The sequence below is a fragment of the Pseudorasbora parva genome, chromosome 12 (assembly GCF_024679245.1).
Source record: "Pseudorasbora parva isolate DD20220531a chromosome 12, ASM2467924v1, whole genome shotgun sequence".
Classification (NCBI taxonomy): Eukaryota; Metazoa; Chordata; class Actinopteri; order Cypriniformes; family Gobionidae; genus Pseudorasbora; species Pseudorasbora parva.
Window position 1 is genome coordinate 41,528,303 of NC_090183.1, and position 268,561 is coordinate 41,796,863.

General features: G+C 37.4%; 11 protein-coding genes across 24 annotated transcripts; 7 read left to right on the forward strand and 4 right to left on the reverse strand.

The window, feature by feature from the left end:
- The first annotated feature begins 31,186 nt into the window (after positions 1-31,186).
- Positions 31,187-46,680, forward strand: slc16a1a (solute carrier family 16 member 1a). The gene is made up of 5 exons (XM_067460325.1): positions 31,187-31,391; positions 35,875-36,120; positions 42,271-42,414; positions 42,820-43,614; positions 44,616-46,680. The coding sequence occupies exons 2-5, from the start codon at positions 35,904-35,906 to the stop codon at positions 44,843-44,845; spliced, it is 1,386 nt and encodes a 461-aa protein (XP_067316426.1). The 5' UTR covers positions 31,187-31,391; positions 35,875-35,903; the 3' UTR covers positions 44,846-46,680.
- Positions 46,681-47,554: 874 nt separating this feature from the next.
- On the forward strand, positions 47,555-60,572 carry sycp1 (synaptonemal complex protein 1). The gene is made up of 30 exons (XM_067460329.1): positions 47,555-47,653; positions 47,949-48,075; positions 48,186-48,267; positions 48,389-48,432; positions 48,606-48,770; positions 48,859-48,926; positions 49,184-49,257; positions 49,360-49,418; positions 50,325-50,391; positions 50,520-50,593; positions 50,705-50,908; positions 55,367-55,551; positions 55,702-55,769; positions 55,852-55,913; positions 55,997-56,113; positions 56,213-56,317; positions 56,468-56,571; positions 57,631-57,748; positions 57,844-57,914; positions 58,008-58,089; positions 58,173-58,235; positions 58,618-58,734; positions 58,825-58,935; positions 59,027-59,119; positions 59,368-59,493; positions 59,575-59,703; positions 59,814-59,888; positions 59,979-60,086; positions 60,254-60,337; positions 60,429-60,572. Exons 2-30 carry the CDS (start codon positions 47,950-47,952, stop codon positions 60,567-60,569), a joined length of 2,922 nt encoding a protein of 973 aa, XP_067316430.1. The 5' UTR covers positions 47,555-47,653; position 47,949; the 3' UTR covers positions 60,570-60,572.
- A 435-nt stretch (positions 60,573-61,007) lies between these two features.
- On the reverse strand, positions 61,008-63,074 carry si:ch211-105j21.9 (sialomucin core protein 24-like). Of its 2 annotated transcripts, none has more exons than XM_067460328.1 (4): positions 62,954-63,074; positions 61,784-62,285; positions 61,531-61,692; positions 61,008-61,262 (listed from the first exon to the last, which is right to left on the reverse strand). In XM_067460328.1, the coding sequence occupies exons 2-4, from the start codon at positions 62,262-62,264 to the stop codon at positions 61,021-61,023; spliced, it is 885 nt and encodes a 294-aa protein (XP_067316429.1). In that variant the 5' UTR covers positions 62,265-62,285; positions 62,954-63,074; the 3' UTR covers positions 61,008-61,020. The 2 variants fall into 2 exon arrangements, with proteins under 2 accessions (XP_067316429.1, XP_067316427.1); XM_067460326.1 differs by having other exon boundaries at positions 61,531-61,695.
- Positions 63,075-63,288: 214 nt separating this feature from the next.
- Positions 63,289-77,242, reverse strand: slc5a8l (solute carrier family 5 member 8, like). The gene is made up of 15 exons (XM_067460330.1): positions 76,237-77,242; positions 75,623-75,688; positions 75,356-75,407; positions 73,691-73,758; positions 70,793-70,947; positions 68,820-68,960; positions 68,606-68,735; positions 68,436-68,524; positions 67,186-67,298; positions 67,027-67,094; positions 66,798-66,884; positions 66,391-66,581; positions 65,787-65,896; positions 65,617-65,699; positions 63,289-63,638 (listed from the first exon to the last, which is right to left on the reverse strand). The coding sequence occupies exons 1-15, from the start codon at positions 76,588-76,590 to the stop codon at positions 63,519-63,521; spliced, it is 1,827 nt and encodes a 608-aa protein (XP_067316431.1). The 5' UTR covers positions 76,591-77,242; the 3' UTR covers positions 63,289-63,518.
- A 1,783-nt stretch (positions 77,243-79,025) lies between these two features.
- On the forward strand, positions 79,026-84,919 carry tshba (thyroid stimulating hormone subunit beta a). Its single transcript, XM_067458526.1, has 3 exons — positions 79,026-79,111; positions 82,833-83,014; positions 84,586-84,919. The coding sequence occupies exons 1-3, from the start codon at positions 79,027-79,029 to the stop codon at positions 84,877-84,879; spliced, it is 561 nt and encodes a 186-aa protein (XP_067314627.1). The 5' UTR covers position 79,026; the 3' UTR covers positions 84,880-84,919.
- A 3,219-nt stretch (positions 84,920-88,138) lies between these two features.
- Positions 88,139-95,988, forward strand: slc25a55a (solute carrier family 25 member 55a). 4 transcript variants are annotated; one of them, XM_067460331.1, is made up of 10 exons: positions 88,139-88,255; positions 89,555-89,668; positions 90,319-90,444; positions 90,815-90,870; positions 92,937-93,027; positions 93,131-93,249; positions 94,122-94,314; positions 94,406-94,560; positions 94,643-94,718; positions 94,837-95,988. In XM_067460331.1, the coding sequence occupies exons 2-10, from the start codon at positions 89,652-89,654 to the stop codon at positions 94,994-94,996; spliced, it is 993 nt and encodes a 330-aa protein (XP_067316432.1). In that variant the 5' UTR covers positions 88,139-88,255; positions 89,555-89,651; the 3' UTR covers positions 94,997-95,988. The 4 variants fall into 4 exon arrangements, with proteins under 4 accessions (XP_067316432.1, XP_067316433.1, XP_067316434.1 ...); XM_067460332.1 differs by lacking the exon at positions 88,139-88,255 and adding an exon at positions 89,346-89,469; XM_067460333.1 differs by lacking the exon at positions 88,139-88,255 and adding an exon at positions 89,350-89,438.
- tspan2a (tetraspanin 2a) lies at positions 95,653-121,537 on the reverse strand. Its single transcript, XM_067460335.1, has 8 exons — positions 121,287-121,537; positions 113,072-113,174; positions 104,621-104,718; positions 102,444-102,518; positions 102,262-102,345; positions 102,102-102,167; positions 99,178-99,261; positions 95,653-97,161 (listed from the first exon to the last, which is right to left on the reverse strand). The coding sequence occupies exons 1-8, from the start codon at positions 121,353-121,355 to the stop codon at positions 97,096-97,098; spliced, it is 645 nt and encodes a 214-aa protein (XP_067316436.1). The 5' UTR covers positions 121,356-121,537; the 3' UTR covers positions 95,653-97,095.
- Positions 121,538-126,190: 4,653 nt separating this feature from the next.
- Positions 126,191-215,402, reverse strand: ngfb (nerve growth factor b (beta polypeptide)). 7 transcript variants are annotated; one of them, XM_067460342.1, is made up of 10 exons: positions 215,263-215,402; positions 214,477-214,612; positions 188,792-188,864; positions 177,165-177,269; positions 165,451-165,589; positions 160,383-160,419; positions 151,759-151,849; positions 151,424-151,673; positions 131,088-131,200; positions 126,191-127,199 (listed from the first exon to the last, which is right to left on the reverse strand). In XM_067460342.1, exons 9-10 carry the CDS (start codon positions 131,161-131,163, stop codon positions 126,589-126,591), a joined length of 687 nt encoding a protein of 228 aa, XP_067316443.1. In that variant the 5' UTR covers positions 131,164-131,200; positions 151,424-151,673; positions 151,759-151,849; positions 160,383-160,419; positions 165,451-165,589; positions 177,165-177,269; positions 188,792-188,864; positions 214,477-214,612; positions 215,263-215,402; the 3' UTR covers positions 126,191-126,588. The 7 variants fall into 7 exon arrangements, with proteins under 7 accessions (XP_067316443.1, XP_067316445.1, XP_067316444.1 ...); XM_067460344.1 differs by having other exon boundaries at positions 151,424-151,688; XM_067460343.1 differs by lacking the exon at positions 165,451-165,589.
- On the forward strand, positions 198,838-208,922 carry kcna3a (potassium voltage-gated channel, shaker-related subfamily, member 3a). Of its 2 annotated transcripts, none has more exons than XM_067460338.1 (3): positions 198,838-201,830; positions 205,168-205,277; positions 208,480-208,922. In XM_067460338.1, exon 1 carries the CDS (start codon positions 199,073-199,075, stop codon positions 200,618-200,620), a length of 1,548 nt encoding a protein of 515 aa, XP_067316439.1. In that variant the 5' UTR covers positions 198,838-199,072; the 3' UTR covers positions 200,621-201,830; positions 205,168-205,277; positions 208,480-208,922. The 2 variants fall into 2 exon arrangements, 1 of the variants encoding a protein (XP_067316439.1); XR_010908676.1 differs by lacking the exon at positions 198,838-201,830 and adding an exon at positions 202,589-203,710.
- Positions 215,403-222,608: 7,206 nt separating the features above from the next.
- On the forward strand, positions 222,609-231,802 carry LOC137094558 (potassium voltage-gated channel subfamily A member 2). Of its 2 annotated transcripts, none has more exons than XM_067460340.1 (3): positions 222,609-222,806; positions 223,977-224,236; positions 225,236-231,802. In XM_067460340.1, exon 3 carries the CDS (start codon positions 225,374-225,376, stop codon positions 226,853-226,855), a length of 1,482 nt encoding a protein of 493 aa, XP_067316441.1. In that variant the 5' UTR covers positions 222,609-222,806; positions 223,977-224,236; positions 225,236-225,373; the 3' UTR covers positions 226,856-231,802. The 2 variants fall into 2 exon arrangements, with proteins under 2 accessions (XP_067316441.1, XP_067316440.1); XM_067460339.1 differs by having other exon boundaries at positions 223,981-224,236.
- Positions 231,803-249,082: 17,280 nt separating this feature from the next.
- On the forward strand, positions 249,083-260,509 carry LOC137094560 (potassium voltage-gated channel subfamily A member 10). Of its 2 annotated transcripts, none has more exons than XM_067460349.1 (2): positions 249,083-249,826; positions 256,405-260,509. In XM_067460349.1, the coding sequence occupies exon 2, from the start codon at positions 256,587-256,589 to the stop codon at positions 258,267-258,269; it is 1,683 nt and encodes a 560-aa protein (XP_067316450.1). In that variant the 5' UTR covers positions 249,083-249,826; positions 256,405-256,586; the 3' UTR covers positions 258,270-260,509. The 2 variants fall into 2 exon arrangements, with proteins under 2 accessions (XP_067316450.1, XP_067316451.1); XM_067460350.1 differs by having other exon boundaries at positions 249,083-249,575.
- The last annotated feature ends 8,052 nt before the right edge of the window (positions 260,510-268,561 follow it).

Here is a 268,561-nt window from a genome sequence, read left to right on the forward strand (position 1 = left end):
ACTGACTACTTCAATGTCTGTCAAATAGTTATTCAAATCCCAATGGAACTAAATCGACCAATGTAATACTATACTACCAATATCTACCAATCTACCAATACTATACTATAGATATAGTGCATTTATGTACATCAATTAAAGTTACAGAATTGAATTTACCTCATTCAAATTAGAATCACCTAATTTGACTACTTGCTGAAGAAGAATATTACAACACATTTTTTATATCTATTTTAATAATATTACTATTTTTTCTATTTTATTTTTTATTAAGCACTTAAGCCCTGGGGCCATTTTGGGGATTTTCGCCTGGATTTGGCCTACCCAAATTGAGAAGCTTCCCATACACACATACAGTGGTCTAAATGCACAAAAATGTGTGTCATTTTATTGGGAAACCATTTGAAGTAACATAAAACACTGCTAAAAACATTTAAGTATATGTTGTCTGAGCTGCAACCCCCACCCCAAAAAATATGAGCTTTTTGAATTTTTATTATAAGTTCATTTTTGAAAGTGTACATCTCAGGCTCTGTGTGCTCTAGCATCCTGCTGGCAGTTTCGGCTGTTTCCACTAGATGGCAGCAAACACTGGAAACATTTATTTAGTTTCCAAAACTGTCTGCAGGGTGCTATAAATTTCAATAATGATTTTTTTTTTAAATAAAAAAAAACTAAACAAAAAAAATATTTTGTTTTTCTGGTTTTTATATTTTAGATGTATATTATATCACACACAGCATATACTGTATCAGTTTCAGAATTTTCACTTTACAGTAATTTCAGGGTTTTCTGTAAAAAAAAAAAACAAAAAAAAAAAACAGGGATATTGCATTGATACCACTGTGTGTGTGTGTGTGTGTGTGTGTGTGTGTGTGTGTGTGTGTGTGTGTGTGTGTGTGTGTGTGTGTGTGTGTGTGTGTGTGTGTTTGTGTGTGTGTGTGTGTGTGCGTGCGTGCGTGCGTGCGTGCGTGCGTGCGTGCGCGTGCGTGTTGGTTATATTTAAAAAGGTAATATTCCTCAATTTAGAACCATTTGAATAAATATTGCATACATGATCCAGACACACACAAAAAAATCCATTCTTTTCTGAAATCTTTAGTGTAAATAAGTTACTTTGTATAAAACAAATGCAAAAGTGATGCATATCTCCAGAAAGTACAGACTCTAATCTTTCAAATGGTACCTCATATGAGGTCAGAGCGCCAGATCTGAATCATTTACAACTGATTCGATCAAACATACTGATTCATTCAGGAGCCATACACCGCTAATGGGTTTTGGTCGGAGTTATGCCGTCTTCACGTGCTATCGGAAATTTAATAATTCCCATTTCTGAAGTCGTGGTTACGAGCTCATCCCATTGACATTTTGAAATGCGAGGGCGTTCATGTGAAATTTTTACCTTGGAAACTCGTATTTATGATAATTCCGAGAGCCAGTGAATGCAGCATTAGTCATTTGTTCCCAGCTTCCTTCTTTGACATAATTTGGGGCGCTTTTCGTTGGAGGTACAACAATAGTAACTGGCCAATTTGAATCTAAAAAAAAGTAAGTTTATCGATATTAATTTGTTTTGTGTTTTTTTTAACTATTAGGCAATATGAAAACTAAAAGCAATGCCTGCTGCAGATGTCTAAAAACAAGGCTGTGATCACGTGCTAGGCTACTCGGCCGCTGTATAATGTTACTCAGATATTTTTTTTTTCATATTTAATTCTTTTTGTTGTAAATATATTAATATATGCGCTGTAAAAATGTTAACACTGCGCTTCATATGGTTACATCTAAATTGGTGTTGCTGAAGTCAAATATAGTGAGTGAAATCTGGGTATGAAGATATTTAACCCAAAAACGAAAATTACCTCGTGATTTACTCCCCCTCAAGCCATCCTAGGTGTATTACTTTCTTCTTTCAGACGAACACAATCTGAGTTAGACTATATATATGAACTGGCTAATACAAGCATTGTAATGGCAGCCCAAAATTTGAAGTCCAAAAAAGTGTATCCATTCATTATAAAAATAAACGGCTCCAGGGGGTTAATAAAGGCAAATTTTGGGCTCCCATTCACTGCCATTTTAAAGCTTGGATTATCCAGGACATTTTTTTCATAGAATTCTGATTGCATTTGTTTAAAAGAAGAATGTCATATACACCTAGGATGGCTTGAGGGTGAGTAAATCATGTGGTAATTTTCATTTCTGGGTGAACTACTTTAAGAAATTTAAAATCTTTGACGGTAGTTACACTGGTACTTTGTGTGACCGGTCTTCACTCTGCGTTGTGTAGGGTGGTAAATGAACGAGACTGGGCAACGGGAATCACTCATGCCATATTTTATTTTGCCTCTCTTCAGTCGCATTTACCGCGAACTCAGATACATTTAACACTTAATTTCTCTCACATAATGAAATCAATAGTGCTCACATATTTCATAAAAAAAGAAAGCATTTGACATGAATTTAACAATAACATGAGTGAAAACATACCTGCAAGAATAAAATGAAATTTTATCAAGCTGGAATCTGTGGCCTTCTTTCACAAGTTTGCCTGTTAGTGAAAGGCATTATTTTAGCCACAGAATTAGCCTGCTTGTGCTTAATGAATACTCTCCAAAAAATACTTGCTTTACATCACTCACACAAACTTCATATACGTCTGAATAATATTAAAGTGCATTTAAGAACGAAACTGCATATTTTACTTCAGTAAACAAAGCTCATATAAAACTTTTTATACGGAGCTTCAGTACAACTCACCTCTCTTCAGTCGCATTTACCGCGAACTGAAGGAGAGCGGGCGGAATCGGAACAAGAGTCTTAAAGGGGCCACGCGCCTTATTTAACAAAACACCAAATCACTGAAAAATGGACATATAACAATAGAAACATGACATCTCTTTCAAAATAATTCAATATTAAAAGAATAAATGAAATGAAATATTAAAAGAATACTTTTCAGAATACAAAAAAATATAAATGTAGAATAATTGACAAACGGAGAGATTTTGAGTGAAATTAAATAAATATTACACCCGTTACATTTGTCAAGTTAAGCATTTTAGTTCATAAGAATCTATACCGAGCACTTGCCTGTTATGTTCTGACCAGGAATTTCTAGACAACCACCATAAGCCCTAAGTTACCACCAAAAGAGATGCCCATGCTTTGCTTTGACTGCACCCTATTGTTGAAAAGATTACATAATTGCAGCAAGGCTTATAGTTGAAACGATCAATTGTTTTCGAAAAATGTCTTTCTGCTCTCCTACATTAGATGAAATAGTCCTCTTTCAAAACCACTTACTGTGTCTGTAATTCAGTAATAGGTCTGCAGTTATTGTAGTTACTTTGCTGCAGCTAGACTGTTTTCTCTTGTTGCTCTCACACACACAATGCTCTGCTATTGTCTGTAATTCGTGAATCAAAAGACACACTGTCCAGAAAACTGTGCTGCTGATTCCTTACCAGATTTTTCCTTTGATTGACCTAAAATAAAATGACCTTATACAGTCAAAAAATAGGTCTCCAGATATAAATGTATTCCTCCCAAATTGTCTTGCCATGTCTAAAAAGTCCATATCTGACTAAACAACTTTGTCATTGAATTTTTTTCCCGCAATCCTATCGCTCCACAATCAGTCTCCATGTAACTCGACCTTGCTTCTACTTTATCTACATTATGCTTGCAGCAGACAGAGGCTTTCTCTTGGTTCTCCTGGTGTGACAGGCGTAATATCCACTGCAGTAAAACCCTATTTTCCCAGCTTTATTCTCAAATGCATAGGAATGGGTTAGCCAGGCCCTGGAGGCAAACTGAAGTGCTCTGATTGCGATCTAATGAAGCCATCAATTAATGTGACAAAGTTTCTGGACACCCTTCACCCAAAGGCAAGAGCAGGCCTTTATTCCACCTTTATTTGAGTTCCGCTGAAATCACAGGAAGGAATTACAGCAATGATGGTGATAAGCATAGTGACTCAGTTGTCTTGTGGCTTATTGTTGACTCCAAGGAGTAAATCAGTGTTCTTGATGGATGAATACAATGCTGAGTGTATATCATTAATTGACAAATCTTACTGGAGTTTAGAAAGTGCTTGAAATGGGACTGTTTCATTTGAATTAAGTGACTTTATGGGGCAGGCAATACAAATTTGGTTAACATCTTGTTTACTTGCAACTATCTCTCACTGCTCAAGAAACATTTATTATTATCAATGTTGAAAACAGTTGTGCTGCTTAACTTTTTTAGGAAACCGTACATTTTTATTTACATTTTTCAAATGAACGTCATTTGTTTGAAATATAAATCTTTTTTTAACATTGTTAATGCCTTCACTGTCACTGTTTTGATCCATTATTAAGTACCACTATTATGCTATTTTAAAGGCTCCTAATTTTGTTTTGGAGGTCTCTTACAACAGCTTTACATGCAGCAGAGATATCAGAAAACACATTCATTTGCTCATAATACTGTATACATTGCACATCACCACATTGTTCAATGATTCTCAACCAACTCGTCAGGTGAATCATTCTTTCAAAACCCCTCCTTTCTGAGAGCTACTCTGCTCTGATTGGCCAAATGGCTCAGTCTGTTGTGATTAGTCTACCACGTACAGCACTTGTTCAAGAAGCCTATGGACTTTCAGCTCTGTCCATAGGCTTCTTGAAGCTCAGCGATTGTACACTGGAAAGACAGTAACAATGGCATCGATTTTACCATATCAATCCGAGTCCAAAGATAAAACATTGAAAGAACTAGTAATTCAACCAAACCATTGTAAGGTGACTTGAGCAGGAGTTTCTCAGTGATACGCTACTCATTTTAAGGTTCATTATGAGATGTTGCAGCTGTAACTCCTCACCATCAGCATTAACAAGTGTCCGTCCATCAACAAACCCATGTGTATATTTCTGATTTATTGCGGTACACATGTGGGAACTGTATCAATAACAGCACATACGTTAGCCCAGCACTAGCGTGAATGACTGATGGAACAAATACCTGTGTTGAACTCCGAGATTTGACAAGCAGTCGTCAGTAAAAATGACGTTTGAGGGCGGGACGAGTTGTAAACATATGTAAATGTCTTAGTGATGTAGAACCAGCACACAGTGGGATTCGAAATACAAACGACTCGTATAGGCGGTTCAGACGCGATTCTTTCTTTTGGGAGACAATAACTTTATTCATCGTTCACTTTCGACTTAACAACTTTTCAGACCGTTTATATTCACAAACTGCATGAAAGGGAATATTTGAAAAACCATAATAGGGGCACTTTAATAATTCCTTATAGAAAAATCATACTGACTCCAAACTTTTGAATGGTGTTGTGGATACATAATTTTCAATCCCTGTTCAACCTGATAAACTTGTCAAGTGCAGAAATAAATCAGTACCATGGTTCAAATCAAAGTGCATTGTACCTGCACTGCACAGTGTTTTTTGTTAGTCTTGTTTAAGCTGTATTGTGGATATATTAAAGACTGTGGTTTTCGAATGAGTTTCCCCCCGTGACCTTTCTAGCTGCAGGTACAGATTGAGTCTCAGTCCCTTGTCTCCCCACACATCCACTACTGACCTCAGAACAGCTTTGAACATCTGTGGTAGACCATACACCACCGGAGAGCCTCGGAGGACCCTGACATTTAAATAAAAGATGCTGTAATCTGGGAGAAATGTCGTGCCTTACACTGGTGGCCAAAATCTGATAACATGGAAAAGCTTTTAAAGCAGAATGAAGAAAAGGTGGCTTTACTTAAAGACTAACCTCTTTCTTTCTGTTCAGGCTTCAAGTACGCACTTCTCGAATCGAAGGACACATTGGCGTACCCTTCAATTTACATGTTGTTTACCAGGTATGTGTTCCTTCCCAGTCCTCTGAATGCATTCGTTCACAGCGGGTCCATCAGCGCTGGGCCTCTTTATAATTGTTAAGCCCTGCTATGAAAGATTATGTTGCCATGGCATAGATGTGTTGAATAGAACCAGCAGAAATTATATCAGATAAAGCTCTCTCTCGGCTCGGAGCGTGTCGGATCATTGTTAGAATTGAGTGTTTTATAAATATTTTATATCTTGCTTCATTGCCAATTTCACCAGTATTCTGTCTGCGTACATTTTTTTTTTTTTTTTTGTAAGTGAATGGATTGGTTGTTAACTACTGGAATACATGGTAACACTTTAAAATAATGGTCATTATTTAACAGTAGTTAATGTAATCTAACATGAACTAACCATAAGCAGTACATTTGTTACTGTATTAGTTCATCTTTGTTAAAGTTAGTTAATAAAAATCCAGCTGTTCATGGTTTGTTCATGTTAGTTCAGTGCATTAACTAATGTTAAAGGGTTACTTCAGCGATTAGCATTTCTATCAGTAGAAACCCTGGAATATATTCAAATGATCGTGCTCCCCCTCTCTTATCCCCTGAGAGATTTATGCATTTTATTTCTGGAAATATTACTCCGGTGACGCAAATATCGTCGATTTTTGAAAATGTTTGGCCAGACGCTAAAGACTACGGCCAGCAGAGGGAGCTATTTCCGCATGTTTTCAACTCGCACATGGGGGACGGGGTCGCACTCACAGCTCAGCTCGGCTCAGGCATTCATATTAACGGTGCGGCCAGCGGAGCAAAGTGAGTATTTTATCTTCTCAAGTTAATTCCAATGAAAGTTAATCTTCTAAAGGGATGAACTGAAAACGCGGCAGACTGAATACGCGCTGAGAACTACTGCCGCGAGCGTGGACATGTTTACCTCAGCTCTCATCACGAGAGCTCATTCAGCTCATCACGATGCATGTAAAACTCCTGCTGCGTTTGTGCTGACACTTCCTCAGCGGCTAAATCACAATATATTAAACAGACACGTTCAGTTTTTAATTGTAGTGTCTGTTCTCTAACTGAACTGATTTTATGAAGATGAACGGGGTGGTGGGAAAGTAAAGTGATTCAGTAATGGTGGCTTTGGGAATGGCCTCACAGGGCAGCGAAGCATTCTGGGAATTGTAGTCTTTCATCCCCATGAGACAAATACATTTTCTGTCTTTTCCCAGTCTAGAAAGCACCAAATTGTCTGTTAGAGGACCATAACAATAAAGAGTTAGCAGATATTATTAATCAGGCAGTCTACTTTACTCTAATGAGAGTTAACGGACATAGTTGCAAAGTTACTTAAAGTCAACAGAATGTTCAAAAGGCACCATCAAAATAAAGTGTAACCAAAATTTCTGGGTATCACGCAAGAGACAGGTTTATTGAGGATGGCGGATAGATTAGACAAGAATATGAATATTTGAATATCTGAACAAAATAGCAATATATTAAAAGTCTAGCTTCATGCATTATTTTTTATCAACACTTGTTTTTTTTTTTTTTTTAAAGCAACATTTTGAAAAAGCTGGGGGGGAAAATCACGTTTTGTGTTTTTAATATTTGATGATCGCATTATTTTACATGTCCTCCTGTTGCTCCTGGTTTTTGCTTCTTTGCCTGTATTTTTCTATATTTTTTACATACTGTTTAATGAGCTTAGATGTGACAAATAACCTGTAGTAATGCATAAATAACTTTTTGATGTTTTAAACACATAACGTTGAATATTGATAATTATTTAAAATATGAAACGATTCTTAAATGTGAAACTGAAACCGCCACTAGGCGGCAGCAAGTTCCTCACTTTGGGTGAGGAAAAATACTTTGTCATTATTTAAAGCAAATTGTCTAGAAGTCTAAAAATCGTCAATATATGCCATGCTAGGGTTGATATCAATAATTCAAAATGTCATTGTTTTTGTGTCTTATGACTGAATAACTTTCCAAATGTAATATATTCAAATACAAATACAATATATTCAGTAGACTTTGAATATAGAATGGACTTTTATGGTGCCTTTTTGTCATTATTTGAGCTTGACAGCATCAACATATAAATGTAACACATTATTATTAACATATTGCTAACATCTCTTTTTATGGTCTACAAAAGAAAAAATACAAGTTTGGAACAACATAAGAGTGAGTAATGATATTGACCAAATGACTTCATTTGAAATATTCTGTGAAAGTAAGACTTAATGCAGTTTTCCATCTCATGAGTCTCATGAATGTAGATGAAGGTTTGTTATTTTTACTTAAAAACAATGCAAAATATTCATTTAAAATATGATTTGTTTGCATTGCAGATGACACTGATGAAAAAGAACAGATGATCTGCTGTTGACGCTTCAAGACCTTGGTCATGGATCAGAGTTTTCACTCACAGAGCATTATGATTCACATGCCCTGGTGTAAGTAAAGCCCCTGCTTACCTTGTTGGGTCGTGGATTGTCTGAGCTGTGCGGTTTGATTGTCCAACATATACACTGACGAAATCTGACCTGGAAACAAAAAGTTGCCGTGACGATGAGCGAAGGGCCTTGCAAAGAGGGTGCTGGACATGCTTAGTAAATTATCCTTGTAGTGAAGGAGATATTCGCTAGAGCACACTGGACAAAGTTTGAGTCTGCACTCATAAAATCTAAACAATAGCAGAGCCATTTTAAAGCACACGTCCAGTAAGTTTTGTGTTAAGAGTTAAAGTAAAAGAAATACTCTTTGTGAGTTTTTAAGCAGGGTTTTGTCCTGGAAAACATGGAAAATCGGTGATGAATTTTCCAGTCCTGGAAAACATGGAAAATGAGAGGAAATGTAAAATGTCCTGAAAAAAAATTATTGTTGTCTTGGAAAAACATTTTTTATCACTGGCTCAAAACAATTAGGCCTGCCATTGGTTGCAGAAAGTTTGATGTTCAGGAATGCTGAGTTTTGACACGTGAGAGTAGTATTTTGAATGATGATTCAGACTTGTGTTGCCACTTGCAGCAGTTAGCTAATGTTATTAAGTGCTCAAATGTATGCAACAAATGTTAAATGCCTAATTCAGTAACTTGCTAACTTGTAAGTTTGATGTGATTAAAAGGTCAATGAGCAGGTCATTGTGCAGTGTAGCCTGCTTCATTGATTATAACAGCAGTTTTCACAACAGTGCAGAGCTCCGTGAGCTTGCTTTGAAGTGACTGACTTTTATATTGCAGTTGCAAGATTATTTTTAGCTATTCTTATTTCTTTTCTCAGAATTATGAGATTTAAATGTGCAATGAGTTTTTAGTCAGAATTGCATGAAATAAACTCTCAATTGCAACAGAATATATTAACCTCATATTAAAAACTGTCATGGCAATAAACTAAAGACTTAGAGATCAATATATTACTTTAGGCCATGATCCTTTTATTCTCGCTGTAGTAAATTGAATATGTCCTAGAAAAGTCTTGGAAAATTATTGCTGAGAAAGAGTGGGAACCTTGTGTAAAACGAGAAAAAAGTAATATCTGAAAGCTAGAATAATTTCTTGTTATTGGTTCAACAAATTTGTTTTTTAAATTACTGTTTAATTTTGATCAGCACAAACCATGTTTATTCTTGCTGTGCCTGTATTTCTTGTAGTCTGGTTCATACATTTTTTGCACCGAATTTAAGCCAAAATATGCTAGAGTTAGCTTTAATATTCTGCCTTTGATGCACAAACTGCTGAAAAAAAATCTCCTCTTTTTAAAAATGCCCACTTTTTATATAGCTTAATTTTGCTTCTTATATTTATTATATAGATATTTTTAATTTGCAATATTTTTAATTTCTTGTCTTTCTAAAAAACAAAACAAAACAAAAAAGGGGCAGTATATTAGATCATTGCTTTTTATTCCCCAGGGGTTTAAAACACCTCCCTCCCTACGGGGAGATATATGGCAGCATTAGTATAATGGAAAATGAAGTGAAGGAGCATGAAAGTGAGAACTTGCTCACTCTTCCCTCCTCCAACCCTCAGTAGTCTTCTGCCCCTGCGACCCCGCTCAAAGTGGCATTACTATTAGAGCTCTCGGGGCATTTGACCTTCCTGAAAAAAAAACCCTGTCACAAATCCGCCCCAGGGACTTAGTCCTGATGGCTCTTTACAACTAGGAAGGATCTGTTGTTGTTGTTGCTGTAGCTAGAGCCCCCTTTTTCTTTTTTTCTTTTCTTTTTTGTACCTTACAAATCCTGAGGCTAAAAAATCGCCCCATGTATCATGCACATTGAATTTTACATGGCTTTCAGTTTGACCGGCCAGCTAGAGCAGTGTCTAATGTAATCTGAAATGTGTAGGGTAAATTACCCAGCCAGCCCCTAAACACTAATAAAATAAATAAATAAATGTACAAAGAAAGGAAGTAGATTAAATAAATCACCCAACAGGAGTTTTTCCGGTGTCATAAAAATGCACTCTTGTGACAAAACACCTCGATAGGGGACCTGAATATGAAGACAGTGCTCCGGGCGGCAAAATAACAAATTATTGGTCTCCGTCAAGAAAGCAGATGTTGGAAATGCAAATGATTATTGCTCTGCGCTCTTCATTTTGTTTGGTTGTGAGTGTAGCCCTTTATCCCCAGGGTGAACTGCTTTATATTCTTTTATGAGAAGGTGAAAAGAGACAAAGGTAAATTGGGAATGGTGGAGATTAGGAGTCTTGAGAAGATTAATTCATTTCTTTAGGCGTTATCTGTTCAAATAATATCTAGACTTCTGATTTATTATATGGTATATACTGTCATAAGATACCAGACGCAAATAAATCATCTGTGTTTTTGAAACACCCAAATTCAAAATATCTGCACTTAAAAATATTGATGGTAAATGTATGAGAAAGTATATCGTTTTTATATTCATTTCTCCCATTGGGATATCAAAAAGTCTTTTAAAGCGTTATAAGCCATCCAACCAGCTTGTAATGTGTAATGCTTCTCGCAGTGTGAAACACATTGCCTAGAGACCAGACGTCATCGTCGCGCCAGTTTCCGTAAGTTGAATACAGAAGGTGTTAAATGTGGATATTTTTCTTACAAAACTCATCAATTCGCTTCAGAAGGTCTTAATTAACCCCTCGATTACATCATGTGCAGTGCTTCATGATAGTGGGCAGATCTTTTGCCGCATTTTGTTTATTTTCTACGCTCTTATCTTATATTTCTAATACGCCATCTCATCATGTTTAATCATGGGTGTAAGGAATTGATTCGGATCAAATAACTCAAAGGGGTATTGAATTACAGTGAAAGGAACCGTGATGCATATTAAATGATTCAAAATTAATATTTAACACTTTATCAACTTTTCGTCCAGCGATACGCTAAAATTGGAGTATTATCAATCCTGAATCGGGATATTACACATTACAACGGCAATAATATCAGTTTTATGTTCACTGTTTGTGAGCTTAGGTAATGCAATCAATCAGTTTGAGGCAGTAACTTATAAACACATAGCCAAAGACACTTGTATAGATGAAAAAGGTAAACAAAAGTTTATTGAACTATTCTAAACACACACAAACTAGCAAAAACACACATTCATACAGTTACTGGGAAAGGGAGGTTTGTTAATGGAAAGGAGTGAAGTCCCAATGATTTCTTAGCCACAACCTGAGAATCAATATACTAGCAGGTCAACCTTAGTTTGCTTAGATATGATTTTTACCAGTCTAAATGAATGGATTTGATTCATTTAAGCCTCTGATCCATCAATTACTCATTTTATTATGCAAATGCATATTATTTGCATGTTAGCGTTACAAACGGTAACCTAATTTCAAGCAAAATACCACGGTTACTGAATTTAATCTCACTAGTGTTATTTAAGGGATGTTGTGATAATGATCAGATGACTGTTATTTTGCTCAATGATATTCGCAAAATAAATGCTTGGACATTGAATAATGAATTGAGTTGACTTTATTTATATGGTTTACCTGTACATTAAGTCTAATACTGCAACAATGTCATGAGACTAGTGTGACAGATAACTATTTTGGCAGAATTATTGCTTCTGTGTTCATTTTTAATGGCCTCAGGGTCACATTGCATGTTTTGACAGTGGTTTCCAACAGTTTTGACACCTGATACATCACATGCTCAACACGCAGGACGACTGCTGCACAATAAGCTCATATTAGCATAAACGTCGTCGCATATCAGACGGTGTGTTTGGATGCGTGACAGAGGGAAGCAAATGGCGTGGTGAATGGCAGTGTGCCGTTCATTTGCATCTGAGATGCTTCTGTGTCTTTGCTGAGGGTTGACAATCGCTGCAATGTTAACACTGAGGCTACACCTGCGTCCCGCTTTGATGACCCGAGACATTCCTATTTATGTTAATGTAAAAGTAAACCCACTTTGCATGGAAACATCGCTGAGTCAATTTTCCAGGCCCCGTCATGCGGAAAATAGAAGGAATACAAAATATGAGACACGTGAGCCTCTGATATTGCTCGTTGCACATATTCTGAGATAAAGTGTGTAGGATGTGATTTAAGGGTTTTAGCTGTAAATCAAATCATATAACATTTGCCTTCTTACCAGTCATATGTATCAGGTCTAAATGGATGGATTCCATTAATTTAACCCTCTGATGCATGAATTAGGCTATTAAAATACAAATGTGAATATACACTTCTTCTTCTTTTTTTACTTAAAAACAAGAATCTAATCGTTCCCTATAGGGAAAGCGAATATATTAAGGAATAGTTCTTTTGCATCACAGTGTGTAAAAATTCAGATGAACAGAAATGAGACTCTTAATGTTAAAAGGTTCAGTGGGGACCCTTGAGACAGACATTGCAATCAATCAGTGATCATATGGAGGCGTTTGATTTGAGTACCTGCAAAAACATGCACTTGTGTGGTACTTAAAGTAAATCCACAGATGCATCTATTTTTGTCTCTGAAAACTTCAGAACATTTGCTCACCTTAAAAGTCACACGACTCAAATGCCAGGGCAGTCTAAAAAGGGAAACGTTGCTGTAGAAACTTTTATACAGTACTGCGCCATCTAAATGCTGCTTTTGTGACATTCTCACCACTGTTTTAATATCATTTTAAATGTAAGCTGAATGTTCAGCATCATTACTCAAGTCTTTAATGTCACGTGATCTTCTTTGTAATAATTTCCATTTCAAATAAATGCTGTTTATTTGATGCAATTCTGTTTCCACAAAAATATTAAGCAGCAACAATGGCTTTCTACATTGATACAAATTAGAATCATCATTATTAATATACTTTACTGTGCATGTCCAAGTAATGGAAAGAAATATGTCCACAACTGAGATCGGAATGGGGTATTTCTCAATATTTCAGCATCCGTAATATATATATATATATATATATATATATATATATATATATATATATATATATATATATATATATATATAGGAATTTATTTTTTAATATCTTAATAATATTTTTTATATCTTAATTATATATTTTTCAGTACTTTTAAGCTGATGTTGCAAAAAAGATCCATGATTTTGTTATGGAGTAAGCTTGTGTGACAAGAAAATTTATGAATTTTAGAAACGTGTTAATTGACTGCATATTTTGTGAAACCAACCTGAATTTTGTTAATGGTATGGTCACAATAGACAGGTGTTGTGCTAATTGTTGTCTTGTTATCAGTCGCTGTGATTAGTTGCTTTGTGTAGACGGTTAAGATCATCACACATAAATGCATATAAATAGTACGAGTGTGCAATGTCGTGGAATGTATATGCCAAAACTCATTTTGACGTGCATATGATACGCTGTTTTTCGCGTGCATATGATACGCACTTTATGGCGTATGACACGCGCTTGGGTAGGTTTAGGGTGGTGGGGCGTATATATGACACACGCTTGGGTAGGTTTTGGGTGGTGGGACGTATATATGACACACGCTTGGGTAGGTTTAGGGTGGTGGGACGTATATATGACACACGCTTGGGTAGGTTTAGGGTGGTGGGATGGGGGGTTCGTATGTATAATACGCCATAAAATGCGTATCATATGCACGCGAAAAACAGCGTGCCATAGACATGCCAAAATGAGTTTTGCCGTATACATTCCACGACATTGCACACTCGTACTATTTATACGCATTTTTGTGAGAATACCCTGGTGTGGCAGTTGATGGAGTGTTTGTGATGTTGTCAGTAGACATGCCCATGGCATGTACATCATAAAATAAGATATGAAGGACATATTGAATCATTTTAAAACATGTAAATTAAGAGAACAATGTCTGTTATGTAATCTAAATAGGTAATTGCTATAATGATGGCAGATTGTAAGTCATAGCGTTCTGACATTTTAAAATCACTCAAGACATTTACTTTAGTTCAGCTCATAAAAGCCATGCACATTATAGACAACAAACACCTAATTTTTTCAATGTGACATTTTGTTTAAAAGCTGCTCGAGAGACGTTGCCTAATGAGAGCGTGTTGCTAATGCTCTTTCCTTACTTCACTAAATATCACATAATGGAGTTCTCACTACATGCTTGTCTTGGGGCACAGCAGCTCAGAATCATGTCAAAACTGTGTGTGTCAACCTATTTAAACCTGATCCTTTAGACATCGGCCTAAACTTAAATACTAGTCATGAATAAATTCATTCAGAAATTACACATTTCCAATATTTAGGTATTAGTCAGGGTTTCTGCCCACGGTACAGAATCGGTCCCAATAGAGAGGAGCAGTACAGTGGTTAAATTAGATCTCCGGAGTATTTTTAAATGCCCAGACCCTGGGGTGAATACTTATCCCCTAACTGAGGGACGATTTAAGGCTGGCAGTGGAGAGCTGGGTGGAAAAGATGGACTGGTAATTGCCGTGCCAAGGCAGGGGTATATTAGAATGCCTGAATACATGAATAAGTATGTTGCAGATGCTGGGAAAACTTGAGGTTAGGAATTAAGTTTGGGGGCAGATGCAGCCTGAATAGCATCTTTCCTCAACAGCAGCATCTAATTTTCTTAAGAAAATGTGACCAATGATAATGCTTACCAATGCAAAATGTAATGCCACAATAGTTTTGTGGATGGTGACCAAGGTATTACTAAGTGGTTGCGAAGATGTTCTGAGGGGGTTTTAGTGTGGTTGCACTGTCTCTATATTCTCTAGGTCCCTGTTTCAATGGAATTTTTCGCACATTTTATTTTCTACCTGGTAAAAATTGTATGTCTGGCCCTTTAGAAAATACTGTAATACTGTAAACTTCTTAATTAGCTGGATAATTGGTATCATGCATGTGTGAGTTAGACTTATCACCGGTACACATTATGTACCCTTGAGACAAAACAATGGCTCTGATCTATTTTGATATTGTGTCAGTACAAGTTGCTTTCAGTTAAAACGGCTCAAGCATGCATTTTAGTCTTAGGGGATATCTTTAGGGATTAGATTTAGAATCTTTAGGGATTAGATTAAGCCTTGTCTGTGAAGTTTTGGGCTGTCCAAGACGAAAGATGACCATGACATTTTCTGTGGTTGTGGCTCCTAAACAGTGGTCCTACACCGTATAGTGAGAGAGGTTTAAAATGCACCTGATATGCCCTTCTTTACAAGATGTATCTCATGTCCCCAGAGTGTGTAAGTGAAGTTTTAGCTCAAAATTAGAGCTGCACGATTTATCGAAATCGAACCGCAATCGCGATTTGGGTAATGTGCGATTATGAAAGCTTAAAGGCTGCAATTTTATTTAAATAAATAAAAATGCCCAGTGTGTGAGCGAAGAGTGGCTCTGTGATCAGGAGTCTTGTAACGGGTTATTGTAACGTGCGTTTGAAAAAGCAACAGGAGTCAAACATCTTCACAAACTAGTGAAGCGTTCATAAACATGTTTAACAAAAGACAATGTTTAATAACATGTTACCTCACTTCTTATCGTCAGTCATGTGTTTGTGGCTTCTCATCACAGATCTGGCAGACAATGTATTATTTTATACTGCATTACATTATTTGTCATACCTTATATGTTATTTTTCTACACTAACTTGCATCATAACCTACGATTCAATAGGTGTGATCATTGTACAGTCAAGTCGAAACAAAGTTTGTGATTTGTATTGATTTTATAGCATTGCCGAAACCTGTAGCAGGCATTAGCTGCAGGGTCCCTATGGGTCTTTAAAATGTTTTAAATTCAAATTTAAGATATTCGGGGGAAAAATACAATAAACACCTAATTTACTGCTTATTAATAGTCAGTAAGGTAGTTGTTGTTGTAGCATTTTAAGTTTAGGTATTAATAATCCATGAGAATAAGAATATAGTCATGCAAAATAAGGCATTAATATGTGCTTTAAGTTATCAGCCAGGATCATAGTAATATGCATGTTACTAGTTAATGGCGAGAATTGAACCCTAAAATAAAGTGCTAAAAAACTTCTAATTATCTCTTAAGAGGTCTTAATTCTACACAAATCCTAGTGTTTGTAATTCAAGAAAAATCCAGGGTGCTTCCTTCCATGACAGTGCAGCCATATACCCCTTTTATGGTTAAACAGATTTCTCAACACTTGTTGGCTTTGTTAAAAATTAATGCCTGCTTGTTTACACCAGTTTTGATGTCTACATGGAAAGTCAACATCAGTTAAATTGTGGCATTCAGCATTAATCTTTAAATGACCTGCAAGGTTTGTAATGCAGTCCTACTCTTTCAAGCAGACCCTCAGGGTGTGATACAGCTTTGTATGATTTAATTGACAAACATGGTGCAAGAATGGGTTTTAATCCATATTCTTTCAAATGCATATTGTATTGAGTACAAACTTTGAAATCTATTGTCATGTCCCTATATTTGGTGTAAGGATTTGATTACTCTGTATTAGTAAAATGTTGCTGAAATCAACAGGAGGCATCTACAATATAGCACACCTGACAGCGCATTCGTTCATTGGAGGAGAACTTACTTCCCGACTGAGTCTGGTTTTTCCTAGGTTTTTGTCTCTATTCTGTCACCTGATGGAGTTTGGTTTCCTTGTCACTATTGAGAACTAAACTTAGCTGGGCGATGACAATTTTTTGCAGAACTTCTTTATAGATTAAATTAACTTATTTAATAATTGATGATATTTACAATGGAACCAAATCAACACTGTGACTGAACTGACTTCAGCTGAACTTTACCGCAGTGAAGCTGCTTTGAAACAATCTGTATTGTATAAAGCACTATAAAAGTAAAGGTGACTGGACTTGAAATTATACAAAGTCATATGGAAGTCAGCTCAGCCATTTCCACCAGGTGGCGCTCTAATGTCATTGTACATAGTTTAGAACAATTATCAGCAAACAACAAGAGAATGTGTTGGTGACGTGTAGGATGTGTTCCTGGATCAACATGTTTTGTTGGTCTTAGAACAGCATTCTTGTCAAAACAACATAAGATGGAATTAACCTTACAAATGAATTGGTTAATAAGTATGTGGGTCTAGGAACACATTCTACTTAGAAAAATCCCAGTCGCCACTCTGGTGTATTTGGATGCAATATCTATTGTTCAAGAGCTTAGGGTACTTTTTGGGACATTTATAATGTATACAAAACTGTTTCACAATATTGCTGATTTTATGGTATTTTCGATCAAATTTTTTTCATCTTTTTCTAAAAATCTTACAACCTCAAACTTCTGAATTGTATTGTATATGAATAATATTGCATATCGGATAATATTCACACTATTTTGTTTAATTTTGGAACAGTTTTAGATTGACATTAATCTCGACTGACGGCATGAAGGTCTGGACTCTATCGCAGCTTTCATTGGCCAAGGACCGCCCAGATGCTGTCTGTGTAGAGCAAACAATCACAGTTCGTTTAGTTCCACGTCATGTTTAGGGGCGTGAAAATTTAACATTGATGTCCTTACAATAACATCGGTGTGGAAAGCACCGAGACATATTTTAAAGATTCTATGCATCAAACTTCACATGAAAATCCAGCATTTAGTTGATCCTGATAAGCAATCATTGTCACAGTTGTAAAGATGATGGCGTTCTTTTTTCAGGACTGAGTGCGTTTGGCGTCGCAGCATCTGTGTTTCCACGTGGAACGTTAAAGGTCCCGTTCTTCGCTATTCCATCTTTCAAACTTTAGTTAGTGTGTAATGTTGCTGTTAGAGCATAAATAATACCTGTAAAATTATAAAGCTCAAAGTTCAATGCCAAGCGAGATATTTTATTTAACAGAAGTTCCCTTTCAAAGCCTACAGCGAACGGCCGGTTTGGACTACACCGCTGCACTTCCTTCAGGAATGACGTCACTAGAACCGTTTGTTGACTAACGCTCCGCCCACAAGAACACGCAAAATAGGGGGCGTGGTCTTGTTTCTCTCCCACATGGAGAAGAGCACCCTTTCAGCGCTTGCATCTCCCCGTTATGGTAAGAGGCGGGACCTTTCCAGGAAAAGTGTGCTAAGCTGCTGTCCAATCACAACACGGGAAGCGCTGGCCCAATCAGAACTCGTTACGTGTTTCTGAAGGAGGGACTTCATCGAACAAGGAAATCATCAGGCCGTTTTTAGGACAGAGGAAACAGCGGTGTACAGATAAGTCAATTGTGTGAAAAATACTGTGTTTTTTACAAGCGAAACATGAACTCATGTTATATTGCACACTGTAAACATAATCAAAGCTTCAAAAACACGTGAAGAACGGGACCTTTAAAGAACGTGGCATAAGCGTCTCCTAGGCATCCTGTAGAATCCAACCAATCAGATGACGACTTTGAAAATTCTATAGTGTTTGCAGTTAAAGGTGTGGAATGTAATATTGACAGCTAGTGATTGAAATTCAACATATTGGAGAGAGTTGTGTCCCCCACTCCTCAGACTCAACACTAATGCGGATTGCCAGACTGAGGACGCGCAACAGGAGCGAGCGCAATTGGAAAATGGAAGGCAAGGAGACTTACACACTGTAAGTTGATTTATCCCTGTTTTAATGTGCTCCCATTCATAGAGGCTTTATAGGTCAGGCAGAATCTGCGATCTCTGACCCGGTTTGTTTGCTGGCTTTATATGGCTTTGAGGCACTGTTTTCTCTGCCAAATGACAACCCAAGATGTCAAAATACTATCGGGCAAATTGGCAGTGGGCACACAGTGGGTAATCAAAATTAAATAACTGTCTGTAGTATTGTTTTTCAGAGAAACAAGTATGTGAATTTAGCATGTTTCCTAAATATCTGCAATCTTTTATGCTTTGGTACATTCAAAAACATACATACAGCACCTTTAAGTGTGCCAAATGAGCTCCGTGGGTGTGATGTATGCGTCTGAGACTACTTGAAGCCCAGTGTAAAACCAGTTCATAAGAATCTCTATAATAGATATATATATCAGAAAAATGTATATTGACAAAGCTGGATTCTAAAAATGTAAAGTTCGTCTACACGACCACCACCGGAGGCCTCATTGTGGTGACGCATCACTTGTCTCACGGATTGTACCCACTCAGCAGGCTGGCCATCTGGCTTGTCTTTACAACAAGGACAGAAATACAAATCATACCTAGCCACAGATATTGCAGAGGTTACACATTACCAAAAGAAAGGAGGGAAAAAAAACTGTTCTGACGTAAACTCACTGGAGCGCTGCAGCTCCCAGCCATATGGGGACTTAAATGGATCCTAGAATTGTTCAGTCTATCTGCTGAGCGCAGGTTTTAGAACTACACAGAGACAAGCCTCATCCAACATAACGCAGGGGAATGTACTCGCTGCTGTGTTGACACAATGAGGGCATTATATGGAAGTTTAGGAGCATCAATTTCAGTGTCTGTTCAAAGGGCCATGGGCCTTTTGTGTATTAAACAATATTTAACATCAGACGATGCTGCTGCCCGTGACTGTGTTGTCAGTATGAGTTACAAGTGTTGTCGTGTGTATTCACGCACATGTGCAGGGCTATATACACAGCGGTATGAATTAAGCAGCATAATCTGTTTAATTCTGTATAAGTTTTGTCTTGATTTAAATAATCTAAAAGAATTTTTGCTGGTGGACATGTCTATGCATCTTGAGATTTTGCTCTGCTCTGAATGGTCAGATGGATAAACATCCATCACCATCTGAATTTCATTTTCGATCTTACTCGGCACAGTGAACAGCAGCAATGATTTTACAGTATATTTTACAGTGTTTGAGGGAGGGAACTTCAGATATTGTTTGGACAGCCAGTGAAGGCCATAGGCTGGCATTATGCAGAACTGTTACAAACTTAGGTTTGTGCAGGAAGTAAGACTTGATTTACTGATGACTCGCTGCAGGCAGTTCAAAATCATTTCTGTCTTTTGGGATACAATAACTCCTTATTTTTCCATGCACTTTGATCTTTGAAACATAGACCTTTTACATTCACAAACAACAGATAAAAGTAAATGGTGCACTTTAAAGGGGTGGTTCCGTGGCTTTTTTTTTTTCTAGGCTTGGTTGTGTTTATGGGGCGCATGTCTAAATACTTCTTTTTTTATGCCTTATTTTTCTTATATTTGACTGTTATTCCACACCGCTGTTTCCACTGTCCTGTGAACGGCTCGTTTGCTTCCTGCTTCTATGAAGCCCATCCCTCAGAAAAACGCAATGGTCTTAGATTGGTTAGATGGCCAAATGTAGTTTCCTGTATTTTTATTGGCTGAAGTGCCAAGCACAGGTTGCCGGAAACGCCACGGCCCTTCCCATCACGGGCAGAAGTCACATCTGCGGAGACTAGCAAGGGTTTATGATGTCACCAACCCGGAAGAAGCTCGTTGTAGTCCAAACCGGCCATTTTTGTAGGCAATAAACTGCCATAACTTTAAAAGACAATATCTCTGTTTGCATTGAACTTTCAGCGCTGTAACTTAGCAGATACTGTTTATGCTCAAGCAGCAACATTACACACTAACTAAAGTTAAAAAAGTGAAATCGCTTGCAACCACCCCTTTAATATATGAATTGTTTCTCTAAATATTAAATAGAGAATAAATGGAAACTTTTGTTTAAAGTCAACATGAAACTGCTTTCACAGCCCATGTTACTACTGTAATGTGATTTATTTTTGAGAAAAACTATATATTTAACTAAATGTAAATAATACCTTTATAAATAATTTTTTATATCCATCAGGAATTTACTGGATTGTAAAAAGAGGCCGTTCCATGCTAGAGTGCAGAGCTGAGTGAGTTTGCAGTGGATTGTGGAGAACTCTGAGGAGGATTTTTAACCATTGTGGAGGTAAAGTTCATCTTTGAGAGAATCTTGATGCATTTCTGCTGTTTTCTGACAGTTTTTGCCATCACATAGCCTGACAAGCCAGACCCACATCAAGATGTTTGGTCTGGAAACTCACCATAGACAGCTCAATCCGAGGGGCGGGATAAACGGTTGTCTTTCAAACTTCCTCTGCACGCGATAGGATAGCGCTACAACCAATCAGAGCAACGAAGGTGAAACAGAGCTCGTTGACAGATTAAACATTCACCGTATCCGGTCGGCAAAACTCCGAACACATCTTCACTTTTTAAGAATGACTTCAGTGCCGTTCTTTGTTCTTTTCTCAGAGAAAAGCTTAACTCCAAGTCTTTCAGAGTCATTGTCAAAGCTGTTTCGAAAGACCGCTGTTCGCCAGTTTCTGTGTTTACTAGAAGTACGCAAACGCAACTCGGCCGTCGTCATTATGGCCCCGCCCACCGACTCTATACACGATGTGATTGGCCCGGCAAGAGTTTGCCATTTACAGCTCAGAAGGGTATTGAGAGTTGCTAGACGACACTCACGGGCAGATTAGATTTTCTGCTGCTAGGGTGCTTCTTGATTTCTAGGCTAGCCATCACACTTTTTTTACAATAAATTGAACTGCCATGAAATTGGCGATATTTTATAAAGGCTGCATTACTTAAATTCCTAAAATGTTGTTAGGTTATTGATTAACATTTAATGATAGCCTGTATGACCTTTATGACAGCCAAATAGGAAAGTTGTTCCAGGGGCAGAGCTAGTTAATTTGATGAACTATTATGAAGAGATTTTTTTGGTTACACTTTATTTTAAGGTGTCCGTCCTGCAGCAGTGTAATTACACATTTAATTACTCAGTAATAATAATGAACTTATATACTTACTATAGAGTTAGGATTAGGTTTGGTTTAGAGTTAGATGCATGTATTTATACATCATTTAAAGTTATTACTACACTCTAAAAACTTATACTATGATTTACTCAATTTTTTTGGAGAAACATTTTTACACAAAAAAAATTGAGTAAATTTTAAAGCAGTGAAATCAATTATAGACACCATATGAACTGAGTAAATGTAAGTAAAAAAATTAAGTAGATCTGAGTAACTGCATTTGTTACATTAACAAATTCAATTGAGTAGAAAAAATTGGGTAAAAAGCGTTTAAAAACCAATATTTATGACTAATATGAACTGTTTTTATTTATGAGTATTACTAACTTGTATAGTATAACTTTAATTTCCTCTAAACCTTTGTAAAATACTCCACAGTGCACACAAACAAACTTATACATGACATGGCCTTTATTGTCGACGAGTAACGTTACAGCATACTGTTTTGACATATTAAGAATAACAGTTATTTTACAACATTTAAAATCATGTAACAAACATTTTAGAAGTAAAAATTAAACATTTAAAAGTAACAGTTAATTCAAGTGTAATCAACCGGTCTGTTATCCCATTTCCACCGTATCAGCGCTGTTTCTCGAGCCTGAGATGGACTAACTTTAGCGGTCTGCGGGTGGACTTTGAACTTGAGACCGCTGTCCTGCGTTTCATTCATAGCTGAAAGATGCTGCGAGGAGGCGCCAGACTCCATAACCTGAAAATAAACAAACAGTGCCCAGTTTTAATAAGATTTTATCATCCAAATTCATTATATTCATTATCTTTACGAATAAAGTTGCATGTTTTGAGCAACACAGCAGGCGTTTCAAAGACCAACGTCACACGTTAACTTAAGGTGACTCACACTGTCCCTGTATGTTGTTTTGAATTAAATAAAATGCCTTTTAGCACAGTAATGATTATATAGATAAAACAAAACATACAAACCTGAATTTCACAGAGGAAATGCCCCAATTCTGCGACGCTGAGAAGAAGAAACTGCTCTTGTGACTGAGGAGAATTCAAATATCCGCACTCACTCAACCGTCGAGCTGTCGTCACGTCAGGGGGTGGGGGAGGGGTGCATTGTTTTAATCGAGTAAATTTACTCAATTTCTTCAGTGTGTGTTAAATATTAATAATCTTGATTTTAATTAAGTAATATTTGTGGTTCTTGAAACAGATCGGTTTAATTCTCCATTCTCAAATATTTTGAAATAAATTTCACAAATGTATTAAGTATATTTAAAATAAATAATTGGTTATTTGAATACTAAATTATTTTAGTGAAAAAAACTTAAATATAACTATAAATTTTAGACAAAATTAACTGTTGGATTTTTAGTCAATTATTTTGGTATGTTTAACTTAATAAAATCTCTCAATATAATTTACTTGATGGTTTTAGTTAATAAAGTTAATTATTACTGTGATATTTACTAAGCCACTGAATTATTTTTTAGAGTGTACAATAACAAGGACACTATAGAAAAAAAGTTGTCCTTTTTTTACTGGGAATTGTTTTTAATGTTTAGAGTGAATAACACTTATGGGGGTGTTGCAAAAATAAGGATTAAATTAAGCAAAGTGTAATGCTCATCAAGCAAATCATCAGATTTGTTGATCTGGGTTTCATAAAAAACAAAAACAAATTATTTGTGTTGCACCACTTAATATTAAACACAGATAAACTACGCAGAAAGAGTGTTAGAATTAAAGGGCTGAGCGTGATGAACCGATGCTAGCCTAAAGAATCTTTATTAGTGCAACCCACCTTTAAAGTGCCTTAATATAGCAGTGATATTAAAAGATTAAATTCAGTTTACACCTTTTTGACACCAAAAATGATTGGTTGTTGAAAGCCTTGTTTTGCCTTCCAGATGGACGTTCATATAATGACGTTACATGAAAATAAAGTGTTACCTATACTTTGCTCTCGGTTAAACTAAGGTTTTACATGATCTAACCAGATTGTAGCTGGACATTTCTATGAAAGAACAAGTGACTTTCTAAAGCCTAAGATGAAATGTACAATGAGTAAACAGCTAATGCCACAGCTCCACTGTGAGAGCCATTAGCAGTGACATTACTGCCTGCTAGAGCACTGGTCCAATTTAAGAGTATTGCAAAAAGAAATTCCAGACCAGCCATTTATGTAATTGCACTACTACAAATAATACAGGGTGATCTGAAATACAAATAAGACTTCGTACATCAGAATCTTGTTAATGTATGATGCTCCGAATGTTAATGTAACATCTATTTCCTCAGCTCATTGGTGTTTAATTATTGCAAATGTTGTGCATGTGTGGATATACAGATTGCATCAGCATGTATGCAATCTGTTTGTGGATGATCGTGCAATTATCCCAATGCATTGCATTCAGTTGTATGATAAGCAATGTTGACTCTATAATCAAACATTGATGTGCATGCTTCGGTGTGCTTTGTGGCTCATTAGCTTCTTATTTCTCATTCTGTATAAATACAATGCTGGGCTGGATGGAGACTTGAACAGACAAACATTAGCCATGTAGCATATGCCCTGAACCTCTGTGATCTATGTCCACCTGGCCAGAATTGACCCACAGTGGATTAAGGGATCCAAATTGGCTGTTTGATATATGGCCAGTCCTTGTTAACAGTGTTCCCTCCTGTCAATTCTCTTCTTTGCTTTCAAGGTCAACCGCCCTCTTCTGCTGAACAAATCAGAGAGCTTACTATAATCAGTGATGCTTGCACATACACGCACAGTCAAACTCTCATGAGTGTGAGCGTCAACGCTTAAATATGTGTTCTAACATGAGTGTCTCTCTCTCATTTATCCTTCAGGATATGTATGTAGAAAATGATATGAAATTCACCCCTGTTCTGTCCTAATCATGGCCATTATATCTGTGATTCTATTTTCTTCTTTTCTTTCAAGCTTGCAGAAAAGACATTTCATTGCCTGCAATTACTGATGCATGCTTGATTGTTGTGCATTTGACTGCAAGACCCTGAAACAGATCAATACAGAATCCCCATCCATGACTTTATTTATGAACTAAAGAAAAAATGTGCATCCTTCATTTCAATCAGTTTCATGTTGCACTCTGAGAAACATGATCCATTTGATCTAGTCAGTATGCCAGTTAAGCCTTTAAATGCACTATATTGCCAAAAGCGTTGGGACACCCCTCCAAATCATTGAATTGAGGTTTTCCAATCACTTCCATGGCCACAGGTGTATAAAATCAAACAGCTAGGAATGCAGACGCTTCTACAAACATTTGTGAAAGAATGGGTCACTCTCAGTAAGTTCAAATACTCTAAAGTAGTGGAGACTGGCTCCCTGGAGTGACGAATCATGCATCTCTGTTTGGCAATCCGATGGATGAGTCTGGGTTAGGCGGATTGCTAAGAGATAAGTGCTTGTCTGACTGCATTGTGCCAAGTGTAACGTTTAGATTATGGTATGGCGGGTTGTTTTTCAAGGGTTTGGCTTGGCCCCTTAGTTCCAGTGAAAGGGACTATTAATGCTTCCGCCTACCAAGACATTTTGCCCAATTTCATGCTCCTAACTTTGTGGGAAATTTTGTGGATGACCCCTTCCTGTTCCAACCTGACTGCGCACCGGTGCACAAAGCAAAGTTCATAAAGACATGGATGAGTGAGTTTGGTGTGGAGGAATAGGACTGACCTCAAACCGATAGAACACCTTTGGGATGAATTAGAGCTGAGATTGGGAGCCAGGCCTTCTCGTCCAACATCAGTGCCTGACTTCATAAATGCACTTCTAGAAGAATGGTCAAAAATTCCCATAATCACACTCTGTGGAAAGCCTTCCCAGAAGAGTTGAAGCTGTTATAGCTGCAAAGGGTGGACCAACTCTTTATTAAACCCTATGGATAAAGAATGGGATGTCATTAAAGTTCATGTGCATTTCAAGGCAGGCATCCCAAAACTATCTGGCAATATAGTGTATGATATCAACAAGTGTGAAGAAGAAACAGAAACCAGTGATAGTGTATGTAAGCAGATGCATTTGTAGAATAAAGCTATCATCGACATTTAATAGTATATAAACAAAACTGCCCAATGTTACTGAATGAAATGTTGACCCAGCGTTATAGGACTACGAATCGATTTGGATTTTCTCAGCTTTTTGCTAAAAAATATATATATATATATATATATATATATATATATATATATATATATATATATATATATATATATATATATATATATATATATATATATATATATATATATACAGGTCCTTCTAAAAAAATTAGCATATTTTGATAAAGTTCATTATTTTCCATAATGTAATGATAAAAATTAAACTTTCATATATTTTAGATTCATTGCACACCAACTGAAATATGTTAGGTCTTTTATTGTTTTAATACTGATGATTTTGGCATACAGCTCATGAAAACCCAAAATCTCTAAAAATTAGCATATCATGAAAAGGTTCTCTAAACGAGCTATTAACCTAATCATCTGAATCAACTAATTAACTCTAAACATCTGCAAAAGATTCCTATCGCTATCGAAGCATCCTGGTCCTCCATAACACCTCAGCAGTGCCACAGGCTGATCGCCTCCATGCCACGCCGCATTGAAGCAGTCATTTCTGCAAAAGGATTCCCGACCAAGTATTGAGTGCATAACTGAACATAATTATTTGAAGGTTGACTTTTTTTTGTATTTTTGAATTTTTTGAGGGAATTTTGGGTTTTCATGAGCTGTATGCCAAAATCATCAGTATTAAAACAATAAAAGACCTGAAATATTTCAGTTGGTGTGCAATGAATCTAAAATATATGAAAGTTTAATTTTCATCATTACATTATGAAAAATAATGAACTTCTATCACAATATGCTAATATTTTGAGAAGGACCTGTATATATATATTTTTTACAACACTTATAACCCCACATTCAGGTGTAAATAAAAAAATGCATTAAGCTAGAATAAAACGTCTTCACTTCAACGTCTTAACTTTCATGATCAATAAAGTTATTGTCTCAAAAGAAAGAACCACCTCGCCTAATCGAGTTGTCAGGAATTCAAATCCCGTTTTCTACGGCTACACATCACTAGATAACACATGTACCTATTTACCACAATTGACTATATTTACCTATGTTCTGCATTGTCTGTCTGCGCACAATTTGACCCACCCTCAAACGCTGTGGCTAGTTTCTGGTTCCTGTTGTGCAGCTAGTAGCAACATGTCGAGAAAACTTTTTTTTGCTCTGCAAAAGCAAATTCTCTTTGTAAACACTTCCAAAGGATGAGTATGTGAAGAGTCAGTGGTGAAAATGTCCACACTTTTCCAGCAGTTAAGAATAAAGTTTTTCTTAAGAATGTTTTGTGAATTTGGCCCCAGATGGAAATGCTAATCTGTCTCTGACAACTTTTAATTGAATTTCTATAGATGTTACACCAGGTGTAAATAAAGTGAAATATATAAGAATTTGTGGAGGCGAGTAGATGGAGAACTATAAGCCAAGCCAAGGCCACAAGATCAAGACAGCAGCTATGAGATGGTTCTGATCCAGGTGACTTGTATCAAATCCTTACTGCTTAATAACAAAATCTATCACTATTATTGTCTAACATGTTTCACAAGAGTGATGACAATTAACCTCAGCGCACGGCGAAGCTAATTAGAAGCTGTGAAGGTCAGAGTCTCACCTACTTCATCTTAGCCTTTAGCTATGAAGTGTCACACTTGACGGTCACTGCAGCAGAAATCTGTGACGTAAAGAAATAGATTGAAAGAGACAACCAGACCGGTTTCTTTTGAACCTCCTCTTTCCTATAAATTCCATACACAACCCCATTAAGAGTGTCACACAGCACTTCCTTTGCTGTTTCCACATTAAACCTTGATGTGTTGAACAATAGAGACCTCAACGGGAGACATCTATTCTTCCTTGCCTTTTTCGTAGCATGTTTATTATTACAGCTGTCTATGCACGTGCGTTTTCCTCCATGACTTTGTCACCATTAGCTCTTGTGTCCTTTGGGCGTAGGAGCACACATGCTACAAAAAAGGCCACAATTGCTGGTCCTGTGCCTGAACAGAGCACAAAGTGTCTTGAGATGAATCGGAAATCTATTTATGTTAGGTTTTTGTTTTTGTAGTTTTGTCAATTTTACTACGCAAAGCAGAGAAAGTAAATATTTTGGGTTGGTCTCATGTCCAGGACACAGTCACTCTGAAATGAAAGAGTAACTACGCCTTTGAAAGTCACGCACAGGAATTGGGAAGAACATGTTTTACGGTTTGAGTCTCTGATATGTGGAGCGGAGCATTTTATTTTTATGAGAGAGAAAAACTGCAGTGTAATGATTGCTTCAGTTTATTCACTTGGGAAATATGGCTCAAAAGGTTCTCACCTTTGTTCTTTGGTTTCTGTCCTTCTCGTTTACAATGAGAGACAATGAAGGCTCTTCAACTTAATGCCTATTCATTAATTCTGTAGATTATTAGGTAGAATTGAAATGCTTCTCTCTGAGATGATGAGCACGAAAAAACAATTGGTTTTAGTTTCCAAAAAATCCTAAATTAATTAAGAATTATTTTAAAACTCCAAATTTTAAAAAGATAATTGGGTGTAGAAATGTAATTTGAATTTAAGAATTTTAAAAATACATTTTAAATAAATGTAAAAAATAAATGGTGACTGCTTTAAGATAATTTTTATATTATCATCATATACAATTTTATTTTCAATGTGAATTACTTATACAGTTGTATCAAATAGTATCTGAAAAAAGTGTTTTGAGTAGTTTCATTTTTAAATCACTGATAGTGTTAAACTTATTTTAGAGAAATGTTTTGTCACATATAAGAAAGAAAGAAAGAAAGAAAGAAAGAAAGAAAGAAAGAAAGAAAGAAAGAGAAAGCAACTGGGCGATAAAGTGGTAGGGCATGTAAAATCACAGAGCGGGGTCAGTGCATGCTGAGGCACACAGTGTGCAGAAGAACTTTCTGCAGAGTCAATAGCTACAGACCTCCAAACTTTGTGTGGCCTTCAGATTAGCTCTAGAACAGTGTGTAGACAGCTTCATGGAATGGCTTTCCATGGATGAACAGCTCATCCAAGCCTTAGATCACCAAGTAAAATGCAAAGCGTTGGATGCAGTGGTGTAATGCATGCCGCCACTGGACTAGAGCAGTGGAGATGCGTTCTCTGGAGTGCAAATCACGCTTCTCTGTCTGGCGATCCGATAGATGAGTCTGGGTTTGGCATTTGCCAAGAGAATGGCAGTTGCCTGACTGCATTGTGCCACATGTACAGTTTGGTGGAGGGGGGTTATGGTATGGAATTGTTTTGGCCCAGTCTTTTGACCTTATTTCCAGTGAACCAGTGCACAAAGCAAGGTCCATAAAGGCATGGATGAATGAGTTTGTTGTGGAGAAACTTGACTGGCCTGCACAGAGTCCTGACCTCAAACCGATAGAACACCTTTGGGATGAATTAGAGCGGAGACTGCAAGCCAGGCCTTCTCATCCAACATTAGTGCCTGACCTGACAAATGTGCTTCTAGAAGAATGGTCAAAAAATCCCATAAACACACTCCTAAACCTTGTAGAAAGCCTTTCCAGAAGAGTTGAAGTAGGTATAGCTGCAAATGGTGGGACAACTCCGTATTAAACCCTATGGAATAAGAATGGGATGTCATTAAAGTTCATGTATATGTAGAGGCACGCTAAAATGGATGGATGGATGGATGGATGGAGTAGAGGATACCCGACCCGAGCCCGACGGGTTCAGACAGATATTTAGAAATGACGTTCAGGTTCAGGTCGGGCTCAGTCACGTCAGCGCGATAAGGCATTGAACCTTTTAAATTTAAAACTGCTTATTATTCAAGTAGCCAATAGGCCTGTTTAACTTGATGCAATGGTTGTTTTTGTGATTTAAAATAAATGTAAAATATTACCCTAACATCCGTCTTCCTGCATGTGCGGAAATGTGTTTATGTCGCCATGACAACAACGCGCAACACGTGCGTACATATTGCCCGTGGCATCCTTGTCATTCCAGTGAGCGCAACTTCAGCGCTGCTGGCAGCAGGACAGCCTTAAAGCCATCCACAGTTGATGCAATCCTTTTTTCTGAATAAAATTAGATTAGCCTCGATTAGCCTAAACTTTGATGGATAGATTATGTAAATAGATCCCATATTGCAGTTTAGGAACCATACAGTTTGAGAAAATTGGTAAGATGACTTTCATTTCAATAAGCATTTCAATTGTGTTACGTTAATGTTTTGTTCTGTTAGCTTGGGCCATTTTTAGCAGACCTTTGTTCATTTAATTTCAGTTGGCTATTTGATTGGGCTCTGTAAATTTTGATGCCCCATGCGCGTGCTGATGCGCTCATCTGTAAACATTTCAGAATGCCTTCCTGCAGTTGCTTAATAAAAGCGGGCTTTCCACACAAACAAACGTAAGTGTCATTAGTATATGAGGAAAAAAATATTGATTTTAACTGTCGAGCTCGGACATAAATATTTGAATGCCTGTCGGGCTCGGGTGGGGTTCGGTTACTGCTCTGTCGGACGCGGGTCGGGCTCGGACAGAAAAATGCGGCCCGATTCGCACTCTAGGATGGAAGGAGGGAGACAGACAGACAGACAGACAGATAGATAGACAGATAGATAGATAGATAGATAGATAGATAGATAGATAGATAGATAGATAGATAGATAGATAGATAGATAGATAGATAGATAGATAGATAGATAGATAGATAGATAGATAGATAGATAGATAGATAGATAGATAGATAGATAGATATTCAAAAACACATCCTTATTGTCAGCCATTTGTTCCTTGACCTGACTGAAGGATAAGAATCAGACCTAATTATAAATTAGAATGTAGGTAGTATAATAGTATCACCTATTATGGTTGTTTGTTGATGTTACAGTCACTGACGCAATCAAAAAGTTATCTCAAAGACCCCATATTGAAACCTGTATCCTCCAAAGGAGACCTCAACAGAGTCCTGAATGGGTGGCTTAAACAAAGAACAAAGGAGGAGAGCAGGGACAAAAGTGGGCATGGTGGCAGGAGCCAATAGAAACCTATTTTGAATTCTCTGTAAACATTGGGGGCCAATAAAAGCTGGCCTGAACTCAGTTAGACACAGTTTGACCAGGCTGACCATAGCATAGGCCTATAGAAGTTTCAGCAGTTCATTTTTTTTTCACTGGCCAACCACTGTTTTTTTCCTCTGGATTATTCACATAACTAGAGGCTTGCCTTGACCCAGTGTGTTCCCTTAAAATGCTGCTTGCCGTCACAGTGGAATAGAAGAGTACTTTGGACTATTTTATGCAGAGAATTTATAGACTGTGCCAGAAAGGTAGGAGCACTTCTGTGTGGAATGTGTGATTCTAAGCTTGAATGCGCTAAAATGTCTAGCCTGACGGCGTGTCAAGGACCCGTTTTACCTGTAAAGTGAATCATTTCATTTTCACTTCTTTTTAAACCATACAGCACTTCAGCTGAAGGGAACGATATGCTCTGCCAACATGATCAAACTGTCAGATGGTCCAAATTCAAAGGGAACAGCCCGGTAAAGTAATAATGGCTAAATCAAAATGCAACTTGTAAGAATTTAGTACCAAATTGTGTTAATGATGACGATACATGTTGAGAGTATAATTTCAGATAAGTCTGCCACATTTGAAACTCTGACAATACCTTTAAAATTACTATATGCTGATCTGCAATACTGTTTTCTGATTGGTCAGTTGTTTCACGGATCACTTTGCAGATACGCTATACACCAGTTTTATGAGTTCACACTTACAAATAAGTCAGATAGAATAAATGGAATGAGTGTTTGGCATGCTGTCCGAGGAGCGGGCTCCGAACTCGGTATTTGGTCCCGAACCCAGAGTACGCCCCCCGTATCTCTGGTTAGGAAAGTTAACCAGGTGCGTGTGAGTTAGACGGGGTGGTGGAGGGATGCTGCCAACTTTGTCAAGGATCATTGGTGAGTTGACTGGGTATTTATGTGATCCTCCACTTGAGCTGATTGGTAGACATGTTGATTACTGATTGCTGACAGCTGGTTGGAATCATGATTGGGCAGATCATTTGAACGTGCTCTTCCCGAACTTAATTTTTTAAAGGCTCACTGAAGTGCTTTGAAACGCGCAGCATTATTCAATGTGTTGACGTGATTTCCCCTGAAACGGCTCCAGCTGTTAGCAGCTCCTCCCCTTTTTTGAAACAGCCAATAGCGTTTCGTTAATATACAGTTTGACTAGAGCGCAAGAGCGGACCTTTCTGTTTGGTAAAGCCAGTTTCCTCTAACCGTTTATCATCATAAACTCCTCCATTTCGCTTTGAAATGCAGCATTCTGTGTAGAATTCAAATGGGACGAAATGGTTGTTGTCTGCGCGGACTCGCGCATATGATCTGCGCTGCGCTTTCGTGTTTGTAGTCTAAATTTAGACCAGAGCCGTTGGTGTGTGTGCGCTGCTGTGGTGCGTGAAACTAACGTGAAAACAGACTTCATTCGCCTCAAATGAAAGCACAATGAATCATTTCCTATCTCATATGTGCTATGTGCTGTTCACCATGTAGAAATTAGTAAATGTGTGTAAACAACTGACCGATTTCAGCCCCAGCTTCAGCAGCGTAGGGGGCGGGCTTTAGATTCTAGAGAGCATTTTGATTGGACAGAAGATTTGACGAGAAAGGGAAGTCTGCGATGATGTCACCAAAATCTGAGATTCGTTTTAACTGAAGTGAGAGACTGTAAATTTTGAATGCTTATATCTCCTAAATGCAAATTTTGTCATAGTTTTGGAACATACCAGCTTATTCATTACTTTAAGGCTAGCACAGTCATACTAAAAGCTAAAAAACTTCCATTTTGATTTCAGTGGACCTTTAAGAAACATTATTTTAGAGTCAGAAAGTAATCAATATTTTTTTGTTGTTAAATTGTCCAAAAGTGTAAAGTCAATTTATGATTAAACTTTCTATTACTTGAAGAATCTTGAAGAAACAAAATCCACAAAAATAATACATTAAAATTCAGCTATGCCATCATAGGAATCAATTTGAAATTTGAAACTGTTTAAAAAGTAATAATATTTAACAATATTACTGTAGCCCTTTTTGAGCATATAGGAGACTTTACAAAAACATTAACGGCCCCAAACTTGAAAGATCATCATTTCCTGTTCATTTGTTTGATAAGTAATTTGGAGGACAACATACTGCCAGCCAGTCATTATCACAAAATAAACTCTTCAGGGTGATGCAAGACCCTCTTTGCATCAGAGCCCCAATTGTCTTGTCTGGGTTTGTTTTGTGATAATGACTGCACATTGTTGTTTTAATGAGAATGTTGTTCTTTAAAAAAAAACTGCCTAGCATATAATGGCAGGGCACCCTGATGCCTCAAGATCATGTTGTCTGGACTAGCAAAACAAATCCAAGAGCACATCTCCACAAACCTGTGGAGAGGCTTAAATGCCAATGGGGAAAATAACCTGATATTAGTATAAGGTGCCTCTTCCTGACATAAACCTCTGATCCTCCTTAAATAATGAAAGTCACATTTCCATTTTGGAGGGAATGTTCGCTTTAAAAGCCTCATGCTGTGGCTTTACAAATACTGGTTGCTCTCAGGTCGGCTGTGAGGTTTAAATATGTAAAGGCTTCACCAGTCTTTATGTACCATTGTTTCCTTTGAATGTTTTTTTGCCACATTTATGCACAATGATTTCTTGAAGCTGTTGGGTGTAATTCATGCATGTTTATTGATGTGTGATGCTTTGAATTTTTAGGTTTACCTTTAGAGAACTAGTTGTGCAGAAAATGTTAAATTCCATTCCCTTCCTCAAAGTATTAGAGGTGCTAGCATCACTATTATTATTATTACTCATACTCCGTGTTAGGGATTTGAATAAACCCCCCACCGTAGGTATTTAACTTCAGCAGGTAGCTCATCCCACACCGCTTGTGACTCAAACATGAATGATACCTCAAGTGATGCGGTTAAGGAGCTTTAGACTCTTAGACTCTTTTAGACCTTCTAGATAAATGAACAAGGAAATCCTATAGAATTACGTTGAATGTGCAACCTGAGCCATATCTAGAGACCAGAATATTGTAGAGACACACTAAGGGCCCTATTTTAACGATCTGAAATGCAAGTCTCAAAGCGCGAAGCGCAAGTAACTTTGTGGGCGGGTCTCGGCGCTGTTGCTATTTTCCCGGCGGGATAAATGGCTCTTACGCCCGGCGCAAATCTAAAATGGGTTGGTCTGAAGTAGCTTCATTATTCATAGGTGTGGTTTGGGCGTAACGTGAATAAACCAATCAGAGCGTCATCCAACATTCCCTTTAAAAGCAGGTGCGCAAGTTCCATTATGGATTGCTATTATTATGGCGTATTTGCCAGGCGCACGCCAGGAGCGGTTGTATGGGGATGGGAGAAACCCACCCAAAATAGCGTCGGTTAAACAGTTGTGGGAGGAAATAGCCACAATTGTTTCATCAGCTGGCATCCCCAGGACGTCGCACCAGTGCCGCAAGCGCTACAATGACATCAGAAGACGGGGAAAGTCCAAGCTTGCCAGCATCAATCGCGGGCACGCCGTGTAACGGGAGGTGGATCTGCCTCTACTCAGGACCTGACGCCAGCACACCACAATGATTTCCGTCATCTCATGTGTTAATATTTTTTTAGTGTAACAATTTATGATTTGCAAAAATAACTGTTTCATCTGCGTAGATTACATGAGCAAAGTGTATGCGCGTTGTGCACGCTATACATTATGGTCAAGCATGCACCCTTAAAATAGCATAATGAACAACGCGCAACGCGCTACTGACTTTAGACTAGGTTTTTTCTGGTCAGTGGCGCAATTGTTTAATGGAACAGTAAAATAGCACCAGGGATTGTTTGCGCCGGAACACGCCTCCTTTTTTGCGCTGAACCGCCCAGGGAGCGCAAGTTCATTCACTAGTTTAGCAACGTGCTTCTGTGGAGGGAAAAGCGCGCTTTGTGCGGGTGCAAAATAGGAATGACACATGCGTCGGTGTACAAAGTCAATTGCGCTGGATGCAAGATAGGGCCCTAAGAACGCTAGTAATATTTACAAAAATTGAAATCAAAATTCATTGTAGTTTTTTTTTATGTACGTAGTTGAATATCGTTCAGTCAGTTTTTTTCTTCAGCATTTGTATCAACATTCATTCAGCAAATGTATCAAAAATATTAAGCAGCAACTGTTTTCAGCATTGATAGTAATAAGAAATGTTAAATGTGTTTTTAAATGTGTTTTTGTTAGAGCTGTCAAATCGATTAATAGTTTGTGTTTACTTAATATATGTGTGTGTATTGTGTATAATTATTATGTATATATAAATACACAGACACACACACGCATATATTTAAGAAATTCAATTTAAGAAAACAAAAGTTAGTTTTCTATAATATAAATGAACGTTCTTCAACTGGAAAAAATCGATTCCAACGATATTGTTTCTCTGTGCTGTTATCATTATAGCTGTGGTTTGAACTCTGTTATTTTTAATATTAAGAACGATTTTTAGAACTATATCTTTATCATTATCTTTATAATTATCTTCCTTGGTGTGAATAAGCATTTAATGAGCTTAAGAGACTTCTTTTAAAACCTTTATAAAATCTTACTGAGCCCAAACCTTTAGTGCTTTTTTGTTATTTAAAGTGTTAGGTGACAATTTAATTATGCATGCAAAAATGTTTTTACAATGAGCCTTATACAGATGATTTAACAACCTAATTGATTGACCTTGAACTCTTTTTCACTGACCATTTTCTTTATGTCTTTAGACAGAGAGAGTTTGTAAACACCTGGAGCTATGGCACCTGCGGTTGGAGGTCCTGTGGGCTACACCCCTCCTGAGGGGGGCTGGGGTTGGGCCGTGGTTGTTGGCGCCTTCATTTCTATCGGTTTCTCCTACGCCTTCCCAAAGTCCATCACTGTGTTCTTCAAGGAAATTGAAGTGATCTTCCAAGTCAATAGCAGTCAAGTGTCCTGGATCTCTTCCATCATGCTTGCTGTTATGTATGGAGGAGGTAAGCAGTGTCTCCCTGCTTTTTATCCTTTTCTCTTCCACTCAAAATCTCTCAAACACTCAGTATAACATAAAGTTGTCTTAATTTATAATGGTTTATTTTCATACAGGATATTTTGCACAGATTTAAAAATGTTGCTTAATACAGTAATTCTGTCCATGAGTCACTTTTAAATCATGCTGTTTTGTTGTCCATTCAACCCAGTGGTGAGATCATGACACAGGTAATGAAGGCACAGTTTATCAATGGGTACAGTGCGAGTGAAAGACCCTTATTCATTTGAATTTAGAAACGAGATGCGTGCTAGACAAGGCTTAGACATCAGCCACCGGCTTCTCTTTGCTGAAAGATTGAGCTCTGAATGGGCAACTCTATCTCCCTCTGGAGTCTTTCTTCTCAGTCAGCTCTTTATTCTGCAAGTGTCAGATGTTTTCCTTGGAGAGAGATGAGGAGATGAGACGCCTAACTCAGGAGTCACACAGACTTGTGATGACTAGCGTCAATAGCAAACTTGTCTCAGGAAGTGGAGCACCACCAAATGATGTCAGCACACTCACATAGGCAGGCTAAATTGCACCTTCTCCTTCTCACGCTACTGAGTAGATCAAATATGAATTTTAAACCATTACAGATATATGAAGAAAAGGTTTGAATTTTTCTGATAGTATGGTGCTACTTTTGGGTTATAAGTCAAAAATGTTATTGCAAAAGCCAATTATGCTATCAGTATGGTTTGCATGTATATTTACACACAGCCTTTAAAAGAGGCAAAATAAATACTCTTTTTGTCTTTTTCTATATACTCATGTCGTTCCAAACCTGTGCGACAAACAATGTTTTGAAGAATGTTATCTCTCTTCTTTTCAATTTAGTGCAAGCATGCAGTGACTAGGTATTTTAAAGCTCAAAAAATGACAAGAAAGTTTAAGAATATGGAAAAATTCTTTGACTTTAGTCTTTTCTTCAGTTAGCAGCATGTTCTAATACAGAAACTGTTAAAATACCACCTAATTACTTGCATTTAATGTATTTTATAATGTACCATCAATCAAGTTGCACATCATTGCGCAAGCAACAGTTGATAAAGAAAAATGTAATGTCACAATATTGGAAATATTTCTGTTTTTAACCATGAAGACAAGCTAGTTGATTTCACACAAGCAATGTGCAAACTTCGCGCTAGAGTTATGGCGGTAAAGAAGTCTAAAAATTATTCACTACAGAAAGTGAAAATAAAATGACAAGATAAGAGCTGAATCTTCTTCAACATTGTATGTAAAAGTATTCATTTGTTTTCTTAATATTTAACTTGTGGCCCATACATAGTGAAAAAATAGAGCAGTATTTTGTGATAAAAGTTTTTTAAATTAGGAGTAAGCTAATATATTAGCATGTGCTATTAAATTATTACTGGGCAAAATAATTGTAATATTATTGTAATAATAAAAGCCTAATATTAATCATCATCATCATTCAGATCATAATAGGAGGGCTAAGCCCCTCCAATATATATATATATAATATACATTTTATTATTGTGAATTCTTTGAAATATTTTTGTGGACACTCAAGCTGCATGTCATTGTTCCACATGCTTCTGTCAAACTTGAGCTTTTTGCCCTCACATTTGTCATGACAAAGAATAAGATGGTCGATCAGGATGTGTTCCTGAAAGACAGACCTTTCAGTTTATGTCAGTGAGGTTGACACTATGACCATGTGAGAAGCGCATGACTTTACATTTGACCTCATACTCCTACTCTGCCCCTTCTGGCCCAGTTCAGCTAATTCCATACTGGGGGCAATACAAGAGCACATGACCCAGATGATCACAGAACCAAGCACTCATGCAAAATTCAAGCGTTTTGTTCTGAACACAATGATGTACAGAATCACAATATGTAGTGCTGTGATTTTTACTAGCTTATTTGCAGGCAAGACATAACTTTGTGAATATCATATGCTGACTTATGCACATCAGAAGTCTTTCTAGCAATATATTCCATATTCATAATAATTCACATGCTTGCAAATAAATCAGAATGGCATTGTTTTAGCATCTAGTTTGATGCTGTCCATGACTGACATGTGTTGCGGTCCTCCTTTTGCTGTCATTTCCCTTTCTAGCTGATGCCCCTTCTGCCTCTTTATGAATAAATCCACTGTCTCACCCACTGTTTGCAAAGAAGTCTGAATGCCCTCTAAGCTAAATATTGTCAGAAGGTGTTTGTTTCTTTTTCAGGGATGTGTTGTTTTGGCATTCTAGGCCAAAACATCTTCCTACATAGACCTCTAGTGCATTTTAGCTTGTTGTCTGTGACCCAGGCAACCCAGAGGTAGTTTGCCTGGAGCGAGAGAGGTCCAGATATGAGGATATTTACATGAATGCAGACTGATCTGATATGTCAGGAGTGTGTTTTTATTTAATGTCACCCAAGGGCTTAGTCAGTGAATTTTCTAATTGAAAATCACTCCGCCTATACCACATTTAAAGTCAAATTAGTTGATCTAGTTTTAATACCAAATCCGTATGAATGCTTCGGATTACCCTCGAGGATAAATAGCTATAACTGTTATAACTATAACATGATAAAGTCTAACAAAATAATGACCTGTTTTTATACACAGGTTTCCTGAAGACTCCACTCATCTGCCATTGGTTGGTTAAATAGACAGCCACGCCCTAGACTTGCACCATAGTTTGAGACAATGTTGCTGTAATAAGTGTTCATTCACATGTATCTAGGTTCACAGTTAATAAAAAAAGAACGAAATCATGATGTGGCTTAGCCTGGCTCCACCCTCCTCCGTACTTCCGCTCAATTTTCATTTTCCTTCAGTTCGCCGACTGGTATTGCAGTATATTCTCTGGTTTTCTCCGATCATTAGAGGTGGGCAGATCGATACTAATATCGATAATATCGATACCAACATTGGTATCGGTATTGATCGATACAAACGTGAAAATATCGATACTTAAGTTTCAGTTTCTCTCGTTTTGCGAGCTGGCCGTGTTTGTCAAAATGCTGCTGCTGTCACAGAGCAGAGGACGCTCTCAAGAGAGAGTGCTGCTCGTGCTCGACACTGCTCTCCTCCCCCTCTCCTGTTCTGTACCGTCACGTGACTCACCACTAAAGCGCTACCACCAGCAGTCAGGCGCGCGCGCCGCTCAGCCGCGCATTTTAATTTTCAGCATTATATCGTATTACAAGGAGAATTTGTAATACACTTTTTATATTTATTGTAAAGTAAAACTTTGTGACTTTGTTTATTTAAGAAAAAAATCCTGAAAAGAAGTGCACTAAAGAGGAGAGACATTTTTTGTTAACATGCTACTTGAAAAGAGAATTTGTTTTTACATTTTTTATATTTGTGAAGTAATCATTTTGTAACTTTGTTTATTTAAATAAAACAGAAGTAAGCAAAAGTTGTTTCTGAACAAAAGCTTTTGTAGTACTGATTAATAACCCAAAATGCAAATTACAAAAACAAATTAAAAGTCATGAAAATTCATTTAGATTTAGGTTGAAGACGCATCCACCTTAATTATTTAAAAGTGGTATCGGTATCGGCGATACTGGCCCTGTATTAACTTGGTATCGGATCGATACCAAATCTAGCGGTATCGCACACCTCTACCGATCATATTTTGACTGGTCCAATCAGCAAACAGAGGGAGTGGCTGAGAACGATGACGTTGATGTTTGGCGCTACTGTCTATGGTTTGAGATGACATATGTCACGACCAAACGTTAGGCTCTGGGTAGATCCAATAGTTTTAAACTTAAACAGAGTACCCACCTTTAAGGAAGTTAACGCTCATCAATGGAGAGTGGCCAGACTCTGAATAAATGAAATGTATGAGAGTCTAGAACCAGGCTAGGTGTGGCTTAGTGCTATTATAAAATCTCAAAGGGCTGCAATTTGAATAAAAATATATGCATGTTTCTGAGTGAAGCATGGCACTGTGTTCTTTTACACACAAGCAGCTCATTATCTGCCAGTTTTTGCAGCATCTTGGAGTTGCTTGGTTTGCAGTAAATGCTGTTCCACACAAGCTCAATCTCTGCGTCTGCTGTGAATTTTATATCATGCCTTTTGGAACACAATATGTGCTAGCCATCTTTTAATACGTGTAATGAGAACGTGCTTATCGACAAAAAGAAGCTTTAAGGGCTCCCTATGGATTTATGTCAAAATAAAGGTGTGATGGTATAACGTTTAAAAACGTTGACAGACAGATATGAATGTAAGTATTGTAATTTTACACTTGTAATGTAGCAGCGGCAATCCATCTGTCACTCAAGTGGCCATGCCCTTAATTATTCAGACTCGTAATTTAAACGAATGAGTTATAATTAAATTAAAAAAACATCTATGTGATTGACTTCCTTTTGGAGCCAGTCTCTAGCGGCCAGTCAGTGCATTGCAGTTTAAGTCGCGTCCATGTTGGATTCAAGAGGGAGACATATAATATGGGGATATATAATATGTATGTATTGATATATAATCACAACAATTTGTCCAAATGTATACAGCCCTATGAACAAGCACAGCAAATTTTGATTTAAATTGCATCACAATTTTTATCAGAAAATCGCAGTTCTATTTTTCACCCAAATTGTGCAGCTCTGCATGTAGGCTATATATTTCTCGCATATTTCTTATAGAGCAGGAATGCTCAAATCTGGTTAAAGTACTGGTATTAGTAGTTGTTGGGGGGAAAACTAGGGCTGTAACCTTATGAATTTCCGTATTTATAAATGTGTTTGTGTTCTTTTGTACATCATTTGCAGTGACTCGCTCCCCCACTATATGAGGTGGATTAGAGAGGCAAACAAGGCAGTCTATTGTACTGAGGCTGAAGACGTGCAGGCTCTCGCCATCACTCCCCGGTTTTCACATGATTAGCAGGCTTCCTTCCTACATTCATGATAGGATTTGGACTCTGTACATGAAACACTTAAAATCCGCACGTAACTGCTAATGCCTCCGAGATCACTGTGTTTGTTACTACAGGGGTGTATCAGAACACATTAGTTTGGTTTGTTAGGGCTAAAGTTTGCCATAGGAGTGAAACATATCTGGAATATGATTTAATAGAGCATGTCTTTCAGCCTCTGCATTATACAGGTAACATATTTTTCCCAGTTAGCTGGAGGATGGTGGGAAACAGCAAAATCTGCAGTTTGATGATTACTGCAGTAATATGCAATGTCAAATTCTATTGTTCTTCCCCACAGAGCTGCAATGCCCTCTAGTGGCTGGAACAGAGACTATCAACTTTCCCCATGAAATTAAAATGAACCCTATTTAATTATTTAGTATACATTGGTGTTATTGTGAACAGTTTGTCTGTGTATATAAGAAAATAGATTTACATAATTGTAATCTTTAATCATAAAGTATTAACTTGCTTCACATCTGAAACATCTTTCCTTTGATAGGACAGGCCTTTTTTTTCAACCTTTCTGTTTTCAATCCCATCAATTCCCAATGGATAAGATCAAGTCCTGGGTTACATTTTTTTTCTCTCGTTGAGTTTCCTGACAACTTGGAATTGGGTGTTTCTTGAACCATTCTTTTTTAGTATGTACCTTGATTTTATATATATATATATATATATATTTATATATATACTTAATCTCAAGCATACATTTTAACAGCCCTGTTATCTTAGGGAACCAAGTACGCTAACTTGATAAAGCTTTACTTTATCAAAGCTGTCATCATTTAATCTGAAAACGATAGAATCATTTTCACACAAATATTTCAGTGGCATATTATATCATTCGTTTTTATTGGTGCATTGCATTTTAATTTAATAACATCATTGTAATGGATATTATAAAATATTTTATATTTTAAGATTTGTCTAGGTTCAAGACAAGAGTAAACCCTATGAAAAGGAATGAATATAACTAATTAAAGATAGACTTTTATAGGTTTTAGTTAAAATAGAATTTTCCTCATTTTTATGCATCTTTGCTGAATAAAAGTATTACTTTCTTTCAAAAAATCTTACTGACTCCAAACTTTTGAATGGTAGTATATATTATATAAAAAATGTGTGTGCAATAATATATTTAATTCATTTATTTATATATTGTGTATAATCTGACAGCTTGTATTTCCTATTTTCGTTCCCAGGTCCTATCAGCAGTATCCTGGTCAATAAGTATGGAAGTCGGGCGGTTATGATTTTTGGAGGCTTACTCTCAGGAACAGGGCTCATCGCTGCCTCTTTCTGCAATACTATTGAGGGCTTGTACTTCTGTGTCGGTGTTTTGGGAGGTATAATTAAAGTCAAATATTCATTTTTTTTAATGGCCAAATTTTTTATTAAGGGTGTCCTAAACTACTATTTAATTTCATCAAAAATAAGTCAAATGTACTTAATAGGTGGGATATGGAAAAGGTTAGGGGCAGATTTGATTGTAGGGTTAGGTAGATTACATGCAGATAAAGTAAATAAATAATGTATGTACACAGTATTTTATCTAATTATTCATTTAAAATGTAGGACTAACATAGGAGTCACACCTAATATAAAGTGTGACCTTTTAAACTTAAAGCGTTGCTTTTCCCATGCAATTTGTTATAATAGCACACCTGTTAATGGTACACTTTTGTGACACATTTTAATATCCCCTATGGGACCAGTTTTCTTTTCTAACTGTTTGTCATGATGTTTTCCAGGTCTGGGACTGGCATTCAATCTCAACCCAGCTCTCACAATGATCGGAAAATATTTCTACAAGAGACGCCCGATAGCTAATGGTATCGCTATGGCTGGTAGCCCAGTCTTCTTGTCTACTCTGGCTCCTTTAAACACTTGGTTCTTTGAACAATTCGGCTGGAGAGGGAGCTTCTTAATTCTGGGTGGACTTCTGCTCAATTGTTGTGTAGCTGGATCACTGATGAGGCCCATTGGGCCAAAGCCCCAACCCGCTGTTAAAGCTGCAAACAGTAACAACAGAGCTAGAGAGCAAAAGACCGTGATAGAGATCATCAATGGTTTTATCGATCTGACACTCTTCAAGCATCGTGGCTTCTTGCTTTACCTTCTGGGTAATGTGGTCATGTTCTTCGGCCTCTTCACTCCTCTTGTGTACCTCAGCAATTACGCTAAAAGTAAAGAAATTCCCAAGGAGAAGGCCGCTTTTTTGCTCTCTGTTCTGGCCTTTGTCGATATGGTTGCACGACCTTCGATGGGAATAGTTGCCAACACGAAATGGGTGAGACCAAGAGTGCAATACTTCTTCGCTGCAGCTATTCTCCTAAACGGTGTGTGCCACCTGCTTGCCCCTCTGTCTACAGACTACTTAGGGTTTGTGATTTACTCCCTCTTCTTTGGGTTTGCCTACGGCTGGCTGAGCTCTGTGCTCTTTGAGACTCTCATGGATCTCGTGGGGGCTCAACGTTTCTCCAGTGCAGTAGGACTGGTGACGATCATGGAATGTGGGCCAGTGTTGCTGGGGCCTCCTTTACTAGGTGAGTATGGAGGGTGTTTATTTCTCATACTCGGTTTTACAAATGAATTTGTCACACACCAGAAGCATTTAAAGTTCCCCTATTGTGCTTTTTCAAATAATGTGTAGCCCCCTTCTGGGATGAAATTCATGCATTCACTGTGAGGTGATAATATGATGTAGAATATTATGAGCAAACTAAATTGCTTTTTTTGTTTTTTACTGTGGCTGCATGCACAACCTAAAGCAAAACCGCAACATAATCTAAACTTTTTATAATCTTGACAAAATACATGTGTGTGTCTCAAGATTCCATATTCCATATTTATTTTGTCACATAAGTAATAATTCAAAATAAATGTATAAATTTGTGACAGGAGAGGAAAATGCTTTTAAAAAATTCACTGGGCTATGGGTCTCATCCAATGGCTGTTTTTAGTATAACGTCTAAATAAAATCTCACAGTAACCTACATATATTTTTTATTATATCAATTTATCACATAAAAATGTGGAACTTATTTAGACATATGGCTTTAATTTTGTTGTGATTTCAGAGTAAAACATATTATGTCAAATATTTATTTTATATAAAATATAAAGCTTATAGTATAATACATTTTCTTTACAGTAAACTTAAAGTTATATAACTTAATTTCACTTCAGCAATAATCTGCAGATTGTCTTTAAAAAGAGAATAAATTCATTTATTACATCAGTTTAAGTTCAGATATTCACGTCTATGTTCAAAAAGCGGGGGTGACAGTTAAAAGGTTAAATCACATTATTGGGGCACTTAGAATCAGTAAAGGCATAAAGTTAAAATGGTTTTGTTTAGTTTTTTTACTAAGAAATTATCAGTCACATGACCTTAGAAATAAATGTTGCCTTATGCATTCAGATAAATGTTCATTTAAACAAACTTAAAATGTATTACCTGAATTTTAATCACTTGTATCACATTTGGTTAATAATGAGTTGATGGATAACTGACATTTTGTATGACATTTGTCTACTCTCACAGGGAAGTTCAATGACATCTACCATGACTACAAGTATACTTACATCGCCTGTGGAATTATCCTGGTAGTTGGCAGTTTGTTTCTGTTCGTCGGAATGGGTATCAACTACAGGCTACTGCATAGAGAGACAAAAGCGGAATCCAAAAGAGCCAAACTGAAGGAGGAACCTGGCAAAGAGATTGTAAAGGCACTAAAAGCACCCAATGACAATATTGCAGAGAATGCTGTGTGACACTGACTGACTCGCGTTCTTCTGCCTGATCCTTCATGGCTCAAAAATAACGCTTGACCGGGATTTTTTGAGGAACAAGTGAAAGAGAATTTTACTTCTGCCCAACCAGATAAGTAGCCTGGTTATAGCTCGATAACAAAAACTAACTAGGGCATACCCAAAATGCAAGAATGATTCTGCATTAATTTAGTGTAAATGGCAATCAGTACTGGATAATAATGTATAATGAACTGACAGTAGCAAGGTTGCGCTATTGAAAATATTGTTGCACACTGTTGCAATATTGACTGTTTTTCAGCAGCGAAAAAAAGTTCCAAATAAAGATCACTGCAGAACCCAGGAACAGTGTGTTCCTGAAGGCAGCGGCTATTTGCACCAAGTGATATTTACAGTGTAAATAGCTGTAGATGCACATGAAAATAGTGATGTAAAAGTACACCATGTAAAAGTAGTTCTTTGCGATATGTGTAAAGAGTAATTATATGATATTTATACTTTATTTTGACAGATACATACTATTTGCACATCAGCATTTTTGTCCATAAACAGGATGCAATAATAAAAATAATTAAATGATTATATTTATTAAAATTTTAAATGGATGCCACCTTAATGGGACAATAAAAGCCCTAACCCTACCCAATACATCTTTTTATTATTATTAAACATTTTGCTTGACATATTATTTCTATTTTTAGAACATTTTCTTAATTTTTGAAAGTAAATGTCTTTCCGATGTGATATGTGATAAGAAAAGAGAGAAGAGGGTTCTGTAAAAGGCTGGTCAAATCTGGTCGATTGCGTTAAAACCTAGATCTTAAAGCCTTATGCTCTACTGACTACACCACTGAAAACATTAAAAATATACATGTTATTTTGTTTAATCTTGTTTTTCCCAAACAGGCATTGTTAGGTGGAGCTATAGTGCGAATAGCCCTTTCCAACAAGGCACGCTATTTGCACTTGGTGTAAATACACACTCCGGTTATGGCATGCTTCAGTGTTTAAATTAATCGGTTGAATCAAAGATTCAATGACCTATTCGTAAACGACTGCCTCATTCCTGAATAAATCATCCGTTTCACAAATCGTCTCGATTAAACTCACTCTATATAAGACAGTCACCAGCCGCCACCTACTGGCAGTTTAGTAAACATTATTTCCAATATTTCTTATTTGTATATTTAAAAAAAAAAATTAAACAATCTCATAATATGATTTAATGCAGTTGTAATTTTTCAGTGTAAATGATCTAATTTGATTGGTAACAGCCCTATAGTGTCTTTTTCTAATTAAATGTATTAATCAAATTTAAGAATATAAAATAAAAGCTGAAGCAGCCTATATTTAATAAGATTGGAGACAAAAATGCCCTTTATGAAAGGTAAAAATATGACAAATATGCAGATTTAAATATGTCAAAGCTGATTGATCATTGGTGAGAATATTGCTTCAGAATAAATTATATTTTCAGGACATGCTAATTTTTTACTCAGACAAGTGAATGACAGATTTACTCATGCACGAGAAAAGGCTTAATGCAGAGCCCTGTCCTTAAGTTTATACGCTCTCCACATTGAGGATCTAGTTACAGACATCCATCCTTGGCTCTTCAGGTTATGGAGACAGTAATGCAAATATTTCAGTGCCTTGCATGAGTGCACAGTCATCCAAATTATATATTTTCTTTTATTTTTAGAATTAAGCTTTATTTGTGTTGAACATTTTATTGTATAGGACAAGAATTGTGGCACGTCTATTTTGGGACGCTTTATGTACGCATTGAGTGAAAGACTAAATCAGTGATGAATATAAAGTGTAATAAAAAGCGGTGTATATATATATATATATATATATATATATATATATATATATATATATATATATATATATATATATATATATATATATATATATATATATATATATGCAAGTAGTGTCTGTTGTTAAATGCACAAATTAATATGGAACTTGAATATATGAAATGTATAACTTGGTAAATATTTTCAGTTTAAGCATTTTGTCAGTATCCATGCATACTCACCAATATCTGTTATTTTATGTATTATATTATTATGCATGTGTATGTGCATAGCCTAGCAATGTAGTGATAAAAGATTGTTTACTTGTTTAAATCCAACCACTATTTGTGTATAGCCTAAAGGTAAATTGTTCTTGAAATGTAAAATAATTTACTATCAATTTACTATTTAAATGTATATCATTTGTGTTGCAAAACTGTTAAATAAAAATGATTTTCATTTAAATGAGAATTTAAGTGCTTCACATCACCTTTCAAATGCTGCTTTTTTGTGACTTATTTTGCAACATGTTTATCTGACCCATATAGTCTAAAAGCCCTTGATTTTAGAAAAGCTTTAACCCTTTGTTGGATGCACCTTTCATGACTGGAAGTATCCACAATAAAATGTCCTGTTGTGCTTTTGGAAATAATTTGAATTTTTATTTTATTTTGAAAGAAAGAAAAGAAGAAGAAATAACCTGCCAGGAGTTTATCTCTAGTCTACACCAATCAAAAAATGTGAGAATTCAAGCAAGCCATTAAATCTTGTTTAGTTATTTATTAGTAATGTTTCGAAATGTATGACCAATATGGGGAAAACGCGTACATTGCAGTTGCTACTGCTCTTCTGTTGCTAGATGGAATCAGCGCGTGTCTGCCGCCGAAACCGTTCAAAAACTGCTTCACGCGAGTCAAACAACTGACGTAAGGTAAAAACCGTTGATTTGCAGAGTCGTGTTAATCATAAAAACCGTTCAGAAGGAGCTTGTATGAATTGTTTGAAGGTAAAATGTTTTAAAATTAAGCTTAATTATGTAAACATAGTTTATAAAAGTGGAATAGTAACGAAAATCGGATCATTTGTGAGGATGAATGTATTTTAATACGTTTAGCCGTCAACTTTTTCGACTTGCTTTTGCATTTGTGAGGATGAATGTACCGTTTAACCGTCTCAACTTTTTCGACTATGTTTCTCAGCTAGCAAGTATTTAAAAAGGGAAAAGCCCTGAACAATAAAACTAAGTTATTCGGTATACAGTTCTGAGGATTTTTGAAGTGATATTTCGTTTAACTTCACAGCATGCAAAAACCATTCAACTTCAAACTGTTGGTGCCCCCAAGAGCTCATTTGAATCAAGTGTCTGCGGTGAGGCCTCAGGAAACAGGCTTGTTTGAAGAAAACGCTGTTTTTTCTCCTTCGGATCCGGTTGGCAAACTTGTAAATTCAGTTTGTGCTGTAATGTTGCTATTTGACCCCTGGCTGCTAGAACTGCTAGAACATTTAATTGTAGAATGATGCATATGTATTTTTTGTAGAGTTGTAACAAGTATTCAGATATGGAGACGAGCCTGCCATTTCCATCCAAAATGGTGCTTCCTACGAAGACGTCAAGACCAGGTAAACATCTATAAAGTCTAAAATGGAGAGGTTTACGTTGATATGAATAAAATGTATAGGTTTTGCCAGTCTTAAAAGCAAAAACGTTATGTCCATTAAACCTAATGCCTTGTTATTAAAGAGGGTATGAAGAAGGCTGCAGTCATGCCAATGGAAAAGGAGGAGGTTAGATTGATTGCTCATTTTATTTTGTATTGTAGTTTATTGCTTAAGCAACCCATTGTTCATTTATGTGTATAGTACAGTATAATAGTTTAGGGTCCATGTTAGGATTCAGTAAAATGCACAATGAAAATAAATCAAAGCAGTTTAATTACTATGGTGCTTTTTCATTATAGACATCATTAAGATCCAGCCAGCTGTACTCCAGATTGCTCGATGAAGCTGAGAAAATTAAAATGTGGAAATTCAGACTAGATTCTGAGATTTCACAAAAAGACAGGAAGCTTCAGGAGAACAGAAAAACCATTGAGACACAGCGCAAAGCCATTCAAGAGCTTCAGGTAAGTCATTTGTGGGTAGTACATTTGTTTTACTTTTTATTTTAATTTATTTTTTGCTGGCTTTACTAAATAATTATGTCTGTTACAGTTTGCAAATGAAACACTGAGCATGAAATTGGAGGATCAACTCAATGAGAATGAAGACCTTAGAAATAAGTATGTACATCATTGGAAATATTTATATAAGCACATACATACAGTATTATATAATATATCCTATTTAGTGCTGTAGATTAATCACATCTAACATAAAGGTTTTTGTTTGTATTATATGTGTGTGCATATATACAGGGTATATATTCACACAAATATTATGTAAACAAAAACCTTTATTTTAGATGTGATTAATCACGATTAATCAATTTGATAGCACATATTATATTATTATATATTATTATATTTTTATCATGCAGAAGTAATGCAACCAGAAATTTGTGTAACATACTAAAGGACACATTTGAGAGATCTGCTGAGAAAATGAATCTGTGTAAGTGTGAGAGCATGTTAAAAGATATGTCAGATAGCATAACGTAATGTATTAATTCATTGCCGGAGAACAATAAAGTGTTTTTAATTTTCCCTGTAATAGTTGAGGCTGAACGGGAAGAAACACATGATCTGTTTATACAGAACAGTGAGAATATTCAGGTAAATATATGAGTGAATTTTAGGGATGCACCGATGTGCGGATTTTGTCTGATACTAATAACCGATAATTATTTATATTTAAAAAGAGTTTACCGATATATTGGCCGATAGATCTAAATCCAAATTTTTATATAATTTTTGAGAGCCTGATTACAAAAACAAAAGTCTAATCATTAAAATTCATGTCCCAAACACACAACGGAAGAAACTAAGCTGTATTTTTTCCTCAAACTTGCGCTTCAGCGGACGCTTCATGTATAAACGAGGCTTAAAGCTACACTGAAGTTTGATAAACACAAGTTAATTCTTCAGTTCAATCTTTGTGTGCTAAAAGGCACATAAGTTTCTGTAGAGATAGCAATTAACATTCTCCTAAGAAAAAAAACAAGAACCATACAGAATGGAAAACCGTGAGCCCAAAACCGTGATTCGAACCGAACTGTGGGTTTTGTGAACCGTGCCGCCCCTAACGCACCTAAAACACAATCATCCGTTGCAGTTTTCATCTATTTTATTTATTGTTTTTGGTACTTATTTAAATGAATTTTTTTTTAAATGTATTGTTTTTGGTTGTTTTGTTCATTTATTGTGGTTATTTAAAATCTTTTCCGTTTTCAATGTTAAATAGTCTTTAGAAATTAAAGTTTATTGATCTTTGAAAATGTGTACCTGCATTATTATGCCATTATCATTATTTTAGATGAAAATGGTCTCAGAACGACAATATTATCGTTTATCACAATAATTTCTTGGCCAATTTATCGTCCAGCAAAATGTATTATCTTGACAGGCCTAATATCATGCATCCCTAGTATATTTACTTATTTATTTAGTGTGAAGCGTGAATTGGTCCAACTCTAGATTGGTACAGTCTTTTTTATTACACTGTAATGTGTTCATTTGCAGAGGATGGTGGCAGCATTTGAAAGTCTTAGGAAGCAGGCAGAGGCTGATCAGCAGGAAATGTTGACATGTGATATATATTTTTTATTTCTCTAATTATTTTTACAATCTAATTGAGCAAATTAATTTTATGTATGTACTATACTGGGAACAACAAAAAGAAACATTTTAACATAGTTTTGTTAACATATCCTACAGTAAGAGAATGCCTTACACAGTTTGAGGATCTTAAAGTGAAGTTCAAGACTGAATGTCATGTGAAGGAGAAGGAGGTTAGTTTTGATTTTGAATGATCTTGCATACAGTAGCACTCGCCTGTCTTTGTGTTCATGATGTGACTAAAATCCATATGTATTTTGTGTTCCTTGCTTTGACTTGTTGAGGTTACCATGCTTCAAGAAAAACTCCAAGAAAAAGAAAACAATCTCAAAGATGTTTCAGTAAAACTCCAAGAAGCAAAGCAAAGCTGCAGTCTGCTAGAGGCGTCTGCAAGTAAGAATGCAAAATTACTTCAGAGTGTTACACAGGACCGGGAGGCGCTTGAGGAAAAACTCAGGTTGACGGAGAAACTCAAATGGGAGATTGAGGTTTGTCCTTAAACAAGGTCTTACTCTTCATACAATTGTTTTAGACTTACTTGTAAGGGTAGTACATAAAGTATAGCTCAACCGATATTGGTATTTGGGGGCTGATATCGATATTTATGAGTAAAGAATTCTGATATCGGTCTATCGGCCGATATTCTTTGTGTATATTAAGGTACAGTACCAGTCAAAAAATTTGACACACTTTGCCAGTGGTGTGTTTTAAAAAATTTGACTGGTACTGTACATAGAATGTATTATATACATAATGTACATACATTATACATAAATACAACAGAACAAACATACAAATAAAAAAGTTATTTTCATGTAGATTTTCAGATACAGAAATAGTAATCAAATGTAAAATATCACTTAATTTTCAGTGTATAGATTAGTGATCGACCGATATATCGGTTTCCTGATATTTTTCCCGATATTTAAGCATTTTCCCATAATTGATTTTGTAATATCGGATTCACCATTAAACGGTGCCATCTTGTGGACGTTTTGAGAATTGGCGTACAATGGCGTACAAGCCCGGCATTAAAGGATTGCTTGTCTGAGGGGAGATGTCAACAACAGTGTTCAAAGGTAAAATTACCTGCATCCCTTAATTAATAAACTTTATTTAACATAACAATAATGCACAAATGAGATATTCACAAATAAGATGTTACAGTTATGGGATGTTATGTAGTTTAAACTTGGTGCTAAAAATAGAGACAAACTCACAGAAGCCCCTTTCACACTGCGATTCCGGCAAATACACGGATAATGCGACCCGGCATTTGTTCCCGGGCCACTAGATTTGGCCCATTCACACTGCCAGCGAAATACCGTAATATGTGCGCTTTCACACACAGCGCTTAACGGTCCCGGGTCGAGTTGACACGTGACATCAGGATGTGACGTATAATGGCAAGCGATCTCAGCTTCAGCGAGGATAGTAAGGAGCTCCGTGGTCTCGACTTGTGTCCAGTTTGCGCACATTTCTGCTTGTTTAATTTTAGTTTCTTTTGTATACGAACACTCTCTGCATTTAAAACACAGACTAGCTCTTCTGGCACTGCAGGGTTGTATTATTGAAAAAACAAGCTCTAGGAGTCGCACGATAACTACGTACACGTTGCGGCATTAGTTTCGGCTTTTGTTCACACAGCGCTCGTCCCGGGTCGAATCCCGCAATATTACTAGGTCCCCAACCCGGGTCGAATCCGGTAATCAATCCCAGAACGTGGTTGCTTTCACACAGAAGGCGACCCGGCAATGTTCCGGGAATATTGCGGGTCCGACGTGCAGTGTGAAAGGGGCTAGAGTCAGTCAGGTAAGTTAACTTAATCCGACATATCACAATAAAGATGTAACTTCACATGAATGAAAAAAAACAGCCGTGAATGAGAGCATGTTGGAAATAAAAGCACCAAACTTATTTGTCTTTGTGTTTATGCTTATCTGGTGAAGTCGCGTTCAGTCGTTCACTCATTGGTTGTTGTGCCAGCATAGGTTAGTCACCGTATGTACCTTTAAACAAAACTGACTCGGTTTTTAAACTCCTTAAATGATATTAACGTCTGCTATATAACATTTATAAAATAAACATCTAAATAATTACAGCTCTGTGAAAATGAATTATTAGTACCATCTCCATGAGACAGGTAAACGCAGAGATGAAAACAATTCTCTGTCATCAGTATAATCTCGACCGACACAAACATTAACTCTGATAACGTGCCAGATGGGATGGACTCTCTAATAGCTATGGTTTTGTTTATTTTTCTGACAATGTTTGCATATTCCAGAGAATTTTCACTCTTTAGTCTATTAAACACATAAATCTTTTAAAACTATAGTTTAAAACGAATGCTATATTTATGCTTATAGTTATGGGGAGTTGAAAGACTCAACTCTGATTTATTTATGTTCTCCATTTGAAAACATTAGACTTAGCCTGTTGGTAATATGCTGTATTTATAAATAAAAAAGATGACAAACAGCATTAATGTTAAAAAGACTTTGCACTGTATTAAAAAAAAAATCACTCTTGACTATTTATAGATGTAGAAGTGTGTTTTTTCTGTATGTAAGGGAGTAAAATTGCAAAAATTACGGTGTTTAAAAAGTAAAATAATTCAATATCGTTCGATCGCTAGTATATATTTAGTTTAATTTAATATTAACCCTTATTCAAGAGCCTTCGTCAAGAGCCATGAGTGAATTTTTTCTGTCTTTTGCACACTTATCTGCCATTGACAAGATTGTTCCATGTTTACACTGTTATACGGTAGGGTGCTATAACACATCTCTTGAAAGAGCACAGAATTTCCTGATCAAAACACAGGGGAAGAAGAGGCAGACACGAGCGATCTTTTATATGCAGATGCCAATGATAAATAATGCGATCATTAACATTAAACAGCATATAAATGAAATGCTTAAAGTTACTGAATGAAATGTAGACCCAGGGCGAGCTACAGGACTGTGAAACTTTGGGGGGTTGATGTACTGTATTTTGATCATTTTCTGAATGACATCTACAAGTTATTTGCAATTTTCTCAAAATGTTGCTTTTTTCAAGAAACGTAGTCCCATTCAAGTGTTGATTAAAAAATGCATGAAAATAGAATAAAACAGAGGGTCTGTTCCTGTTTTTGGTATATTGCATGTTCAGATATTTATACAACAAGATATTCTGTGGGCCATGAAACTTGTGAAAACGCTGTCAGTGACTGGCAAATTTCATGTTGACGTTCACTTAATTGACTATGTTTATTATAATCCTTGATAAGACCAAATTTTTTGCAAATATTCGCACACTGTGAGACACATGTGCATGCGTTCGTATCTGTGGCATATATACGGCAACACCGATATATCTGTGACAGTCTCATATCGGCCAATAAAATCAGCTGACCAATAAATCGGTCAGGCTCTAGTCTAACATAAAGGTTAAAAGAATTAATGTTATTCAGGGATGTGATTTTTCCGGATTAATCCGGAATTCCGGATTTTCCGACCTGAAAATGTGACCTACGTAAATCATGCAGATCTGTAAAAAAAAAAAAAATGGCGGGGGTGGGTGGGGGGGATTGGTGGGTTGACCGTCATCTCACAGCCGTCACCATGGTAACCCGGGTCGAAACCACGATCGCGGGATGGGCAACAAGGACTGTATCGTGACAAGAACATCACCGGATCGGATGATCTGGGTATACTATTGCTTGTGTCTATATATAACCTATAAGTTACTAATTTGACTTTGTTGTCGATTGATTAGATGATCGATTTTGATTGATTTTCCACTATGGCAGGATGTTTAAGCTGCATTTAACATTAACTTGACAGCTAACATTACTTGTATTTGCTAGCACTAGCTATATATGCAAACAGCGCGCTTTTCGGCGCCCCCCGCTTTTTTCACGTCAGTTTGGGTGACAAAGTCATCTGAAGCCATTCCATAGCTTAACCCTTAAATGCATGACTGTTTCGCCAAACATTCTTACATATTGGGGACCCGGTTCTATATTTAACATGGATAACGTTAGACCTCTACCTGTCGCGATAATATATACAACTCCTGATGTTAGAGTAACAGCTACAGAAGAATAAAATAAAACGTATTTCGTTACCTTTTGGAGCTTGGAAGGGTTCAGTTTGAGCAGATGTTTAATACCATCATCATATTTCCTCGTCAGAGATCGTTTACCAGTATATTCAGCATCTGCCTCATATTCGCGATCTCACGCATATTTTCCAACTCATTTTCAACGTCTTCAAAATCAATATTTTGCTCACTGACAGCTTCTTGACCACATCCATCATCAAGAGACAGTGACACTAACATATGATTGTGTTTAGTACTTGCTCTCTGCAGTAAATCACTGAGTCATTTCAAGTTTTGCAGATTATAATTATTATTGTTTCGTTTTCTGTCAGAGGTAACTATGAGTGAAACGTCACTTCATCATTGTGTATCAGACATCGCCACCTTGTGGAATAAATGTGAATTGCACCCCCATTTCGTCATTATAGATTAATTTATCATGCCAGGCGCAAATTCCAAAAGAAACGTGTAGAGGCTCTAAAAAAGCTTTCTACAAAGGCTAAAGAGTCATAGAAAAATTGAGGCCTTCTTTTGACATGAAAATGTGCATGTTGCACATTTAGCTATTAAAATTGGGTAAAAATGCATCCACCAAATAATTAGTTATTTTTCATACTGTACAAAAAAGTTATTACAATAAAATTTATTTTTTTGTTCAAATAAGTTGTTATGGGTCCTGCTTTACTGTCCGTATTGATCCGCCACCAGTTTGTTCGGCGCGGCGCGGCGGGGGTGGGGTTGGTCTATATTATAAAATATGGTATATTTTCCTGCTTTTTTGTCCTTAGCCAATCACATGCCTGATTATTGTTTGGCAGTGATTTATATATTGTATTTAATTGTATCACTTCCCCAAGGAAAACCAAAGAGCCTTAACTGACAAACTGGAGAAAAGCAAGGAGAACCATGAGGAAGTTCTTCAAAAAAAAGACGCTGAACTAGAGGAAATAAATAACATCAAAGAGCAACAGTCAACCCAACTTGCAGAGATGCAGCTGACAGTGAATTCTTTGCAGTCCTCACTCACATCTGAGATGCAGAGGTACATTATAATGTCAGTTCAAGACCTAGCATAATGTTTTGTAAACCCAGCTTATGCTGATAGCACAGATGATAATGAATTACAATATTATACCAGGAACTTTAATAATTAATATTAAACCATTATTGAATGATTCCTTTGTTTCCACAGGGTGCAAGACCTTGAGACAAACATAACATCAGTTATGAATACACTCAGTGACAAAAGCGCAGAATTGGGTATGTTAAATATTAAAAGATAATGGCACAGTTGCATGCTTTGTAGCATTCTTAGATCATTGTTTGTGTTATATTCATGCAGAAGTTATCAAGGGGCAGAAAGAGGACCATAGCAAGCAAATACAGATACTCAGAGATGAGCTGGTACTTATTTCACCCCTGTATTTAAGAATTCATATTCTGATTTATGCACTTGTGAAAGTGAGCTCTCAGTATTTATGTTACAGAATGAGAAGTCAAACTCACTCTGCTCTATAAAGCAAGATTTAAAGACAAGTGAGGTTCAGATACAGCAGCTTATTGCTTCACTTGAAGAGAAACAAAGTGAGGCAAATCATTTGAAGGTAAGGAGAAGGTCATTAAGCATTCATCGGCATAGTAAAATGCATCCTCCATAATTCCAGTGCTACATGTGCTTTGTATCTAACATTCACCCCTCTTAGGATTCAGTGGAGGGTATCACCACAGAAAATAAAGACATGATGGAGGCTCTGACAAACGCTAGACATGATAATGAAGAGCTGCACAAAGAAGTTGTTTTAAAAGAGGTCAAGACATTCTTCTGTTTTGTGTATTTGTGGCATATTATGTTTCATTTTTTCACTCTATTACAATATATATATTTGTGTTTTGTAATATGATGCAACATGGTCAAATATCTTGGATACACACATTGAATATGTACATCTTTCATCCAGGCTAAATTGAAAGAGATGGAGGAACAATTGTCAGGAGCTTTGGAGAGCTGTTGTAAATCATCTAAAGAGGTAGAAAGATTGGAGAGGGACATAAAGGAACAGAAGTAAGAGAAACCACAACCTGTCTGGTTTTACACCATTCATCTCTGAATCTTAAATTGAACCTGTAATTTATTGCTTACTGTATCAGATAATCTTGGTAGGGGTAGTAGTGTGTGTGTGTGGGGGGGGTCTTTGAATTCTTTTAGCAAATGGATTTGTTCTGCTAGTATCTATATTACGTCCCAAAGGTGACTAAGGGCTTGAGGGACACAACATAAAATTAATAGATATTTTCCCGTATCTTAACTCGTTCAGAGGTGCTGGTGCAAAAGGAACACGAGAGCAAATATAGAGTTTTAAATGAGGCGGAAAGATTTATTCACAATAACATTTGGGAGGAAAACTCAACACAAGAGGGAGAGAAAACAAAACAAAACCGATACCAGGGAGTAGGAACTTAAACGGGCCAAAATCAAAGAAAGTAACAAAAACAAAACTTCACTCCTTAACTATACCATTCCCAACTAACCTACTTAACACAATGAAATAAAAAGAAAAGAAAATTCTTCACATCGCTCTACATAAACTACACTAACAAACTCAAAACAATAAAATGGTGGCACCCGTTTCTTACCTAGCGTACTAACACCGCGCTTCCCTAATGTTGCAATGCAGGTCACGTGACATGCTTTCCTACTCCCTGGTCAGGATGAAATATTAGAGGGAAAAAACTATGGAAAATTATAAAGGTTCAAAGTACCAAATTAACAAACAATCAATCCCGCTCCCTCCTCCTCCTGCCTTTTCCGGTCCTTCTATCGTCACGACGCCTATTCAGGTACAGCGTCGTGATGATGACTGACAAGCACATTAGCCAATAGTATCCCCCTAAAAGGTGATAGCGGAGAAAGGGAAAAAAAAAAAAAACAGCCATACCCCAAATCCTCTGAGCACATAACAGACAGGGATGTATACAAAATATCTTGTACATTTTTTTTGTGTTAAAAACGTAATGTTCATTTAACTCTCATTTAATTAAACATTTTGGCCATTTTTTCTGTTGTATCATTGAGATTTGTTAAATATTTTATTAAACTTACTGAAGCTGTTTTCCCTTGAAGGGAGAATTACAAGGATCTCTGGTTGAAGTTTAATGACCTGCAAATGCAGAAAGACATCATTCAACAGCAGGTTGATAGTGGTGCTTTAGAGAAGAAAGTCCTTCAATCTCATCTAATGGTTTGTAAATTAAATCAAGCAAATCAATGTTCCAAATTGACACAATTATTGTAAATAAATACAAATGCTCCATGTGATGGTTTATGTTTTTACAGGAAAGCAAGGCACATGCAGAACGGGAGAAAACAGAACTAGATAGACTTGAGAGAGAGAAGCAACAGCTTCAGTAAGACTAGAGGAGACTTTTGTCATGCAACATTGCAAATTTGGTTTCATTTGTAGTTTTATTTTGTCTTACATGTACAAATTCATATTCCAGGGAACAGGTGGATATTTTATCTGCAAAAATTGCTGGTCAGGATGAAGAGAGAAAGAATGCTCAGGAGCAGTTGAGAGAGAGTGTACGTTTGCATACTGTTTATTTCTTTAGTTTGTTGAGATATCTCACAATAATTAATGTTTAATGTATTTTTTACCCCAACAGGAAAAAGGTGCAAAGAGAGAACTTCTGATTAAAGAAAAAAAAATCAAAGCATTAGAGTCAAAGGTAAAAAAAAATCAAATAAATAAAAAATCTGATTGTGTTGTAAATATACACAGTATTGTATGTTTTTTAACTGATTTTTTTAAAACCAAAACATAATCTCGCAATGAATGTCTAAAAGAGGTTTCACTGTTATTTTGCTAAATGATAATTTTATAAGAAGATTGTTAAAGTCAACATGAAACTGCATCCGCAAACCATTTTGCTAAAAGTATATTCAGGATTTTATTCAGCAGGTATGAAAAATAAGAGACCCTGGTGAAATTAATTTAATTTGTGACGCGTATACTTTAGAGGATTTAGATTGCATACACTGCTTTTTCATACATTTGAATTATTAAGTAAAACATTGGTTATGTTACAGTGTTTGACATATTTCTCTTAGATGAGTAAACTGAAGGAAGACTCAGATAATTTAAAGAAACATCACATAGAGGAGCTTCAGAAAATACGCTCTGACCTTGAAGACAAATCAACAGAAGAGGCACAACTCAGCCTTGAGGTGATTTTTATTTCTCCATTAAATGCAATAACAAAACAAAAAACAAGACTTGATGCAAATAATTGATCAGTTTCCTTTTTTGTTTTTTAGTTGCAAAAACTGAAGCAAACAGCCATGGAGGCACTGAAGACTAAAGATGACACAGAAATGAACTGCCAGCAGAAGATATCAGACATGGTTGCTTTGATGGAGAAGCACAAGGTCATTATTGTTAATATTTTTCAGTGGTTTCATATTTTCTCTAGTTTTTAAGCACTTTTCATTATTTTTAATGTTTTTCTTTTCTTGGCAGCATGAGTATGACAAAATGGTAGAAGAAAAAGATGCAGAGCTGAGTGAAAAACGGATGAGAGAAGCTGAAGTCAATGCAAGCAAAGCATCACTGGTAATTATTTGGCTTTTGTATTGCTTAACTTGAAATCTGTTGTTTGCACTGAACTCTGTTATACTCAGCTTAACAGAGTTGTGATTAGATGCATGAGATGCTGATGTAAAAGTCCTAGGTCTTAAAGATTAATTAATACATTTATTTGTTGAGTTACCATTGTGTTAACCAATGGTTGCTGATGCGAGACTTTAGTACAATGTGTAAAATTTCTTTAAACCACAATTAAACCACACTGTTAAATTTAGGAACTGGAGCTGTCCCACTTGCAAGTGGAAAATGATGAGCTGAAACAACAACTTGAAAAGCTCAAAGGAGAAAAGGTGGTCTTGAGGACACCAGTTTCATCTCTTGAAAAAGATACACTTTACCAGGTATTTACCTTGTCAGTTGAGATACCATAACTATACATGGCAATTTAAAGTAAACAGTGCAATATGAAAATCTTGTTTTAGATGACTGAAATCAAACCAAAGAAGGGAAGAAACAAGATATCTAAAACTCAAAAAACTGGCACCACTAGGAAGTCTCTGTATGAGGAAGAAAATGAAACTCCACCAAGAAATGCCTCTTGCACTCCTGCTGTAGGGTTTTTAATTTTTTTTTTTTTTTTTTTTTTTTGCATCTTTGTGCATTTTGTACATTCATTATTCACATCTATCATCTAACAATTTTGTGTTATTATTGATGCAAGGGAGAAGTGAATGAAGCTCTTTATACCCCATTATGGAGCCTGAGCAAAAAAACTGGAACATCTCCTCAAATAAAGGTATGGGGGCAACCTAAACTGTTTGCACTAGTTTTTATTCATCTTCTTAAACATTTATACCAGCCAATTTATTCATTCACTTCGCTTCAGTCATTCAGAATCCGCACACCACCCTCACCTGAGATTAAGGGGTCTTGGAAGAAAAACATTCTGAAGCTGGACCCAAAGTCAGACAACTCTGACAGCAATGACATACTGGTAAATTGTATCTACTCTCACTCTATTTGCATACCATTAGTATTGTGGTATAAACAGACTCTTTTCAGTGATCTGCTTACTTATTTGTGTTCAACTCCTTGTAAATGTAAATCCTTAGGCTTGTTGTTTGTTACTCTTTCTTAATCCTTATTTAATCTGGCGTGCAGAGTTTCTCCCCAAGACCTGTTAAATCAAAGAAGCCTATGCAGCCAAAAGATCCAGGCGCAGGGAGTTTGGACATGTTAAAGAAGGTGAAAAAATCTTATTTGACTAGTTTTGTCAAAAATGTGTCGTCTTTATGTACTTATTTTGACTGTCATCATGTGCAAATATGATTTGCAGGTGCCGAGTTCTTTCATGTGCAAGTCTCCAGGCACAGCACTGAAACTGGCTGCAATGAAGAGAATGCGAGATGCTGGATGGACCACTGTTAGCAGTTCAGATAAGAAGAAGAAAAAATCAGCAGACAAAATATTTGCTTGAAACTGTTAGCATAAAAAATGTGATTTATCCTTTTGAAAGAAATTACAAAGTGCAGATGATAGACCTAAGACATTAGCTTTTAATTGTTTCAAACTTCTAATGGTGTTTGAATAAACAGAAATATTTATAGTATTTATTCTAAGCTCTTAAGACACAATTTCACGTCATAATATGTTCATTTAATATACATACAGTACCTTACCATATTTATCAAAATATCTTGTTCCTGGTACAGCTGTTGGTTGCAGTTACAAACCTTTGTATTTACATTTGTATTTTTGTTTTTCAGTTATGTTCAGTATTTCACTAGTTCAAAGTTCAAAAGTATTATTTAGCGGTTTAAAAAAATGCCTTTTTTTATAGAAGCTTCAAGTAAAAGTTATATATTCAGCTCCAAAAAGTTTTTTTTTTTTTTTTTTTTTTTAATAAAAAGACATTTGTTGCTGAGATCTTAAGGCTCTTGGTCATGTGCATGGAATGTCTGAAAGGTGGAGGTCTCATTGTCAAATGCTCTGTCTTGATCCTCTCCCAGAAACTCCAAGCGGAACTGAGTAGGTCTGGAAGCAAATCCAGGTGTGTTTGTCTGGAATTCTTCCTCGTTCTGTACCGTCATGGTGGGGTTGTAAATCTGAGGGCCGTCATAGAGTCCTCCTGAAATGACCAGCGTGTCATCTGACACTGCAAACGACTCACCTGTGAAAGCAATTTACAGGCAATACTGTAATACTATTCACATTTTTATAGTGAATATATAATCTTTATGATTACTATAAACTTTATACCAGATCAAATGTGCCTGCCCATGCACAACTTTATGGCAACTTTCCCAGACTATAACCCATTTCTATGATGTCAAATGTGAGTAGTTTGAATATTTTGTTTTAAATTATATATAAAAAATAAAAAAAAACTTGGTAAACACCACTAATAAGATCATAAACAGATAACAGATTCTCCTAACCTGTATCTTCATTCTGGAGACGGCGATGAGTATATTGGATACTTCTCTCTTTGCTTCTGCCGTACTTATACGCAAAGTTCACCAGAATTACCATAACTATCACACCAAGCAGAATGCTGAATAAAATGGTCATAGATTTCTCTGAATTATTCATGCCACCACCTGCTTTAAAATAGAGGTAGGAATAGTTAAGCAAGATAAACATTTCATTATTAGGTTTATAATTTTAATGCTAGGAAATGTTCAAACCTACCTATTGATTCATTGGAAAAAGTTGTGTTTTGAGTTACAGCGGTAGAAGGAATCGCTGTTGTTTTGGTCAGGGGTGTAGTACTTAATGTAGTAGTTTCATTATTGCTATGAGTGCTGTTGACTGTAGAAGTGACAGTTGTTGAATTGATGTTGATTGTTGAGGATGTGGCTGTTTGGGTTGTCTGAGCGCTTTTTGTCGAGTTTGACTGCTCTGCCGATCCTGTGACTGTTACATTGATTTGGGTGGGTCCTGTAGTACTGTTGAAGCCAGTAGTGGTTGCCTGGGTTGTCAAGTTTTGAAATGTGCTGCTGTCATTATATGTATTTGAAGCATTGTTTTCTGTGAGGTTTCCTGTTGCATTCAGAGGTGGAGCTTTTGCTGGTAACTCACTGATCTGCTGTGCATTGGTTATATTATTCACAACCAATGAAAACAATATTAGATGGCCACATACCAAAAGCTGAAGAGCCAACACACCCATTACTATTGCAACTGCTTTCTCCTTTAAAAAACAAAACAGAGCAAAATCAGTCCTTTATCCATAAGTAATCAAAAGATAAAGGCATGCTCTTTCATAGAGTGTATGACCTATTTCAGTGTGGTTTGTCTGTATGTGTTCCTGACATGTGGTTTCCTGTTAGGTGCTTGCAACGTTTCCATTTACTTAGTGCATGTATTTCTGGTAAGATGGTACCATTACTTCCTTATTCTTTTTTATTACTATAATCAGTTGATTAGTTACTTGATTCAAACATAATATTTTCTTTCATTGTCCTGGACATTTTAATTAATAACATTTAAATGAATTGCATATTATTGTGTATGTTTAGAACACAAAGAAATTTAGAAGACGAGTTATATCTAAAATGGCACTGACATGAAACTGAAAACAAAGAGCCACATGGTTTTTGCATAGGCTAAACAAACGATCATGAGGGACCCGCTTTGTTAATGTCATCCATCATACTTTCCTCAAATCATATTACATTCTCAGACAATTTTGTTGAATTTATATTATGTACATTATTATGAAAACAACTGTACTGAATCTTAAGGAGTAGAATTACTTTTATCTTTCTGTCATCTCTTTCGTTCACCCTCTTGTTTAATTGTAGCAGCTTATATGTGTATTAATATATGATAATATATGACAACAAGAGCAGAACTTACCTGTAAGCTGAAACAAACCCTGGTTGTGAAACCAGGAAGTACCTCGCAGCCGTTATTACACTCCCCCACCTGCTCAATGCTTTTTCCACTCCCTAAAGAAAACAGCTTGGCTCCACGTCAAACAAACAGGTAGAGTGGGCCGGCCTTAAAACACTGACTTCCTTTACCAGCATTGAGGAGGCGAGTGTTCAGACATTTTTAACCCTTGTGTGTACTTTACTATGAAGTACTTGTTTGATTGGGTTTATTCCTTTTCCTTTGTGTATGCGAATGTTACAGAGTGAGTTTGACATCTTATCATTTGTAAAATTTTATTTAAAACAATTAAACCTTTTAAATATAGCTGTGTAAATCATTCAAAACTTGATCGTGAAAATCGCTCAATGTTCATATAGTTAAATAGTTTAAGAACAGCCCATATAGAGTAGTCTGCTGGCACTATTGCTATTAATTTCTTGCTTCTCTTATGGGAAGGTTTAAAATAACTGAATTTCATCAATTAGTAATTTCAATATACAAAAATACAGTCATAATTTACTATGTACAACATATCCATATTTCACATCTAAAGCTTTGTGATCTTCTCCTTGTGGTCTTTCTCTTTAAGTGCAATTTCATTGTCATAGAAAACTGGACAGTCCAGACCCTGGATGTGGTTTGGCTCCTTCTCAATTAATTCTGACACCTAAAAAAAAAATGCATTGCAGTTAATAAATGTCTTGTGCAAAGCAGTTTCACTACATCTTCAGCAATGAACCAATCAGAATGATGCATGTAAGAGTTAATCTCTCAAAGACATGGCTTACAAGCAATAATTATTTTATAGCTAAGCATCAAAAAAATGTAAATTTACTAGAGACATTTCTAAAACTTTTGGTAACGCTACTTATTAGCATGCTTATTACTAAGATATTGGCTGTTTATTAGTACTTATAAAGCACATATTAATGCCTTATTCTGCATGACCTTATTCTACAGCCCTTAATACTAACCAACACCTAAACTTTACAATTACCTTACTAACTATTATAGACTGTGTGTGTGTATCTATATATATATGTGTGTGTGTGTGTGTGTGTGTGTGTGTGTGTGTGTGTGTGTGTGTGTGTGTGTGTGTGTGTGTGTGTGTAATATATATATATTACACACACACACACACACATATATATATATATACACACACACACATGCAAAACAGGCCAAAAGTTGACACATTACTATTTGTAATGTTTTTGAAAGAAGTTTCTTCTGCTCATCAATCCTGCATTTATTTGATCAAAAATACAGAAAAAAAATGTAATATTGTGATATATTACTACAATTTAAAATAATTGGTTTTCAATTTATTATACTTTAAATGATAATTTATTTCAGGATCGTTACTCCAGTCTTCAGTGTCACATGATCCTTCAGAAATCATTCTAACATGATGATTAATTTTCAAAGCTGGAAACAGTTCTGCTGTTTAATATTGTTTCATAACCTGTGTTATTTTTTTATAATACTTTGATGAAAAAAAGTTTAGTTTTTTTTTAAAAAGCAAATATTTTAAATATATAAATCTTTTGTAACAACAATATACACTACTGGTCAGTAATTTGGGGTAATTCTTTTTCTTTTCTTTTTTTAAATAAATCAATCATTTTATTCAGCAAGGATGTGTTAAATTGAAACAAATTGATAGTAAAGGAGATATGTTATTTGAAAATATGTTTTTATTTTGAATAAATGCAGTTCTTTTGAACCCTGTATTCATCAAATATATTAGGCAGCAGAACTCATAATGAATCAGAATATTAGAATGATTTCTGAAGGATCATGTGACACTGAAGACTGGAGTAACAATCAGTTTTGCATCACAGAAATAAATGATCATTTAAAGTATAATAAATTGAAAACCAAATATTTTAAATTGTAATAATATATCACAATAATAAAAAAGAAATCTGTATTTTTTATCAAATAAATGCTTTTTTCTGATGAGAAAAAGTTTCTTCTGATGAGCAGAAGAAACTTCTTTCAAAAACATTACAAATAGGAATGTGTCCGAAGTTTTGGCCTGTACTGTGTGTGTGTGTGTGTGTGTGTGTGTGTGTGTGTGTGTGTGTGTGTATATATATATATATATATATATATATATGGTTTAACTGAAGGTCAGGAGCAAGACAGTAGAGATTAATTAGATAAAAATATTTGTTTTATTTAACATTTAATTATTGGATCTTTGCATAGTATTCTGATTTTGACTAATTTCATTCATTTTGAATTCTGATTCTTTTTTTGTGCAAGTGATTAAATGAATGCTGACATTTATTCAAAAACTACAAAAAAAAACCTCATGATTACATGCACCTTTAAATTATCAACATTGAGACAAATTAACTGTCAGTCAATAAATCAAAAGAAAAAAAAACTTTATATATTATATATATATATTAATATATTAAATTATATATTCATTTGATATTAAAATGTATTAAAAAAATCTATATACCATATACCTATCTATCTATCTATCTATCTATCTATCTATCTATCTATCTCTCTCTCTATATATATATATATATATATATATATATATATATATATATATATATTATGATCTTTAATTCTACTCTATATTTGTGTACTGTGTTTGTCACACTGCTAATGAAAGGTCTCACCTCTGAGTCTCTCCATCCAAAGCAAATGAGATCTGACTTCCCGATAAAGAGCTCGGGTCGAGCTTTCTTCTGCTTACAGCCACCTAAAGTAAAAAATAATAAGAAAATCAGAGTTTAGGTTCAATCTTTGAGTGGATGCCTCACCAACAAGAACATGAGATTCACCTTACCTGTGATTGCACTAACTATTAGTCCTGTGGTCATGGTCACCAGTATGCCTACTGGGCAGAAGTACAGGTAGGACAGAGAATACCAGCTGTCTGCCAACGCTGGTCTTGACCTGAGAGACAGCACGAGACCGTTACAGTTAGCTTTGATGTCAGTGTGGACCAGAACAAAGACAGAAATGGATATTATTTATATTAAGCAATAAATACTTTAATTTGTCAAGAATGCATTAAATTAGATCAATAGTAATAGTAAGGATGTTTATAATGTTACAAAGTATTTCAAATAAATGCTTTTTTTATTTCTTTATCAAAGAATCTTGACAATTACTATGGTTTCCACAAAAAACTAATAAGAAATGTTTCTTGATCATCAAATCAGTTTATTGGGATGATTTCTGAAGGATCATGTGACCCTGAAGACTGGAGTAATGATGCTGAAAATCCAGCTTTACCATCATAGGAATAAATTACATTCTAAAATATACTGTTTTACTGCATTTCAAAATCAAATTAATGGATGTTTCTTGGTGAGACTCCTTTAAACAACATTAAAAAATCTGACTCCAAGCATTTTCTTGGTTGTATATGTGTATATATTACTAACTGTGGAGTTGAGGTTTGTAGGACTGTGGTGAATGGTATCATAGTGGTGGTTTCATTCAAGTCCTGTGAAATGCATCCTTGCACACTCAAAGGAAGGCGGAGGGTCTTCTCGGGTAAAGGGGGATACAGCTGAGCTCCAATTCCCACCCATAACGTTATAGCCAGGCCGGAAATCAAACCAGTTAAACCTCCCTGTAGGAATACAGTTCATTTGTACCAATTTGAGTAGTGTAAAAAATTCAATTAGTATTTTTGTTCATATAATAGTGGTCTTGAAATTTGTACTAACATAGCTAACATTTTTGGTTATATATGCAGATGGATTTGTCACACCAGTGGAAAGAGTTACTTAGTGCACCTATAAGACACTTTGGTTATTTGTTTAAAATGAAATATGCAAATTCTTACAGTGGAGTTCACACAGCGGAAGAACATGCCAAGCAAATAAAGGCCCAAGAGAGGTCCACTGATCATACCAAATATGGACAGAGCCGCCTGTGGAGGAAGGGATTCACAGCATGTCATTACAGAGTGTTATCAGCAGAGGGAGCTTTTGATACGGTGACAAAAGTCAATGGATTGAATGAAACCTCATGATTGCAGTGTTACTTTGTGATTTTGCCTAGGTTAGATTTACCTGTAGTATATTGCCCATCATGGAGGCGACACCAGCCATTCCAATGCATACAGATCCATAGAAAACACCTGGTGATGAGCAGTACAGCGTTACACATAAAGCATCATTCGCTCTGATGTGAAGCATGCCGTTGTCAACAGCTGCTGCACTGAAACTCACTCATGCCCATGTTGATCCAGGACAGCTGTCTCTCTGTCAGCCAGGGCCATGCCGGCTTCATAAAGTCCGCCACTGTGACCGCCACCAGAGCGTTGATACTCGATGACACCGTACTGTTGAAACGCAACACAAAACATAACTAATGCTGTCTGAAGTGTGACCTGATCTCAACGAAATTCACACCAAGTGTTTATTCGAGCCTTAAAATCCAGAGGAGCCTATGCTTTTGCGTTTGCGTTTTATGCTTTAAATAAATATAATAAAAAAATATTGAAATGTTAATTAAAAATAATATTATAGTATTATAGAGAAAACTAATTCAAAAAGGTCAATAATTAAATACAATTATTGACAATGTCTATAATTTAAAGTTATAATTACTACAACATTTGTAGTCTATTTACATACATATTAACAATTACATATTTACAATAGTTTTATATAGAAAACTATAATTAAAAGAATTAAGTACAAATTAGTAATTGAAAATAATCATTACTATATATAGTATTGTTTTAAGAAACTGAATAGAGTATGAAAATGTAATTAATAAATAGTTAAATAAATCAAAAATACTAAATTATTGTTCATTAAAATATTTTATATAGGCTATATATATTAATGAATCAATTATTTTCTAATTATTCTAGTTTATATATAATTATGATATATATATATATATATATATATATATATATATATATATATATATATATATATATATATATATATATCCTATATATAAATGAATTGTAATATATATATATATACTATATATAATTGTTATATATACACTACTGGTCAAAAGTTTTAGAACAGTAAGATGTTTTAATGTTTTTAAAGTCTTCTGCTCCCCAAGGCTGCATTTATGTTATTAGAAATGTTTAAAAAAAAGCTGTAATATTGTGAAATATTAAGATATAAAAATACTGTTTTCTATTTTTAAAATATTTTAAAATGTTAGAAATCATTCAGTAGAATTCAATCAGTGATTATTATCAATGTTGAAACATTTGTGTAAGTTTTTCTTTGATTAATAAAAAGAACAAAAGAACAGAACAGCAAAAGAAATGCATCCCTGCTAAATAAATATATTCATTTCTTTACGTTCTTTCCCAAAAAAAAAAAATATATATATATATATATATTTTTTTTTTTTTTTTTAGGCTGTTCCCCCATCAATGCCTGTTAGAGAAACCTTCCCAAAATGATCAGGATGGACTTGCCCGACACATTTATTTGCTGTTCACCTTAATGTTCCACTGTAAGCGGCAGCCACAAACAAGCCAGGCAGTCCTGGGAAATCTGCTAGTATGTCCATCACCAGATAAGGAAGAAGCTGGAAATCATTTCATTTGGTCAGATTCCTTGTAAGCATTGTGAGTAAAGATCAAGAGGTCGCAGCTAGGACTTGTATTACCTGGTCTGAAGCTCCTACGTCTTTATTGGTGAAAGGATCGCAGTCTTTATAGATGGAGTACATGGTGAGACCGGCGAGCATGGCCAAACTCACTGTGACCCATAATCCCACCATATTCACATACAGAGACCTGTGTGGGCAAATAATGACAGGACACCCGTGTTCACACTGAATATATCCAGTATTCGCTGTAGGATCAGGAGTGAATACTCACAGCTTGGCATGAGTTATTGTCCGACAGGAAATGTACCGTTGCACCTGTGATTGGTTGATTGAGTACATGGATGCCCACATCAGACTTCCGCCAACAACGATTGTCCAAAAACTGTGACGCCTCAAAGGATCAGGATCAAAACTGAGGAGACATTTGAGAGGTAAGCCTGTCTGTCTGTCTTTATTTCTTAACGATACACTAAACCATTCAACTCTTTGGGGTTGTACGATTTGAAATGTTTTAAAAGAAGTCTCCACATTTTTAGCATTGTTATACGTTATTTCATTGTTTAGAGCATAAGAAACCAATTAAGAACATTTAGAAAAATATTTCTCTCATATGTTATAAGTGGACACCGGGACTCGTGTAATTAAAAAAAATGCAATAAAATGACACATACAAGCAAAAACAATTCGATTTTATTTTCATTCAACAATACATTTTTAGATTTCAGGATTTTTGTAACAAAACTTTGTTTAAAGATTATTCTCAACTATGTTATGAAAGATATAATGGAATCCATTGATATACCATTTGACTTTATGCAATATGCAATGGCCATACTATGCGCTGTATCTAATTTGCATATCAATGTAATGAAAAAAAATGTAATAATGAGAGTAATAGTTGGCAACATTTTCATAATCATTTTATAGCAATATATATATATATGTAATTTATTTCACTATTCACTTGTTGTATCCCAAAATGCCTGATAAACAAACATTTAAATCCTGGTGTCATCTACAGGACAATCAATGCTCTGTTATTGTTATTTTATTGTTCATTTGAGTTAAATATGATGAGTGAAAACTGGGTTTGATGGAAAAAGTAGGTTTGACAGTAAGGTTTGAGTATGTGTATAAATCTGTGGAGGGTATGATGAGTGAGAATGGGTTTAACAAGAAGGTTCCTGAGTAAAAATTCAGGGAATAGTGATTAAGATGGATGTTATGAACGTGTTTGAGAAAGAAATGAAGGAGAGGTGTTCTAATAAAGATGGTACATGTATGTAGGCTGTAAACTGAAGAATGTTTATTTTTATATCAGACCATTATTGTGGATTTTTTATTTTATTTTTCATTATTATCATCTTTACAACTGTTTTAACTATGCTTGTTTTTAATTTTTTATTCGTCCATATGGTATTCTTTTTTCTCATGCATTTGTTACCACTGTTTTAATTAATTTATATGTAAAGCACTTTGAATCGCCATTGGGTATGAAATGTGCTATACAAATAAACTTGCCTTGCCTGGTAACAGAAAGTTATTTCTGTATTTTCACAGATATTTTGTTTAGAACCTCCTTAACATTTTCCTGAAATGTTGATTAATAACAAACAATTTGAAAATTAGTCAGATTTAAATTATAACTACTAAATATGATCATACAGTATTTCCATAAGAGTACTAAATTTGATCGTTCAGTGATTTTTAAGACCAAGGAGAAGCCGTTGTCCTGATGAAACCTCAAAGCAAATGGTCTGAAAGTCCCTGAATGTGCATGCATGGCATCCAGACTTTAAATTGTGACATGTATGGTGTCAGAGAAATTCACTAAAATATAATGCCCTCATATGTGGACAGTGGCACCCAGAAAATGAATACAATATTTATTTGTTCCTAATAGGGCAAAGCAGATTTTTTTTTTTTTTTTTGTGCACATTTGTATTATTTTATTTTATTATATATATATATATATATATATATATATATATATATATATATATATATATATATATATATATATATATATATATATATATATATATATACTTTATATTTTATTTTATTATTATTATATAAGGATTCCTTGATGAATATATTTTTTTACATTATAAATGTCTTTACAGTCACTTTTAATAAATGTTTTCGATCAATTTGATGCATCCTTGAACCTGAATAAATATAAATGCATTTAGTAGTAGTGTATTTATGTGTATGTATATATGTCTAACCAGATTTCTTTACCTGAATGTTTCCAAACGTCCTCCATAGTAACTGTCATTCCAGATCTTCCCGAGTCCCCCCTGCAGGACAGCCCCACGAGCGATGACCGCGACAAACCCGGCCAACATGATGATCATCTGGAACACATCTGTCCATATCACTGCCTTCAGCCCGCCCTGTTAACAAAAGCACATTCGCATAGAGTTTCACAAGCAATGCCGGATGTCCGTTTGTGCACACCATAGTTTAGATGAGTGCCTGGGGGGCAAGTACTGTCTATGGGGCCAAGTGTAACGTATAAAAATCACACTCACAGCAGGGGTGTTTCCTCCGAGAGGGTAAAGAAAGGCAGTGTCTCCTCAAAACAACTGCGCAAATATTAGAAAATGTCACATTAAAAAGTGTAAAATTCACTCGCTTTTATGAAGTAACAGCGTCCAACAGCGACACCCGCAGGTGAAGTTACAGCGGTACAAAAGTCACGTGAGAGGAGGCACTGTCTCCATCGCGCTATGATTGGATATGATCGGTTATAATTGGATGTGATTGGTTCGTGTGCGTTCCATACGTATGGGAGGCCGTTTCAGCATAAAAACGTTCCAGCGTTACTCGTCGTAATTATATTTTTACTAGTAACAATTCAATTAAAGAGCTCTATAATTCATTTTTTACTAGTAACAATTACAATTACAGAGCTCTATAATTGTATTATTACTAGTAACAATTATGATTGTAGAGCTCTCTAATTGTATTATTACTAGTAACAATTCCAATTAGAGAGCTCTACAATTCATTTATTACTAGTCATATGTCTCCATTGACTTCCATTCATTTTTAATTATAGAGCTCTGTAATTCAATTGTTACTAGTAACAATTACAATTGTAGAGCTCTCTAATTGAATTGTTACTAGTAACAATTCAATTAGAGAGCTCTGTAATTCAATTATAGAGCTCTGCAATTACACATATCCTTAATGTGTATTTTTACTAGTAATAAATCATTTGAAGAGCTCTGTAATTCAATTGTTACTAGTAACAATTCAATTATAGAGCTCTCTAATCGTAATTGTTACTAGTAACAATTGAATTACAGAGCTCTATAATCCCAATTGTTACTAGTAATAATTCAATTAGAGAGCTCTACAATTGTAATTGTTTCTAGTAACAATTCAATTAGAGAGCTCTATAATCCTAATTGTTACTAGTAACAATTGAATTACAGAGCTCTATAATTAAAAATGAATGGAAGTCAATGGGGACATATGACTAGTAATAAATGAATTGTAGAGCTCTCTGATTGGAATTGTTACTAGTAACAATTGAATTAGAGAGCTCTATAATCATAATTATTACTAGTAATAATACAATTAGAGAGCTCTATAATTATAATTGTTACTAGTAAAAATTGAATTATAGAGCTCTATAATTGTAATTGTTACTAGTACAAATTAAATTATGGAGCTCTTTAATTGAATTGTTACTAGTAAAAATATAATTACGACGAGTAACGTTGGAACGTTTTTATGCTGAAACGGCCTTCCATACATTAAGGATATGTGTAATTGCAGAGCTCTATAATTGAATTACAGAGCTCTCTAATTGAATTGTTACTAGTAATAATACAATTAGAGAGCTCTCTAATCGTAATTGTTACTAGTAACAATTGAATTACAGAGCTCTATAATTGTAATTGTTACTAGTAACAATTCAATTAGAGAGCTCTATAATCCCAATTGTTACTAGTAACAATTGAATTACAGAGCTCTATAATTAAAAATGAATGGAAGTCAATGGAGACATATGACTAGTAATAAATGAATTGTAGAGCTCTCTAATTGAATTGTTACTAGTAACAATTGAATTAGAGAGCTCTATAATCATAATTGTTACTAGTAAAAATTGAATTATAGAGCTCTATAATTGTAATTGTTACTAGTACAAATTGAATTATAGAGCTCTTAAATTGAATTGTTACTAGTAAAAATATAATTACGACGAGTAACGCTGGAACGTTTTTATGCTGAAACGGCCTCCCATAATACGTGCGTTCTCGTCGCCATGAACGATGGATGGCATTGAATTCTAATAATTAAAAAGTAAGTAAACAACTCAAATTTAAACAAGCCATTTCACCTTTATGTCACATAAAAATCAAACCTGAAATGCTCATGGTGACTGTGGGGTTTTTAGTGAGCGATCAGCTTGGGGAAATTAAATTAAATCGTTGTATCTGTGTGACCAGTGTTGACCAACAAGCTTGATGAATGATGAAAATTAAAATTGACTATTAAAACAACGATTAAAAATAACAACTGAACATTAGTTAAAATTTCACAAATAATACACATTGTTACTGTCTTATTATTTTGGAATAAATGTAAAAATGCGTAAAAACATTAGCTTGAATAAATACTTGGTTTTAATCAACAGAAATGTACATAGTTATAGCAAAAAGGACAAAATAGAATTATATATGATCTCTCTTTTTTATGCAATGTTTATTTAACCAGGAAAATTAAGTGTAACTGACATACATTTGATATACAGTAGCCCGCCCTATATAAAATGACTTTGCCCTCTCATTTTGAAACCACCACTGAAAAATCAGTAATTTTGGTGATTTACAATTTTAAAAAAAACTGTTTTTCACATGCAATATAAGAATCATTTTTAGAATCAATTCTAAAAAATAACCTTTTTTCTTTTTACTGCGAAGAACATTTTGTAAAGATACCCTTTGTACCTTTTGTGCATTGAAAAGGATATTCTTCATGGAACCATTGATCATGCCAGTGTATGGAAGTTAATGCAAAACTAGCAAATGAGTTAGGGGTGTATGGGACATTATCTTTTCCTGCCCTCTTTTGCAAGCGCAAACAGTATGTGAAATTGTGATTTAACGGAATGAGATTACTGACCAGGGTGCAGTAGATGATGCAGACGGCCCCTGTGGCCACAAGTACTCCCCACAGATCCAGACCAGTGACTGCAACACAAGAGCTTATTTATAGAAATTGTCTTTGTGGTCCTGTTTACACCTGTTATTAAGATGTGTTTTGATTAATTGGAACACAAGTAGCTGATGCTAAATCAGTGGTCTCAAACTCAAATCCTGGAGGGCCACAGCTCTGCACAGTTTAGCTCCAACCAGCTTCAACTCACACTTGCTTGGAAGTTTCTAGTAATCCTGAAGACCTTGATTAGCGGGATGGATCAGGTGTGTTTAATTAGGGTTGGAGCAAAACAGGTGTAAACGGGGTCTAAAATGTTTTGTGCTTGTCCACTTTTGACCACTTCGGCCCTGTTTACAGCTGGTGTTAAGATGGTTCTGGTCGATCGACAAGTAGACAAGGGAGACACACATTCCCGTTTACACCTAGTGTTTTAATCCGTCTCTTTTGTCCACTTTCAAACACTTCTGTCCTGATTTCTTTTAGAGGTGTGGGGGGAGGGTCTATGGACGGGATGGAAAATGACGAAGAGCACATTTAGTTTCTGCTCTGACAGCAATAAGACCACGCCGAACACTGCGAGTGTGTGTTAGAAATCAGTAATGGTGAGTAATCAGTAATCTTCAAACCAAACATAGTTCTTCAGCTTAAACATTCTTTAGTTTAAATCCCGTCTGGCTAATGCACTTCCTGTAATGCATTAGGTCAGTAGACGGAGAGAAGACGGCCTTTGGTGGCAGTTCAGACGCATTCGATCATATGAGCGTTTGCAATCCGGTCGAATACATTTTCAGCTACCTCTGGAACTCAAGCTCAGGTACAAGATATTTTAGACCCCGTTAACACCTGAATTTATCATTGCCCACTTCTGATCCGACTGACCAGAACGAATACCAGTTGTAAACAGGGCCATGGTGTAGACGCTCATGTAGTCGAATGCGTTCAAACAGCCACAACCTACTGACCTAATGCATAGTGCGCTAGCCAGACAGGATTTAAACTTAGTCAGCTGAAGACCCAAGTTTGGTTTGAAGATGAACAAAGCACAATGTTCTCTCACCATTCCTGGTTTTTAACACACACTCACAGCGTTCAGCGTGGCCTTGCGGCTGTCAGAGCAGAAAGAAGCTGCTGCACTCTGTGTTTTTTCATCGTCTTTGGTCATGTTCTTATGTAAATTGTAAAATGTACAATTGTTCATATGTAAACAAAAAAATGTACCCGCCAGTATACACTCCCCTCAAAGAAATTAAGTGGACAGAAGTGGTTGAAAGTGGACAAAAGAGACTATTAGATTAAAACACCAGGTGTAAACGAGACTATCTCTCTCCTCCATTTACTTGTGATCAGATCGACCAGATCGCATCTTAATAGGTGTGTGGGTTTTTCATCAATGGGCACTTCTGACTTTTTTGGTTATTAAATTTTTTTATTGTACATAAAAGCTAAATAACAATTTCTGTAAGCATTTATTCATCTAAAAGCATCCTAGGTAATAGAAAAGTTTCTCTAATTAAAGAATCCCCCTTATGCATTTACATGCAAGCATTATTTGATTTAATATACATGTATACATTTCTTCTGGCAGGGTTTGTTAAGTGTTTAATGGATGATAAGATGGTCTTTACTTACTCTGATTAAGTGCAAGCGCAGGGGCGTAGATAACCATGCCTGTGTATAAAGCCTATGAGAGATAACACCATCCATTAGATGATTGAACAAAAAAAAATGTTTGCCTAGAATTTCTCAATATATTCAACACTTATGCCTCTATGACGTGGAAAAGGCATGTTCACAACAGGCAGTGTTTTTCTAAAGTGATACACGATGGCATAATCGCTCATTGGGCGCATGTTTGGTTATGTATAAAGTCATGCAAGAAGCTAAAATCCAACTTACAGTTTGAGCAATATACATGCTGGTCCCAATCACTCGTATGAGCTTGTTGAAACGCATTTCCAAGTACTGCAAAAACAAGTGACCAACTCAGTTAATTATTAGCAAATGAAACAACAAATTTACATTCTATAATGTATATCATTACACAAAACTCACATTGTACGATGAACTATTACATACTGTTTTCCTCAGATGAACGTCATTGTTGTTTTAAAGGTTAAGAATTGTGTGCTGATAAATCGCATCATCTGAACCCTTCAGTTAAGTTACTCGAAATATATAAATATTAATATAACTCTAAAAGTATGCAGTTTGATTTCATTTCGATTAGTCTTTTTCACATGGACAGTGACAAAGAATAGCTTTTGCACTTTGGATTATACAATAGACCACTTGTCACTAGGAAAATATAAAATCCAGTACAATGTCAGAGGTGATAAATCAATAAGCTATCCTAACATTGCCTTTTTTCTTTTAATCCTCCCACTCTCTCGTCCTCATTTCATTTCCATCTATTGATTCTTTATCAAGCACAGGCCCAAACGGAGGATCTGAGGGTGTTTTCAGTTCTCTGTCCTCACCCAAACCCCTTGTTCCCAGTGTGTCCCTCTTACCTCATATGTGCTGGTGATGCCCAGGCGGTAAAACAGAGGCACGAAGATTTCAGCGCTGATAGTGGACATGATGGCATAAGAGAAGACAAAGAGCCAGAACGGTGTGCCGTACATGTACGCCTCTGCAGGGGTGCCAATAACAGTGATACCTGACATGAAACTAGCCGTCAGGGACAAAGCCACAGGCACCGCGGTCATCTGACGGCCGCCCAGTAGAAACTCTTCACTGCTGGCCTCCTTGCGTCCACGGATGGCTTGGAACAAGCCGATGCCCGCTGCAAAAAGGATCAAGCCGGCAAACACCACATAGTCCCAAACTGAGAACGTCGCAACTGGCCCTCCACTGCCCGGCATGATTTGGAAAGTGCTCTTCGAGAGACCCTAAAAAGCTGTATAACTGGTATCACGCCGGTCAGAAGTGATGTTCTGCTGGAAATCTCTCTGAAGCGTTTGCCAACAGCAGGACAAAACCAAGTAGCTCCGGTCAGTGCCGATAACTGATAAGAATTGAAGTCTTCTGTAATCTTGGACCAGCAACAAAAAAGCTTGAGTTAATGATCCCTCAAGGCCAGAAGATATATCAAGTTACATTGTAAAAGGAAGTGAATGTTTTTTGTTTTTTTTTGTATCCCTAATCATACAGGAACAGTTTATTCTAAGTTGCTAAATTAATTTAGGAGGATGTCTTGTGCTGATTTTAACCTCGCTTTGTCAGTTAACTCCCCACTGATAAGGTAACAAGGTAAAGAATAGCTAGGCTCTTTTAAGAATATGACTAACATAGCACTTCATTGTGTGCTAATAGCAGGTCATGTCAAACTCCTGGTTCCTGGTACTCTGGTTTACTTGAAATAAGTCTTTTGTTTTTAGCTTAAACAGTTTCCCATATCGTGTTGAATCATTGTCTACCGATGGTTCCAGGTAAATCAGAAACAGTGAGCGGTTTTCTAATCAGCTACAGCTTGACAGAGACATACATGCGATAAGATGAAGCAATTATTAACAGCATATAAAACCGGGTTTCTTTAGAATGTTGATATGAGCAAGCAAAAGAGCTGTAAAATCATAGATAGACATCCAATGCGAAGGTGTACTGTGAACGTGAACCTTATAGTTCACACCACTAAAACAACACAAGTAATGGTGCTGTGACGGTTGAGGAAGTTAATCTGTGACACTGTCAGAACATCTTGAGGTTGTGCTGCTGTTACAGGTTCTCCAAGCTGCAAAACAATTTTTAATGGCATTCTTTCTCCTCTTTGAGTGCTGAAGATACGTATCGCTCTGGTGGAAAGAATCACACATGCATTTACTTTTCTATTTTCAATACTGTGAACTTTGCACACAAGATAAGGCCTGAAGATTTATATGATGAGAGCTTGGTAAATTGACTGAACTGACAGTGTGTATCTTTATTAGAGATCCAGGTGTGTGATCTGCTAAAGCGAAATGACTAAATGAAGCTCATTTGTTGCCATGTTTTGTTAGAACACGGCTTGATTTGAGTACATAACCCACATATGTCAACACTGAGTATCTAAGGAGCACCAAAAAGTATTAAATGAATCCTGTAATCATTGTGGGAAAGTGACATTATGTATGTGTTTTTATACCAAAGCCATCATGCAGTAGCAACGTTGATCCTGGATCAGACCCAAAAAGCCACTGTAGGAAAAGAAAATCCCAAATGATTGTCTTTAACTGCAAAAGCAGCCACTGATTCTCATTAAAGGCTCTAATAATCATGTTTGTGAGGTAATATTAAGGAATATGGCTTAAAATAATTCTCATCAAATTTTTCCAAGACCAAAATTAACATTAAGAGTGAAAAGCAGAACTCATGTTATCTATTTTTGTTTATTTTGCATGTCATTTGAGGAGACGCATCTGACACTTAAAGGATTAGTTCAGTTTAAAATGAAAATTACCCCATGATTTACTCAACCTCAAGTCATTCTAAGTGTATATGACTTTCATCTTTCTGTTGAACACAATCGGAGTTATTAAATATCCTGACGCTTCCAAACTTTAAAATTGCAGTGACGGGGTCCACAAGTTTGAAGCTCAAAAAAGTGCAGCATCCATTATAAACCTACTCCACACGGCTCCGGGGGTTAATAAACCGGTTGGAAACCGATACGCAAACCAATGGGTTTTTGTAAGAAAAATACATGTTTAAAACTTTATGAAGTAAAATATCTAGCTTCCGCCAGACCGCCTTCCGTATTCAACTTACAAAGAAATTGTAAAGCCTCTCAAAGCTCAAAAGACTTGAGAAAGCTACATCCGACGACAAACAATGCATCGGTTACAATTTATTGGTAAGTTCGGAAGCTATTTTACTTTTATAATGTGTTAAATATGGATATTTTTCTTACACAAACACATTGCTTTGCTTCAGAAGCCCTTTATTAATCCGCTGGGGCCTTATTTATGATGGATGAAAACATCAGCTCGAATTTCCCACAGAAACACACTAGTACCACTTAAAATATAACCATTATCATGCTACGGTAAGGAGATCGTTTTGAACACTGTATGGCTGGCTATGTACTTGCTCGAAAAATATAATTTTAACCCCAAAAAGTTACAGATTGCAGCTTTAATTTGATATTAAAATGCAACAACTTGAGGAGATTAAAATTAGAAACATTTCCTCTGGTTAGAAAACCCCATTGAGATGCACTGTAAATATTAAGAGGCACTTAGTGACCATACAGCATATTAATAAGTGATTTGGTTTAGAAAAGAGTCATTTTTATGCATGCTGCACAGTTGATGATGGAGATGATGGAGACAGATGGAGATCAGCTTCTGTGTCTGTATAAGAGACACAAAGCCTTTCAACACAAGCAGGCTTTACCAGATCCTCCAGGTAAGTAGTCCTTTTACTATTTTTTAATATTTAATATAATGCTGCTGAGGAAAGCCCAGAAAGACACATGAAAAGATAATTATGAAACTTTATATATAATTATATATTATATTCTGATGAAACTTTTATATATATTAGTTGCAGTCCAAAAAGTGACTCCTGGCTGACTCTTTTATCATCATATGCAAAAAAAAATCTTGTTACAAAACCCTGCAGGGCAAAAAAACATTTTTTTATTTATTTATTTATTAATTTATTTATTTTTGTATTCTAAAAAACATTTGAGTGTGTGTATGTGTGTCTTGCATGCTGAAGCAGGGGTTCTCAACTCTGGCTACTTTCACTCAGTGTTTATCTCAACACACATGAACAGCTAATCAAAATCGTCAGGCTTAAAGCTTGAGACATAGCTCTGCAAGAACAAAAAAATGTGTTTGTTTTCTCGAGGTGGCAAGAACGAGAACAAAGTTCGTTCTGGCCAGTAGGCTATATTCTATGGGAAGCCAAACAATCCAAAAGTGGGATGAGTCAGCGGGCTGTTACTAGAGCTCGCGCCGCGCGGACATGTCATCTGCGCGGTTCAATAGACCGAGCCGCGCGGCCGACTCGTCAGCGCAGCGCGGACGTGTTTACTAGCGCTACCCAATGGGCAGCGCGGCGCGAATTAATCCGTTTTTTTCACGGTCTATGGAACTAATCCTCACCAGCGCTGTAATGAACAATTTAAACCGATACAAGTTCATTTGAAGCAGAAACTTCAATGACTTTGTTATCAATATTATGATATTATATAGCCTTATCTATCTATCTATCTATCTATCTATCTATCTATCTATCTATCTATCTATCTATCTATCTATCTATCTATCTATCATTATGGAATTCAGATATAAAAAGCTTAAGTATTACAGTCATGGGCGTCGGAAGCAAATAAAAAATGTAATTTAGTCTACAAATAATAGCTGAATGCAAAACTTCATACAATAGGCTAATAAGATGAATTACCTGAACATATAAACTCTGATATAATTACCAGGAGGTTGGCGCTTTCTCAAGAGGAATATGATATTGAAAATCATTAACGTTTGCTTTACAGATATTTCCATATAGCGTGCAGTTCAGTATCGACACAACACTGACTTGACTTTTCAAGATAATAAACAAAAGAAAATGCATTTCATCCCCGATTTCATTTATCTACTGTAGGGAAAAACAATTAAACTTCAGCAGAGAACCAATGTTTGTAAGGAATGAGGGGTTTCTTTATTGTAGCCTATATTTGAGTGCATTTATGGTTCGCGCCGCGCTGCCCATTGGGTAGCGCTAGTAAACACGTCCGCGCTGCGCTGACGAGTCGGCCGCGCGGCTCGGTCTATTGAACCGCGCAGATGACATGTCCGCGCGGCGCGAGCTCTGTAACAGCCCGCTGACTCATCCCACTTTTGGATTGTTTGGCTTCCCATAATATTCCATACATGAGAAAAGCAGGTGCCGAACAACTCATCGCATTAACCCCGTCCACTTTAAATTTCTGAACAATTACACAATAGTTCTCGGACACCTGTCCCTTACGAAAGGAAAATATATTTACCAATATATTACTTGAAATATATTATAATATATTTTAAATACATGGAACAATATATTGATGGTATTATACAATATATTATATATTCCTGTAATATATTGCAAAATATACAAATGATTGCCGCTTTCATATACTGCAGGCTATATTGGAGAATATAAATATTAAATCCCATATATGTGAATATATTGCCTAATGTATTACATGATATTTTCCAATACACTGCAATATATTTTTGTTTCGTAAGGGGTGGCGAGAACAAGCTGCGAGAAACTCTCAAACCAGGCACGCTAGAACTATGACATCTGTTCAGCATCCGCTTTTCTCGTCAAGTATGAAATGCACTGGCCAGAACGAACTTTGTTCTTGTTCTTGCCACCTCGAGAAAACGAACACTTTTCTCTGGTCTTGCAGTGTATGTCCCAAGCTTTACTAGAAAGCTACAGGCAAATGAGTTTAATTAACGTTGGAGCTAAACTCTGCAGGAAAGTGGACGACGTGCCAGAGTTGAGAACCGCATTAAGTTACGAGTTCAAGCCGGCTCTCCAGTCTGTGTTTTGTTCCATTCGTCGGTGCTGCGTCCCTGCAGTTTGATACTATCGCGATGCTGATACTTACTTTTTTCTTTTTCTTTCTTTTATTTTATTTTAATTATGATAAATTATTTTCTGGTAAAGTAAATAGGCCTACTACAGAAACAATACATGTAGCCTAATTTCGACATGAAAAAATATTAAGGCAAGAATTAAATTCTATAGGCCTATTACTTAATTCAACTTGTAGAAATTAAAGCGTAAATATAAATATTATCATGCAGTGGGGTTTGAATAATTAATAAGGTAGATTTGTTTTAGCTGTTTTCCAGCTCTGTTTTAGCTGTTTTCCAGCTCTGTTTACACTGTTTTATCATGGCTTTTGTTGTTAGGTTTAGTAACTTGACCTTTTGTGAAATTTTCTACTCAAAATGACGTTCATACTCAGTCAAAACCGATCATTGTGTGTTGTGTACCAAGTATCTAATATGATAAACAGAGTTGCATTACCTTATACTCATGAGTGGAAAAGCGAAAATGACGACATAATAAAAGTCCCGAGGCTCACAAAGCGCATTGCATTCAGCTTATTAACAATCGCTCCAGTGGCCTTGCTCAGCTCCCACAACACTCAGTCCTGCTCTGCTTCACACTACAGTAACGTTAATAATCACATCCATGAACATGATTTCTGCTCGAGTCCTATCCCGATTCTTTCCCACCGGCTGTGAGCTGAAGACCACATGTCCCAAGATTCTGAGCTCAAACTTGGCGTCATCAAACTACGCCTTTGTTTTGAATAGGTGCCCTCTAGTGGACAGAAAAGTTACATAGTGCACCTTTAAATAGAAAATATTCAACCGTTTGCTGGCCAAGGTAAAATTATTTATTTTATTTACTTACTTAACCTATGTTGAGTTCACTTAATTCCATATGTGAAATTTATTCAGCAAAATCTGCGTGCAAAAACATGCAAAATAACAATTAAGTACATTTTACCACTTTTTTTCATTGTGGTTGAAATCCTTCCATAAAATTACAATTAGAGTTAATCTACAGTGCCCTTCAGAAATATCGTAATTAGCTATGAGTTCTGAGCATATGAATGACCAAGCACAATTTATAGGTGGAAAACTGAAAATTGTAGATGATACATGAGTTGCCAAGTTGTGAGGTTGGAAGGAGCGTGTTGATTTGAAAGATAGATTTGTATATAATCTATATAAAGTGGGTGGAAAGCAAGTGTGTTGCGAATGATGTTAATCACTCGACTTTCACGGTTTGCTTCACATTTAGTTGTGATACCATGTAAAAAATAAAGAATATTGTTCCATCATTTTAAATTCTGTTGTGGTTATTTGGGTTTATTGTACACAATGTGCATTTGAAGGCAGCATAACAAACCAATTTGGCAACCACCCACAACAACACATCACAGTGGCACATCAAACTTGTGTAAGCACCACTTTGTCAGTAACATTTCTCAATAACTGCCAAGTCTAGTTTAAGATTACTTGTAAATCATGTATAGTTTATGTCTATATTTGTGATTTGACTTCATTTTTCATTATATTCACTGTGGTTCTCCATATCCCACTTACAGATATTCTGATACACTGCCAGATAATGTCTCCTCTGTATGTGGTCGGCATGCTGGGACTTTTGATGAAGATAGCTGCGCCTATGTGTGCCCCCACTGAGTACACCATTTACATCGAGAGACAGGAGTGCAATTACTGTGTGGCTGTCAACACCACCATCTGCATGGGCTTCTGTTTCTCCAGGGTAAGAAGACACAGTTTATGTTAGGAAAAGTCAGGAGGTGTTGTAGAGAATTGGATCCGAGAGCCGTTCCAGCATGCAGTGTGACAAACTGATTTTAACAAAAGATGATATCTACTGACACCCATACCAAACATGTGACTTGTTCTTCTGTGGAGCACTTCTGTGGGAGATTTTTCCATTTAATTTTGTGTTCCACAGAACAAAAAAGATCATACACTCTTGTTTCCGTGAAGAACCTTTAACATCCATGGAACCAGGTCCTTTATAGTAAAAAGAGTTCATGGTGTATCTTATAAATGACAGATAAATTACATTTAAAATACAATAATAATATTTGATCAAAAAATACATGTTAATATTATCATATGACATCCCCATAGCTAGTAATATTTTAATTTATGTTCCAAGTAGCAACAAGGAAGTGAAGGAGACTATAGTTGTGTCCCAATTCAGAGGCTGCATCCTTTGAAGGCAAGTCAGTGTTGCAGTCTAATGTGATCAGAAGTTAGTCTTTTCTGGTTGTCACCAGACCAAGCTCAGTCTTTTAAGATTGAACATTGGTCTGGGGAGTCGGCTCTGTATTTTCTACTGCACAAGAATTCAAATAGTTCAGAATAGTTCAAATAACTCTTTATGAAATTGGATAGTCCTTCAACCAATCAGACCAAAGATCCATCGCTTATCTAAAATTGTGTTAAACCCACCAATAGTGCGCCCAGTGGATAAGCCGATTTGTGATTGGTCCCTGCAAATTTGTAACAGAAGCAGCAAAGAAATATGTACAAGGTTCCAGCTTGAGCTGCAGGGCGAAAATCAATCGTATATTTAGTCAGTGCTTTGGACCGAGCATTGTTAAATGGGACCGTCTAGCCTTAGGAGGATTGTTCTTGAACTCACAATGGAGCCTTGACAGCGTGTAATCCAACATGTGCCAAGGGTGATTGCGTTACAGAGGCAGTCCTAATTTGAAGGCTCCTTCAAATGTGTCTCCAAACGCGTCCTTGGTTTCTAGAGAAATGAAGGATACAACAGATGGATCCTTTGTGGCCTTGCCTATCCCAGAATGCTTTGTTAACCTGTGACAAGATGAAAAAGAAGAGTCTTGTTGATTTTTCACTTGTACTACAGTTGGATTTTCAAGAAAGAAACATATTCAACTTTTTAAAAAATTGCAATGCCTCTTGCAGTTCAAAAAGCTTATGCATACTTGACGTTACACATGGATGTTTTTCTTACACAAATGCTTCACTTCAGAAGGCCTTCATTAACCCCCCAGAGGTGTGTGGATTATAATTATAATTGATGGAATGCACTTTTTTTTGAGCTTCAAACTCATTGGCCCAGTTTACTGACATTATTTAGCTTGGAAGTGTTTGGATATTTATTTATATAACTCCCATTGTGTTCATCAGAAAGTAAAGGGTGAGTAAATCATGGGATCATTTTCATTTTAAAGTGAACTAATCCTTATAAGAAATAAACTGGGATATTCTAGATCGTAATCTCAAATGTTTTCTGAAATGATTTGGTGTCAGTTTGGCTAAATATGCATCACTACATTCGTCCTATAGGACAGTAATGTGAAGGAGTTGGTAGGTCCTCGTTTCCTGGTTCAGAGGGGATGCACCTATCAGGAAGTCGAGTACCGGACGGCCATCTTGCCTGGCTGTCCTTCATATGCAGATCCCCACTTCACATATCCAGTAGCTCTTAGTTGCCACTGCAGCACCTGTAACACCCGCAGCGATGAATGTGCCCACAAAACCAGCAACGCTGCGAGGAAATGCTCCAAACCTGTCCGTCATCTGTACCCTGACCATGAGGAGAACAGCTACATCCAGCCATACTGGGAACAGTACGAGTAATGTTTGATTATTCCTTGACTAAAACTGAAATTAAAACAAAGTGTTTATGTAGTTGACGGGACAGTTGTTTGTTATAATCATTGAGTAAACCTTCAGTCACAAAGTTACCTAACTCATTACATTTGCTGTATTTTATATCCAGCATCTGATGAAAGTGTGAGCTACACTGAAAAAGAGGAGGCCAAAAGTCTTTAAAAAAAAGGTGTGGTTTTAATGGGGTTCAAATACTTTTGCTTTTATGGATAATAGACATTATGCAAACTTTAATGATGCTTTAGTGTTTGATTGGCTGTGTCTCTATAAAAAAAATCCTTCCATAAAAATAAGTTTTATCATTATTGTTAGTGTTTATGGTTTAACAATAGTTGTTTATGAAATTATTCATACTCTATACTGGTTTCCAGTTGGCTGTAAGGACAACGGCTTGTCATGCAATGGATTAAAGAATAATTTCAGTCACAAAATTCTCATGGCGATTTGCCTCTATTTTTTGTTTTTGCAAATTCAATTCACATTTATTTGTATAGCACTTTTCACAATGCATATCTTTTCAAAGCAGCTTTACAGAAAATGCATCAACATTACAATTGGGTGATCTGTTATCAGAGGAGACTGTGTCCAAGTTATGGATTTCAGAAATGTATATACAAATTACATAGTTAGCTAACAATGTATTAATTTAAGGCAGAAACAATGAACTCTTTGAATTAAAGAATACATGTTAACCAAATATTAGGATATATATTTTAACAAAAAGTTAGCATTGGTGCCAATGGGCTAATTCAACAATCTCTATGTCTAATTTTTTTCTTAAAAGCATTTGCATACGAATCCCATCATACAAATTCATACAGAGTTGCTGCCTCATAAAACTGTTTTCTCCTGAGATCAAGTAGGCCAGAATTGCAATGACTAAATGATGATAGACAGGTTCCCCAAACATGCCCCTTGTCTGCCATTAGTCATCAAACAGATAAGTCCCGCCTTAAATGTAGCCATTGGCTGAACCGATGTTGCTTGGCTGAGAGAAACGTTTGAATGCTAATTCTGAGATTGCACTTCTTGGTAAAACATTGATTTGCCTAAATGTTGTTCACTAAAAGATCTGCTTTGTATTGAACCACCATAGAGTGTCATTGACTTTTAATTGTCACAGAAGTAGCCGTCAATGGGGTGTGTTTGTGTGTAGTAAATGAGCAATCATTGCTACATAATGCGTATTTAGAGAGGCAAACAGCTGTGGGTTATTTATACTACGAACTCAGAACCCAAGATTGCATTCATAGTCCTTTTGTTTCTGTCTTTAAAGGCCATATTGTATTTTATTGGTATTGTAACTGTTAATATGTCTTTTTTTTATGGCTGTCACGCAATATATATTTTTCTTTTTTTATGTGCCAGAAAATACAGAAGGGTTACGGGGGAGGGTTGGGAGAGGATTGCCTAGACTAGAGGTAGATCAAGAACGGGCTCCATGGTTACATGCTTGTAGTTCATAACAGCACAACAAATGAAATATGTCTCATCAACCAGTACAAACATAAATGTGCTACATTTCCTAATTATGATAAAAACATACAGTATGTTCCCTTTGTTCCTGTTTAAAAATGTTACAGTTGATAATGATTACAAGATAGCATAATGTGACTTTGTTCAGTTGTTATTTTTTAGTATTTCTCCTTGTTCATTTCCCTTTAATGTTCATTCACATGTAGAGATGGCCATTCCATGTGATCCCCTTTATATTATTCAAAGATTCCTGTCGGCTTGGTCACAATCTGGCCAATCAAATTAGAATGGCGCAGAGGCTTTCTTGACAATAGCGCATGAGTCTGTGTTGTGATAATCTAATGCCCTGATATAATAATACATCAAACAATAAAGCTGGTGGAATCTGGCTACTCAGCAGTCTTTTACAGAGTTGGTGGGACTAGAATACCTTCCCCATGTGTCCACTGGAATTTTTCTGCTGCATTCCTTCTGCTAAAACTGGCTAGACTTAAAACATAAACCAAAGGTTGAGAAACCAAAGCCAGAATTTCTGTGTGTTTTTTGTTAAAGTTCAATAGCGTTTCAAATTTGAGTGTATAAGATACATTCCAGTCAGGTCTTTGATGTTTATGACAACTTAAATACCTTTCAGTCTCAAAAAGCCATTCAGGTCTCAACAATGTAGGCCTACCTAAAAAATAAAAAAATAAAAGATTCTTGAACAGCATGACAGAAGAATGTTTGCTTTTTGTATATCAGTATCTAAATTAGATCAGGGAATGGTTCTTGGTTTACTTAGGCATACGATGATTTTGGGAAATGCAGCCCTGATGGATCACAAGCTATGAGTCCATGCGCTAAATAAAGCTAGTTCCTGACTAATAACCATCTGCAAGCCTGATTATTTTAAAATAACACCTGTAAGTTCATTGTGTTATCATATCGGACAACTGCTTGCTAACTTTAGAACTGTATTTAAGCCTCAACCAGAGAACAAAGATTAGCTAACACATAGATCGCTGATCTTTCGGGAGTTTCACTTAATCTCACTGAGGAGGAGTGTCATTAGATTAGTATAATTTTCCAGGTATTTACCTTCATCATGATCTGGAGAAAGATGCCGGCAGTGTTCTACAGCTCTTAATCACAGGCTACTTACACCAAACACGTAAATACACTGTCTGTACCTCATGGTTTCTGGTAAAAAATGTGAGAAGGTGAGAACCTCTAAGCTTGTTTTTTCATGTTGGTCTTCACACGATGTTTACTATTTCAACACAAGCATTCTAATGTTAATCAAGGCAATCGAGAGAATGAGCTAACTTGTGTCTGTGAAAGGATCATTTTAGTAGTAAAAACAGAACAGTTTTCTACTCTGGAATACAAAAGGTAGCCTACAAGGACGTATTTAGGTTTTTGTTAATTGTTATATAGCCTACATTTGTTATGTTTATTCATGACGGATGGACAGACAGGATAGTTTGTGTTGTAAGCAATGCAGTTTTCCTGTGGATATTTATATTGATTATTATTCATGCATATTGTATTTAGTTTTAACATAGCTATTCTGTAAACTTTAATGAACTAAAAACCCCATTTAACCATATGGTCGCTGTAATTTGAGACTGTAGCCTACTGTCCAAAGAAGAATGCACCCCCCCGGCCTTGACTCATATGAGGAGGTTTTTAGAACTGAGTGGCGAATGAATGTGGTTATGCAAATATATTGAGGCATGATTGGACAAGTAAATTTACACGCAGCACAAAGGGCCCGCCTCCTATTTTAAAGCTGAAAGGAAATTTCCACTCAGACATTCATTCAAATTTCTTCGGCGTGGAAGGTTCTAGTACCGAAACTCATTAAAATATTTGAACGATTTCTGAGGTGAGTGTTTATTTATGAAAATGCGTAAACCAGCTGTATGTTCTAGTAATAATCTAGAAGTTAAAATATAATGTAGTTGAAATTAAAATGTTATGCAGCGAGCGAGCTCTCCGCACAAACAGTAATATTTGGTCAGTTTACTCGCAATATCTTCAGGGGTGGAGGTGTGTTCTCTTAAGTGTTTGACTTATTTAAACCGGTTTTACTTTGCAACTAACCAGCAGTTTAACTACCGTTAGTTGCAGCCGGGTAAGTTAACGTTCATTCATTTCCGCCTTTCTAGAAATTTCCTTATCCGCCTTGTAGTTTTCAAGTGTACGCTTTTCATTCATTGATGCTTCATTGTCTTGTTGCCACTGAGTTTGTCTTTATCTCGCAAAAAAAACAAGACTCGAGAACCTCATTTATTGTAAATTGCATAAGAACTAACACGCAGAGACTTCGGTTTATTCGCAAGCCTAAAACAATAGAGGAATGTTAGAGGAATGTCAATCACTGAAACATGTCAGGTCTCGAGCAATCTTGTTAAAGGTTTGTGGAGTGAATTTGAATCCATTCTTTTGGATCGACTCTTTTTCGAACCAGTTTGTAAAACCAGTTTGAATGAGTTGTTCAAACAAACGAATTCTTAAGATTATCGAGTCAACAACAGATGCCTTTAGAAAAGAGAGAGACAAAAAAAATATGATATATATGGCTTTATTTGAGCGTTTTTAGAACATTTATTCGGCGAGGTGTTGAAGGACAACGTGATGACGTCAGGACGTAAAATAACTGCCCTACTGTTCAAAAGAACCGATTCGCGGAAATGAGTCGGATTTCCCATCACAGACTACCGCTATCTCTTTATTTTATTAGTTTAAAATAAATTCTAACACAGTCAGGGGTACATTGAATCAACAGGCTAAGACATAAAATACAATAATAATAAAAAATATGTATAAGTAGAAAGACATTTTACAGTGTTCTTATTTTTTTTTAAATACATAACATTGGATCTCTGCTCTGCTGAGTAAATACAATTACACGCCACAAAGACAAACCCCTGCCTGAATGAACGCATGCGTACAGGCGCACTAGTACATTATGCGCGCGCACTTGCACACTAGCCGGCCCGGAAGTGAGTCTGTCGTTTGACCTTTCAAGGGTCAGTGTTTTGGTCCGTGGATTAAAGCGTCATGAGGTGCGTAGGAAGAGATTAATGACAGTGAGGTGTAAGTTATTTTTACCCGCTCTAGAGTACGTGTAGACGGGCTTATATCAGGCAGTTAACAGTCATCTCTGTGTCTTTACTTCCAGGTATCAGCACTCGTGGTCTGTAACGTTTCTTCCTTCACTGATCGCTACAAGAAGCTCTCATCAAACTCAATCTTTATCAAGTCGCTGAAATTTCATAATGTCTCAACAGATCAGGTACAGGAGGATATACATTATTTATAGACATTTTAGCATAGTTTTTATTTAATTAATTATTGTTCTGTTGATGTCTATTTGATGTAAGAACATTAACAGACGCAATCTTGAATTTACTTAGTCATTTTAATTCAAAATTGTTTTCTATTTGAATATGCTTTGCAATGTAACTTATTTCTGTGACGCAAAGCTGAATTTAGCATCATTACTCCAGTCTTCATTGCCACATGATCCTTCAGAAATCATTTTAATATGCTGATGTATATCAATATGGGAAACCGTTGGGCTGCTTAATATTTTATGTATAATCCATTATACTTTTTTTTTTTTTTTTTTTTGATGATTCTTTGATTGAATAAAAAGTTAAAGACTTTAAAATCTTTAAAATCTTTTTTAACAATATGTACTACAGTTTAAAAAAAATGGGGTCATTTAATTAAAAAAAATAATTTGTGAAAAATGTATAATTTTTCCGTAAGAATAATAAAGATAAAAAAAGCCCCATAAATTCTTATTTTATAGTATACTATATCATGTTTAAGGAATTTAGTACAGCATTTTAGTTATACATTTTAATTTTAATATATTTGTGTGTGGTGTTTTTTTATTATAAAAAAAAAAAATAACTTTTGTTGTTGCTTATCCTCTAGCCTTCCCGCCAAGCTGATTAATGGTGGCATTGCTGGCATCGTTGGGGTCACTTGTGTATTTCCCATTGATTTGGCTAAGACCAGGCTTCAGAACCAGAGGCCAGGCCAGCAAGTCTACAAGAGCATGTAAGTGCTGACGAAAATGTACATTTCTGTTTCAATTCACAAAAACACAGAATTAGTGGTATTATAAGACACTCCTGAATGTCATGGTTGTGCGTCAGCCCTCACTTTGATTTGATAAGCTGCCTTGCATTGGTAGCTAATCCTAGTGGAATGTGTGATGCATGGTCAGGCGTTAGTTCCCGCCTGACATGATGGTCCAGCCGCTATGGTCACTGCAAAGTCTTATAAGGATTAAGCCCAGACCATGTCCCATGCATGATCTAAACGCACGCATGGTTTTCCGAAACCACATGGCTTTTGTTGTTGCTAAAGGTTAATTTGTGGAAATGGGCAGACTGGTCCATGTTAACACCTCTTATTTGTCTTTCAGGATTGACTGCCTAATCAAAACGGTACGATCTGAGGGATACTTTGGCATGTATAGAGGTAAGATTCACTCGATTATTTAAACGCAAGTGTTATGTTTAGTATGCCTTTTTATAGATTAGTATAGTTTTTTTTATATGGCATGATGGGTACACCTGACTAGACTTGAGGAATCCGGTCAATATGACTTTGCAGAATGAACTAGAATAGCTTGGTCATAGTAAACTTAGACCTTTTTGGGCTATTTGTAGCTCTTATAGCAATATTTAAGCATTTCCCCAACATCTAAAGTATTGACTTTTAGGTCACCCTTTTTTAAGACTGTTCAGAGTATACTTAGCTTGGTAAAATGGACACACAATCAACCTAGAGCATTACACATCCCTTATTTTTAACCCCCTGATGCATAGTGTCCACTAAAGTGGCATTTTAACCATTCAGGGTGTGATGTTACATCCAAAACACAGTGGTGTGAATTTTATATTGGCCATAATTCTACATGACTGTACATATTCATGACCACACATATTAAACATGGCTCAAGTGTAAGTGAAGTACACTGCAATATTTACCCATGTTTTTTATTTTAAATGGGCCAGTCTTTTGAAATGCAGATTTAAAAAAAAAAAAAAAAAAATGATTTAGATGCTGTTGTAAAATCTTAAGAAATGTGTTTAATATTTAATGCATCAGAGGGTTGACTTTTAAATTAGGCAAATCAAACATGTTGTAATTTACATTTGGTTGTTTGGTTCCAGTTATTCAATTGACCAATATAAGTATCCTTGAAGAGAGTTATCAGTAGAGTTTGGAGGAGATTGGAGTCGGTGTTTTGTGCCGGGTCTCCATTTCTGTGAGGAATGCTGTTGTTTGCATCTGTGTTTTTCATGTTACAGACATGGGTCCCCGCTGGGATAGTGAAGGCTAGCCGATAAGGCGCAGCCACGCTGGAGGCAAATCATTTATCATGGTTCTTACCCACTCTGCTTTATTACAATTAGGCACCAATTTTTTTTTAATAATTTTGTTTATTTATAGATAATTGTTGAATCATTTTCATGTTTACTTTTACTACTTGTTTGTAGAATCATTTTATTTTCCTCCACTTTCTTCACTGTCCTTGCTCTTGTCTCATTCAGTACTAACCCATCTTGCCATGTTCTGTAACATCTATCACTTGTGCTCATTATCTGCTTTATTTCTTTTCTTTTCTTTTTTCTTTCAACTGCTGTTTCAACAAACGCAGTGGTATCTTAAAATAATAGTCCTAGTTAGGGGTGGGCAGTATGAACTAATTCTTACATTACTGTAAATGTATATATCAGTAATTTTTTTGCCTGAGTTGAAGTAATATATTAAATTATCAAATACAGGCATCATTATAGTTATTTAGTGAATCAAATGCTTTACAAATAAATGTTACTTAATCTTATTTTCTTTTTATATTAATTATTCATTAACTTTTAAACTTAATAGAAAACAAAAAGTAATTTCATTCACAAGTCTAGCACACAACTGATTATTTACTTTATTTAACAAAAGACTCAAAACAGCTGTACATTATGAATATAATTGTTTGTGCAACATTTAAATCTCTTGTAAAATAGCAGTGACTGCACATCAGTTGATTTACTTTATTATGCTGCAGTTTGCACTTTGCATATTTAACTCATCAACAAAGAGGTCTTCTTTGGAAGCGGTCTTTTTCAGATTTATCGCTGCATACACAGCATGGCAAAATCTCACATTTGTACTGTTGCACGATATACACCGTCATACTGCACAGCCCTAATATCAATCTCTTTCTGGAATGTGCCTGTTCTTTTGTCTCTCTATATTGAATCTTCTATTCTATATTTCTATCCTGTTTGTTTATATAATAGCTTTTTATTTTTCATTTTGTTCACAATATGTAAAATCCCCCTCCATCATCTCAGTTTTTTCATAAGCTTTGCTTATATTTTTAGTCTGTTAGTGCCTTTTTTATTTTAACTAATTTAATGATACTTGATAAGGTCATGTTTTAGATTTATACCTGGTTTGATGGTGGTGGGGAATGTGTGTTTGCTGATCTGTGATCAGGTGTGGAGTGGTTTTCCTCAACCCTATGTTTGTCTGTCTTTTAGGTGCTGCGGTTAATCTTACACTGGTCACTCCTGAGAAGGCCATCAAATTGGCAGCCAATGATTTCTTCCGTCACCATCTCTCTAAAGATGGGTACGTTTGTTACTGTTTTTGGTGTTTATTCAACATATTGTAATTGTTAGGTAAAACAAATAACATCTGTGCCGTTACATAATCATTGCCTTGATTATTACAGGAGAGGGCTGTCTGTGTTTAAAGAGATGTTGGCTGGATGTGCGGCTGGCATGTGCCAGGTTATCATCACTACTCCAATGGAGATGCTGAAAATTCAAATGCAGGATGCTGGGAGACTAGGTAGGTTTTCCTTGTTGTGCTTATTGAAGCTGTGAAATCTAGTAGGGCTGCTTTATTAGGGGAAATTAGGAAAAATTATAACCACGATTATTTTGGTCAATATTGAAATCAAAAATCTTCAACACTATTATTGGTGTGCGGTATGGTCCTGAGTCTTTCACAATACAAGATGTTTTTTATAATATATTAGTGAAATTTCACAATTATCAATATTTCAGCAAAAACTAATACTAGGATACCTAATGTAAGAAAAAGGTCCTCAAATAATTACACAAGACAAGTAAACCATCATCAATACAAAAAGAACAAAGAAACCAATTGCAAACAAAATGGAGAACGGAACAAAAATACATACTAAATATTTTTTAAAGGACAGAGTTATAACAGTTATTAAAAGTGCATTAAGCTGTAAAAGAGAGTTTAATATCAAACATGTCCTGCAGTTTAGCAACAATAGACTGCATTTTACAACACTTGCTTATTTGGATGTTTTGACCTTTAGGGAGGAATGAAAACAATTTTTACTCCGATTATCTTGTTTTAATGATCTTTGGAATATGAAAATCAATTGCATAACCCTAAATTCAAAAAATAAATGTAATTCATGAAATGCATAAAGTTATTATACATAATACATATAGTGTGGGGGGGAAACAAACAAGAAGAAAAACACACAATAGACAGCTGCTAAATAATGGGAAATAAAAATAGATTAAAAAAAAGAGGGGAAGAGAAGGGGAAAAAAAGGTAGTGAAAAGAAACTTGTACTTAGAATATGTAGTTAGATGTTGTTTTATTTTTGAAATTTGTATATGCAAATACTTAAGCATTGTAGTTTTCACTCAGAACATCTCTTCTGATCGTCTTCACAGCTGCACAGCAGAGAAAACCAGGCATCATCCCTCCTAATAGACTGGCAACCACAAACGCAGTGCTGAGTCGCTCCTACAACGTGGTACCAAACACCTCATCCAGGGCCATATCTGCCACCCAGATCGCAAGAGATTTACTGCACACGCAAGGCATTCAGGGACTCTACAAAGGCCTCGGAGCAACTCTAATGAGGTAATGCATTGTGAAATCTTTAGTGACTGCTAAATGCAAACATTCACAATGAGACATTAATGCAACCTTTTCTTTTTTCCCTCTTATTTAGAGACGTACCGTTCTCGATTGTTTACTTCCCTCTGTTTGCAAATTTGAACAAGTTGGGTAAGCCCTCTCCTGAAGATACTGCACCATTTTATTGGTCCTTCATCTCTGGATGTGTTGCGGGCTCCACCGCTGCTGTTGCCGTCAACCCATGTGATGGTAAGCTTTTTTTCCTCAAGCCCTGTTGGTGCACATTTAAAAGGAAATGCACATGCTCACCTTTGCCTTTTGTTTTTAACAGTGGTTAAAACCAGGCTGCAGTCTCTGAACAAAGGAGCCAATGAGGAAACCTACAATGGCATAATTGACTGTTTCAGGTGATGCATCAGTCCCATTACTTGTTTTAAATGTTACAATTTAACTAATCTGTAATTCTGAAATGTGAGTATATCATCTACTGTGTGTGACCTTTGATTTGTTTCTTTGTTCCTACAGCAAGATCTTGAAGCGAGAAGGGCCATCTGCTTTCCTGAAGGGTGCAGCTTGCAGGGCTCTAGTCATTGCGCCGCTGTTCGGCATTGTGCAGGTCATGTACTTTGTCGGTGTCGGAGAGTTTATCATGAGCCAGTCCCCCCTAAAGCTAATCTCTGACTGAACAGACCCCATTACCTCTGAGTCGACCAAGACTGTGGCAGCTACACAACCAACTGTACAGTTACAAGAAAAGATAAACATTAATCAAGATGGTAGAGTTGTCAAGAGAACGACAACTTCTACTCTGGTTAAGTTCCTGTGAGTTTATCCAGCCTTACCGCACTTCCTCTATGGTTTACAGGCTTATTTGATGGGCGGTAGCCAGCATTTTGCACTTGTTGGTAAGGATATGTCTGGAGGAGAGTGCTTAACCTGCTTACATTTTCTAGAAGCATATGTGAAAGTGTCCCCTCAATGAGGGAGACCGGTGTCCCTGTAATGACACTAAAGATTTTCCTGACTTTCGTTTTCCCTTCATCTATCTATTTTGTACAGTTTTTTTTTTTTTTTTGTATTAACTTGCATTCTCTCTTTTTTTCCTTTTCCAAACTCAACTGATTTATTTCTGTTCTGTCACTTTTCAGTGTCTAAACAATTGGGTTATGTAATGCTTTTGAAGCCTTCAGACCATGCAACTCTAAATTGTCAATAGTTTTAGGGAATGCTTTTATTCTGTTTTGTTCCATCGGATGCACATGTTTGGGGAACGTATGTGAGGTACAGTCTAAAATTCAGCATTATCTTGATTACCTAAAACAGACCAACGTTTGATGCATATCGTATTTATGCAATTTATTTTGCAATTTTGTAGACGTGCATTTATTTTTCTCCTTCCTTTACATGGACCAGCACATGTTACAACTGTAGCTTGTTGACATTTCTGATCCCAAAGCGTAGGTCATTTATTTTCAGGTCATGTGTTTGCCTTAAATGAACATGGTAGACAAACTGTTCATGAAGTTTGAGGGACCTAGCCTTGAACAAAGGCTGTATATTTAAGTGCTTTGACGTTTTGACTACAGTATTAACACCGACAGTGACACCTCAATGCAACATTCATTTCTGTTCAATGGAAATGGGTTTATTCAACATTGCAAAAATAAAAAAAAACAAATGTTTACGTGTGAGCTGTGTTTTAATGTTGTTCAGGGTTTATTGCCGTGATCATATTTTCTAATTTTAAAGCCATTTACATGCAGCATTATAAGAGTAAAAAAAAAACTAAAGTTGAGACTACAAACTCAATTGTGCACATTACTGTGACTGCAAACTATGCTTATAATTGGGCTTTGTCAGGTTTAAAGAAAGGCACATCAATCAATAAAACTAGTGGGTCATAATCTTGAACAGAAGACAGCAGCAATGGGTGAGTTTAGATTTTTGATTTAGCTGCTATGTGCAATTTTTACAGTAATTGCAAATTAAATTTGATTTTCCTTAAAGCTGTTTGATTCAAAATCGGCCACTTGAAGTTAATGTGCATTAACCACTTAAACACGTGACACTTCTTAAAGTCAACATGAATCAAACCCTCAATATCATGCACTCTTTTGTGCATGAATTTTTGACAATAGAACCAGCAACGGTACTAAATCAAATGGGTTTAATTTTGAGTTCACGCTTGAGTTCAAGCATGACAATCTGTGTCAGAGGTCTTTAATCATACTCATCCACTCGGTGGCTTCATTCAGTATCTATGATGTGGCAAAATTACAATAATCAAATATTCATAACCAGCAAAACACAAACAGATGACCCATAATCTATTAGCACATAAATTCTGTTCTATGTCACACAATAAATAACATTAAGATAACATGGAAATAAGTGGATCAGTAAGAAGAGGTAACCAAGAGCTTATTTACATCAGTAAGTAAATGACCAATTCACTGTGAAAGTCTGGACCCAGAGTGCAAGTTTGAAAAAGAGAGATGTACACTGATGCACCCTTTGTGATAATTCAGTATTAAAAAATTGTAGACAAAGTAAAGATTAATGGGGTTACAGTAGCAGTCCATGCAGTGGAGGTCATCTTCAAACAAAGCAAGGAACAGAAAAGACAGAGACAGAATGCTTTTCACAAAACATTACCACAAGACCCACAGTGCCTCATGGGAGTTCCTCCACCCTGCTCCCAAGACTGAAAATGATGGTCCGATGAGGTCAAAGAAGATGGGCTTTGAAACAGTCCAGCTGGGCGAGAGGGGAACTGTGAGGTTCCTAAATAACTTCTCTGCTGTTTCGAATGGCACAGCAAAGAACCATGCTGAAGATCATGCCAATTATCTGTTGAAACAGTTACACACAATAAATACAGGTGGACGGTGTTCCCAAAAAGCATTTGGGCCGGTTTCACAGACAGGGCTTAAATTAAGATGGGGTTAGGCCTTAGTTCAAATAAGACATTTAAGGGTGCCTTAGATAAATAAAAAAAGATTGGTGTGCAGCTTGAGACAAAACAATGGCACTGACACATTTTAAGACACCAGTGCAAGTTGCTTTCAGTTAAAACAGCTCAAACATGCATTTTAGTCTGGGACTAGTTTAAAAGGTTAGTTCACCCAAAAAATGAAATTTATGTCATTAATGACTTAGTCTGAGAGCGTATGCACAGTTGCACACTATACTGTCCATGTCCAGAAAGGGAATAAAAACATAATCAAAGTAGTCCATCAAATAGTATGTGACATTTTGGTCCAAAATTAACTGGACCAGCTTATTGATTCATGATTCGGAAAGCCAATGTCACGTGATTTCAGCAGTTTGACACGCGATCCGAATCATGAATCAATACACTGATTCATGACCGTTTGAATCTTTATTTGAGGTTTGAAAACAAACGCGGAAGAGAAGACAATGCTGAATAAAGTCGTAGTTTTTGTAACATATGGAATAATTTTAATAATGTTTTTATTCCCTTTCTGGACATGAACAGTATATTGTGCATACGCTCTCGGACTAAATATAAAATATCTTAAACTGTGTTCTGAAGATGAACGGAGGTCTTACGGGTGAGGAACGACATTAGGGTGAGTCATTAATGACATCAATTTCATTTTTGGGAGAACTAACCCTATTAAGCATCGTCTGTGACACCGGAGGTTGAACACAAACCACACTTAAATGAAAGATCAACGCATTACATAATAATTTTTTATTTAGTCGCACAATTAAGCGCTAGCTCTTTATATAAAGTTGCATACATACTGTATACTTGTTTGGGGCGATATACACTATATAGCACATCTTCAACTGCTTGATTGCTTGTATCTTCACAAAATATTAACTATATTCCTAGCTCCAATTTGCTAAATGCAACCATAAAGCATGAAGATATTAAAGGGATAGGTCACTCAAAAAGAAAAGTTAATGTTTATCTGCTTCCCCCCATGGCATCCATGATATAGGTGACTAGAATACGCAATAGTTTATGCAACATAGTGTCCAGATCTCACTGACCGGAAGTGATCGCGCTGAAGGCTGTTGGGCATAGTGGTGTGTATTAGAGGTAAACATTTTTACAAATACTGTTCGGTTTCTCACACAAAACGATTGTTATGTGTCTTAGGACATCAATGTGTGTTGCAGGTTTAATATGGATTAGTATGTGCATGTTTTTCTTAACCTCAGTTCTCATACTCTCATGTGTTTCCGTCACATGCATTACACGACTGACAGACTGCAGCGATTAGAGTAAAAAATCTTCACAATGAAGAAACAAAGTCACCTATATCTTGGATGGCAATTTTCATTTTTCGTTGAACTATCCCTTTCTCACTATCCGGTCTTTCCTCGTTTGTGTTTTTTTTTTATAAGGCTTGTCACTGGCAGCATTTGTGATAATTTTCACAAAATCTTCATGGCCCCAAGAATATTTCTTTGTATGAATATCTAAACATGTAATATATTGAAAGAAAGAGCAGAGCCTCTGCTTTAGTTTAGATTTTTTTCTAGATTAGTGCATTTTTTTTTTTTATCAACACTTTTTATCAACACATTTTTATCAGTGTTGGTAAGTTTCATAAAAGCAACCCTTTGAGCAAAATGTTGAGAAAATCATGCTTTTATCAAAGTCTACATCCAGACCGGATTCAGAATGATATAGATTGAGAACACAAAAACACGGAACGCCGGACATTTCTGTCAAGGGCGGGGGAAGTGTTAATAAATGATAAACTTTAACATCATGATTTTTTTTTAATGCTGAGTTGAAACATTGTGAAAAGTGCTATACAAATAAATTTGACTCGACTTTAAGCATAACATTTCACAAAAAGAAGTTTGTTAGGGTCATATTCTTACCATTATTCCAGCAATGCCAATCCCAACGTATCCAATTATGAAGATTTTTTCATTGAAGAATTCTTCGATAGCTTTGACACAATCCTTGAAAACCATTAAAAGGGAAATTAGATGAGTGTGGCATTAAAACAATATATACACAAGTTACATCTGTCCACTATTAATTTAGCTCTTAAAAAAGGATTTGCTCAAGCTCTCAAATCTGATTGGACGAGCCACCAAAACTGTTGTAAAATAGCAGATATGCACACTCTTTATAACTAACTAACTAACAATTATTATGAATTATTTATTGGTTATTACTGTTTTACATCACATCTTTGTTGTCAAACATGCATGCAAAAATCCCTTAACTATGCATAACAATGTTTCCTATCAAATTAAGCAGGTATGAGCACTGGCTACTTCATGGTTGTGCAAACTGAATAGCACATTGTAGGTTTATGTTTGCATGCATGCATTATTAAAAATAATGCACTACAATGTTAAGTTGATTATTTATTGTCTAAATGTAAATAAAAACGCCAGATGAAAATGGCATGATGTGCATAAATAAAAACATTAAATTAAAAACCTATGCACTCAGTTGGCAGATACATTTGATCTGATAAGAAGAAAACATGTACAAGCAATGATGGAAATACATTCGCCGAATAAATTCAACGATGTGCAGCAAAAAACAACAACAACAAAACATGTGACTGCTTTAACAGAGAATGTGATTGGATAACTAGACAGAGGTCCAATTTCACTGCACAGCAGCTCAAATGTTGGTTTAATCATTCTGAAGTTCCTGAACCAATGATTAGGTTTAATTCCCTCTCAGAACACACAATTGCTTTCACAAACACCAGCATCGCAACGCGACAGCATTAATTGCATTTCGTCTGTGCTATGAGAAGAAAATCATTCATGATGTATGACGAGAGCCACGGTGTTCACCGTTTGCAGCAACTTGCATTTTTATAACAGATATTTTGCACCATTTTCCCAGGAAGTGAGCATTTTGTTCTCTTGAACACATGGCATGGAAACGGTGATTTATTTGCTAATTCTTTTATGAAATTTCAGAATTTTGTACACAACTTAAATTCACAACTTTGAATGGAAACATAGCTATTGATAACCATAAGACGTATTTCTTGAGCTTGATTCATAATGTTTTACTGCATTTTTATCAAATGCAGCCTTGGTGAGCAGAAGGGTTCTTCTTTAAAATCTTCTCCTGCCAGCGGTTTTGACCATTTTCACTAAAGTTTCATGGCCCCCAGAATATTCTGTTGTATGAATATCTGAACATGCAATATATCAAAAGAAAGAGCAGAGCCTCTGTTTTATTCTAGCTTCATGCTTTCTTTTTTATCAACACTTGAATGTGGGCAAGTTTCATATTTAAAAAAAAACACGAGCAAAAAAAGCCGAGAAAAATCCCTTTGTTGTGAAAAACGACATGGAGATGAGATTCAGAGCGATGATCAAACACAGATGGAGGAGATGATCATCAGCACTACAGAGCTTCAGTCCTATAACTCGTCCTGAGCCGACATTTCATTCAGTAACATTAGTTTTGATCTATATGCTGTTTAATGTTGATGATCTAGTTTTTACATATGATGCAGAATCAAGGAATATGTAATCATATGCATCTTATGCATCTTGTGTTTTGATCTGGAGATGCTGTCCCCTTTCAGAATATGTCATAGCGCATCCAATCGTATAACAGTAAAAACACGGAAAGCTGGATATTTCCATCCATAGTGGGGAAAAGAGTTAAAAATAGTCAAATATCTTAGTGTATACATGTAGTGTATTTTATATTATATATATACACATATACACACACACACACTGAAAGGGCTGCAGCTGATGTTATAGGCTACAGCCGCTGTAAACACTGCTAACAGGTTTATGTCTGTGGTATCTCTTTTCTAATGTGCTTTGCTGATTGGGATCAACTGACAGTATGAACTTGACAACTGATGCACAATGTGACATCATGTTTCTCAGCCGATCAATGTGCCTTCGTGTCTGCTATAAATAAAATACTGGCGCCTTTGTGCCCCTGTGGGCTTATCGGATCAAGTGACTCATGGGACATCTTGCCGCTGTCTGCTTCATTTCTCTCTCTAAGCCCCTCTTACCTTCCCTCACTCCACTGGTCTGCACCCCTCCCTCCCTCCACACCGTACAGAGCAACATGGCTGCCACCTAAGGGCCTGTGTCAGAACTGCTCATCATTTGAGTAGGAAATGTGTCCTTCCTGCGAGTCTTTAGTTCACACTAGCACTTTTTGGTGCACACCCGGGTTCGATTGATAAAAATGACCACGCCACTTATTTTTTCTGATGAGCGTGACCAACATACTGCAAGCAGAGAGCTGTAGATCTCATTCCTGCTGTTCTTTAGCTTTCTTTAGAGCATTTGCAGTGCATTCCCGAGAGACAGACGCAAGTGCCATTACGTACTGGAGCTTTGGTAAAAAAAACAACGGTTTAAAAACAAAAATATATAAGCAAGGTGAGCAACGCTATGCACTTAACACTTTTACCCACATTCAAGTGTTGAAAAATAATAAATGAAGCTAGAATAAAATGTTATTTTGTTGTTGTTCTTTCTTTTGATATATCAACTTTTTAGTTATACGACAAAATGTTCTATGAGCCATGGACGTTTTGTGAATATGATAAGCTGCTGGCTGGCACCTTTTTAGCAACACATTCTCAGCGAATCAGAACACATTTGATAGGTAATAAACATGTGCCGTGGAATTTTGGACCAATGTGATTTAACTGTGGGCGGGGCTACCACTGAAATAAAAAAAAATTATCTAAAATGTCCCGTTGCAGTTGCAGATGAAGTGGCAGACGTGAAATATTTAGGCCTCTATCATACGCAATAAAAGCAGACGGGGCATTTTAACATACCATTTCAGCACTGCCACTAGTACACAGTTCATTAGGGCGATAGGATTCAGTCCCACAGCACTCCAGCTGTGAAATAAGAACAGACATTACGGTCACACAGACTCTATAGCCACAGATCATTCACTAACAGTGTGTTTGTAAATTCAAACGCTTGACTGACCACATTGTGATACATGGAGGCAATTTTGGTCCCGTTTTCATTTCGCATGGCGGAATCGTAGTAGTTTTGTACATCCTTAATGATCTAGAAACACATGTGCGAGATGACTCATTAGATGACAGTTCATTTCATAACAATGCTCAATAAAATAATAAATGAACACGTGCATTAAAATACTGTACCGTTTCCTTGTTCAAAATGCCATAGACTCCGGCAGCGACCTCTGCACCAAAGATCAGCAGAAGGCAAGCGAAAAACTAACCAGAAGAGAGACTTCACTTTAGTTTGTCAATACTAACTGCAATTCAACCGGATACCATGAAGGTTATTCATTCTAACCTAAATTAAATCACTGAAGAATCATTTAAAGTAAAAATGAAATTGTGCTTATGATTAGTTTAGATTATGCAAACATTTCTTTTTGTTTGACCTGTGTCATGCATAATGAGACCAGAAACATGTATTAGGAAAGTAAAAAGTCCATTTTGATTTCATGACAATTCTATATAAAATAACATCAAGATTAAACATCTAGTGATAAAATGTATGTTTTTATTATAACCTTCCTTTAAATACTTTAATTAACTCAAGAACAATTTATGCAATTTTATATTATTTATTTGAATGAACAATACAAGGATAAGCATGAAACTGCTCTTTTATTCTGTCTGATCTGACTAAAAAATGATTAGTAACAAATAATGCAATACTTTTTAAAGAGAGTAATTAGTACAGTAATCTAATTACACAGTTGAAGATGTAATTAGTAGTTTGTAATTCATTACTGTAGTGCAAGCAGCAGATGGGGATTGTGAAAGTGTTTCAGTGCATTTCTTCATTTATTGTTGTGTAGTTCTTCACTAGAGGTCTTCACGGGTCCACTTTGATCCGTAAACCCGAGGACTGAGAGCAAACTTTGACCAGTGACTCGGAGACGGGTCGGGTGTGATATTAGTAGCCTCTGGTCTTGGGAACTTTTAAATAAATGTGCTTTTACAGATAGACCCTGAGAAGATCAAACTCTTCCAAAATATGCCAACCTTTCATTATTCGTTTTAGGCATTCAACAATATTTTATTATTTAAAACAAATAATTCTACATTATTCCAGGCATATATGGTACAACGGGGCTAAAGGGTACATTTCCCTCTGAACCACTAGATGGCACAAAAACTCACCTCAGCACTTTTCAAGCTGCACATGGAAATTAGTCTAATCCTTTATGCGAGCGCAGTTGATTGTGTGCTAATTTAATACTTGATGCGTTTAAAATGTTGTATATTTAAGTAGCAAGTGTCCACCTTAAAGATAAATCAACATTATAATGAAACCATCATATTTATAGTATCATAAAATATCACATTTATTGTAACTATTGTAAAGCTATATTGCATTATTACAGGATTTCCAATACTTTATTAAATAATTAAAACATTGTTACATTACAAAATATTTATTAAAGAAAAATACATTCATTTGGTTATCAAAATAAACAGAAAATAGCTGAAACTTTGCTAAAGTGATTGTTTTGAACAATTATTAACTTAATAATATTATTAAAAATATGATTTAAGCTGAAGTATTTGTATCAATACTGCGTGTGGGGTAAAAGGCCCCCCTCGCCCCTCTTTTAAACAGAATAAACTACTTATATGATTTATTTTCATCAGTGCTCAATAAAAACATACTGTATATTATTTTTCTGCATTTGTCTTAAGGTGTGCCTTTAGCCCTGTTGTACATAATCAAACCCTCTTGAATATTGTGTAGAGAGAATAATTAATATTAACGTTTCCTTGTCATTTGTGGTGCAACATTAAGCTTGTGAGCGTTTTAATTAGTAGGAAATGCTCGCTCAGAGAAAAAACATTTACTGTCGCCAGACGTCAATTAAAGAAAACCATCTATATGAAGTACCACATCAAATGAACAAAAAATTCATGAAAATCCATGGAAAACCTATTTTCACAAAAATCTGACATACTTAAAGAAGCTTTTATTTGGCAACATGGCTTAACAACAGCTAATGTAAGGTTTGTAAACTACAAATAAGCAAGGATATGCAAGGCATATTTTAAAATCTCCACCTGCCGTGGTGGTTTTTATTTGTGGTCTGTGCCATACCCGGCTGAACAAGACCTCGCTCGACTGCAGGCAGGTGCAGACGAGTAGAGTCGGGCTTGAAAAAAATTGCCACTGGGTCGGACTCCGGTCTAATCTAATCGGATCTGTCTGGGGTCGTGTTTTTCTAATTTAAAAATGAATTTATACTCGTCGGGTTGGGGTAAAGAAGTGATTTGAGACGATTCAAGTCGGGTACAGATCTCAGGACTCGAGAAGACCTCTAGTTCTTACCCACCGATCCCAGAAGACACTGTGACTCTCTCACGGCCCCAAAGCAACCGAAGAACCCCACCAACATCATGACACCTCCTGCTCCGATCAAGATGTACACCGCTGCGGGGAGAACAGAACAGAGTAGTGTCACGCGTAAAGTTAGTGCATTTAAAGTTGAGCTGGAAATCTAGAATATCTCAGCACGCAGTTCATTATATCACCAGATGATGGCAGAACATCAATAGGTAATAAAATCATTTATTAGTTTTCAAAATGCTCATATACTGTAAATACAGTGTTGTTGTTTTTTAACAGATCACCCAGATGTACTTTTAGATGACTGAGAGTGAAAGCAAGGTTCAGTGGGCATTTCCTGAAGATGGTCAAAATCTTCCGCGTTAGGTACTTTCCCACTCGATGTGAGCAACAATCCCACACAAAAACACAATTTTAGCGTTTTGCATCTATGCAGGGGTGTGAGAAGTGTAATATGCTCCTCCTCACATATCTCCAACACTCAGAGTGTCAAAGGCCCGGCTCAACAGAAACAAACAGTCTTTGTGGACACAACACACACACAGACACCACAAGCTCAACCGTTGCCCTGAGGCCTAATCATATTTACCGGTGTAATTTTGATTCTTAAAACAGTTAAGCGCAAACCTTGCCCTGCAGCCGGTTTCATTGGTCGTATCGATCACATTAACTTGTGAAGAAAGGTTCAGATTTTACGGATTCGGGAAAATCATGGGCGGATTTGACTAAGATCGGGTGTGTTTGAACTAAACTGGTTTGTCCAAGAAAAGATGCATTATGCATCAATGCTATATTTTTAGGGGGGAAAAAATCTAAGATCTGGAATGTGAACAAAACAGCCTGTTTTTAGAGCAATATTTAAGTTGTTTTAGGATCTAAATAGTTAAACATAAACAGAGAGGATGTTATAATTTTTGTATGCTTTTTCATTAAATGATAAAACATTTAATAATACAGATTATAAATATTTTATTATTAATATTAAATAATAACCAAGCCAATACTTTACTGCAAAACAACTAATAATATACTTAATTATTATTATAAAACATATTCATTGTACTCGTGTAAACTTTTCACAAAAAAGTTCAGAATATATAACAATATTTCACAGTATAGTTAATAGTAATAATTGAAATAATATATTATTTAATAATTATATAATTATTATTTAATAATAATAATAATTATATTATTGTTAGATTGCAAAACAACTTTGCACAAATTTATAACAAATATAACAATACAATTATTATTATTATTAATTTATTACATTTGTACAAAGTTTCTAATAATTTAAGATTAATAATTATAATTATATTACATTATAAATACATGATAAATGTTTTAATATTAATAATACATAATCTAATCAATAGATTATTAGACTGCAAAACATAACTTATTATTTGTATTATTATTTATTATTAATTAAACTTATGTAAACCTTTCATAAAACAAGTTTATAATATAATGCAATAATACTTCACAATATAATAATAATAGTTTAATAGTGTGTGTGTGTGTGTGTGTGTATATATATGTGTGTGTGTGTGTGTGTGTGTGTGTGTGTGTGTGTGTGTGTGTGTGTGTGTGTGTGTGTGTGTGTGTGTGTGTGTGTGTGTGTGTGTGTGTGTGTGTGTGTGTGTGTGAAATATGACCATTTTGATTGCATGCACATATATACACACAATCAAAATGGTCATATTTCACATAAAATGGTCATTTTTCATAAATGAACTGATAAACAAGCACTAAACCGAAAACGCCCTAGGAATGCACAACAGTCACTCATTGTGGCAGCAGGTTTTGCATGAGCAAACGCCACTCTAATTTTCTTCAGAAAATGCAAAACTGTTGTTAGACATAACATTTCAGGTCTATTTGGACATTCATGATTACGGGATCTTCATGATCTTGTTGTCATTCTCCTCTTCCTGCCAATTATCTCACCATAGCAACAACTGAGCCACCCCAGACGCAGGGCGCTGACACGTCTGCTGTGCCACACTCACTCGAGGCCGCCGTTGCTAGGATGGCGCAGTCTCCCTCGCGAACAACTGCTTTCCCTCGCCACTTTAGGCAAGCTAACGCAGCTAAATACGCTTCAACCACCAGCCTATGAATTAAGAGCCAACCTTTCAAACATGTTTCCACTCTTAAACACGGGTTTACATTTCAGATGTGACTCCACTGACATTTACATCCTCAAAGGAGTCAAGGAGGCCAAAAGGCTGGCCAGAAAGCTTTGGCAAGGTTTTATTAAGGCTTAAAGGAAGACAAGCATCTCAACCAACAATAATTAACCCCCAAGGGAGAAAATAATGTTGTTTTCCGAGGACAGCACAAAGGAGATTTGACAGTCCTCTGTGATTTCAGTGAGCTAAAAACACCAAGGCCCCACTACTCCTGACTTCCTAATAGCCAAGTGGATGGAAAACATGCTGGCATTTCATAAAAACAGCCCTCCTGCTTTCCTTATACTACGAACACTGATTGAACATCTATAAACGGGCAGAGAGCTCTCTCTTCAGCATGCCAGGACTCAATTCAGGTGCTCATTAGAGAACGGAAAATGGGCGATTGTTGTTTACCAATGATGCAAGAAGAGAACAGAAAAAAGTTGAGCAAATGAATCAAGATTTGACTGGTAGATCACATGCTGTCAGCTGGAATTATAAAATGGATATTACAGGATGCTGAAATGCAAAATAAAGCAACAGCTACGATGCAAAAAAAAAGCTTTCTGAAGATAACTCATACAGAAAGAGCAAAGAAAACTAACTACAAAAGAACAAAGACATAACCTACCCTAAAAACTACCGTAAGCACTAGATAATAATATAAAATGTATTAACTTATCAAATATACTAATCATACTATATATATATATATATATATATATATATATATATATATAAAACAATGCATAATATTTACTGTGTAAATTAAATATACATTTATTCTTAATAAAGGTAGAAAAATGATTCAGTCAAGGGCAGAGAGCTTTTCTCTTTTTTTGTCGTTTGATTGGCAGGTGAATTTGGATACTGTCTGACTGCACAGATCCATTATACAACTTGTGCATTATCTCTCTTAGCTGTTAATGTTCACTCAAAACATAAATGACTGTTTATGTGAAAATACATGGTCACTTTGACACATAAGTATGTGTATTTAACCGTTCAAGCCCAATTAGGCGGCGAAAAGCCCTCAGTTCAGTTCTCACACACTATTAGCAGCGGCTTCATGTCACGCGCCTCTCAGACTCACTAGCGAGCACATATACTTAAACGAGTTGTCTTTCTCTGCTAATTGTGCTTCAATGGCTTAGATCACCTGTTTATAACCTGCAATGCTTAAAAACGCATGCAAACGATAAGTGACCTCGCAGCACAGCAGTCTCATGAGCGTACAGATAGCATCTTATTTTATCTATGCATCATCTTTTTATTTCTTTTATAACTGTTTTAGTTTACCTTTGTTCTTATCTTTGGTTATTGTTATTTTTTATATATACCATCATTTTATCATCTTTATAACTGTTTATTTCCTTTTCTTATGCTTGATTATTATTTTTGGTTAGGGCTGTCTAACTGGAGAGATTGGAAAAGGAGAGCAGTGTGCTTCACTTCATTCTGCTTGTGTAGCAGACAATGCAAAAAAGCGGACTCAAGAAAGGGCAGGCCCTGCGGGGCAAAGGTAACGTCCCCTACCGGAGCCTTTCTTGGACCGACTTGTATGGTCTAGGAGACATTGGACACCTGCTCCATCTCTTCCATCTAAGATAGGGGTACTCGAATTTAGAAACAGGCAGACAGAATTCTCTTTACAACTATTTTAACTATCCTTTTTATTTTAATGATTACACATGGTATTCTTATTTCTTATGCATACTTTATCACTCTTCTAATTCATTACTATGTAAAGCACTTTGAATTGGCATTAAGAAATATGCTATATAAAAAAGCTTGCCTTGCCTACAGTACCCACCCATATTACTATTAACCTTAGCACTAGATAAGAGTTATATAATTATATAGTCTATTACTTCTGCCACTTATTTGTATTTAATATTTTCACATTTCATTCTCTTTTTACATTATTAATACATTTATAATAACACAAAAGCAAAATGCAAAAAGTAACACATGTGCATGCATTTATTTTAAAAAGTGATATAATTTTCATACAGTTTACATACAGTATAAAGTACATTTTCACAGAACCATTTCACCAGAAACTCACTTAGACAGTTTTTGATATACTGACTTTTTTTTTTAAAGCTTATTGTTAGGATTTTAACTCGCTTAAAAAACCCCAATCACCCGTTAACTGATGCATCACAAACCTATTTATACATCTAGACACTTTAGATGCAAATCATTTTTCCACTTCTTTCAACCACTTCTGTTACTAAAATAAGTATAATTTTCATAAAATATGGCTTCTCACATGGTATCACATCTGCATATACTGAATCTGAACTAAGAAGTCAGTGTTATAAATAATATATAAATATAGGGATGCAACAATAGAGTCCATGGTTCAATACATACGTTTTTAACCACGGTTTTTCGTTTTTTTTTTTTTTTTTTTTTGTTGCTATTCTTATCTTAGGCAACAGGAACAGAAAAAGGTTAAGAAGAAAATGTTTTTATTGCAATACTCTTTCTTTATTTTACTTAAAAGACTTGAAAACCCTAACTTAAACTTAAAACTTCACCTAAAAACCCTTGTACACATTCCAAGTGTATTGTATAATATAAAATAAATATATATAAAGATTTACGGTGGCAGCTCAGAGATGTACAGTAGGATTTAAGTATAAAATGTAATGAATAAATGTAGGCTTAAATTAAAACTACATAGTCTTCAATATACAACATTTATTAAAAGCTACTGTATTAAAGGTCTTTTTTATTAACATCATTTTAGAGGTGAACTGTCCCTTTAAGGACAAGCGGTTCACTAGGCTTCTGCTGTCAATTGAAGACACACATCTGCTCACATCTCATATATAGACGCACGTGATTTTACTTTCACTTTAGACATAACCGACTGTGTTTATAAGTTAACCTTGTGTGCATTTGACAGTATTAGCGCAGTCCAGTAGACTGTCCAGTAATCACGTGTGTTTGACAGACATTTAGTGTGTGCGCTCAATGCAAAACGGGGGGGCAAGGTTTTAAAACGGGGGTAAACACCCCTTACTTTAGTGCATATGATTGGATATTTGCTCAAATCAGCACATAGACTCACATGCACACTCAAAAAGAGCCGAAATAAACTGAGGAACATTTCAAACTGAGGGAAATGGAAATTATTAATTAAATGCAAAACGGAAGGAAAATAAACGCAATTCACCAGCGCGTATTGAACCGTGAATGCCGTACTGAACGGTTCAATATTATATTGAGTATTGTGACATCCCTACTGCACAAACACCTCACTGTGCACGTGTGTGAGAGAGTTTGTATTTTTTGTTTGTATTACTGCATTTGTATTATTTCCCCGCGTTATATGCACAGATCTTAAGGTAAAAAATTGCAGTTCAGTTCCTGAAAATGCTGTTCTTGTATCGATACCCCACCCCTATGTACACCCTTTCATGAAAATGATATTCCCTGGTGGCTGTGACCTCTTTCACCAGGATACACCCTGCCACAAAGCACAAATGGTTCAGGAATGGTTTGAGGAGCATAACAACGAGTTTGAGGTGTTGACTTGGCGTCCAAATCCGTGGGATGTGCTGAACAAACAAGTCTGATCCATGGAGGCCCCACCTCGCAACTTAAAGTACTTAAAGGATCTGCTGCTAACATCTTGGTGTCGTATACCACAGCACACCTTCAGGCGTGTACTGGAGTCCATGCCTCGACAGGTCAGGGCTGTTTTGGCAGCAAAATTGTGATCAACACATTATTAGGATCATAATGTAATGCCTTATCTATAACTATGTATTTTTGTTGAATTCTTCATCTTGCTTCCTGTTTTTGTCTCATGCATCTGCTACATTAGCTTTGTAGCACCTTGTTGTTTGCCAAGTGATATTTGTCTGTTACTGGGTAGAAACTGTTTGTTCCAAGAATGAGCATATTGCCAGGAAATCCTTGTTATTTTATAAAGCATCTGTCACTTCTTCTTTTTCGTATACACTCTCGCCAAGACATCAGTGAAACATTTCTGTCTTAAGTTATACTAACTAGTGCTGATCAGATATCTCTCAGTATATGACGTCAAGACCCAGTACTTGTTTAATAATCATTGAGGTTAGCACTTGCAAAGTAGTTGTTTGTCCATTATAAGAGCTTAAATGTATTTCAAGTCATCAGTCCAATATATATAAATAATCTCATTGCTGCCACGAGTGGAAAAACAGCAGGAATCCGGGTTATCAATGTGCAAATAAATGCCCTTAAACACCGTTCTACAAAAAGTGACACCTATCAACACCCTAACCACTCTAAATAAAGGAATTACTGCACCACTCCCTCTACAAGACCAATGAGGTATATGGAGAGAAGAGCAATTCTGACCAACAGCAGCTCACCAAACGGACTAAACCAGAGCTATAGGGGAAATTACGTTTTTATAATTAACCGACACCAGTTACAAGCCATCTCCTATGAGAAATCAGGTTTAGCTATTAGCAAGAACTATCAGTGTCCCGCTCATTCATCACAGCTAAAACCAATATCAGATACACCATTACAGAGGCCATTAGGGCTCTGTGACGCAGATGGGAAATTTCAGCCTGAAATTGCCGTTGGAGCCGGTGCTTTGTTAATAGGTATTGGTGTTGTGCTTATTTATGTAATTTATGTATTTATGTAACTAATTTAGGTATGGGTTTCTTTATGACAGGTTCTGTACTTTGTGATTGATAATATAGATAAAGTACCATGGTAGAATTAATGCTGCCTTCACAACACATGCTATCAGAATTATCGTAAATATGAGTTTCCTAGTTAAAAATTGGACATGAATGATCTCTCTCATGTCGTATTTACCACTGGGAAGCTCAGGGATAATTTTGATACCCGAGTTGGGCATGTCATAAACTGTAAACATGGCGGAGGGCAAAACGATTGCGGAGTAAACCTTAGTGTCCTCCATGATTCCTGTTCTTTTCGACAACACAGCACTTGAATGCAATGAGCTTGTGTTCATGAATGCAGCTTAATAAATGCCACATGATCATAACACGTACTATTTATCCCATGATCTAGTGCATAATGGCATATATACATCCTGTTCAACCAAGCATTCAGGGTGCGTTCACACTTGTCATGTTTGGTTTGATTAAAATGAACCCTGGTGCGATTGCTCGTTTAGTGCGGTTCATTTGAACATATGAACGCTGCCACCCGAACCCTGGTGCGCATCAAACAAGCGGACCGAGACCGCTAAAAAAGATGGGTCTCGGTCCGCTTCCAAACGAACTCTGGTGCGGTTCGATTGATATATGAATGCAACACAGACCAAAGACATGTAAATGAAACAAAAACCGGACGCAATGCCACAAGATGTGACGCATAGTCAGCTGATTTGACGACGCGGAAAGATCGGTGTATCCAAAATGAATAACGTTAACGTTAGAGGGCAAACATAGAGCAACAAGGAGGTGCCTAATCAATATTTGGTCCGACAAGCAGGTTTCGAAAATGCTAGAAAAAACGCACAAAAAGCATACCTGATTCTTCTCATCAAAGGACCAGTGGTGTCATTTGACGGTACAGGCGACAGCCGTCTCTTTTCTGCACAACGGAGGATATCCTGCTGCTGTTTTGAATGTTTTGAACATTTTATGAGCTCTTCATGAGTTCTCAGCGGGTAAAAATAATGCCAAGTACATGCATAAAATGATCGTGTTTAATCCAACACACAGCATTGTTTTGAATGTTCGGTAAGCGAGCTCCTGCGTCATATAAGCCGACCAATCAGGTTGTGACCGTCTCCCTATGCCTTTGGTTCAGTAACTTTTAGGTTTGCTGTTAAAAATGCCAGTGTGAACGTTAAGCGGAGCAGGACTATATGCTTTGTTTTTGTTTTTTGGTCCGGACCAAACGAACCAAACTAACCGAACTACAAGTGTGAACGCACCCTTAATGACTATTCACTGGGTTTGATCTATATAGCACACAAACGATCTGGTGAGATCTAATCTGATTGGCTGACTTTATGCAACAAGAGTCAGGATGCAAAGGTTTATTTCAGTCTGACTTTGTGACATGTTTAGTAATCTGCTCTGTTTTCTTATAGGGACAGAAATTCTGCACAAATTTCTGCACAAAAGGACTAAAATTACACACACACACACACACACACACAAAAAAAAACTAAGTCTGTTTTCATGACACTACAGGTTTATGAAACCTGATATGTAAACATTTGCTGTGGGCTTCATTTTTTTTTTTTTTTTTTTGCAACTCACCAATGAAGAATTGTTCAGGGGCATCATTTTCGGATAAGAGTTTGGATGTGTTTGGGTCAAACCTCAACCATAATCCCACGGCCAACACCAGTGAGCCCGACAGCTGGAAACAAGAATGAAACAAATCAGCAACATGTACGGAAAAAAATCCCTTCACGTTGTTTCTGTGACCTTTGCTGGTCCTTACTTCATGACTGGTCATGATTTAATTACAAACACATGAATGCAGGGTTTGACTTTGAGAACAGGATACTTTGTGTTTTGCCCATCAACATAACTGGAAGGATAACCTTGACTAAAATAGAGCATTGATTGTAATGCTGTAAGAGAAAGTGCTTTATTGTGATACTGGAAACAACCTTTTGTTGATCTGTAAGGTCACCAGAGAAAGTTTGTTGTGCCCTTGTTGTCAAATTAAAGTGAAACCTACTCAACATTTACATTTACATTTGGCAGCCGCTTTTATCCAAAGCGACTTACATTGCATTCAAGGTACACATTTTACATTATTGTCAATTCTTGTGGGAATCGAACCCATGGGAATCGAATGGGAATCGAACCCATGACCTTGGCGCTGCTAGCGCCACGCTCTACTGGTTGAGCTACAGGAAAGCTACATTTAGATTTGCAAACTTTAGTAGTGTTGTAGTAGAGACCACCTAAACCCAGACCAGTTTGTGTTGCGAGCAAGACGAGACCAAAGCAAAGCAAGGCCGAGTCAAGACCAAGAAAGACCTGACAAACAATCCTCAGATTCATCTGAAAGATCCACAGTTACTGCCTGAAAAATGTCTTATTTTTAATCAATAATTACATTGGAATAATACAACACTATATGGAGAGGATACAATCAAATGAAATCACTAACAACAAAATGTATCAATTTCAAATGCATTAATAATGTTGAGAATGTTTTAAAACTAACATTTTGCTTATTTTACATTTGTCAATATCCCTATCAAAATATCACATTTGCAATTGACCTATCAGTAATCATAGTTACTGTTGCTAATGCTGCATTCATGTACTCTCGGAATTATCGTAAATATGAGTTTGCTTGAGTTTGCAATAACCTTGTCCCAAGATGTTTTAGGACACAGAATATAGCGGACCCAGTCCGATTGATGGCCAAACTTTACTGAACGTTTATGAAGTGTATTGCGTTCTTTTTCACTCCCCCCCAAAAAAAAGTTTAAAAAAAATCACTATCACATTCAAAAACACACTCTCTTTATCTGTTACATTATCATTAAAGGGTTAGTTCACCCAAAAATGAAATTTATGTCATTAATGACTCACCCGTAAGACCTCCGTTCATCATCAGAACACACACAGTTTAAGATATTTTAGATTTTAGTCCCAGAACATAATGCAGTCTATGCGCACTATACTGTCCATGTCCAGAAAGGGAATAAAAACATCATCAAAGTCGTCCATATGTGACATCAGTGGGTTGATTAGAATCTCTTGAAGCATCGAAAATTACATTACATAACATTTTGGTCCAAAAATATCAAAAACTATTCATTTATTCAGCATTATCCTCTCTTCCGCGTTTCTCCAAAAAGATTCAAAGGGTTAATGAATGAGTAAATACAAGACCAAATACAAGTATTTTTCTGCAATTATATCTTGAATTTTGTGAACAGTTGTTTTAATTTTGGTGACATCTTTGAAACAGAAGCTTGTTGATTTCTGATCCAGCTCAACAGAAACAAAATAAATCAACACAAAACAAGTAGAAGTAAAAGTTATTGACTGCATTTGAAGCAGGAACGTTTTGCATTCAATCACATTAATGATGTTAACAGATAAATCACACAATGCAACGCAGATTTAGTAATATTTCAGCAGTTGTGGTCTTGACCGGTCTTGAAATAAAATCTAGACCTTCAAAAAAAATAGTTCACCCTAAAATTGTGTCATTTACTCATGTTGTTCCAAACCTGTATGAGTTTCTTTCTTCAGTTGAACTGTTGAAAATATACAGTTTATAAAAATATACTAAATATACAGCTCTGGAATCAATGTTAAGTGGTCTCTCAATTTTTTTCAGAGCTGTATTTTGAAGAATTTTGGTAACCTGACGGTTGACGGTAAACATTGACTTGTGTAGATTTATTTCTATGATAAATGCCATAGTATTTTTTTCAATTGCTTTTTTTCAAAAGTCAATTGCTACCGTCAACAGTTAGATTACCAAAATTCTTACAAGATATAATTTTTGTGTTCAGAACTGAAGCCAAATTATTAGATACATTTTTTTTCTCATTTTGATTGCTAATACCAACTGATTTTTTGATTTCAGAATTTCCAATTTCCTTTTTTTCTTGTGGCGGAAACGGCCTTCCAGTGAAATGACTGACCAGATGATTAGTGCAAAGGCAACTCAGAAAAGTACATTTTGACATCATGAATGTGATTTGTGTGCAATTACATTTTTAAGTGTAACGTGAGTATCGATATCGTTTTTAAGGTCACTGTGGTCTACTTTGGTGCTCATCTCTATGATCAACAGGCAGGCTGTGCCAGTCTGACAGGCTCGTCCTGCTGGCATCCACCATCCCCTGGTGCCATCCCCTGCCCCCTCATACCCACCCTACGCAACACCAGGACATAAAACTGCACAGGACAACGACCCACTTCTTTTTTTGCCGGCCCTCTCAAAGACAAAGGCCTTGCTGTCCGGCGCAGTGAAACCACTCTACAGATAATGACTGACGCCACTGTGCCCTACATTACATCTTACACTAACCGTTTAAGCCAATCTAATGTGACCATTAGCGCAGTAACAAAATCATAGTGTGATGTGGTCTTTGAATGGTCCCTATGACTTTTGCTGGGTAGAGCAACAGTAACACAAGACTGAAGAACGAAAAGAGGCTGTAAAAGAACTTCATTTAAACCCTTCATTAAAATAAAGCTGAAATCTAAACTTGCTTTAACATTTTTAAATAAAAATTTGATTTGTGGCATTGGCCGTTAACTACAATAAAAGCAGTTTTAGTTGACAAAATTACCTGAAACTAACGTTGAAACATATAAATATAAATATATATATATATATATATATATATATATATATATATATATATATATATATATATATATATATATATATAGGCTTGTGCATTACATTTTTGTATTTAAAAAGTTAAAGTATTAATAAATAATCATTTAGGCGAAAATACGATTTTTCTCATCAATTACTTACATTCTTGTAATTCCATTTCCAACCATGTATAACCAAACTAGCAAAACCAAAGTCAGAGTAGATAAAATATTAACCTTCTTAGTCGCTTTGGATAAAAGCATCTGGAAAATGCAAAACATATTTCTTTATCACAAAAAACAAAAGCAGATTGTTTGAGGCCGAGCTTAATTTTTCCATTCAACAATACAGGTTGTATTATTAATATTAAAAAGTTAAATAAAGCATATTAAAAGTATAAAATACTGGTAAAATATTGACTACTAATAGTAACCTTTCCTTAGATTACTTAGATTTAGCCTAACTGGTCATGTGTTAAATGAAAACCAATGGCATTTCTGTAAGGTGATGTGATGCACCAAAAATGGAAGGCATTTTTTTTTTTTTTTTTGAACATAAACACAAATTAGTAGGTGAAGATTATGAGCAAATAACAGCAGCCTGTATCTCACAAAAAACTATATCATCTGACTTCAGTATGATATATAATGCACTAATCGCATGGGGTCAGAAAAACGTGGGTGTCTCATTTATGGGTAATCCATCCCTTTAAGTAAGAGTAGCATGCAAAGAAAACCATGGATATAATTCATTTATAAGGTGATGAATGTATGCACTTATAGCACAAGGCTGCATTGTACTTTAATCAAACAAATGATAAAACAAAGTGTAAAAAGCAACTGTAATAATGATAAAATTCTAACCTTAGTTACACCTCATGAGATAATGGACATGCTGTAAATTTTATTATCTGAGTACACTCAGTCTAGAATTACTTATCTCTCCACTTTGCATGTGACAAAATGCGGCCTTGTCTTTGAAGAAATGACAACAGCATCATTATCCATAGAAAAGTTGTTTCAGTTTGAATGCACCCTTCAGAATCCAGTGCTCCCCCGTGAATAAAGGAGTGTTGAATGCAGCACAAGGGGGTGGTACACTTTCAATAACTTTGCATAGTAACCCGATCTTTGAGAACTAGCTTTGAAGGTTTTGAAGGCCCATTCAGCACGAGAAACCTGCATCTTAAAAACTATCTGCAGAGCAAGAGGAATTTCAAACAAAGCCACTTATGATGGATTATGTATGTTGTTTGCTTCTTACGTACTGCAAGTATCAAGGTAAAAAGGATACTGTTAGTAAACAATTATCACATTCATATTTAATGATAATTAATGAACTTACATACGAGTCATTCTGTAAATAAGGGTACATTTCACATCAGCAAAAAAAGTGTTAAAAAAGGATTCCTAAAAAACAACAACTATTGGTTCCAGTTTATATTTATTTCATCAGTGTAACTTGTCTGCTAGTTGCCAAGCGTAATCGTTAAACACAATTTTGATATTACAAATAAAAATTCCCTGGTGAGTTTGCCAACCATGTTATGAAGAAAATACACTTATTACGTGCTACACTTTAAGTGACTCAAATATTCACTGTTTCCTTGATCTATTCTGCCATATGTACAGTGATTATTTTAAGACTTCTGCTGCTCACCAGTTACGCTTGTCTGGCGTAGTGTAAGCATTTTGGACTGTGAGAGTCGCATGTGCTGCACTTTTTCCATATGCTAAATACGAAAGGTGATTCGCTGAAAGATAGATCATTTACTTTATAAAATTTTAAATATGGATATTTTTCTTACAAAAAACATGCCACTTCTCTTTAGAAGGCTTTTCTTAACCCCCGGAGCCGTGTCGAGCAGTTATATGATGGATATATGCACTTTCATGGACTTCAAAAACAGAGCAACAGTCACTGCCATAATAAAGCTTGAAAGACTCAGGACATTTATAATATCAATCAGTTTTTATTTGTCTGAATGAAGAATGTCATATACACCTAGTATGGCTTGAGGTGGAGTAAATGATGGGCTAATTTTCATTTTTGGGTAAACTAAACCTTTAATTCATCCAATAATGTCATTTGACACCCGTAAGACCCCCGTTCATCTTCGGAACACAAATAAAGATATTTTTGTTGAAATCCGATGGCTCAGAAAGGCCTTCATTGACACCAATGTCATTTCCTCTCTCAAGACAAAATCATTGAATCTGCAGTTCGGATCGCGTGTCAAATCGCCAAACTGCTGAAATCATGTGACTTTTGCGATCCGAACCGCAGATTTGATACACTGATTTAAAGTGGTCCTTCATGAAGCAGTGTTTTGAAATCGGCCATCACTAGAAGTCAGTATTTTAGATTTTTGCGCATAAAAACTATTCTCGCTGCTTCATAAAATGATTGTAGAGCCACTGTAGTGAGATGGGCTTTGTAAAGACATCTTTAGTGCTTATATGGGTCTTGAGAGAGGAAATGACATTGGTGTAAATAAAGGCCTTTCTGAGCCATCGGATTTCAACAAAAATATCTTAATTTGTGTTCTGAAGATAAACGGAGGTCTTACGGGTGTCGAATGACATGAGGGTGAGTAATTAATGACAGAATTTTCATTTTTGGGTGAACTAACATTTTAATCGATGAAATGAAAAAAAGGGTTCACTAAATATTTTTGTGAGATTATAATATGCATTTTCTGGATAAAATATGATGTTTCTGAAGAGAGTTGTTAGTAAAAATATAATCATCATCAATGGACATGAAATTTACCCTAAATTATAGAATAACACAAATTCAGCTTTGCACATATGCTTTCCACTTTGAAATAATGGATCCACACAGTACTTTCCAAGCATTGTCCGAAGAAAATCACTTCACAACCTCAAATGATCCTAAATAAATGAGAACAAGTATGTTTATCTGGCTATACATGGGTTTTGTAGAAAATATCACAACAAACTTAAAGGTGCACTATGCAGCTTTTGTCCACTGGAGGGCGCCTATTCAAAACAAATGCGTAGTTTGATGACGCAAAGTGTAAGCGCAGCATCTTGGGAGATGTGGTCTTCTCATCACAGCCGGTGAAAAATAGGACTCGGGCAGAAATCACGTTCATGCATGCGGTTATTAACGTTACTGTAGTCTAAAGCAGAGCAGGACCGAGTGTTATGGACCTGAGCAAAGCTGCTGGAGCGATTGTTAAACAAATACCCGCCTCGCGAATACCAGGACTTTTATTATGACGGGACGGGACTCATTTGCCGGGCGCCTGCACAGATCCGCTCTTCCGGTTATGATTTTGAGGTAATGGAGCTCTGTTTATCATATTAGATACATTTAAGTGTGTTTAAAACGATGTTATGACGTTACTCCGTGCGTTCACTTGTTCACGCTGCTAAGAATAAAGCGCTCCTGCCAAATAAAAGCCGAAACCGAGGGTAACGCAGATATGACGCAATTGACAGGCGACTCTCTCAAATGCAATGCTGCAACGTCCCTGTCCTTAGTTAAAATAGCAATTTTCTCACAATTTACAAATAGTTGGAAACATCTGGGATATTGTAGGTACTCAACTGAACAAAATATATAACACTGGCCTAGTGGTTTTTGGATATTTTACTGCAAAAATACTACATAGTTCACCTTTAAAGCCTGTTAAACATTTGTAACTCTCAGCTGATGGGGTGTACTAGAAAAGGAATCAAGGAGCCAAATAAATCACACTGGGACACTGTCCAAAATGCAAGTTAATTGTTACATATATAGAGTTGTTTATATAGACTGGGCCTGTTCTCTAAGAGTGGTTTTTGTGTGTTAGTATAAAACACGTAGTTAAAACTGTCCTAAACTAGAATAGAATATCAGTTCCAAATGAAAATGCAAAACAAAGAAACAAACAAAAAATACACCACAAATGATTCAATCAAGAGTCAACTAATAAAGGTTTTACTATTTGCATTTTGTTTAAAGGTGCACTATGTAACTTTCCAACAGCTAGTCAAAACAAATGCGTAGTTTGATGACGACAAGTTTGAGCTCAGAATCTTGGTCACCAGCCGGTGGAAAAGAATCGGGATAGGACTCCATCAGAAATCATGTTGATGGATGCGGTTATTAACATTACTGTAGCGTGGAGCAGAGCAGACTCGAGTGTTGTGGAGCTGAGCAAAGCCGCTGAAGCAATTGAACGCAAGAAACGCCTCGTGAGTAGCCGGACTTTTATTATGCCACAGTCGCCTGTGCCATTTCCGCTTTCCCGGTCATGAGTATGAGGTACCGCAGCTCTGTTTATCATATTAGAGACATTGGTGTGTTGAAAATGTTATGACGTTACTCTGTGCGTTCGCTTAGTGGCTGTGACACTTGCTGCACACTGCTAAGAGTAAAGCGCTTCTGCAAAATAAAACCGGAAACTGAGGATAACGCAGATATGACGCAATTGACAAGCGACTCCCTCACCTCTTTGGTTAAAAGTGGTGTGGTTTTTGGATATTTTACTGATTTATTTTTACATAGTGCACCTTTAAAAGCCAACAAATAATACATTAATTAATAAATATTACATTTAATTATAATAAATATGAATAATAAGGTACTCTTTTAAAAATAGGTGTCTAACAACAAGTTCCCATTGTGACAACATGCTGCAAATCCACACTAAAAATATTCACTGGAGAAGAAAGTGTGCAACTTGCCCAAATTCATCCATATCATAGACCATGGATAGTATAAACATAAAAATATACAGCTTTCCTTTAAAACAAAGGCACATGGTGACTGTTTCAAAACCTAACGTTACTTAGTCCATCTTGCAGACAGCATTTAGAGCATCAGAGGCGCTTAATGCACATAATTTGATGCTCAAAATGTCTGCACGTGCCTATGAGGCTCAAAAGTATTGTTCAGATAGTGTTGCTCACTAGGTATTGAGACAGAGCCGACATCTGTCACGCTTGTAGTTTACAAAAACATCGTCATCCTAAATGAGTCGCCGGAGAAAAGAAACCTGCACCACGCGAAATTAAAACAGAAAATCATCCTAAAGATGTTGAGCAACTCCTAGATACCCAGGCGACAGCAAATAAACGTACATTTGCGTTCTTGCATTGTGACATGTGTGACATCATCATCACGCAGATATCATCAGTCCTTCGCACTTACCCAGAATATGAAGTTGAAGACGAACAGCAGGTATTTGACACATTTCATGCCGCCCTGTACATTGCTCATCCTGCCTGCCGTTTCGTGTCGCGCGCTCGCCGTTTCGACCAAAATGTTTGCGCAAATGTGCGGGCCTGTCTCGGAGATGTAGGTCAGTAATATTATTCAAGCAGAATCCACTCACGGACCGTCAACACCAGCGCTGCTCCTCGCGTGTGTACTTCGCCACTGAGAGAGAGCGCGCGCGCGCGGATCAGCACCGCCCATTGGTCCAGCAGGACATGTGGGGCGAGGGCAATGTTTCTTTCCCGCGTTTTCCTCAGACCAATTAGATAGATAGATAGATAGATAGATAGATAGATAGATAGATAGATAGATAGATAGATAGATAGATAGATAGATAGATAGATAGATAGATAGATAGATGGATGGATGGATGGATGGATGGATGGATGGATGGATGGATGGATGGATGGATGGATGGATGGATGGATGGATGGACGGACGGACGGACGGACGGACGGATGGATGGATGGATGGATAGATAGATTATGGATGGATAAATGGCTGGATAGATAGATAGATAGATAGATAGATAGATAGATAGATAGATAGATAGATAGATAGATAGATAGATAGATGGATGGATGGATGGATGGATGGATGGATGGATGGATGGATGGATGGATGGATAGATAGATTATGGATGGATAAATGGCTGGATAGATTGATGCACAGACGACAGACAGACAGACAGATAGATAGATAGATAGATGGATGGATGGATGGATGGATGGACGGACGGACGGACGATGGATGGTTGAAAGAACGGACAGACACACACACACACACACACATAAAATCCAATGATTGTCAGTTTTTGAATTGCGTTAGGCATTATGTTTGAACCTGCGGTGTAATTTACAACGCCTTCATGATGTGGTCAGACATTCAGGGTATTCATTATTGAGTCTCTTTCATAAGGTTTGTCTCACTACACAATACATCAGTCACAATCACTGTCATCTCATCAGTGAGAGGATGCCATTGTCTGCCGGCCTGAGGTCAAACTCAGGACACACTGAGATAAGCTCACTCACATTTTCATTAGAAACTGTCACATTTATTGTTCGTGTAGCCTATTTATAGGCCTACACAGCAATGTAAAAAAATTCAGGCTTTATATAAATTATATACTTGCATTTAGTTTTGTATGGGCCTTTGACCTTTCCTGTTTGGGTATAAACTTTAAAATGCTTTAATACAGTGATGCCAAAATACAAGGACGATCAACAAAGAGGAGATTTCTACTAAAGTACAATGATGAGCTTGGGTTTATAAAACATTATTAAGCTTTATCTGACTATATAGGCTTTGACCATTATCTGAGTTCTTCATGCAGCTAGCAAAATATGATATAATGATATATAATGATATAATTAAAATATGTGTGTGTGAAGCATTGAGTTATAGTCTGAGGACAAATGGTGTAATGGGTAATTAATTAGCAATAATTTAAGTGTCCTATGTAATACAATAATATGACAATAAAATGTGTTAAATGTACATTTGTGTTAAGGACACTATAGTGGTCATCTCTACTTGATTTCAAAGTGGAAATGCTATTTTCAAAGATTCATAATTGTTATCTCTCTGATTTAGTCAGGAGCATGGTTTCCCATGAATCAAGCACAACTTTAAACGATTGAGCAAACAGCATATTGAGCTGTAATAAAATCACGGCATTAGGATATGTTGCATCGATCAATAAAAAAGTTGCATTCATAAAACACCAATATCAGAAATAACCATAGCCTATACATTTGTTCTGTAAGAGCAGTGCTCCCACTTGTGTTGAAATATGTATAGTACAAACATGTTTACTTTCAGTATAGTACCACAATAGAAAGTAAAAAAGTAAAATAACATTTAAAATAGAATTTCTGCATAAACTATTATAGCAAACAGTCATCCCCCGAAAAGCGTAAAGTAGCAAATGAACCACTAGAGGGCGACAGTAGTTTGTTATTGAATCGATCGCTCCATCCAGCGCTGTATACTGTAGTAGGACACCTTATTACTTTATGCAGTTATATCTCGATTAAGACTTTCAGACGTTTATGTGAATGTAAACGGAATTATTAACCTTCATGAAGACTACATTGTTACGCGTACTGAGGGGTGGCCGTAGCCTTGTTTGAAATCTCCACGGTGTGTTAGGCTACCATCAGTTCATTAATCTCATTAATATTCTTTGTGAATTAAACAAAGGGGATTTTCTTGGATTCGTCACAGCAGACTGTCCATAGGGAGCTGTCCTACAAACAATCAGGCTTGTTTGTTTCATTTACATGATGAGCGTGAGGAAAATTATCTCATTCTTCATCCGACTACACAACTGTTTGAAAGTTCGATGACCACAAAACATCATCTAATGAGAGCAAATGAGTGTGTGAAAATGATTTTGTTTGAAAAGACGACCCCTTTACCACTGCTTGACCCGCACTATACCGCTAAACAAACACGTGCTGAAGGACTCGCTTGTGGGTGATGTGATTATATAAACCTTACTCACAATCCTGTTGATTATCCCAGCCGAACTATGACGCCTGACCTAAAGCCTGTGGCTTCCAGACATGAGCTCATCATTTGGCCATGCACCTGACCTTTGGCATGTGGTCTCCTTCTGTTTACACGATCAGACCTGAGGTGGGTAAATTTCGCCGGCCGAGGCCCATCTGTTTTTTAAGACTTCCACATGCTGCCGAAACAAATGTATTCAAAGTCTGATTGGAGTGACACACCTGTTTGTGTTGAATTACTTTTTAACGATTTTCGCTCTCAAGGCCTGTTGCATCATGTGGAAGCCTCTGGAAAGAGAACAGCATTTCCATGTGTGAGAAGCACATCTGTTGACACTCGAGGTCAGCCCCACCAACAGGTTCAACAAACTACTCAAAACGTCTGACAAAATGTGCCCTAACCGTTTAGTTTTTCTGCCACATGCGCTGAAGGTCACAGGGTTTCTTTTTTTATAACCAAAATCAGAAAAACCTCAGCTAACTCCTGAAAGCATAAACTGAGGCCGCTCAGGAAAGTTCAGTTCCTTTTTTTAGGGTGGGGAGTGGGGACGACTTAAAGGGCAATGGAAAATATGTAGAGGAATATTCTAGAATAAATGCTGTTTAGGCTCTATCAGTTGCCACAGAAAATAATCTGGACATTCCTAAAAAAAATATATATATATATAAAATATTAATAGTAAAGCAATTACAATGGAAGTCTTATGGTTCAACACTTTAAAGCAAAAAGATGATGGTACAGTAGCTAGTACATTTATTTGATCTGTAAAATAGTCAAAATATGCCCAGTGGATTACTGGTGGAACTACTTTTCTAGTTGGATAAAGTTCAGGTTTTGCAAAACCTAAACCCTGGTTACTCATAACAGTAAATTATGTATAATTACTAACCTTAACTCTATAATAAGTACATGCAGTTATTTAATATTACTCAGTACTGGGTTCGTAGTCCCGCTTGGAGCGGGCGGATCGAACAGGAGGGGTTACACTGGCTCTCTCATGCTTTATAATGGAAGTGAATGGTTTAGAAGATTTTAGAAGCCGAAAAAAGAGCATCCATCCATCAATAAATGTATCTATACAGCTCCAGGGGGTTAATTAATAAAACTTTAAAAACTATAATCACTGGCTTGTATCACTGCACAAGAAGAGTGACCTCTGACCTGACGCATGACGTAGGATGTATGGTTAAAAAAAATAGTGCTGGGCAATAAACACCCACATTTGTCTGTTAAAAAGATTGTTTTAGTCTTCTAATTTGTGACCGGCATTTTGTTTTGCTCCGTCTTCTGTGCTTCCATGTTTATCAATGAGTCGGGTCAGAGGTCACTCTTTCAGTATGGTTGTTACTGGAAGCCAGTGATTATAGTTTATAAAGTTTTCAATATGTATATATTTCTTACAAAAACACATCACTTCACTTCAGAAGGCCTTTATTAAACCCCCAGAGCCATATGGATTACTTTAATATCGGCTGCATGCACTTTTTTGAGCTTAAGTTACCATTCACTCCCATTAAAGCTTGGAAGAGCTAGGATTAATATAACTTATTGTGTTTGGTTAAAAGAAGAAATTCATATACACCTAAGATGTTTTGAGGGTGAAAAAAAGATGGGATAATTACAAATTTGAATCTTTATTCGAGGAACACGGAAGAGAAGACAATGCTGAATAAAGTCGTAGTTTTTGTTATTTTTGGACTAAAAAATTATTGTCGATGCTTCAAAAGAGTCTAACTAACCAACTGATGTCACATATGGACTCCTTTGATGATGTTTTCATTACCTTCTGGACATGGACAGCAAGTGTGCATACACTTACATTCAAAGAACAGAAAGGCCTCGGACTAAATCTAAAATATCTTAAACTGTGTTCCGTGGATGAACAGAGGTCTTACGGGTGAGGAACGACATTAGGGAGAGTCATTAATGAAAGAAACTAAACTAAACCTTTAAAGATCATTATCTGGCATAAAGGGATTAAATGATTTAGTTAGAAGTTAGGTCACACTTTTAAAGCAGCCCTTTTATTACTTCCCTTCCTTTGAAACCAAATAACTATGATTTATTGTTGCATTGAGAATTCCAATGATATAAATCAGGACTTTTTGAACTATTTAAAAATGACTGGCAAGTTGTCTGTGGAAACCAGGAACATAGTAGGAAAAAATTCCTAAAAAAAAATTAAAAAAAAGTTCATCCAAAAGTGACATTTCTGTCATCATTTACTCGTTCCAAACCCATATGGCTTTTTTCTTCCACAGAACAAAAAATTGACAAAATGTCAGTGAATGTAGACTGAAATTTTCAAGTAAGAGTAAATTATGACAATTTTAATTTTCAGTTGTATTTAACCCAGAATGTTGCTTTAAAAATGACCGTGTCCTGATATGCACACTGAGAACCCACAATAAACTGGACAATAATGCTGCAGTTTAATAAATAACAATTACCACACACAACAATGTATGTACATGTTCTCGTACTGCTGCAAAAGAAAACAATTATTTTAAAAAGACAGAAATGTATAAAAAACACAAAAACAAACTCATTCCATTGTAGTGTCCTATGACAATATCCTCCTTAGACGGTATGTTTTATATCACGAGTTGTCATTAATGGTTTGCACAAGGAAAATGTCCACCATCACATTGAGTAATTTGGAATTATCAAGTTTGATATCATAAGGCTGTTTCTGGTGTATTCAATAGCAGCCAGTTTGTTATTGTCTCCAAGACTTTCGGCTCAGCACACACACACAAGCTACATTGATCCTTATGAGTCTCCACGCCACCAGGTTCTTGAATGAAGTCAGCGCTCGCACGAACGTGTGCGAATTGGTACAGTATGAGTTCCAATGGCGCGCATCGATTCCCAAACACCCAGAACCTCCGGTCCGCCCGCTGCTGCAGGTCGTCTCAAAAAAGTACTGCTTTTTCTTGGAGCTGTTGATGATTACGTCAGGTAAGACCGTGACCTCGTTGCCTGAAATGTCTGTAGCTTTGGTTTTGTTTCCCTCCCAAGTGCTAACGCTCTCACAGACGGAGTAAACTCCACGGTGTTGAGGCGGCCCTGTTTTCCTCTTCGTCCTGCTCCGAGTCTGGTGCCCGGTGGGCTCCGAGTCGGGGGGATGTTCACTGAAAAGTACGCGGGGTGAGCGGTACCGTCTCTTGTTGAAGAGTTTGGGATCCACTGTCGGCACAGGGATGGCTGTGACGTCCTGTCCGCGGTCGTCATTTTCTAAGCAGATGTCACCTGGGCGCTGGGCAAACATCTGGCTGCAGGACAAGAGCAGCAGGGCTAGCATGGACCACCGCATGGGCTCAGCGTGACCTGAGTACAGCACAGATTAATGTTAGGTTTGATCACACAGAAAAACAAACTGAACAAACCTAATTTTCTTCTGCGTAGTCATACACAGATGCTTTGGCTGATATAGGTGGCAGGTAAAGAATGGTATATAATCAATATGTGCTTTTTTCAGCCATGTCTTATTTTAGCCCTCATGTTGTTCCAAACCTGCATATGTTTCTTTCTTCTGTTGAGCACAAAAGAAGATATTTTTAATAATGTTGGAACCAGAGCATAACCAGAACCATAGAAGGAAAAAAAAATACTGCGGAAGTACAATAGCCCCTTTCACACAGCAATCCCGGTATATTGTCAGAAAATAACCAGAATGATTTTACCGGTAAATACAAAAATATGCTGTTCACACAAGCAACGGTGTTCTGGCTTTTTACCGTAAGAGACCATTCACACATCAGCAACAAAATACAAGTCAATTGTGTGATGTCAATCATAATTAAACGCTGCATCTTTGACATTGCCGACATTAGAAGTGCTTTAGTTTCACTAGCTGTTCAATTTGACAACATATTTTGGTGTCTGAGTGACATGGATAATGGGTGATCAAACAGAACACGCGTGTTTGCTCTTAAAAACACGAGATGCCTGTAATAGTATCAACTGCAGAGCACAACGCTGATGCATGGAAAAGAAGACTGGGTCTCAAGCGCGACATGTTAAAAAAGCTGCGAGACATGGCACAACGGTCAAAGCTGATCATTTAGTGCATATTTAAATTTACTGGTAATGTCACAGCTTTCCTTTCCCTTTGGTTGCAGCAATTTACCAGTATTTTTGAAAAGGTCCTGTTCACACATGATCTGTTACCGGTAATTTACCAGTAAAGACTGTGTGTGTGAAAGGTGCAATTGGCTACCGTCAACTGTCTGGTTAACAACACTCTTTAAAATATCTTCTTTTGTGTTCAACAGAAGAAAGAAACTAATACAGGTTTGGAACAATATCCGGGTGAGTAAATGACAGAATTGTCATTTTTAGGTGAACTATCCCTTTAAGCATGCTTATAGGCTTCAGTATGTGTCTCAAAGAAAACACATTTTGTCAACGTGAAATTATGTTCTGTTGTAACCAACAGCACAAAACCTGTCAAAAGAGCTTAAGCTTAAGTCATGCAACAGATTTGTTTGACCATTTCCAAACCTTTTTAATTCGATATGGTGACGTATTTTAGAGTCAATAAATTCAACAAAAACAAAATGTAGGCCCCAGTAATTATATTATGGGAACTAAAGAACAGTAGATAAACAATATGATGACTAATATCTGTAGATCAACAACTTTTTTTCAGCCATTTCTTATTTTAAAATAGTGAAAAGTTCAAAAAAGATGGATAATTGTTTATTATTTGAACTGTACTAACATTTCATTTAATAATTTGATGCAATTTTGTACATACATGAAACAATATGAACACAATAGGTATATTGTACTTATTGTTTGATGTAAGTACATAGTAGTTAGGGCCACCTAATATAAAGTGGGATTTTCAGCTTCAGATATACAGTGCCTAACAAAAACCCATCGAGGCATGGACTACATTAGACCAGAAGGTGTGCTGTGGTATCTGGCACCAGCAGATCCTTTATTGGCTGTAAGTTGTGAGGAGGGGCCTCCATGGATCAGACTAGTTTGTTCAGCGCATTCCACAGATGCTCGATTGGATTGAGATCTGGGGAATTTGGAAGCTAATTCAACACTGTAAACATGTTGTGCTTCTCAAACCATTCCTGAACCATTTGTGCTTTGTGTCAGGAGCATTATCCTGCTGATAGAGGCCATAGCCCCCAGGGAATAACGTTTCTGTGAAAAGGTGTACATGGTCTGCAACAATGCTTAGGTAGGTGCAGGGGCGTAGCACCAAATTTTGGGCCCTGGGTACAAACCATCTTGCTGGGCCCCCGTACCATGTATGTGTATGTATAGAAAATGGACTTCCCTGCCTTGGGCCCTGGTTACTCAGTACCCTTTTATCCCCCCAGTCCCACACCCCTGGGTAGGTGGTACGTGTCAAAGTAACATCCACAGGGATGGCTGGACCCAACGTCTCACAGCAGAACATTTCTCAAAGCATCACACTGCCTCCGCCGAATTGCTTACTTCCGATAATGCATACTCGTGCCATATGTTCTGTAGGTAAGTGACGCATATGCACCCGGAAAAGAAAACATGATACATCTGACCAGACCACCTTCTTCCACTTCTCTGTGGTCCAGTTCTGATGCTCACGTGCCCACTGTTGACACTTTTACTGATGGACAGGGGTCAGCATGGGCACCCTGACTGGTCTGCGGCTATGCAGCCCCATACGCAAAAAAAATATTCTGACACCTTTCTATCAGAACCAGCATTAACTTCTTGAGCAATTTGAGCTACAGTAGCTCATCTGTTTGATCGGACTACATGGGCCAGCCTTCACTCCCCACGTGAATCAATGAGCCATGGCTGCCCATGACCCATGGCCCTGTTGACCTTTTGGCACTGTTCCTTCCTTGGACCACTTTTGACAGATACTGACCACTGCAGACCGGGAACAGCCCACAAGAGCTGCAGTTTTGGAGATGCTCTGACCAGGTGTCTAGCCATCATGATTTGGCCATTGTTAAACTCACTCAAATTCTTACGCTTGCTCATTTTTCCTGCTTCTAACGCATCAACTTTGAGGACAAAATGTTCACTTGCTGCCTAATATATCCCACCCACTAACAGGTGCAATGATGAAGAGATAATCAGTGTTATTCACTTCACCTGTCAGGGGTCATAATGTTATGCCTGATCTATGTATACTATAGACCAGGGGTTTTCAAACTTCATGATGCCAAGGACCCCCAAATATGAGGAACCTTTATGGGGGACCCCCTTCTTCAAATACATCTATATATTTGTATGAATACATTTTTTTGTTGTTTTAATTGTTAAGATTTAATTGTTAAATAATAAGTGTATACAACACATTGTTTCCAAACTTAAATTGGCTATACTTAATGTTGTATATGTATTAACCTAAAGAAAAACATTTTCAATGAAAATGTACTTGTTTAAGCAACTTTCATAATGTAGGTCTATATGTAAGCAGCTTACGTACCATGTTAAGAACCCCAGTGAGCAAAATAAAGGGGACTATAGTGAGAAAAACTCACTAGAAAGATACGAAGCAAACATATACAAATCTTAAAAGTATGTATACGTCAAACAAGGAGATAAACAATTAGAAATGAAACCATTAGATTGTTCGGTAGACTCCATTTTTGCTTTGTCTTTTAATTCTCTGAAATTTTCTGGGGACCCCTTAGAACCTTCTGGAGGACCCCGGACCCCAGTTTGAAAACCCCTGCTATAGACTATCTGCAGCTGAAAATGGCTTTGTATCCATTATTTTTTCTGTATCTATTTTTTTTCTAATCTTCTATATTAGTGGATATATAATACCTAATTAATAGTTTTTTAAGAATTATCCATTATCCAATGTAATAAACCTTTTAATAAAATAAAAAAACTAAGAAAATATTTTATAGTCTCCTAAACTGGATATTGTGACAGAACTGTGAAACAATTATGATATCAAATATAATATAATGCAATATAAACCATAGAATATTCATGATATTTCAAAGAAGACTTTATGTCCAAAAAACATGGTAGTACCATGGTACCATGTCCAAATTACTGTCCAAAGTAATGGAAATGGTAATGGTAACGAAGTAATGGAAAAACATGGAAATCCCTCATATGTGTATCAGCACAGCCTGAATAAACCATATACCATGGAATAGCTTTTGCTTTATCCACATGGCTTTTTTATACATTTAAAATATTATATTTATACATGCACTTTATACAAATAATCTTGTTTACCTGTGATATGTATCCAGGTGAAGTGTTTTCTCCTGTCTGTCTTTAGCGTAGATCTCCCGTGCTCCTCATGGTACATGTATCGACCAGCGTGGCATCTTCTGCTTCCAGCTCCTCTGCAAAGAGGTAGAAAAAAGTATGAAGCAAGCTATAATTTTATATAATTACCATTTACTGAATGCCTAATGCTCATGCAGCATTGGAAAGCCCAATTCATTCTAGTGAATCAGTTCATTTGAGCACAGATGTACCAAAATGATTCACCAGTTCGACGCATTTGAGATTAGGCCTTTTTTTTCAGAAAGACAAAAATCTAAAATTGCTTTCAGTGACGTCTCTCTGCTGTCAAGCAGAAGCATTTCTCACATTAAAGAGATCTCCAGCGACTCTTTCTTACAGGGAAAAACACCTTATCCGTCCAAATACATTCTTTCCAGTGTGAATTGCACATTTCAGACATCACAGGCCAAGCTTCAGTCAATGAAAACATCTTATGTGTGTGATGTAGTAATCACTGTCAAATTACTGTTCAAGCGTGACACACGCAGACAAACCCCAAATGTGACACACATTAACTAACACCCCACACCCAAACCATCCGACTGCCACAACATACACAAACCTCCAGCCTTTCTGTGTGGCTTGCGGAGGTGGTCTAAAAATCCTCAGCCACTGACCTCAAACTCATTAGCTGTGATAGAGACAATTTAACACGTTCCGTCTGGCATAGCCGGCGTTATCACGCTGACACAAAGAGCCGAGCCAGGCGGTGCTCTCCTTTCAAAACAGTCTGCTTTCATATGGTAACAGTTCCTGGGTGGCATGAGTTTCAGCATGTAACGCGAGCCCTTCTGAAGCGCACATACGCACGGCCTTATCTCCAGCCTCCACAGGGCTATGAATTCCAGCGCCTGGAGGGCAGCTTTCTCTAAGCACTCATGTGTGGCAGAGCTCAAGGATGAAGCATGGCTTTGTGCTGCATGGGCCTGTGGAATAGTCCATGCACAGACAGCATCCGCTTAAGCGCACATTGAAAACTTGTGCTAGAGTCTACATAGTTTCACCAGAAGCTGTCACATAACATTACACAGAATGAGAATCATCATGGTTTAGGATGGGGTGAAACAGTGGGCATGTTCCAAAAAGAAAAAGAAATGAAGCCAGTCAGATGGAACTTATCTAAAAAATAATAAAAATACCCAGGTGAAAAACATTTTACATAAAACATAGTCACAAGCAAATTAACTTTATCTTACACTGTAAAATATCTTAAGAAATTTGTATGTTATAAAATTGTTAAATGAATGAAAAATTTATGTAATGTTATATTATGAGATAAATATTATAAAGAAAAACATTTTACATCAACATATTTAATGTTTTCAATATATTTTAAATAATATATAACATTATAAATATATAAAATAACTACATATATTATAAATATATTTATTTATAGAATTCATTTGAAAGGAATTTAATTTTAATTTCAATTTATTTATCTCGCGTTTACAATTTTGTTACAAATTAAAATAAAATGGTAAAATTATATTTACATGCTCTGAAGAAAAAGGAAATAAATGCTAGGCTTTTGTGGATTGATACAAAAGAGTCTATATTATTTATGGTTTCTAGATATGGTTCGCTTCTATGTAACCCTATAAGACTTTCCACTTGTTTTATCACCTGCCAGAAGGAAATCATAAATCTTATGGCAGTATTAGTATAATGAGTTGTATAGTTGCAGGAGGAGATATGTTAGGATATAAAGAACATTTAGTTTTTGCTTACACAAAATGACAAAGCTGGTCATACAGCACATAAAAACAATGATTTAAGTATTTCATTGCCAGCATCATTTATCAATGTTTCACTGACAAATTTATGGTTGTTAATAAAACCAACCATGGATATAATGCACACAAACACACATCCAGATGGCTGGCTGGATGAGCTCTGTTATGAGATGGTGTGAAAGACTTATTATTGCTGATGTTATTGACAACAGACGATGATGAATCCAGATGGGCAATATAATCAGCTCTGGTTATAGAACTGGACGCTGTTGTATCTTCACATATACATGCTGTTAGCACTTATACAAAGATCTCATTTCACTAACCATAAACATGCATGCATGACTTACATGTGAAACATGATCAAATCCATAACCCTAAACTAAACAGCAGACAAATTATATCATGAAGGATGCGGCTCATTGTCTAAAGATTTTCAAAAAACCCTCTTTTGCTTTAGAAAATGCAAAAATCTAGTTACTGTCTTCAGAGTGATGATGTAATAATTAGGTCATCACTGTAATTCAATGCAGCCATGACTACGGTATTTATTTTTTGACATCACTAAAACAGAAACTTTTATCTGGATGGAAATTCCTGGATGGAGTACATTCATAACTAACTACCTAATTTAAGATAAATATATATATGTGAAAAGGATTAACAGAATCTGAAATGTAAAAATAGAATAGCATAAACAATTTTTCATTTTTTTCAATCCATTAAAAAGTCCTGAAGTAATAGTAGATCAAAATGATCAAGATGAACAGCCTGCTCTTCCTGTGTGGACAGGCTCATCAGAGCAGAAGACAGAACATCAGGGCGGGTAGCCATAGCGTGGGTGTGTGTGTGTGTGTGTGTGTGTGTGTGTGTGTGTGTGTGTGTGTGTGTGTGTGTGTGTGTGTGTGTGTGTGTGTGTGTGTGTGTGTGTGTGTGTGTGTGTGTGTGTGTGTGTGTGTGTGTGTGGCACACAGTGTAAGGTTCAGGCTATTGTATCCGACAGTTGCTCAAGCCTCTCCCAGCACCGCCTAAAACACTTACATTCGGTCTCTTTGCAGTGATCAACAAGTACAGCAGTAGTTTAGTCAAGTCAAAAATCAAGTTAAGCTTCAGGGAATAAAGTATAGAAAGAAGAATCGAAAGAGGAGGGAGATCAACATTGATAATAAGAAATGTTTCTTGAGGAGCAAACAAGCCGATTATAATGATTTCTGAAGGAGCGTGTGACACTGAAGACTGGAGCAATGATGCTGAAAATTCAGCTTTGATCGCAGGAATAAATTACATTTTTTAAAATATATTCAAATAGAAAAGTTATTTTAAATTTTAATAATATATCAGAATATTACTGTTTTTACTGTGTTTTTGACCAGATAAATGCAGCCGTGTTAAGCAGAAGAGACTTCTTTCAAAAATATTGAAAGAATTTCGCTGTGATATCTTGTCCTTTTAACAGTTAAAGGGATAGTTCACCAACAAATGAAAATTCTGTCATTAATGGCGCTGTTGTACATCCTTACGCTGTTGATGTAGTAAATACAGTGCAGGGTTTTCGAGTTAGTAACAGCTACGCCAGAACGCAGGCATACCATTGGCCGATGCTGAGGCAGGAGCTAGCCAATGGCGTAACTCGGAAGCGCTGCACTGTATTTACATCAACAGCATTGTTGCTTTATAAAATTAAGGTTGAACCACTGGAGTCACATGGACTATTTTAACAAAAGTGGAAATTACGTTGTTGTCTATGGAGGTGCAGAGAACTCTCGGATTTCATCAAAAATATCTTCATTTGTGTTCCGAAGATGAACGAAGGTCTTCCAGGTTTGGAACAACTTGAGGGGGAGCAATTTTTATTTTTGGGTAAACTAACCCTTTAAGGGGGATTCCTGTTTCCAGACATTGACAGCGCATTGGTCAGTTACTCCGTGTTCACAGAAAGTTTCAGTCCTTTCAATATAAAAGTCTTTGGTACTGACTGACTCACTCATGAAGCGTAACAATGTGACTTCTGTTGCTGATCATGGTCTAGGACATTTTTTTTCAAGTGAAAGGAAAGCAGTTGCATTAGTGCTGTATCATGAATAACTCTGCTTCGCATCGTGCCTTCAGCCATGACTTATGATCCAACACAGCCTCTCGTACCTTGTTGCTTTATACATATATGACTGATCACATCTACATTGTTCAGTTGGCCGAATTGAATTTATGATAATTAAATTGCATCAATTCACAGAATTTAAATTTGGCCAACTGAAAAATGTAGATGTGATCAGTCACTGGAAAAAAATGTTTTACAGTGCACATAATGAAAGCTGCAACACTGGATGCAATGTAACTCCATCAAAGCTGTAATTTATAAATGCATTTTTGCTGGAAAATGAGGACATACATTCCAAAGCATTACTCATTTGTTTCTTTCTACAAATGCTTCCAAGACTATCACAAATCATTTAGACAGAACATAATCTATGTCAGCCAACTAGATAACGTTGTGACATGGTGATTTGCAACAACACTATTTAATACATCACGGTAAACTAAATGTATATGTTTACATAAAACACAGTGAATGATAGCCTAGAAATCTAGACGCACCCTAGCGACAGCAAATCTAATTTGCCGCGAATGTCGTCTAGCAACTCTCAAAACTTTTCTGAGCTGTAAACGCCAAACTCTGGTCGGGACAATCACATCGTGTATAGAGTCGGTGGGCGGGGCTTAACATAATGACGGCCGAGTTGCGTTTGCGTGCTGCTAGTAAACACAGAAACTGGCGACCGGCAGCCTTTCGAATCAGCTTTGACAGCGACTCTGGAAGACTTGGAGTTAAGCTTTTCTCTGAGAAAAGAACAAAGAACGGCACTGAAGTCATTCTTAAAAAGGGAAGATGTGTTCTGAGTTTAGCCGACTGGATACGGCGAAAGTTTAATCTATCAACAAGCTCTGCTTCACCTCCATTGCTCTGGTTGGTGTAGCGCTATCCTATCGCGAGCAGAGGGAGTTTGAAAGACAACCGTTTATCCCGCCCCTCGGATTGAGCCCTGTCTATGGTGAGTTTCATTTTCCAGACCAAACATCTTGATGTCGGTCTGGCTTGTCAGGCTAAGTGAATGCAGCATTACAAGAGAAAACTAAATTGATGTAATTTTCTGCCAGTTAAGTTTACAGACATTTTCATTAACCCTAAAACACAACACAATGTAATGCACAATTCAAAATGCGGGTAAAAAAAATGTAAAATTCATAATAACAGCATATTGTGCCTATTACTGCCTTTTTTAGAGCTAAGATAAGCTAAGACAACACTGCCCTGAGTTCCCTCATCTGACCCCAAACTCTCTCTCAGGCTATCCATACTGTTAATCCCCACTTAATCTGAACCCTTTTAGCCCGGTTAAGGTTATAAATTAAGCTTAAAGCAATTCCAAAGACAAAATGCATGTATATAAAATTGTCAAACCAATACAGAAAAGATATTCAGTAGCAAAATACATAAAACCATCGGTCACTCATTAACGGCTGTTGATCTAGCAGATGTGTTTTCAGTGTGTATAAAAGCAGCATGTGGTTGAACAGTAAACATTTCAATGGTATCAATGGTCACATAATGAGAATCTTTTGATGGTTGCTTGACAAAAACACTTTCTGTTTTCAGACTAAAGAAAGCAGAAAGAAACTTTTCCCACAAGAGAAAGAGCCGGGCTGAAATGTGAAGACATCACTGTAAGATATTACTCGCATCTCCCAACCATAAAGCCAGATCTCTTCTGCACTTCTCCAAACCACCAGCTGTGTAATTTAACTATCTCAACAAATTCCCTCAATGAGAAACAGAAGTTACATCATTTACTTGGACAACAATAGAAGCGCTGTCATTCGGGACAGTCCTTTTCGGGGGCCCCTCGCTGTGTTATGAGTTATGAGTTATGGCTGCATTTTTACTCTGCATAGAAGCCACATCTAAGCAACAAATACTGAGTGACTTCAGTACAGAGAGGCAGACTAAACGTATTTACACAAAACTACAACAGCTTGAATGTTAAGTGACAACAAGACCTTCTCCTCCTCGCCAAATTTACCAGTATAAAATTTACCAGCACGCCACTGATTTACGCTATTATTTACGGCCCAAAAACAGGCAAGCAATTTGCACTGCTCTTGGTAGATTGCGTTGGTCATTATGGAAATGATCCGGCTGCGTCTGTGTTCATTCATTTGCTTTTCGCCAGTAGATCACGCAGAACTGTCCACACCCCATGAGCTTTTATGAAATTGCGCTCTCACACTAATTTGCTCTGTTTTGTATATCTGGCCCTTAATGTGATACCTTAATATCTTAACACTGTGAACAATTTGCTAAAGATTATCCAAAACAATTTTGCTACATAAAATCATGAGAAAGTATTTAAAAAGGAGCTAAATTGCCAAAAATATGTTTGGAATCACATACTGTAAGAGAAGTAATACATTACATTTCAAAGAAAGTGACTGTCTGTCTGTCTGTCTGTCTGTCTGTCTGTCTGTCTGTCTGCCTGCCTGCCTGCCTGCCTGCCTGCCTGCCTGCCTGCCTGCCTGCCTGCCTGCCTATCTATCTATCTATCTATCTATCTATCTATCTATCTATCTATCTATCTATCTATCTATCTATCTATCTATCTATCTATCTATCTATCTATCTATCTATCTATCTATCTATCTATCTATCTATCTATCTATCTATCTATCTATCTATCTATCTTCATACATGTGTATATATAGAAATATGAATATCCTTGTAAAATGTATTAAAAAAATCTTAACAGTTCACAGTAGCTCTACGTTATTTTATTGATAAACTTTTTATTTTGTATCTTTTTTTTTTACATTAGAAAATAATTTGCCGTTCCATTTAACACTCTTTCACACTAGTGTTGAGATAAATGATCATGCATGATGTCACTACATGTGGGTGTGGCCCAATCAAATTCAATTTTTAGGGAGCCGCCAAGAATATGGAATAGAAGAAAGATTTACCTCATGTAGAAAACAACTAACAACATAGGAAATGTTTTGGACTGGGAATCCATTCAAAAATGTTGTTTTAGTAAATTTGCTTGCACGAAACTGACAGTCAGCTATACTGAACCAACAACTATAATTGATCAAAAGAATAAATGCAGTGAACTGATGCTCCAGGCCAAGCAAAAGCTTCTGTAGGATTGTGTGTTGCCGACTAGCTCTGGCTTGCTTGGAATCCAGAGGCCGAGATTTTGTCTCATTTGCCCTCAGGACGTTATTTTGCGGAAGCTATTTTAAAAAGCATAATAGCAGGCAATTTAGACCAACTGTCAGCTGTCCTATTTTCCCGACACCCTTCCTGTTTCTCTGTGTAGAGGTGTAAGCTCGCCAATTACTGAATTACTGGTATTGAGTAACTGTGGGGAAATCGCAGGCATGAAGACAAAGATACCTAAATCTGACCGCTTCTGTCAGGCTATTTCAATCTAAAACAGATGTGCTGGATCTTTTGACTACAACCAGGAGGTCTTGGTAGGTTCAGGAATAAGCTGAAATATTTCCTTTAGAGTAGTGGATTTAATGACCAAAAGGGCCCTGCGTGACCTAATTAAGTTATAATCTGTGTATTAATAAACATTGTTCTTGTAATACACATTAAAAATGTCATGCTTTTCTGTAAGTCGCTTTGGATAAAAGCGTCTGCTAAATGATTAAATGTAAAATGTATGCAATGCAACCATTAAAATTGTATTCATTTTTCAGATGGTTTTATCCAAAGCAACTTACAAATGAATGTACATAAACACATGATTGCATTTTCTGAATGCTTTAGCCCAAATAGTTCAGTGTCTCATCTTCAAAAAAAAAGCACAGAACACCTCTGCCAGGACAAAAGACATGCAGTATTTACATTGTTTCAAAAGTTTTGGCAGGTGAGGAGCGATTTTACAAGCAAGTCTGAATAAGGCTCTGGATGCCAGTAAAAGAACGAAATGACATACCTAACAGAAACAGTTAGGTATGAATTGTTAATGGTCCTGAAATAAACACGACATTCTAACCCTTGCAGTCATGAAAACAGCTCAGCTCTACGGCTGGAGAACACAGACACTAAAGGTATTTAAAGAAACGGCTGCAGCTCACGGGTTTCACCTGGACAGTCTCATCACTCGCTTTAAACCATGTTTGGTATCTACCGTGACAAAGTACAGACGGACTGCACTTGTGCATGATGTTTCTTTAGAGTGAGAGCAACTATTTTGGCATGCAGACTTGATACCTTCGGTCTTAGGGATTTGTGAGATTTGGCCTTGGACTTGTTTACGGCTACACTAGTGATATACCATAGAAACAGACAAAGTTACTGGCTCCGGCAGCCAGTTCCACTGCATGTGAACTAAACAACCTCTCTGTATTATCTCTTAGCTGTCAACCACCTCATTTTGGACTATAGTAATGGTTAACAAAAATTATCCAATAATTAAAAATATTTCATTATGTTATATATGTTTTTATTGAGGGCTCTTATATATACACATTCCCCTAAAGGATTATTAGGAACACCACACTAATACTGTGTTTGACCCCCTTTCGCCTTTAGAACTGCCTTAATTCTACGTGGCATTGATTCAACAAGGTGCTGAAAACATTCTTTAGAAATGTTGGCCCATATTGATAGGATAGTATCTTGCAGTTGATGGAGATTTGTGGGATGCACATCCAGGGCACGAAGCTCCCGCTCCACCACATCCCAAAGATGCTCTATTGAGATCTGGTGACTGTAGGGGCCATTTTAGTACAGTGATGGATCCATGTTCTCATTCTGTTTACACCAAATTCCAACCTGGTCTCGCAGAATTCCGTGAAATCAACACGGACCCTTAACTCAAAAATCTGTGGTAGTTTCACGGAATCGCCGAAAATTCAGTGATGGGTTCATGGAAGTGATGCCTATGTAAGTCAATGACAGGCAGCATCCGTGATCCACACACGGATTCCCTGTTCCAACACCTTATAGGTGCCAGTCCTGGTGTCAAAACAGCCCTGACCCGTCGAGGCATGGACTTCATTAGACCCATGAGGATGTGCTGTGGTATCTGGCACCAACATGGTCTGCAACATTGCGTAGGTAGGTAATACGTGTCAAAGTAACATCCACATGGATGGCAGGATGCCATCAGAACAGGTTTCCCAGCAGAACATTGCACAAAGCATCACAACGCCTCCGCTGGCTTGCCATCTTCTTATAGTGCATCCTGTTGCCATGTGTTCCCAAGGTAAGTGACGCATATGCACCTGGCCATCCACGTTATATAAAGGAAAACGTGATTCATCAGACCAGGCCACCTTCTTCCATTGCTCCGTGGTCCAGTTCTGATGCTCACGTGCCCACTGTTGGTGCTTTCACCGATGGAAAAGGGTCAGCATGGGCACTCTGACTGGTCTGCGGCTATGCAGCCCCATATATGCAATAAACTGTGATGCACTGTGTATTCTGACACCTTTCTATCAGAACCAGCATCAACTTCTTGATCAATTTGAGCTACAGTAGCTTGTCTGTTCCGGACCTTCGCTCCCCACGTGCATCAATGAGCATTGGCCGCCTATGACCCTGTTGCCGGACCACTTTTGACAGATACTGACCACTGCAGACCGGGAACACCCCACAAGAGCTGTAGTTTTGGAGATGCTCTGACCCAGGTCGTCTAGCCATCACAATTTGGCCCAGGTCAAACTCACTCAAATCCTTACATTTGCCATTTTTCCTGCTTCTAACACGTCGACTTTGATGACAAAGAGATAATCAGTGTTATTCATAATGTCATAATGTTATGCCTGATTTGTGTATATGATGTATAAAAGTTCTATAATACTAATTTATAATAACATATTTATATGCTGCCTTCAACATCACAGCTCAGGATAGTCACTAGTGAAGTTTCTTCACATTGACTGTCACATTGGTAGAAAAAAAGAATGATTATAATTATTATCTTAAAAAGATTGAGGAGAGCAAATTTAGTCATTTTATATTATATGTTATAATGGCTGCAATGCTGCTGACATCAGAGTGAATAGTGAAGTTATATCATTTATCATCACCAAGTCACAAGCGAAAACTCATTTGGAAAAAAATAAGGGCTAAAGATGTTGAGAATCTGTCACAATCAAACAGCCTGGGTCTGCTTTGTCAAACCCTGATCCCGAGGCTGCGTGGTTAGTGGTCCGATGGCAAATGAATCCCTGCTCTTGTTGTTTTTTTCACATCACAGTTCTCCCAGATGTTCTGATTTACACTGTCCCTCATGGTATATGTATACAACTGTCCTCAGCCGCTCTAAATATTGAAATTTGTTCCAATGTTAGGATGGCGAAAATAAATCCTTGTCACACAGGAAAAGATCATTCTTCCACAAGTAAAATAAACAGGGCTGAAAAGGTGCTGTAAGCGATTTCAGCCGTTTGCTAACTTCCGTCATCTTGCTTCAATCACGTTCCCCCTCTCCACAGGCATGTCAGTAAACTGGATGAAAGCTGCTTTATAATACCTGGAGAAAGCTATTTGTTAGCAATCCCATTCCTCTCAATGCTCAGCTGCTGCATGCACCCCTGGAAGTACTGTACGTGACTTGAAATCTGCCATCTTTGCTTAAGGGCTAAATGCCATGTGGCTAATCACTCTGGAGGCGCAGGAAACAATGTCATGGCAACAGTGATTGGTTGATGGTACCACAAGTCTCTTTTTCATCACAAAGACAAATGTGATTTCTCTGACAATAGGGCCATTTTATTTCTAGTGTTCCAAGAAAATCTCTTACAGCTCTTTTAAAGCGGAAATGTTCGACCTGTTCATAAGAATGGGAAAAAACCCACATGAAAACACTTTATAGAAGAAGTGTGGCAGAAGGGTGTGAATGCAGTAATAACCAACATACTTATCTTGTTAAGAGCTGGGATAATCATTAAACCACATAAAAAAAATACTGATTTACAACCATTAAACAGCTGTCTGATCAGTTTACTGTATATGCCACAAAGTTGACTTTTGAAATAGTAATAAGGGCTGGGCAGCATGGCAGTATACACTTTGACTGTAAAAGGGTTTATATTCCAATACAGTGCGGTTCAAAAGTGCAAAAACACTTTAACAAGCTACATGACACATTCTCTATGATTTGAGAATGTTTCTAAATGTTTCTTCTTTTTTGGAAGCAAGAACATCTACAAAGAGTCACTAGGAGATATATATATATATATATATATATATATATATATATATATATATATATATATATATATATATATATATATATATATATATATATATATATATATATATATATATATATATACACAACCCCAAATCAGAAAATGTTGGGACAGTTTGGAAAACGCAAATAAAAAAAGAAAGTAGTGATTTCTAAATTTACTTTGACTTGTATTTCATTGCAGACAATATGAACACAAAATATTTCATGTTTTGTCTGGTCAACTTCATGTCATTTGTAAATATGCATCCTTTCCTGTCATTCAGACCTGCAACACATTTCAAAAAAAGTTGGGACAGGAGCAATTTAGGGCTAGTAATGAGGTAAAAGGGTTAAATAATGATGTGATTTGAAACCGGTGATGTCAACAGGTGATTGAAATTATGATTTGGTACAAAAGCAGCATCCAAGAAAGATCTAATCCTTTAGGAGCAAAGATGGGCAGAGGATCGCCAGTTTGCCAACAAATACGTGAGAAAATTATTGCAATGTTTAAAAATAATGTTCCTCAAAGAAAGATAGGAAGAGATTTGGATATTTCACATTCAACAGTGCATAACATAATTACAAGATTCAATGAATCTGGAGGAATTTCAGTGCGTAAAGGACAAGGCCGCAAGACTGAGCTGAACAACCGTGATCTCCGATCCCTCAGGCGGCACTGCATCAAGAATCGTCATTCATCTATAAGCGATATCACCACATGGGCTCAGGACTACTTTGACAAACCTTTGTCAAGTACCACAATACGTAGTTACATCCACAAATGCCAGTTAAAACTGTACTGTGCCAAAAGGAAGCATTATGTTAACAGTGTCCAGAAGCGCCGTCGACTTCTCTGGGCTCGGAGGCATCTGGGATGGACCATCACACAGTAGAAATGTGTACTGTGGTCAGATGAATCAGTATTTCAGGCATTTTTTTGGGAGGAATGGACGCCGTGTGCTCCGGACCAAAGCAGAAAAGGATCATCCAGACTGTTACCAGCAACAAGTCCAAAAGCCAGGGTCTGTCATGGTATGGGGTTGTGTCAGTGCCCTTGGCAAAGATAACTTGCACTTCTGTGAAGGCACCATTAATGCTGAAAAGTACATAGAGATTTTGGAGCATAACATGCTGCCTTCAAGAAGATATCTTTTCCAGGGACGTCCATGCATATTTCAACAAGACAATGCAAAACCACATTCTGCACACTTTACAAAGTCCTGGCTGCGGAGGAAGAGGGTACGGGTACTTGACTGGCCTGCCTGCAGTCCCGACCTGTCTCCAATAGAGAATGTGTGGCGCATTTTGAAGCGCAAAATGCGACAACGAAGACCCCGTACTGTTGCCCACTTTAAGACTTTTATTGCAGGAAGAATGGGACAAAATTACACCTGAAACATTTCATCACTTGGTGTCTTCAGTCCCTAAACGTCTTTTAAGTGTTGTGAAAAGGAATGGCAACATTACAAAGTGGTAAATGCTTTACTGTCCTAACTTTTTTTGAAATGTGTTGCAGGTCTGAATGACAGGAAAGGATGCATATTTACAAATGACATGAAGTTGACCAGACAAAACATGACATATTTTGTGTTCATATTGTCTGCAATGAAATACAAGTCAAAGTAATTTTAGAAATCACTTCTTTTTTTTTTATTTGCACATTCCATACTGCCCCAACTTTTTCTGATTTGGGGTTGTATATATATATATACATATAATTGTTATATATCGATTAATCGATTTGGCAGCTCTAATATATATATTTTTTCTAACAATGTGAAAGTTTTTGCTGGCACTTTTGATGCATCCTTGTCAATTTTATGCATCCTTGTTGAATAAAATTATTTTTTTTTTTTTTTTTTTAAATTACATAAAAATAACTTCCAACTTTCCAGTAAAAAATTACTATATTTTAACATAACCATCACTACTACTGTAATAAACAGCACTCATTTGTCTGCCAGTAGCAGGAGTGACTTGTTTATCTTCTTCAGATATAATTCTTTCCCTACAGGTGCATTCCACTGACATCATTAACACTGAGCAAGAAATGACATCGCAATTATAGCAACTACAGTAAGAGCTTGTTATGTCAGGTTTGAGGGCTAAACTGCTGGGGAATTAAAGTTCAAATCCTTAAACACACAGCTCCCTGAAGCCAGGTTAAAAAGAGCGAGAAAGGCTGCTGGCGGTGATCCAGGCCTGAAAAAAAGGCCTCCGACGTGTTCCAATAGTTTACAGAGGACAGCATAAAAGGATGTGTCAGAGAATATTTCACGGTCAAACACCTGTATCTCTGGAAACTATTTGGAGGAGAAATGGTAAATATGCTGGATAGTTTACATCAAAAATCCGATTTAGAACTGTATGGGGACTGACGGCATACATTTAGAGCTCTATTTATTGGAGTGCTTTTGAATTGAAACCACGTGTTAGGACACTTTAAAGCTTGGTCGCTGTTCTTCAAAGGGAAAAAAGACAGAAATGACCCTGGCCTGCACACTCTACCAAGCGGATAACTCCTAAGAACACACATGAGTCCCATTTTGCACATGCTTGAAATGTATCATATGGTAAACAAAGTTTTTTTTTCCTCCCATTTTGTGCCCCTTCAGTCCTTGTTTAAAACACCTCTTGAAACCATTTTGACATTGCAAATCCAGCTTTTAATTTCTATTTAGTCTGAGTCCTGATAATCACCTCTCAGTTCCCCTTCACCTCTCGCTCTCGGGGTATTTGCTTTCACAGTGGTGCAGATCTTTTCGCCCCATTTCTCTTGTTATTCTTCAGGTAATCCCTGGCTCAAAGGAGGAAGCCCCAGGGTCATCACCAATAACCCCCTCCAGGCTGACACCATAAACCCCTCTGAAAAGCTTCAGACGGTTGTGGGAAAGAGGGCAGGTGGACTAAAATCCCAAAGAGAGTGATGTCTTATGAGGGTCTATGGCAAGACAGCAAGTCAAGTTTTTCCTTTTGTTCAGTTCTTGAATTTCAGGCCAAATAGGATTTTTTTCCTGCTGCGAGAACGTGTTGGCAGATGTTGAAATTTGAAAGTTACAGCCAATTTTAAAGTACCTGACGGTTCCCAATAAACATTTCAAAGCATATAGACAGAAGTTGGGACGCTGCTTTTGATATTACAAAGTCCACATACACACTATAGCTAATTAAGATTGTCATTCCTCTCTGGAGTATTTAATCTCATTCTATATAGAGTTCAGCTATTTACAAAACTGAAAAACTTATTCAAGTTTGATTTAAAAAAAAAATAGCTGGATAGAGTTCGAAAGTTTGTGGTTGTTAAGATTTTATGAAAGCTTCATAATTTTTTATGAAAGTATGAAAGCTTGTTTCTGGCAAAGAATTAAACATTTTAAAAGTTAATTGCAACTTTTTTTCTCACAAATGTGAGTTTATATCATATCTTTATGTCTTTGTGTGATATAGTCAGAATTGCGAGAAAAAAAAGTCTATAACACGCAATTGCACTATGTTTTGTAAAAAAAAAACGTAATTGTTTTTAAATGTTTAATTCTGTGGTAGAAATGAGCTTCCATTAGCCTAGAAAGCTTGTTTTTTCAGTTAGATTAAAAGATTTAAGAGACTAAAACACAAGGTGCAAATGGGTATGCGTCTCCCTTATGTGATCCAATCGACTAAACCTCATCTTAATACCAGGTGTAATCAGGGCCTTTGATAAATACAAAGTCCAAAGGAACATCATCTATTTGACATAGAACATTTTGGTAAAAATGCACAAGTCTTACTGTCACTTTTTTTTTTATACCAATTTAATGCTTTCTTGCTAAATAAAAGTATTTCTGTCAAAAAAGAAAAGCGTGCTGAGCCCAAACCTTAACCAGTAGTATCTTTTATTAAGCTAATATTGCTTCAAAAAAGCCCACACCAAACATTTTAAATAGTTGACATCCATGTTTCTTGTTTACAACCTGAATATGTCAAACTGTTTCTATGGCTGTCACTACGTCAGCCATGTCAAATATAAGATGTAACACCTGTATTTGCACACACACAGAACAATCTACTTTAAAATTATTCTCAAAATGTGTGTGTGTGTGGCTTGGTAGCCTTAAAAGCCTGTTGAGTAGGCCAATAGTACAGATCACTTGGCTTTGAGAGGATCAGCTTCTATCCTAACACTGTCCTTTCTATAAGAGAAATGGCACAAGAAGTTGGATCATCATTAAAAGGCAGAAGACAACCTGTTGAGTTCAAAGTAAGAAGCTAAAAGTGTGTCAGGTGTCTGGAGAACATCAGAGTCCATGAACCTGGCTTGCTATGTGGCAACTGACCTGAATAAACATCTGGCTAAACAGCATGAAATGCAAGTTAGTTTAGAGAGTAAAATAAAGGGATGGTTTGCACAAAAATGACCATGGTTTGAAATTATCACTCCAAACCTGTGGAACAAACTCTGCAGAACACAAAAGGTGAATATTTAACCAAGCCACTTTTTTCAATACAATGAATGTGAGGACAGGGGCTATCAATTCCCTAAATTACAAAAAGCACTGTAAAAGTGGTCCATACTGTACTCATACTTAAAAGTCTCCAGGCAAAAAATTCAGCTTGTTTCTCACACAAAGCTACTGTGTTTTGTTTTAAAAGTCTTTAAATGTAACACACAAGTCGTACACTAGGAATACTTTTATGATATTTGTATGATTATTTTATGCCGCTTTTCCTTTTTGAAGCTAGGAAACTAGTGGCGGAAAGAGCTCAACACACAACTGTAAATTGTGTGTTGAAATTAAGAAAACATCTTCATCAATTTAACAACACGTGCTGCAAATACAGAAACGTGTGCACATCGCCGGATGGACCGGTGACGAGGTTTCACACTGCATGACTTTACAATAGGATGAAACACAGACAAGTTTGTCGGGTCCACAAACTAAGTTTCGCAATCAAACATGCGAGTAGTGATAAGGAAATCATCCGCAAGACTCGCGCAAGACTCTCTCAACTCGGTTGTGGTACAGCTCCGATGAAACCTCAAATAGACATGGGTGCTCCTGCCAAAGTTTGATGAAACTGTCCACCATTTCTTGGGTCCAAATAGAAAGAGAAGGAGCCTCTTTCAGAAGCAATCCTTGTCAAGTTAAGTCAAGTCAACTTTATTTATATAGCACTTTTACAATGACGACGGTTTCAAAGCAGCTTTACAGTGTTAAACAAGACAATATTGCAACAAAATTTGATTCAGCTGTACAGTTGTTCTGGAGAAAACGGTGATGTTATCAGCTTATTGTAATTTATCATATACCGACAATGTTGGCAGATCAGTATTATAGTTAATTAATTAAGACCTAATAAATTAATTTTATTTGGATATTTAGTTGAATAACTAATTTAGTCAATATTTTAGTGTCCCCAACTGAGAGAGCCAAAGGTGACATTCTTGCTTGCTGATATTTTGGTCCATAATAACTCCTCCCCGAACTTCCCGTCACCCATCTTGTGCTTTCACTGCTGTAGGTCATTTCCGATGTAGTTGTCAGTCAGAACACATTTCACACAGCAAGAATCGCCGACGGGTCCAGATATTTAGCATGCCAAATATCTCACAGGCGTCGGTGACCCATTGCCATTTCTCTCAGATTTTATTAAATTTATTTATTTATTTATTTATTTATTTATTTATTTATTTATTTATTTATTTATATAGCACATTTAATGCAACAGCTTTACAAACACTAAAAACCCATAAGTAAAAGGAATACAGAGAAATATACAGAGAAAGCACACAGATTTTCTCAGACCGCATCATTGATAATGCACACTGCGTAATTGTCACTCATGCGAATGTGCACCGATTTGCTTTGATTTCGGCTATTTGTCGACAATTCCCCAAAATCTGTCAGTGAGTGAAAATCGGGGATATAATGAACGCGCCATTAGGGGGGTGAGTGTAACGGACATAAGCCAGTAAGAGTTGTGTGTGTAAACCTCACTCAGGAGCTCTAGTGACTGACACTAGTGTCTTTAGATTCCTTATTAGCGCCCGCCTCTTATACGCCGGAGACCCAGGTCTGAATCCCACTCAGAATGTATTTCTGTATTTGGTTGCATTATGAGTATTTGCAGCACGTGTTGTCAAACTGATGAAGATGTTTTCTTAATTTGCTGGAGTTTTTCTATTTGCAGAGCGTTGAGCTCTACCTGCCACTGTACAATAGTCCTCATTCCTTACAAACGCATGACAAAGTATCTTTTGCATTCCACAGAAGATAGAACAGTTATTAAATGTTTGGAATGATGCGAGGGTTAATAAATGAAGGCTGTTTCAAATTTTCCTGGACAGTGGTTTCATACCATCAGCCTGGAAACATTCCACTCTGATCCCAGTGCCCAAGATGCAGATTCGTTAAAAATGACTTGCGCCCGATTGTGTTCTTACATCTTTGCAAATGTATGGAGCACATAGTGTGTAAGGATTTATCATTCAAACCCGAGATATCTATTGACCCCCTGCAATTTGCCTACTGTGCTAAAACTCTCTCAGTCTTCTGTACAAAGTTCAACATCATCTAGATAAACCAAATCATTTTGTTAGAATTCTTTTCATGGATTTAATAATACCGTCCAACCTCATCTTCTTTTAAAGTGCCTTTATGATTTAGGCTTTAGTAGCTGAATGATTTCATGGAATTTTTAAAAGAACAACCTCTGTATGTATAATATCCTGTCTGACTGCTTGGCTTTAAATACTGGTGTACCGCAGGCATGTGTAGCCTACTGTCTCCAATACTGTTCTCCGTATACATTATTGAATCACAGTGTGATGATGATAATCTTTCCCTCATAAAGTATGCTGCTGATATGGCATTGGTTTCCTATCAGAAGGAAATTAACTGCTCCTCATACTTTGAGCATATTGATTTTTTTCTTATTCATTGGTTTGATAGTAGTTTTTTATATTCTAATATTGAAAAGACAAAAGAACTATGCTTGAGGAACCAAACGAGAATAGGCCTTGCAACAAACCAGTCTACATAAAGGGATAAACTGTACAGAAGGTCTCAAATTTTAAATACCTATGAACAATTATTCATATTACATTTAAATTTGACAGTAATGTAGAGTCCATCCATAAGAGTTTTAACATTAGCACAAATACTCTAACTATGGTTTAAGGTCAAAGACTGAGTACCCTAGTGAAAAAACATATACCAAGATGTATTTAAAATATATTAAGTATACTATAAACCCATTAAAATATTTACTGACATAAGGCTTGAGACTTACTGATATATTATAGTTAAACTTGATTTGGAGTACTACTTTATCCAAATCTAAAAAAAAGTTTGTTTTAATATCACTTTTAGTAAGGATAGTATGATCACTGTATGACATCAGTCTTAAATGCAAGATGTTTAAAGTGTATCTAAAGTATACTTGCAACTTTAGAAAAATCATATGTACTTAAAATAATAATAATAATAATATACTTCAAAAAAATAATTTAAATAGACCTCAGCACTATTTCTGGAAAACTAAAGTGCATTAAGTACAATTTAGCAGACCAGAATTACCAACAGTACAATATTAAGTACATAAATATGTACATTTATTTGTAGTATACGCAGAATAAAATAAATGTATTTTAAATACATTGTGGTATATAAATTTTTTCACAAGGGTGTTCTTATAATATTGTTTGATGGTACGGTAATATAACATTTAAACAGAAGAGCAAACTTTCACAAATAGTCAATCAAGCAAATAAGAAACAACACTCACTCCAGGACTTCCAGGAAAAAACCTCAATTGTGATTTTTAAAGACCACACTCACCCCCTTCACTCCACTTTTGAAATGCTTCCATCTGGCCTCAGAATCAAAATTCCTTTGGCCAGAAGAGATATGTTTGTACCAATGGCAGCGATTTTTTTTAAATCACACTATTTTCAGAAGTAACATAATTACTGTGCAAGTAATGGTTGGCATTATAGCACATTTTAATTGATTGTTTAGATGTTTAAAAACTGATTATATATGTGTATATATTTTTTTTATACATATAAGCATGATGTAATCACGCTGAAAAGGTCACACTGAATGTGGGCGGAAGTAACGTTTACAAGCAAACGTTCGAACACTAATACAAAGAAAACAGGTAAAACAATGATTCATTAAATAATAAATATATCAATATACAATCAAATTTGAACGATCCTCCTTCTCCACACTTTTAAACAATGGGGCGGTATACCACCCACATGCCTGGCTCATCGCAGACCGGTACAAGACGATCAATCGTGGTCAAAAAACATATTCATTAAAAAAAAGAAAGAAAGACATGGAAATCTTGGATGGCATTGGGGTGAGTAAATTATCAGAACTTTTTCATTTTGAGGGGAACTAATCCTTTAAGCACATACGCAGAATTAGTCTAATTTTGCGTACACTATTCCTTTAAAAAAACATCTTGTAAATTATAAAACGATCATTTAGAGAGAAAGAAAATCCCTTATTTATAAGTCACATGTCCTGTTTCGCAAGAATGCTGATGTCAAAGGCTGTTTTTCATGGCTTCCATGTGTATACTGTACAGCACATATTATGTCTTGTAATGACTGGTACTCATGAATCAGTAATGAGTGATGTAGGTAACTGAGATGTCGACAGTCATGTCTGCCTTATAACACAGGGAAAAAATGATGCTAAAAAAAAACTTTAAAAAAAACGGCTAGCACTGAGAGTTTGTGCAGACTCTCATGATATGAAAAATATGGAAGGTATGTCTGACCTGATGCTACATCATCACCAGTGTATGACTGGAGGTAACATGAGTCATGTGTGAGTAGAGGTTTTGTGCATGTGTGCCGCAGCTGAAAGCGCTGCTATGGCCTGTATCGCAATGGTAACCTGATGATCCTGAAGTTTAAAGAGAGGGAGATCTGTTAAGCCCCCCAAAGAAGGGACAAATGGGATTGTTGGTTGCCCCTGAAAACTGTGAACTAACCTGATCATATAGGTATTTTGGCATGAACTCTCCTACATACATTTACATGCATACACTTTGGCTGTAAAAACTTTTTCTGTATAAAGTACAGAGAAGAATACAACATTTAAAATGGAAAAAACAAAATAAATTGCATAGGAAATCAGCCCAGGTCAAGGTTAAAGTCTAAAACTTGAAAGTGGACTAAGGTTAAACTAAAAATCAAGATTTGTCTTGTTATTTTTATGGGCACAAAGACTTCACAATTTATGGACATAACTTAAAGTAAACTAAAGTATTATATGCATGCATCAAACTGTCCTACCTCTCTCCTCCTCTTCTTCACTCTCTATCACTTCAGAAAGTTAGTCAGATGATGCCTTGATTATGTATTTATGTTTCAATATTCCACTTTTGCTCCAATGCTTAATCCGGAATAGGGGAAACAGAATGCTCTTGTCATCCAGTCCGAAGCAGCTCCTGTTGTTGAGAAATTGATTGCTGTGGTAGTTAGAGCCAGAAGTCCCCTGTCTTAGTGCCTCCTCTGTGGACGAGGAATCCACAGGTCCTAAAACCTGACAGGTTCATGCCTTTATGAGAAGAAAGTCATTTTCAAATCTCAAAAGGACAGTTCACCCAAAAATGTAATTATTTACTCACCCAGGCTGGTATTTCTTTCTTCTGAGGAAATGTTCTGTGGAATGTCCAATTCCAAATGCTCTTTTACACATAAGAAATATGGTGATTTACACTGCAACACAAAAAACAACAACTAAACTAAGTGTTCTAAATATATAATGTCATGCAATATAGTAATGCATTGAAATTTGAATGCTATGAAAATTATTAAAGGATTTTAAATGAACGATCCCTTTAAAAGCCACCTCTACTAGCCAATAAATGTGCAATGATATTACAGTAATATGAATGTTGAGTGTAGCACAATATTCAAAACAAGTACACAAGTACAAGTGTGAAAAGTGTCCATTAGATCCTAGATACTGAGAAATTGATTCCACTTTACTACTGGTTCCCTCAAGAGTTTTCTAAGAGTTTTTCAATTTATGAGTAAAATAAGATCTGTGGTAAACATTACTAGACGATACTTTGACGTTTTGAAACTCTCGAGGGAACTACTGCTGAATGCAGTAGTCTTCTGGTTTTGACGTCATCCTGCACCACTCATTTTGGCAGGTGGAGGGTCTCCATAAGATAGTGCCTCTAGTGTCTGGCTAACAAACAGAATTCTCTAGCAGATTAAACAACTGAAAGTGTGATGATTCATAGTATTTATACGGCTTCATTGCAGCCAAAATAACTAGTGACTCAGGCTTAAAACTTGTATACTTAACCCATCTCACAGTTTGAACAGTACAAATAAAATTCTTCTTAGATGGGCCTGCTTGGAGTCTGCATATGGTTAAGTTAAATGTGACTCAACCCTGTGAGTTGTCTTTGTTGATGAGGGATCGTAAAAGAGCGCATATGCTAACCTCTTAAAATAGCAAGCTGAAGAGCAAAACAACACAAAGAGACAACAGCAATCACTGGAATTTCACACGTGACAACGGCAGTCACAAATCTAGTGCCACTGCCGTAGATAGACCGCATGACCTCAGAGACGTCACCTGAACATCACCAGCATTATTAAACAAAGAGTATGCATGGCTGTCATACATTCACTGCACCACTTCGAAATCACAGATTCTACATCTTGGAGTCTGACTACATGTATTTAACGTATATTAGCGTTACCTGTAGATTTCAATTTCTGTGTCATTTGGTCCTTTCTGGGTAACACATAAATCCACCATTAAAATTATACGTTTAATTATTCCTGCTGCTGTGAGAAAAGGCCATAAATGATCCACCACCTGCAGCATCCACACATTCGATATAGCCTAGCCGGGACTCTTTCTTTATTTATCTATCTTCTTTGCGAACAGCAGAAGCTCGAATTTCCCGCGGAAACCCACCAGTACCACTCAAATTATAACACATTATTACAATATTACCATTTTGATTCGGGTAAGGAGAACACTTTTGAACACTGGCTGGTAATGTATTTGGATCATTTTTAACTAGAAAAACTTATGGACTGCAGCTTTAAATTAAAACTGTGTGACACAGATTCAGAGGTTCTCGCATAAGATTTCCGAAAATTTCTGCTACATCCTGAGGTAATTCCAAAAATGAAATGCAGGGATAATGAGGATTCTTTAACAAATGCACATGGTTAACAAATGCACAGGCTCATTTGCACAGTGATGAAGCTGCCTAGCAGCACATGTTTGGTTACAGTTTGGGGCCAATCAAAGACTCATAAACATCTGTTTTCCACTCTGAAGACTGAATTGCAACACTCTTTAAAGCTGCATAGAAAATAATTTGTCAATGAAAATAAATAAATAAATAAAAATGCAACAACATATTTAACCATTATTCATCAACTTCTAGATTGTTCTGCAGATATCCAACTTCCTCACTGTTCAAGCAGCAAAAAATGTAATTTGCCTAGCTCCCTTTGCGGATATCATGGCGGTCACGGTCCGCTAACCGTATGTGTTTGCCAAACAAATATATGACACTTTTTCTCCTTTTTCTCTTCTTTTCTTTTTTAGAGTGTTACACAAAGGTCTTGTCTTTCATTGGTGGAGACAGCGTGATAGATTCTGACTACTGCACAGATGAAGGTCACATGAGGGGATGCATAATGATGTCAAAATCAAAGCCCATCACAATCTATAAAACTCCTTCAAAGGTTAACAGTGTTTCTTGCTGCATGAAAAGGGTTTAAGGGAATACATGATAGGAAATGTTCCTTTTTGCAGACAGACAATCAAGTTAAAGATGTGTGTAATATGTAACTGGGTAAATATATTTTTGAGGTTTGCAGTCCAAACAGTATTTGTTCTTGTTGATGTTGGCACGGGGCTCAGGACTATTGTTTCTAGCACGGAAAGTAAGAGGGAAGCTATTGAGTGATCGGCAGAGATTTAATAGGCAGGATAGAAAGTGGTACAAAAAATGTGCTGAGTAAAAGAACAAAACTAAAGTAACCACTTTGAGGGAAATTGTGTTTTTCAGTGCTTAACTGATTAAAAAAAACATTTGTACTAATTAATCACACATTTTTAATGATTAATTCCACCTAACATTAAAGTTTTATATTGTAATAATTTCACATTTAATCTCCAAATGAATAACATAAAGATGATATATTTGAAATATTTGATCCAACAGGAAGGAAATAAACAGAGATAGAATGAAGATATCATTTTCTCTTTGTCTTTTGTTCTTTCATTTACATTAATTACAGACGTCACTGCAGCAGGTTTATTAGGCTGCTGTCACTTTAAGACCTGACGTGCATACAAAGTCCTCACAAATCTTCATGTGTTCATTTAACATTTTTAACTCATTTAAGACTGTGCTTACAAGGATACTCAACAAAGCAGACATTTTGGTGTACTTTTGCAAGGTTTTGTCTGTTCAAGCGTGCAAGAAAATGCAGCCAATCTGTCTGAAGTGGCATTCTGTGCGCATGAGTCCTGTGTGTGACCTCTCACAGACAGGAGATTTACAGACGCACACCAGTACAGATTTAAGTTAAGATTTAAGGCCTTATTTTTGGATGGTTTAATAGCACTGATAGCATGCTCATATACAGTAGCACAGCCAAAGGATGACAGAAAAAACTGATGCTGCGTTCATTGCGCAAAATATTTTTAAAGACTTAAACTGAAAAAAAAATTATCACATGTGTTAACACACTAATTTTCACAGCCCTATATTTCTTTTTCATATTATTACTCCTGATGTAGTCTTTTAGATAAAATCGGGTGCTCTTATGCCGGGTACATGCTGCATGATTTTCACATTACACAACGGTCTGTGGTAACATTTAGTTGCATTTAGCACTGTGGCGAGGTGAACGAGCGAGAGACATGGGAGGAGCGAGCGAGCGAGACCGGGGACGTGATTGCGAAAGAGCGTCACCTGCGTGTCACACCGGTCCTGAGATCTCTCATGAGGGAGCTCGGAGGCATTTAAGGACGAGCGACACTAGTCAAGGACGAGAGAGGACCAGGCCTGGATTTATGTTATGTTTTGTTATGTGTGTATTATTCAAATAATAAACTAAACGAAAGAAAACCGCGGTTTACTTTCGTTTTGTTCATTATTTGATTAAAAGTTGTTGAACGTTCGCCGGTTCCCGCCTCCTTCCATCTACTGACCCTGTTACAAGCGCACATTACACAATGAATCAGCGACAGTGGTCAAACATTACATATGTCAATAGGAAGAATCACAGACATCTTTTCACAACCAAACACATGAGAATAGCGGAAAATCATAAGATCACCCATAAGACAGAGTTCTCAAAAAAAGTCTGGATTTCTTCTTGTTAAAATAATGCATGCAAGAAGATTGTGATCCAAGTTTCCTGTGCGCCCATTTGCAACATAAAAGAAGAAGAATATGAAGGAGAGTAGGCTATGGTTGCTTGCAGAAGCCATGCTTTCTGATACTCTGTTGCAAGTCTATGACTCTCTCCCTGAACTAAATATAACTAACTATCTCACTGGCATCTTTGATCATACACACTACACAATTGTCATTCACATTAACAAGCATCAATTTGTCTTAAAAAAGTGATTCCCACAAAACTTTCAGTGAGTAAAAATTTGGGCCAAAATTGTGCAGTGTGTACGTGGCATTAGCAGCTTATTCTGGCCAAGAACCACTCATATCTGATTGACATGTAAAGCAACAAACCAAAGTACAAGCCAAAACCATCTAAGTGCCCCAAAGTGCAAACCAACAATGAAACGTGTCATCATTTACACACTCTCATGATGTGATTGAATTGACATGATGTGTAAGCCCACACAATAAAAGTCAATAAACTCTTACAAATAAAGGTTCTTTATTATCATTGATGGTTCCACCAAGAACCTATTAATATACATGGAACCTCTGCATTGTCAAAAAGGTTCTATATAGTGTAAAAAAAATACACACACATACACACACACACACACACAAAATCACTGAAATGTTCTTTGGGGAAACAAAAATGGTTATTCCATGCCATGGTATTGCTATAAAAAAAAACTATTTTGAATCCCATTGACTTTTAATGTATGGACAAAAACAGCTAAATGATTCTTCCAAGGTCAGCAGATTTTTTAACGGAGGTTTTTTTTTTTAACCTTTGGAACAATATTAAGGTGTGCAAACATGTCAGAATTTTCCTTTGAAATCCCCTTGAATGAACTATCCCTTTAAGATGCTTATTTTCCAGCAAGGATGTTCAAACATGACAAACCTGGATCTAATTCTAGTAAGTTGTCTTAAAGTAAACCATTGTACAAGGTGCATTCATCTTTTCTAATATCCTATTCAGCCAAAAACAAACAATTATTTTCTTCATTATTAAATGAAACTAAAAAAAAAAAAAAAAAAACATTGTTTGCAGGGTCCTCTTCATTCTTATAAAGAACCAACACTAATGCTGAACTTGTATGCTCTACTGCGTACAATAAATATTGCAGGTTTTGTGTCCGACCAATCTATTAGCTCCAGTTATTTGTCATCAGATGTCTTCGGAGCAGTGGAAAAAAAGTAACTGGATAGGAACATACTGAACATATCTCTAACAAAGACAAATTGCTTTGTGTCACGTACTGTATACCGATCTCAATAGCCACATCTCTTTTTTTGTGCACATATTATGTGATATGTAGGAAGTAGCTCAACTTTCACAGTTGTATAAGTGCAAACAGACCCGTTGGATGGACACAATCTGTTCGCATTTACCGGCCACCTCTAACTCGCAGTCAGATGAAAAGTATTACAAGATCATTTCCTATTAATTTCCCCCTCAAAAATACACCCAGAATGGATGAAAAATAAATTTCTTGGTTGTTTGAAATTGAAAATAATCAATGAGGATTTTGGATCAAGCATGAAAGAAGGATTAATATCTTCAAAAGACTTCAAAGGCAGTACAGTAGCGCGTGAGGCAAAAAGAAAGGGGGGAAGTGGTAAAAATAATGTAAAACCGCAGGCCTGAACATGATGGAAACCTGCAAAAAGACTTAAAGGGAATGTCTAATACTATTTCATGCATTCTGACTTATTTACACTGTTAAAGAGTTGGACTTTCATGCTACACATGGCTAGCCTAGAAATCTAGACGCACCCTAGTCTAGGCAATCTGCCCGCAAGTGTCGTCTAGAAACTCTCAATACCTTTCTGAGCTGTATTCCTCTCAATCTGGACGGGCCAATCACATCGTGTATGGAGTCGGCGGGCGGGGCCATAATGACGACGGCCGAGTTGCGTTTGCGTGCTTCTAGTAAACACAGAAACTGGCGAACGGCGGTCTTTCGAATCAGCTTTGACTGCAATTCTGGAAGACTTGGAGTTAAGCTTTTCTCTGAGAAAAGAACAAAGAACGGCACTGAAGTCATTCTTAAAAAGGGAAGATGTGTTCTGAGTTTAGCCGACCGGATACGGTGAATGTTTAATCAGTCAGCGAGCTCTGCTTCACCTTCGTTGCTCTGGTTGGTTGTAGCGCTATCCTATCGCGTGCAGAGGGAGTTTGAAAGACAACCGTTTATCCCGCCCCTTGGATTGAGCTGCCAATGGTGAGTTTCCAGACCAAACATCTTGATGTGGGTCTGGCTTGTCAGGCTAACATACGGCCAAAGTTTCAAAAAAATGAGTTGGACGTATGACAGAGATCTGTGCCTTCAGGGTTCATATACATTTTTTAAAAATCTAAGCGTAGCCCTGTATGACATCATAAAGGGCAGAATTCCTTGTATGGGCATTTCTCCCGGAAGAGCGCAAACTGATATAAACCAGCGCGAGAGCAAGAACCGATCCTGCTTCATTTGGTTTACAGAAGTCACGACAGTGCTGCACGGCACGCCTTTAGGAGCTTTTGCTTTCGGAAAGAAGCGGAGCAGCTGTGTCTCTTTCATAAATCTGATTAAACGAGACTCTTCTGAGATATGAAGGATGCAATACTACTCTATTGGTACTCAGAAACTGTGTGTTATGTCCAGTCTTGGGGGTAACGCTGATTACTTTTTCAAGTAACTAATAAATTAATGCATTGCTTTTGAATTTACATCTGAGTTTCATTTTCAGATAAGTAATGCAAGTCACTTTGTTTACCCATTTATTGACTAATAGCTTTCTCGTCCACATGTTGAGAAAAATCAAGAGCCAGTGCAGAGGTGTTGTGTGTAAACATGATGTTATTTTAGTTCTAGACTAAATGTGAGCATACATTTACTAATCTCACTTGAGAGAAAAGATTCAGTATTCATCAAAATCAATAAAATCAGTGAAATGGAAAATTAGAAAACTATGCAAACCTCCAATAATATGTTAAATAAAATATTTCAAAACATTTAAACTAACTTTATTGACCAAATTGCTGCTGACCTTCGGTGATTCAGTTAAACCGTACGCAACAAGGGCTTTAGGTTTTTTTTTTTTTTTTTTTGTGAAGTGTTAAACTTTCTTCTCCAGTATCATATTCTTCTGTAAGGTTTGTTTGAGCTGCGCCTCTATTGTACAGGTGTGAATTTGCATTTCCTTCATCGTTATTATTTTAATTTGGGTGTGAAACGGCCTTTAAAAACTTTTTTTTACAAAAATTAAAACAATTATTAAAGAAAACAAGCCCAGTCCAAGTTAGAAAAACACATAGTCACGTAACAATAATGTAATGCATTACTTTTCACATTTAACAGATCAGTTTCAGAAAATCCAGGTAAAGCTGAGATTGATTATAATTCACACACTTTCAGATGCGATTTCCATAATCCCGCTAAAAAAAGGAAAACTCAGATAAAAATCTGGGAATTTTAAAAGTATGAGTTTCAGACCTTGCAGCTCTCGGTGCTGTTTGAGCTAAAAAATACTTGTGATTTCTATAAATTTATTATTTATTAATAATACATTATTATTGATATATAGAATCCATTATACAATATTGTACTACTAACTTAGCAACTAACTAATCCTGTCCCTAAACCTGACCTAGGTTTTTTACATACTCTGATCTTGCTTTGCATGCATGCAAAAACACTTTCTGTAATTTCAAAGTCTCATGTAAATGCCTCTCTTATAGCTATCAGCTTTCTGTTATAAATGCAAATGCACTCACTGTGACGACACAAAAAAAAGATTCCATAGTTGGAAAATGACAGATGTACCGCAGAAGCACATTGATCTCAACATTACCATTTATTTAACTCAAACACACAGGAGTGTGAACAATAATGAACAATAATGAACACCCCCCCCCCCCCCCCCACCACAAAGTGAGCACTTGAGATGAAGAGTAGCTAGGAAAAGTAATTTCCTCTGGACGCGAGTATGAGCCAAGTGTTGTTCATAAGATGAGAAGAAAGTCTCATCAGCTCTGCAGCTTCTCAAGACTCAGCCACACAGTCAGAATGAAGGAATTCAGGCTCCGAAGAGCAAGAATCTGCTGCCAAAGACCCTTTGACCTTCTCCATGAGCCATCAGGACAGACATCATTTGACTTCTGACATATGGAAAGACAGTATCTGTGTTGTGTCAGATGTAAATGTCGATTTCCATGCTGGATTTCAGTTTCCTGACAATAACATGGATAGCTATCAAGGAATTCACAAAATCCCGCCATTTTATGTTCTTTGGAACAGACAACAGCCTCTTTGAAAATATTGACTTTGAATGTGTTCGGTTGATTACGTCCATGAGAAACTGCCAAAAACTGGGCTTTAGTGCTGTGATTGCGATAATGACTGGAAATCGATGTGAACTACTTGGAGAAAATCTTCACATTTACATATTTAACACAAAACAGCACACTTATTTTATACATGTTCTGTGGGATTTTTTATAATTTTTTGTCTGAATGCTCCTGATCTTTACCGTAAACACTATTTATAGCCTGCACACAAAACTTTTTTAAAAACCATATAATCATCTGGAAAATGTTGAAGAGTTAGTTCTTAGCCATTAAGCCAAAGGAGTTTTTCCATTCATCTCAGCATATGACAATTAAAGTCTGTAATTTTTTAAGTCTGTAATTTCTCTTTTTGTTTGAGCCACCTTATGGCTGTTAGTCAAACAATGGAAGACTGGGATGTTTGTAGTATTAACACTTCAAATTGAAATGTATATTTCACTCACAAATGAATGTTGACTTAAAAAGTGACTGAAAAATTAAAAAATAAATGAAAAAGAAAATTCTTTCATCATTTACTCACCCTCATGCTGGTCCAAATCGGTATGACTGTTCTTCATCTATGGAACACAAAAGATAATATGTTATATTCCTAATGGATATATTACACTGATCATATATACCAGATGCAATTGATTCTATTTTCCAAAGCTTTCAGAAATTTTAGGGATGTTCTCTGCATTCTCTGTTCTCTGAATGCATATATAAATCATCACTTTTCATCACATTAAGTGCTCAGTGACCTTCAATATGAATAGTGCCTTTAATATGAACAAAACCTGCAGCTATACTGTTGCTCTATATGAATATGTAGCATAGTTTGAATAAAATTTGCATTTTTATCCTGAGGGGAATTGTATTTTTATGCCACAATAATAGAATTTTTAATTCACACTCTAGCTGTCAGCATATGGCATCCTTTGTTCGTTCTCTTCAATGTAGGCATTATTTCCTGTCGAGTTCAGTGCTGCTCAGACAAAAATGTCTTTCTCTTTAATATGAATGTGTACAAATCTAAATATAAGAGTTTCAGTATAGTGTTACACTAGTTATATGGGTCATGTTGTATCCTTTATTATAAGAGCGTCTAAAAGACATTTTAACAACCAATGATTGTTTTTTCTGAAGCTGTTACTCCCGTTTATTTAAAGGGAGGTCATACTCTATGGAGTGTTGACATATGAGCGTATATTAAAGCAATTACATTGAATGTAGTTTTGAGTTTTGCATGAGAGGTAGGGCAGTGGAATAAAACAATTTAATGTCTAGAGAATTTTTAAAAGAACCAAGACACCAGCGCATGTCTTTCTTCTATTGAACACAAAAGAAGAAAAATATGTGTAACTAAACAGTTGATGGACACCACTGACTTCCAAAAAACCCCACTATGGAAGTCAATGAGGCTCATAAACCGTTTGGTTACTGACATTCTTCAAAATATCTTTATTTGTTAAGGGTGAGTAAATGATGAAAGAATGTTCTTCTTTGGGTGAATTATCCCTTTATCTCTCAATCTTCCCTATAAGCACTTCCCCTCAGTGAAATCCCTTTTGCCATTTTGAAGTGCAAGCTTATTTGGACAGACCCTCAACCCCTCGAAGGAAAGAGTCTACTCAATGGTTGTATCTGAAATTGCATACTTCCCTATTATATAGTAGGCAAAAAAACAGTATGTAACCAAAAAAAGTATATCTGAATTCACAGTACTCACAAAAGAGTAGATTCTGAAGTGTGCTTACGACAGACACTTTACTATCCGATGAGGCCACGGGAGAGGATTTGTGAACAGCAGTGAAGCCAAGCAATTGACGCTTTTAGACAACATGATAAGGGCAAAATGACAAATGTAGTACACCCAGATTACATTCATACTACACATATTCATATCTAGAATGTACTTTTTAAGCGGCCATTACTTATTCAAAATAAGTACCTACTCAAGAGAGAATGCTATTTCGGTCGCAGCCAATATAGCACCATAGATCCGTAGACCATGATGAAACATGATTGTATGTCACAGCAGATCACGCTTCATTTACCCCATTCCAAAACCTCTAGTGTATGATATTGGAATTATTTTGACATTTAACTGCATAATACTCGTAAGCTGACAGTTATAGTTTATTGTACTGATATTTTAATTTGTGCAATTTTTGCCCAAGCATACACAGGCCTATAGAATAATGCATAAAACGAAATAAAAAATCAGCTCAATTGTGTCAAAAGCACAGGGCATTCCATTTAAACACATTGCAAGGGTAATGAGCACTCGTGCAAGATAAACAATGGCGTTGTCAGGCTTGGTTTTCCGGCTAAGACAAAAGCTGAGATTAAACCCCCTGCAATAAAACACTAAAACTCACTAATCTGGAGATAAGATCTCAAAGAGCTGGACACCGCCTTGCCCAAACTTCTCTCCTTGCTTATCTATCATCCCCACTCTCCCTACTCCCTTCCTTTCCTCCTGATTCAAGTCACTAAAAGTTCCCGAAGAATGCCTACATACCACATATGCTATATCTTGTGAATCTATTTTTATTCTCTTTCGTGTTTGGTATCAATTTTAAAGTTCATATTTAAAACGGACTCAATTTCACAGCAGTCACTGGTATTATGAGGAAGATTGAAAACTTAGGAGAATTGTTCTCCTTTTTGGGGTGGCGTCTCCTCAAGATATCTGATAATCTTCTCCTCTCCCCCGAAATCAGGTATAACCCTGTGTAGGAAATATTTACAACTGTTTTGTTCTTGTCTGGGTATTAAAGGGAAACTGGTAGAGAAGTCTTTGGGAAATTCTGTAGCCAGGAGACCTTAAAGCTACACTGTGTGATATTTCCCCCCATCTAGCGGTGTAAAGGTATATGACCATCCAGTGAATTTTAGTTTCTGTTCCTCTCCGATTTCGTTTTAACTTCTACGGTAGCCGATTTAGTCCAAGATTAACATGGCTTCCAGTTCAACCTCGTTCATGAGTGCCATCACGCGTTAAAATGCGAAAAAGCGAAGCATGAATTTATGAAAAAAATTCTACAAATTAAGTGAACTTTACAGAAGGGCTGAAATGACACACACATTATACCTTTGCCCATGCCATTGGATTCCATTGTTGGGCCGACGCGTGGTTCCCTACAATGTACATCCGAGTGAACGGGGCGAAGTTAGCAAGAAAGGAGTAACAAATTGGACTTAAACAAAGCCCAAGTTGAAATCACCTAGCCACTTGATTCCTTCCTGAATGAATCAGCGATTTTTTGTACGAATCAGCTGAATGATTCAATGACCAAGCTAGAAATTTTACGTTCCCAGAAAGTTCTCAGAACGTCCCCGCTGGTGTCAAGAGATGTTGTGAAAATGTTTCCAAAATAAAATAAGGTCCCCAAAACATTCTGCCAAATAATGTCCTCCAACCCTTTAAAGAACTCTGAACTTTCTGGCAATGTTACCAGGCGACGTCATATTTTATTTGGAAATATGTTGTTCCCAGAACATTCTCACATGTCCCCGCTGGTGTCCTTGAACGTCACGAGTCGGTCATGATGTGGAGTTCTTTAAAGGGTTCAGGGATGTTATTTGGCAGATGTTCTCAGAACATCCCCTTAAATTCATATCGGGAACGTTATTATATGACCAACAGAGGACCATGTGGGAATGTTCTGTTAACATCCCAAATATCCTCTTTGTAATGTGGCTATGTGACCATATAAGAAACCTTGAACTGCAGCACTTTCATAACCAAAAGAGGACGTTTCAGGAACATCCCTAATGTTCTATAAAGGTTCGGGATTTTCATCACCTTTAGAGAACTTTTAGGGAATGTTGTGCAAGGTCACGAGAACGTCCCCTATGTGGGAATCTTTCATTTAGTCCATCTGTACGTTCTGTGGTCCCACAAAGACAGCCATTTTCACCTATATAAATTAAATGAATGCTAACAGTTCCCTTCTAGATGCTTTCATAAAAGAATATCTGCAAAAAAGTGTACTCTTGTATGGGAGATGATCCTAGAAAATAGAAAGGCCCCCACCTGTTTTATCAGTTCAGATAATTGTAATTCCAGATTCAATTCCAGATGTTCTAGAGATTTCTGGTGACACATAACACAGCCACGTTACAAACATCTGCACACACATCTCATCGGCATGTACAGGAAACACTTTGATGAGGCCTGTCTGACCGCATCACCGGCTTAAATCGCTCAGTGCTTAAGAGTTGTCAACACAATGTGATAAGTGAAACATGATGGTAGAGCAAAAACTAATTTGATTTGAACAGCCGTGAACAATCCTCTCTGCCGGCCCTTCTGCAATGAAGTAACAGTTCAGAGCGGGAAAAGAAAAAAATAGAAAACATTTGCACACAATTTCCCCAATAGGCAGAATAAAAAATTTAATTATTTATAAATAAAATAAAATAAAATAAATGCTACTTGTACATAATTACTTGTACCCACCTTTTTAGCAGAGCTTTTAATTGACTTTTAATTGACTTGCTACTTGTTTAATTTATTTTATTTTATTTTTCGGTTTTATTTATTTATTGTTGTTGATTGTTTTGTTTTTGTTTTTAAATTCTGTAGCACTTTGAGATTTTGTTTAATATAAAGTGCATTATAAATAAAATTTATTATTATTATTATTATTATAATTGTCTATGCACTTTGACAAAAATGTTATCAAGCTTAAAGTCGGGTTTACTTTAGGATTTAATCTAGAGTAATAGGATCTTTAGGATCTAGAAACTAAATAAGACTCCAGGTATTCGTTCATCATATGAACTATCATTGATTTGACTGCAATTCTGAGATTAATTGAAAAACTAATTTGGCTTAATTGCTAAACACTAAATCTGGACGATTATATGGCTTTTAAAATGTTCTGTGTGCAGTCTATAAATAGGGTTTAAGGGGAAATGGTCAGAAGCAATCAGACAAAAAAGATTTAGAATATAGTCTCAGTGTGTCAGTCCCTCAAGGAAGATTAATAGTAATGTGGAATGTGGACGTAATTTGAGGAATAAATATGCATCACACCTAGCAGTGCTCATAATGATCTCTCCAATCAGACTGACTAATGAGCAATGTCAACTAGTGTTCTAGAATTCTCTGGCAAATTAAAAACACACCAATTTGTCTAAAGCTTATCACTTGGAAACCAACTGGAAGTCTAACTTGGAAGATGAATTACCAGTTAGGGGATTAGGTTTGCCAAGCTACTATTCCCACCCACACCATATGTGGGCTCACACAAACACTATACAGACACTATGAAGAGCTCCTAAGCTATTGCATGTCATGAAGCCCCTCCTAACAAGCACCCGGCAGATCAAGTGACCCCTCTCACCTTTGAAATCTAAGAAGAGATCCAAAAAGCTACCATCTCTCGAGGAATTAGCACAAAGACCCTCTCCCTATGAATGTGCATGGCTCCCGAAGAGTTAAATGACCCTTAGGCACTGCCTCCATTGGTTCAGCTAATAATGTATTGTACAGACTAGTTCCTTATAACGATTATAGTACAAAAAGAATAATAAAAATGGTTATTTTGATCACAAATATACAATCAAATAATGTGCAATATTGTTTGTCCATTTACTTTGACAATGGGAAATCCATCCGGTTTCTTTTGTACTTGTGGTGACCCATGTCATCTCTTGGGTTTACCTCCCACTGTCATTTACACTCCTCTCCAATCTGTCCATCCAACCTTCTCTGTTCATTGTTCTCCTCTGTCACTGGGGGAAAAGGAGGGGAAAATTCCTTTGTAATTAATCTTACAAAACATTTCAAAGATTTTGGAGTAAAACGACGGTTGTTTGGCTGGATAAATGATGCAATAGGTTTTGCCTTTTGCTCTAATACTCTCTAAATCATAAGACAAAAATAATTTCCAGATTATAAGACTTATGCATTGTTAGTCTTAGCATTTGATTTGTTTACCTACCTTCATAAATCTGATGTTGGAATATGTTTATTGATGGAGTAGATTAAAAATAACTGCAAATAATATGCTTTTAGTGTCAGTGTTATAATAGTTAAGCTAAAACAGTAAAAAAACATTTTTTTTTTACTTCAAATAAAAAAATGTTAACTGAAATAAAATATATATAAAATAAATATTAACTTGATACTAAAATAACAAAAAACTACATACAAATGACAAAACACCAAAATTAAAACAAACACCTAAACTTTTAATAAAAGCTGAAAATATAAGAACAAAACATTCAAAATATAAATAAGAATTTGGGCCTAATGGGTGGAGCTGGAGTAACACACCCTAAACCTACCAAAAATATATCCCTCCACCCCATTAGATGCCCAGAGAGGTGGAGCTGGACTATTCCCAGAATACTGGACCTCCAGAGAGGAGGAGCTGGACTATTCCCAGAATACTGGACCTCCAGAGAGGAGGAGCTGGACTATTCCCAGAATACTGGACCTCCAGAGAGGAGGAGCTGGACTATTCCCAGAATACTGGACCTCCAGAGAGGTGGAGCTGGACTATTCCCAGAATACTGGACCTCCAGAGAGGAGGAGCTGGACTATTCCCAGAATACTGGACCTCCAGAGAGGAGGAGCTGGACTATTCCCAGAATACTGGACCTCCAGAGAGGAGGAGCTGGACTATTCCCAGAATACTGGACCTCCAGAGAGGTGGAGCTGGACTTTTCCCAGAATACTGGACCTCCAGAGAGGAGGAGCTGGATTATTCCCAGAATACTGGACCTCCAGAGAGGAGGAGCTGGACTATTCCCAGAATACTGGACCTCTAGAGAGGAGGAGCTGGACTATTCCCAGAATACTGGACCTCTAGAGAGGAGGAGCTGGACTATTACCAGAATACTGGACCTCCAGAGAGGAGGAGCTGGACTATTCCCAGAATACTGGACCTCTAGAGAGGAGGAGCTGGACTATTCCCAGAATACTGGACCTCTAGAGAGGAGGAGCTGGACTATTCCCAGAATACTGGACCTCTAGAGAGGAGGAGCTGGACTATTACCAGAATACTGGACCTCCAGAGAGGAGGAGCTGGACTATTCCCAGAATACTGGACCTCTAGAGAGGAGGAGCTGGACTATTACCAGAATACTGGACCTCCAGAGAGGAGGAGCTGGACTATTCCCAGAATACTGGACCTCTAGAGAGGAGGAGCTGGACTATTCCCAGAATACTGGACCTCTAGAGAGGAGGAGCTGGACTATTACCAGAATACTGGACCTCTAGAGAGGAGGAGCTGGACTATTCCCAGAATACTGGACCTCTAGAGAGGAGGAGCTGGACTATTACCAGAATACTGGACCTCTAGAGAGGAGGAGCTGGACTATTACCAGAATACTGGACCTCTAGAGAGGAGGAGCTGGACTATTCCCAGAATACTGGACCTCTAGAGAGGAGGAGCTGGACTATTACCAGAATACTGGACCTCCAGAGAGGAGGAGCTGGACTATTCCCAGAATACTGAAACTCCAGAGAGGAGGAGCTGGACGTCAATTGAGCTAGTTTGTGTCAGTTTATGTAGTTTTTTTATCATGTAAATTCAAGTGTTCTTTTTTGAATAAGTTTGGTTTTAGTCATAAGCCCTATTCGGACTGGATTAGATTAACATTGGGACGTGGGGGTAAAGTAATTATTACCAGAGGTTCTTTGTGATTTTAGTCCCATCCAAATGTGCCAATGTCAGTAAAGTTTACCAAGACTTTTACCTTCTGTAAAAAGGTCCAGAAAAATTACCTTGGGTAATACTAATCCAGTTCGAATAGACCCGCTGTAAAAATGTATGGTAAAATTTTAGTCATTTCCCGTTTAAAAGTAAAAAAAAAACATGCATTGCGAGCTTTGAGGCGTTTGAAGCATCCATTACCAACATAATCCAATCAGAATCGTTAGACTGGATCTAACTGTTTATTAAAACCATAGACCGTAAAAAAATATGGACGACTCAACATCATCCGTTTCCGCTTGCCATATTTGAAGCTTTCAGGTGGCCTGCACGGCGCTGACATCTTGGGACCGAGTTTGCGCAGTAGCGATTTCGGGACCGGAGTTGCGCAGTAGAGCGCAGGAAGTAGAGCAGGAAGTACAGCTGCGATATCAAAAGCCCGCCCACACTCTCGCAGATGCAGAACAATTAATTTTGTTGGTGTGAAATAAACAGTTATGGAAATGTAGAAATTAAAGCTAAAGCTCCAATCTCCTCCCAAAAAGGTTTAGTTTGCCTCGTGTCCATTAGAAAACACAGAGGGGCAGCTATACTGGGACCGGTCACCGGGGGGCAATCGAGGCGCGAAAGCTTCAGTATCTGAGAGGGAGACTGCAGGCTTGATTAAAACACACATTATATTGTAGACAGAGTTCAGACTGGCGCTTATGTTGTGTTTGCTCACGTGATAACAACAACGTCATACGCACATGACGACACGGAGGTTACTGTGGTGCGTAAAGTGAGTTACTCCTCCCACTTCTGATAGTTTTACTGAGATGTCTTAATCCCGTGCGAATTGGCCATTAATATTACAGACGTCCTGAGGTAAAAATTACTTTATCCCCACGTCCCCATGTTAATCTAATCCCATTCGAATAGGGCTATAGACTGTAAAAAAGATGGATGATGCCCTCTCTTCCATTGTAGAAAAGAGAAGCTGCCAATGTCCCAATATGGCGCTGACATCTTGCACTGATTTGGGACCAGAGTTAGTGCACAGTGAACACAGAGCCCGAGTCTGCGCAGTAGTAAATAGTATCAAGAAGACCCCACCCACACTCCCTCAGAATCAGTTTGTACAGTTTATTGCAGAACAATTCATTATGTAATTGTGAAATAAACAGTTATAGAAATGTAGAAATACAGCTGAACCTCTTCAACACATTGTGTTGTTTTTGATTTGTGTATTTTAAGGAATCAAACGAATGGATTGAACTCTCTCATTACGACAGGGAAGTGCTGCCACCTGCTGTCTGTTTTAGTTTATATTAAACGTATTGATTCCATCATGCCATATTTTTGGATTAACGTTCATACTTTTAATAATGTTGCCCCTGGCCATGAGTTTATGGAAGAAGGCTGAAGACTGCCACTGCTTAATAGAAAAACATGATCTTGTTTCAAATGTATGGACTTCACTGTAGCCTATATGTGGCTTCTGCTTCCTTTCCGTAAGAAAATATCAAGCACAATTATTTCAGAGTCCCTGTTATCAGATCTGTTGAAGATGCTGTTCATGTTTGTTAGCCCAGGACATTTTACAACACAGTAGGCTACAGTTAGGGTGATATGACTAAACCCGTGATATTAGATTTTGGCCATATACATATCCAAGTCCTTCATCAAAGACAGTATCAACATCAGTAGGCTATACTTATTGTATTTTGGCCACACCACAAGGTGTCACTGTGGCCTCAACGCTTCGCTCTCGCCTACTCTGAGCTCGATTGCTATGTCTGAGGTAAACCCCGCCCTCCTCATTACCCTACGCACAAATAAATGTAGGAAGAAATAAATGCATAAATAAATGAATGTAGAAATAATTAAATGTAGGACTAAATAAATGCATAAATAAATAAATGTAGAAAGGAATAAATATGGAAATAAATAAATTCATAAATAAATATATATGGAAATAAATAAACAAATACATAAATATGGAAATAAATGTACAAATAATTATTCATTTTTGCTTTTTTACATTTCTTTGTATATTTATTTATGTATTTATGTATTTTTAATACTGGCAGCTTTAACATTCCATAGACGTATACACACACTGGCAGATGAGATGAAAACCATCCCGCCATAATTGTATCGACTTGTATCAAGATAATAATCTTACCACAGCGAATCACGGTAGAACTAAAACATGTTTTAGAAGAAGGATAGATGATGTATTGTCTCATTTGAATTTTGTTAACTTTGAAAAAGGTTCTATAGCATGCCTTTGGTTATTTTAAAAACTCATTCAATTTGAATTCCATTCTTTAAATTGTGTGCCGAGTGGTTGTTCGCCTGCTGCTACGCCATTGCTAGATTGTTGCGGGATGGTTTGTTCAAATCCCAAATATAAAGCTTGAGTAAAGATTCTGGCTTTAGCAAACACTACTGATTAACTACAACCAAGACAGGAAGGAACACTGATGAATGACAAACTCATTGGTTATATATATTTGCTGCCTCCTTGTGGTGTCCATCAAACATATTCATTGTTGTGTCTAAAAGTCTGCAAGAAAATGTACTTGTAGAAAAACATTACAGGGTGGTGTAAAGATGTTTATACAAGAACAACTTTTATCTCTAAACCGCCCAGCTGGAGTGTTTCACATTAAATAAAAGTCAATAACATTTTTTCCTCATCCTAATAGTTGTATTGCAGCCAATCCTCCCCAAACATTTATTTTCATTGTAGGCTCCATGTTAAACCACAAGAGGGCGTTGATAGCTTTTTGGACATTTGGCTGCCCCCATTTCAATGTTTACCAGGGCAGCTATACATAGATAAATTAGATAAAGCTATAAACACAACCAGCCTGATGAACATTACATTTTAACACATGACAATATTTCCAAACATACTTTGCAAAAAGTAATTATGGATGTATCTTGTTTTTGAAGTCCTCTAAAGGGAGCAGATTTGACCCACCAAAGACTTGTTAGCAGAGAGAGTAAATTAATTCTCACCGGAGACTCTCAGCAGACGATTTCAACAACAGATGCTGCAACCAGCAGCTGGAAGTTTCAATTAATTAGTTAATTAAGCTTGACTTCCACTTGCAGCCCATCTTCAGGTCAGTGTATAATGCAATATGGTAAACCCATGTCCACTTACACATGCTGAGATGGTCTCAGTTATAAGAGAGAAACCAAGCTTTCTTAAATATGTTGCTCTGGATATTAAAATGTTTTAAGATAACAAATTTAATCTAAAGCAAAGAGGAGATATAATCTATATACTATAATGAAATTACTGTGCAAGTTGTCAAGCTTTAAAACATCAATTTAAGGCACTGTAGTCAAGTCATGTCATGTCAAGTCAAGTCAAAGAATACATATATTTTAAATTTAAATTATACATTTTTGTTCTAATTTGCTCCTGTATATTTCTTAGTGTAGAACACTTGGGTCAAATGCAGCCAAATATGCTCTATACATAAACTCTGACTTGACTTGACTACAGTGCCTTACTGTATTGTAATTGCTGGAAAGTGTGCAATAAGTAAGGAATAACTCATGATTCATGATTCGGATCGCGTGTCAAACTGCTGAAATCACGTGACATTGGCGATCCGAATCATGAATCAATACGCTGATTCATGACCGTTTGAATCTTTATTTAAGGTTTGAAAACAAATGAGGAAGAGACGACAATGCGGAATAAAGTTGTAGTTTTTGTTATTTTTGGACCAAAATGTAAAATTTTGATGCTTCAAGAGATTCTAATTAACCCACTGATGTCACATATGGACTACTTTGATGATGTTTTTATTCCCTTTCTGGAATAGTGTGCATACGATATGCTCTCGGACTAAATATAAAATATCTTAAACTGTGTTCTGAAGATGAACGGAGGTCTTACGGGTGAGGAACGACATTAGGGTGAGTCATTAATGACATTAGTTTCATTTTTGGGTGAACTAACCCTTTAACTTATCAATGCTGACAAATGACCATATGCAGGATAATCCTGTGCATTAAACAATTTGAATGCACTCTGCGTTGTCAGGCGATTTGCCTCCATGATGTGCATTAAAATACAAGGCTTGATTTTGTCCATTAGGGACTGATTGCTAGAAAGGAGGGATTATTGCCCCGCCCTTGTGGACAATCAGTGCGAAGGGAAGATGAAGTCAATGCTTTATTAGCCTGGATGCCAGCCGAACTTAGCCCCGCCCACAACATTTTTAGGTTGGGAAGTTCGGTCTGGACTCAATCTGTAGAGTTATTATGCCTGAACAGAAACTGTTCAGACCAATCACATTGTCAGGGCGATGATTGACAGATTATCATCAGAAATGTAATCAGCCACGTCATCAAACAGCGCTTGGGTTTAAGAACTGAGATGTGTAGATTCCGCCATCGCATCTGTCATAGAAGATATCGACAGCGCATTCATTTTAAAAGAGGAACAGAGGACCGCGATCAAGGCATTTGCCGATGGGAAAGATGTTTTGCCGTAGAGGTCTTCACGGAGCACCCGAGACCCGTGGACCCGGGACCCGTACGCGTTTGGGTCTATATTTTAAATGGTCGTCTGGGTCCGGGTCGGGTCCCAATCTATTACTTCGGGTCCCGGGTCTGTTTAACATTGTGTGTAATACCCGAGACGATCGGACTAGGAGAACACCTGGCCGTGATCAGAGTCAGCACGGCTTGTGTGTTTTGTGTAACTTGCAAGCTTTAACATTAGGATAAGAAAAGTGTGAGCTGGGAAAATAAGGTTTAGAAAAACAAAAAAACACGAGCTTGCGCTCTCTCAGCCGTTTAGAAAGCGGGCCAATTTAATGCAAGCGCACGGTAACAATGTACAATATATTTAAAATTAGCAACAAAATCTTAGGTGAACTGTCATATTTCATATTTCAGGTTGCGTAAAAATAATATGAATGAACTGTCTTGTTTAATCTTAAAGTTTTGGTGGTCAGACTCGGCTCACAAAGATAGCAAATAAATAATGCTGACGTCAGCGGCCATGGCACCCAACGAGCAATCCTTAGTCCAAAAGGGCAAGTTATTATGTGAGTTAACTTGAGTCGAAATGCAAATCTGCAAAGACACATAAATCCGTCACCATGACATGAAGTGGACTTTTACAGCTAAAATGATAAGAGAATTAAGCTTGGAACAACAAGAGAGGAATATTATACATCACAATCAGGTACAAGGAAGGGAGACAACGGCCATCATATAGGTAGGCTGCACGAAAAGTTATATTTTTTCGCCGCTTGTTTATTGACTTGTTAAGAGCAGTTTATTGTGGAATTTGAGACAATTGAGTCCAGTCGGGTCCATGTCTTCCCGCCGGGTTCGGTTCCAGCTTTCAAATAATAGTTTTTATTTTGTTTACACTCATCTTCTACTAGTTCTAGGCAGTGTGTGTTCTTTTGACAGCTATGCGTCACTCAACATACGTCACTTACTCTGTAGCTCTGATTGGTTGTTGGTCTGTCCAATTGAGTCTCTTCTGTGTCGGTTGAAATACGCCCCCATAATTAAAGCTCAAAGGAGAAGTATCAGACTCATATTCTGACTAGAATTGAGTATGACCACGTCAGGCTAATGCTTTATATAAAAGGGGTGGTTTCGTGTTTTTTTTCTAGGCTTGGTTGTATTTACAGGGAGTGCAGAATTATTAGGCAAATGAGTATTTTGACCACATCATCCTCGTTATGCATGTTGTCTTCCTCCAAGCTGTATAGGCTGGAAAGCCTACTACCAATTAAGCATATTAGGTGATGTGCATCTCTGTAATGAGAAGGGGTGTGGTCTAATGACATCAACACCCTATATCAGGTGTGCATAATTATTAGGCAACTTCCTTTCCTTTGGCAAAATGGGTCAAAAGAAGGACTTGACAGGCTCAGAAAAGTAAAAAATAGTGAGATATATTGCAGAGGGATGCAGCAGTCTTAAAATAACCAAGCTTCTGAAGCGTGATCAGCGAACAATCAAGCGTTTCATTCAAAATAGTCAACAGGGTCGCAAGAAGCGTGTGGAAAAACCAAGGCGCAAAATAACTGCCCGTGAACTGAGGAAAATCAAGCGTGCAGCTGCCAAGATGCCACTTGCCACCAGTTTGGCCATATTTCAGAGCTGCAACATCACTGGAGTGCCCAAAAGCACAAGGTGTGCAATACTCAGAGACATGGCCAAGGTAAGAAAGGCAGAAAGTCGACCACCACTGAACAAGACACACAAGCTGAAACGTCAAGACTGGGCCAAGAAATATCTCAAGACTGATTTTTCTAAGGTTTTATGGACTGATGAAATGAGAGTGAGTCTTGATGGGCCAGATGGATGGGCCCGTGGCTGGATTGGTAAAAGGCAGAGAGCTCCAGTCCGACTCAGACGCCAGCAAGGTGGAGGTGGAGTACTGGTTTGGGTTGGTATCATCAAAGATGAGCTTGTGGGGCCTTTTCGGGTTGAGGATGGAGTCAAGCTCAACTCCCAGTCCTACTGCCAGTTTCTGGAAGACACCTTCTTCAAGCAGTGGTACAGGAAGAAGTCTGCATCCTTCAAGAAAAACATGATTTTCATGCAGGACAATGCTCCATCACACGCCTCCAAGTACTCCACAGCGTGGCTGGCAAGAAAGGGTATAAAAGAAATGGCCTCCTTGTTCACCTGATCTGAACCCCATTGAGAACCTGTGGTCCATCATCAAATGTGCGATTTACAAGGAGGGAAAACAGTACACCTCTCTGAACAGTGTCTGGGAGGCTGTGGTTGCTGCTGCACGCAATGTTGATGGTGAACAGATCAAAACACTGACAGAATCCATGGATGGCAGGCTTTTGAGTGTCCTTGCAAAGAAAGGTGGCTATATTGGTCACTGATTTGTTTTTGTTTGGTTTTTGAATGTCAGAAATGTATATTTGTGAATGTTGAGATGTTAAATTGGTTTCACTGGTAAAATTAAATAATTGAAATGGGTATAAATTTGTTTTTTGTTAAGTTGCCTAATAATTATGCACAGTAATAGTCACCTGCACACACAGATATCCCCCTAAAATAGCTCAAACTAAAAATTAAAAACTAAAACTTCCAAAAATATTCAGCTTTGATATTAATGAGTTTTTTGTGTTCATTGAGAACATGGTTGTTGTTCAATAATAAAAATAATCCTCAAAAATACAACTTGCCTAATAATTCTGCACTCCCTGTATAGGGCGCAGCATAACATGTCTAAATACTTATTTTTTTTAAAGGCCGTGTTTTTGTTATATTTGACCTTTATTCCACACCTCTGTCTATCCTTTGAACGGCTCGTTTGCTTCCTTCTTCTATGAAGCCCATCTCTCCGAAAAACGCAATGGTCTTAAGTCAGGTGCACAATGTGCGATTTTGGCCACGATTTGGCCGTCTGAGACAAATTTAGCAAATCCAAAAAGATTCCTCAGATCCTAGGCTAAAATCGAACGTCTTTGATCGTTAGTTTGACATGTTCACCGGCAGCCGATTAATGAGCGCTTTCGATCAAATTTTACCTCAGACGAAATTCTGGCAGTGTCAGAAGATTTGGCACACAATCCTGCAGTGTGACTTCTCCTACGACGACAGTCAAATATCTCCGTTTTTCATGACAAACAATGACCAAAATGAGAGCTAGAGATTTGTAGCCAGCATTTCAGTTCCGTGTGTAATGCAGCTCACCGTCACCGAACGCGTCATTCATTGATGATATAAAACGCCGGATGAGTTTTCTTGTGCGTGTCCGTTTTTAGCGTGCCTTCACTATCGTTCAGTCTGACAATCAACTGAGATCTTACAGTGTGACATGGGTTACATCGGGGATCATGTTCATACAGTCTGACAAGGGACATTCACAAAGGATTTTGAAAAATCGCACGGTGTGCAGGACCCATTAGATTGGTTAGATGGCCAAATGTAGTTTCCTGTATTTTTATTGGCTGAAGTGCCAAGCACAGGTTGTCCGGAAACGCCACGGCCCTTCCCATTACGGGCAGAAGTCACATCTGCGGAGACTAGCAAGGGTTTATGATGTCACCAACCCGGAAGAAGCTCGTTGTAGTCCAAACCGGCCGTTTTTGTAGGCAATAAACTGTCATAACTTTAAAAGACAATATCTCCGTTTGCATTGAACTTTCAGCGCTGTAACTTTGCAGATACTGTTTATGCTCAAGCAGCAACATTACACACTAACTAAAGTTAAAAAAGTGAAATCGCATGCAACCACCCCTTTAAAGATTATTAGGGAACATGAATTTAAAAAAAATATGTACATGGATTAATCATTTAAACATGCCAACATTTCATAAAGGAATAAGTATTGTCAGTTGTGATTTCATGGGGCCTTTAAACTCATTTAGAAGGGGTTACTGCCTACGAGGAGTGTTCCACTTTTTGATACTTGTGTTACCATATGCCCTATTTTTTAATTGATGGTCTATGTAAACACACAGAAGAAGTGCCTTGTTAAAAATTTGACATGGATCAGAGTCGTGATAGCCAAAGGTGTGACAGCCGTATTTAATAACAGTAAAATGCCTATAAATGCAGATGCTATAGTAGACAGTAAACCAGCTCACTAGGTTTTAAAATATAAAGATGATTTATATTTAAATGGGCAATTAATTGCATGCAATTGATTTCAAAGGACTTAGCATGATGTTTTTATTGATTTTTATAGCAAGGACTGTTCGTACACAATTAAAAAACGCTGTGATATGTTGTAGATATTTTCAATTAAAAATGATCAAACAGAATCACTAACAAAGACTCAATTCACACTACAAAGAGCCAGCTGTGCTTTCAACTAGCGCTTTTCTTTCAGAAAACAATCCCAGTGTCAATATTCTAACGGTGAAGGTGACAATAACAAGACCCAGGTTATGCTTGAGAATAGTACACAGGTGTGATCTGGAGCGTTTCCACGTAATTTGCTTGCCTTGTCCCTGTAACATTCAACCACGTCTGGTCTTTTGAGTTAATGGCACTAGAAGATATAGCGTCTATTACGGAGGGACCTCAGGGGCAGCTAAATACGTCCCTGCTCGTGATCAGGAATATTTATACCTCTTTCGAACCGCTCAGTCCCATCTGCACAGAGATTTTTCCTCCTTTTCATAAATCACTAGGTTGAGGCAATTGCACACAGGCACACTGGAATGGGATTTTACTGCTGGGAGGGGGATTGTATGGGGGGATGGAGCGGAAATGGGAACACTCATTTGTTTCTCAAATCTTAACGTGCAGGGAAATTTAGGCTTTGACACATTTAGCCATGTGCATTTAAAAACATCCCAGATATGCAGCGCTCTGATGTTTCGTCTCGCAGCTACCGGAATGTTCCGCAGGTTTGGTTTACAGAGCAACCGACTACATTTATAAAGACAGTAATTTATGTCTCTGTTGTTAATGCCTCCTTCAGTAATTTGGATAACTGCATCTTGAATCATGCTGTGAGCTCATGGAGCTCCTTCCTACTTGTATGTAAAGAATCATTTGTCAGAGTCTTTTAGATGAGATCTGTGGGCAATTTTCCTCTCTGTTTTGGTGATGAACTGTGTTGTCAGGCTCTTATACATGTCTGTGTCACAATCAATAAAGTCATTTAGGATCCCCTGAATGGGCTTTCCTACCTTACTCTCCTCGATTCATCACTCTACTCTTTGAGATCAACAATGCAATTCCAGACCACCAAATCTAGAAGATTAACACTATAGTTCCTCAAAACCAATCAGCACCTGAAAAACAGAAAAAGAAGCAAAGTCTCAGGAGCAACCTTTAAAAGACGTCTAATAGCTGTCCAAACACAGCCCTGGTGTCTAGGCTAAAACCAGGCAAGATTTGGGATGTCATTGAAAATGTTATGGACGTCTAACCATAGCTCAAAAATACATTCAAAGAAATGTAACCAAACACCTTGTAATCACTGACTTTGCTCACATTTAAGTTTTTTTTTGCAAAAACGACATGCGACCAAATTCAAGGTTGTCTTGGCTAGAAGTGGATTACTCATAGCTGGACTACATCTGAGATGGTGAAATGAAGACTATTGCTTGTTTATTGGGCCATTGAGGAAATGCTTATTGGCTTGCAAGCCTTCTGAGACCTAAAATGACAAATGGGACACCCTACGGTCTTGTGGCCTTAACGGAGACACGCACACACCAGCCATTGTAAGTCCACAAGACGGAGTAAAGTGTGCCATTTGGGACAGGGCCAATGTGGGGCAGCTGGTCTCGGAGCCCCACAAATATCCAATGTAAATCTGTGGTGAAAAACTGAATTGCAGCTCATTCTCATAGAGAGCCATTGGGGCAGCCATTTCTCGCTCCAGACTCAGCTATCAGTCCGCTTCATGTGTCTGCATCCGCTCAGTAACTATTTGGCATGTCTGTTCTTCCTATGTGGAGTAGCATATCAAATTAATGAAAGTATAAAACCTTTAGTTTAAACGTGCTCATGTGAATAGCTTTTATATACAGTAGCTCTGTTATGTTTGTTTATTATTTTTTCTGAGAATAGAAATTACTTTTTTTTCTTCACTGGAATTCCTAAATTGTAATATTCTAAACAACATTCGGACACAATAAATACCACATTAATGCAATTTTAAGATGGGACTCTATGCGTTTGTCGTGTGTCATAAAGCCACTCAATCATCATTAGAGCGCCACCCTCAGGCTAAATAACACAAGGACATCAGAATTCTGCCAAAAGTGTGTTTGATGTGTTCAGCGATTAGGATATAAAGCATAAAAAACTAGCACTAAGACCCAAAATTAGCTGTAGCTGAATTTACGTCCAGGAGCATTAATTAATAATTGCATTAATCATTATTTTATAAAAGGTTTTAAATGTACTTTCCAATGAAAAAGTATTTATTTAGTTATTTATTTACTTTTCTTTGACTACTATCAAAACCAATTTAACTATGCGTTCCCAAGATATATCTTATCAAATCACAATTTTAATTTCAATCCTATAATGAGATATTTTTTCTTCATTACAATTTTAGAACATTACAATTTTTCCCATAACACCCAAGGAAAAATATCAATGTATTTTAATATTGAAATTTAACTTATAAATCTTTTTTAAATTATTTTGTTTTCTTTTCTTGAAGGTTGTGAACTGCTCAAAAACTCTGAATGGCATTCTAGATCCCGTTCAGTTACTTCCCGTCCATTTTTATGTTAATGACATTTCCGTGGCATTTAACAGATGGATGGAACTGACCTTTCGTTGCCTGACGACTCTAGGGGTCAGATGATGGCTCTACTCTAACATTTAACAAATCCTCCTGTGCTGCCTAATGACTGCGGCAACAAAATAGTGTATGGAACACAGCCCAAAAATCAAGTGCCCTCCTCCAACCCCTAGCCCACTGGCTTCTATTAGTTTGTTCACCCATAGCTGTAACTCAAGCATGGGCAAAAAGTGAAAAGACAGCAATAATTACTAAGCAGCCTGTGGCTTCTGAGACTTGAATCTGATAGAAAAATCCAACTTTTTCCAAACAAAACCCTGTTCACTTCAATGTTTTAGGTTTACAGTAACATGCACTGACCTCAAAAGCACTAAACCAAGCATTTGTGTCACTGTGCCCAAGATGTCAGTTACTGTTAGTCAATTTTCCGGTTCTTTTCTTCTTTGATTTTCTGATTAATCTTCAGATGCAATTGGTATGTTTTAAGGATCCCACAAATATCTGACCGTTCCACAGTAATTAACGTTGACACTGTTAAGAAATTAAACGTTTATGTAATAATTAAATAATAAAAAGGGTGTTTATATCTTTGGAAAAGACAAAGTATGTCTCCTGGTACTACTATTTATATTAGATTTTGATGCTATAAAGAATGCATTTGTAATATACTTCAAAGTCTACATAATGTGAAATAGATCCTCACAGTGCTGTGGGTTTATAAAATCCATTGTTGCAAACTATTTATAATGCACCTCACATTGGAGGAAATGCTTCATTCTGTATAGATTTTCTGCCGAGTCTGGATCTCAGTGTGCATAACATTTCTTGATACATTATACAGATACATTTCCATTGTAAATTAAATAACAAAGCTGGAATTATTCAAATTGCATGTAACTTAAAACGGCTTCATTATTTTTAGTGTAGAACTTCATTAAATCATGGTTTTATTTTCACCGGAAGATAAACATCTCGCAAAACTCGCATGCCAAAAAAAGATCCATGTTGCTTCTAGAACACGGAGTCGACTCATGAGATCTAACCCACTTTTCCCTCTACTTGAGAGAGATGCCGATGTGAACCAAATTAAAATCATTAAGATGAAATCGAAATAATTTGTGGTGCTTGAATTCATTGTGCCTTTCTTACAAGACAGAAAAAGAAGGATTTGTATTCCCCTTATTTGTGGAGGATTATACATTTCACAACAGTCAATTCAAAGAGCTTTTATGGGTTGGGAGACAATGACACATAATCTCTCGTATCATTCTAATTGTCTCATTCTTCATGTCCCTTAACCACCAAATCCTAAAAGCCTCCTGTATAGTTGATGTTAAATCGGGCAATGTCTGTAGTACACTGTGGTGTGACATGTAGAATTCAGCTGTTCTTAAAAAAATTATTCCTTCTATAATTAATACACATGCAGCTTTTATGACCTTATACTAATTGAGGTTACTGGAAATAGCTGGTCACATGGTCACATCACAGGACCCCTTAAAATTAACTAGTGAAGGTTTTTGTAAAGTTTTTGAAAGAAGTCTTTTGTTCACCAAGTCTAAGGGTATGTTTAACCCCTTAACTGTCATCCCCCCTTTTGAGAAAAGACGTGAAAATGCGCTATCCAAACCAAACTTAAATGGCTATAATTCAAGAATGCTTTGGAATATCAATCTAATTTCGGTCTTGTTTTTTTTACTGTTTTTACTTTTAAATGTACTGTACATTAAACATACTGTACTAAATAATTAATATTTTACATAAAATATACATTTCTACAAAACAATTACTCTAAAATCAAAGCCATTTGTCTAATCACGTTGTGTTCCAAATGAGTTCCCATGAGATTTTTTTGAGGGGCGATATACCAAAAATAGCAACCGGGTATTTACATTCCATTACATTCCATCTACATTCCATTGATTTTTGTTTAATGTATTCCACTTCAGAAAATTTAAAAATTCTATCCAAATATCACTTCTATCACAAAACTGTCAAATATATACCTAATTTCTGATGATTACTAAAATGTATGATACGAAAAAAGAGTGCCAAGCCTCCTGCCAGCGGGACGGTGACAGTTAAGGGTTAACTAACAACAAACAGAATTTTTTTCCTTTGCATTATTTGTGTGCAGACAACTCCATTGTCAAAATTATTATCTTTCACACAGATTCATGAAAATGACTAAAAGCGCTGGGAAGATGAATCTGTATTTAAACTGGGTCATTGATGTAGTAGAAATGTGAAATTATTTTTTTAATTTGGTGCCTTCTAAACTGAGAAAAGACAGAAAATGTATTTTTGTCTCATGGGGATGAAAGACAACAATTCCCAGAATGCTTTGCTGCCCTGTGAGGCCACTCCCAAAGCCACCGCTACTGTGACTGAGTTGGAGAACAGACACTAAAATTAAATACTGAACGCGTCTGTTCAATATAATGAGTGAGTCGCCGCGCGAGTGTCACAGCACACACACTGCAGGAGTCAGATTACATTTACCTTCATGAATGAGCTCTCGTGATGAGAGCTGAGGTAATCGCAACCGCGCTCGCGGCATACATTCACAACGCGTCTTCAGTCTGGCGCGTTTTCAGTTCATGCCTTTGGAAGCTTAACTTTCATAGAAATTAATTTGAGAAGTTAAAACACTTACATTGCTCTGCACCGCTCCGTTTACATGAATGCCTGAGCTATGAGTGCCATCTCCATCCCCCGTGCGCAGGTTGAAAAAATTCGGAAATGGCTCCCTCTGCTTGCTGTAGTATTTAGCCTCTTGCCAAAAATTCCTCTGATGACGGAAATATCAATTTGCGTCATCGGAGGAATTTTTCCAGAAATAAACTGCATAAATCTCTCGTCTCAGGGGGGTATGAGGGGGGAGGGAAGCGCAATCACTTGAATATACTCCAGGGTTTATAGTGATACAAAGCCATATGCTAATCGCTGACGTAACCCTTTAATTCAATAATATTGTGAAATATTACACTTTAAACACTTTTTTTTAATATATATTTTTTGGGGAAAATATATAACCAGCCAGTGTTCAAAACAATGTCCATACCATAGCTCACAACAGTAAGCTTGTAATAGTGTTATAATTTGAGTGGTACTGGTAGGTTTCCACAGGAAATATGAGCTTTTGCCCTTCATCTTTGCGTCATTACGTCACGTCTTTAAAGAAGATAACTCCGTAAATAACTGGGCTCAAACAGAGATGGAGACAAAGCAGTTAAACTTATGGACTGCAGCCTTTAAAAATAATTGTTTTTTATTGTAATTTTTTTAAATGTTATTTATTCCTGTGATCAATGTTGCATTTTCAGCAGCATTACTCCATTCTTCAATATCACATGATCCTTCAGAAATCATTTGCTGCTCAATAAACATTTCTTATTATTATCAATATTGAAAACGAAAAATGTAAGTTGTGCTGCTTAACATTTTTATGGAAACCGTAATACTTGCTTTTTTTTTAGGATTCCTTGTTTGAGAACATTAATTTGAAACAGAAATGTATTGAAACAATGTCAAGTTTTTGATCAATTGAATGCATCTTTGCTGAATAAAAGTATTAATTTTAAATCTCCAAACTGACTTCAAACTTTTAAAAGTTAGTCAATGTATGAGGAAAAAAAACAATAGAGAAATTATAATTATAATAATTAAAGAAAAACAAATAAATAAAGTTTTGACAGTTTCACAGAATAGATTGCCAGTCTCACACAATGGGCTTTATGCATTAAATCAAGGGCCGGTTGCATAAACTGCTCTGACTAGTATTTCAAGTTAGTCAACAATTTTTTTAATTAAAGCCGCACTTGGCTACTTTTGCTCTCGGGGTCCCCCTACAGTTTGGAAAAAATAATGTCCTCAACTACTGTCGTAAGATCTGTCATCCTACAGCAGGGGATGCCATCGCGCGTGCATTTGTTGACATGACAACCCTGATAGCCCTGAACTAGTGATGCGCGAGTCGTCTCATAACCCGCAGAGCCCGTATGTCTATTTAATGGTCGCGGGTGCGCGACGGGTTGTAAAAATATATACAGTGGTGCGGTGCGGGCCAAATAACTTCATAAAAGTGGCGCCGCGGGTCGGTGCAGCACTAACAGTTCCCCTGAACACTGCAAGAGGAGTTCTTCTGGCGTCGCGTGTGAAATGTCTTCATCCCAGGTACAGTCAGTGGCATGTTTCAGCATGTCATATGAATATAATTTCATGGGTTTTATTTTTTTCAAACGCCAAATAATCACGATGCTCACGTTTACAAGCCAGCGTCATTATAGTAGTCTATTGGTTACCGTTTTACAGAATCTATATGATACTTCAGTTCAATGTTTGAGTGGTAGCTCACCGTAACAAGCATGACAGCATCGGTCGGGCACGCCTCCTTCAGCTCACGCCGACGAGCAAACCCTGGTCACATGTTGATCCTCGTCCTGCCTTTAATCACATCACTTTTTCGTTTCCTCTTATTGCTTTCCTCCAACAAAACCTTTTCTTTCTTATTTGTCTCTGCTGCTTCGGACATGACTATATTATCCGACGAACAAAGTTGGGCTCGCACGTCTGAATTTAAGGAAGTGTGTGTGTTGGTGGAAGTGACGTATATGCCGTAAAGCAGTCGAATTTTGTAGTTCTTTTTGTTCTCGGGTTACTACCCGAAACCCGAAGTTTAAAAGTACGATTAAAAACGATACAGACCCCATCAGGCTATGGCAGACGTGTCATTCAACCTATTGTAGGTCGATTTATCATCACAAGAGTCTTAAAAAATATATTATGAAGGTTGAAAAGTTACCTAGTGCTGATTTAAGATGGTTCATAACTTTTTTAATCAGTTACATAAAAATGTAGATTGGTCTAATTTGATTAGTAAAGTAAGACTTATTACCCCTAACTAAGGCTGCATTAATTACACTGTGGGTATTGATGCCCAATTCGAATTTGTTGACTATATCCTTTTTTTTCTCTGTTTTTTTATTATTATTTATTTTTATTTAAGCGACCGATATCCAATATCTGCAATTACACTATACAACCCAAGGTAGACGTACTGACCCAGAAATACCTTAGGGCAAAAAATAAGTAAAAACTGTGCAATTTGCAATGAACACAGATTACATTACTACAAGCATTTGTAACATTAAAGGTCAGCAAAACATTGGTCTCTTAAGGCCAAGAAAAAAGAGGAGAGCCCTTTTTGCAGCCTGAGTGAATGTAGCAATGATCGCTGCTGTAAGTGCTGTGGTTGGTGACCACCTGAGTTGACATCATTTGCTAACACTGCTTTTTCAATCATGTACGCATTGGCGGGAATATCTGATCTGCACACTTACATGGCTTATACAAATGCACATATCACGTTCATTGGGTCACTATCAATATGTGCCACATGGGAGGAAAAAATCAGAATTGGGTCATGTAATGTAAATGCGGCCTGACTGCTAGTTGGTCACTAATTCTTAAGACACACTATAATGTAGCCATAGTAACATAATGGCTATATTTATTCAATGCAATTGGCCCCAGGAAACACCACAGCATCGATACATGTCACTCACATACACAAACTGAAATGGTGAACACATATCTACATTTGATATCATCTGCTTGACCTAGTTAGGATATGAAAGCTTGGATCATTTAAATGGTAATTCTTACCTTCCTTTCAGAGGCTATTTGGTTCCTCCCATTGCTATTAATATCACATACTGATTGACTTTAGTGTAATCTGAAACACTTTGAATAAAATCAGGTGAGTCTGCTTTAACCTGAGCCAGTGATAACAGCATGCTAGTTTAAAGCTCTCTCTCAAACATCACATTGAAATTCATATACACATATCAGACTTCAGAAGATTTGATCAATAAAATATACACACAGCTGTTACAAACATGCAGTAGGATCTCTGTTAGTCTGTGCATTTCAATAATAATGCACATATCAATCCAAGTTTGGACTACATATCTCAAGGACATCATTATATTAACCATAAACACGAAGAGTGATTTGAGATTTTAAAGTGTGTTAGTTCAGGAACTGGAGCCAGTGGGAGTCCTAATGTTTTCCTTGCAATCAGTTCTTTATGGAGAACGTCAATTCTGATAACATTTCACACAGCTCACCTCATTTACCAATATAGAGGGAATGCATCGACGTCACTTTCCCGCCGTAACACGCCCCCTCAGCCGGGGCTGAGTGGCAGAAGAGCAGCTGCGTGAATGGAGTTAATGGAGGAAAACACGAGTAGAGCAAACAATCCTTACAACTTACCAAAGATTTAGTGATCCATGGGTGATATGCAGCCAGGAATCGTGTTTTCCTGACATTTTTAGGAGCCTCATTTCGACAAGAATGTTTATAACTGTCATTCGTCACATTTTACGAGTGAATCCCGCATGTATATGTGGACGGGTCAGTGTTTTGAAGTGTGTAGTGGTGGTAATATACTTTATATTCACTAAAAGATGTCACTCATTCAATAAACGCAATCTCACAAAGTTCCGCAGTGACGTTGGTATACAATGAATCTCTTATTTTCACAATGTCTGCACTTACAGAGGATTGCTTCGCGTGTTTAACTGAACTCAGCGCCTGGACAAACGCTCGAGCGGTGAGTGATTCCAAATTGAACACCTGTGATTGGCCAATTCCGTTGTAGAAGTCTACAAACATGTCTGTGATTGGCTACATTACTCATGGAGGCGAAAACACGTTGGAAATGTAACGTTAATCATTTGACGAGTGCAAATACAGATACACACTGGATCTTTTGCTAGCTCCTTTGCGCTGATAATATGCAATTATTAGGAATTCTTACAGAGGATTACATATCCTAGACAAGCAGTTATGTGCAGCGTTTCACTCTAAAAGCAGAAGCTGCAGCAGTTGGCAGTGGTTTGAGTGAGAAAATTACACGCTATTATCAGGTCCGTCTCAAGCTCAGAACGGCGATAACTATGCGGCCCGTGCCTACCCCCAAAGCCTCCTCCTACCCCCCTTCTGGCGCCGGGCCTGGTTTTGTGAGTTTTCGCTGCATTCGCGCTGTAAACCAATCCTGCCTCTCAGTCTTTCTGCCACTCAGCGGGGCGTAATCACATGACGTCACGTGCATTCCCTCTATTAACACGTTACCTAACTGGTGCCAGCTAAGAGCACTCTGGTTTCATTCGCGCAGGATGTTGCTATAGACGCACGTAGACACACTTTTGGCTACCATTCAATATAAAAGTGTCATGTGCTTGTAGAACGTGTTTGCTATGACTTGTACCATGTGGCTGCTGTACCACCTGACACTGCAAAAAATGTAAATATTTGAATGTGCAAACTTGCACGTTTAACAAAAAAAAGTGCTTTGTACTATATATAATTAAATATGTTCTACATTTTAGTTCAAAAATATGTATTGAATATTTTGAGGAGATCTTTTGGTACTAAATACTATTTGTGCAATAATTATTGTCAATTAGTGACCACTTAAAATATTTTTCTTCTAATAGTTGTATTATCTATATTACAATTAGTGTAGTAATTAAGGTTAAACAAATTTTTTAATATACATTAAAAAATAATAAGGTTAATTTGTAATGCCATTACCCAGTAGGTGCCCTATGGCTCTTTAATAAATATGCATTTATCTAATCTCGATGCTCAAAAAAGCATTGCAGTCTTGCATTTTAATAAATATTTAGATATGATGAAACATTAGATTTATTTAAATGTGAAATTTTAAAATGTTAATAACTTGCATCCTAATATTTTTAATGAATAATGATACTTATATAAGCACACACAAGTGAATATTAATGAATGCAAGCACATATAATTTGACCCGAAATTTTTTAAATAGTGCTAGGCCAAACAAATCGTACCTTATTATGTACAGTAGGCTATATACTACATATGAATTGATACTGAATCAAGATTGAAATCGACCCCCCCACCCCCCACCCCCCACCAACAAACACACACACACACACACACACACACATTTAACAAAAAAATTGCTTTGTACTGTATGGAGATATTTCATGCTTTTTTTCACTCGGGTCTCCTCAGCTTGCCAATTAGCTTCCTTTTTGATAAACCCGCCCTCCTCTTTTTGCATAATTCAGTGATATACCATAATTGTTATATATGTCATGTGTTGTTATGGCAGTCCCTCCATTATGTAACCCAGTATTGATGTTGAGCTGCAAGTGGAGGATTTTGCAGGACATTGTTTATTGGCAATAACCTCACACATCCGCATATAAACACAGGGAATGTACTTGTTATGTTATGGTTTAAAGCCTGTAGAGTGTGTCCAGGGTAATCTCGCTCTACATAATGAATTTGATCACATGGCCTGGCTCCGCGAGCCGCTCAGCTGCCAGTGTTTCCCAGCTCCGAGGTGCAGAAGGGAGAGGTGAGAGGAAGAGGGGGCTGGGAAGCGTGAGCTATTTAATTCTGCACCAGGGGAAAACCCTTCTCAGTTTCTGTGTGGGTGGATTATGGGTTATAAGTGTGTGAGCGTGCGCGCATGAATTATGCAGGAGTGTGCGTGTATGTGTGCATGGCTTTTTTTTTTTGTTGCACAAAATAGATGTTGGAGTATGTATGTCAACTGCAAACCACCATGAGTGTTTGTTTTTCCATAGGTTTGCAGTGTATGGAGGGCAAGTTGTCTGCCTGTGTTTCTATGCTTGTGTGTGTGTGTGTGTGTGTGTGTGTGTGTGTGTGTGTGTGTGTGTGTGTGTGTGTGTGTGTGTGTGTGTGTGTGTGTGTGTGTGTGTGTGTGTGTGTGTGTGTGTGTACTTGTTTATATTACATTGTTTCCTGTGATGGGTAGGTTTAGGGGCAGGGGCAGTGTAGGGGGATAGAATGTACAGTTTGTACAGTGTAAAATCCATTACGCCTATGGAAAGTCCCCACAATTAACAAAAATGCAACGCGAGTGTATGTGTTTATTATACACCTCTTGTGATAAATGAGAGGTAGAGGATCCCCCCTCCCATGTGTGTCTGGGCTTGTGTGTCTTTGACAGCTCCTATAGGAAGCATCAGTATTGGGGGAGGGGCACAGCAATCCAGTTGTTTTGAAGCACTATTTTTTTAAAGCGTTTTAGGTGTTTTCAACCATTGCTTGTTGGCTTTATATATACTTGATATAGCTGTTTATACCATCTATTTAAAGGTAGGGTAGGTACGAATGATCTAAAACACTTTTGTCCAAATTTGGTTAAACTTTCTTTATATGTCAATACATAATTAAAATGTAAGTACTCTGAATAGAGAGTATAAAAATCGAGTGACTCTAGACTTTTTAATCTGCAATAAACACCACTCATTACTTTCGTTCGGGACGAAACGAGTGATTGGCTTGGGCTACTGTCACGTCTCTCGCCACCATGGCAACCACCGCTTTCGCTACAGGATCTACCCACACGTGCGCACCCCTAAGAGCAAAAGCATTCAAAATGCACGGTGCTGGGTTTTGCAGTCAGCGAAGGCAAACAATGCAAAAAAAAGGAAGACAGTAGGCCTACATGAAAAGGCAATGCACAAGAAGTCTTTGGAAAAACAAAGAAATCAAACGTGAGTAAATATCAGCGTGGCTTTCCGACGATGTCGAGAACTGAGGGGGTGAAAAACAACTCATTGCAGCTGTATTTCTGCTGGACAGGTAATCTTTCATTTTGATTATACATTTTTTCGGTTTATGTTTTCATGAAGCATGTATCACTAGCACATGTAGCTGCCTAATATAGCTAACATAACATTATTTAGCTTATTCATAACTTTAAGGCTAACAGTGTCATACTAAAAGCTAAGAAACTTGATTTCAGTGGACCTTTAAAACAGTCGTGAGAGGTCTACAGACACTCAAATGTTATACTTTCTTTTTTAGAGTACTTACATTTTAATTATGTATTGATATATAAAGAACGTTTAAACAAATTTGGAAAAAAAAGTTTTTAAACCAATTCTTACCTACCCTACCTTTAATATATAATACAGTTTTAAAGGGATAACTCATCAAAAAATGGAAATTCTGTCATTTACTCACTCTCATGTCGTTCCAAACATGCAAGTGGAACATCCTTTTGCAGAAGAGGAGTTTGCAGAATGTCCAGAGTGTTCTGTAGAGATAAAAAAAATAATACATCGTAAAAGCAGTCCACACACAGGGGTACACATAATTGGTGTGCATGCGTGGTACAAAATAAACGATGTACACCAGAAAACGTGGAGGGAATAGTTTTTTGTGTATCAACATGATTGGGAACAGGGACACGTTTACTTACTGGGGTGGTAATTTTTCTCCATCTCTTGTAAGTTAGTAATCATGATGACAAGTGTGTTCATTAATTATTAGGGGTGCTGTGCCACAGATCGCAGTTAATCCGTGATCCGTACAGACCTGGCCGTACGGTTCGAAAAGCATGTGATTCGTGGATTAACTGCTAAGTTTACATTTTAATATTCAAACTAATTTAAAATCGGGGGCTCGCACACCATTATCTGTTCACACAGGCGCACACACACCTGAAGCTTGAGCACGCAGAGAGAGAGAGAGAGAGAGGTGCTTATCAGACAGCGATCAAACACCAAAATTATTCCTCTTTCACGATTACTTGCACTTGAACAGACACATACACACAAAATGAGGTCAAAATACCAGTTTCATCAAGTATTGTCTCGGTTATGTTTTAAGTGAACAGTTGAGAAAGAAATAGGATGTGTCAGTATTTTCGGTTTGTGCATTCGGTCTTAGACAACAGAAGGAATATTAGTCTGCTGTCACTGTGTCATTAATGTTAATGAAATAAAACAGCATCTCCAGCTGCTCGCTTGAGAACCAGACCAAAAATGTTATGTGCAGCCCTGTCCATGCAACTTGTGTCACGGGTAAGTGACACTCTTAGAAGAAAAGGTTCAATCGGTGATACGAATTTGGAACACAAAGACGGGCTGTTGCAATTCTCAAACGAAGGTTAATGAGCAAGGGAACTCAAGTGAGTCAGGTTAACACAACAACAACACATAGATCAGACCGGTCGTGAATCAGCAGATTGATTCATGATTCGTATCGCCGATCCGAATCATGATTCATGACCGTTTGAATCTTTATTTGAGGTTTGAAAACAAACGCGGAAGAGAAGACAATGCTGAATAAAGTCGTATTTTTTGTTAAATTTGGACAAAAATTTATTGTCAACAATTCAAAAGAGTCTAACTAACCAACTGATGTCACATATGGACTACTTTGATGATGTTTTCATTACCTTCTGGACGTGGACAGCAAGTGTGCATACACTTACATTCAAAGGACAGAAAGGCCTCGGACTAAATCTAAAATATCTTAAACTTCCTTAAGTGCATCTGCACTGTGCGCTTCAGACCATGCACTTAGATCTAGGGCACTAAATTGTTCAAAAGTTAACATTAAAGACATTTATATTGTTGCAAAATTTTCACAAAAAAATTAAATAAAAAAATAAAGCAGCACACCTTTGACAATAAGTAATGTTTCTTGAGCGGAAAATCAGCATTTGATTTCTGAAGGATCAAATGACATTGAAGATCTGAGTAATGCTGCTGAAAATTCAGTTTTTCCATCGCAAAAATGAATTAAATGTTTTAAAGATTTGTACTATTTTTGATCAAATAAATACAGCTTTGTATAAGAGACTTATAAGAGAATAAATTTGAAATGCATTGTTGGCTACAGTAAAAAAAAAGGCATCTGTAAATTCTTCTAAAAAGACATGAAAAGAAAATATGTAAAAAGACATCGACACTTTAATTTTTCTTTGACTGAACAACACCCAGGTACACAACACAATACACTTGCGTCCAAATACAGCATCTCCTCCAACTCGAGCTCTATTGTACACACAAGAGCCATTGCAACAAATTCGTTTAATATACCAAGCAGCATGGGAAATATTCACTTGGTTCTGCTGGAGGAAAATGTACTGTATATTAGCACTTAATTGGCATGTTTATCGCACAGCAGTCAAAATATTACTCAAGTGAATCTTGGGTTTATTGTTGGAAGTGAAAGTATGCGTCAGACATGATGAGTCAACAAAACAACTCTCTGGGAAATAGCAGTAAATTAATATTTATTTGAGCCACAGAATAAAGTAAATGCCATCCTTCTGTTTGTTTTCATACCACTAACCGCAAAATGATTCTCATTGACATGCCTAATGCCAGACGTTCAAGTGCATCGCATCCGAAGCCCCGCTTGTTCAGTATGTTGACTGATGTGAACTTCACGTCAAGCATTCTTGGAAGACATCTGCAGCTGATGAATTGAAACAGTTGATGTCCTCTGGCAACAGCAGCATGTCAACTCGCACTAATGCTGTGGAAGAATGCATGAAGCACATGCAGATAATCTGTGGAGTGTGTCTCAAACGGCACCCCGCTGTCAGGATAACGTTACGGGAGGTGCATTCATGTCGCATACACACATGGCCCCCCCAAGGGCATGTTGAGATATAACCTAATAGCCAGGAGGGGGATTAACCAATCTCAGTCTATTCATTAAACTGACAGGGCCCTAAAGAGGAGAGGTGTAGACAGAAATAAAGAGAGGGGAGTTACGGCCACTAATCTCAACTGCTTCTCCTTCCCTTTAACCTTTACCCTTCATATCTCTCTTGTATTTATGTTTTTGAAAGAAGTCTCTTCTGCTCACCAAGGCTGAATTCCATTCGTTTGATCAAAAATAAAGTCAAAACAGTAATATTGTGAAATATTGTTACAATTTAAATTACCTGATTTCTGTTTTAAAACATTTTAAAATGTTATTTTTTTCTGTGAATTTTCAGTGTTCAGGTTTTTAGTGTCATATTAAGAAACATGTCTTATTATTATTGATGTTGAAAACAGCTGTGCTGCTTAATATGTGGAAACTGTAATGTTGTTGTTTTTTCAGGATGAACAGGAAGTTCAAAACAACATTTATTTGAAATGGAAATCATTGATAACATTATAAATATCTTTACTGTCACAATTAATGTAATGCATACTTATTAATTTATTTTGAGTTCACAAAACTGACACATAAAGTAATCTGAATTGTTTCATTGTTTTGAGTTTTATGAAAAAAAATTGTAATTTGAAAACTGGACTGGGATGTCTATGTCCCAGCATGCTTTGCCATTACACTCAAAAGGGAGAGTGAATGCTGAAATTGTGTTATATTATGTTTTTTGGTCGAGATTAATATTAAGTGGGAGATTTAGTACATGTAGAGACTTAGTTTAAGAACAGATATATGGTAAATATTTTATATAGCTGTACTCATACAGCAAGTGCTATGCTGTGCTAATGCTATCAAAGCATTTTTACCAATTAGTACGGTAGCATTTACTGAATTAGCTAGTTAAGGCTAGTCAAGTTCCCACTATATTTAAATTGAGATTACATGATAAGTTAAATGTATGAATTATCTTACTCAAATATTTAAAATTAAGAGTAATTAAATGTATGAGTACAAAATAAAAGTCTGCAAAAGTTCTGCTTACTTTAACTTTAAATGTTTTTTAAAATGTTATGTAACTGATTGCCCCAACTTCTGAATAAGTATTAACTTTTTCAAAAATATTTTTTTTACTGACCACAGTGTATATTATACTACTATATAAACTCCCCTTTTGAAGACCACTTGCAATGTAAAAAAGGACCAGTTTATATGATCGTTTGAAGCCTGCTCATGTTTTGCTGTTTAAGAAACCTTTAGAAAACACAGGAAGTCAAGCTGTCACATGTCTTTTAAATGTTTACAATTGCAATTGCTGTAGGTTCATATTGTTACATTGTTTAAAAAGTAACTGAGTTTGTGTGTGCATGTACATATTTCCCTATGGTTAGAATGGTTGGCAGGGTTGAGGAGGTGTCAGCGATTACTCCCATGGAAATAGGTGTCCAAGTCATTGATGTGTGTTTGTTTTTCTAATTACCATGGCAGCAGATGTTCTGATTGGTAGCACTGCCTAATTAGCAGGGGTGAGAAAAGAAGATGCTCACGATGCCATACATTCAATAATATTTCCTAAACATGTGGTTTTATTCTATATAAAAAGAGAAGATGAGTTTGAAATGAGTTTTCAAATTGAAGAATCAGCTCTCACAAAATCATGACCAAATCCTTTTCAACCAAAATAAGATTAAAAAAACAGGAGCAAACCAATTATATATGCTTAAAGAAAATTAAATAATTAAGATAATTATGACTTTTCATTTGCATTGTGGAATTATTTTCATTACATCTACCTTCCGAATATTAAAGGTGCACTATGCAACTTTCCGTCCACTGGAGGGCGCCTATTCAAAACAAAGGCACAGTTTGATGACACCAAGTGTGAGCGCAGTATCTTGGGACATGTGGTGTTCACCTCACAGCCGGTGGAAAATAGGACTCGGGCAGAAATCATGTTGATGGATGCAGTTATTAACGTTACTGTAGTGTAAAGCAGAGCAGAACCGAGTGTTGAGGAGCTGAGCACGGCCGCTGGAGCGATTATTATACAAACACACGGCTCGCGAGTACCGGGCCTTTTTTATATGACGGGAGGGGACACAGTCACCGGGTGCGCACACTTCCGCTTTTTCCAGTCATGATTATAAGGTAAAGCAGCTCTTTTTATCATATTAGTAACATTTAAGTGTGTTGAAAATGATGTTATGACGTTACTCTGTGCGTTCACTCGACGCTGCTGTGACATGTTCACACTGCTCAGAGAAAAGCGCTTCTGCAGAATAAAACCGAGAGTAACACAGATATGGCCAAGCGGGTAATCTAGCGCTCGGAAAGCGTTCCACCCATAGGGGCTGCCATTGCTAACCAAGCCATCACCTGCTGTTAGCATCCCATTGACTCCCATTCATTTTTGCGTCACTTTGACAGTGAATAACTTTACATCTGAGGCGTTTAAAGACTCCATTTGTCCATTGTTTATTTATAAAGAAACACGACAATGCATAAAAGGCTCCGTTACCTTGTATCTTACACTATCGCCCCGTAGAAGCTGTTTTTGTAAAAATAGGCTAATGATTGCGTCATAACCAACCCAACTCTGTCGCACAGTTGAGAAATTACCGTATAGACCTGAGGAGACGCTCGCAAGCAATCTTTTACTGTCTATGAGACAGTCGGGGGGACGTGGAGACATAAAGTCTGATAAAGTCAAGGGAGAAGAATGGAGAGAAGTCCATAGTGAGCCAAAAGCAACGGGAGAAAATATTTAAACAACGTGATTCAGCTTTCACTTTCCACAACTACTAGAAGACTCACAGCTGTCAGACAGGAGGCTCACGTCACATCTACGTCGTCAAGCTCAGTCTGAGCCTGCGCAGTTCGCTCAGCCATCAGGAAGTGAGTGCCTCTAGTTGACCTCATTGTCCACCGTTGAAGTCAATGGGATCGCTCGGTCCATTTCTTTTACTTTCTATGGATATGACGCGATTGACAGGCGACTCCCTCAAACGCTATGCTGAAACGTCCTGGTCCTTAGTTAAAATAGCAATTTTCTCACAATTTACAAATAGTTGAAAACATTTGGGATATTGTAAGTACTCAACTGAACAAAATATATAGCACTGGCCTAGTGGTTTTTGGATATTTTACTGAAAAAATACTACATAGTGCACCTTTAAAACTGCAATAAAAAAAACTAAATATAATATTTAAATCATAAAGTCTTCAAATATCATGTTGTTTTGCCTTCAAATTAATTGATTTACATGTAAGAATTTGTTGTATTGCAAGAAATATAATTTTTTGAATGAGAATATGATATATGATCTATAAAAAAATTCATAAAGAACTGCTAACTGGAAGGTTAATTTGGGGAACCAAACATTTTGTCTTCTATAGCACTGCTGTGAAAACACTTTTGGAACCATTATTTTTAAAGAGCTCCTAGTACGGTAAGCTATTTTAAAGGCTCCTGATTTTGTTTTTGAGGTCTCCTAGAGCAGGTTTACATGCAAAGGTCAAAAAACACTTTCATTTTCTCATAATATACATTGCACATCACAAGATTTTTCAATGATTCTCTAAGGACTCAACGGATGAATCATTCTCTCTAAATCCCTCCTTTCTGCAAGCCACTCTTCTCTGATTGGTCAAATGGCCCAGTCTGTTGTGATGGATGTTACTCAGTTATACGGCACTCATTTTGAGGTTCATTATGAGATGTTGCAGCTGTAATTCCTCACCATCAGCATTAACAAGAAGAGATTGTCCATCAGCAAACCCATGTGTATATTTCTAATTTATTGCGGTGCACAGGTGGGAACTGTATCAATAACAGGGCATATGTTAGCCCAGTTACTAATGTGAATGACTGATAAAACATTAAAGTTTGTAAAACAAATCTTACTTCATCCTTTATCTTTAAAGGATGATCTTTAGGAGGCAGTCGTGGCCTAATGGTTAGAGAGTCAGGTCCGGCAGGAATAGTCGGTGGGGGGAGCTAATAACCAGCGCTCTCCTCCACCCTCAATACCACAACTGAGGTGACCCTTGAGGAAGGCACGAACCCCTAACTGCTCCACAGGCACCGCAGTAATATGGCTACCCACTGCTCTGGCTGTGTGTTCACGGGATGTGTGTTCACTACTGTGTGTGTGTGTGCACTTGGATGGGTTAAATGAAGAGCACAAATTCCAAGTACAGTTGACCATATGATCAGGTATGACATTATGACAGGTGAAGTGAATAAAACTTATTATCTCTTCATCATGGCACCTGTTAGAGGGTGGGATAGGTAGCAAGTGGAAACGGTATTCCCTGGTGGCTGTGGCTCTTTCCACAGGATAATGTGCTACCACAATGCGCAAAAGTTTCAGGAATGGTTTGAGGAGCACAACAACATGTTTGCAGTGTTGAATTGGCCTCCAAATTCCCCAGATATCAATCCAATCAAGCATTTATGGGATGTGCTGAACAAACAAGTCCGATCCATGGAGGCCCAACCTCACAACTTACAGGACTTAAAGGATCTGCTGCTAATATTTTGGTTCCAGATACCACAGTATGATTTGCCTGATCAGTGTATATTACCTAATATTAATAAAAACACTACATTATTGATATAGAACATAGGCAGCGCATTATGCAAATGTCTTTTCTAGTGATGTAGAACCGGCACACATTGGGATTGGAAATACAATGGACGCGTATAGGCGGTTCTGAGGCGGTTCTTTCTTTTGGGAGACAATAGCAATAAATGTATTTGTCGCGCAATTTCGACTTTAAAACTTTGCAGAACGTTTACATTTACAAACAGCGATACTACGCACTGCATGAAAGGGAATATTTTTGAAAAAAACATAATGGGGTACTTTAATAGTGTAGATGATAACTGACTTTGAGAATTTTTGAGCCTTTGAGAATCACAGCTGTAATAGTTTAAAAAACATTCAACAGATTATATCCACACAGATCATTTGCCATTCTTTTGTTATTAGGACTGTCTCTGACTGTTGGCAGTCCAGAAAATATTTCTACTGTCCTACAACGACCTTGACCAATGTGAACGTGTAATGATCTAAAGCTTACGTGTTCACTGGCGGTAGCTTCCTGATCAGTGACCCCAAACCCCCATCGATTTCTGCTTTTGCTCACCAGCGTGTTGCAAATTAGTGGTACAAAGGCCTTACATGTCACCAAGCTAATACTTGCTAGATAGTCTAGACACTGTAGTCTGTATTTTATTTCCCTCACAGTTTTGTCGTATTTTCTGCTGCGCTCAGTGCGCAGGAATTCATCTATAAATCCAACCGACCAGTCATTCAAAGAATAGTTTCAATTAATTTAAATTCTGATTAATAATGCATTATTATTTGCAGGCTCATACAAAGGGCATGACCAAAAATGCTCATGCATATTTAATTACTCTGAGCTCTTCTTTACAAAGATGAATCACCCCTGTGCTCTCTAGATGGCTCATGCTGTGCAAATAACCTGTTTAATCTATGGCTAGCCAATCCCTGCTTGTGCAGTCATGACAGACACCAGCTAGAGATCACAGCGGAGAACGGATTCCATTATCAGATATGGGGATTGCTTAACATGAGCACAGGAATGAGGACACATACATAAATATAATTACGGACACAAGTTCCCTCTTGAGTTACGGACCAGTCTGTGCTTGTGATAAAGAGAGAGAGCAAGATTGGGGAGCTGTTGGTGTAGGAGAGAGCTGCCATCTTAACAGCTTTGTGACGATGGTGAAGGCTGAATATGAAGAGAGTACTACTCACCCTCTCCTCCCTGTGTGTCAAACCACTCATTGAAGATAAGATTGAGTGCAAGGGACACATCAAGGCTCACAACATCGTCTTCTCAAATCTGAAAAAAAGCACATTTAGCACTGTTTGGAGGATGGATGTCCTTGCAAAAAGATTTTTCTGTATAAATGTGCTTTTATTGATTTTGCAGTGAAGGTTGCTCTGTTGAACACTACTAAAAGAGGCATATAAGCAGAAATAAAGAGTCTTTGTTGAGAGACTTTGTTTGTATTAACACTGTATTATTCATACTGTGCCATGATTCATTTACTCAAATATTGTTTGTTTGTTTGTTCGTTTGTTTGTCGTGTGTGTGTGTGTGTGTGTGTGTGTGTGTGTGTGTGTGTGTGTGTGTGTGTGTGTTTGTGTGTTTGCGTCTGGTTTAAAGGAATAGTTCAAACTAAAAATGAAAATTATCCCATGATTTACTCCCCTCAAGCCACCCTAGGTGTATATACTTATGAAGAAAGCGTGAAGCCTCACACAGTTCGAAATGCTTATGTTACATCCGATGTCATACAGTTAGTTGGCCCGCCGGAAGCCAGATATTTTACTTTATAACGTGTTAAATGTGGATATCTTTCTTACACAAGTGCATCGCTTTGCTTCAGACGGCCTTTATGAACCCCCTGGAGCTGTGTGGATTACTTTAATAATGGATGGATGCACTTTTTTGGGCTTCCATTATAAAGCATAGATTAGCCAGGATATTTTTTTTCTTCATATATAACTTTGATTGTGTTCATCTGAAAGAAGAATGCCATATACAACTAGGATGGCTTGAGGGTGATTAAATATCATTGGTTCATTTTCATTTTTGGGTGAACCATCCTTTTAATAGTTAATCATAGTAGATTAATAATAATACAACTACACTATTGATTAAATAATAATAATAATAATAATTAATCGTACCATGATCGCCTTCATAATTTGACAAAACGTCGCGGTACAAACATCTAATTCCTTATTCAGCAGATACAGGTCAGGCATGTTTTCCTCCCTCGCGTGCTCGCTGAAGCGCGTGCACATCTTCAGTACCACGGAGAGCTCCGTGTGTCTTCATTGGAACGTTTAGCCAATCAAAGCTTATCTCAGCCACACAAAAAAATCATGCGTTAAGTACCAACCAGCATAATGTATAAAAACGGGAAGTGATGGTTTACGCTAAGCTATTTTTGTAAAATGGTAAAACAAGGACACTTACGTCGTTTAAACAAATAGTATGACATCATATAACACACTCTTCCTTTTGTAAACAAAGCATGGCATTTTATCGTGACAGCGTACGAGTTTGTGAGAATTCTACGAAGACGCGATCTGTTTTTAAACCAATTTAAGATTCTGAGACACACTTAGTTGTGTCAAGACTTTGCTACATTTTTAATTATTGTATTTGTCATTTGCGAGTGATAATGACAGTTCTGCCGATCTGCACCACATCGAACTAAATAAACTCGGAAAGGCGCGCGCTCGCCTGAGAAAGTAATTGCAACAGTTAGCCTTTGTTTAGTAGCGAATGGACAACGAGATGTATCACTATATCGGCTAATGTTATAGTTTTGAAAAGCGTTCTTAAGATAGATGATGGCCTGTGTAAGATTTTGGGTGCACAAAAATAACATTAAAACATGGACAAAATAAGAACATACATTGCTTTGAAAAGTCTTCGTATAATTCGCACACTGTTTTGGGAGAGCACGTCTTTGATATTGTGTCAGTTATTTAAAATACTTTTTGTGTTTTGTATACTTTATGTGAATGACTTGCGTCGCGCGCAAGGCAAGGCAAAACACATTGGCGCGCGCGCGCCGAGAATCGATCTTTTCTTGTTGCGCTCCGATTGGGCGAGTGGTGGAAATGTGTCAGGCATATGTTCGCCGTGGGCGGGAGTAGACATGTGTTTATAAAGCTCCGTGGGGCGGCGACAGTGTGTTAAGAAGCAAAAGAGAGCGCGCGACAGAGAAACCCTCAATTCACCCGATGTTAGGTAGGGGAGGCGGGTCGCCCTCTGCCGCTCCGTCTCCTCACCTGTATGGATGACCACTACAACCTCATTGACTCACCCTCAGCCAGCCACAGAGGGAATAACGCCGACAACCACGGGTACGCGGAGACGGAGAAGGACATCATGACAGTGGTCGCGTGCGATAACATGCTGGAGGAAACCGCGGCGCTGCCCAGTCACCTGTCGCTGGATCGATACGAGCCGGACCACGAGTGCTGCGAGCGAGTGGTCATCAACATCTCGGGACTGCGCTTCGAGACCCAGCTGAAAACTTTCAACCAGTTCCCGGACACGTTGCTCGGGGACCCGAAAAAAAGGATGCGCTACTTTGACCCGCTCAGAAACGAGTATTTCTTTGACAGGAACCGACCGAGCTTCGATGCCATCCTGTACTACTATCAATCAGGGGGGCGTATTCGGAGACCCGTGAATGTTCCCATTGACATCTTCTCGGAGGAAATTCGCTTTTACCAACTTGGCGAGGAAGCCATGGAGAAATTTCGCGAGGACGAGGGATTTATCAAAGAGGAAGAGCGACCTTTGCCAAACCACGAATTTCAGAGACAGGTTTGGCTTTTGTTTGAGTACCCAGAGAGCTCTGGTCCTGCGAGGGGCATTGCTATTGTGTCTGTTTTGGTCATTTTGATTTCCATTGTCATCTTCTGTTTGGAGACCCTGCCAGAGTTTAGGGATGACAAGGACCCAATTACTGTCTCACCTATTGTAAATGGCACTGGCCCTTTTGTGTCCAGCACTTTCACAGACCCTTTCTTTGTGATTGAGACCCTTTGCATCATCTGGTTCTCTTTCGAACTGCTCGTGCGATTCTTCGCATGCCCCAGCAAGGCTACTTTTTCCAAAAACATCATGAATATTATTGATATTGTGGCTATTATTCCTTACTTTATCACTTTGGGGACGGAGCTGGCCGAGAGGCAAGGCAACGGTCAGCAAGCCATGTCGCTCGCCATCCTCCGCGTGATCCGTCTGGTGAGGGTCTTCCGCATCTTCAAGCTCTCGCGCCACTCCAAAGGCCTCCAGATTCTCGGCCAGACCCTAAAAGCCAGTATGAGGGAGCTGGGACTCCTCATCTTCTTCCTCTTCATCGGGGTCATCTTGTTTTCCAGTGCCGTCTACTTCGCGGAGGCTGACGACCCTTCCTCGAGTTTCAGCAGCATCCCTGATGCTTTTTGGTGGGCTGTGGTTACCATGACCACTGTCGGCTATGGAGACATGCATCCAGTAACCATAGGAGGCAAAATTGTGGGTTCCTTGTGCGCCATCGCTGGCGTATTGACAATTGCGCTGCCCGTACCTGTCATTGTGTCCAATTTCAATTACTTTTATCACCGGGAGACCGATGGGGAAGAGCACGCACAATATCTCCACGTTGGCAGCTGCCAGCATCTTAACTCCACAGAAGATCTGAAACGGACACAGAGCACATCCTCCCTGAGTAAATCGGAATATATGGTCATAGAGGAAGGAATAAACAGTGCTTTCAAACAGCCAAACTACTCCAACCAGAACAATCAAAACTGTGTGAATATTAAAAAGATATTCACAGACGTGTAAATTATGTGCTGTGCCAGACAGTCTTACAACAATCATCATGATAGCACCACTTCAAATGTAAGGTGCCGCGTTATTAGGGTACGACGGGGCTAAAAGCCCCCCTTTAAAGGGAAAATGTGATCTTTTTTTTTTCTGGTCCCAAAGTATATGACAGTTGAAAAAACAATTGTTTTACTGAATATTGGAGAGTCATAATTAGTATAAAGTAAATGCAAGAAGTAGCATGTTTTGATTTAAAGAGGAACTAGAGGGAAGAATTTGTCACCATATGCAAATACTTTTGATATAGCAAGATATTTTTAGAGTAGGGATGTCAAATCGATTAATCACGATTAATCACATCTAACATAAAAGTTTGTAAATATATACGCTCTAAAAAATGCTGGGTTGTTTTATCCCAAATTTTGATGAAATATGGAAAAACCCAGCTGTTGGTTTACATTTTTTAAAGTATAAACTTAAAATTTAAACCAGTGGTTGGGTTTGCCCATATTTTACCCAAAAATGGGTTAAAACAATGTGTATATATGAATATACAAATTTGACAGCACTATTTTAGTGACATTTAAGTACATCGTTTTTCCACATTACCACTTCAGCGACCCATGTAGCTATTTTTAGTTTACTCACTTTTGGCATTTCATGGATATATTTCACATTGTGACTGGAGCAGTTCATATCAGCCCTCTTTTTAAAAAAAATTAACTATTCCCACCCACTACAAAACAGTTTTTGGTTAGATTACACTTATTCAACAGGTACTGAAAAACTATAGATTAAATCACCTTTAGCAAAACCTAAAATACTAAATCTTTAAGATTTATCATGAAATATGTAATAATTCCAAAGATTTCTATTAGCTACATAAATCTAGAAAAAACATCAAATCTGTTGTCATTGCACACCTCATGCATCAGGACAATTTAGCAGTGCTATTTAGCAGAAAATACTCTGGTAGTTTTTGTTGCTATTCAGTTTTTGGGAGTAAGTAAATCACAGGGCCTTTTACCCCCGAGGGCTTTTAGATCCGCTGTACCCTACATGTTATAAACAAGCCAGCACATTACACTGAAGTAAATCAGGGCGCTTTTTTTTTTATTGGAAAGGTGCCAAACTCCAATTCACATGTTGCATCTGTCTACAGCACAAAGGATAAGGTTCAGGTCAGGGACTAAAAAGAAGCACCACTCACACTGCATATATTGTGCTCGTAAGTCTGCGTTTGTTATCAGTGTTAACATATAATCATCATAATACATTAGTATTCGCAATATCTTACGTTTTGTGGCAAAGTGAAACAACCAAAAAATGTGTCGCTATTGATGTGAACTGAAGATAATGCTGTGTTGATCATATGTATTTTGTTGAATATATGGGTGATTCAATTAGGGGAACTTTTCTGTCACTTAGGATGATTTTAAAGAAAAATGCTTTCATTAAAAAAAAATATTCCAAAAAAAGAAAAAAATCAACAAATACTAAAATCATATCCTTGTGTTAATGAACAGATTAAAATAGATTGTAATGTGTCTCTTTATTAGAGTGTAACATGTTCCGGAAGTAAAAACTGTTTTTCTTAATAAGTAAATTTGAACGATAACCTTTAAAGACTGTACACTAGGAGGTTGTTAATCCATGGTATTTGCTTCTGCTAAAGTTGCCAGCCCTGGTTATTTCAGATTATTGAAAAAAAATAAAAAAAATACGTGTTTTTGCCGAAACTCCTGGGGAAAACAACATTACCCATGATGCAGTACAGAAAATTAATTACACCAATCAGAGTAGAAATAGCTCTTTAGCTCCACCCACTCCCATAAAGCATTATGCATGACATAATCGAGTCCTCCCTAAGGACATAATCGAGTCCTCCCTAAGCTCAAAATACTCAAATGTTAGTATATATATATATATATATATATATATATATATATATATATATATATATATATATATATATATATATATATATATATATATATATAATCAACATTTCGTTAAGTACAGTCTCATACCTTTTTTGTTAAAACTTTTTCGCTTCAAACCAAAGTTTGTATTGTTATGATTCACCTTGAGTTAGTTCTCTTGGTTCAGTGCTTATTACTCTTTAACAAATCCCTATGGGAAACATTTATGGAAAAATACTTCCGGAACCAGCGCTGCTGAAAAAGTGGGCGGACACTTTTGCACTCTATTGCATTTTTTTTCTAATTCAATTGGACAGATTTATCTCTACCTTGACTCTTTAATTTCCTTACTACCATAAATGTATATTAAATTTAGCTTAAAATAAAACACATATTTTATTAATTTGCTATTTAAGTGTAAAATAAGAATTTGTGTAGAATTGTTTTTCCCGATAATGTCATTACAGAATATTTTTAATCTTTCCACAAAAAAAAATGCTTCTACTTGGGTATAATAATATGTGATCAAATATCATTCATTTTAAGAGTTAAAGAAGATGTATATTAGGTGTAAACATTCTTTTGAAACAATCCATTTATTGTATATTTTTAAATTAGGTTAATTGGCTCATAACTGACAAACTTTTTCTCAAGTTTATCAAGGCCATCTGATCTTCATTACATGATAAATAGCATAGAATAACATAGATTAAAGTGTTTTCAAAAAGTGCCCCTAATTGAAGAAACACCCAGTGCAGACTCCATTTAAACGCAATGAATGTGAAAAAACAATACGTTTTTATTAATAATGTAATCAAAGCTGTGTGTGTCTATTGAATTTGACTTTCCTGTACCAAATGAAATGGGTAAATTCTGAATGAAAGGCAATAGATCTTTATTTTGTGATCAAGTTATTCGGTGTTGAAAGATGTAGTCATCACCAGATTATGTAAAACTCAAATCGCGTCTAGCCTAAAAATAGTACAATTTCCCTCAAAGTGAGACGTCACAGTGGTTTCGAATTATGAAAGAAAAGAAGCAGCTGAAAATGTGGCTTGGATGTAAAGCTGTAGGACTCATCGCCTCAATGGAATGGGAGACTACGAGATCAGAGACTGAAAGACTGAGAGATCACGCCTTGAGTCCGCCTTGTGATGCAGTCTCCATGGCGACTACAGTTTCCTGGGTAACCCCCGTTAATGTTACCATGACATCCTCCCCCGTTGTCAGAGCAACGCTCCAGATGGTTCACAAAGCCTGACTGGCAAAACAGAGCGCGAGAATTGTGATGAGAAAAGGATCTATCTGAATCCTTTTGAATTATTTTGCAATGATGTAAACGAGATTCTGCTAATTATTTGCATAACCTTGGGTTTGCAAACCATCGAGAGCTGATGCACTGCCACATGTTTCCATTTATTCATCTTTAACAAATGACTGAACGTGTTGCATGTGGATAACGATTGATATTGGCAACACGAAATGTGCATGCAAATTGCATGCATGGCTCCAGCGCGCGATGTAGGTTGTGGTGGATTGTTATTGTCGCCCGTGGCTCGGGTGCTTTTTCTTTGTAGCTGTCAAAGCGTGGTTCTGTATAGGTTATGGGTTCACTCAGGCGTTCCCCATTTCGTTCTCCTGTGGAGAAAACAGGACGCAAGGTGCAGCGTGAGCTGATTACCGGAGGTTTCACGCTGACACTCCCGTTGACGGGTGTTAGAGGACGCACGGCAGTCTGCCAGACACGTTCCAACCGCTCAGTCAGAGAGAATCGTTCTCAACCTGTAGACCTGTGTGTTTCCGTCACAGTCATCTGCGCTGTCCGCCCTAGTTGTCATTTCACACTACCTAGAATTAGAGCAGCAACAGAAGACAAGCTTGACTGTACATTCATTCATAAAGAAAACAACTACACACGTAGTCTATTGCTCAATTTATCTTTCTTGGGCCAATTTTAATCTAATCACTTTTACAGTTTCACCAGATATACACCAGATATATGTTGATTTTTTTTTGACTGGTATGAATGAAGGTACTTGCTGACTTGTTGCTCGGTGCTGCCCTCAAGTGGCGTGTCCATGCAACAGAACAATTACTGCTCAGTATTCCTGTGCAAACCTTCGAAAACTCTTTAACTTTGCCATCTGCCATGGACATAAATGAAAAACATACATGAATTTAGCATACAATTAAATATCTGGCAACAATGCTATTTGAAATGTAACTTGTTTCGTTTGTTTTCCTCGCCAAAAGCTTTTATCTATCTAATGCATGTGGACAAAATGACAAAAGTCAATCCTGCCTGATTCAGTGTTCTCTCCATACTCAGTCCTCTGTCTCTCTGAAACGTTCAAGCATCCCTGTGACTAGGAAGGGCTCATCTATAATGATTTCTTATTATAGAGTATGTGTGTTAGAATGGTGCCAGCACCGACTCTCACTTTTGCTAGCTGTTCCTCGAGGCGTTAACACTGAAGATTGCAGTCTGAGGTGTTGTGGCTTGCATTACACCTCTCAAAACTCATGTTGACATCCTAAGACTAAGAAGTCCATTAACTCTTTCCTAAAAGTTGCCGATAATAATGTTTAATCCTTCTTCAATAAAGTTAACTTCATTCTTGTGTGTGTTTTTCCCCCCTATAGGAAACAACATGGAAGTCTGTCCACTTGAATTCTGGAGTCTGCAGACGACAGATATTAGACTAATAAGACTCCCGTGACGTATGCCAAAACAAGGCAACAGGCTTCAGAAGGTAAAAAGCTTGCTTTTTTGGGGGTTGGATGTGGGGGGATTTTTTTGCTGTACAATATTATCAGGGTGTTTGGTTCTTTTATTCTTCAGTTGTTTCTTAGTATAATTGTGTAACCCTAATTATTCTCATATGCTGTTAAAACTAAATAAACTCTGCAGCATTTAATGCATCTATATCCTTACTGTGTACACTACTGTTCAAAAGTTTGGGGTCAGATTTTTACATGTTTTTGAAATAAGTCTTGTTATTATTTATCAGAAATACAGTAAAAACTGTAATATTGTGAAATTATCATCACAATTTAAATAAACTGTTTTGCATTTAAAAAAAGTAAATTATTCCTGTGATCAAAGCTGAATTGTCAGCAGCATTACTCCAGTCTTCTTCAGTCACATGATCCTTCAGAAATCTTTCTATTATGCTGATTTGCTACTCAAGAAACATTTCTGATTATTACTAACATTGTTAAAACAATTTTTCTGTTTGTTCCGTTAAATAGAACATTAAAAAAAATATTTATTTAAAATATAAATATTTTATAACGTCACTTTTGATTAATTTAATGCATCCTTACTAAAAGAAAATTTATATTTTATTTCAATACTAATATAGTACATGGCAAATTATAGTACATATATAGTCTCCTCTAAATTTGCCTCACCGGCACGTCATCCTCAATTAACTCATCTCCGTGCAATAACTCCGATCTTTCAAGTATTCATATTCTTGTGTAATCGACGCGCCATCCTAAATGAGCCCGTCTCTTGCGTGGTACCCAAAATTTAGAATATTTCTATCTAATATTATCTATGACTTGCAGGGTTGGCAGAATAATAATCATACACTGTTTAATAATCGGCCAGAGGTGAACTGGCACCCCGACTGAGTCTGGTTTCTCCCAAGGTTAATTTTTCTCCATCATGCCCTGATGGAGTTCTGGTTCTGTGCCACTGTCACCTTTGGCTTGGCTTGCTCAGTTGGGGACACTAAAATTATGATGCAAGTTATTCAACTAAATATACAAATTAAATTTATTAATTAGGTCATATTTAATTCCATAAACTATCCAAATGAAACTAGCCAAATCAAATTTTGTTGTAACATTGTCCTGTTTAACACTGTGAAGCTGCTTTAAAACAATCATCATGGTAAAAGCACTATATAAATAAAGTTGATTGATTGATTGATGATACAGGGCATATGATTGTTTTAGTTTTGTCTGTCTATTGACATTTTCGTTCTGAAAGGCAACAAATGGATTATTTGGTATGCGATTGTTTTGTGGTGAATGTAGTGTACTATGCGTGGTATTGATTTGCAGATTAAAAAATTAGTTAATATTTGGTCACTTAAATGAAAAATATCTCAGATGTGCTAAAATGAAGGCTTTCCTACTGTTATATTAACTGGCCTCATCAGAGCTGAGGCTATTATAAGTTTGAATCCAAAAACCTGTTGAAAAAAAAAAACATATAGGCTGTTAGGTATGTTTGAAGCATGGCAGCTGGTTTAAGCTGGACAAGTGCTGGTCCTAAGAAACTAGCTCCAGCTCAGTACCAGCTTTTAACCAGTTCAGGACCAGATTAAACCAGTTTATGACCAATTAAGGACCAGAATAAACCAGCTCAAACCAGCTGCCATGCTTCAAAAGAATACCGAACCCGCATTGATGTTTTTTTCAACAGCATTTCCAGATTCCCCTCTAGATCTCCTCTCTACAATTCTATGAATTAAAAAAAACTATTGACTGGCATTATAAAAAATTTTGGGATATCTCAAAACTATGGAAGATGTCAGTCTCGCATCTTCTTTGTATTCAAGCATAACATAAACAGTATGCATATGATATACACTACCAACATTCCTTTTTAAATAAATTAATACTTTTATTCAGAAAGGAGGTATTAAATTGATCAAAAGTGACAGTTAAGACATTTATATCTAAAAGATTTCCATTTAAATAAATAATGTACTCTTCTATTCATTACAGAATAAATGCTTTCAACATTGGTAATAGCATATTAGAATGATTACTGAAGGATCATGTGACACTGAAGAGTGGTGTAATGATGCAAAGAATAGAGCTTTGCCATCAAAAATGAATTACATTCTAATATTCAAACAGAAAAAAAGTTTAAATTGTATAATAATATTATACAATACTACTGTTTTTAATAATTATTAATCGAATAAATGCAGCCTTGGTGAGCATAATTATTTTCAAAAAAATATTACCAACCCTAACTTTTGTACTACTACATAAGCAAGTTTTATTGCTTTGATGTAGTTACTGCATGTTGTGTCTATGTGAAGATTTCAATATATTGCATTAGAGTAAATTAACTTGTTAATATGTTTATTTTGCTAGCAATTAAGGCTACAAATACTCCAATAGCGAGTCGTGGTGCATCAAACTCAGCCATGCTTGTGTATACTTATGCATAATTAACAAATTATACCTAATTATTGCAAGTTAGTGACAACAAACATTACTATTTAAAGCTTTCATGAATCATGCACAGGCCATTGCATACTGTAAATGCCTTTCAGAGGGATTCACTTAATCAAGTGGCAGATCAAATTGCGGAGGTGCTGGATCCATAGCCGACCCGTTCCGGCACAATTACAACCTGCTCCAGGTGTATGATTTCAAGACTGGTTTACTGTTGTAATATGAAAACAAATATAAATTGATACCCTTTTACAGATAATTATGGAGTACACTAAAAGTTTTTGTTTACTTCAACCTAAAGGCTCAATTAAATAGAGCAGATTTTTTTTTTTTCATTTATGCTTGTAATTCTGCCGTGGTTCTTAAAGCTTGTGGCGTTGTTGGGTAACTAAAGCAATTTGCCACCGTATTCATTTTAGATGCATGTGTTCGCACTCATAATGTGTTAATAATCTCCTCTAGTCATCTCGCATTTGCTCTCGAGTGATATAACTGTTCTATCATTGTCACCGGAGGTGCTGCGTCTGCTTCAGTTCATTAATTAGCCAGAGACAGAGGTCGACTGAAAGGGAGAGTGAGAGAATCCTGACAGAGAGACATTATAATGCAGAGTTGTGCTCAAGTAGGCGGTGCAATAAAAGTCTTTCATCCTGAAAAATGTGTTTCCCTCTCACTTGAGCGTGTGAATAAACTGCCTCATTTCATCTGTCACATTCCAGCAGCGTAATACGTCGCGTGTTGTTTCTGCAGGCTTTGGGGGAGATCCACACAGTGCCTGGGGCCGATGACCAATAGAAACGGAGGCCGTTAACCTTTCTGCTAAACCAAAACAGAAGTGAACTCACCCTCAAACAACACAGAAGACACCCGCATATCTCTACTTCCACTTCCCATTTACGTCTGGCTGAATCACAGTGAGCCGCAATACTCTAGAAGTGGCCTTTTGGGGGTAAATTCTGCAGGTTCCCACTAAATAAGAAGAAAGCAATATGAAGAGAACTGAACTGTTGAACTGCTGGACATGAGCTGATCATCAATGAAACTACTGCCCTCTGCTATCTGGCAGATATTAATCAAGCTGTTTTATGGTGTCCATCATGTATTTACAGTTTAGCTGTTGTTGTGCCAGATGTGAGAACTGTGTGAAAACTAAATCTTTCTTGCTCTTTGACCATATAAATAGTCAGGCAGTTTTTTTTGTCAAATTTTGCCTTTATGATGTGATGGAGTCATGATGCTGAAGTACCTTCATATACAGTGCTCTAAAAAAAGCCACACTTAATTAAAAATGTGTGAAGGTCACTGTATTAGATAACAAAATATCAAACCGCACACACTATGTTCAAAACATTTAACAAAAATATTTTTGTTCAGTTTTACATGATAAAATAATAGGAGAAGGTTATCAAACGTTAGTGTATCATCATGGTCACCATGATTTTGCCAAGCAAGGCAAGTTCATATGTTGTTGATCCTGACATTTCTCTCCTTATCTTATCCCTAACTCTAGCCTATCCTAAGTTATCCCTAAAATCAGAGGTAAATGATAGGTGACTAACACTCATGCAAGATCACCTAACCCTGGCTTACTTGGACTAAACTTGACTTATAAACTGTAAAGTTGTTACTCAAATCTTGGTTGATTGAAATGATGATCCATGATCAAGAAAGACGTTGAACATGCTGTACTTGGTGAAATCATGTTCAGCTCAAGTTCATATAGACCTAAATGTGATGATCTACACCTGTGTACCTGCTAGGACAGCCTTGCAAACTTTAGACGAAAGTTTATTTATTTATTTTTTACTTAAGTTAGTGTCATGTTGCTGTCTGAGCATAAAAAAGATCTGCAAGGTTACAAAGCTCAATGTCCACTCCAAAGGGCAATTTTTTTTAAACAGAATCCACTTTCCATGAACCACAACAAACAGGTTGATTGAATTACAACCTGTTTTTTCCGGATCTTATAAAGTCATAATGTTATTTATTTAAATAATCCCTACCCACAGATTACGCAAAAAAGGAACGAGGCCTGGTTGAGCTGCATTAGAGAAGACAGTGTTGCCACCCCATGTCCAAAATTTGTTTGACCTTCCTAAGGCTGATGATATTTTAAATACTGTTCCTGAATATTAAAACCCAAACGTTTATCTGTATGCTGCAATGTATATTTTTGGAGAGAGGTTATGGAGAAGTGGGAAAAATGCACTAAGCAGTGGCAATCACAACACACTGGGCCAGCTAACCAATCACAGCACATTTTGAATTTTGAAATGAGGGGCTTTGTCGACATTGGCATGATCGAGCCAGACTTGAGAGAGACGTGCTGTAATAAAAAGGAGACACAGAAGAATGGAATAAATTTCAAACAGGCTCTGCCTTAAAGACAGACTGGGTCAACCCACCCTGATCTGCCGGCGATTTGATTTCACCCTGCACCTCAGTCTGGAAACCTGTACGTTCATTTCTACAGGTTGTGTTACACTTTTGTGGAAACCAATCACAGACTGGCTTATCCACCTGGCGTATTATTGGCGGGTTTAACATGATGAGGGATAGAGAAGCGATGGGTCATTGCCCGTTGATCACGCCTCTTGTGGTCTGATTGGTTGAAGGACTATCCAATGGTGTACAGAGTCATTTGAATAATGCTTGTTGATCACGCCTCTTGTGGTCTGATTGGTTGAAGGACTATCCAATGGCGTACAGAGTCATTTGAATAATGCGTGTTGATCACGCCTCTTGTGCACTAGAAAAAACAGAGCAGACTCCTCAGACCAATGTTCAATCTTAAATTGAGCCTGGTCTGGTGATAGCCAGACAACCTTAAAGATGAAGTAGATTAATTATTATGAATCACAAACCTGAAGTTACAATGAGGTCGGGGCAGCAAATCTTTACAACAGAGCTGAACTTCACACATCAGTTCACAAAGTCACAATTGAGCCTCTTCCAATACAGACAGCAAAACAAAACCTCTTAGTTAAACACTATTTGAACATCTGAGTTTGAAAAGAAGAATCAGACAAATGTAGAAGACTAAATACTTCTTTTCTCAAATACTAAAGTGCAACAGAGTAGCGTTTGGCCCCTGAAGAGTCACAGAGTGAGTCTGCTAGTTCTACAGCGGTCCCATATGGTTGGGATTTTGCCAGAACAACAGAGCCTCAGAGCTGCATGATCACTCTGCATTTTACATGAAGCACAGCATTACTATTTCACATCACTTTATGCTGCATCCTTAATTCAAATTAATTTGATTTCTTCAACTAAACTGAACTTTCTATTTTTATTAAAAAAAAGTATTTATAAAACACCCTAGCAACCACATAACACAGCAAACACCTAGCAACACCCTACTGTGACTACCCAAAATGCCCTAGCAATCACATACCAAAGCAACAAACTAAATTCAGGCCAGAACGAAGCATTCGAAATGCCAGAGCGAACTTTTTGCAAAAATTTGCAACAGCCTTCAAACCATCATAGGTCCGTGGTAATTACATAACAGGTAGGTGTGCTCTGAGGCTCCGCCTTCTTTGACGTGGAAAGTTAATTTCTTCTGTTCAGTCCGTCGATTTCGGACATCTGCGAGTAAATATACATGGACACACTTAAGAGCTGCTTTATAGTAGAAAATTAAGTTGTAATTCCAAACTAAAGCAACACTGTCAGTGTTTTTCTCTATGTTTAGTACCCTAAAGCTGCTGCTTTAAAGCAATCTATTGTATTGCTATATAAATAAATGTGAAGTGACTATACCAGAGTGCTAAATTCCAGAGCTTGTACAAATATCCACATGATCAGATGCTTTCTTAACTTCTGTTTTCTCACCGCTGCCTTTTTTGTTCCATGTTACTTTTTCATGGAAAAGAAAGAGTACAGCACACATATCTAAACACTGCTCTCAACAGCGTCAGGATGTCTAGCAGTATAGAGTGCAACTTTTTCAGCAGCGCTGGTTCTGGAAGTATTATTTCTATTAATTTTTCCCATAGAGATTAAACTTTTTTTTTTTTTTTTAAATAAACATTGTTGAAGAGTTATAAGCCATGAACTTAGCTAACCAGCTCAAGGTGAATAACAGTATTAAAAACTTTGTTTTGAAGCAAAAAAAGGCAAAAAAAAAGGGACAAAAGGTACAAGACTGTGCACTTAATGGCTTAAGTGATGGAAAGAACTACAATCCCATGAAGCAATGCGAACAGCATAATATTAATTAAAAACGATGGAGAAATATAAACAGTCTCATCTACAAATGTTGTTTATATACTGTTTATAAAAACAATATATTTAAGTTTATTAATAATATGTATATTTATACAATTATTTAAGCATTTTGAGAGCTTAGACTCGATTACATCATTCACAGTGCTTCATGGGAGTGGGCGGAACTAAAGAGCTATTTTGGTGCATGTTGCTTTTTTGACTCACTGATTGGTGTAATTTTCTATATAGCGTTATAGGTAATATAGTTTTTCATTAGGAATCTCTTAGCTCACAGTAAGGTTATCTTTTAAGGAAGTGTATGTAAGATTGTGGCCAAAATTAGTACTGCAATCACTTTCAAATAACTGTAGAGCGGTGTATCCCCTTTCCCCCTCCCCCTGACTCGAGGTTGCCAGATTGGCTGCAGGATCAGCAGGAACATTTGTAGCTGCAGCTGTGGTAACTAGAGCAGAGCTGGCAACATGGATGCCGAAACACTACTGACTTTGTGATTGGTAGATATGTGGAGGGCGGAGGGCGGAGCTTCAGGCCAAAACACAACATGTCAACATCAACATCAGTTGAGGGCTGCAACAACAACTTGTAAATGACAATATCAAGGCCGGACTACTGTTGTCAGTGATATAAGTATTTGAAATTAATGTGATTTCTTAATGTATGACATATCAGGGTCATTTTATGATTAATTGAAATACATTTCTTACATACAGTTCTTTTAAAGGTTTAAATGTTATTGTTCAAAAATAATTTCCCTACGGATAAAATTTATGTTTTTACTTATGGAACCCGACTGTTGCACTTTATAATGTTGGTCACATATTTCAAAATAATTTTTACCCCCTTAAACAACCACCTAGCAACACCCTAATGACCACCCAGAACAACCTACCAACACAGTAGTGTTCATTCAAAATATCCTAGCAACCACATAGTAATACCTACTACACTGTAAAAAAAATATTTAAAAAATAAGTTACCAGAGCACCCCAGCAACCACCTATTAATCATAGTGAGCACATAAAACACCCAAGCAACAACTTAGCGTTCACCAAAAATACCCTGAAACCATGTAAAAATTTCTTTAGGGAAGCAGAATGTATTTTTTGCTATTTACTGTACAGAAAAAGGTATCCTCTAACATTAAATAGTATAAGGATCTTGATGAGAGGCCCCAGCAGATGTATTCCTAGTGTTATGTGTATGTATGATAATAAGATACTCCTTCACTGCTTGAACGAAACAGCTGAGCCACTGCACATCTCACTGGGGGGCCAGCTGAGGCATGTTATTTGTGTTTGTGCACACAAGCATACGTGTCCTCCTAAAAGCTCTCCCGCAAAGTCTGGGGTCTTCCCCCTCTTGCTGTTCCACTCTGCCATGCACAATCCAAGAATAGTGTCATTCTAGCACTGCAGTAACTCTATCTGACAGGTTATCAAACCAGTGGAGATTGGACTGTTTGATAACCACTTTAAAAATAAAAGCGTGAAGATGTTAAAACCCCCTCAACTTTTTTTAAAAAAGTTGTGTGCTTGCTTATGCTCATCACATTTGGTCTAAACAGCAATCTGATCTGTTATCTAATTTCATGACACTTTATCTTTACGCTATTGATTCATAAGCAGCATCTCCCTCCAACGTTAGTGAGTGAATCCTTTCACATTTTACCACATTATTAAAGACATTTTATATTACAAATATTTAACTTGTAGAAACTCAAGCCTATTTTAAGGATCATTAAGGTATATCATGACAAATAAAGCTATTTGCCACGAAATTACCAATTTTTACTCAATTATTTTCAATGATGATTCACTTTAGATTCTGATTAAAAATGATTGCAACATTTTATCAGCATAATTTTAAGACAGAGCAACACATTCAAAGGCAAAGGCAATTTATTAAATGAACATTCTTATTGCATTACATAAATATGAGTTTTTTTCCCCACATTACAGTAATGAGAAAGGGGGTGAAAAATCTGCCTAATCATAATACAACATTTATTTCATAATGGAACCCAATAATCATATTTTTTGTCATTGTCAAATGTCAATGAAATGAAGTGATTCACTCTACTACTCTTGGTCTGGCGACTAGACTTTCAGTTGCAAGTAAATATAAACTTTAAGGATAGTTCCTTATTATGGCTCTACATCAAAAAAAAAACAAAAATAAAAATAAATATATATATTGCTAACATGGAATTTCATTTTCCATGGTGTCACAGACAGTGGTATTTATGGCAGTGGGCTGAACAGGAAATGGGGTGTGAAATTGAAGGGAGACTCCGGGAACACATTACAGGTCTGCCCTTGATGATACTGTACACTGAGAGAACAGCAGATCAAATACTTTATGATCCATGAAGTTCAAAGTTAAAAGAAGAAACAAAAACTTAATTTCAAATAAAGGTTTGTGGTCCTATAATGTACGAACATAAGGTCAATACTGACAAATACAATAACAGAAAAACAGGTGAAATAGCTAATGGTTTAATAAAGAGCCATTACTCACTCTTGTCTTTTAGAAGTGAAGTTTTTTGCTCTGTATGGTTGCTGGGCAGTTGCTACCGGTCCAAAATATCCACCTCTAGGTTTAATGTCATGGTCCATAGAAGCGGCTTGTGTCTGCCCTTGAATTGTTGTATTATCTGGCAAGCAAATAAGGTAAAGTAAAGCTAATTGCTTGGACAAGGTATTATTGGACGAATTTAAGTATTATCATGTCCTTAACAAAAATAGTGTGGGATGATTAGCCTACATGCTAAGCTTAACACAAAAAAGCTCCAAAGCTTAACAGTTAACACTTAGATTTAGAAGTTTGTTCAAATCACTAACCATACGAATGAGCAAATATGGCTAATCATTTGTATAATTAAAGGATTAGTTCACTTTAAAAATTAAAATTAACCCAGGATTTACTCACCCTCAAGCCATCCTTTCTAACGTTAAGTGTAAATTAATTTCTTCTTTCTGATGAACACAATCAGAGTTAACACACAGAAGGTGGTAAATGGAAGCTAGATATTTTAATTTATAATGTGTTAAATATGTATATTCCTGTAACTCAGCTGCTGGGTCATTTTACTGTCAATACAAATGAAGAACCCCCCTCACACATACCGAGAGCGGGGTCAATGCAACCCAATGTTGGGTATAGTCTTTACAAAACTGGATTTGTCAACGGTCATTTTGTTTTCTCTGTTCTGAGAGAAAACGCCCTGACGGGGAACTTCTTGAATGACATTAAGGTTTGTATTACATTGCATTCCTGTCAAAGTATGACTGTAAAAATAATTACCTTTTTTGTTTACATGTAGGCCTACGTCGCATTTAACGTCTGCTTGAACCAGGTGACCAGACGTCCGCGCCCGCAAATGTCCCCGTTATTCAGCTCACAAATTCATTGTAAAGAAAGCCCAAAAGATAAAATCGCAAAACATAAAAAGGTTCAAAACAACGCGCGAATACATTACAAAAAAACAAAACAAAACAAAATTACAGAAGTAGGCTATGTATAGTACATGAGCAAACGTGTAACGTTAGTGGTTATTTTCACAAACAGATGGCGCTGTGAGCTACGCTGACTCGATTCGTGTTAAACTCATTCTTTAGAATAGGGTGCGGGATTGTTTTGCACACTTTTAAACATCCACAAAAGTTCCGCAGCCACAAGTATTTTCCACCCATCTTAACTTATAAAAACAAAAAATATGGATGCAATAATAGTAGGCTACATAGCCTACTTACTGCTTAAAATAAACCTAAAATGCAAACCAACAAGCCCAATTTAGAATAGTAGTAAAGTCATTTTCAAGCACAAACATAACAAAACATTTGAAGTAAAAAAAACTTGTGAAAATGAAAATATTAAATACATTTATTGTATTGTATTTATCATATCAAATTTATGTTTTATTTATGTCATGTTTTTGTCATAATTTCATAATTTAGTTATAATATCGTTTTTTAACTGCCTGCTATTTACAATGACCATTAATTTTTTTATTATTATTATTTATTATTATTATTTTGCGGGTGCTTTGAATTTAACACACAAAAAAAGAATAGATTTTTAATTAATAGATTATTACAAATGAGATTTCAGTGATATTTTGACCACTAAAATAGGAAATATCCCCAGTTTCCATTTCAGAAATCTGGTCACGTTAGCTATCGAACAACGCTGCCGCCACCATGGAAGTTTCGCCTTACTGCCAAAACGAATGCGTAACCAGGGCTGAAACCAAGCGGCAACCTCCTCCAGTTTATCTTGAAGCCAATATGGAAGTGACTGAAACTGCAATTCATTGACTGGCCGCTAGGGACAGGCTCCATAAGGGAGTAGAATCTTATTGAGTTAAAGGGGGGGTGAAATGCTGTTTCATGCATACTGAGCTTTTTACACTGTTAAAGACTTGGATTTCCATCCTAAAAATAGACAAAGTTTCAAAAACTAATGTTGGACGTTTGATGGAGTATTTCTGTGTCAAAAATACACCTTACGGTTTTTTTTACAAGTTTCGGAGAGTTTTTTTCGAGTATGGGTCGGCTTGACGTCGATAGAGCGGAATGTCCTTGTATGGGCCGTACGGGCTCTTCTCCCGGTAGGGTGTGCACGCGCGTCACTAGAGCGAGAGAGGAAATGCACGCCCATAAACACTCAGCTGCAGATCCACTCATCCGTGAACACTTATGTCGTTATAGTCCGCGCCGCGCTCCACTTTATTCCTATGGGTGATGTCGAGCGACTTCAACGCTTCAGCACAGCATTCCGGGAAGGCAGCGCTGCATTTGAACCGATTTGAACGCAGAAATTTCGGGAAGCTTCACAACATCGCTTCAGTCGCGTCGCAAAGTGGATCTCCATGCCACTGCTGTCACAGGACTTCACCAAATCATACCAAAGAAGTGTGTTTTTGACTGAGCGGTCCCAGCGATAAAGGTTCGGTCCTGCTTTGGAAGCAGCCGGTGAGTAAAACTGCTTCAAATGTCTATGCTGTTGGCTATCGTCGCGTGAGTAAACATCAGTAAACGATACGATCGCGTGCTTCGTCATTCAAATGCGCTAACGGTTACTCCATTGTTGTTCTATGTATAACGTTACTCTAGCCTAGAAATCTAGACGCACCCTAACGGCAGCAAATTTAATTTGCCCGCAAGTGTCGTCTAGGAACTCTCAATACACGTCTGAGCTGTATTCCTCTCAATCTGGACGGCCCAATCACATCGTGTATAGAGTCAGCGGGCGGGGCCATAATTCCCATTCTTAAAAAGGGAAGATGTGTTCGGAGTTTAGCCGACCGGATACGGTGAATGTTTAATCTATCAACAAGCTCTGTTTCACCTTCGTTGCTCTGGTTGGTTGTAGCGCTATCCTATCGCGTGCAGAGGGAGTTTGAAAGACAACCGTTTATCCCGCCCCATGGATTGAGCCCTGTCTATGGTGAGTTTCCAGACCAAACATCTTGATATGGGTCTGGCTTGTCAGGCTAACGTTACACTAGTCTGACGTGCAAAACCGTTTTGCTTGCTACTGCTAAGGTTTAGTTGCATACAATAGTCCATAAACCGAATCATGTCCTCATAAACTGCGAGTAAAGACACACAAATGTTGACAGGCCACTAAATACAGTACATACCACAGAGACGGACGTCCTGCTGTTGCTGCTTCTCCTGTTCAATTTATTTCAGCCTCCGAATCTGATTCTGGATCATATCTGTATTAGCTGAATCTGATCGATAGCCATGGGTTTCTCCACCGCTTTATGCACATTCGTCATTCTTTAGCTCCGCCCACACGATACGCCTCCAGGCGCTCTGTTTTTTCCGGAAAGACTCGGTACAACCTATATTTCTTTTATAAGTATAATAAAACTAAAGACTTTTCGGAGATATGAAGGATGCAATACTACTCTATAGGTACTCAAGATTGACATGAGATTGACTGAAACTGAGTGTTTCACCCCCCCCCCCCCCCCTTAAAAAAATCTAATGGAAATATAGAAAGTATAGAAATATGCTTGACATATTATGATAACTCGTTCAAACATTTTGCATGTTAAGACTTATGCTATGAGCTTGTGCCTAAATGTTGTGGGGGTGAGACTATTCCACAGAGACCCAATATAACACATTTTGATCAATATGACATAAGCAACTGATAATGTAGGAAACAACAGAGAATTGTACATAATCATTTGCATGGATGTACCAAAGCATTTGCAACTTGTTCAAAGAAATGAGAAACTGCTTTTTTGATGTGCACAAGTGACAAAATGATGTGAGAATTGAACAGGTAGTTTTGAGAATTTCAATTCTGATATGAGAAATGTACTAAAGTGGCTGAGAAAAACTGTAATAGATACTGACCGTGCACTGCAGACCGGGAACACCCCACAAGAGCTGCAGTTTTGGCTCTGGCCCAGTTGTTTAGCCATCACAATTTGGCCCTTGCCAAACTCACTCAAATCCTTATGCTTACCTATTTTTCCTGCCGCTAACACATCAACTTGAGGACTACATGTTCACTTGCTGCCTAATATATCCCACCCATTTAACAGTGTTATACAGAGAGATAATCAGTGTTATTCACTTCTGTCAGTGGTCATAATGTTATCTATGATCTGTGTGTTTGTGTGACAGACAGACAGACAGATAGACAGATAGATAGATAGATAGATAGATAGATAGATAGATAGATAGATAGATAGATAGATAGATAGATAGATAGATAGATAGATAGATAGATAGATAGATAGATAGATAGATAGATAGATAGATAGATAGATAGATAGATCATAATATATATATTTTTTATTATTATATTTTTTTATTTTATTTTACATAATATAAACAAATTTTAAAGCTGCTGTCCGTAACTTTTTTGTGTTCAAGATTTATAAAAAATATATAATTTCTTAAACCGTGTGTTTGTCTTACCCTGAATAATTATGGTGCACTTATATTAAGTGTTTATATTGGGACTATTTCAGACCGGTCTAGGAACCGCTGCGGAGGAGCAGTCCCAGTGTGACTCGCCACAGACATAAACAGAGAAGTAGCTCCGGCAGCAATGTTCTTCCACAAGACACATGCAGTTCTGCTCATTAACCGCTAGAGTGCAAAAAGTTATGGACTGCAGCTTTAAAGTGAGTTTTTACTATTTAAATTGAAAACTTTAATAGGTGGACTGACCCAGCTCAAGTTATGTTTACTATGTAAAAAAAAAAAAAAAAAAAAATGGGTTAAGGTATAAAACCCAACAAGCTGGATTAAAATAACAGCATGTGGCATGCACAAAATTCACACAGCGCTGGGTTGCCAAATAACCCGAAAATGGTTGTTTTTAACCGAGCTTTTTTTAAAGCGTGAGGATGTCCATTAAATGCTGAGTCATGGCTCTTTCTTTTCCGCCTCAGTTGTGGATCACTTCGAAAACCCTGCAGGCGTGACATCACATCTGTGGCCCAACGCCAGTGATTCCTCAGTCTGTGTGATGACATCACAGCTCTCATTCCCTCCGGCCTGTCTCCATAGTAACAAGAGGAGCACCATCCAATGATGGCAGAATGTACCAGTGGAGACTGTATGTTGGCATTCATAATCTAGTTTTATTCACAGAATTGTGTCTTGATAATATGCATGTGATTTTAAGGTGACTGCACACTGAATATTATTAGGTTTATCACATGGGATCAAGACAATCAAGACATTATTTATGTAAGATTTGTTAGTTTTTCTCCATTACATGCAATTAAACATGCAATTAAACTAGTTGTAATGTCATGGTCCAAATCTGCATGCGGGTGTGTCGCAGCAGGTTAGGCTGGATCTGCTGCAGTGAGGAAGTGACCTTGAGCTGATTCTCGCTCCTGGCTTCCTGCCACTATCTGCTACCTTCTGGTTCAAACTCAAGCAGTGCTGAAAAAAAGAGAAATCACTCAGAGTCTGAAGATTTATGAAAGTGAAGTTAAATATAAATGCTGAAATATTTTTTTTGTTTTAGCAACAAACACAGAGAAACCTGCTGCCTAAGAATCAATCAATATGACCACTGCATTGATGTAGTCATTCATGAAAATCCTCTGGGTTTTACATCCACATGTTTTTCGGGATATCACATTTAAAAAAAACAGCAAAAAACCTCATACACTCAGTTGAGGTGGATTTTTTTTTTTTTTTTTTTGATACATTTTTTATATTTTGTTTTTAAAAATACTTGCACATAAACTATGATGGAAACACATTTACTTACTACTGTGCATGACTTTTTCTTCTTCAATAAGTAGCTCAAGTCTTTTGAATAAGTTTACCAAAAAATTCAGATTTGTGCGCTGATTCTGTGACCGTTTCTACATTTTACAGATCTTTACATTAGCAGATAGTCTTTTATTTGGTATGCGAGTTTACATAAAACGTGCCATTGAAAATATTCCTTAAAAAACATGCATCACTCACTAACAAAACTAGCTTTTCTAAAAGGGGCATGGCTGCAAATCCACTTAAAGGGATAGTTTGGCAAAAAATTAAATCATAATTTATTTACCCTGAAGTTGTTCCAAATCTGTATGAATTTCTTTCTTCTGCTGAACACAAAAGAATACGGGTAACAGTTGATGGGCCTCACAGTGGATGACTTTCGAGAGTCAGTAAGGGCCGTCAACTGTTTGGTTACAGATATTCTTCAAAATGTCTTCTTTTGTGTTCAAATGCACTGGCTAAATCCGTTTTTCTCTTCATCACGCCATAAAAAATATAGAGTAAGATAAAGGGAAATTTGATAAACACACACAGTGAATCTGTCTTCACTCGTGGTCCTTGTCCTCAGCTCAAAGCAGGACAGGACAGGGCAGGGCAGGACAGGGCAGGACAGGGCAATCTGTTTTATAGCCTTAAAAGCTTTTCCTTACGACCACTCTTAACTACCATACATCGACTGCATTGTCCCTTGTGACTGAACTTGTATGTGTGTGACCGTGAGAGGGCTTCCAGATAGACCCAGGATCAATAGGACTTGCTGTGTGAACGTGTGAGTGTGCTTCTAGACTGAACCAGGATCAATCGGGCTTGGCTCACACTTGCATTTCCTCTCTTTTGGCCGGTCTTAAACACACATCTCACCCAAGCACAGAATTACTCTAACCTCTCAGTTTTAATTAAAACTTGTGAGCTAACGCAAGGCGAAGTGTATGAACACCCCTTTGTATTGGCTCTCTCAGGAATAATGGCTCAGCTGTCAGAGAGATTTCCTGCATGTGCGCATGATTGACATGCAAGCTCTGACTCTAAAACAAACAGAGGAAAGCCTGTCACAAACCCCTCAGCACAATTTGTATGCAAAATCATCCCTTGAAAACAGACAGAATTCAACAAATGCGCTAAAGGAAATTAAACTGATATCAAATAACAAATCATTCATTTGCAATGTAATCTAGGTTGATCATTTGTAAATCAAATGCGGAATGCAACAAATCGAAATTAATTAATCAAATTTCACAGTGAAAGGAATCCGGTGTTACCGCATGAGCTATAGACGGAAGTAAAACTGATTTACTGCTGCAGCAAATGGCAAATTTGTTTCTTTTGTGAGCAGCGAGAGAGTTTGTCTGTATTGTTTTCTGTCAGTGATTTTCATTTTCATGCCTTCATATCCAATCAGTAAAAAAAAATAAAAAAATAAAAAAATGGAAAGGGCAAAAGAAATGACTCTACATCTCTTTTGAATACTACCATATATTTCAGTAGTATAAAGTATGCATATAAAGATTTACTTATATATATATATATATATCAGGTATACCAATCAGGTATAACATTATGACCCCTGACAGGTGAAGTGGATAACACTGATTATCTCTTCATCATTGCACCTATTAGTGGGTGGGATATATTAGGCAGCAAGTGAACATTTTGTCCTCAAAATGTATGTGTTAGAAGCAGGAAAAAAGGGCAAGGATTTGAGCGAGTTTGTCAAGGGCCAAATCGTGATGGGATGATTGTTAGATGATCACTGAGCCAAGGCTCACTGATGCAAGTGCCTCGTGTGGTCCAATAAAACAGATGAGATACTGTAGTTCAAATTACTCAAGAATGTAATGCTGGTTCTGACCAGTCAGGGTGCTCATGCTGACCCTGTCCATCAGTAAAAGCGTCAACAGTGGCATTTGAGCCTCAGAACTGGACCACAGAGCAAGAAGGTGGTCTGATGAATCACATTTCAATATTAGGAAGGTGGTCATAATGTTAAGCCTGATCTCTGTGTGTGTGTGTGTGTGTGTGTGTGTGTGTGTGTGTGTGTGTGTGTGTGTGTGTGTGTGTGTGTGTGCGTGTGTGTGTGTGTGTGTGTGTGTGTGTGTGTGTGTGTGTGTGTGTGTGTGTGTGTGTGTGTAAAATCCGAATATTGTCAATTTGGACGTCCTACTTATCTGGTGCACTGCATAGGCTACTACTATCTAGGGAAATGGAGACAAAGGTTTTATAGTTTTTAAGAGCATCACTAGCGCAACTGTGAGATACAATAAAAAAACACACAGCCCGTAGTGTCCTATAGGATATAAATGTACATTTCCCATTCTTGTCCTGTTCTAATGAATGTCATTTGTACAGTGCGGATCGTGGAAACACCATTCGTGACGCGTCCCCTTTAAAATGCCCACTCTGCGGATAAAGTGAGGAGTGGTAGCGCGGACGGGCGAGCGTGTCTATAATCCAAGAGTCTTTTGGTATGCACAGCAACGATTGACTGCAGATTCCATTTACCGCTTTAACTAACTGACTAATGGCTTGTTGCGTGAACATAATGCAACAACTACCGAGACGTCGGCAAGCGAGGTAGACGGACAGGTAGGAAGAGATTCGAGATGTCTGTCATTATGCTTATGCATATAGTAGTCATGCTTATGCATAATGTTTTGCATCAGTTCCCATGTCAACATGACAACGTGTTAGAATGTGCATGTTGCCTGTATTGCAGTCACTGTAAAAAGTGGTTAGGTGCAGCTGGTGCATTTATTTAGATCTAACCCTTGATTAAATCTAACAGACTGATTTAGTTAGCTTGGCTTGGATAAAACTATTCATATTAAAGTTTAGGTTACCACTACAGACATCATTTTACAGTGATAGTGTCATCATTTGTCATTAAAAGATGATGCCTTTGCTACAGTATCTTATATTAGATTTGTTCATGGGTCAGTGATGTACAATTCATTTTTAGTCTTGATGTATTGAATTAATCATACAATTCATACAAACAGTTATTTCAATACACCTCTTCTATGAACATCCAGTCTCTAAATTAATGAAATTTGTATGTGGCTTTAAGAAAAGAAAAGATAACTGTCTGAAAATATTGCCATATTATTTTATTATTATTTGTAAAATAAAAAAGGGGATGTTTTCTAATATTATTATAGAAAAAACTTTTGTCTCCTAACTCAAAGTAAGTGGGATGTAATCAACTTGGCACACATGCATTTTGTTGTCATGTGACACAAATAAATAAATACAATTTTCTTCAGATCAAATGGAATAACACTAAGACGTCTATGTGATGCAGTTGTGGTGCGTTGTTACATTGTACTTAAAAGTAGTCAAAGTTCTGAGTAATATTAACTAAATTTATAAGGTTAGGGTTTAGGTGTAGTAACTTGTAATTATGTATAATCTACTGTTATTACTACAGTACATACAAGTAGTAATGGTACAAATATTCAAGAACATCTCATACATACTTTGTCATTGACCCTCATAAGTTGCATAAGTATCAGTAGTCACTTAAAAAGAGTGTTTCTTATTAATAATTATTAATTGTGAATCAATGACCAATACTTAGTGGACAAGCCTGACTTATGCTTACTGCAAATCTTTCACATTCACCACTACTGTCATTTTTTGCAACCTGTCTAGCAAAGACTGCGGCGACCTGCTTAATGTCTCCTTAAATGTGGAATGAAGAGACTTTCCTTTTTTCTGTTCTTTCCTCCTTGTCCTTCTCAAACAACCTGCCGTGAGGAAGCTTTGGGGTGGACGAGGACACACCCGCATACTGTACCTCTCTGCCCCTCCTCCCTGCCTGCCCCGTTATGCACAATACACCGGTGTGCCGAGAGCTACGGCAGACAGTGGCAGTCAGGATTTAAGGACTCAGATGAGTTTGCCATTTTCACCGCGGTCACACAGATGCCGGATTGCTATCCTCACTTCGAGAAGGCTGTCGTGACTTCTGGGAAGCTGAGGAACTGCAGGGGGGATTTAGAAGTTTATCTAAGCAGGTATCATGTCCAAGTTGTGATTATGTACTCTGCTTTATGCTTTATTAATGTTTTTGTTATTTGTACATAAGTGCATTTCATTATCTACAGCTATAGCCTACGTCATGTAAAATACAATGAGAAAGAATCTCAAGAGTAAAAAGAAAGAGAGACCACCAAGTCTAAAAATGTATTTTCCTGCAGTTTAATATTTCATAGGCTGCTTCTGCTGAATATTTTAAAGCATGCTGGCACTGTTTGGGACAAGCAACATTCCATTGAAACGCATCCAGCAAATATGTGTCATATGCGGTTCTTCTGGTGTTTCATGGAAAAGCAGGAGAAAGGGATGGGGAAGACACGCTTGCACACACTGAATGGATGCAGCATGGTTATGTACGTAGGATGTGCATGTCTCATAGAGAAGGGCCTCTCTCATATGACTGCACTGTGAGAGATGCAGTTTTTATGTCAGTGTATATTTGTCCATTGCCAAACACAGACAGAACTGACAGGGCTTGACGAAGAGTTTCATTATAATATGGTAGTTTCTTTAAGAATAGTAAACGCTTCACATATGAACGAACGCATCACTAAAAATGCTGTTTTATAAGAAATTGTGATGCGTTTTTAGATGTTCTTTTGCCTAAGCACAGCTATTTTTATTGCATGTGTGGTATTATGATAAACATCATTCATAAATAATGCAGAAGATTTACTCGATTTAGAAACATCATCATTAGTCATCAGTTCTTTTTCCCTTCGAGTGAAAGTAGGCAAAGTAGTAAACATGTTGTCCTTTTTTCTCTATATAGTGCATTGGAAATTTTGAAACTTATGTAAACATTATTTTAATTGATCATAAATTAAAGTGATTTAGAATTATGTTTTGCATCATATTTTTAAACACTGCCACACACTGAACAGAAAGTGTATCACTTTACCTGTATTCATTCTACTTTTGTTACAGAAAGCCTTTATAGACGCTATATTAAAAATATCTGCATTGTTTTCTTTCAGTCGACCCATCCAGTAGCACGCTGTGGCCCTTAGTGCTTTGCGGTGTCAAGCCCCCTTCTGTGTGGATTCCCACCCTGCATTTTCCCACCCTGTGGTGCCCTGCCTCGGTGAAAAGTGCAGGCCTCACCCTCCTGCATTATGACTGTGGCCACGGGCGACCCCTCAGATGAGGCGGCAGCACACCCTGGTCTTCCTCAGGACTACGACCTCGGAACAGATCAGGACTGCTGTGAGCGAGTGGTCATCAACATCTCGGGTCTGCGTTTCGAGACACAGCTCAAAACCCTTTCGCAATTCCCCGAAACATTACTGGGGGACCCCAAGAAGCGCACAAGGTACTTTGACCCGCTAAGGAACGAGTATTTTTTTGATAGAAACCGCCCCAGCTTTGACGCCATCCTATATTATTATCAATCGGGCGGAAGGTTGCGGAGACCTGTCAATGTCACGTTGGACGTGTTCTCGGAAGAGATCCGTTTTTATGAGCTTGGAGAGGAAGCGATTGAGATATTCAGGGAGGACGAGGGTTTTATCAAGGAGGAGGAGCGGCCGTTGCCTGAAAATGAGTTTCAGAAACAGGTCTGGTTGCTGTTCGAGTATCCAGAAAGTTCTGGGCCAGCCAGGATTATAGCAATCATATCAGTCATGGTCATCCTCATCTCCATTGTCAGCTTCTGCCTGGAAACCTTGCCCATCTTCCACAGCGATGAAGAGAAGATAGAAAAAGTCCACATTTCCGGAACTAACACCACAACCATTTACACATCTAACTACTTCACAGACCCTTTCTTCATTCTAGAGACGCTATGCATCATCTGGTTCTCCTTCGAGTTCTTGGTGCGCTTCTTTGCCTGCCCTAGTAAAGCCAGCTTCTTTGTGAACATAATGAACATGATTGATGTGGTGGCCATCATTCCTTACTTCATTACATTGGGAACGGAGCTGGCGGAGAAAGCGGAGGACGGGCAACAAGGGCAACAAGCCATGTCTCTTGCAATACTGAGGGTCATAAGACTCGTACGAGTCTTCAGAATCTTCAAACTTTCCCGTCACTCAAAGGGACTTCAGATTCTTGGCCAAACCCTCAAAGCCAGCATGAGAGAATTAGGTCTACTTATCTTCTTCCTCTTCATCGGAGTTATCCTCTTTTCTAGCGCCGTCTACTTTGCAGAAGCAGACGAACCCGAGTCGCAATTCTACAGCATCCCGGATGCCTTCTGGTGGGCTGTGGTTACGATGACAACCGTTGGTTATGGAGATATGGTGCCCACAACCATAGGAGGGAAAATTGTCGGATCTCTCTGTGCCATCGCTGGTGTCTTGACCATTGCCCTTCCCGTGCCCGTCATCGTCTCAAACTTCAACTACTTCTACCATCGAGAAACAGAAGGCGAAGAGCAGGCACAGTACCTCCAGGTTAGCGCCCCCAAAGGCGATTCCCAAGAAGAGTTGAAGGGAAGTCGAAGTGGATCCACCATCAGCAAATCTGACTACATCGAGATCCAAGAAGGTGTCAACAACAGCAATGAGGACTTTCAGGACGAGAACCTCAAGACAGCCAATTGCACTTTAGCCAATACAAATTATGTAAATATCAAAAAAATGCTGACAGATGTCTAGTCATTTGGGGAGAATGAAGAGCTAAAAAGGACTAGTAAACTGTGTTCAAAAGGAGGATTGTGAGGTCAGGGAGCTTCAGTTATAGACATGAGATTTCCGATCTCCAATTCCTCATTGAAAGGCCAACCGTACATCAAGGTCTGTCTACTATCCAAGTATTCATCAGTGTTTGCATGGAGTCATATCATCCAACACCTTATCCGGAGCAGGAGCCAAGTATTTATACGGAACTGTGGAACACAAATAACTGTGTCAATATATTTCAGTCAACATCTTACTCTCAAAGCCAAGCTTCGCCAAAGAAACGTCATTTGTGTGCTCCATCCGCTGGTAAAAAGGTTTGCCGTCACACACAGTACACGTATACGATACAAAGAATACTCAAGTTTCGTCCACTCTGCTGCTGCTTGTTAAAGAACACCCATATATTCACATAGAGTCAAGACGGTTGTCTATTATTTTAGTGTTATTATAGTGATCAGCTGGGAATGCCATTGAAAACTGCCTGCTTCTCTGTCGATAGTTGTGTGTGGATCCAAAATACGTATGTATAGACAACAATTGTATCTACTTCTTCATAATTATCCTGCTGCAATGCTTTTGAAGACAAGATGAATGTCTCTACATGTCATATTTTATGTTATTTATAGTCTACAGTGTCTGCTTTTCAATCTCATATCACCTTTTAACCATTTTCATTTGCTGTTCTTCAGGATAAAAAGCATACGGAACGTTCAATGAAAAATAAGCAAAATATCACCCTAGTGCCACAGGAAAAAAAAATATGCTTGATGTATTTTGTGTACGAGCATACTGTTCATTGTATATTCTGCGAGCTGCAGAGATAGTCCAAAATGTAGTTGATATTCAAATGACTTTGCCACTTAATGAGCCATATTGTAGTTCACACTTTAATGTCCCCTTGCACATTGGTAGCAATGATGTCAGATTATGTTTAATCACTGGCTTGTCTATCCTCTTGGAATTATTTCCAGGTGTTAGAAAGCCTTGATAGAGTGTGTTAGATGTTTTGTCTTTAATTTAGCTGGTTTTGGTTGAGAAAAAAAACACTGTTAGAGTGTTGCATGGCCTCAAAACCGACCCTATTGGCATGGATTTTCAGCTCAAGAGAAAGTGATATACTGAAACTAGTTAGATAGATATTACAACAATATGTCTTGCTCTGTAAATATACATATATACATCTATTTTTATCTGTTTTATTGTGATCCAAAGGTGCTGTTATCAGGTTTTGTTTTGCAAGTGAAACTATAAAAAGACACTCAGCATTGCATTTGGAGAGACATTAGGGCATTGATTGCTGGGACATTGATTGTCTTAGTTTCAGGTGACCTTGAAATCTAGATATAAAGGCTTGCACAAGTCTCTTGTCCCTTGCATTGAAGACTGTTTAATCGCTGACAATGATTCAGCAGAGAGCTTTGGAAAGTCAATAGTGTCTTCTTTTAATTGACCTTCTACAAAACTTTTGGCTCCAGACAGTAATTGCATCCTCTCCTAAAACGTATTTCATCAAGTATATCCATTAACAAGGCCGTATAGCCATTATATTGTATCAAGTATTGCCATTATCTTGAGCCTCTTATTGTTTTCATGCTCCTCCTTAGACCCACAATTTGACTGTTTACGACTGGACTATTATTTGATGTGCCACATGACTGTGTATCCTTAGAATGTTTCTCACCCACATCTTTTCCAATATCTCACCTGGGCTGCAGGTGCCTTTGTATTCATCACTATTTTTTTTTTATTTAGCAAACTTGTGTGCTGATGCTGCTAATTTAGAAGCTGATACTGCTTTCACAGCTGCTGGTAATTATGTTATCCTTTTTTTTCTTCATTTAGAGTATAGACACCACTGCAATGCGCAGTTCGGGTAGGTTAAACATGAATGAACCTCAATGACGCCATACGGTGCATAGCCAGTGCCTAAGATATGTTCTAAACGTACGTTTGGATGCTATAAAGCTGAGGTGTGTATTTTTTATTTTATTTTAATGTTTAAAATAATTTATTTGATATGAGCTTATACTTTCCCCAAAACATTGTGATTTTAAAAATAATTGTTTTTGTAATTCCATTAGGAGAACAGAAATGACACACTTCAGCTCTTATGCATGACATTGGACAGTATGCTGTTGGTGAATCACATGCATTATCCTAAGACACATGCAAACACATTGTCATTGTAACTTCATATTTAATGTGTGGCAATAACATAAATTGTGCGTTTGGTGCTAAACCTGGCAGTATCAAATGTCAGGGTTATATCAGTACCTATTTGAAGCCTCGCTGGACAGGCACCTCTGTGAAAGAACACTGAAAAGCGCAGTCATTGCTTTGCTTGCAGGTGCACTAGCTTCTCGCATTACTTTTGCATTGTGCGTTGATTTTCTAAATGTCATTTGAAAGGCTAAATGACAGAATTGAATGTCCCAAAAACAGATTTGTACGCAGTCCATGCATTGCCACGATTTAGGAGGATGTGCATCAACTTATGCAATCTATTGTTTTATTTTTTGTCTTAAAAGAGAGAGAAAAATCTTAAGGCCAAATTCAATCAAAGCTAACATGAAGCCACCTATCAATAAAACTATATTACCATTATTAATTTTATTATATTTATCACACAGATTTACACCAGTAATTTCATTTAGGTTTGAAGTAAATTAAATTAAATTCTAATAACATAATTTGGTCAAACATTAGAAGGTCAAACTTTTGCCTCAAAATCCTATTTACTGTTTAATAATAGTTAGTAAGGTAGTTGTTCGTTTTAGGTATTGGGTAGGATTAAGAATATGGTCATGCAGAATAATGCAATAATATATGCTCTATTAGTACTAATAAACAGCCAACACTATCATAGTAACATGCATGCTAATAAGCAACTATAGTTAATTGTAAGAACTGGACCATAAACTAAAGTGTTGCCCATTTTGAATTAACATTAAACATTGCTTAAAACAATTAAGTGGCTGGCACTTGATTTGAAAAGCTCCAAACCTGATTGTGTGTTTGCCAAAACAATGCCTGAACAGCTATTTGGTTATTGGTTAATGTTATCCAATGTTGCAAACAAACTTTTTTGAACAATCCAATCCAAATCCGAACATTATTACGAAAGGAAATGTACAGATTTCATGTTGACTTAAAGCATAAGCAGGTACTGTTGTGAGATTTTGATAGGTTTAAAATGCAGCGAAGTTGCAAGAACATGTGGTGCAATGCTTTGATTGCCTTTGGCCTTGAGTGCATGAGAGGCTGCTGTGATTGAGATGAGCCATGCATCTGTCCATCCTATTTTACAGTATATGTTGAGACTGCAAAGAAAGAAAGAAAGAAAGAAAGAAAGTCTCTCCTATTGCTTATGCAATACAGTGTTTTGTGTGTGTGTGTGTGTGTGTGTCTAGGCATGCGTGTATGTATATCTGTAAAGCTATTCAGACCCTATGGCCTGTGCTCAACAGCCAGACTGAGGGAGTCTAGACTTACAAACACCTCAATTGGCAGAGTTGAATGTAGTCTATTTCAACCCATTCTGGCTGTAAAGGACAAGCCCCAAGACACTGAACGTTTTACACTTCTGTTAGAGTGATCCTGTCTGTAATATTCACTCCATGTTTTTTTAGGATGTAAACACTGAAAAACAAAATGGCTTCAGTGTAACTGGATGTAAAAGATGCACTTTACAAGCACCACCAGTGGACATGGGCCGAGACATGCATATAACCCTTCCAAATGAGTAATGCTGTCTTAGAGCAAATACAACAATGAAGATGATATATGAAACCTGAAAGCTGTGTTGCTTGTTCCTTTCAATGGACCTCCGCCGTGTTGTCGTGCAAAATTGTCTAAATGTCACAGCGTTGCTCAGAGCTACTATTTGGCAGATAATTTTAGAAAAGAAAATAATGACAGCGATGCACTGCTTCAGAACACTAGGAGCTTTTTGATGTCGATATTATTAGCTCATCCAGAGGAAAAGGTTTGTAGCTTGAAACCATTCAGGGAATCTGTTGGCATCTTTGATTTCACTCCGCTTTAAGTGCTCAGCGTATATAGTCCTCCGCACTTTCCACAGAGATGAGGGTGTGCTAAAAATAGCCATTTCTTTGGGAGCAAAATAGATGGGGAACTGCATGTGTTACTGCACAAGAGAAGGATATAGACAGGGCTGGTGTATAAAGACTGTCAATGTATATTGCCTCTAGAGAGTTTGAGGCGTGGAAGGTGAGAAAGAGAGAATGTGTTTTTCTAAGTGACAATAGGAGGAGGACAGAATGTTCAGAAGAGACTAGAATAGATGACAGGAGCGGGAGGTGCGGGATCAAATATGACACCTCTGGTTAGGTTAGGAGAAAGATTTTTGTCCACCAGCAAATGATCCCTAATCTACCCTATTCATAGAGTATTGATTATGTTTGTGTCACTCTCACATCACACTATACTGCATTCCGGAGCCGTTTGGCCACAGAGTAAAGAATGATTACCCTCTAATTCGTTTTTTCCTGACTGAATATATATTGGTTTTATCATTTACAAAATAAATGTGGACTGACAATCCATGAGGTGAGGTATTAGACTCTAAAAAAAGTTCTAGCTCGTTTTACTCAAGCATTGCCATTTTCAATGCGCTCTAAGGGTAGAAATACAGATTTAAATTGCGCAGAATACAAGCTTGTTTCATCTCAAACCCTCTGTGTGCTGGTGCTGCCCGAGGTGATGTTTTGTTGAAAAGGAGAGCAGAGATGCCCTCTAAAGGCAGCACCCTAAAATGTAGCACTGTCTAACAAACAAGAATATTTTGGGAGGTATGGGTGGATCTCACAAATAAATGTCTGGGTCATGTTTCATTCAACAATGAAAGAAGAAGAATGAACAAGTATTTTACATAGGCCTATACACATACAATTTGTTTATTACAATGAAAATCATCTGGTCCGGTCATGATGTTTTTTTTTTTGTTAGTTATTTTTAATAAAAATAATTTTAAGTTCAATTAAATTTTAAACACATTAAAAAGAAAACATTTCATGAACATATTCAAATTATAATAATTGATTTGGGGCCATTTCCGAAATACACAAGCTACATCATATTGTATGATTATTATCATCTTCAAAACTTTTTTACAGTGTGCCTGATTATCCCCTAACCTGGAAGTAACGTACCTGCTTGTAATCTAGTTTAGAATTATAATTTTTTATTTCATTTTAAAATGCAACACTGCACCAATGACAGTATTCAAATCTCCTTTCAGCTCCCAAGTGTTCATTTGCCATATGGCCTGGACTCAGATCCAAGAACACGGGCTCCTGAGACACACCCTCCACCCCGAGAGATGGAAGACCAGAGGGAGGTCGGGGCAGACTTCACTCACACATGCCCTATCCGGCTGTGTTTGTTTACCACAGACATGCCACATACTGTTGGATTTAGCTGCTTATGCCGTTTATTTTCTAACATAGAAAACAGGAGTTTATCAACTAAATCACTGAGATGTTAAGAATAAATCCATATATGTTATATTAACAAATATAAGAACAAAAAAATGAGCTGGTATGGGAAAAATATGGTAAAGAGGGAAGGGTTTTCCCAGTCAAAACTCTAGCTGAAGTCTAAATTCTTCTCAGTTTTTTTTTCATTCTGGTATTACAAACGTCTTTAGATTCATAACCTCCATAATAAATCAAAATGACTGTCTCCTGCAGAGTCTAGTGATGTAAGCATTATTAATGTAAGGTGCAGCATGATTCTTGTAATCTACCAGAGATATGAGAAGTCTTAAAATACCCACCCTGAGTTAATATTTCATTACCAACTGCAAGCTCAGCATCATCTCTCTCCAACAGGGAATCTTTTTCTTATGGAAAGCAACAGAAATGTCAGATGATAATTATACATTTGGTTAAGGTAACTTACTTTTTTTTATGCCACAGGAAAAAAAGAGACTTATCATAGCCAGAGATTAGACATACAAGTCCTTCTCAAAAAATTAGCATATTGTGATATAGTTCATTATTTTCCATAATGTAATGATAAAAATTAAACTTTCATATATTTTAGATTCATTGCACACCAACTGAAATATTTAAGGTCTTTTATTGTTTTAATACTGATGATTTTGGCATACAGCTCATGAAAACTTTTCTAAACTCCTAGCTCAAAAAATTAGCATATCATGAAAAGGTTCTCTAAACGAGCTATTAACCTAATCATCTGAATCAACGAATTAACTCTAAACACCTGCAAAAGATTCCTGAAGCTTTTAAAAACTCCCAGCCTGGTTCATTACTCAAAACCACAATCATGGGTAAGACTGCCGACCCAACCCTGTCCAGAAGGCCATCACTGAGCTGGATCTCACGAATCGGTTTTTCGCGTGCATATGATACGCACTTTATGGCGTATTATACATACGAACCCCCCACCCCACCACCCTAAACCTACCCAAGAGCGTGTCATATGCACGCCATAAAGTGAGTATCATATGCACGCGAAAAACCGCATACCATACGCACGCCAAAACTCATTTTAGCATATCCATTCCACGAGACTGCAAACTCGTACTATTTATTTATACGCATGACCATGAGATCGTGTTGCATCATTGACACCCTCAAGCGAGAGTGTAAGACACAGAAAGAAATTTCTGAACGAATAGGCTGTTCCCAGAGTGCTGTATCAAGGCACCTCAGTGGGGTTTTCATGAGCTGTATGCCAAAATCATCAGTATTAAAACAATAAAAGACCTGAAATATTTCAGTTGGTGTGCAATGAATCTAAAATATATGAAAGTTTAATTTTTATCATTTCATTATGGAAAATAATGACCTTTTATCACATATGCTAATTTTTTGAGAAGGACCTGTATAGTTTAAGATCAAAGTGAAGGTTTAATTCTTTCTTAATTTCCTAATATTAAAGGGATTATGATGTATACTTACAATTGTACTTGACAGATTTACCAAGCAATTTAAATATGAATTAGCTGCTGTGCTTAATTGCTATGACAATAAGTCACAGTGCAAAAAAGTTGAATGGGTTTAATTTTCCTTTTGCATATATATATATATATATATATATATATATATATATATATATATATATATATATATATATATATATATATATATATATATATATATATATATATATATATATATAAAATCCCATCATAATCCCTAGTTTGCTTTTCTTTCTTTCTATACATATATCCGGCCCTGGATAAGCAGAAGAAGATGGATGGATGGATGGATGGATGGATGGATGGATGGATGGATGGATGCATTGTTTCAAACATTAATGTGATCTAAAATTATCTAAACACTTTTTTTTGTATGCAGATGTTTTTTTTTTTTTTTTTTGCTCTTGTCCACTAGAGGTAGTATGCAACATCACAAGGGCTCCTTTGATCAAGTATCAGCACCACACCACACAGTATCTGTACAAGCAGCATGTCTACTACAGAGGGAAGATCACTAGAGAGAAAAGGACATAAATACTAAACAATGTGTCAAAGCACAAACTGAAACAACACTTTTGTTCTCACTAATTTTTAAACATGGAAAATGCTTTTCTTAGTAAGTAATCATAAACTAAATTCTGTACATTGGGTGTAAGACTCCTCCTGCAATGAATCACTAGGCCTCTAGGGAGCACTGTCGGTTCAGCCATTGGTGCCCCCTCTGCCCTTTACTGTGACGACTCTTCCAGCCACTAGGTGGCACCATTTGCTGTGAACACTTTAGTTAGGGCTACGCATCAGGTTCATCTGTTCCATCTGTATTATGTCCTATTCAAGGCTGGCAGTTTCATTGAGCTGTGTCAAGTCTTCAGCCTACCCTGTATGGGCTGCCTGAGTCCTAGAAGAGTGTTGGTTCTCTGTTGCCATTTTGCCTATGTTTTGTTTTCTAAAACTTTGACTCCTCTTTTTGTTTGTATTTTAAGACTGAGACTGCCTGTAAAGACAGTGAAATATCGGAGTCTCCTAGTTTGCTTTTCTTTCTACAGACTTTCTTCCCCAGTAGACCTGAGGTATAGGGAAGGGGCTTACCTTAATTGGGAGACCCGAGTTCAAGACTCAACTTTGACATCATGGCGGAATATAAAATCGCCCCCTAAAACCTCAATCAATATTCCCTATGTTAGTCCACTAATACAGTTAACTTCAACGCAAATTCAGACAGCCGTTGAGTGTACATCAGCTGTGCAGTGCAATGTAGGATATGAGTGCACTCAATGTCCACTATGGTTTCAGACAACACTACAAATGGCTGCCCCTCAAATAGTTCTTCTATTGTATAGGGGTGATTTTGTAAAGATTGATTGATTTTGAATTATCTGCGTCTGCTAGTTTGCCTTTCCTTCTGCACTTGAGTCTTCTACAGACTGTTTTTCCCAGTAGAACAGAGGTAGGGAAGTAGCTTTCCCTGACTGGGAGACCTGGGTTCAAGACATAGTCAGTGCATTGACAGCAAGACTGAACCATGAAAGTAGACCCACCAGAGGAACCAACTCCTCCTTCCAACGTGGAACGCATCTTAGCCGAGTTCTCTAGCCAAGCTGCAGCCATTAACAAGCATGAACAGGTTCTCCAGCATCTAAGACATCAGTCCATGTCTAAAGCTGATCCAGTCCAGCCAGCCCAGTCTCAAGGTACCTCTTACCCAGGTCTCCTACTCGAGCCTAGACTTCCAGCCCCTGAGAGGTATGATGGGAACACAGAGAAGTGTTGACTCGGATTTATGTTGCATTCATGTGCTCTCGGTTTCCTTGGTAAAAATTGCACATGAACACCGTGCCATTTTAAAGTGGGAATTATCAAATTTCCGATAGCACGTGAAGGCAGCATTATTACATTGTACTCTTACTTTCCAATTGTAGCTTAACAGTTTCCCAAAAGAAAGCAGCAGATGGTGCCCCCTAGTGGCTCGGAGAGTCCTGACAGTAAAGAGCAAAGGCTGGGAGAGTCATTGCAGGAGGGAGCGGACAGTGCTCTCTAGAAACCTGGAGAGTCATTGCAGGAGGAGTCTGGGATTTTGAATCAAAGTCCAACTTCATAAACGGATTAGCAGTGGTTTTGTATTCAGTTTTCAGAAAAAAATAGATCAAAATGGTTATATTTTGGCTATTTTTGTGAATTCTATTGTATTTTGGGGAACAAAGTGTTAAAGAGAAAATGGGAGCACCACATTATTTTCTCTTTTTTTTGGGGGGGGGGGGGGGGGCTAAAAGTATAATCAAATTAGACAAAATTACTAATTATAAGTCTGCAGAATGTTTGGAATTTTGTGAATGACCGACAGTTCTGTGGTTGGAGATTCTATTTGAGCCTGATTATGCTTGAAAAAATAGCCAGTGTTGTATCTTTATGTACTTCAGAGAGTATTAGATGATTACTTACTCTTGTCAATTATGTTCAAACGAACGAAAATTTGCCTTTTCATCTGTTGATTACCTAGAAACATAATTTTGTACAAAAAAGATTGTAAGTACAAACCATATGGGTGATTTACAATCTACCATCACTATTTGAGCAAGATGCTTAAAGGTGCACTATGCAACTTTTTGTCCACTGGAGGGCGCCTATTCTAAACGGCTCGCGAGTACCGGGACTTTTATTATGACGGGACGGGACACAGTCGCCGGGCGCTCGCACTTCCACTTTTTTCGGTCAGGTAAAAACAGCTATTTTTATCATATCAGATACATTTAAGGGGCCAAGGGCTTCGGCCATCCGTCCACTCTCTTCCCTGAACTGAAATGAAGTAGTGGGCTGTACTTTCCACACGATTGACATCAGCTTCAAGTACGCCAGGTTGGCTGGTAGTTATGTTGCCCGCATACCGCCTCCCATGGCCGAGACTGGTATTACGATACCTGTCGGGCTGGGGCTAGTAATGCTACTGCTAATTAAGGTTGATATCTCTGCAGCACTATAACTTGACATTTTTTTAATGACATCATCCCTTATTTCTTCTCATTCTTTTGATGCGTGTAGGTCATTTTTTGGATATTTTTACCTCAGTTTTTACAGATGGCACCTTTAAAGCCAAAAGAAGATATTTTGAAGAATGTTGATAACCAAACAGTTGACGGTATCTGACTTCCATTGCAGGACAAAAATACTATGGAAGTCACTGGTTACCGTCTGTTTGATCACCAGCATTCTTCAAAATATCTTCTTTTGCGCGTTAACAGAAGAAAGAACCTCATACAGGTTTGGAATAGGAGTCAATTATGACCATTTGATTTTTGGATTAACTGTCCCTTTAACCCCAGGTTATTCTCAGGTGGTTGCTCACTAGTTTCAAGATATACAACAGTCTCTGTAAACACAAAATAATGAAGTAATATAACAAACGCCTGCCCCCAACATGCAAAACTTTCAAAGTTAAATTTACCACCTTCCTGATCCATTTTCATAACCAGCCCATAAACAAACTATTTAAAGAATCAATGCGAGTAAAACTAAAGACCCAAGAGGTGTAAATGTTAAAACCCATTTGTTTATGGAAAGCATCATCTCGTTGTAAGCGAACTGTACTGCGTAAAATCAATGGAGCCATTCCATTACTCTCAGCCCTATTGATCGTGTACAGCAGCAGCCTGGTCCGTGTTAAACGCAGAGTCCCTGAGTCTGTGAGAGTCCATGAGAGTGTTGCTAAGGTGATAGACAGTCTGCTTCAGTGTGGGCAGGTCTGTGAAATACTATAGACAAACTGTAGCTCTTAATAGCCTAAGTCTCATTTCACATGTAAGACTACACAGGCGAGAGAGTTAACTCTTGACACGCCACAAAATAGCAATATTACAGTAGCCGCAAAAAAGAATTTGGTATTAAAGTCAATAAACATCCAGTCGGGTGAACTTTATTTCACAATAGATAACAGCATTTTACATGTTTTAAATGATAAAGAGGATACTTCTTTACTTATGTACTTTTTATTTGTACATTACTTATTTGCAGTGCTGAAAATTAAATATAACCATTTAAATGTTTGATGTGAGTATGATTATTTCATGTTCTTGAAAGAAATCTTTGCATTTATATGATCAAAAATACAGTAAAAACATAAATATTTTGAAAATATTATTGCAATTTAAAAATAACTTTGTTTTAAAATGTAATTTATTCTTTTAAAACTAAGCTGGATTTTAGCGCTCAAGAAACATTTATTTTATCATTAGCAATATTTTTGTGGAACCAGTGTATTTTTTTTCTTTTCTGAATTTTTTGATGAATAGAAAGTTTACAATAACTTTTGATGAATGTAATGCTGAACGAAAGTCATTTCATGATCTTACTGACCTGACTTTTGATCCCAGAAGGTCTACAATCACTTGGCATTGCATTACACTTGGGTTATATTACTGAGCAATGCAATTCATAAATCTGTACAACTTTTTTTGATTGCTGTTAAATATATATATAAAAATATATACACATATAGCCTAGTAATCATTCTTTCTGCACATAGTGTCCCCAAGGACAGACTGAGGACACAAGCATGAATGTTAAAATTTTATAGATGAAAAATGTCTAAAAGAATATTGCAATATATGCAATTTTGTGTGAAATAACTTATTCTGGGAAATTTGCCCAAAAAAAATATCAAGCCATGCTTTCCATCAGGAGGGGTAAGGCTAACTTCTTCAGGCACCATTAGGTTCAGATGTAACTCAGTTTCAAATTTGGCCGATTCTCTAATGTGCTTTTTTACATGCCACATTGCTTCTGCTTAACCAACGCAAACAGCACCGGTGCTGTGGGACTGCTCTGCTGCTGTACAATAGGCAGGCCAGATGGCTCCATAGAGTAAGTCTGATATAAGTGTAAGCTACTCCGGAGAGCTGGCGTGAACCTGTGCGAGCCGCTGTGGAAATAATTAAGAGGGTTGACTGCGCTAACAGGCTGCTTCCAAAACTGGCAGGTACGGATAGATCGCTTCCAAAATAGGAGGGAATCTTAAGTGTATCTTTGTTTTATTGAGAAATCTTTAGCTGATGGATAACACTTCAGTAACAGGTGATTGGTCTCAAAAAATCCAAAACCTCTAAATGCTCTATCTCTATTTATAGGGCTTTTGCTAATTTATACCATCTGAGTGATGTTTTGGACTACATCCAGAACTCTTTATAGGCACAATCCCTCTGGGCGAGTGGATCATTTGTGGCCTCTGGAAGCTGCAGCTCAATCCTTTAATGGGTGATGCAGCAATGCAAACGAAGCAACTGTAGCCGGCTACACTTTACTTAAGACAATTAAAAAGAGGAAAAGGGTTTTTGCTCATCAGAACTCTAAAACATTTTTTTAAAGAAATATGAGAGCACAGTATAATGTGGTGAAAAATGTAAGTAAAAACCTGTATTACTCCTGCCGTGGTATAAAATACAAATATGTGTTAAAAATATCTTCTAAAAGTATAAAAGTTGGTCTACATAAACTACCTACAGGAACTGAAATTTTAGTTTTATCTTTTCACCAGAAGATTTAAACTGCACAGAAAAGAATAAAACTAAAAATCCAGTTCCTGACATGACATAAACTATGTAGATTATATTATATTATATATATATATATATATATATATATATATATATATATATATATATATATATATATATATATATATATATATATATATATATATATATATATATATATATTATATATATATATATATATATATATATATATTGTGGAAAATAGTGTGGAAAATAATGAATAAGTTCATTATTTTCCATAATGTAATGATAAAAATTAAACTTTCATATATTTTAGATTCATTGAACACCAACTGAAATATTTCAGGTCTTTTATTGTTTTAATACTGATGATTTTGGCATACAGCTCATGAAAACCCAAAATTCCTATCTCAAAAATTTTTAATATTTCATCCAACCAATAAAAGAAAAGTGTTTTCAATACAAAAAAGTCAACCTTCAAATAATTATGTTCAGTTATGCACTCAATACTTGGTCGGGAATCCTTTAGTAGAAATGACTGCTTCAATGCGGCGTGGCATGGAGGCGATCAGCCTGTGGCACTGCTGAGGTGTTATGGAGGCCCAGGATGCTTCGATAGCGGCCTTAAGCTCATCCAGAGTGTTGGGTCTTGCGTCTCTCCACTTTCTCTTCACAATATCCCACAGACTCTCTATGGGGTTCAGGTCAGGAGAGTTGGCTGGCCAATTGAGCACAGTAATACCATGGTCAGTAAACCATTTACCAGTGGTTTTGGCACTGTGAGCAGGTGTCAGGTCGTGCTGAAAAACCAAAATCTTCATCTCCATAAAGCTTTTCAGCAGATGGAAGCATGAAGTGCTCCAAAATCTCCTGATAGCGAGCTGCATTGACCCTGCCCTTGATAAAACACAGTGGACCAACACCAGCAGCTGACATGGCACCCCAGACCATCACTGACTGTGGGTACTTGACACTGGACTTCAGGCATTTTGGCATTTCCTTCTCCCCAGTCTTCCTCCAGACTCTGGCACCTTGATTTCCGAATGACATGCAAAATTTGCTTTCATCTGAAAAAAGTACTTTGGACCACTGAGCAACAGTCCAGTGCTGCTTCTCTGTAGCCCAAAAGTGGCTTGACCTGGGGAATGCGGCACCTGTAGCCCATTTCCTGCACACGCCTGTGCACGGTGGCTCTGGATGTTTCTACTCCAGACTCAGTCCACTGCTTCCGCAGGTCCCCCAAGGTCTGGAATCGGTCCTTCTCCACAATCTTCCTTAGGGTCCGGTCACCTCTTCTCGTTGTGCAGCGTTTTTTGCTACACTTTTTCCTTCCCACGCTTTTCCACTGAGGTGCCTTGATACAGCACTCTGGGAACAGCCTATTCTCTGGGAACAGTGCTTTCACGCACAATGCTTAACGGTCCCGGGTCGAGTTGACACGTGACATCAGGATGTGACGTATAATGGCGAGCAATCTCAGCTTCAGCGAGGATAGTAAGGAGCTCCGTGGTCTCGACTTGTGTCCAGTTTGCGCACATTTCTGCTTGTTTAATTTTAGTTTCTTTTGTATATAAACACTCTCTGCGTTTAAAACACCGACTAGCTCTTCTGGCACTGCAGGGTTGTATTATTGAAAAAACAAGCTCTAGGAGTCGCACGATAACTACGTACACGTTGCAGCATTAGTTTCGGCTTTTGTTCACACAGCGCTCGTCCCGGGTCGAATCCCTCAATATTACTAGGTCCCCGACCCGGGTCGAATTCGGTAATCAATGCCGGGACGTGGTTGCTTTCACACAGAAGGCGACCCGGCAATGTTCCGGGAATATTGCGGGTCCGATGTGCAGTGTGAAAGGGGCTTTAGAAAGCATGGCAAGCGAGCAGTTCAGGAGGTGTGTGCACCTGTGCCCACGCTTTATTACGGGCTCAGACACACACCAGCTGCCTCGAAATCGACCTGCGGCGGGGCAGCAAACGCTTGCGCACACCGAAAATCCTCCCCGATCAAGCTCTGCCGGGCGGCCGCTTCAGGGGGTCGGGCAGGAGGTTCGGTGGGTACCAGAGAGGCTGGTTCCCCTAGTAGAATATATCGGCGCATGGTCAAGCCTTACAAATATCTCTGCTTGGGCCCTGCGTACAGTGGGAAGGGGGTACAGACTGCAATTCAGGGTTCCATCAACGAAATTCAACGGTGTGGTCTGGACCGTGGTCCCCCCGGCCCAGAGGCAGGTTATGGAACAGGAAGTATGCTCCCTACTGGTCAAGGAGGCTATAAAACGCATCTCTCCACCAGACAGGGAGTCAGGGTTTTACAGCCAGTACTTCATTGTTCCCAAGAAGGATGGGGGCTTGCGTCCAATAATAGATCTGAGGTACTTGAACCGGTCTCTGAGGAGATTCAGGTTCAAGATGCTCACCATTCCAGCTATCGTGAGTCAGATCCAGTTTGAGGACTGGTTCATCACGATAGATCTGAAGGACGCATATTTTCATGTCTCCATCCTCCCTGCCCACAGGAGGTTCCTGAGGTTCGCTTTCGGGGGCGAAGCGTACCAGTATCGGGTTCTTCCTTTTGGTCTAGCTCTTTCCCCTCGCACCTTCACCAAGTGCATGGATGCAGCTCTGGCCCCGATGAGGCTCCAGGAAATCCATGTACTCAATTATATTGGCGACTGGCTCATATTGGCCCAGTCGCGAGAGATGGCAATTCGGCATCGAGATGTCGTTTTGTCCCATCTCAGGTGCTTGGGGCTGAGACTAAACACGAACAAGAGTGTGTTAACGCCCTCCCAGAGGACAATGTTCCTGGGAGTGGTATAGGACTCGACTACGATGCGGGCTCGCATGTCCCCCGCACGGGTCGAGACCATACGGGCGGAAGTCTCAGCTATGAAGCTAGACCACAGCCGCACTCTGAAGCAGTTCCAGAGACTGCTAGGCCTTATGGCAGCAGTGTCCAACGTGATTCCGTTCCGCCTGCTATACATGAGGCCCCTCCAGTGGTGGCTGGGGACCAGGGGGTTCTCCCGGAGGGGAAAACCTTTCCGTATGATCAGGATAACCCGTAAATGCCTTCGTTCCCTCGTCGTATGGAAAAATCCCAGGTTCTTGTCCCAAGGGCCAGTGTTAGGAGCATCATGTTGCAGGAAGATCCTTTCAACAGACGACTGGCTGCAGTCCTCACAGGCTTTCTCCCGGACCTCCACGGCCACCATGTCCTGATACGGTCCGACAATATGTCTGTGGTATCGTATCTGAATCATCAGGAGGGTCTGAGGTCGCGCCCACTATGCAGGTTGCCGCACGAGATCCTTCTGTGGTCCCAGGGGAAACTGTCGTCTCTCAGAGCGATGTATGTCCCAGGGGACCAGAACCAGGGAGCAGATGTCCTGTCGAGGCAGGGGCTGAGGCCTGGGGAGTGGCGGCTCCATCCCGAGGTGGTGGAGGCCATGTGCGAGAGGTTTGGCCCAGTGGAAGTGGACCTGTTTGCGTCCTGTTTGCGGCCCACTGTCCACTGTGGTTCTCCCTCAGGCATCCGCCCCCCCTTGGGGCTGGATGCCATGACTCAGACGTGGCCGAGGTTACGTCTGTACGCATTTCCCCCGATCGTTCTGCTCCCGGGAGTTCTAGAGCGGGTCCGCCGGGAGGGCATCAGCCTTCTCCTAGTAGCACCCCGGTGGCCGACCCGGGTTTGGTTCTCCGACATCGTGGCACTCCTAGACGGCCTTCCTTTGCAGGTCCCTCTGAGAAGGGACCTGCTGTCTCAGGCAGGGGGCATGATATTTCACCCCAGGCCCGAGCTGTGGGACCTCCGGGTCTGGCCCTTGAGGGGGCACAGTCCCTAGGGGATGGCCTGCCAGCCGATGTCGTAGAGACCATTCTCAGCTCTAGGGCTCCCTCTACAAGGAGACTGTATAGCCTTAAGTGAAATGGTCTTTTCTGAGAATTTATGTTAAGAGGTCAGCACAATGGAGGAAAGCGGACCAGATGTTGGTGTGTTTTAGCCCTCCCAAGAAAGGGTTGCCTGCGGCGAAACAGACAATCAGTAACTGGATCGTCCAGGCGATAGCCACGGCTTATCGGGTGCGCAATTTGCCTTCACCCATGGCCGTGAGGGCTCACTTTACAAGGGGTTTGGCCTCCTCGGTGGCCCTCCTTTCGGGAGCTTCGCTTATCGAGATTTGCGAAGCGGCGGGTTGGGCTAACCCTCACACCTTCATTAGGTTTTATAAGCTGGATCTCCCGGCGTGGGTGCTCGCATCTTAAGTGTGCCTGGGATGTGCCAGCTTCACACTAGGACGGACGTGATACGGTGTGGCATAGTGGGTATTCATCACTCGACGAAGCAGTGCGAGTTCCCTCGATAAAGAGAACGTCACGAGTTATGTATATAACCCTTGTTCCCTGAGAGGGAACGAGACACACTTCACGGAGAGTGCCCGCTTCATCGCAAAGGCCGACTGTACCATGTGACGGCGCCTTCTTAAGCTTCCGCATATGCCGTCACTTACTACGTCAAGACGTAGCACCAATCAGATTGGTGGCAGATTTCATTCATGCTTCAGAGACGTCACGCCGAGGGCGTTCCCCAGAGTGTTGTCACTCGACGACGCAGTGTCTCGTTCCCTCTCAGGGAACAAGGGTTATATACATAACCCGAGACGTTTTCATGAGCTGTATGTCAAAATCATCAGTATTAAAAACAATAAAAGTCCTGAAATATTTCAGTTGGTGTGCAATGAATCTATGAAAATATATGAAAGTTTAATTTTTATCATTACATTATGGAAAATAATTAACTTTATCACAATATGCTAATTTAGAAGGACCTGTATGTAATAATGGAAACTTGTTTAAACACACTTTAAAATATAAATGAAAATTCTGTCATCATTTACTAACCTCATGTTGTTCCAAACCTGAATGAGTTTCTTTGTTCTGCTGAACACAAAAGAACATATTTGGAAGAATGTTTGTAACAGCAGATAGAGCAACCATTTACTACCATATAGGGGGAAAAGTGCTTGAAACTTGAGTCAATAGATGCTCTATCTAATTTGTTACAAACATTTTTCCAAATATCTTCCTTTGTGTTCAGCAGAAGAAAGAAACTCATACAGGTTTGGAACAACATGAGGGTGAAGTAAAAGATGACATTTATGGTTTTCATTTTTGGGTCAACTATTCCTTTAAGCAATAGTTGTATACATACAGTATACATTGCTTAAAATTTGATTATATTTACTTAATAATAATATATATATATATATATATTTTAATTAATGTATTAAACTAGCCAAAATCATTTACTTATCATCTCAAGACAGGAAATTATCAAGATACTAACCCTCGGAAAACATCAGTCCACCACCCCTTCCAGTATGATTAAAAAACATTCACCTCTGACTGGAGGAGGTTTTCCTCTTCACTGTTTTTGTCTGGCAAGATTGCAGTAGATTACATTCGTTCTCGTTTTTATCTCTTTCTGTCTCCCGTTTCAAATTCATGACTGGGCGTTCAGTCTGTTAATCTGGCGAACCCTCGCCTGCTGGCACCAGTTCTGCTTAAGTTGGCAAGGATGTCAAGAATGAATTACAGTCAGCCTTCCGGCGCGCAGGAACCTTGGGATGTAGAATGAGGGATTTTGCTCTTATATGGAATATGACACTGCACTAATTGCCCCTCACTGTCTATATATGCCATTATCATCTGCATAGACAAGCTTAAATTAATTCTTAGTAGCTACTTTAGTTGACATGAAAACTGCCAACTGTGTTTCAATCAGCTTAGATGAAATTTGACTCTTGACTGTTTTTCTCAGGTGTGGTTATTGTGCGTCAAACAAAAGTCACGTGTTGTTTTAAAGCACACATTAGAAACCTCACCTTTACAGTGAATGATGTACACCGTGAATGAGAACAAGACTACTGAATCAATTCAGGTTTTAGGTAACAAAATAATATGCTGGCAAAAGGATCAGTTCTCTAACGTAATAAGTACACATTGGTCCATCAAATGCAGGGGGAAGTGAAAAGGACATTTTCTTTATACTAAGCTTATTGGTGTAATTTTGGCACTATTATTTTATCCCAAAGCTTGAGGGATTTAGTTTTGCTTAGTGAGAATTTTGACTGTCAACATGGTACATTTAGCGGCTTATTCTGGCCAAAAGACGCCCCAAATAAAGGAATAGCTCATCTGATTAACATCATTTTTGGCAAAGTTTATAAACGGAACAGAATGTTTTTTAAAAGTTGAAAAACTGCCTTCATAAAAATACATGTCGCAAATTTTGGACGACTCAACCGACGTTCAATATAGCATTTAAAAGATACAATGCGAGAAGGGAGACTGTTGTGCTATGAAACGTAATACTTACCGAAGCGCTTGTTGTATCGGCTAGAATTGCAACAACACAATATACTGTTTATCATTTTCACAACATCTTAACTCTTTCGTCGGCATTGACTGAATTTTCCAGCCTTCCCCGGTTTCACTGTTATACAATAAGGGCCGCTCTTACGCATATTCAGAAAGAATCTCTGGATCACAGAAGCAGAAACAAGCGATAGCATATATAAGCAGATGCATATGTAAAATAAATAGATTATCAACATTAAACAGCATAAAAATCAAAACTGCCTATTGTTACCAAATTAAATGTCAACCCAGGACTAGATGTGTGAAAGCTTTCGGGGGTTAATGGACTCAATCTACTCCATATGTGTTTTGATCATCGTTCTGAATCCGATCCAGACGGTCTTTGACAAAAAACAATTTTCTCAGCTTTTTGCTCAAAATGTTGAATGCATGAAGCTAGAATAAAACAGAGGTTCTGCTCTTTCTTTTGATATATTGCATGTTCAGATATTCATACAACTAAATATTTTGGATGCCATGAAACTTTTGTGAAAAGGACCAAAAATGCTGGCACTGGCTGGTGACTTTTTTTAAGGATGTTAAAATGGCAAAACTCATGCATGAAACATGAGATGAACGACAAGTTAACCATCACAGTAGTAGCCTGTTACGTACCATTGTAAACACGGCAGGAAAAACCTTTGCACCCAAACTCTCGGGAACTGCAAAACGCCAGCCACTGCGAGCATCAGGCGCTCCATGAACGATCCGTGGTTGTGTCGTCCCTGAAACCAAAGCATGACATGAATTCCCATTGTTCAAAGTATGATTGGTTAGCACTTATCCAGTCAACCTATATGCGGCGAACACTTAGGCCACCAATGTCTCATGGCCCTCCGTCAATCAATAATTGGGTGACATTCAACTTCTCCTCACCTTTTGTTTGAGATTCACAGTGGATCATTCAGCACTTTTGCGACCTACTCAAAACCCTTACTCAGGCTCTGCTGAACATTTGTAGAGACATGCAGATTGTCTGGAACCAAATCAGTGTCCTGCAGCACTTAGATACATTGTTACCTTTTGTATGTCTCATTTGCAGTTGCCAGACATCAGCAAGAAGCTAAAAGAAGACATGATGAATGGCCCTTTTCACTTCTGCCTCTGGACCCTAAACAGAATTGCACTGGATCTCCTGTATAAGCAGTTTAAATTTCTGGACAGCGCTGTGTAGCAGAATCGATGCTGAGAACTGCTGCAGATGTTCGTGTGTGTATGTGTGCGAGAGTGTGTGTTTGACAGCGATACTGGGTGCCGAGTCAGGTCCCCCGAGCTGATGCGGGAAGGAAGGAGCCCGGGATGTATGTGATGTGATTTATGTATGTTTCTATGTGAGTTAAAGTGTGTGCTTATGTGTTTGACAGTGATGCCAATTCAGGTCCCCTGAGCTGATATGATGGAAAGAGACCTAAACATATGTGATGTGTGCATTATACAAACGTGTGTGTTGGGGGGTATCAGGTTCTGCACATTACAAGAAGTGTGGCAAATTCATAATAGAATACTAGCTCACTATTACTGTACACTATAAACCATATTTTATAAGTCAAACAATATGCTTTAAAACAATAATAGTATATGCCACATTATTGTGATATGACTTCACATGTTTTAAGGTAGGGTATGCATTTATGAACACTTTTTTATATTGTTTCGAACCTTCTTCACATACTGATAGTAATCAATATTAAAGGTGGTCTTAATACTAAAACATGTACATATATCTTCTGTGGAAGTCTCAGAACCAAAAAAAGTTAATCCAATCATTGCATTCGGTCCTATGTCCATAAGATTTTAAATTTCCGCCTGAACCAAAACAACGAGCTTATGCAGAGTTCACGTCATGTCGTAACCACGAGATGGCAACCCATGATGTTCAGAGCGGTTGATTCACGGAGACTTGCATTTATGCATTTCTATGTCAACATGATCAATGCTGAAATGAATCTGCAGCAGTCAGGTGGTACAACTAGAGCTCTGTAAGTTGTTTATGTTCATTATTATTATTGTAATGTTATGTGCTTTGAGACATATTTGAAAATATAAAGAAAAGTATATATTTTTAACTTTCTATTCATCAAACAATCCTGAAAAAAAATCAGGGTTCTGATTAAATAAAATAAAAAGCTGTTTTCAACAGTAATAATAATAAAAATTTCTTGAGCAGAAAATCAGCATATTATAGAATGATTTCTGAAGGATCATCTGACACTGAAGACTGGAGTAATGATGCTGAGAATTCAGTTTTGATCACAGGAATAAATGTGAACTGGACTAATAAATGAATAATGGGAACATTCCATTACATAAAATTACATTTTTTAAAAAAAGGCATTTTAAATTGTAATGGTATTTCATAAATGTACTGTTTTACTGTAACTTCAATCAAGATGTAGAGTAAAAAACACACACATACAAATCCATATTAAACCCTGCGGCTTGTGATGATACATTGATGTCTTAAAACACGAAACGATTGGTTTCTTCGAGAAACCGAACAGTATTCATGTTATTTTTTTACTTCATATCAGACGAATCTCATCTAGTATTCCCAACACCATTACTTCCGCCAAAGAAGGTCAAAACTTGGCGTGATCATAGAATATATATATATAGATCCACATTGGTGTATGCGCGGATCGGTCGAATGAGGCATCTATGTACAATCTTCTATGACCGTGCCGGGTTTTGAGCCTCTTCAGCGGAAGTAATGGCGTTGGGAATACAAGATGAGATTCGTCTGATATGAGGTAAAAAAATTACATGAATACTGTTCGGTTTCTCGCAGAAACCAATCGTTTCGTGTTTTAAGACATCAATGTATCATCACAAGACGCAGGGTTTAATATGGATTCGTATGTATGTGTTTTTTACTCTCATAGTGGCTCTAATAGAAAAAAAACCATTGACATGCATATATACGAGCAACGGTTGGATTTAAAAATCTTCATTTGTGTTCTACTAAAGAAACAAACACATCTACATCTTGGATGCACTGGGGGTAAGCAGATAAACATCAAATTTTCATTTTTGGGTGAACTGTCCCTTTAACTTCTGGCAATCAAATTCAAGATAGAGAAAGTCATGAATATTACTCCCTTTTCATTCATCACACTGGAAATTAAGAGTAATGTCAAAGCACACTGCATTGTGAAATACAATATTCTAATGCTATGTTCCCTTCAAAGACAGATGGGATAATCGTGCTTGATATGTAACCTGTCTCTAGAAGTATCATGTGTAGAAATTGTAACTCATTTAAGTAATTTATTTGCTTTAAAGTGAATGTTTACCATTAACTGAGTTCATCTCTCAGTGCCGGGATGTGTGTTGTGCAAGTTTCCGAGTTTGAATTTTAATGTTGAGTGCTGTTCCTTTCCACTTTTTCAAGTTGGCTTTCCAAGTATTCTATGCATGAAGGCATTTGCGAGTATGTACAAACGCAGGACATATACTGTGTGCAATACTGTAGTATGCTAGCATCTGTGTAACTGCATGCTTTACGTCTATGTAACTTACGAGTGTGAGTGAGAGTAATTGTGAGTCTGCGAGTGCGTGTATGTGTGTGCGTGCTCTCGCGCCCTGGAGATGTTGCTCTGTTTGCTTACTCTGCAGGAGCTCAAGTCCCGCCGTCCTTTACTCAGCGCTGTTTGCCCCGCAGAGCTCTTTCCGGCTCCAGCACCGTGGGGTCCTCCTCTGACACCCCAACACTTCAGCACCTGAGTAGAGACAGACAGAAAGCGAGAGAGACGCACACAGAAAGAAGAACCTGGTCTAAGGTTTAAAGCCAAGCCAGATGCGAAAGGTAAGGTGTGTGCGTGTGTGAGCGCGTGCGTCTCCCTGATGGCAGCCGTGGGTCTCAAGTTACTCAGGAGGCATAAGATTACTGAAAGAGAGAGAGCTTATACAGAACACAAGGGTGTGCAGAAATCTGATTGCAATGCAGGCTGAGAAGAGGAGCAAGGCTAGAGAGGGACAGAAGCAAAAAGAGGAGCCCCACTCATCCTGGATCCGAGTGCTCACAGAAGGACCGTCCTACCCCAGAGGTTCTCCCTGGTGGGTACTTGTCTGCTGTGTTTGTTTTTACAGATGGGCTTGAGCATGCGATTTCTGTTCTTTGGATGCTGTTATCAAGATATGATTCTCAGTAAGACTTTCAAGCAATTTTTTGATCGAAAAGAATTTGCACAAATGTGAATTATAAGTTTAATAGAGATAGAGATCTTGTGTTCTCTCCGTCGAGCCACATTATTTTATGCAGTATGTGCTGTGAGATCTGATTGTATATCGAGTTTTAAGATTTGAGGACTGGAGTGAGATAACGATTGGAATTAGAAATAGTTTGTTTGGTTTGATGTTGTTGGATTTGAGCTAGAAAAAAAGGAGGAAAATTTGAATTAGAAAGCTTATAACTCAAATGTTTATATGCAAGTTAAGATGTTAGTAAATCTTTATATTATGTGGTTCATTATAACCACTATATACTCACAATATCAGTTTATTCAAAGACTTTAAAGGGATATCCGTAGCAGTACAGGTCTAAATTTTAAACATAAAGGAAGAGTTCATCCTATATGACAGTTATGTCATCATTTACTCACCCTTGTGTCCTAGCTGGATGACTTACTTATTTCTGTGGAAGATATTTTGAGAAATGTTTGTTTTTGTCCATGCAATGGAAGGCAATGGTCACCAAAACATTCTCGAACATAATTTCATCTCCCACAGAAGAAAGAAAATCATACAGCTGATGAGTGAAAAGCTGAAAATGTATGTTACGAGGTTCTGTGCTCCTACGAATTAGATAATATCTGTCTGACTTGAGAACTAAGACAGCTATAGCATTTTGTCTAATTATATTTCTGTGACTTGAGCCGGGAGAATGATTTGTGATGATTCAGATTTATGATACCGCATTTTCACAGAGTTATGCGGACAGTCTGTCTGGCACATACAATACAATACAATACTTACATAATGTGCTTGTGCACGTGCACATGGTAGTGACCAGCCCCAGAGGTGCTTAAAACAAAACAATGGCTTTGTACCTGTGATGCATGTGGGGAAACTTTCCCACACATTGGTGATCAATCTTCTAGACAAACACAATCGCGCACACACACACACACACACACACACACACACACACACACGCACACACACACACGCACACACACACACGCACACACGCACGCACGCACACACACACGCACACACAGTTGAAGGATATAGATGTCATCTCTGTCCGTGGTGCATTTTCACATCTTCAGCATTTTCCACAGACTAAGCAGTGCAGGATAAGGACAGAAGCTTCTGTCACTTGTTACCTTTGTCCCTCACTACAGTACCTTCATTTGTGAATCTCTAAAAAAACTGTAAACCCTTCCGTCATATATATATATAACACACACACCAATTAAAGGGTTTTTCAGAAATGAAAATGATGTCATTAATTCCTTACCCTCATGTCGTTCCAAACCCGTAAGACTTTTGTTCATATTCAGAACACAAATTAAGATCTTTTTTGTCCCTCCATTGACAGTCTATGCAACTACCACTTTGACGATTCAAAACTTTCATTAGAGATCATAAAAAAATAATAATAATTTGGACTAATAATAATTTGTCCAAATTGTTCAGAAGAGACATGATTACTTTATATTATGTATTTATACTTTATTAATATACAATATATTTTTTTGAGTTTCCTCAAGAACCAATGAGGTTCGTTCTCGCGTTACGCAGCACGTTTGAGCTTCAACAAGAACCAATGAGGTTCGTTCTCGTGTTACGCAGCACGTTTGAGCTTCTGCAAGAACCAATGAGGTTCGTTCTCATGTTACGGAGAACATTTGAGCTTCAACAAGAACCAATGAGGTTCAATCTCGCGTTACGCAGCACGTTTGAGCTTCAACAAGAACCAATGAGGTTCAATCTCGCGTTACGCAGCACGTTTGAGCTTCAACAAGAACCAATGAGGTTCGTTCCCGCATTACGCAACACGTTTGAGCTTCAGAAATAACCAATGAGTTTCATTCTCGTGTTAATCAGCAAGTTTAAGCTTCAACAAGAACCAATGAGGTTCATTCTCGTGTTTTGCAGCACATTTGGGCTTCAACAAGAACCAATGAGGTTCATTCTCGTGTTACGCAGCACGTTTAAGCTTCAGCAAGAACCAATGAGGTTCATTCTTGTGCATCTGACAGGTTCGATTGAGCTTCTTACGTTCGCTGATCAATGTTTATATGTGAATAAAACCTAAATTAAATCTGTTAGTTATGTAAAGCGATGAAGTTCAAATTTGGACAAAACTGCTCAATTCATATGAATTAATTTTATGAACTTTATGAACTTTTTAAAGCATCAAAATGTAAGTTCTGCCAATGGAGGGATAGAAATCGTTCAGATTTCATCAAAAAGATCAATTTTTTTTCGGAAGATAAATGAAAGTATTGCGGTTTTGGAACGACATGAGGCTGAGTAACTAATCACAGAATTTCCATTTTCTGAAGAACTATCCCTTTAAGTCTCACTGAATTCCTCATTGTCACTGAACAGGTATAATGAGATTAGTTTCCTTTGCTTTCACAAGGTCGTTGCAGTTACAGTTGAATAATGTAGGAAATAAATAAATATAAAGAAGTACAATAAATAATAAATAAACAAAAGGTGCAGAGTGCATTGGATATGGTTAACAATGACAACACAAAATATTGCAGTTGTGTAACGTACGTTTGTCTGAGAGGACTATACACAGAAAATAAAGGCAGTAGAGAATATTTAAGGTCCAAAATGAGTAAAAGTTTCTTGAATAGAATATATGTAAATTAAGTATATTATAATTCATTCACCCTCAATTTGGTCCAAACTCTTTTTTATTTCTTCTTTGGAACAAATTATTATTTATTTTTTATAAGTTTGGAATTGTATGTATAAAAAAAACATTGAACCCCAATAAATTATTTTTGGATTAACTATCGCTAGTTGCAGATACTGTACAGTCAGTTTTACATGTATTTGGCCACTATAGCTGAATATATAAATCATAATGATTTAAGCAGTGTGATGCGGTTATTCATCTTTGGGCACTGTTTGAAACTTTTCTTACAAAACAGCACTGCGGACTTCTATATTAACTAGATGCATCTTGCCAATGCTCTAAAAATGTGGCCACATGAAACAGAATGCCCAAGTAACCCACCCATCCAACAATACTCCTCTGACAATGGAAAAGATAGGCCCTGCTGTATACTAATAGGGTCAATGGAATATAACGCGGAGCGAAGGTGAGAGGTGTGCGTTACCTTCCAGTGTAGCCACACAAGCTGTCATGGAGCCAGAAGCTTTTCTCTTTGGCGGCTGTGGGTTCTATGGTGTCAAGTGGTACTAGGGGTAGCTGTTTAAATCCTCTGTTCAGGTTATGGTTACCTGTCTCTATTAAACTCTCTGGAAAATAGAACGCTGTAGATAAGAGGCCTGAACTAGACCTTTGACCTCCACCTTTGGCCCTGGCAGGAGGCAGACCCTGAGAGGAGCCTAAAGCGGCTTTTAGTCTGATTTGGTATGTTGAACATGTATATTATTGAAATCCTCTGGATTAAACAACATAAAATGTCATAGATGCTGTCGATTACCACAGAAAATAATATCAACGCACTCGTCAGATTGTACAAACAATAATAATTACTTCAACTAACATTGTAATAATTGCTCTTGATGTTGTACTTCCAGTGGGTATAAATAACTTTAAGGGTTAGTTCACCTAAAAATGAAATTGATGTCATTAATGACTCACCCTAATGACGTTCCACACCCGTAAGACCTCAGTTCATCTTCGGAACACAGTTTAAGATATTTTAGATTTAGTCCAAGAGCATATGCACACTATACTGTCCATGTACAGAAAGGTAATAAAAACATCCTCAAAGTAGTCGATATGTGACATCAGTGGGTTAATTAGAATCAAACGGTTATGAATCAGCGTATTGATTTATCATTCAGATCACCAATGTCCTGTGATTTCAGCAGTTTGGCAGTTTGACGCGCGATCCGATTCATGAATCAATACGCTGATTATCCACTGTTTAAATCTTTATTTGAGGATTGAAAACAAACCGAGAAGAGAAGACAATGCTGAATAAAGCATTGTAGTTTTTGTTATTTTTGGACCAAAATGTACTTTGGATGCTTCAAGAGATTTTAATTAACCCACTGATGTCACATATGGACTACTTTGATGATGTTTTTATTCCCTTTCTGGACATGGACAGTATAGTGTGCATACACTTGCATACGCTCTCAGACTAAATATAAAATATCTTAAACTGTGTTCTGAAGATGAACGGAGGTCTTACGAGTGTTCTTGGGTGAACTAACCCTTTAAACAAAGTAAGCTAACAAATTTAAATATAACAAATATTAATTATAAATAAATTAACCATTCCAAAAAGCATCCATCATTTGCACATATGCACCTAATTTAATCATTTGGCTACTCCATTAAAACATAATGCACAGAAAACTTTAAATTATAATTAAAATGATGTTAATGGGGCTATTGCACTAGAATAAAAAAAGAAATAAATAATATTAAATAAATTACATAAGATGTGTAGTATGATGTGAGGATGTGACATAAGAAGTGTAATTACTTACCAAGATTATCTGTGCAAAGTTAAAACCCAATAACTAATTTTGTGAACATTTTAAGCTGGTAAGCACTGTAACTTCATCTGATATGCAAAGATAACAGAAAAGGAAGTAATGTAACAATACATTGCTTACCTGTAAATCCACCTACAGGAATTACATTGGTAACAGATAACCAGTAGTTCATCCACCTAGAACACAAATCAAAAGCAATTTTAGCTTATATAAGTTTATATAATACATTTTATACTGACTCAATTAATAATAATAATTAGTTACATTTATATAGCGCTTTTCTGGGTACTCAAAGCGCTTAACATATAGAAGGGGGGTCTCCTCAACCACCACCAAAGTCAATTCATTCAACTGGATGATGCGATGGCAGCCATATTGCGCCAGAATGCCCACCACACACCAGCTGATTGGTGGAGAGGAGACAGATAAATGAAGCCAATCAGGAGAGGGGGATGATTAGGAGACAGAGGCCAGTGGGCATTTGGCCAGGATGCTGCCAAATGGCCACCTGACAGAATTTATTAAATAAATTCATACTAGTGCCTTTTGTAAATATATAAATGCATTCATTAATTAAATACATTTTGATTTCTTTGTAATAGTTGTTATATTTGAATAATGAGCCAAAATTACTGTTTATGGGAACTGATGGCAAAAAAGCAATCAAAAAGACTATCATGAATATTAAACATGAAACATTGCACCGAAAAATGAAAATTAAATTATCCTCAATATTTAGATGTTTATGCACCCTCAGATTCCAGATTTTCAAATAATTGTATCTCGGACAAATGTTGTCCTATCCTAAACCATACATCAGTAAAAAGCTTATTTATTCAGCTTTCAGGTGATGTATAAATCTCCCTGACCCCTGGTTTTGTGGTCCAGGGTCACACATATATCTGTAACCACAGATTTGCTTACAATTTCTATCTGAAAAAGGTCCCTTTTGTTGAGCACTAATAATAACAGATGCAATGCAGCAGTGTAGCTACAGGTCTCCTGCTGTTTTAAACGCCTGTACTACAATACAGAAGATGTGAATTAAAGTGTGTGTGTTGGCACGGGAGGCCATAAGGGAGAAATGATGATAAAATGCAGTTCTCAGCTCAAAAGCACACTTGGCAGAATAGACAGGGAGGACAGGAAAACAGTTCAGTTTGAATGCATTATTTATGTTTGTTTAGGCACATTCAAGGAGTTTTCAAGGAGAGACTAAAATGCTATCTGTTAGTTGTATATCTTTACAGGATTAGTTCCTCTAAAAATGGAAATTCTGTAATCGTGTACTCACCCTAATGATATAGTACCAAACCCGTAACTTAAAAAGCGCCATAAAGTATCATTATACCTGTTTAATTAAGTCAATAAAATCATGCGCTTTTGCTCTTTTTTTGGTGCAAATGAAAGTTTGTGAGAAAAATAGAGCTGACTGATTCATTTGGTAGAGGTGTTAAAATCGTTCACATCTCTGTTGAATTGTTCCTTTGGTTTAAATCTTTGCAATGAATTGGTTGATTTAGCTAGCAAGACAGGTTTGAATGGTTTGTTAACACATCAGACAGATCAGATGACTGTTAAAGTCACTATTAAATTTCAGTCTGTTCGTCACAAAGCTTCAGAAGAAATTAATTAATTATACTGTCATGTTAGTTTTGAAAGCCTCAAAAAGAAGGTAATTTGACACAACAAGATGGTGAATAAATTATGACAATCTTAATTTTTGAAAATTAATCCTTTAGCCTATAATATGCATGCTTCATTTTGAATGGACTGCAGTTGTGTGCATCGTGTTAGCTAAGATTTTATATTTTGCTTAAAATAATGGTGCTAAAAAATAAAATCTTTATTTGTTCCCTTTTCATTGTCTTGTAGAGTTTAAATTACTTTAGATTGCTTTGTTTTCTAGGTGCAACCTTACCTTCCTTGCAATAACACAACTGTTTTGTTCCCTTTGTCTTTATCTGCAGATCAGGTGACAGTACCTTGGGATTCGGCTCTCTGCTGCAGAGCCAGCCTGAATCTTCCCTGATCTCTTTGCACTTTGAGGTGGGCACACAGTGGGCTGGCTGGCCTGTGCTTTTGGCTGCTTGTCTGTCATTTCATCCTGGGTTAGGAGCCTGATCTCAGCCCCAGGGAGGGGAGGGAGGCCATGGAAGTTCCTCTAGTCAACTTTGAGAACCTGGACGACATCGGAATCAACCTGGGAGACCCGAGCGACTCGGGATATCCGACCTCACCCACCTCAGATGCCCCAGAACCAAACCACGGGTCCTGTGGCATAAATTCTCCCACGCACTCACCTCAGAGAGGAAGACGTATAAGGCGCACACCAGCCTCTCCACCAACACTCAGCAAGAAAGGAACTTCGAGCTGCAACAGTCTGATCTCCAACTGGAAGGTTCTGATGAACAGCGAGGGCAGTCCCAATGAGGCTCTCCTAGGAAAAGTAGCCAAGGATTGTTGTGAGGACTATTTTGCAGAAAAGGAGAAACTCGAAGAGGGCGAACAAAAAGTGGTTATCAACGTCTCAGGGATGATGTACGAGACAACACTCAAAACTTTGAATCAGTTCCCAGATACCTTGCTGGGTGACCCCATGAGGAGGATTGACTACTTTGATCCGATGAAGAACGAATATTTCTTTGACCGCAACCGCCCCAGCTTCGATGGAATCTTGTATTTCTATCAGTCCGGAGGTAAGATTCGGAGGCCAGCGAACGTGCCATTGGATGTGTTTGCGGATGAGATAGTGTTCTATCGACTGGGACATGAGGTCATGGAACAGTTCAGGGAAGATGAAGGTTTCATCAAAGACCCTGAGCCTCAACTCCCAACCAGTGAGATTCACCGTCAATTTTGGCTGCTCTTTGAGTACCCAGAGAGCTCCAGCGCTGCCAGGTCAGTTGCCTTAGTGTCTGTTTTTGTCATCACTATATCTATTTGTATCTTCTGCCTGGAAACGCTCCCGGAATTCCGCGACGAACGTGAATTTACACCCGCGTTCGTCAACTTAACCCGTGACGCCAATGGCACACTGCTGTCCCCTACTCCTCATCCTAAGGCCCTGGCCTCTGTCTTTACTGACCCCTTCTTTGTGGTGGAGACTATCTGTATCATTTGGTTCTGTTTTGAGCTTGGAGTACGTTTTGTGGTGTGCCCCAGCAAAAGCGAGTTTTTCAGTAATATCATGAACGTCATTGACATTGTATCCATTATGCCCTACTTCATTACCGTCATAACAGAACTGATGGCCACCCATGGAGAAGACCCCACCGCCGGCCAGAACATGTCTCTGGCCACGTTACGTGTCATCCGATTAGTGCGCGTCTTCAGGATCTTCAAGCTGTCCCGCCATTCCAAGGGCCTGCAGATTCTAGGCCAAACCCTGAAGGCCAGCATGAGGGAGCTGGGCTTGCTTATTTTCTTTCTCTTCATTGGCGTCATCCTCTTCTCAAGTGCCATTTACTTTGCTGAGGTCGACGAACCTGATACTCAGTTTGTGAGCATCCCGGAAGGATTCTGGTGGGCTGTGGTCACCATGACGACGGTCGGCTACGGTGACATGTGCCCTATCACACTAGGGGGAAAGATGGTTGGGATCCTCTGTGCCATTGCTGGTGTGCTGACCATTGCACTTCCCGTTCCCGTCATCGTCTCCAACTTCAACTACTTCTACCATCGTGAAACGGAGCAGGCGGACAAAATTGTGATTGACGCTGCTGCTGAGGCTGCTGCAAATCAGAAAAGTAGTGCTGAGGAGAAGTATGAAAGCAATTACTCGCTGGACAAGAGCAATGGGAATTGGCAGACAGGAAAAAATGGCATTCCATAAGGATCGGTATATTTCACATGACTATAGCAATAACGACTGTACAACAATGCACTTAGAAACTCTCTGTTTTATGGTTTGACAACTGCTTAATTAAGAGTTCTACATATATACCTAATGCTATGCATATACCAACAGTACCTTTGCAGAGTGTGCTGTTTCAATGGGACAAGTCGAAGGGGACGATGTTTTAGCCAAAGGCTGCTAAAAACACAAATGGATGACTATAAAACCTCAGAAGCACTATCTAGAAAAGGAAGCAAAAAAATATTTTAAGGAACATCCCTTTAAGGCTTTACAGTAATACAACCGAACTGGAAAAGGAATATGAATCACAGAAGACAAAAAAAGTACTCATGTCATCATTTGCGAGGCAAACGGCTGCGTTTGACTGAGGTCAAAACAAGCATTTAATTAATCGCGATTAAGTGCCTGTGTTGCCGAGTCCCTCAAATTAATGCAGAGGAATCATGAATCTGCACTCTGAGCATCCACCCAGCACCACCTTTTGCTGATGTTGTCGTTCCTTTAGAGTTTTGCACTGACATCACCTTTTGTCCCTGCTGCTTGTAAGAGAAAAAGCTTATGCCAAACTGTTATCCATCTTTCAATGTCACCGAATGTCTCCTCTAACAACCCTGGTAGGTGTCATACATAGTCAGGCCTGTTTTAAATTTAAATACAGTATCTTACGCATGCAAGTATGTTATATTTGGATGACCCACCGTGCTGTGGCAGCATCTGCTTGCTGCTCGTCCCACATTACCTCTGGTGTTTCTATTTTTGTCAGCATACACAAAGAACGAGACACTAGAGCTCTATCTTTAGGGTCAGAGGTTTTTTTAATTCTTTCTATGCTGACTTAGTTTTTGTACACACCTTCGTTTGGCAATTTCAGTCAGTTTCACGTCATATGTTGTGTCTTATTTGACGAATGTTTATGAAAGCACTGATGATAGCAAGTACGATACGATACACAGCACTTACGGTATTTCTGTAACCAAGGCTTCATTGGCCTACTATCAGCCTTACTTGTTATGCACATCGATATGTATGGCTGGAAAACGCACAAGAATTTAAGCATGGATTTACATGGGTTAGCACTCAAAACAAAACTTGTCGGTCAGAAGGTGTACACATTAAAGAAGCTTTAATTTAGGTTGGTCCTGTTGGTGGAGGCAACAAGTGTTCTTAAAGAACAGATTTCCATTTATCACACTAACTTAAGCTGACTTGGCAGAGAGCATGATCTCAGTGCATGTACTGTATAGTGAAACCAATTAACAATACGTCACTTCTAAAAGATGGGAAAGATTGCAGTGAATATATCATCCAGCCTAAAGACTTACATAACAAATGTATCTTATGACCAGAACCGGAATCATTATCTTACAAGCATATTAGTAACATTCATAGCTATGTGAAAACAATTACACAACGTTTTTGTCATGGAATCATGCAGATAAACATATGTCTATCTTTGAACATGATTGTAATAGATTTGTATGTATGAGATATTAGTCTTTCATAAGTGTACAATTGCTGTCTTTGGAGTAAGAGGAAGATCTGTTACGCTCATAATGACAACAGTTTTATTTATTTTTAGTGATTACACTATGTCTATAGAAATCCACAATTGATGTTTCTTTATTGCAGGAACTCACTTTTATGAGAGAACATGTCCTGCTTTATTAGCATAAAACATTGCACATTTGCATGTTTTTGTAAACGCAAAGTTGAAAAAATATTTGTTTCCAAAGCAAATTTTGATTGTAGCATTTCAGCACTGACTAAAGCAAAGCAATACAGCACTTTTCAGGGAAGCTTGAAAATTAAACTTATGCCAGCAGTTAACGTTGCATTTTTCAGACAATTAACGTATAATTGCAATATAGAACTTAAAATGCTTTTTATCATGCACTTGTAAAAGATGCATGAAAACACTGAGATCTATGAATTTGATAAAATGATCATGCTTTGACTAGAGGTAGAAATATGACATTTAAATCAACCCTCCATTGTGTCAATGGAAGAATCATAAGTATATTCCCTTAGGCATGCATTTTATGTCATATATGGAAAAATATAAATTGCAATATTGAAAGTCATTGTTCAATAAATCCTGAGAGTTCTATTTTGATTTTATACAATTATCCCACCGACGAAGGTGTTAATGCCAGTGTTATGCGGTCATTATGGGATTTAGCATCTCATGAATGTATGTTATGATATATTTTGATTGTTTAAGCACTATATTTTATTCATGATATTCTGAGTGCCTTTTATTAAATATATATTAAATGTAATGGCTCCTTCTTTGTGTGATTTAACAAGGACTCGTTGTGTGATTCTCATTGCACGATTCTGTGTCAACACAAAATCAAATATGTTTATCATACAAAACTAAACAAAAAGTAATCAAAAATTAAATCTACACATGCACTGCTTTAGTGAAGCAAAAAAATCACACTCAGCACACTGAATAAAGGCTCATACTAAAAAGCTGAAAACATTCTCCTACTTTTACACAAAAGTAATAAAAACAATGATTGACAAAATGAAAAAAAAATATTTCAATATTTAATTTATTTGCATTTATATATGTATATATAATATAAATAAATGCAAATAAATTAAATTATATATTGAAATATATATTATTATTCACCACAAGGTCAAGTCTAAGCGTGTGAGAGTACATATGGTTTTATACAGTATTGGAGAGGCTAAAAAGGTTCGTCCAGGACACTGAGAAAGATGAGAGAGTGACCATGATTTGTTGGCATGACCTGTGGAGTTTTTCGGGGACGGAGACTAAACAGTGCAAGATCCCACAATGAAAGCACATTAATTTTTAAGGGCATTTTGTTTGTGTATACGTGCATGCATTAATGTTTCAAAGCTCAACGTCTATGTAGTTATCAGGTGTGTGTACAGTATGCAGGTGTAATGGGCCTTTTTGTTTCTTTAGATCTGAATTACCAAATTCAAATCAATATAAAATCAAAATTTTGTTTAGATTAATGTTTAATATATGCTCATATTTGCCCATCAAGCTACAGTGTTTCCCCTAACAGGTATTTTTTCTGCGTATATGGACAACACGGTTTCTTATTTTATAAGAAAAAAATGTTAAAAGAATATAAAACATGTTAACACACATCTATATCTACATGGTTATTGTCATGTAAACACCTTAAATGGCCTTCTTAAAAGTCATAATTTGAGCAAATGACACACCTAGATTTTTGCCCCAATAACAGTAGATATAATAATCTTATATTTATCCATTTATTCAGTTCAGTTTTGAATCAAAACATCAGTCAAAATATTTACACATCTGTCGCAAAAAAAACTGTTTAATATATATATATATATATATATATATATATATATATATATATATATATATATATATATATATATATATATATATATATATATATACATTTATTTTTAAAAAAAATTAAAGCAACCTCTGAAATAATACAAATTAATTAAAGGAATAGTTCACCCAAACTGTGTTTTAGTCGCCCACAAGTTGTTCCAAACCTGTATGAATTTCTTTCTTCTGCTGAACCTAAAAGAAATTTTGAAGAATGTGGCAACCAAACAGTTGATGGATCCCATTGACTTCCATTTTTTTTTCCTACTGGAAGTCAATGGCTACCGTCTCATCAACATCATTCTTCAAAATATAGAAAGAAACTTAAACAGGTTTGGAACAACTTGAGGATGAGTACATTTTTGGGTAAACTATAGCTTTAATTACACTGAATCAGCTATTTTTTGTTTACTTCATCAGAAATGGTTATTTCAAGACACGATTGATTTCAGTCATTTTACAGTGAGACATAAGAAGCACTCGTCTGGAGGTGAGAGACCAGTTGAGACACTAAAATATTGAGCAGTGAGACAGCAAAGTAACCAAATACCAAACTATGTATATAGTATGTAAGAGAATGCTGTTAATGTTTTGTGGTTATGTAAGACGAACCCTAGGTATTATATAACCGTCAACTGAGTGGTGTCATTTCTGAAGTATGATATCGCAATATTTGTTTGTCATAAAAATATAGTTCCCTCTACATTTTTAGACATAAGCAAACAGGCGGTCCACAGGCTAAGGAATTAAATAGTTTGTTAGTAAAGTTTGATACTTAATTCCAGCAAACAGTTTGTGCAAAATGTCACAATTGAAATGCTTCCTCCTTGTTTTAGCAGGGGGTTTTTCTCTTTGGAATGATATGCATTGCCATTTACATAATTAAGTAATATATTTTAAATAAAAAATGACACTACTTAAAATATATATGAAAAACTCCTGAGCAGTTACACCGGTCACACCACATTCCAGACTAGGTGCCCTAAACAATGTGCCCTTAATTTTATCTGCTTTTATCTCTAAAACCTGACACTAGACTGATAACCCTTGATAGGACCAATTAGGAGATTGGGGAAAGAAAAATCACACAAAGGTGGCAATCGCTTTAATACTCTGGAGATACCCTCAGTCTCATATATACTTAACTGGTCAGGTGCAAGATAAGGTCAAACAGGGTATGGAGAGAGACTTGGTTATAAACAATTAATGGCCAGCCATTTTGTTCTAGTCTTGCACAGTTAAGACCGTTCAGGTCTCTCTAGCTCTGCGGCTGGAACAAGTTACTAGCAAGTAAAGGCTGGGTAAGACTGATTACATCTACAACAGGCAGAAAGTGAAAGAAACTGACCCCTATAACCCGAGCGTGGTTCAATTTGTACTTTCACGCAATCCTGATTACTGCGGTAACTTTAGGATGCAGACCAGACGATATTTAAAGTAATTGCGGTTTTAATCAAAGAAAGTAGCACCTAGTAATTTGAGGATTATGGCTTTTTTATAGACTTTTGGTTTGCTTTTTGTTGTTTGGTTTGTGGTTGTGCCCTGCAATGCCAAAAGTCATGGGTTCAAGTCCTATTTACACCGCACTTTAAGTCACTTTGGATAAAACTGCATTGCAAGTTTCTAAAATATAAAGGTATACAGCAAATTAACTTAATCTCTCCTTATATTCATATTCATAAATTTGACATTTATATCTAAATGCCAAATTTAATTCCCCTAAAGGTATGCATTTTATTAATACATGAATTTCTTGAGAATGCTTGGCATTGCAATCATCATGCTTCACGGTTTGAACTGCAAGAGTGCATGAAACGCAAAAGTGAAATGGCTTCGGGAATGAGAAAACTGTGACTTGATTTCATCCTCCAGCAATTTATTGGATCGTAGGAAGGTGAACGTTGCAAACTACATGAAAGCAGATCTGAATGCCAGTTTGCAGTCAGTTGTGGGGGATATTTAGTCCCACCCTCTGCCAAGACATACATCTTTTGGAGGGTGAGGGGAAGTTAACATTTTACACGAATTTGTGTGCAAATGAATAATAAAAAATAATGATATGCACAGAAACATTTTTTATAATAAACATTGCAACATTCTGTAAATGAATGTCAATTTTGATTTCATGATGACTTTAAGGAGTAACACACTGACAGTGATTTGCAGTGAAATCGCAACCAGACATCCTTCACTTTCAATGATAGCGAAACACTCAGAGCTCGACATAAAACAATTTGGCAACCAACAATGAGACTCCAAACAGTGACTCACTTGATAAATGGGATTTAAATCCCCTGCACCCAAAAGATGGACAGACTCTTCTGAAAGACAGTGCCTCCATCAACGCACGTTGGAAGGAGCACTTTCAAGAACTCCTGAACCGTGACAGTTCAGCCGAACCAGACATCGCCGACCATATCCCACAGAGTCCCATCAGAGATGACATGGGGGAACCTCCTACCAAAAGTGAGGTTCACAATGCCATCAAAAATCTCAGGAACAACAAGGCCACTGGCCTTGGGATCCCCGCAGAGATTTTAAAAGAAGGAGGACAAAGGCTCTGGCACCACATCCACCATCTACTCATCAAGATCTGGGAAAGGGAAGAGCTCCCCTCAGAGCTCCGGGATGCCCAAATCGTTACCATATTTAAGAAAGGGGACAAGGCTGAATGCGGAAACTACAGAGGCATTTCGCTCTTATCAACAACAGGCAAAGTCCTTGCTCGTGTCCTTGTCAACCGCCTGCTACCACTATCTGAGGAGATACTCCCTGAATCACAGTGCGGTTTCCGTCCATCCAGGGGAACAACTGACAAGATCTTTTCTGCTCGCCAACTACAAGAAAAGTGTCAGGAACAAGGACTGCCTCTGTACATGGTCTTTATAGACTTGGCAAAGGCCTTTGACTCTGTGGATCGGCAGGCACTGTGGAGCATACTATCAAAGTATGGATGTCATCCCAAATACATCCGTGTACTGAGGCTATTACATGACGGCATGTCAGCCACAGTGCTCAACAGTGGCTCTGAATCTGAGCCATTCACTGTAGAAACTGGGGTCAAACAGGGATGTATCAATGCACCCACCTTATTTGCCATCTTCATTGCAGCCATACTTAACCTTATTGGCCAGGAGTTGCTGATGGACTGATGGTAGACTCTTTAACTTTAACAGGTTTAAAGCCAAGAGTAAAGTCAGGAATACCACCATCATGGAGCTGCAATACGCTGATGATAACGCTATTGTGGCACATTCCCCTGAAGACCTCCAGGGCATCCTAAATGCCTTTGCCAAGGCATACAGAGCCCTGGGTCTGGCCTTGAACATCAAGAAGACTCTGGTTCTGTATGAACCACCACCCAACCAGCCAATACTCCAGCCCATAATTACAGTAGATAACACCACTCGGGAAAGCGTGGACCACTTCACCATACCTTGGAAGCATTCTCTCTTCGCCTGAGCTGTGCCAGCGGAGCCTGTGCCTATGCCAAACTTAGGGCAAGAGTCTTTGATGACCGAGACCCAAGGGCTCAAACCAAGGTCCTGGTTTACAGAGCTGTGATTCTCCCAACTCTGCTGTATGGATCAGAATCCTGGACAACCTACAGCAGACATATGAGAGCACTAGAACTATTTCATCAAAGAACCTTAAGAAAAATCTTGAGGATCAACTGGGAAGACAGACGTACAAATTCCAGTATTCTGGAGGAAACGAACATGACGAGCATTACTACCATCATAATGCAGAACCAACTCCGATAGATAGGACATGTCATTCGAATGCCCAATAAGCGTCTCCCAAAGCAGATCCTGTACTCCCAGCTAAAGCAAGGACAGCGAGCTCCTGGGGGACCAAAGAAACGCTTTAAGGACAATATCAAGACTAGCCTGAAAAAGTTTAACATCACGTCCAGTGACTGGGAGAATCTAGTGTTTAACAGGGACTACTGGAGAAAGGCAGTGCAGCAAGGTGCAGCACACCACGAAACAGAACTCCGCCGTGCCGCAGATGCAAGGCGGCAACACCGCAAGGACAAACAGAGAAGGGCTCCACCACTATACACCACCTCAACCTTCAGATGCCAACATTGCAGCAGAATCTGTGGATCACAGATCGGCCTTTAAAGCTACATGAGGATCCACAAATAAGACAAACCCGACAGAGAGGACAGTCAATACTCGTTTCGAGTGACCGCCGAAGAAGAACACATTCAGCACACCGATTTTATCCCTGTGTGAATGGGGCACCAGTGAAAGTATGTGTACTTACTATTCTACATGTCAGAGATAAGTTTGCTTTGAGCCATGTGTGTATATGTTTGGAGGTGAGACAAGACAACCCTCAAACTCTTTACAGCAGTGATCTAATATGATCTTTACTCCAGATGCTCTCCTGAATTCAGATTAGTGTGGAAAACGAAATGGAATTTTTAGTCTCATAAAGGTTATATCACATGATGTGATGTGATGTGAAGGGCAAGTGTGGCAACCCATACTCGGAATTTGTCCTCTGCATTAGTGCATATGCATTAGAAGCAGTGAGTAGTGAACACACACACTGCAAATCGTGGACACACACACCTAGAGCAGTGATCAACCATTCCTGCATTGCCCAGGGAGCGATTGGGGGTTAGGTGCCTTGCTCAAGGACACCTCAGTTGTGGGTGTTGAGGGTGGAAGACAGCGCTGCTCATTCACTCCCCCACCTACATTTACTTAAATTCAGACTTTTGTCCTCAGAATTTCAAGATATAAACTCACAAAATGCAAGTTATAAAGTCAGAATTGCTAGAATTTAGCCCAACCCACAACATTTGAGCAACTATGTCTGAACAGGAGCTGTTCAGACCAATCAAATTGTCAGGGTGGGTTTTATACAATGATGGACAGATAATAAACATTATTGTAAGCATTCACGTCACCAAAGAGCACGGGTTTAATTCGTTCTAATCCTAAATGGAGAACTTGTTCGTATATGCATTTACCTTTATATTTCTCTCATGTTGATACGTACTCCGTGTATCTTCAAATTATTTTACAACACCGGAAAAGATCGTTTACAGTCATCTTTCTACTTTACTTTTAGCAGTGAGCGTACAGTTGAGTTCTGTTGACAACTATGCGTTGCCTCCTTGCTCTGTTGCTCTTTTCTGCTATAGTCGGCATTGGCTAGTACATTTTGTTTACTCGTCAGACTGACACTATTTACTATACTACTATTTTATTTATCTCAGTGCTTTTTAACGATTAACCGCATCCAAAATAACAGTTTGTGTTAACTTAATATGTGTGTACTGTGTATAATTATTTTGTGTATATAAATGCGCACACATGGATGTATATTTAAGAAATGGTTTTTTTTTTAATATATATATATATATATATATTATATTATATTACTTTTTTTTACTTCACTTTTTTCAAACTTTTAATAGGGTTGATATAATTTTTTATTAATAAGACCATTAAAATGTTATTGTTGTCATTATTGGGGTTATACTGACAAAAGACAAATGGTAAAATAAAGCCAAAAATAGTCAAATTAAGCAATTAATTTATTCTTGCTGCAATGCACTCTGGGAGTACGCTTCCTCAGATCACTGATAGAATTAAGTTTACAAAACTTAAACGGTTTAAGAACAACTTAATGGAATTAAGTTCTGCTTACTTAACTGAATTAAAGCAATGAGTTAAAGCACAATTGAATTAAAGCACAATTGAATTAAGCAAACTGAAAAAAATAGTTTTTACAGTGTATTTAAGTGCCTTTAAATATCTGAAACATGATTAAATATCTAAAATAAACATGATGTGGTTGAAAACACTGAATCGTTGTGATATGTGACGATGAGCGCAGAGCGCCAGCCAAAGCGCGGAAGTAGGCCTGTTGCGATAGTCGATAAATCAATTAATCGCAAGATTTGTAAAAAAAATTCCGGCCGCAATAATTGCCATTTGGATGCTTTTTTGTTTTCCTTGTCTCTCTCGTTGACTGCGCGCGCCTTGTCCGTTTGGGGAGGTGTTTATACTTGTCCGTTTGGGGAGGTGTTTATACTCGGGAGGTGTTTATACTTGTCCGTTTGGGGAGGTGTTTATACTCGGGAGGTGTTTATACTTGTCCGTTTGGGGAGGTGTTTATACTCGGGAGGTGTTTATACTTGTCCGTTTGGGGAGGTGTTTATACTCGGGAGGTGTTTATACTTGTCCATTTGGGGAGGTGTTTATACTCGGGAGGTGTTTATACTTGTCGGTTGGGGGAGGTGTTTATACTTGTCGGTTGGGGGAGGTGTTTATACTCGGGAGGTGTTTATACTTGTCGGTTGGGGGAGGTGTTTATACTCGGGAGGTGTTTATACTTGTCGGTTGGGGGAGGTGTTTATACTTGTCGGTTGGGGGAGGTGTTTATACTCGGGAGGTGTTTATACTTGTCGGTTGGGGGAGGTGTTTATACTCGGGAGGTGTTTATACTTGTCCATTTGGGGAGGTGTTTATACTCGGGAGGTGTTTATACTTGTCGGTTGGGGGAGGTGTTTATACTCGGGAGGTGTTTATACTTGTCGGTTGGGGGAGGTGTTTATACTCGGGAGGTGTTTATACTTGTCCATTTGGGGAGGTGTTTATACTCGGGAGGTGTTTATACTTGTCCGTTTGGGGAGGTGTTTATACTCGGGAGGTGTTTATACTTGTCGGTTGGGGGAGGTGTTTATACTCGGGAGGTGTTTATACTTGTCCGTTTGGGGAGGTGTTTATACAGACCGGGTGCGGTGAGATGAGACGTCATTCTCAGCCAGCAGATTCGTCTGGAGCTCATGGCTCTTCGGTTGCGGAGCCACACGCAAAGTTACGAAATTTGACGTGCACAACACCAAGCGAAATGGGGTCTTGCACACTCCGCGTCGACGCCATTT

Excerpts from the sequence above, each read along its gene's own strand:
- slc16a1a (XM_067460325.1), top strand. The coding sequence starts at position 35,904 with ATGGCACCTGCGGTTGGAGGTCCTGTGGGCTACACCCCTCCTGAGGGG. Across the intron at positions 36,121-42,270 it reads TGCTGTTATGTATGGAGGAG|GTCCTATCAGCAGTATCCTG; the intron begins GTAAGCAGTGTC and ends TTTCGTTCCCAG. Across the intron at positions 42,415-42,819 it reads CTGTGTCGGTGTTTTGGGAG|GTCTGGGACTGGCATTCAAT; the intron begins GTATAATTAAAG and ends GATGTTTTCCAG.
- sycp1 (XM_067460329.1), top strand. The coding sequence starts at position 47,950 with ATGCAAAAACCATTCAACTTCAAACTGTTGGTGCCCCCAAGAGCTCAT. Across the intron at positions 48,268-48,388 it reads TACGAAGACGTCAAGACCAG|AGGGTATGAAGAAGGCTGCA; the intron begins GTAAACATCTAT and ends TTGTTATTAAAG. Across the intron at positions 50,909-55,366 it reads AACTCAAATGGGAGATTGAG|GAAAACCAAAGAGCCTTAAC; the intron begins GTTTGTCCTTAA and ends CACTTCCCCAAG.
- si:ch211-105j21.9 (XM_067460326.1), bottom strand. The coding sequence starts at position 62,264 with ATGGGTGTGTTGGCTCTTCAGCTTTTGGTATGTGGCCATCTAATATTG. Across the intron at positions 61,696-61,783 it reads TTTTTCCAATGAATCAATAG|CAGGTGGTGGCATGAATAAT; the intron begins GTAGGTTTGAAC and ends TCTATTTTAAAG. Across the intron at positions 61,263-61,530 it reads TCTCCAGAATGAAGATACAG|GTGAGTCGTTTGCAGTGTCA; the intron begins GTTAGGAGAATC and ends TTGCTTTCACAG.
- slc5a8l (XM_067460330.1), bottom strand. The coding sequence starts at position 76,590 with ATGCCGGGCAGTGGAGGGCCAGTTGCGACGTTCTCAGTTTGGGACTAT. Across the intron at positions 75,689-76,236 it reads GCATCACCAGCACATATGAG|TACTTGGAAATGCGTTTCAA; the intron begins GTAAGAGGGACA and ends TTGTTTTTGCAG. Across the intron at positions 67,299-68,435 it reads GCTTACAGTGGAACATTAAG|TACGGTGTCATCGAGTATCA; the intron begins GTGAACAGCAAA and ends GCGTTTCAACAG.
- tshba (XM_067458526.1), top strand. The coding sequence starts at position 79,027 with ATGGAGACAGATGGAGATCAGCTTCTGTGTCTGTATAAGAGACACAAA. Across the intron at positions 79,112-82,832 it reads GGCTTTACCAGATCCTCCAG|ATATTCTGATACACTGCCAG; the intron begins GTAAGTAGTCCT and ends TCCCACTTACAG. Across the intron at positions 83,015-84,585 it reads TGGGCTTCTGTTTCTCCAGG|GACAGTAATGTGAAGGAGTT; the intron begins GTAAGAAGACAC and ends TTCGTCCTATAG.
- slc25a55a (XM_067460331.1), top strand. Across the intron at positions 94,315-94,405 it reads CTCGGAGCAACTCTAATGAG|AGACGTACCGTTCTCGATTG; the intron begins GTAATGCATTGT and ends CCTCTTATTTAG. Across the intron at positions 94,561-94,642 it reads TGCCGTCAACCCATGTGATG|TGGTTAAAACCAGGCTGCAG; the intron begins GTAAGCTTTTTT and ends TGTTTTTAACAG.
- tspan2a (XM_067460335.1), bottom strand. The coding sequence starts at position 121,355 with ATGAGCAATGTACAGGGCGGCATGAAATGTGTCAAATACCTGCTGTTC. Across the intron at positions 113,175-121,286 it reads TCTTCAACTTCATATTCTGG|CTGTCGGGCTCACTGGTGTT; the intron begins GTAAGTGCGAAG and ends TCTTGTTTCCAG. Across the intron at positions 102,519-104,620 it reads CACAGTGTCTTCTGGGATCG|TTTTTCGCTTGCCTTCTGCT; the intron begins GTGGGTAAGAAC and ends TCTTCTGGTTAG.
- ngfb (XM_067460341.1), bottom strand. The coding sequence starts at position 165,500 with ATGGGTCACCACAAGTACAAAAGAAACCGGATGGATTTCCCATTGTCA. Across the intron at positions 131,201-165,450 it reads ATGGATTTCCCATTGTCAAA|AGGAGCTGGAAGCAGAAGAT; the intron begins GTAAATGGACAA and ends ACCTCTTTGCAG. Across the intron at positions 127,200-131,087 it reads CACCTGGATACATATCACAG|GTCACGCTGAGCCCATGCGG; the intron begins GTAAACAAGATT and ends TGCTGTACTCAG.
- kcna3a (XM_067460338.1), top strand. The coding sequence starts at position 199,073 with ATGGATGACCACTACAACCTCATTGACTCACCCTCAGCCAGCCACAGA.
- LOC137094558 (XM_067460340.1), top strand. The coding sequence starts at position 225,374 with ATGACTGTGGCCACGGGCGACCCCTCAGATGAGGCGGCAGCACACCCT.
- LOC137094560 (XM_067460349.1), top strand. The coding sequence starts at position 256,587 with ATGGAAGTTCCTCTAGTCAACTTTGAGAACCTGGACGACATCGGAATC.